General features: G+C 42.0%; 2 protein-coding genes across 4 annotated transcripts; both read right to left on the bottom strand.

The window, feature by feature from the left end:
• Positions 1–36416: 36416 nt before the first annotated feature.
• LOC142385911 (serine/threonine-protein kinase pim-2-like) lies at positions 36417–43038 on the bottom strand. Its single transcript, XM_075472594.1, has 9 exons — positions 42963–43038; positions 40243–40326; positions 39709–39894; positions 39153–39247; positions 39026–39073; positions 38709–38930; positions 38454–38634; positions 38188–38364; positions 36417–36508 (listed from the first exon to the last, which is right to left on the bottom strand). Exons 1-9 carry the CDS (start codon positions 43036–43038, stop codon positions 36417–36419), a joined length of 1161 nt encoding a protein of 386 aa, XP_075328709.1.
• A 35155-nt stretch (positions 43039–78193) lies between these two features.
• LOC142385123 (chemokine-like protein TAFA-5) lies at positions 78194–253660 on the bottom strand. Of its 3 annotated transcripts, XM_075471321.1 has the most exons (6): positions 253531–253660; positions 252557–252688; positions 153212–153361; positions 104578–104705; positions 83130–83323; positions 78194–79936 (listed from the first exon to the last, which is right to left on the bottom strand). In XM_075471321.1, exons 2-5 carry the CDS (start codon positions 252663–252665, stop codon positions 83315–83317), a joined length of 396 nt encoding a protein of 131 aa, XP_075327436.1. In that variant the 5' UTR covers positions 252666–252688; positions 253531–253660; the 3' UTR covers positions 78194–79936; positions 83130–83314. The 3 variants fall into 3 exon arrangements, with proteins under 3 accessions (XP_075327436.1, XP_075327435.1, XP_075327437.1); XM_075471320.1 differs by lacking the exon at positions 253531–253660 and having other exon boundaries at positions 252557–253371; XM_075471322.1 differs by lacking the exons at positions 252557–252688; positions 253531–253660 and adding an exon at positions 200004–200808.
• Positions 253661–288358: the final 34698 nt, after the last annotated feature.

Below are 288358 nucleotides of genomic sequence, written 5' to 3'. Positions count from 1 at the left end.
AATTGCTTTTACTGCTTATTTCTCCTCCTCTCTGTCCACCACTCGAATCCTCCATCTGTTCGCCACTCCATCCGTCCCTCTTCACCTCTGTGGAGTGCAAACAGCGCTTCTGTTTATTTAAGAAACACTAAATACATGTTCTTTAAGTATTATTTTTATAATTACTATTATTTGGAGTTAAAGTCGTGGCTGAGGACAATCTCTCACTGAAGTAGTTTACTCTGCAGCATCTTTACATGGACTTGAAACACTGCCAGCGCCATGGCAACAGACTCACAGATTTAAGTCTAATTTTATCTCTCGCTGCTCTGCTGCCAGTGTGATTGCATTGTGTTCTATAACCTAAACATCTAAACACTTTTATCGCGCCCAACAACATTTTTAGACCACAGGGCGTGTTATTTTTAAGACTTCTGAAGACAAAAAATGTCCCAAATACATGTTTAAGTGGTTATTTTTCCACAGTTTGTCAATTAGACATATATATTGTATGCAAATGATGTGAATTTTAATGAAATAAAGCCTCATTTACATACTTTAACATTTGAGAAAACAACAAATATTTATACTGATTTTTATTACTTTTTCCCAGTAAATTGTGTTATAAATACATGAAATGTTACTTTCAGGGTTTATTCTACATCTTTATTGAATAAAAAACCTTGTAATTATCTCTGTAACAGTGGAATTAAATACTTCAGGACCAATAAAAATATTTTACATTAAAATATCCCAAAGATTTTGTGTGCAGATTATATAATGCTGTAATAGATAATACCTCATTTACATGATTAAAGTGAAATCTCAGAGAATAAGCAGCTGCGGAAATGTTTTAGTGCTTCTAATTAGTTAAAAATGTTGCTCTGTTCAACTGTGTCGACCTCTGTCATTCTTTCCTTTTGGATGAAGTTCCCATGAAAAGATCCACTCAGCTTTTTCTGTATCACCCTGGAGGTGCAAAGAGCAACAAGGACACGTTTAAAAAGTGTAAAAAGAAAGGACGGAAAGGATTAACGACACAGAGGAAGTTTGCACGCGAAGGGAAATGAATGATGAATAAAAACATGAGCTAAAGACAAAATGAATATATAGAAACAAGTAACGCAGACAGAAAAGATCAGAGAGTTAACAAAGAGCTGCAGCTGAATAAACATGAATCTTCTGCTGTTTTCTCTGGTTTCCACACTTTGGGGCTGCAGCCTCGGGTGTGACTGACGGTTCACATTTAAACGTCCTTCCCTCTTTCTCTTTGTTTCCTTGTTTTCTTCCCTGGATCTCTGTTTCTGCTTTGCTTTCCTTCCACATTCTCCTGCCAGGTGAGTGCTCGTGTGCACCTGCGACCTCCCTTTCCCCTCTTCCATCCTGCGTCCTGCACCAGATTAATGCCCCGTAATTTGCTCCTCGCTGTGCACCTTCAGATGATTGAGGCACTTTTTTCTTTTTTCTTTTTAGCCACCTAAGTAGCTCTGCTGTCAGTCCCCTCCCTGCATTCATTCCTTCTCCTTCTGCACTGAACGCTTCCTCCTCGTCCTCTTCCTACCCTCTCCTTGCTTCTATGAGAGACGGAGCCATATGGCGGGGTGCAGCCCGGGCCGGCCCAGCTCTCAGCCTCGTTTAAATTCACAGCCTGCGGGTCATTCCGCCTCTGCGGCGGGACGACAGACATGCCTGTGAAGGGAAGGCAGCTGCGAGGTCCGATGAGAGAAGAAGAAGAAGAGGGAACAACTGCATCTGCAGGAAATTTTACTGCATAAATATAAATAAGAAATTAGCGCGCTGGAACTCTGATTTGACATTATAACATTTAAATGAAACAAATGGCAGTTTTAAATGAAACAGCTGGTAGTTTGACATTGAAATAATGATTTTGGGAGTAAATTGGAGGTATATTAGTATTAATTAGCATGACCCAAACTCTGTTTCTAAATGTGAGAAAGTTAAGAATCATTCCTTGAATCTTTATTGGTTATTTTTTAGGGAGGGGGGGGGGGGGGGGGCAAAAAAAATCGATTTGTGTACATATCGCCATTTTTTTTTTTATGGGATGATTTTAAAAATCGATTTTTCTCCCCTGAATTATATTACATCATATCCGTGGTCAGAAAAACTTCATCATTTCATTACATTAAGTTATGTTAAAACTAGCCCACGTTTGTGCTGTGTGGACATTTCAATTCATTTTGTAACTGTAAACTTTAAAAAAATGCCTCTTTTTGTCTCAGTTGAAATCAATGTCAGCTGCTGGACTGACTGACACAGACTGATGTGCAGAAGTGTATGATTCAACTTGTTTGTTTTTTAAGGAGGAAGAAAATTGCAATTACTGATTATATCGAATCGCAACACTTGTAGAATCGCAATTATCAAGAATCGTGATACAATCGAATCGTGACCAAAGCATATCGTCCCACCCCTACTGTTTTTTCTTTTTGATCAAAAACTAAAACCTTATTGGCACCATTTTTTTGCCTCTGGTGAAGTGTGAAACTCCGCTAAAAGCTACCAGAATAAAAGATGAAGCAACAAAGTGGGTAAACAGGGGATGACGCTTAAAGAGGAAAAAGAAATGGCAGAAGGAAAAGAGATAAAAGCAAAAGGGGAGCAAACGAGGCCGAATTCAGCAGGAATGAGAGGAGGATACTTCTGAAAGAGTGAAACTCAGCAGCAGGTTGGACAGAAGAAGCAGAGAGGAGGCGAGGAGTGAAACAGCGGGCATTAGAAGAGGGGAGGTGTGAAAGTGAAACCAATAAATCCAGAACAGATCCCTACAGTTACAGCAGCCGCAGCCACTGTAACACATGGACTCACAAATGTTCTGTTCTCAGTCTGAACCGAGCCGCCTGCCAAACATGAAACTCTAATAAAGAGGTGCAGCTCTTCCCCTTCCAACGACATATTCAATTCTGTAAGGATTGTTGAATTAAACCTAATTAATTTCACTCTTTACTGAATGCATTTTACCACCTAAATGAGTTCAGTTTGGACTTCTAACAACATCCGTAACTAAAGATATTTTACACATGTCGCGCCTTCATTTCTACCTCGTCTAATTTATACAACACTGTACATGTGAGATAATCATCCTTTTTTAGTGAAAAACATCACCTTATTCACCTGAAGTCTCCTCCTGTAGCTGAACCAAAGCAGTTTTTATAGCCCGAAGGCGTCTGTCAGTGTATTTTCAGCCTCTTTGTGTTCGCTACAGCGCCGCAGCTACATTTTGAAATTTAAATTTAACCACCGTTCTACTGTGTAAACCGTACGCTAACCATTTCCAAACATGTGTTTCTTCACGTAAGATAAAGCAAGTCAAGTATTTGTATACCACCTTATTATTAATTCAGAAAAAGATCAAAGCATCTGTTAAACTTCAAAGGAAAGCAGCAGGTAGTCGTGTTCAAAGGGTGGAGGAATTGTCACACAGCGTGCTCATTTTGTCGCCTCTTATGGTCGTTTTTAACATTCATCTGTGACCCCGTAACATTTGGAAAGTAAAACTATAACGAGATCAATACTAAAAAGCCCCAAAATAAAACTGGATAAAGAATAAACAACAAAGAAGCTGAGTGTGGTTTATGAGCAGATATACGTCACCTCCTTTAATGGTTTTTAACCGTTTTCATGGGTTCAACCCGTCGGGTTAAGCCTTCCTTACACCATAATTCTTCATCACGCACTCACGTTGAGGTTGTGTTTAACGCTCTGTGTGAAAAGACGTGTTGTACTTGTTATAAATAGCTCTCATGAATAGTAAGCACTCGTAAGAATAACACATTGATGGAGTTTTATATCTTGACAAAGCAGAGGATTTATTCTGTGGAACATTGTGAGAGGGAATGCATTTTCAGCTGCCTGAAAATGTCATCACTTTGGCAACGTCACTTTTTCGATTTAAACCCTCTCAGATGATGTATGGCCGCAGCGCGCCAACATGGCACACACTAATTGACTGAGGCATATTGTGTGGATATTTTCTCCACTCATCCACTCAAGATCTTGAATACCAATCCTCCGCCCCCCCCCCCCCTCGCCTCCCCGCCCCACCTTCCCTCACAGTGTGAGCAGAGTACGCCGCTCAGATTGTGATGGACTTTAGCTGCACCGAATATGCTCGATGATATTAATATAATATATCTCTTTTTAGAAAAAAAAACAACTGATAAATGGCGGCCTTGTCCGACGCTGACAGTGGGCTCTGGCCAGCATACATCAGAGTCCAAAGGCCCCCTCCTGCTTTATAGACGGCTATTAGGATGAGCTCCCAGGCAACAAACCATACATAACAAATGGGCCTCTTTAGTAATATGATAATTTATAAAAGGCAGCGAGTGAGACGGAGTGAATATTCTGCAGAATTCCCCCACATACTTTGTGCTTAATAGATGGTGTGTGTTGCGTGGACTCTCCTCAGGACGGCGGGAGCTCCTGGGGATGATGGAGTGAAGGCCGGCGCCGGCCTGACAGCTTTTAATAACTAATGAAAATACTGGAGGGTAAATTTGCAAAGAGAGGATTAGAGAGCTCTTGTGGTGTGCCGGGGACAAAGACAGAAAAGCAAAGGACGAGCGTCTCTGATTGAGAGAAAAAGCAGAAAATAGAAGAGACGATTGAGCCTGGAGGCGCCCGTTGAACCTGGGCGAAGCGAAGACGCGGCGCCGCCGCCACGTTCCCAGCATGCATCTGCCGAGGAGCCCATTGATCAGTTCTATTTGGGCTGAGTTGCATCTTACTCCTTTCATATCAACACCAATCTTTGTCTCAATCTCTCTTCTTTTCCGCGCTTTGTTACCGCGGCCGCCCTGCTGAGTCTCGCATCTGGAGAAAGAAAACACGCCTTCGGGATCAAACGCAGGGAAAACATTGATTAGGTTAAAACACGCGGAGGCTTTGGTGAGACTACACCTTCTGTCATCTTTGATGCTGCGCCTCATTCATCAGGGGCTGCTGATGAAGCCCGTCTGGCTGTGAGAGTGTCGGAGCATGTTCGCGCGTCTCCACAAAGGATGTGGAGTCGGTCTGTAGTTGGCGTGCACGCAGAGGATGTTTTCATGTAGCAAACACACGGCTTCAGCTCCCTCAGCCCGCTGGGAGACGGATAAAAACGCTTTCTTCATTTTGCCAGGTCTGGTTTCTGGAAGCCGCGGACACCTGCGTCGAGTTTTCAAAGATCCGGATTCAAGCTGAAATTTGGCACCTGTTTAACTAAATTTATGTTTCTGTGAATTCCAGCAGAAGCAGAGCAAACAGTCGATGATTTTAATGGATAACACCAAGTTCAGGTCAAGTTCAGCGAACAGCTGATTTTCTGTTATATTTTCAGCATTTATGCTACACTGGTTTCTTTTTTTATTCTAATCTAAAAGGCTCAGGACACAACTGTGGATGCGTTTCCCTCTGGCAGCTGCCCCAGCTCTGCTTTTTCAGGTCCATGCATTGATTTCCAGTATTGTTTGGGTCAGGGGATCGTGAAGGCCAAGACAACACCTTAATGCACCTCGTTATCCTCTTATAGTGGCTGCTTTTTTCAGATGATGTTATGTTTGCATCCAAAATGGAGCCAAGAAGTTCCTCTTTAACCTCATCATTCTTCCGGACTTCTTTCCACAATTCCTGAGGGCTGTTTAGATCTTCTTCTGCACATTTTTTTAGGTGAGGGTGCAGGAAATGTGCTGCGAGTCTTCTGAATCTGGGTTCTGATTTACTTATTCTCCTGGAAGGTCATCCAAAACCCACAAAAAGTTGTGTGTTTGTTGGTTTCAATAACAAAATAAGTCCTAAAACATGAAATTTTCACAAGAGGTAATAAAAATGACCCAATTTCTGATTAAAAAAAACACTGGGATAAGTATTTGATTTGAAGGCGACAATCATGTGTAATCGTTGTGTTTTAATTTAAAGAAGCGGGATCTATCAAAGCCAGCGCTCCTCAACTTGTTTGTAGACACTCGTCGTGATACGAACAAAGGAGCCTCTGAGTGTCTCAGTATAAGAGCCGCCGATGCTTATCGGGCTGGAAAAGAATGCAAAAGCATTTGTAAAGATTCCACATATCTGCAATCAGATGGATTGTGAACAAGTGGATGAAATCCAAGACCATTGTTACCCTCCTCAGAGGTGCTTAGAAACAGTTAGAAGCTGAATAACGTGTACATTCATGAGTCCACTGTCATGGAAACAGTGAGCAGCAGAAGAAAAAAAATGTATTCAATTTCTCAGACTAAAATCAGACGTTTAAAATCAATTTTTAAAGGGATGTTCGTCCAACCACAATCACATGAAGTTGAGCTTCTCGGCAAACTGTTGGAGCTTGAATCACTCCAGCATGTAAACACTCAAATGGGCCGAGGGACTCCGTTCATGCCTCAAAGCTTCGTCTTTCTGCATCTCCTCCTAAGATCAGTAATGGGTAAGTGTGAATCAGTGCAGCCCAATTCCCAATAAAGCTGCTGCTCTTCACACGTTTTTTGTTTTTCTTTCTTTCAGACCCATCAGAAATTGTGACAGAAATTAATTTAATTGAGATTTATTTCGATGTCGACAGAATCATCGTGTAAGTGAGTTAAACTGTGCGGTGAATTCAGCCGTACATACGAACAAGGATCTACCTCAGAGACGGTCAGAAGCAGCAGAATACTGCAGCAAGCCAGAGAACAGATATATTTTTGAATTAATGATGCTGAAAAAGAACATTTTAGCCCCGCAGTTAAACATGGTGGTGGGAGTATTATGTTTTGGGGCATCTCGACCAGCACTCTCTGCTATCATTGATGGAATCTGGAATGAATCCGTGCAGCTGTTCTTCCAAATATCCCAACATTTCATCATATCTTTGTCACATTGGGAGCTGCAGGCTTGTGCAGATGTGTGCAGGTGTTTACTTTGGTACATGCTTATCAAAAGGTTAGGCAAACTTCCCTCACAGGCTGCTTGATACTCTGCGCGGCGCTGCAGCGCTCCTGTGGGATAAGACAGACCCAGAAAGGCATTATCACCTTTCTGCCAAAGCACTGGAATTCAATGAATTATTTACGTTACGGCAGGTGGGCCCCAAGACAGCTGAGCAGCGCAAGATTCAGTTAGGGGACCCTTAGGCCAGGGGCCAGCTGAGACACCAGGGGGAATCAGTAGGGATCCCGAGGTAACGAGAGAGGGGAAATTAGATAGAAAGGTGGTGCGGGATCTGGGGAATGCGGCGCACATTCATACACAGATTTGTTGTTTGCGTGTTTCTTCTTGTAAGCATTTACCACCGTTATCACACACAGATTCACACAGGACCCTTCATGGCTGATCTGTGCATGCAACATGCATCAATAGAAACTTAAAAGTATATCTAATAAGATCCTGGAGCACACATACACTCAGTCACGCACGCGCACACCCCAACTATCATCAATCTCAGGCTTCAGAGCCGCTCCCCCCTGGAGTCCACGGCTCTGTTTTTGGCTCGGTCTCCATGCAGGTAGGAGGTCTCCTGATACTCACCACTGCGTTAGCTCGCTACACATTAATGCAACATGCTCCCCCATTAAAAAGCCCTATATGTGCCTTTGTTCCGTTCCTCCTGCTATTCAACTGAATCCACTCTCTGCAGGTGGAACTAAACAGGAAAGACTCAATCACAGTTCAACTCGAGGTATCTTTTTTTTTTATTACCTTATGAAAAAGACATCAGACGTATTGTTTGTGACGCAGTGTTTTCATCTAAATGCAGACTGACTCAGAACCCAGTGGAAATATATTCCATGTTCTAGGACTCCTCTCGATATTCCTGTGGGACTTTTCCAAGGGGTTTCTTCTCCTTCTTCTTCTTCTTCTTCTTCTTCTTCTTCTTCTGTCTGCTGGCCTAACTTCAAAGCTCTCACAGCCAAAATAAACATCCGGAATTCAAAGTTTTGGAGGGTGGCGGATCTGCACCATCAAAACAAAACAAAAAAATACATAGTAAAGTTTTTGGTATTCTTGTTTTTAAAGCCATGGTGTGACCTGCTCTGTTTTTGCTTGGTTTTGGATGAAATCAGGGCGTGAAATATCAACGCTAAAGCAGCCAGGAAGTGAGAACGTGTTACAGAAAGCATGGGAGGTAACTACGTGCAACATTAAAATCACCTGCATGTTAATGTTTATGTTAATGACCTCCGTCTTTCTGTGGCTAAGCTAAAGGACCAACAACAGCTGTCTCAATGTATAGCAAGATTTTTTAGGCCCCGATATCCCATAATGCACTACTTAGCAGCAGCTCCATAACTTCTCTCAAGATTGAAGTCTGTCTGTTTACATTTTAAAGATATTTCAGGTTTTTTAACACGTTTCTTAGCAATATATGATAGATATTACTGTTAGATTTCTTTCTTTTTAACTAAAACCACGAGCTGAGTGCTGAACATAGTTGTGGCGCTGAAATAATGTGTTACATTTGATATGATTAATGCGAATAGAGCTTGAGGTGTTTTGTGTTTACGGAGTGGAAAATGTGTGCGCTGAATTGTGCAACAGCAGCCACATCGTTCACAGCACAGAGAGAAATAAATAAGCACCGTTTCAAAGTGTTGTTTTATTGTAATATTCAGTCGACTTTACAAGCATCTGCAAACACGTTCCTGGAAGTCAAAAGGGACTCTTGGTCCAATCGATCATTTGTCTTCAATTTGTGTAAAACTGGACTCGAACTTGGTCTAAAAGTGGTCTCACAAGACAAATATCCAGGACTCAAGTCCAACTTCCTAATGCAGACTTTGTTGTTCATTTACAGGTGAAATCTATGCTTTGAATGTGTGATGTGTGACCTTACAAACACAACTATGTGTGCAGCCAAACAAACTGAACCAAAGCAGGAAGTGACGCCCAACAAATGGCTCATAGATCCACATCTATGTGTAAACCGACCTGTAACGACTCGAGTCGTTTCTCTCTTTGTGATTTTAAGTGGAGACAAAAACTCTGGAGCTCTGTTGCTCTGAAAGATGTTTGAGAACACGAAGACGCACGGCCGACCGTTCTGGACAAAACAAAGAGCTCATGAGCAGTAAATACGAGACACAAAAAGGAAGAGAAGCTGTAAGAAGAACATCGATGCAGCCGTCTCAAAAGATTTCATTGAGACGTAGATCTTTGAAATCCACAGGCAGTAAAAATGTGTTTTTCATTGTTTTGATTATAAAGTTGCCCGCTGCTGCTGCTACTACCACAAGCAGATCAATTCAGATACTAGTTTCAGTTCAAAAAGGACACATTTTCAACTTTTACTATCTTTCTTTGTTCTATTTGCAGAAAACAACTTCAATTCAATTCATTTTTATTTATATAGCAAGGCAAGGCATCTTTATTTATATAGCGCATTTCATACCACAGGCAGCTCAATGTGCTTTACATAAAGACAAGGCATTTAAAAGAACAGCATAAAGCAGCATAAAAACAAGCAATTTAAAGAAAAATTAAAGCAATCAAAGAAGAGGGGAATAAGAAAAATATAAACTCAACCATAAGCACACCGAAAGAGAAATGTTTTTAACCTGGATTTAAAAGTGCTTGCAGTTGGGGCTGATTTCAGTTCTGCTGGTAGTTTGTTCCAGTTGTGTGCAGCATAACAGCTAAAAGCTGCTTCACCGTGTCTAGTTTGAACTCTGGGCTCCACTATCTGACCTGAGTCAGCAGATCTCAGAGCTCTGCTGGGTTTATACTCAGCTAGCATGTCATTCATGCATTCTGGACCTAAACCGTTCTGTGATTTGTAGACGAGCAGCAGAACTTTAAAATCTATTCTGTATCTGACCGGGAGCCGATGTAAAGACCTGAGAACTGGGGTGATGTGATGTGATCTCTTTGTTCTGGTTAAAACTCGGGCTGCAGCATTCTGAATGAGCTGCAGCTGTTTGAGACTCTTTTGGGGGAGTCCAGTCAGAAGACCGTTACAGTAGTCAAGTCTGCTGGAGATGAAAGCATGAAGCAGCTTCTCCTGATCTGTTTGGGACATGAAACCCTTCATTCTGGATATGTTCTTAAGTTGATAAAAGGCTGATTTGGTGACTGATTTGATATGATTGTTGAAGGTCAGGTCTGAGTCTATCAGCACGCCGAGGTTCCGGACTTGGTCTTTAGTTTCTAGAGACTGAGACTCAAGATGTTTACTGACAGCAAACCTCTTCTCTTTGTTACCAAACACAATGACCTCAGTTTTTTCTTGATTTAACTGAAGGAAATTTTGGTTCATCCACTTTTTGACTTGCTCTAAGCAGTCGCACAATGACTCTATAGGACTGCAGTCATCTGGAGACAGTGCAAGATATATCTGTGTGTCATCTGCATAGCTGTGGTAGTTGACTTTAGAGTTCTTCAGAATTTGACCCAGAGGCAGCATGTATAGAGTGAACAGAAGGGGTCCAAGAACTGACCCCTGAGGAACTCCACATGTCATAGCCACTCGATCAGATTGATTACTTCCAATGTTCACAAAATAACTCCGCTCCTCCAAGTAGGACCTGAACCATTCTAGGACTGTCCTGCTGAGTCCTGCCCAGGTTTCCAACCTGTTCAGCAGTATACTGTGATCCACAGTGTCAAATGCAGCGCTGAGATCCAACAATACCAGAACTGACACCTTGCCTGAGTCAGTGTTCAACCTTATGTCATTTAACACTTTAATAAGAGCCGTTTCTGTTCCGTGGTGAGGTCGGAAGCCTGACTGAAATTTGTCAAGGAGTCCACTGGAGTGCAAGAAGTTACTGAGTTGATTAAAAACCACTTTCTCAACAATCTTGGCTATAAAAGGAAGATTTGAGATGGGTCCGTAGTTGGTTAAAATGGAAACATCCAATGTTGTCTTTTTTTATGAGTGGCTTGATGGCAGCTACTTTTAAGGGTTTAGGAAACGTGCCTGATTGAAGTGAGCAGTTTATTATTTGCTGCAAATCTGTTTGGACAGAGCTTACAATAGTTTTAAAGAAGTCAGATGGCATTGTGTCAAGACATGATGTCGATGATTTAAGATGCTGGACTGTTTCTTCTGTGGTTTTTTTGGTCAACTGTATTGAATTCTGACATCATAGTTGATTGATTCCTCGGTGGTTTTAAGGTTTGCGTCATTTTATTATTTTGCCGATTTATGTTGATATTTAGCCTTGAAAAAACAAGCAAATTCATTGCATTTTTCTGTGGAACAGAGTTCTGAAACTATCTGTTTTGGGGGGGTTGTCAGCTTATTAACCATAGCAAACAGAGCACGAGTGTTGTTGGTGTTCTTATTAATCATTTCAGATAAGTGTTGCGGTCTAGCGCGGAGTAACCCGTGGTTAAAATTACAAAGACTTTGTTTGTAGAGGTCATGGTGAATTTGAAGTTTAGTTTTTCGCCATTTACGCTCTGCTTTCCTGCATTCTGTTTTCAAGGCCTTTACCATCATAGTGTTCCTCCATGGTGTTCGCTTTCTGCTCAAGATCATCTTATTTTTAACAGGTGCAACAGTATCCATGACATTTGAGATTTTCAAGTTAAAGTTATCTAAGAGTTCATCAACTGTCTCTGCACTCGCAGTTGATGACATAGCTATAACTTCCATAAACGTAGCACTGGTATTCATTTATGTACCTTTTTCTAACAGACACACGGGTTAGCTGAATGTTTGGAGTTAACTGTAAGTCAGAGAACACACAGAAATGATCAGAGAGCGCCAAGTCCTTGATATCAACAGAAGAAATGTCAACACCTTTAGAGATAACCAGATCCAGTGTGTGGCCTCGAGTATGTGTGGGTCCGTTCACATGTTGAAGGAGGCCAAAAGTGTGAAGTAGAGAGCAGAGTTCTTTGGCATTAGTGTCCATGTTATTGTCCATGTGAATGTTAAAATCCCCTGTTATGAGAAAAAAGTTATAGTCAGTGCAGATAACTGACAGCAGTTCAGCAAACTCATCAAAGAAAGTTCCTGGGTATCTTGGTGGTCTATAAATGATTAGGAAGATAACTTTTGGATCCCCCTTTACTAAAAAACAGAGATATTCAAAAGAGTTAAAATCATCAAGTAAAATTTCTTTGCACTGAAAGACTGATTTAAAAATGGCGGCAACTCCCCCGCCCTTCTTACCACTTCGACACTTATTGATAAAACTGAAATTTGTTGGTGCGGCCTCATTGAGAATGGTATCACAGCTACATTCAGTCAGCCATGTTTCACTAAGAAATAAAAAGTCTAGATTATAGGTCATGATCATGTCATTTACTAAGAGGGATTTGTTGGCTAGTGATCTGATATTGAGTAGGGCTAATCTCGTGGAGACAACAGGTGATACTGGTGTGTTTCGGGGTTGACACACTATATTCAATAGATTGGTAGATTTAACTGAACCTTTTTTATTTCTCACCAGTTTGACCACTTTTCTGTTTCCTGTCATCACAGGGATTGAAAAGGCTGTCTGAACTCCATAGGGCCCTGACTTTATCTGGGGAAGAGCATTCTTGATATCAGTATTACAGCCTGGACCCGGCACATATCAGTCAGACTCACAGATATGATTCAGAGGAGGTGGGGGGGCTTGATGACTTTGGTTTGAGGGTTGTTTCCAACGTGATGGACGTGGTGGAATGGGAGGGGCTGGATGAGGTGGGATGTTAGGGGGGAAGAATATGGGATTTTGGCGTGGTGTCAATTGTATTCCAATATTGAGAAAGCTCTTCATCCTGTCCGGGAAATCCAGAAGTGAGGAGTCCAGACTGAGTGGAGAGAGCTGGGGGCTGGGTGGGGTCTGGGTGGGGTCCGGGGGGGCGAAGGCTGGGGGAGACTCCGCCTGTTGGACTGCCGGGGCTGGTGAAGACTCCCCTTGTTGGGCTGTTGGGGCTGGTGAAGACTCCTTATCCTGGGGTGAGGATGATGACGTTGCAGACTCCTTATCTTGGGGTGAGGATGATGACGTTGCAGACTCCTTATCTTGGGGTGAGGCTGATGACGTTGCAGACTCCTTATCTTGGGGTGAGGCTGATGACGTTGCAGACTCCTTATCTTGGGGTGAGGCTGATGACGTTGCAGACTCCTTATCTTGGGGTGAGGATGATGACGTTGCAGACTCCTTATCTTGGAGTGAGGCTGATGACGTTGCAGACTCCTTATCTTGGGGTGAGGATGATGACGTTGCAGACTCCTTATCTTGGGGTGAGGATGATGACGTTGCAGACTCCTTATCTTGGAGTGAGGCTGATGACGTTGCAGACTCCTTATCTTGGGGTGAGGATGATGACGTTGCAGGTTCTTTCTGGATCTGCTGTCCTCCATGGTCAGTCCTTGTCTCAGCGCCCTCACCAGAGCATTGTCCTATCCGTCGTTTTGGATCGTTTTGTCCTGTCTCGTCCTTGATAGGGGCTGCTGGTGTGTGACGCAGAGAGTAAAAAATATTGGAGCTTAGCAACTGAACTCCAGACTTGTTAAGGTGAAATCCATCTGCCTTAAAGAGGTGCCTGCGTCCCCAAAAGATGTTGAAATTGTCAATAAAGTTCATTGAATGAGCAGCACACATTTCTTTGAGCCATCTGTTTAGCATCATCAGTCTGCTGAATCTCTCATCTCCTTTCCAAACTGTTGGTAGAGGTCCACTGAAAAACACCTCTGTACTGGTGCATCAAACTTTGTTTACCAGGTCCATAAAGTCTTGTTTTAATACCTCCGATTGTTGCTTCACAACATCAAGGGCTCCTGTGTGTATGATGAGAGATTTCAGTGTCGGATGCTCAGCAACAGTGTCCAGGATGTTCTTTGAGATATCAGACAACATGTCGTTACTAAAACAGAGTGTTTTGGTATTTTTCTTGCTGCAAAAACGTTTTATCTCATTCACAGTTCCGTCACCCACTATCAGAGTTTGAGGCCCAGTGGTTAGCTCTTTCTGTGGCCTTTTAGCATATAATTTAGCCTCATACCTTTCTCCGGTCTTGGGAGATGAGCGTTCTTTTGGAGAGTCAGGATTTTGAGAAAGTGGAGCAAATCTGTTCTCTAGCAGAATTCCTGTGTCTTGTGGCAATTTGCTCCTGGTTTTGGTGGTGGTCTCGGTCCATCGTGGCTTTTTCTTTGGTATCGGGGTAGAGACATTCCTGTGTGATAGTGCAGGCCACTCGGAGTCATTGTGGGTCTCCAGGTGTTGGGTTCTGCCTGATAACCGTCTTCCCACATCTGAGGGAGGCGATTTGTAGTGTTTTGGCTTAGCACCAAGGGAGTTCCAGGGAGTACTGGTTGAATATTTTCCATTTACACCAGGCTCCTGCCGTGTCCCGGTGGTGCCAGTTAGCTTCCTGTTAGCCTGCTCCCTTTCAGTGTTTTGGGATACTGGCAGAGTAGTTTCATTCCCATATTGTCCATTTATCTCCATGTTCACTTCAAGCCAATACATTTTTGTTTCCAGTATTGCAATCTTCTGGAGTAGCTTGTGGTAATCATCAGTGGAAAAGGGAGGCATTTTGCTGCTAATTAGCTTCAGTTAGCTGAGCTCCTCCAAAAGCAGGAAGCTGCAACGGAATTTCCACACGACAGTTTCCAGATGACTTTTTGATAAAAAATGATTAAAAAAGTCTTGGTTCACTTAAAAGAAAAAGAATAAAATTATATCCAAGACTTGTGGAAAGAAATAAAATGATTTAAAAGCAAATAAAGCAAAAAACAGCAGCAGGAGGAAGCAGAGACAGGTCTGCACTCTTCAGAAGCAGGAAGTAATTTAGCGCCAAATACAACAAATGTCATCTCAAGGCACTTAAATAATAAAGTCCAATTCAAGCCAATTGGAATTCAATTAATTGTAATCATAATTATTTATAAAATAATCCAATTCATTCATATAGAGCCAATTCAAAAACAATTTCCTAGCTAAGGAAACCAACAGATTGCACTGAAACTTGTCTTCAGTCCAATCTCCCTTAACAACATGTTAAAGGTGTGAATTTAAACATTTAAACATATATAATCATAGTTAAATTCATGATTGCTAATGTTTGGAAGCAGCGTAATTGATTCCCACGGTGAAGCCCAGCCTCCACAGAGCGTCCGCAGGGGGGGGCTCCAGCAGGGCAGGTGTCCACAGACCCCCACACCTGAATCCAAACACCGGAGTCTGAGCCTCCTCTTTTACTCACTGCACAACCGTGTGCATGCGTTTTCTTTTTTTATCACCCTCAGAGTAATACAGGGTCCAGAGGAAATGGGGTCGGTGAGTCGTAAGAGGTGTAGTACAAGCTTAGCACTTTGTTCTGCACAGCTGAGGCTTCGTCCTGCTTTCAGAACACTATTCCCACATCGGATTTACCATCCTTCGTGCACCTTTCTGTACAACTAAAAGAAGCAGGAAACTTTCTCGCTCATTTACTTTCTTTTCTGACTCAAATGCCATAATATCAGCAGAAATGCAGCTAAAACGAGCTCTTTTATGATAAACATAATTACGTTTTTCAGTTTTAGGTTGGTTTTCTGGTGTATTCGCGTAGCCACAATGAGACTTTCAGAGTCTAAAAATCTCATTCCTGTCTGCAGATGTTATTATCAGTCAGCTACACATGAATAATGCAAAATGAGTTGTTCTTAAACCATGAAACTCGTTCCTTTAACCAGCTTCCACACAACATTTACCACAGATGTCCCAGAAGAGATGTGAACAAAACCATAAATCTGTCATTTGTTTGGACGTTCATTTAAAACTCTGTGTCTTCACTGGCCAACTTCATTGTATTTAGCAAATATAAACACATTTTAAACATTTAAAAAAGTAGTTTTTGCAGAGGAATCTGTGATCATATGTGGACAGATGCATCAACGGTACCTTCACACATATGAGCCACGGATGCACCTACTAACGATAAATTCACAGTTTTATCAGAGATGATGCATCACTGATGGCAGCACATCATAATGTTTATTTAGAACTCACAAACTAACAACTAATAACATATGTAAATGAGTGTAAACAAGCAGTTTACACCAGATGTAAAGCTATTTAAGTCCATATGCAAACATTATGTATATGTTCCACTCCCACACCTGGTTGGTGCTGATTAGAGCTCTTAAGAAAGATGATTTAAATTAAACGTATCAGTGTTAACGAGGTCAACGGTGAACGTTAATGTGCCACATCTCCTGCTGAGAGTGTGCTTTAAGCCCATCTGGGAATGATTTGCACCTACAGATTCAGAGCGATTGTTTACAGAAACCTGGACATCTTTCTCATCTTTTTCTAACTATAAAGTGTATAAATATGTTCTTTTTTTTTCATGACGTAAAGTGTGAAAATATATTTGAAATATTTGTCCATGAGCCTCTTTAATGCTTAAATCATTTTATTGTCATGACAGGTGGGACACAGAATTGTTACCTTTTCATTTTTATCTTCAATTTTTGCCTATTTTTTGCCTAACTTCACCCTAAAATCAATTTGTGGCCGTTAAAACTGGGGCTGGTGAGCAGGGAGCCGAAGCAAGTAGTACAAGCTAGGCACTTTGCTCATCCAGCTGAGTCTCCGTCCTGCTTTTCAGGCTATTCCCAGGCCAGGCCTGCCTACTGTGCTGTGCTCCCTCGCCTGCCTATGATTTGTGGCGCTCACTGGGGAAGAAGCTCGCTCTCCCATAGGTTAAAATCTGCAAACAATGAGTCCTGTGTTCGTGACGGATGGCCTACATCCCCCCCCATTTGTCTGCACTTTATCCCCATCTCAGAATCAATTGTTAAACCCCAAAGTTTGCTTAACATACACTCCACGGTATGCCGTGGAGATGGTAGATAAAAAAAAAAAGAGTGGAGGGTGCAGAAAATAGAGGCGAGAGTTAGAAAGGGGGAAGAGAAAGAGATCAAAGTTGTCCTGGAGCAGAAGAGCGGATGAGAGGGACTTTCAGTATGACTTTCAGGGTCCTAATTAGGGACAGGACAGCGAGCTACCTCTCTCTGTGACATTTAGCTGGACATACTTGATAAATGTCACACTGCTGGATACAGCCACGACAAATGGATGCATCAACAACGGCTTAATAACCTTTACTGATAGTCCTGCCAGGAATTCAAATTATTTATCTGCTCCTTGTTGCATCCCTAAAACACTGGGCCCTAATAATCAACAGTGTGTGTACTCGCTCACCAAATTAAGTTTACAACAAGGCTGCTTTATGCACTCCTGCACTCCATCAGCGTGCGTGGCTACATGTGCCTGCGCGCGGTTCTGCCAAATTACCCTGGCCACGTATCTTGGCCGGGACGGCGGCTTTGAGAGGGAGACCTTTGTAACTAATCAGAGAAAATGGAGAGCTGTGGACCTGCCTCGTATCTTTCAAAGCTCGTATCTCAGCTGAGAAGCCAACTGCATTAATCAGCTCCCAAGGCGGTAACAATTGGAGTAGAAGATCTAAAATATTCTTTTCTTTTATCGGTAATATGATCATTCAGGAAGTGAACGTCAGAAAAGTGAAATAAAATAATGGAGATGTTGTTTAAATGGGACAAACAGCTTTATTTGGGACATAACTCACTCAGAGTGTTTTAAGGCTAATTACAAATGAGTACTGTCAGAGTTTGCTTCATTATGGATGAAGAAGACCGTGGAACTCCGGCTCTGGCACGTCAGCTGGCACCGGATCCATTTGGGTCCCGTTTGGTACTCGCAATCAGCCTCTGATTGGAAGTGACATCCCAGCCAGTCGGTTGTGGGTTTGATGAGCTCTGGTTGTTTGTGGCTGACAGGTACACGACATATTTAGGGCAAAACACACATAGGGCGCCGTCAGACTTTTGGGCAAGTTGTCTCGAAGGGTAATTAATCCGGCGCCGCACACTTCGCACAGTGAAGCCGGCGATTTAAACCGGCAACGAAGCGTTTTCTTATGTGTTTTTTCTCACTTTTCCAGAGATTCTTTTGCTGAGACCAGTGATTATTTCTAAAAGAACAAAACCCAAATGGACGGCGTTTCCTTTGAAGTCTCTCTTTGATATGAACAATAAGTAACAAAAATAAAAATCCAGCTTTTGTCTGATTAAATTAGCCGTCTAAATATACACTGCTCGGTTTGTTCCTGGGATTCTTTTATCTGAGAAGTGCTCTCTGCTCTCCGTGGACCCGCGCTCCTGAGTGATTAGGCCTTATGAGTGTGCTGCTGCTTTGTAGCACCTGCAAATGCGCCCGTACGTGCGCTCGCAGATCCTGCACTGTTTGTTTATGACCATGTGCGCTTGCATGCGTGTAGTATGTTTCAAATCATGCAGCCGTAGCCGCTGCCTGGTGGCTAATTGCCTCTCCTGAGGAATAATTAGGTGACAAAAGCTAACGTAATGGTGCTTCGGCTGCTGAGAAAGATCTATGTTGTGTCTTCTGTGTGTGTGTGTGTGTGTGAATCAGTGGCGACGCCATTTGTTTGCCGGTGGTAAGGAGAGGAGCAGAGGACAAAGCAGAGGCCGTACATTTGGAGGCCAAAACCTGCAGAACCAAAGATGGCGCAACAATTAATTACAGCTAATTAGATTTATCCGTTATATTTACTGGGCCAACAATAAATCAAATGGTCAAGCTATTTTCGTCCTAAAAAGACTTGTAACTAACACCCAGCTGGTGTGTGTGTGTTTGTGTGTGTGCTGATGAGGGTTATGTTTATGTGTGTGTGTGTGGGTGTAAACTGCTATTTACCGTTAGCTTTCCAGGTGTTCGGAGCTGGGTCGCCTCAGCCTCCCTCCTCTCAGATTAATAATCCATTAGTAATCCATTTCACTAATGAGCACTCAGCGGAGTCGGGACCGAGGGGGACACAGAAACGGTCAAGGGAAGCCAAGTGCATAATTAATGTCCCAGCCAATCAGACGTGCTATCACAGCCGCTACCCCCTGGGGTGAGATGTCATCTGCCCGGTAAAATGTGCAGTTTTCTTGATAAAAATCTTTCTGAGATGTTCTACCTGCTGGAAAGATGAACGTGCTGTGCACTGAAATCTGAATGTTCTGAAGGTAAAAGCACACAAAGCGCTGGTTATTGTGTTGCCTGTGATTTACCATGTAAAACACAGGAAGCTTCTGTTTTACTGAGGTTAAAGCCTTTCAGCACAGATGAGGATGGACTCAGCTGCTGGCCTGCAGATGCTCTCAATCATGCAGAACGCTGGTTCCACTGGTGCACGTGCAGCCGCTGCACTCTCTGGACAATCCAGGCTGTCGGAAACATCTTAAATGCATGTTGAATGCAGCTAAAACCCCAAATAATGGTCAATTTTCAATATGTCGTGCACCCCCAGTCGGCAGAGGCTCTATGTGATGAGCTGGAACGATGTCAATATGAGAAGCTGACGACTCGTTGGACCTGGGCTGTAACAATCAGATCATCTGTTGCCTCGACCGGGCGTTAACACAACAAGATGCAGAACTGAAGAAGCCTTTCAGGTGAGGGATGAATGCCTCCGTATGGCGTTAGCATAGAGAAGCTAACAGCTAGCATCTAGATACTATCAGCTGGGAAATGTCATGCTTAAGATGACATCTCACTTTGATAATTAGCATGAGAAGCTTGTCAGATTAGCTTCTAATTTGGTTAATCTGAGCTGAAATATAAGGAAGAATAACAAAACCTTTTACTTTTAGATGTTGATTTAAATCAAAACAGGTGATTTTTCTGAACACTCAGAGAAACACAGTGGCTGTCCCAACGTTTTTCTAACAGGTCGCCGAACATACGCAGATTAGGAACTATTCTATTTAGTCTTTGTATGACTTTCAGTTACATTTAGGGTGTTTTTAGGCTACATTCAGGGTCAGTTTTCCTGTTGGAGGAGAGAATTTGGAGGTGACTTTTAAATGACTCCCAGTCTCAGCTTGGCCACTCAACTTATGCAGACTTGATAAGTACGTGGCTGTCACGCTGTGATGGGTAAAGCGCTGCTTTCTTAATATCGTCCCTGTGGGTTTTCCGGCTCTTAAAAGCTAAAAACGAGCCCTGGCACATCAAAATAAAGCGGTAAACACATAAAATTCCACACAGCCGCCGCCGCCAATCCAGCACGACTACACCAATCTAGATCCTGTGTTTCAAGCCTAAACAGAAGATTTCCCCAGTGCTTCACCTGGCTTCCCCACGGATCTTCTGCCTCTTGTTTAGTAGTCACAACATGATGGAGCATGACAAAAGAGGCTGTTAAAAATTGAACGGCGTAAGTGGGAAAATGTGGTAGGCGGGCCTGTTGGTACCTCCACCGTGTGCCTGGATGAAATCTGCCACCCTCTTCTCCCTCCACTCCCTGCACAGCTTCCCTCTGCTGCTTTCCTCGCCCTCCCAGGGGGAAGCCCTGTATCCCATCCATTCGATTGCCCTATGTGATGGATGTGCAGTGTGAGGAATGGGCTGTCCCGGGGGCCACGGCGTCGTTTCTGGGTTAAACAGCATCCTATATCAAACCCATCTATACCTTCACAAGCGGGAAGCCTGTTTACTGGGGCGGGAAAGCACCGCAATCCATTTCTTGTCAGGCTGTCTCGCCGATGCAACAAAAACTTGGACAGCTGCAGCTATGGGAGCGCTGGAAGACGAAGGTGGTGATAAATGCAGTATGTTCTGCGGATTGGGGGAACTCTGAAGCTGAGGAACAGGTTTGCTGCATCCCTGCTGAGAACATTTTAATCTGCATTCAATTAAAGGAGTAGAGTTAAGTCTATGGACATTGATCGATTCCAAGGTTTCAAGCATTTCAACGACCAGGAGCTTTTATCAAAGAGAAATTAACTTTATTCAAAGTATTCTTATTTCTGCCTCAGCACAACTGCTCCTGAGGTGGGGAAGTTTTGATTAATTTATTTGGTAATTAAAGGCTCGTATCAGCCTCTTTGCAAGTTTTGTTTTTCCAGTTTTCCTCATTTGAATTAATCTGCAAGTCAGTAATTCATGAAACGGATCAAATGGTTCTGGGGACTCTGAACTGGTTCGGATTCACTGCTGCTCCGCTACTTCAGTTTCATTATTTGAGGGCCGGTGCCTGAACCTCCAGAGTGTGACGGATGTTGTAAAGGCCGCCGGCCGCCATTTACTTACCGTTCGTAGACCCGTCACACATGTGTTTGCATTACTCTGAGATGGGATTGGTTGTTCCAAATGTCCATGAAGTGGAAAAAGAGAAAGAAAGAAGAAGAGTGAACACTTGTTATTAAAAAGCTCGGCCGCCATTCTACCGCAGCAGAAGGAATAAAGTCTGTTAGTACGTTTACATGCACAGCTGAGCTGAGCTGGACCGCTGCTCGGGTAGAAAATCAAGTTCTTAAGCTAAAGTCCGTCGGCCACCACCATGCTGTGACCTGATCACACGTCAGTAAAGTTATAAAGTTGAATCAGAGCTTTGATTTCACACTATTCCAGTCTGTCTCACATGTTTACTTGCATTTAAAAGCTCCGTTCTTTTAGTTTCTGAACCTTTAGTCTCGATGGTTCATATTTATCTGAGTTTAACGGCCCCATTCAACCGTCAGAAATCTGGGAGTGACCTTTGACCTCTGATCTGAGGTCGGACAAACAAATTAACAATGTCGTCAGGACTAGTTTTTTCCAGCGGCGTCTCCTGGCCAAAGTTAAAATGTTTTTAAGTCGTCATGACCTTGAGAAAGCCGTCCATCCCCTAATAAGTTCGAGGTCAGACGTTTTAATGCTCTTTATGTGGGCGTCTCCCAGTCTTCTCTCAGCCGCCTTCAGCTGGTGCAGAACGCTGCTGCCCGTCTTTTAACCAACACCAACAGACGTGTGCACATCACTCCTGTTCTTAACTCCCTCCATCGGCTTCCTGTCCTTTAGAGAACTGATTTTAACCTTTTAATGTGTGTTTTTAAAGCTCTTAACGGCCTCGCCCCATCGTATTTATCTGAGCTTTTAACAGTCCTGGTAGAGCTCTGAGGTCAGCAGATCAGTTTCTGCTGGAAGTGCCCAGGTCAGAATACAAACCCTGGGGTGAGCGAGCCTTTTCCCAAAGCTGCCCCCAGGCTCTGGAATAAGCCCCCCGTCCAGCTGCGTCTTATTTCTGACCTGGGCCTCTTCACATCTGGGCTAAAAACCTGCTTATTTAGGATGGCTTTAATACCCAGTAGTATGATGATGCTTTTATCTTATTTGATTTTGTTTAATTTTATAGCTTTCACTGTTCTTTGATTGTTTTTATTTGTTTTTACTTCTTCTTCTCTTTATATTATTGGTACACCATAAGGATTGTTTGTAAAGGGCTGTATAAATAAAGTACATTTTACATTTACATGAACCTCAGTGCGAACCAGTGGAAACTGTCACCTTTTGGGTTGAAGAGGCTGAGCAGAGGACGCTGTTACCCCGTTGTGATGCGGCCTATCACTAAGAACAAAGACGTCTCGAGTACAATGAATATCTCATCTATATAACCAAAGCTAATGTGGATTTAATTAGCCTGTAAGTCATATTAGTCGGGGGTTAAAATTCACCCAATAGCAAGACGAACACGATTAACCAACCAAGACGATTAACGACTCTGATCACTGCAGCATGCTTCGTTTAAAAGGTGTTCAGCTGCTCCGTGTCAGACTAAAAGGAGAGCGTTGTGTGCGGCGAGCTTTACTTTCAATTCGTTTTCTCACAACTCCGTAACAAGACGTTTGAAACCAGTCTGAGTCGGGCATCCTTTCAAATCAGCGTGCAGTTAAACCAGACTGCCAGGGCGGCAGAATGCAGCTGAGCAGAGTTGGCAGTAACTGCGATGGATTCCGCCGCTCAATCAGATTACACCTGTCACCTCGTTGATGTTCATATCGTTCAGAGCTAAACTGAAACCACCTGCTTCCTGGAACAATGCTGCTCTGCAGGGTGGCCGTGAGCGATGGAATCTGATTACTTCACTTCAGCTTTGTCTGTAGCTCTTTAAAAAGATCCTCTTTCCTTTTGAATTAGATTCTTTTCAGTGGTTTCAGGGATTTAATTAGATGTTTTCATTCATATGCACAATCCTGCTCTGTTCCTTATTGTTTGTTGATGCACACACGAGTTTATAATGGAAACGGGCTGAAATACACAGTGTTTTATTCTCCACTGTTCCACGTGGGATTGATAAAGCAATAGCTAATATCTGACTGTGTAATACTCGGCTGCTCTAATTGATGGGTTTGGTGTAATTCCTCTGGATACCTTGTCATTGAAAAATAAAACCAATTGTTTAGCCAGATGATTGTTGGTGGTTCTCTCAATTGTTGCCGCACTAATTAAATGAGAGAGGAAAACGCTCCCTGCTGTGATACCCGGTGGCTTTACGCTGTGAAATCCTCTCTGCTGCTCACACCTTTTCCAATAACTCCTGTAAACTGAAATGGATAGAAACCCATGCCTTGTTCTGCAAGTATATATTATTTTTAAAGATGCGGCGGCCTGGGAAATGAACTTAAAATCACTTCTTTCAACACAAAGGCAGCGCGGGGATTCACTTTAAATAAAAAAAAGTAGCATATAATGTTATTTGAACACTGGAGATGATTCAGCGCGCGCGGTTAAGTGCCGCATCCACCTTCCTTTTGAATGTCTCAGCTTCTGAGGGAGTACACTCAACCTTTCCTGTGTGAGTGCGCATCCTGGAGGACTTTCATGCGCACGTGCGCGCCGGTGTGTTTATGTGGCTCGCCGCGGCGTGTTTCCCGGAGATAAGACTGCAGTGCCGGGCCCTCTGCAGCCTTCTCCGCAGGCAGAGCGTGATGAGAGGAATTTCTCATTCTCTGCAGGGCGGCCTCCTCTGCAGTCACAGCCAGCAGCGTGACGCCCTTAATGTTCGCACAAAAGGACCTGTGGTTGGTGATGTTATCTCACTCTAAGATATGATACTCAGCCACTCCTTTGCTGGTAAAAACAGTTATAAACATAAGTCCTTGTGTCTGTGGGTAGATGGGGGGAAAAATAATCAAATATGTGAGGATTAACTTGAAAAATCCCCCCCCATACGAGCTGTTTTTGGCATCTTTTAAACCAACTAAGGGCCTGCTCGTTTTTACCCTCCAACAGAGGGGAAGGCCTCAGAAGTTAAGATGATACTCCACTCCATATTACACATTATATCCGAGCTAATGCGGTGTGGGCTCTCACCTGCGCGCCGTGGGAAGATCAGGAGTCAATTAGTGGGATTGGTTGGGCCGCCTCAGCCAAGTGGTCTGAGCCGGCGACAGTCTGTGGTGGACCAGCACACCGCGGGGGCCACGGCTGGGAGCAGGGGAGCCTAAATGAAATGCTAATACAGGCCAGAGAAGTCAGGGCTCTCTAATTGGAACACAGCTGCTGCAGGGACTGAGTATCCCGTGAAGTGGTGCAGAGGCAGAGGAAGCAGCGGGTCACCGCCATCAGGTCAGGTCCTCTCTTTGTGTGTGCAGCTCAAAATACATGGCCTAAAATGGCTGCTGCAAACCTGAAGGAGGGAAACGCTGAACTCCAAGTTAAATCACAGGCTGTTTCCAAACTGATCCTCACCAAGACTTTCCCTTAAAAGCAACAAGAAACAGAGAGAGTTTATTTTTAGTTGTTAAAGCTGCAGTCTGCAACTCTTTTTCAAGCATAATGCCTGGAACTGTCCGGGGATTCTGAAAGTAGTACATTAAATACCCCAATACAAAAAAAAAAGAGTTCTCTAGGTCCCCTATATGTCCCGCTAGGTCCCTCCAAAGCCAGCAGGTTTGTTTACAAAATTGCAGACCGGACCGGTAAAAGGTAACCAATCAGGTTACGAGCTGGGCTCTGCTGCCTGTCAATCACCGATTGTGCACGCGCGATACAAGGTAGGCTCGTCCCCACGCTTATTTATCTGGACTATTGAACTTCATCACGGGCTTGTCTACTTACTGTGTCTTCCATGATCGCAAATGACAGGTGAGTTGATGAATGAGGAGTCGTGTACGCGCATCTGGCGTGCACGTAGACGTGCACGAGTTCTCATGTGTTTTGAAGGGGCGGGACAGGAAGTTGAATAACTTTTTATTTTTCGGTTAAAAAATAAGCATTTCTTGCATTTTGCGACAACGGAGGTCACCGTTTTCAACTTCAAGCGTTCTGATAGATCATGTAAACTCTTAAAATGCCAAAAAGTAGGACTTTACGTATGACAACAACAAATCCTGCAGACTGCAGCTTTAAAGTGATACTCCGGAGTAAATTCAACCTGGGGTCATTTGAACCGTGACATCCAGCCAAGTAGCCCACCCGCAGTTATTTCGATATTGGCTGAACATCAGCTGAGTTACTGAGTTTTCCCGAATAGTTTAGTACAAGGGTTAATGGATCCTGGTCCGTATCTCCAAAATTACCACACTAAAATCACATGCCATGACACCAAACTTCTACAGTAGTACAAATATGGTCTGTACTCACCAAACGATGCATTTGGAAGTTTGAAAATAGTCCAGGAGATTATTATTATCCACACAAGCCTGATAGCTTTTCTCCTGCTAAAGCTGCGTTGACGTCACTTCCATAGTCTGGACCGCGACAGTAAAAGTCCTCATCGAATAACTCATAATATGCACAAGGAAAAGTTAATTCAGTGTCAGTAGCCTATTGATAACTACAATCCGTGTCTAATTAGTAGTAGGTAACATTTGAAATATATTTTAAGTGTTGCCTTGAAAATATAAGCCTGTATCACAATTCAGTGCTTTTTTTTTTTTTTTTTATACTCTCGGCTGGAACTTTGTTGACGGAAACAACTGTGTAGGCTACACGTGACGTGACTGAGGATAGTCAAACACGGTTACTTCGGGCTACTGCAGCGGAAGAAGAAGACTGTTGTGCAATATATGCCATGCTGTGGGCAGGATATCGCGAGATCACCCGATGCAGGCTTTCACATAGGTTTTGGAGATATTCGATGAGGACTTTTACTGTCGCGGTCCAGACTATGGAAGTGACGTCAACGCAGCTTTAGCAGGAGAAAAGCTATCAGGCTTGTGTGGATAATAATAATCTCCTGGACTATTTTCGAACTTCCAAATGCATCGTTTGGTGAGTACAGACCATATTTGTACTACTGTAGAAGTTTGGTGTCATGGCATGTGATTTTAGTGTGGTAATTTTGGAGATACGGACCAGGATCCATTAACCCTTGTACTAAACTATTCGGGAAAACTCAGTAACTCAGCTGATGTTCAGCCAATATCGAAATAACTGCGGGTGGGCTACTTGGCTGGATATCACGGTTCAAATGACCCCAGGTTGAATTTACTCCGGAGTATCACTTTAAACCTTTTTCTTCTCACCTTCGGAGTCAGGAGCTCCTGTCCTAAACGCATGTTTTTTTTCCAAAGATTTACTCCTGAAGCACGCTGATATTCTGGGGAAAAGCTTGCTGTGGCACCAAACTGCTGTTTAGGTTGTTGTGGCACCTTTTCCAACTCTGTCCTCCAGTTTGTACATGAAGAGCATCTGTGCTCTGCTTGATGTTGGGTTCAGAACCCTGACCAGGCTCATTTTTTAGGGAGAATGCGTCCGTTTGGTACGCTGCTTTAATGGAAAGCGACTGGTCCACGTGGTAACTGACATACCTCAGCTCTACCCAACATCACCCACTCTGTGGGCTTCTTTATAATGTGCAGCCTCAGTGGTGGATCGGTGGACTGAGCGTGCTTTTTAACAGCCACTCATGGCTGCTTTGGTGAATTTGAGGCTACGGCTACACGAAAACGAAATGAGGTTTTTTTTTAAAACAGGTACGAAAATTATTGCGGCCATACGGCAACGCTGCTGTAAAGACTCAGGTCCAGACGAAAACGATGAAAAACGGTGAAACGATGCAGTACACACGAAACACCTCTAGGTGCGCTGTAAGCCAATAGAAGAAGCAATGCGCATGCGTGTACGCCCCTACTTCTACCAGCGCGAAGCTCACGTTGTTCCTTCAACAACGCCGCTGTAGTTAGCAGTGTCTGCAGCAGTGCTGCTATCAATGTTGTGGGGTCCATGATGATCGCTGTCTGTCCTTGTTGTGTTGTCTTCTTCTTCCGGATTTTGAATGGAAGCCGCTTTTTGTTCTGGTCACTGACGTATGTGTATACGTCACTGCGTTAGCCATGTGGCTGTGACGCAGATGTAAACGAATCCGTTTTCGCTGTAACAATGGAAACGAAACGACCCTGTTTTCAAATCTTCCCACTCTGGAAAACGTTCTCAAAAACTATCGTTTTGGGGTAGTGGGAACGCCGGCTCCGTGTGGCCGCGACAGCCAAACGATAAGAAAAAGTATTGTTTACAGTGAAAAACGTTTTCGTGTAGCCGTAGCCTAAGAAGCAAATGCTTATTTAGAGATGATAAATGGCTCGTGCACTGCTTTATGTTTCTTTTTTTTTTTTAACCAAGTTTTATTGGTATTCATATGTATTTACACACATCTTTTTAGTTTACAACAGATTTCTTACTGTTACATACATATGAAAAAGAAAACTCCAATGTTAGTCATAAAATGTATAAACTGAACAATCAAAGAAATAACAGTTTGGCAAACACTCAGTCATTGGACTGTTTCTGACATTCTTCTAGATCCCACTTGGACGGTTCTGAGGTAGCATAGATTGTTTGTTTCACATTGGCAGGTTTAAGTATTTGCTTACAGTGCCCCATCTTTTTGAGTCCATCTTGAGATGAAGGTGTGCTGTTATCTTTTCCATCACGTAAACCTTTTTCACTCTCTCCTGCCACTGGGGTATTGTGGGAGGGAGCGGTTTTAACCACAAGACAGTTATCATCTTCTTAGCTATTAATAATAGGACAAGTAATAGATACAGCTTCCTTTTTTCCCCATCTTCCCTTAGGGAGTGCTCCTATGATGTAAAATTGTGGGGTCAGAGGTAGATCAATGTTTACTATAGAGAATATTTCATTCTGAATCTCTTCCCAATAGTTTTTCAACTTTGGGCAGTCCCAAAATATGTGTGTGTGGTCTCCTATCTGGTGACAATCCCTCCAGCACAAGTTTGTTTTGTTACTATCAAATTTGGAAGTTGTGGAGGGGGTTCTAAAATATCTCACTTTTAGCTTCCAATTAAATTCTTTCCACATTGGGCTATTAGTTATGTTATGTCCCTCCTCACACACATAGTCCCATCATGAATCTTCGATAATAACATTAATTTCTAACTCCCATTTCCCTTTTATATCAAGAGAGGTAACAAATTTAAGCATTTATAAATTCGTGAAACAATCTTGGTACCAGTCTTTTCTTTTATAATAATTATGAACAATTCTTCTATAGGAGTGGGTTGTTTCTTGAGTTGACTCCATTGTTTGTGTGACATCAAGTAACTTCTCAGTTGCAAGTACCTATAAAAGTCTTTACTTGCCAAACCAAATCTGTCTTGCAATTGTCTAAAAGATTTCCCCCTCAAACATCTGAGCTTTATGTTTCTTTAGGCCTTTTTGCTGTGTTTTTGCTGTTTGACCGGGTCTGCAGCCCCGAATGCTGCCTGTTTACCTCTCGTTTAAACTCCAGCCATTCTGTTTTTGATCCTAAATCTAAGGCCGCCACATAACAGGCTTATTTTCCTCTGCTCAACTGAAGATGTCTGTTTAACATTCGATAAAACAGCACTTTGTTGCGATGCTCACGATGCTTTTATATCCTGATGATTAATAAGGCGAGTGTCTCACTCATCACTCATGGCTGAAGATGGAAATCAGCTGCTGGCATTTGAATTTAAAATCAACATGTTAGAGAAGACAGTTTTTAATTTGAACATTTAATATATTGTCTTAGTTAAACATAGTTTTTTAATTCCTTTCAAGTGAATATTTCCTTTATTAATTCAGCTCAGAAGTAAAAAATGATGTTAGCGACCGTCTTTGTGACATTGCGGCGTAACTTTTGAATTAATTTGGCTCTCGTGCTCGTGCCAACAATGACAGATGTGCTTGGAAAGATTTAACAAGATTTCCACAGAATGAAAAACACCATGTCCTCCTTTTAGGTGATGACTTTGCAGCTAGAACTTCAGACTCTATCCTCTGCCCGGAGGAGTTATTCTTAGAGGAGAGCTTCCTACTGAATCACAAGCTCAGGCATTGTGACAGCCTCTCAGCCCGTTTCTTACATTTTAAGCTTTCTTTTCAGTGCCTGGATGCCAGCGTGGCATTGGTTCACGTAGGTTCAGAAAATACGATTAGCTGAAGACGATTTATAAACGTGGACGCAACTCAGACTGAGAAGGTGAAATAAAGGGACACAGTGCGTTTAACCCTCATACCTGATTTAAAACACAACTTCATTTCTGAACTTCTAACTTAAAAACATATGTTAATATTTTTTCCGCTTTTTTTTTCCATATATCTTTTATTCCACTTCAGTTCTGATCATAACTATCAAGTTTTCAATTATTTAAAAAAAAATAACCCTTTAAATACTGGTTTATAGGATGTAAACACCAATTTCTGTAAAAAAAAAAACAAACAAACAAAAAAAACACAAAAACTGCTATATTTTCAAGATATAGATTGCAAAGTGGAATTGTTGAGCGGAGATAATTATGGTCTGAAAATTTGTATACGTACCATAATTATCCCAACTCAATAATTCCACTTTGCATTCCATATTTTGAAAATACTGGCACCTAAAGGCTTAAAATTTGGGCTAAAAAGTTCAAATTGGCATCTTAAGGGGTTAATTTTTTGAAAATAATTGAGAACTTGGTGGTTATGATCAGAACTGAAGTGGAATAAAAGATTTAGGGGAAAAAAAGTGGAAAAAATATTAATAATTACAAGGGGACAAAAATGTCCCTTTTCAGAAATTAAGGATTTTTTTTTTTCTACAATATGAAAAATTGCATTGTATATTCGAAAAAATAGTAAAAAATGCACAACTGGACCAAATATGATGAGTGTCATTATTTTCAGTGTGAAATTAGAGGAGAAAGTACACCCCAAGTGGAGAAAAATGTCTCCTATCAGGCATTAGGGTTAAGGTCCATCAGACTGTCTGTAAGTTGTCATCAGTGTAATGCACGAGCTCATCGTGGGCGATGGAGACTAAACTTACAGCAACCACCCAAACCGAACCGCGGGTGGTGAGGTGGCCGGCGAGCCTTTAAAGCCGCCGCCTGTGATAATGAGGCCATCTCCCACAGTCACCTCAGCTTAGCCCCAGACACTGAACACAGACCTCATTTCTTTTCAAATATTTGCTCTAATAGAAATTAATAATGCACTTTCATTTTTGATGACATTTAGCCCGCGCCTGCTTTATTCAAAGACAACACGCCAGCCACCGGGAGCCCAGAGTGAGGCTAACAAGACCGACAGCTGTGTTCTGCCTTCAGCCTTCCTCTCCGACTCAAACCCAGAAGACAGCTGTGGAGTTTTTACTGAAAATCTACAACATTAATTACAAAAACAAGCTGAATCGTGACGTGATGCGGGAGCAGATAAAGGAAGGAGGAGCATCGGGTTTCAGCTGTCACTCCTCTTGCTTTCCATCTCATATTTATAGCTCGAGCTGTCCCGTATTAACCGTCCCTCACTGTCATTTTTCTCTCAACTCAATAACTTCTCCGTCTTCTCTGCTGTCAGCATTTATCAGCCACTTACAGCCCCTCGCTGCAGCCTGCGTGGACACCTCTGGACGAGGACACAAAATATGCAGAGGGGCTGACAGATAGAAAACTGATTCTTTACAAGTGGGGTCAGAAGTCTGTATCCAAACCGTCTGGCAGAGTACACTAATATCCCCATGCTGAGCATCTTGGTGCTATTGAGCGCGACCATGCGCATCGGTCTCAGTCCACTGCACCCAATGAGCCGGAGCCGTGGAGCTGACGGGCGGCGAAGGGAAATGGCAGAGAGGAGGGGGTGTGAAGCACTTTATTCCATCAAATGAACGTCAAGGTTCTTTTAAAATGGAAGCGGGCAAAGATTCGGCTTTGTTGGGCAATTCCCAACCCTGGATGGCAAATTTAAAAAAAAAACTCTTGCTTTCGAGCTAAAAGAAAACACCCAGCAGGGGCCGCGTCCACTCCCTGGAGTTTGGGCATTTTAATGGGGCATTCACAAGCCTCCAACCTGTTTAAAACATGCTTGTCAGCCTCCTTTTTTTTTAGCCGTGTGTTGTATCATCAGTCTCCAGTGACATTTGATGGACTGGTGGATTAAAGCTGCGAGTGTCTGGAGGGAGAAAGTAGCAAAGTACAGTCTACTCAGTCATGATGGAATATTCCCCTCCCTGCCATTATCTACTCAGCTTGACTTACATGCAGTAAAAATGCAGCGCTGCAGCTTTCATTAGTGCACTGAGCAAAGATTATGGCTCAATGCAGAGCTATGAATTATGCAGGGACTATGCACCGTGGTGTGGTGCGCCCCCCCCCCCCCCCCCCAACTTTCCTGTTCATCCTAATATGAGGAACACACCCACAGGGTATTCCTTAAGCAGACGTGCATCAAATGCACAACCGTTTCAATTGCACAACCGTTTCAAATGAGGCTGCACACCGTCGTACGTTTGTCCTGAAAAGAGCAATCAAAGCCGTCTCTGGTTCATTATCAGAGGCTTTTTCTGCCAGCAGAAAGGCTTCTCAGTCATAATCTGACATCTTACTTCACCTTCTGCACCGGCTGATGATGCAAACCATCACGCTCCCTTTGACTGATCTGTTTAGTCACACAGTTGGCTTCAATCTTCCCTCATAATGGCAAAAAAAGAAAAGGTATAGATCCCATAATGTGGATGAACATCAATTGTTTTTAGGTTGTTAATTTCCCGAGGTTACATTCAGATAGATAGATGCCGTTCCATCCAGAATTACCACATTATGATTTCCTTCTTTGACTGTAACTAAAGCTTGGAGTCGGATCTCAAACATTGTCCAACTGCTGTTGCGTACAGTGCTCTGAGCAAATGGCAGGAAATGTGAGTGCAGCAGGAGATCTGTCTGTTAATGGTGTTTAGTGCAAGACGGCAGATGGTGGACAGGCTGGAACCAGCAATGAATACTAAGAGCATAATCCAAAACAAAGATGAGCAGCCGTAACTGTTTGAAGTCGCAAGTTCCAAACACTAAACGGAGGAAATAATGTTTTTTTTTTTTCTTCTTATTCAACAGCAGTGGAGGAGGATGTGGGATACAAGTAACAATATGGTGATCACTGCACCTCAGCCTCGGCCAGACTCGGCTAAAAACTGATATACGGAGGCCTTTATGTGTATGGGAGGATGAGGAGGACGAAGCACTGGAATCCACATTCAAATAAACAGTTGTTTATTATTGTTGTTTCTCACACAAGTTGCCAACATCAGCATATGCAAAGAAAAAGACCAAATCCCACCAGAACGGCTGCTTTTTACAGGAAAAATAATAAAATTCTTTTAATCAACAATGGATCCTCTGCCTTATTGTAATAAAAATACTCAAAATTATAGCTGCAAGCTGACAATTAAAGTCTGTTTGAGACTCTCATAATAGACCCCTGATTTAGCTGATTTTTGTATAGCTTCTAGAAATCTAAAATCCATCTAATAAGATGATAATAAAATGTCTCAACCTTGAGAATAACCATGGAATAACCAAAGATGAGAATTATGGATTTAAAACCACAAAAACAGACATTTAATGGTCTATGTCTAAATGTCCAAAACAGAAATGTGTCACAATAAAGACCCAACACCGTCATACATCCCCTTCCGACTCTTTCTCACTGTTTTGGAACATTTAAAAGCTGTTCAGTGACGGGTTAAATCCAGTCATTTATACTGGGGGGGGGGGCGGCAGCAGCGTGGGTGGAATGCATCAGTAAATGACACTGCTAGCATAACATGGACAAGTTTTTGATGGGGCTCCCACGTAAACGCAAAGCAGAGGATGAAGCATTGCCAAAAGTGCTTCCAAAGCAATTTCCTTCCATGGCAAAGAAAAGAAGATATGATGACACGCATCTCGCCTTCGGCTTCACCTGCACAACGGTGTGTCGTCTGTCTTAAAGCGCTAGCTTGTGACAGCTTGAAGCCGAACAAGCTTAGGAGACGAAACATCCAGAGCACAAAGAGAAGCCAGAGAGTTTTTCAGACAGAAACTCGTACAACAGTCATTTTTTACTAAAGCTGCATCCGTACTGCCTCATATAAAGTTGCCTACAGAGTGGCGCCCTGTAAAAAGCCGCACACAAGGGCGCAAAAAAGTCCTTATGTACCAAAGAGGGGCCCCGCAGAGAAAGTTTGGGAACCACTGTGCTAACTTATGATTTACAGTCATGAAAGAAAAAAAGGCTCCGATGCACCTGCTCATCTGTGAAGTGGCCTTCTTGTTCAAATTGAAAATTATTGAAATCCAGTGAGGGGTAAATGGAGTCCAATGCTACATAATGTTTTTATATTACTGTATATATTTCTTAAACCAACTAGCAGCTCTGCAGTGCAACAGGACATAGCAGATAAATATCAGATGCTACCAGCGGTCATCAAGCTGACCAATGTCAGGCTGATATATCTATTTATATATCTTTGCATCCCTTCTGAGGACACATATGGGCTGTGTTCAAAACCACATACTTCCCCTACTACTCCTACTAACTTTTTGAGTTAGTAAGCGAGTTTGAGTCAGCGAGAAGTTCCCGGATGCATACTAGATTCTCTGAAATGTTGGGTATGCATCATGAGGTTGCAACGTGACGTCGCCGATCATCATTTCCTGTCAAAACGGCAGTTTCAAGCTAGCTACAACGAGGGTAGGTTCACTTCCTGTTTTCAAAACAAAAGCACCAATTGTATCTTAATGGCTTTCCCTATGATAAAAGGCAACGGGCATTTTATTTTGTGAAAATAACCGGAAGTGCGTTGCTCACTGCGGCTAGCTTTAGTAGCGCCGAATTCGTGGGAACAAAATTGTAAATAGCCGGTATTTTGTCAGGTTTTCAACACGTTGGGGATCTAAACGACTACTTTCTCTCCTGAAAATGTTTCAAATGTTGCTAAAGTTTACAGAGTTTAGAGCTTAAGAGAAATCAGCTTCAGGCAGGAGCGAAATGCATTGTGGGTAAACGCTCTGCATGCTGTCTGATCGATCAGTATGCAGAATGGAAGTATGCAGTTTGCGGTTTCCAACACAGCCATGGAGTCTGCTTTGATAGCTTAGACGGTTAAAGTGGCTCAAATTAATGCTGTTTTTTTCCATCTCATACTCACCTGATCTTTAGAAACCACGACGGCTTGTCACTGCTTCATATAGTGAAAAGATGGAGTGTTAAGGAAACAGCCATTTTTCTCTGTTGTGTCCCACTGACCCCTGAGCTTTCGGCCGCCTGGCTGGTGTTGATTTTAGCCCACAATCAATTCATTTTAATCACGATGTGCAGCGCAGGGAGCGGCGTGCTAATTGATTGGCAGGTATTTGCATATACAGTAGGCAACAAAATGTCACGATCGGCCTTGGTGGTGACCTGTGTGGGCTGCTGGCAAAACAAACTGATGAGGGTAATTTATCATGCAGCTTGAGCTCTATTGAGCGCGGGAGGAGGGGGGGGCTGCCGCACCCACTATTGTTAGCGTCGTCACTCACTTGTCACGCTACGGTGGGCAGGAGGGGGGGAATGATGGGATGAGTCAACAGAGGAGGAGAGAGGAGAAGGAGCCAGAAATGCAGATGTGAGAAAGAAAGGGGAGAGATGATTAATAACTGAGCTGTGAGGCAGATGTTGCTGTGATTACAGGAGGTTATATGTATATATATATATGTATATATGGTGATAATTAGCTCAATCTCTCATCATTCATCTTTAAACAGATTTTCTTTTACGCCTGATGTGATTTCAAACAAATACTTAAATGAATGAATAAAACAAATTGTTGAAAATTGTTGCTTTAGTCGACTTGATAAAACCGTCTCAATTTCAACTCCAACAATAAATGTGACAGAAATATTAATGACATCCACTGAGTTTAGAGTTTTAGAAAATCATGGTCAGCACTGATTACATCACATGCAGCATTGGCAGTGGAGGGGGGGGGGGGGTCTAACTTCTTATTTCACTGTTAAGGCTTTATCTACTCATCCTACTCGTCCTTTTCAGTCACCAGTTATCTTAAATTTCCCTAAAAGGGAAGAAATTCTTTAAACTTCCTCCTCCTTGCTCTCCGCTTTGCTCTACGTCCTGGACGTCTCCTCTTCAACCTGTGTGGATTTGGGGTATTTTTCCTCGGTCGCTTGGTACCGGACCTAAACGGCTTTGCCGTTGTCATGGTTACGCATCACAACATCACAAATTTAAAAGTGTCAGGATTACCAAAATAAATCATTCCAGCAGAATGGCATCGATTTAGTGTTTTCACTGACTTAATGTCATGTTGATAGATATGACAATTTGATTAATAACTTTTTAAACACACATTAAGGAATAGTGTTTATTGTTTTATAGTTTTTTATTTATTTATAAAACAACCTGGAAGTTGCTTTGAAAAAGTTAATTTCGTCCTTGAACATATTTAAGTGGGTCTCAGTGGCTCAGGAGTGTGACTGTCCACTGATTGCTGCATTAGCTTTTTGGATCCCAAACTTCTGTTTGGCTCTTCAGACCTGGTGTTATTGTGTCTCCTGTCTGATCGAATCACAAGTGGACAGCGGACAAGTTGCCTCTTCTCTTCAATTCAATTTCCATCCTGAGCATTGCACATTGACACAACAGGAAAGAGAAGACGTCAAGCAACAAAACACAAGGCCAGGGATACCTTAAGAGAAAAGAAAAAAGAGAAACAAGTTAATGTACACATAGAGAGGAAATAATAAAGAGAGGAGAGGTCCCTCATCAGTCTAGGCCTATGGTAAACTAAACTAAACTAAAGGGTCAACTGTGCTCCTGAACTGAGACTAAGAGCTGCTTCCAAAAAAGAGGAGTCTGAGGTCCAAGGACAGCAACTTCAGTCTTGTCTGAATATGGAATCAGAACATTCAGGGTCAGTCTAACCAACTGATTGGGTAATCTGGCTTTGTGGAAAGGTATAGCTGATTATCATCATTGTCGCAATGGGAATCTATGCCACGCTGCCCAATAACATTACCTAATGGAGTCGTGTACAAAATGAAAAGTAGTGGACCAAGCATAAATCCCTGTGGAACTCCATGACCAACTTTGGTATGTGAGGATGACTCAGTCACGTGAGCAAAGAAGAAAGTGAGGAAACTCATGAAGGAATACATGACTGGTTGAGCTGGTACTCTTAGGTCAGCCTGGCTACAGTGCTGGAAAGAAACCTGGGATTATTGTTGTTTTAACTAAATAATAAGCATCTTTATATGCTGTTAAACTATTTTCCCAGACTCTGTAAAATTCTTGTAAATCTGTTGAACGCCATTTTCTGTCCAGCTGTCTTCAAATCTGCTTTAAAGCATGCTGCTGTGGATTTGAAACAAGGGTCAGGTGAAATATTTCAGTCAGAAATAAAGTCAGTCTTTCATGTACTGTAGTGGCTCTTTGAATCCGCTGGTCTGTTGAGGGCTTGATTCACTTCAGCCAGGCGTGACCCTTCAGGCTCTCCAAGGTGAGGCGCAGCTGTGGGTCCTTGGTCAGACATCCCCTCAGAAAGTCCTTACAATCTGCACAGAAACATTGGGGTGGTCAAATTTATTCAAGTATTGGTGCTCTTACAGTTTATACAAGCGACATATATGTGGCATCAGACAAAAACTTCTTACATATCAAACAAGTAAAACTTAAGTATTGGTCTTTTATTTTTTGGATGATATATCCTTCTGTTATCAGTCGTTTGCCCGTCTTGATTAAGACAGGCCAGGTTTCTGCATTTTTAGGAGCACTTAACTCCATTCCAGCCTTAATTTCCACTGTCGGCCTCTTTTGAGATCAGTAGTACTCAATAACCCTTGCAGGTCCTTGTATTGCTCGTCTTGAGTCATGCGTTTAGTGTTTTTTAAAACCAGCCAAAAATCCTCTGTCACACAAACCTTTGGCTTCACTGTAGGTGCATTTCTTCGTCTTTTGTTAAAAAACTTTAGAGGATAACATTTAAATCAGAGGTATGATTTCCCACTTCCTAGTTAGTGACGATGCCTCTAATGGCCCTGTCACACTGTTGCGTATGAGAGAAGCGTATGAGTTGCGTATGAAAAATAATAATATAATTTTTATACGCACGAAAAGTCCTTGAAAATAAAGAATGATTAGCGTATGAGTAGCAAATGAACTGCGCATGCCCAGCGTACGTTTCAACGCGCCTATATCAGCAGCCTTTCCACATTGCTCCATTATTGCAGTAGACGACGCGCTATCAACATCTCTCATGATTCATCTCAATCATGCCTCCCAAGAAGCAATCGTAGTTTGCCCGGGCCCTGGGCCGAGGAAAAGGCAAAAAAACACAAGAATCATTCTCACCCAAACCTGCTGAAATGCCTGATGCACCTGCGGCTGATGAGTTACATGCTTCTGAGCAATCAAGATCCCCAACTCCTCCTCCTGACCGCTCCCGTGAATCGTCGGTTGCCTGCCTCCTCCATCTCCGCCCGTCTGGCGGAGACGGGCGGAGATGGAGGCGGCAGACGGGCGGAGGCTATAAATACGCTAGCTGCACGGTACACCTTCATGCCAACATATGGCAATTTATGTCCAGCGTTCTCGACCTATCAGTAACGTACCTAGATCGTACCTCTAGCGTATTCAGCGTATGCCTAGCGTATGCTTAGCGTATTAACCATACGCACAAAAGTTTTGAGCATGTTCAAAAATTTATTTCTGCCTCAGCGTATGCCAACGTATGCCACCGTTCTTGAAACGTATACAGCCTATGCCTAACGTTCCCCTGGCGTATGTCAGCGTATACCAGCGTATGAGTGATCATTTTCATACGCAACTCATATGCTTCTCTCATACGCAACAGTGTGACAGGGCCATAAGCAAGAGTTTTTGAGTTAGTAGTGACTTTGGACACCTGAATATATGCTCTGCAGCACAGAAAAGGTAATTTTTATGAATTTATTTTGTTCTTGTCATGTCTCCTTGAAGACCTCAGGATATTATGTCAATGAAATGGAAATGGGACTCTCATCCGTGTCCACTTATCATGTTTTATGCCATTTGGTGGAAAAGCAGTGAATTTATTGCTCCATTTTTAATTTTTGGGATGACGAACTGTTCCATCTTAGCATAAACTAAGTCAAATATTGAAACAACTACATGAATTCTAATTCAGGTATTTATGTGTTACAGTTTTAACAGTGTTATTGAGAATGAAGCGATAACGTTGAAATGTGTTTCTAACCCTCTGAAAACTCGGAAAGAATCAGTGGATGGTCGCAGATGATCCCACTGGTGGTTCTGAATGGTAGCTTCCTGTGCAGCAGCCCGTACATCACCACCCCCAGCTGCCACACTGTAGTGGGCCCAGCCATGTAGCAGTGATGCTGGTGCAGCTCTGGTGGTGTGTACCCTTTGGTTCCTGGAATCCCATCAAACACACAAGAAGAAGGGCGAATGGTGAGGGATGTGACATGGTCAGGTCAACGGGCAGCAGGACAAACAGCTTACCTGTACACGCAGTGAATACTTCTTCCGAAGTGCACGTGGTTGCACAGCCAAAGTCGATGAATCTGAGACGCGGGGCATCAGTCCCCTTTTCAATCAGAATGTTTTCAAGCTTAACGTCCCGATGGAAAACTCCTCTGGAAAGCATCTCTATGGCTGCGTCTACCAGCTGTTTCAGTATGACCTGAGAAAGATTTTCTCCATGAAAACTGCTCAGGACACCAGCCATAGGTTGTGCCCTAGTTACCAGCCACCTACCTTAACCTCTCTCTCTGGACGACGGACCAACTTCCAGTTGAGGTAGTCCAATAAGTCGATACAAGCGTTCGGCCTTTCAAAAACCAAAATGAGCTCATCCTCTCGGTCAAACCAGTCCAACAGAACGGGGGTCGTGCTGCTGCTTTGTGCTTGTGGACCAGCTCCAACTTTAATCAACATTTCCACCTCCAGAGGAACGAGACTCGTCTTCCCGTTCAGAACCTTTTAAGGACAGAACAACCAGATCAAAAACCACAGTCTCTGTGTGAACGTTGTGTTCACGTGGACTTTAGGAAGCAGAAATCTTTGGTACTCACCTTTGGTACACGCTCAACTTTGCTCTGAGGAACACGTTTTATCGCCACCTGCATGGCAGAGACGGACATGTTGTCACATGTCGAGCACGTTTTGGACAAAGATCCATTCCAACACGTAAAAACATACCTTGACGTTGTCTTCTTTGCGGTATCCAGCAAAGACGGAGGAAAAACCGCCAACACCCAGCAGCTCCTGTTCCTCATATTTGGACTGGAAGACATCTACAGACACACAGAACAAACATGTACAAAACGACATGTCTTAAACAATGAGAAAGCCTGAAGTGCAGCTGCTGGCTGAGGCAGAAATTCATTCAACTAGGACTAATTAACAAGATACATTAACCCGTTATCTAGAGAAAACAATCCTTGTTATCTTGAGATGAAGACATAATTAAACCGTTATCATTACAAAACCAGCTTTGTTATCTCAAGATAACGAGATAATTTAACTTGTAATCTTCAGATCCTAACATTAAAAATACTTATCGAGCAAGACCTCACACGTCATCCATACTAATGCATAACCAGTAGGCCATTTTTCAGGAGGACCTTACTCGTTGCGAATGCCATTAAACTCTCATCTTAACCCGGGCTGACTCCTAAACTAACCTTGGAAATGATTCCTGATTTAGTTCATGATTTGCTCATTATCCTTGGAAAGTCCACTGCTTGTGTCTCACCTCTGATGTGAGTGTTGAGGGCGCAGGCTGAGGTGGCGGGTGGGTGAACGGGGTCCTCGTGTGGACTCGGCTCTGTTTTCTTCTTCTTCTCGCAGTGTTCTTCACCGTCTCTGCCGCTGTTTTTGCGCTTGATGCTCTTCTTTGGCACGTCACAGTCGGTCGACGCTTTGGTTTTCTCCAGAGAGCCTGAAGTTGTGTAAAAAAAAAAGTTTGAAACTGCATATATGTTTAACTTTTTCTGCTTTTCCACTGAGACAGAAACCTTATCTGTTTCATGTTTTGTTTCCTAATATGAAAACCGTAAATCCTCTAGTTTAGGAAAGCTGATATTTTTGTGAGGGACAGATCTTTAAACACAATCTTTTGGATGACAGTGGGCTCATCAGAGTTAAATGTAGAAAATTTTTTACTTCTGTTGATCAGTTGCAATCAGTCTGAATTGAATATTCCCCAGTGTCCTGTCTTATTTACATTTCTCAGCAGTTTCTGTGGTTGAAATGTGTCTGGATCCCAGAGAGGGACTATAATCCAGACCTTCCTCAAAGTTGTGTTTCCTCTTGCCGTATCGGATTCGCCCATCCTGGAAAATCCTGGAAAAGCACGGGGCAGTTCGCCGGCCTGAGGGAGAAATAAAAACAAAGTGCATCTATGTCTTTGTCGTGCAGTTTGTCACGTTTTAGGCCAAGATTTTGTTGCACTGATGTGCAAAAAAAAAAAACTTTACTCACCAAGATTTTTACAAGACTCCACAACCCGTTGAGTATTAAAGGTTGGCAGTGATTTTGAAGACATATTGAGTTAAGTGAGTTAACTACAACACAATGTGGGAGTTAAGCACAGTTTGGAAGGAGCCTAGTGTTCTCATTCTCCATCGGAACAGAAAATGGTTCTAACTTCTAATTTATTAAAGTTCTGTTGCCATGGCTGTGGAATTTGTTGTCAGATCAAAGAAAAACATCAACTCAAACATGCTGTGTGTGTAGGTGCAACAATCATGGACCACAGTACAGCATACTGATGACTTATATGGACAAAAAGTGCAAGAAAGTTAACCAGCATGGAAGCAAAAGTCTTTAATGGGCGTAAGAAGCAGTGATATCTGTCATTGGTTGGCACAAAAACATGGAAAAAAGCTCCAGTAACCAGGATGAGAAGCTAAGAAAGCTAATAAGCTAAGCTAAAAAATAATCTATGGAAATAAATATGAGAAAATATAGATACAAAAGCTCCTTTTCCATCTTTAAAGTCGTTCCTTGCTCTGATACAAGTGAAGCATCCGTGTGTTTTCTGATAATATGTTGCACATTTCCTCATTTTATTTTCAGGAACAGGTTGTTTAACAGTCCTGGGTGGTGCTTCGGTGCTTTAAACCTGACACACCCAATGGTTTCTTCCACAGAAAAATATGAAAGTTTGAGGAGAAACTGAGAAGAAAAGGCAGGTTATGTAGAAGATATTTGGCTAATGGCTGGATGTGTGTATTTCTGTCTATTATGGGCCAGTTTTAAATGAACAACAGAGCGGAGTGGAGCCGGTTAGTGAGATCAAACATCAGCTGAAAACATCTGTTGGACGGGGGAAGAGAGGAATATGGTGTCACACTCTCCATTACATGGGCAGAGACGCTCTATTTGGCATGTGAATGGCTGCCGGTTCTGTGATGGATCAAATCCAAACATTTTCTTTCTTCTCCAATTTTTATACTTTAAGCAACGTGAATATCTGACTGGTTGATGAACGCCTGCCATCTCAGAGTAGTAATTCAGTTTTATTGTGCTGTAATTGCTGGGAAAAACTGTCAAAACTGTCGTTTGTGACTCCAACATTAAATCTTCTTCGGCTTCACGAAGGAAAGAAGAATTTTCTGCACCTCTGCTTTTATTGGCAGCCAAGTTGCTTGATAGTTTGTGAACCTGCTGTGATTTCCTAGCCTGGGAATTCCCATGCTGCTTTGCGCTCGATTTCATTCTCACTGCAAAGTCAGCCTGGAAACCACCGCCCTTATTTTTGCTAGAGTTTGGGAACCAATCACAGAACGGGGGGGCAGCAAGACGATGACGTCTATGCGCTACACCGAAGCTTGTAGAGCGTTAATCCAACATGACAGCGGACACAACGTTACTGTTCAATGCAGCCTTAGAAAGTGTTTCGGAGTAGATTCACCCTAGGGTCATTTGAACCGTGATATCCAGCCAAGTAGCCCACCCGAAGTTTTTCCGATATTGGCTGAACATCAGCTGAGTTACCGAGTTATCCCGAATAGCTTAGTACAAGCGCTAACTGACCCTGGCAGTATCTCCAAAATTACCACACTAGAATCACATGTCATGACACCAAACTTCTACAGTTGTACAAATATGGTCTGTACTCACAAAACGATGCATTTGGAAGTTTGTACATAGTCCAGGAGTTTATTATTATCATCAACACAAGCCTGATAGCTTTTCTGCTGCTAAAGCTTCGTTGACGTCACTTCTGGGAGCTGGGAGCTTCAAAGTAAGATGAGGGTTGATCTACTACTGTAGACAACAAAGCAGGGCTGCTCAATTTCTCCATTATTAAAATAAATTCACAACTCTATAACATAAAAATTCATGTATAATATAGCATATAGGCCTACTTTGTTAAATTTAAGTAGCTTAGAGCGCAAGTTTACTTTTATTTTCCATTTTTTTTCTTCTCCCTCGTCGAATTTCTGTCGTCATCTGGTATAAGTGATACAATTGGCTATGAATCGCGCGCAAAGCAGCATGGGAAGAACCTGACGTCATTTGATAGACATTCGTAGCGCCCAATAAACGGCTCTAGGCATTCGTAAACCACGCCTCAAATACGAGAAAACGCACACCTAGTTCCCAGACCACCATCTCATCGAGATTGTGGACGCGTCAGCCAGGCTAGTGATTTCCTACAGTTACAAGCAAATTATTGATGTAAGAAAATGGACCAAGCAACACTTTTTCTTTTATTAACGAGGAACCTTGAATTTGATTTGATTTGCGGCACCATTTCTCAAATGAATTGGGACAGGTCCATGTTTCCCACTGAGTAGCATCCCTCTCTTCTTTTAACAACATCTGTAAACATCTGGGAACTGAGGAGACCAGCTGCTGGACCTTTGGGAGAGGAATGTTGCCCCATTCTCCTGGTTCTTCTTTGTTGTATTTTCTACATACCTTTCAGAAGTGATGGAACCTTTCCAGATGTGCAGGTTTCCAGTGCCAGATGTGCAGCCCCCCCCCCCCCCCCAATACCATCAGAGATGCAGGCTTTGAACTGAGAGCTCATAACGAGCTGGATGGTCCCTCTAATTTTAAAGGTGTCCGTCATTTTGGGAGTTTGGCAACTTCCATATTCGATCAGTTGGAGCTTTTTGGTATTTCAAATATTATTTATGCAAACAGGCAAAGGATCGAAGGATTCACCCCCATCCACCAACTATGAATGTGATGTGAACTCTTGTGCTAATGGTGTGATGTTGTTAGCAAAATGCTAGCTAGAATTAGAAGTCAGTTTTCTGTCTTTATGACCCCTTCTTTTACTTTTACAACACAACTTTTTATACTTTACCCTGACACTTAATTCTCACTTGCAGTAGCAGAAGTTATTGTTCAGTTGACTTAGAGGGAACATGCTGTGTTATGTGGCTTTATCTCAACATTTAAAGCAAAACTGAGGCTGTAATTTGCTTTCGCCCCACCACATCCATCTAATTCCACTTATCAGTAACTGCCCTGAAAGAGAAACCAAAGCGATGTTAAAACTCTGCTCGTCTGTAGTTTTTAGCATCTTTGTGTGAATCAATAGATGGTTTGCTGTGGTGGTGCGCCTGCATCATAACTCTCCCTGTTATTCCAACTGCATGCAGTCTCAAGGAAGTCTCCTGTGTGCAGACTCTGCTTATAAGGTAAACATTTGGTCATCATCACCATAATTATGCCCAAATACAAGTCCCCATGCACAGCCCGGGCAGATATACAGTTAGAGGGCTAAAGGGAGCCAATGCAACTCATTAATAGTGTGGCAGATCTGCTGTGATAACACTGGATCCAATTCCTGAGAGAGGTTTTACTTTTTGACCAATTAGCTGCCTGAACAACCTATTGGCCATGAAGTGATCTCTGCTGGGACTTTATCCGACCATGCTCTATTAAATAAGCTCTCTGACGGGGCAGTTATGTACCATCACAGCGCTCAGAATGGCTGCTTCTGATTGATGTCGCCTCCAAATGCCAAATAATAACGGCCGTTATAGTACATCTCTGTGCTGATGTTTCCTTATGGGTGCATTCGCTTCTTTGTGCCCTTTCAGCTTTAGATATAATGGGGGGATTTTTTTTTTGTGCGCATGTTCATGCGATGGAAATTGGTGGAATGATTATAATAATGCTCAAGGGTGGAAGCTGCTCTGAATCCGAAATTCAGGGTTAGAGTATTCAGCAAATGTCTGCAGGTGGGTCACAGGCCCCGGCAGTCGCTGTTGTATAATTTAGGCATGTGGGAAGTAATTGTAAATGCCATAAACTCGGCACGAATGCATCCGCTGACACGTCTGAGTCACTGCAGGTTTGGGGAATTATTTAATGAGGCATAATAATTGTTGAGAATCGATGAATACCCCAGTTACATGTAGGCGTTTGCACTGATTTAAATTTCAACTGGTTCATTAAGTGCTTTTATTATTGGGTCAGTTGGATCACGAAAGCATGTTCAGCTGATACGCGTCCCGCTGAGATGATGAAATAACCATCCAGAAAAGGTCAGTTTGAATTCAAACCTGAAGGCACCAAAAAAAGACACAAGTCAGAAGTTTGACATTGGGTCATATCTTTAGCATTTCTACCTTTAAACTTTAACCTGACTTTTATCATGAATGTTGAGTTTGGGCTCCTCGTGCTGCTGCTTTTTATGTCGCGCTGTAATGTGCTCGCTACCCTTTAGAGCCAGAGTTTAATGTGCAGAGCTAATAATGTATAATATTCTACTTTTTACTCTTTGCACTCGTTAAAAAAAAGATAGATTTCACTCAGGTCTCAAACTAGAGCTTTTAGTGTCGTCTCAGCTCGTGTCGAATCTTGTTCTGGTCGTCAAACTTGTTATGTTTCGGTTTATCTCCTTTTAGCTGAGTGAGACTTCATGTTTCTTAACCCTCATAGAGTCCTCATCTTTTTTGAGTCTGGTGGACCCATTGCTTTTTGGTGCTTTTAATTCAACATAATCAAACCTTTTTTTGTTAAAGTACTCTGCAGATGTTTACTCCATTCCAATTGCAAGTATAATAAACAACACATATGTTAAATTTTTCCCTTTACCTTTGTTAAATTAAATTTATGAATAAAAATACCACTCGTTTTTGTTCATTTTCTTATTGAAATGTAACAAAATAAGGGAATGCATCATAAAACAGGCATAACTGGAAAGTAATCAACAAATGTACAAATGAAGCAAGTATTATTTATTTGAATTTCATTAGAAATTCAACCTAGTCAGGTCAGTTTACACCACATCTGTCTGAACGACACATTAGCACCATTGAACACGGCTATTTTCATACCAGACTATACCACACATGAGGGGCAGAGTAAACCGAAACTCAGTGATGTCTCGGTGTAACTCCTTTTAGTCTCAGGCTGTGAGACTTCACGTTTCTTAAAGCCAGTTTATGGTTTCCACGCCTGCTCGTGTGATGTAAAATCCTCATCAGAGAGTCCGAGCTGCCTTTACACATGCAGAAAGTTAAGATCGGAAACATATCAAAGAGGAATATGAGGTGCAAAATGATGTGAACCCTTGTTTTTTAGCAGGGAATTGCCCCGCTCCACCCCTCTGTAATGTGCTGTAAACTGATTACATGTCCGTGCATACCGAGCTCCAGCCACCTGGTTCTCTAACCGCTGCACCTGCAGTAACCGGGCCAAGCAAGGACAGTTAAATGTGTGGACTCTAAAAGAAATGTAGCTTCTGAATTATAAATGCAGCCACAGCACCATACGTTTACGGCACTGTGGCTCTATAAATCAGTGCACTCTATGCAGGGAAACTGTTACCAGGCTGCACTTATCTCATCACCCTGTGGTGACATTTTGATCATCTGGTTGCTGTGTTGGATTACTGGTTTTCACCCTCTTTCTGATTACCTCAGCTTTTTGGTCCGGATCTAAAGCCGACATTAAAGCTGGAAGCTAAGACTTGATCCTGTGAAACATGATGTGCGGGGACTTAGGAAGGAGTCGGATGGCGTAAACATGTCAACCGAGAGCCACAAATCACGCTGAGGGGGGAGCACACCTTGAATCTCACCTTCGGTTTCATCAGTGGCGGTTTCTGTGGTTTAAAGTTGGACTCTCGTTGTTGTGTTTGCAGTGTGAAGGCTCTCTGATCCCTCTGAGCAGCCTGATAGAAATCTGTCACAGTTCCTTGCACGGAGGAGCCCATTGTTTTTAGGATTAAGGAGGATTAGGGGGCGGATGCTGGCGACTGTGGGGCTTGAGCTGTGTGACCCTTTAACTAATCATTATGCGACAGATACAGAGCACTCAAACTCTTAAAGCCCAAGATCGCATTGGATTTTCAATTATTCATGGCTGACAGGGGCAGAGCGAGTATGAAAGAGATGGAGATGCTTGGAATGTGCATGTCCAGAAATGCACTGCAAACACTTCAGAAAAACCCATGAATGGAGTTTTTAAGTTTCTCTTATGTGTAAATTTAAGAGCTATAGAAACCCACAGTTAGTGGGGCGCTATAAACAATAAACTAATGGATGTTAAAAGCCTCATCAATCAAAGTTTTTACATTAAAAGTGGATCAGTGGCAACAATAATGTGAACAAAGGAGCATTTTAGCATCTGTCAGCTCGTTAGTTTGGTTTTATGACCCACAACGTCCCATTTTTTGCTTTACTGTGAGAGCTCATCTGTCTCTGTGCCACTGAATTAGCAGATCTCTCACTGTGGGCCGCCTAACCAGCTCCACCGTTACCAACTAACTCATCAACAGCCCGAGGCTGCAGCACCCCCTCACTGTAGAGAAGATGTACCGAGTGAAAGGGGCAGACAACTGCTGAGGCGTTAATCACGCCATTAGGACACAATAAGAGGTCATGGACAGAAATCTGTGCGACTCGAGGTCGTATAAGATGAGCTTCAATGTGTGCAAAAATGCAGAAATCACACAGAAAACATATCAAATGTTATAAATTAAGCTTCGTTATTGTAACTCGTGCATATTCTTTGATCCTTGGCCTGTTAAAGGTGACATTTATCTCTTGTGTTGTGTCATTTAACTCATTTTACTTTGATTTACTTGAGGCCGGTCAACCTCAGCCATCTTTGTTTCTTATTCTCTCTCCTTTATCTGTCGCTGAGCTGCGTTGTAACAAAGTTTCTCAAAATAAAGGCTTCAAATTGCTTGTTGTTGTTCACAACTTTGATCACTGCCCCACCAAAATCACTTTCTTTAGTGCACAGCTGAACTTTTTAGGCTCTTATTTATGCTGTAATTGCATTTCTTTTGATAAACTCGGTGGGAAAAACCCTTAGTGCAACAGCTAAACGTGGGCTTTAGGGTGGTGGGGTGGTTGGCACCTAACGGTTCATTTTTCAGAGTCGGTGTGAGTGGGTATTTTTGTCCGGAGTCCCGACCGGGGGTGTGTTTCCTGGTGAAAGAATTGGATAAAGAATGGATGGGAATGAAATGTTCCTTCTCACTGCAGCAGATTATTGTTGCTGTTGGTGTTTTTGTCTTTGATTTCCCTTCCTCAGTCTCTCTGATATCACGTGTGTCAGAGCTGAGACCAGTTTTGTTTCCATGGTAATGGAAAGAGAATGACAGTGATTGTAAATGACAGTCACAACATAATGAACTCACATTAGACTTTCTTTTTTTGTCTCCAACATAAACAACTGTCAGAGACTCATGCTAGCATCTTAGCATTGTGTTTCATTCCATCTAAATGATGACTGATAGTTAGCATGGCACAATATCAGCTCCCCGGCATCGTCTCTGGGGGGCTGTTTCAGAGGTTGGCGAGTTTTTGGCGCAGACTAATTAAAAGTTATATCCAGCTGTTTTAGTCCAAGAAGTCCGGTGTACTTCGAAGCTGCTCATCACCGTTAGAAACTCAGAGCACGTTCATTTGCAGACTGATGTTTTCTCAGCTCAGGAGAATGTTTTTGGCAGAGTTTAAACATAATATTTCAGCGGTGCTCTATATCTCAAGTTAAGTAAACAGAGATGCACTTTTACCCTCGAGTAAAAGCACTGCCCTGCCCGAAGAAACTGACCATTAAATAAAATCCTAAACTGTGAGGGAGAGTTCGAGACTCTAAAATGAAATCCTTCTGCACAGAAGATACAAAAACATGAGGCATCTCTCTCTTCTTCCCCCCTCTGGTAGATGCCGTACATTTTAAAGTTTCGTCTAAGCTCGGGGTCCATAAGGAGCAGAGCTGGTCGATATTTTCAGGACCTGCAGTTGCTCGTGTGAATAACTCTGTGTTTCTGAGTGGATCTGAGTATACATTCAGCTCAAAGTACCGTTAGTTTTGTTTTAAAATGTTAAAATAGACATTTTAAACAGTTTAAATCACCGTTTGTGGTTCAGACTTGTGCCCTTTTAGCGCTGGAACATTCTAGTCTTTCAGCTTCAGTCTGAACACTAAGGCAGCGTTGTTCTGGTTCTTGTTCAAGAAACTTTCATCCGTCAAGTGTGAACAAATCCATACCGACTGTGCTGCTAGCAAGGAAGATAAAACCCTGCATCCGCTGATGGAAGAAGAAGAAGCATCTTCAAGTTGTCAAGTTGCTCTCACAAAAATACTTTTTAGTCTTTGGTGCCGTTTAAGGTGATATAGTACATCATTTTAACAGATCAGATAAGCCAGAAAACATGTAAAATCAAGCATATGCACACAGTCCTCCCAGTCTAGTTAAAGTTAAACCGAACCCTCATCCTGTATGGTTATAGCTGTAGTGGGAACGTAGCTTCATCACTTCACATCTTTTAAACAGAAATTGGATTTCTTGGAGTTTTGAAGAGCTGTGTCATTGGATGGTTGATTGAAAGCTTTATTAATAGTGAAACAAATGATTTGGCTTCTTAGAAAAGTCCTCCCACTTTTAAATTACAGCCGTTCTGACAGCAAACACGAGTGAAATTAAAACGGAGCACCAGCCACTGCACACCTCCTGGAAGATGCAGAATGTAATTAATTCAATATCCATACCTTTACACTCCACCTCTCTGGTGCCTTCAAAATATGGAGTGTATTGATTTCTGTAAATTGCCAGCAACAGCTCTTGGAATGCAGGATTGTAAAAATGGAAAAATAAACGTTTAAGACACACCGTCACCTCTAGTTTGAGGGCACGGAGTCCTTCAGGAGGTGTCAGAGTCCCAGGCGTGCTGTGAATTGTGTTGTCGGAGGGTCACGTCCTCCCTTTCATCTCCCACCGTCCTCCCAAAGAGAGCTCTTGTGTGAAGCTGTTAGTGTGCTAATCGCCTCCACCACACTCCATTATCAAGGTGCAGTGTGCCTCCAGTAAATGCAGTCCCTCACTTCTCACCCAGTCTTTTGGGGACAGTTTGAATAAGTTGATGATGGCTGCTGGAAAGTATAAAAGAGTTGCGGTTGTCATAACACGCAGACGCCAAGTTGCTGATTCATTCCTGCTGTGCATGAATCCTGGAAAAGCCTATCAACCGTCCTGATAAGAATAATCATTTTTGCTTACTCTCGGTGGACTAAAGATGTTGCATCAGCTTTTTGTGGCTGTTCAAGGGCAGGTTAACTGTTTTTTAAGTCTGAGAAAACTCCACTGAATGTATTTAAATGTAAGTACTGGATATAAAAAGTCCTCACCCAGCAAAAAGCTGTTGGAATGTTGCTGCTAAGGGTTTTTACTTTCAGATAGACCGATAATAGTAGGTGTGAAGGATAGCTACGGATATATTTATAATAAAGGATTGAACTCGGGTCTCCCACATTATAGTCAAACATGTAACTCATTGAGAAATAGCCACGACCCTGAAAAGAATAGCGCGAATGAGCTTTTATCTTTTGGCCAACCGACGTGGGGAAACGGTTTTGTCTCGTCATTCCACTGAAAAACCATCGTCTAATGTACAATTTCCCCAAAAAGGGACATTCCCTAAAGTCCACGTCTACATCTGATTCAGAACGTTGCACCAAGACGATGCAAAAAACCTTTTATGGACATTCCTTCTCTATACTGCTCCTCTAAAAGCTGCCCTCAAAGATGATGCATTCCAGCTTTGCTTGTGAGTGTTTAAATTAATGCCGACTGATTTGACTACTTTGATATGAAAGAATCAGACACAAAGGAAATAATTTGGACTCTGAGTAGACTCTAAAAAACCCCGTGTCATAGATTCCTGCCTCCCGTTTCTGAACAGTGAAAAATCTCCCGCAGGTGTTAATTTGGGTTCAGATCTGGCGGCTTTGAATTTGATGGCATATAATTCATATCAGTGTTGCACTCGTCACACCTCAGTGACCCCTTCATGTGTTATGGATGTTGGATTCTGGAAGAGACCAATCCCATCGGGACAGAAATGTTTTATCATATGATAAAAGTGATGAGTCAGAACTGAACTTTGTATCGATTTTTTTCGGAGACGGTTCCCTCTAAGGGGCGAAGTGGACCCAAACCATGCCAGAATTATGACCCTGCTGCATAACGGAGACAAGACATCCGTCACTGTAGGGGTCAGGGGTCCATGTTTTCCCTTTAATGCGCCCCCTCCCTGTACAGTAGGTCAGCCTCAGAGATGCTTGCATGGTTGTACATTTTTATTCTGTACTTTTCCAAGAATATATACGAGCATCTCTGCAGACCTGTGTAGTGAAGACCAGACAAGTGTGTCAAATCTCTTCAGCTCTATTCAAAAAGGTCTAAATTTGTGGTGTGGCTCAGATCTGAGTCAAGTCTGTGTTTTGATTGTCAGTCACCTCTATCACAACATGTATGAAAATGCCTTAAATGACCTTTAAAGAACTGGCTAATGGAATCATTGTCATATAACAGAAAGCAATGAGATGTCAAAGTGACTGAAAAGTGGTCCTCTGGATGTAAAAGGCGAGAATTTTCTACTGCAGCCAGAGATACGTGACAATGATGAATAATGTTATTGGATCTGTGGTCTGTTATTTTGTCGGATGAACAATCTGAACCCTGCGACTTTCTTCTGTCACATTACGCTGATAAACATAACGTGCACACGGAGAGCAGTTTCCTACTCGACCCCAATGTTCTGACACCTCATTGCTTCACTCCAATAAAAAATAAAGGAAACCGAGTGAATTAAAGCTTGAAAAACAAAAGCGGAAGAAACACGAGGGAAAGAGGAACCTGTCACTTTCACATGAAACCAAAGACGGCAATTAAAGTTGGGATGATGAGTCGCTGTATCCCATAAGCTGCGAAAGAGAAAATGCAGAGATTCACTTCAATGCCGTGACATAACAACAAGCTGTGGAAATGACAAGACGATGGCAGGGTGTGCTTTCAAAGTAATTATTGTGGTGCCAGAATGGCGAAATAGAGTTGTCAGGCTCCTGACCCCATTACTGCTTCATATTTTCGTATTTCAAACCAACGTTAATCCTTTTGAAACACTGAAGAATGACAATCCGATTAAAACTCCTCTGGCCTTGTTCGTGGAGGACTGTTGACAGTCGTGGAAGAATTTACAGATTCTCGCTGTGGCTTTAGGTGCTCTTCCACTGAGCTCCGTCTCGTTTAATGTTTGATCAGAACAGTGTGTGTGTGTGTGTGTGTGCACAAACTCTTTGTGTATTTTGACTGAAAATATTTAATGTCTCGTCCTGCCAGCAAGCGGAATTTAAAAAAATGTGCATGCTTCAATTGTCTCAAGGCTAACAAAAGCTATCAAATAATTAGATTGTCACTATATTTAAACCGCATACTTCCCCTACTACTCCCACTACTCCTACTAACTTTTTGAGTTAGTATGCGAGTTTGAGTAAGCGAGAAGTTCCCGGATGCATACTAGATTCTCCGAAATGTTGGGTATGCATCATGAGGTTACTACTCATACTCAAACTACCCAAGATGCAACGTAACGTGACGTCGCCGATCGTCATTTCCTGTCAAAACGGCAGTTTCAAGCTAGCTACAACGAGGGTAGGTTCACTTCCTGTTTTCAAAACAAAAGCACCAATTGTATGGTAATGGCTTTCCCTATGATAAAAGGCAACGGGTATTTTATTTTGTGAAAATAACCGGAAGTGCGTTAGCTCACTGCGGCTAGCTTTAGTAGCGCCGAATTCGTGGGAACAAAATTGTAAACAGCCGGTATTTTGTCAGGTTTTCAACACGTTGGGGATCTAAACGACTACTTTTTCACCTGAAAATGTTTCAAATGTTGCTAAAGTTTACAGAGTTTAGAGCTTAAGGGAAATCAGCTTCAGGCCGGCTGATTTCGGCTCGGGCAGGAGCGAAATGCATTGTGGGTAAACGCTCTGCATACTGTCTGATCGATGAGTATGCAGTATGGAAGTATGCGGTTTCGAACACAGCCAGTGTTTATATTAATTTATTAAATCATTATTATGATTTAAAATGTTTAGCTACCCTGAAGGAATGTTGATAATTATAAAAAGAATTGTAATCTCCAGAGGAATACAAGCTAAAGCTAACCCTAAAACTAGCCTCTTAGCAAGCTAAGCTAAGCTAACATAGGTTGGCTAGCTTAGCTGTAGAGCTAAACGTTAACTAAACTTAACTCAGTGCTAAAATTAGTACCTGAAGTGATATCTTTCCATAAATTGCACACCAGAGCTGGAAGAGGAAAGCCCATGAACTTTCTTGTTTATTGTTCAACCAAATACCAACCAAAGTATGGTACTAATCACATCTAATCATTCCTTAACCCATTTAGTCCGGGAAAGCATTGCCGCATTTCTACCTTTAAAGCCGGGGGCGCTGTTGCGTCATTCTACCTTTAAGGCCGGGAAAGCGTACACGTCTTTTTTCCTGTATGTAGAAAACATGGCTGTTATACTGGTTAACCTCATCCCAGCACTTCTGTCACCTGAAAATCTGGTGGAAAAAGAAATTGGAGGAGTAAAACTCACCTGCAGAGACCTGCTGCACTACTTCAAAGTGAGTTTACGTTTTATACTCGGTACACTGAGTTTGTAAGAATCACACCTTTCTGCTACATCAGGGGTTGGCAAGCCGCGGCTCTTTCATCCTTATGCTGCAGCTCCGCGTGGCTTGGGAAAATAAATTTAAAAAGTATCCAATTGAAGTGTATTTTATTTGTGTTTTAACTTTTTTTTTTTATTGTAGTTCTAAATTGGAAGATTGTGATCTTGAAATATAAAAATAAATTGTGTGTATATATATATATATATATATATATATATATATTTTTTTTTTTTGTCGCTCAAAATATGAGTCACACTCTCTGAAAGCCGGTATATGCCCGCTAAAACGCTGTGCATCTATCGAGACTTTCAACCCCAGGTAGGCCAAGTATGGAGAAATGTAAGAAAATAAAAGTATCTGAAGAAAATTGGTGCAAAACAAGGAGACGTGTACGCTTTCCCGGCCTCAAAGGTAGAATAACGCAACAGCGCCCCCGGCTTTAAAGGTAGAAATGCGGCAATGCTTTCCCGGCCTAAATGGGTTAAACCTCCAGTTTTACCTCCTCAGCCCTGTTTTCTGCAGCTGCCAACTCTGCAAACCCAGAGCTAATTTTCTGTGTCCTGTAATTCTGCTCAAACACATCGCAGTGAGATCCTGTGGGCCCATCAAAAGAAATACTGAAAACACAACTTCAAAATGACTAATAACTACTGTAAATGAATATTTGTCAAGCAGACACAGCTGTGAAGTGCAACCTGAAGTTGGTGGACTTGAAAGTTTCTGAATTGCTTTGCCCAACTTATATCCTGCCCTTGTGATCTTTGTCAAACTATTGATGGCGTGATCAGACGTTGTCATTCAGAGTGACACAATCAACCAGTGGTGATGTCTTTCAAACAAAGCTAATTATGTCAGTGGAGATGCTGCACATGTAATTTCCAATTTCATGACAAAACTGATTAGCCGGCTAATGAGCTGTTTGTTATTTACCCCAGGAAAGATGTCATCTTTGCAGATTGGATTACATTAAACAGAACACAGTCGCTGCCTCAAACTCAAGCTAAATCACTTTAAGTTTGATTAAAAAAGAAAAATACGTGCTGCATCTTTTTTTAATCACTGGATTCAGATGGATAAAACTGCACCGGTTAAAGACTGTTACTCTGTGTGTGCAAAGGGCAGACACAGGTATGTTCAGTTTGAATTCTTTGCACGATAATTAGTTTAATTCCCATTAATTTACATTGATTCATGTGCCTCATTAATAAGAATGCCAAGACCAACGGCATGAAATATTTTTAATTGTGTCAATAATGATGTTGGCCGGAACCTTAATGACGATACCCTGTGTCTGCAGGTCCATGTTTAATGGCAAAATGAGAAATATAAATATACATCCAGTATATTTTAGAGGAAGGTAGTTGATGTTAGAGCCTGCTTTGATATTACTTCAGTACATCTCGGCTTTGGATTCTCAGCCACCTGTCACTCAGCCTCGCTTCTCCTTCATCGGATACTGGACTCAGACTCTTTATTTTGTTTAGTTTCTGCAGCATTTTGGGAGAGATGGGCTCTTCTTGGGTGCCGTCTGAATCCTTCAAAGGGACCGTCTCACTGTAAGCCGAAGGTATGGATATCTGCTTTGTTGTTTGTGTCATTTTTGTTTAGAACTAAACTAAACTGAAGACGAGACGTTTGAAAAACAAGATGGAACTCCACTTGCGGTTTTGTTTGTTTGGGTTATTATATGCGTGAATGACATTTTACACGCAAAAACGGTCTTTTTTTTCCCACTGAAATTGATGGCTGCTGTGCTTCCTGTGTGTGATGATGCAAAAGGTTTACAAACTGCATTCTTGGTAGTTTTCTTTTTTGAGGTCCTGTTGTTAAAATGTGGCACAACAGCCACCAGAACCAAATCTGACCTTCAGCATGAAGAGGAGTCACGGTGACATTTTGCTAACCGATGGTCACTGAGAACACTGAGAGCAGCAGAAAACACATTTCTCTTAGAATTTTAGAGCCCTTTTCCCTGTCGGGGCCCTTTGTGAGGTGATATACCCACAAAGGACAAGTGTTGGGTTTCCAGTCTCACTTTACCCATCTCCTCTGAAGAGTTTGCTTAAATTTCTGCAGCAGTTTTGGTAGCAGAAGCGAGTTTCCTCGAGTGATTCATCCATTTCTGTGGAGCCTGTGGAGCAAACCTTCATCTTTTATGTGCGGTCGTTGTCAAAGTTGGACTTAATAATGATTTGAAGCTGTAGGGTGATTCTGACTTCTTGGGGGGGGGGGAGTTATTGAGTGTTGGCTTTCAATGGAGACTAAATTAACCCTTTAAGTACAATATCTTTCTAAACAGTCAATCTTCCCAATCAAGATTCAAGATTCAAGATAGTTTTATTTGTCACATACACAATAATACACAGTACAATGTGCAGTGACATTCTTCCTTGTCCTGCTACCAATAAAAAGATAATAAAAATTAAATATGAAATAGGAATAAAAATGAATAGAAAATATAAAATAAGAATAAAAGAACATGGATAAGTATCTGGAATATACAGTATTAACAGTATTAACGGATAGAAGTGGAGTCCAGTTCTATCCGATTCTATCCGATATCCCTACATTCAATCAGGATCAAACCAGGTAAAAGTAGTGAAATAAAAATGTTTTTCTCTGTAATTTTACCCAAATTCCAGTGAACTGGGGTTTATGATTAAGTCGTCTTCTTGATATTCATGCATGACTTTCACTCTGGACTATTATAATCAGTGTAGAAACTCTTAAATCAGTTAAATCAGCCCAAAGATACTGAGACAATGCTTCTATGTCTGTGCATTTTACAAGTTTTCGTCTTTTAAAAACAGCTAAATCAGTGGAGTAAACACTGGAAAAGCACAGATGTTATCCTGTAAAATCTTTGTGGAATCTCAGCCTGCTGTGGGGACCAGAACTCCAGTCTTTGTGAGAAATGGGAATGTTGTCCAAAGCTTGGCTCCAATGGTGCTGCACCGATTGTTTGTTTTTCTGTTTTTATTCACGGACTCACCAGCACTTTAGACTCACAGGGAGCCGTAGCCAGTATCTGGTAAAATGTTAATCCCTTTAATTTAGCCATGGAGCAACAGCAAGTCTGTAATTATCCCTTACAAATAAAACTGAACTGCATTGTAAATTCAGTGGAGGATTGAACAAACTTAATTGAATCGGAGTGCTGCAGTAAATTGATATTGTTCATATTGGTTGTGATAGTTCAGCAAAACAACCCATTTATTTCAGAAAAACTACTCGGGACCCCGTGACAATATTTATGGTCCAGATGAAGCGCTCTGTGTTGGACTCTATGTTTCAAATAAACGGACAGCTGAATGACTCTAATAACCAAATAAAAAGCAGACTGTTATCTTGAATTATGTTGAAGGATGGGGCTCGTGCACCTCTACAATTATGCATGAGCTCCATGTCATCAATCCTGTCTCAGGCACTAAATCTCGCCCAGGATCTATGAACCCCTATTGATATTGGATTTCATGACAGCTATGAAACTCTCAGTCAAAGCTTTAAAACATCATCTTTGTCTTAATCCACTGATCGATAGGTCTGACAGGTTGAAATAACACAATAAAGTAGATTTACGGGGTCTGGCAACGTGGGAACGTTTTATACTTAAGATTAAAGGCGAGTGCCCTGTGTTCTGAGAGGGGGAGTGTTAGAGCGTCTCTGCTCCTGAGAACATGTCGGTCACAAGATCATGAGCAGCACATCCAGCTCTTTAGCTATTTAAACATTATTACGGTAATATCAGTTAGTTTTTGGTCATATATATGAATATATGTGTATACACACACATACATTTACACGTATGGAATTACATGTATATGTCAATAAACGTGTAAATACATATATATTTGTGTGTGTAAATGTGTAAATATATATGTATGTGTGTAAATGTAATTGTGTATATATATATGTATGTACTTATATATACAATTACATTTACACACAGATACATCTTATACCCATACAATTGCACATATTATATTATTTTTACATATACACACACACACACACTATGTGTATACATATACATGTATGACATATATATGTGTTTGGGTGTTTATGTTTATATACATGAACAGATATATTACATACATATAATATATATCTATTCATAATATAATAGATATAGTATATTATATATTATAGATATATTATATTATATCATACATGAATACATACATACATATGCATGTGTTTGGGTGTGTATGTTTATATACATGAATACATACATATGTATGCGTGTGTTTGGGTGTGTATGTTTATATACATGAATATATACATATATATGTATGTGTTTAGGTGTTTATGTTTATATACATGAATACATACATACATACATATGTATGTGTGTGTGTTTGGGTGTTTATGTTTATATACATGAATACATACATACATATGTATGTGTTTAGGTGTTTATGTTTATATACATGAATACATATGTATGTGTGTGTGTGTGTTTGGGTGTGTATGTTTATATACATGAATAGATACATATATATGTATGTGTTTGGGTGTGTATGTTTATATACATGAATAGATACATATGTATGTGTTTGGGTGTGTATGTTTATATACATGAATACATACATACATATGTATGTGTTTGGGTGTGTATGTTTATATACATGAATACATACATATATATGTATGTGTTTGGGTGTTTATGTTTATATACATGAATAGATACATATATATGCATGTGTTTGGGTGTGTATGTTTATATACATGAATAGATACATATATATGTATGTGTTTGGTTGTGTATGTTTATATACATGAATACATACATATATATGCATGTGTTTGGGTGTTTATGTTTATATACATGAATAGATACATATATATGTATGTGTTTGGGTGTGTATGTTTATATACATGAATAGATACATATGTATGTGTTTGGGTGTTTATGTTTATATACATGAATACATACATATATATGTATGTGTTTGGGTGTGTATGTTTATATACATGAATAGATACATATATATGTATGTGTTTGGTTGTGTATGTTTATATACATGAATACATACATATATATGCATGTGTTTGGGTGTTTATGTTTATATACATGAATAGATACATATATATGTATGTGTTTGGGTGTGTATGTTTATATACATGAATACATACATACATACATATGTATGTGTTTGGGTGTGTATGTTTATATACATGAATACATATATATATGTATATGTTTGGGTGTTTATGTTTATATACATGAATACATACATACATATGTATGTGTTTGGGTGTGTATGTTTATATACATGAATACATACATATATATGTATGTGTTTGGGTGTTTATGTTTATATACATGAATACATACATATATATGTATGTGTTTGGGTGTTTATGTTTATATACATGAATAGATACATATATATGTATGTGTTTGGGTGTTTATGTTTATATACATGAATAGATACATATATATGTATGTGTTTGGGTGTGTATGTTTATATACATGAATAGATACATACATATGTATGTGTTTGGGTGTGTATGTTTATATACATGAATAGATACATACATATGTATGTGATTTGGGTGTGTATGTTTATATACATGAATAGATACATATATATGTATGTGTTTGGGTGTTTATGTTTATATACATGAATAGATACATATATATGTATGTGTTTGGGTGTGTATGTTTATATACATGAATACATACATATATATGCATGTGTTTGGGTGTTTATGTTTATATACATGAATAGATACATATATATGTATGTGATTTGGGTGTGTATGTTTATATACATGAATAGATACATATATATGTATGTGTTTGGGTGTGTATGTTTATATACATGAATAGATACATACATATGTATGTGTTTGGGTGTGTATGTTTATATACATGAATACATACATATATATGCATGTGTTTGGGTGTTTATGTTTATATACATGAATAGATACATATATATGTATGTGATTTGGGTGTGTATGTTTATATACATGAATACATACATACATATGTATGTGTTTGGGTGTGTATGTTTATATACATGAATACATACATATATATGTATGTGTTTGGGTGTTTATGTTTATATACATGAATACATACATACATACATATGTATGTGTTTGGGTGTTTATGTTTATATACATGAATACATACATATATATGTATGTGTTTGGGTGTTTATGTTTATATACATGAATACATACATACATATATATGTATGTGTTTGGGTGTGTATGTTTATATACATGAATACATACATATGTATGTATGTATTCATGTATATAAACATACACACCTAAACACATACATATATATGTATGTGTATAGGTGTGTATGTTTATATACATGAATACATAAATATATATGTATGTGTTTGGGTGTTTATGTTTATATACATGAATACATAAATATATATGTATGTGTTTGGGTGTTTATGTTTATATACATGAATAGATACATATATATGTATGTGTTTGGGTGTTTTATGTTTATATACATGAATAGATACATATATATGTATGTGTTTGGGTGTGTATGTTTATATACATGAATAGATACATACATATGTATGTGTTTGGGTGTGTATGTTTATATACATGAATACATACATATATATGCATGTGTTTGGGTGTTTATGTTTATATACATGAATAGATACATATATATGTATGTGATTTGGGTGTGTATGTTTATATACATGAATACATACATACATATGTATGTGTTTGGGTGTGTATGTTTATATACATGAATACATACATATATATGCATGTGTTTGGGTGTTTATGTTTATATACATGAATACATAAATATATATGTATGTGATTTGGGTGTGTATGTTTATATACATGAATACATACATATATATGTATGTGTATAGGTGTGTATGTTTATATACATGAATACATAAATATATATGTATGTGTTTGGGTGTTTATGTTTATATACATGAATACATAAATATATATGTATGTGTTTGGGTGTTTATGTTTATATACATGAATAGATACATATATATGTATGTGTTTGGGTGTTTATGTTTATATACATGAATAGATACATATATATGTATGTGTTTGGGTGTGTATGTTTATATACATGAATAGATACATACATATGTATGTGTTTGGGTGTTTATGTTTATATACATGAATACATACATATATATGCATGTGTTAGGGTGTTTATGTTTATATACATGAATAGATACATATATATGTATGTGATTTGGGTGTGTATGTTTATATACATGAATACATACATACATATGTACGTGTTTGGGTGTGTATGTTTATATACATGAATACATACATATATATGTATGTGTTTGGGTGTGTATGTTTATATACATGAATACATACATATATATGCGTGTGTTTGGGTGTTTATGTTTATATACATGAATAGATACATATATATGTATGTGATTTGGGTGTGTATGTTTATATACATGAATACATACATACATATGTATGTGTTTGGGTGTTTATGTTTATATACATGAATACATACATATATATGTATGTGTTTGGGTGTGTATGTTTATATACATGAATACATACATATGTATGTATGTATTCATGTATATAAACATACACACCTAAACACATACATATATATGTATGTGTATAGGTGTGTATGTTTATATACATGAATACATAAATATATATGTATGTGTTTGGGTGTTTATGTTTATATACATGAATACATAAATATATATGTATGTGTTTTGGTGTTTATGTTTATATACATGAATAGATACATATAATTGTATGTGTTTGGGTGTTTTATGTTTATATACATGAATAGATACATATATATGTATGTGTTTGGGTGTGTATGTTTATATACATGAATAGATACATACATATGTATGTGTTTGGGTGTGTATGTTTATATACATGAATACATACATATATATGCATGTGTTTGGGTGTTTATGTTTATATACATGAATAGATACATATATATGTATGTGATTTGGGTGTGTATGTTTATATACATGAATACATACATACATATGTATGTGTTTGGGTGTGTATGTTTATATACATGAATACATACATATATATGCATGTGTTTGGGTGTGTATGTTTATATACATGAATACATACATATATATGCATGTGTTTGGGTGTTTATGTTTATATACATGAATAGATACATATATATGTATGTGATTTGGGTGTGTATGTTTATATACATGAATACATACATACATATGTATGTGTTTGGGTGTGTATGTTTATATACATGAATACATACATATATATGCATGTGTTTGGGTGTTTATGTTTATATACATGAATAGATACATATATATGTATGTGATTTGGGTGTGTATGTTTATATACATGAATACATACATACATATGTATGTGTTTGGGTGTGTATGTTTATATACATGAATACATACATATATATATGTGTGTTTGGGTGTGTATGTTTATATACATGAATACATACATATGTATGTATGTATTCATGTATATAAACATACACACCTAAACACATACATATATATGTATGTGTATAGGTGTGTATGTTTATATACATGAATACATAAATATATATGTATGTGTTTGGGTGTTTATGTTTATATACATGAATACATAAATATATATGTATGTGTTTGGGTGTTTATGTTTATATACATGAATAGATACATATATATGTATGTGTTTGGGTGTGTATGTTTATATACATGAATAGATACATACATATGTATGTGTTTGGGTGTTTATGTTTATATACATGAATACATACATACATACATATGTATGTGTTTGGGTGTGTATGTTTATATACATGAATACATACATATATATGTATGTGTTTGGGTGTTTATGTTTATATACATGAATACATACATACATATATATGTATGTGTTTGGGTGTGTATGTTTATATACATGAATACATACATATGTATGTATGTATTCATGTATATAAACATACACACCTAAACACATACATATATATGTATGTGTATAGGTGTGTATGTTTATATACATGAATACATAAATATATATGTATGTGTTTGGGTGTTTATGTTTATATACATGAATACATAAATATATATGTATGTGTTTGGGTGTTTATGTTTATATACATGAATAGATACATATATATGTATGTGTTTGGGTGTTTTATGTTTATATACATGAATAGATACATATATATGTATGTGTTTGGGTGTGTATGTTTATATACATGAATAGATACATACATATGTATGTGTTTGGGTGTGTATGTTTATATACATGAATACATACATATATATGCATGTGTTTGGGTGTTTATGTTTATATACATGAATAGATACATATATATGTATGTGATTTGGGTGTGTATGTTTATATACATGAATACATACATACATATGTATGTGTTTGGGTGTGTATGTTTATATACATGAATACATACATATATATGCATGTGTTTGGGTGTTTATGTTTATATACATGAATACATAAATATATATGTATGTGATTTGGGTGTGTATGTTTATATACATGAATACATACATACATATGTATGTGTTTGGGTGTGTATGTTTATATACATGAATACATACATATGTATGTATGTATTCATGTATATAAACATACACACCTAAACACATACATATATATGTATGTGTATAGGTGTGTATGTTTATATACATGAATACATAAATATATATGTATGTGTTTGGGTGTTTATGTTTATATACATGAATACATAAATATATATGTATGTGTTTGGGTGTTTATGTTTATATACATGAATAGATACATATATATGTATGTGTTTGGGTGTTTATGTTTATATACATGAATAGATACATATATATGTATGTGTTTGGGTGTGTATGTTTATATACATGAATAGATACATACATATGTATGTGTTTGGGTGTTTATGTTTATATACATGAATACATACATATATATGCATGTGTTAGGGTGTTTATGTTTATATACATGAATAGATACATATATATGTATGTGATTTGGGTGTGTATGTTTATATACATGAATACATACATACATATGTACGTGTTTGGGTGTGTATGTTTATATACATGAATACATACATATATATGTATGTGTTTGGGTGTGTATGTTTATATACATGAATACATACATATATATGCGTGTGTTTGGGTGTTTATGTTTATATACATGAATAGATACATATATATGTATGTGATTTGGGTGTGTATGTTTATATACATGAATACATACATACATATGTATGTGTTTGGGTGTTTATGTTTATATACATGAATACATACATATATATGTATGTGTTTGGGTGTGTATGTTTATATACATGAATACATACATATGTATGTATGTATTCATGTATATAAACATACACACCTAAACACATACATATATATGTATGTGTATAGGTGTGTATGTTTATATACATGAATACATACATATATATGTATGTGTTTGGGTGTTTATGTTTATATACATGAATACATAAATATATATGTATGTGTTTTGGTGTTTATGTTTATATACATGAATAGATACATATAATTGTATATGTTTGGGTGTTTTATGTTTATATACATGAATAGATACATATATATGTATGTGTTTGGGTGTGTATGTTTATATACATGAATAGATACATACATATGTATGTGTTTGGGTGTGTATGTTTATATACATGAATACATACATATATATGCATGTGTTTGGGTGTTTATGTTTATATACATGAATAGATACATATATATGTATGTGATTTGGGTGTGTATGTTTATATACATGAATACATACATACATATGTATGTGTTTGGGTGTGTATGTTTATATACATGAATACATACATATATATGCATGTGTTTGGGTGTGTATGTTTATATACATTAATACATACATATATATGCATGTGTTTGGGTGTTTATGTTTATATACATGAATAGATACATATATATGTATGTGATTTGGGTGTGTATGTTTATATACATGAATACATACATACATATGTATGTGTTTGGGTGTGTATGTTTATATACATGAATACATACATATATATGCATGTGTTTGGGTGTTTATGTTTATATACATGAATAGATACATATATATGTATGTGATTTGGGTGTGTATGTTTATATACATGAATACATACATACATATGTATGTGTTTGGGTGTGTATGTTTATATACATGAATACATACATATATATGTATGTGTTTGGGTGTGTATGTTTATATACATGAATACATACATATGTATGTATGTATTCATGTATATAAACATACACACCTAAACACATACATATATATGTATGTGTATAGGTGTGTATGTTTATATACATGAATACATAAATATATATGTATGTGTTTGGGTGTTTATGTTTATATACATGAATAGATACATACATATGTACGTGTTTGGGTGTTTATGTTTATATACATGAATAGATACATATATATGTATGTGTTTGGGTGTGTATGTTTATATACATGAATAGATACATACATATGTATGTGTTTGGGTGTTTATGTTTATATACATGAATACATACATATAAATGCATGTGTTAGGGTGTTTATGTTTATATACATGAATAGATACATATATATGCATGTGTTTGGGTGTTTATGTTTATATACATGAATAGATACATATATATGTATGTGATTTGGGTGTGTATGTTTATATACATGAATACATACATACATATGTATGTGTTTGGGTGTGTATGTTTATATACATGAATACATACATATATATGTATGTGTTTGGGTGTGTATGTTTATATACATGAATACATACATATGTATGTATGTATTCATGTATATAAACATACACACCTAAACACATACATATATATGTATGTGTATAGGTGTGTATGTTTATATACATGAATACATAAATATATATGTATGTGTTTGGGTGTTTATGTTTATATACATGAATAGATACATACATATGTACGTGTTTGGGTGTTTATGTTTATATACATGAATAGATACATATATATGTATGTGTTTGGGTGTGTATGTTTATATACATGAATAGATACATACATATGTATGTGTTTGGGTGTTTATGTTTATATACATGAATACATACATATAAATGCATGTGTTAGGGTGTTTATGTTTATATACATGAATAGATACATATATATGTATGTGATTTGGGTGTGTATGTTTATATACATGAATAGATACATATATATGTACGTGTTTGGGTGTGTATGTTTATATACATGAATAGATACATACATATGTATGTGATTTGGGTGTGTATGTTTATATACATGAATAGATACATATATATGTATGTGTTTGGGTGTGTATGTTTATATACATGAATAGATACATACATATGTATGTGATTTTGGTGTGTATGTTTATATACATGAATACATACATACATATGTATGTGTTTGGGTGTGTATGTTTATATACATGAATAGATACATACATATGCATGTGTTTGGTTGTGTATGTTTATATACATGAATACATACATATATATGCATGTGTTTGGGTGTTTATGTTTATATACATGAATAGATACATATATATCTATGTGTTTGGGTGTGTATGTTTATATACATGAATACATACATACATACATATGTATGTGTTTGGGTGTGTATGTTTATATACATGAATACATACATATATATGTATATGTTTGGGTGTTTATGTTTATATACATGAATACATACATACATATGTATGTGTTTGGGTGTGTATGTTTATATACATGAATAGATACATACATATGCATGTGTTTGGGTGTTTATGTTTATATACATGAATATATACATATATATGCATGTGTTTGGGTGTTTATGTTTATATAAATGAATAGATACATATATATCTATGTGTTTGGGTGTGTATGTTTATATACATGAATACATACATACATACATATGTATGTGTTTGGGTGTTTATGTTTATATACATGAATACATACATACATATGTATGTGTTTGGGTGTGTATGTTTATATACATGAATAGATACATACATATGCATGTGTTTGGGTGTTTATGTTTATATACATGAGTACATACATATATATGCATGTGTTTGGGTGTTTATGTTTATATAAATGAATAGATACATATATATCTATGTGTTTGGGTGTGTATGTTTATATACATGAATACATACATACATACATACATATGTATGTGTTTGGGTGTTTATGTTTATATACATGAATACATACATACATATGTATGTGTTTGGGTGTGTATGTTTATATACATGAATAGATACATACATATGCATGTGTTTGGGTGTTTATGTTTATATACATGAATACATACAGATATATGTATGTGTTTGGGTGTTTATGTTTATATACATGAATACATACATACATATGTATGTGTTTGGGTGTGTATGTTTATATACATGAATAGATACATACATATGCATGTGTTTGGGTGTTTATGTTTATATACATGAATAGATACATATATATGCATGTGTTTGGGTGTTTATGTTTATATACATGAATACATACATATATATGTATGTGTTTGGGTGTGTATGTTTATATACATGAATACATACATATATATGTATATGTTTGGGTGTTTATGTTTATATACATGAATACATACAGATATATGTATGTGATTTGGGTGTGTATGTTTATATACATGAATACATACATACATATGTATGTGTTTGGGTGTTTATGTTTATATACATGAATAGATACATACATATGCATGTGTTTGGGTGTTTATGTTTATATACATGAATACATACATACATATGTATGTGTTTGGGTGTTTATGTTTATATACATGAATAGATACATACATATGCATGTGTTTGGGTGTTTATGTTTATATACATGAATACATACATACATATGTATGTGTTTGGGTGTGTATGTTTATATACATGAATACATACATATATATGCGTGTGTTTGGGTGTTTATGTTTATATACATGAATACATACATATATATGCGTGTGTTTGGGTGTTTATGTTTATATACATGAATACATACATATATATGTATGTGTTTGGGTGTGTATGTTAATATACATGAATACATATCATGGCAAAAACTAAAAACAAGACCTGAACCTAACACTTAACAAAACTAAGACATGAAAAACTAAAACATGGTAAAACTAAGAACTTAAACAGAAACTAAAAGCGTGGCAAAAACCCACAGACATGACACTATGTTTATATACATGAATACATACATATATATGTATGTAATGTGTTTGGGTGTTTATATACATGAATACATACATATATATTTATATTGTTATGTTTGTGTGAGTTCCATCTACGGTCGAAGTTGAAGGAGTAGCTATTTTGGTGAAAGGTTTGGATAAGGGTATACTTTCACCCTTCCAGGTCACCCCTGGAGTGGCACTCTCAGTGATCAAAGGGAAAATTGGATCTTCCATAAGGGCATGTGGACCACTCGAGTGCCTATCTGGTGTGACATTCAAAAATAAAGCACGGAAATGCTCCACTTTGGTCACAGATATATCCCTCAGAAAGTCCACTTGAGGACTCCTCGTGAAAGGCAGTGGCTTTTATTCTTTTCCCCTCCTTTTTTGTCCTCTTTTTTTCCCCCTTCTTTGCGTGAATGCTGCTTTACTCAGCTCCAGCATCAGACCAATCTGACAGAACCGATGTTATTGGAAGAGACTGTTTTTTTGTTAGCTAAATATGAAGAAAAGAGGGTTTTCTGGTTGTTTGATGCAACTTCTTGAGGCACATAGAGAGAGAAAAGTCAATATTCTTGATTCACTCTTGACAAAAACGTTCTCCTGTGACCGAGAAGCAGAGAGATTAGTTTGACAGTTTAACATATACATTTCAGGCAGCATTAGTTCAGGCAGATTGAGACTGGAACCATGACAAGCTGCCACCACCGATAAAGGCCCATTTAAATGTATAGAGGAGCGTCACGTAAAAACCTTGCCGCCAGGAGGTTAGGAAACTTGTATTGGGAGGATTCCCCCGGGGGCAGTAAGAAGCTGAACCGAAGGAGTGCTCACCCCATGAGGCCCATTGTTAGTCTAATGAACAGACAGAATTTGATTAAAACATTTCAAACATCATTTGGCCCACAACGCGGTGCCGAGAGGCTCCCCCACGGAGCGCACTTAACACCCCGATGATCTGAGGCGGGAGGCCTCTTACCCTCGCTCAAAGGTGAGCCCACAAATCGCTGCAGTGCCTTAAGCGGGGGTCGCTCTCGCCGTTTCCGTTTCCCGCTCCTGACGCTCGTCATTAAAAATTCATTAGACACCGTTTGTATCGCCTTCTCAAGGTTGTCATCCTGGATGGCCGACTACGTAGGAAAGGGCTCCTCCGCCGGCTGGAGGGGAGTGATGGAGCTCCCAGCGGGGGCCGAGGTACTCTCCGTGGCTTTGATGGCGTGCATCAGATCACCGTGTTGCAGACAGAGTCAGACGGAGACCGGGAAGTGTTGTCGCGTATGACCGCAGACTGCGAGCCCCGTGGGTTTAACGACTCTCAGACCCTGAGGGCACTCGCAGGCCGTTTGATGAGCTGTTGTTCTCAAATTGCTGCAGTGGCATGCAGTGTTGTATGTACTGTGAAAGTGAGAATGTGATGAATCGCTGATAGTTTTCTAAACATCATGAATCTGTGTCGTGGTGGAGAAACGCAGGATTCAAGTGGAATGAATGAGAAGTAATGACAAACCGACTGGTCTGAAATGATGAGGAGCTTTCATGCTTAAGTACGAAGTATATGAACATAGTATATTATTAACATATTGACATATTTATCAACTTGAAATGTATTGTGATTTAATACAATTTAATATATGATAAAATCATGCCAAAAGGGGGAAATGTTATAAATTGGCTTTATTCTTAGACTTAATGTATTAATATTCTGTAGTTCACCATGTTCCTAGTTTGTACGTTGACACTCTGCTCATACAAACGCAATGTGTGTCCAAGACTTCAAGATGACGTAGCGGGTTAAAATAACTGGGTCAGATAGGTCTGGGACAGTAGATACACGCCTGAAGCAACACACACACATCGTTTATCACATCCAAAGAACATGACGAAGACGGTGGATGGCCTGCTCACATCACTAGCAAATGTTCAATTATACGTTTTCAAGTGTAGGTACAACCTCTATGAGATAAAGGTGAACATAAATATGAAATGTTTCCGGATATCGGGGCTCTGTCTCTCCGAGTCCAGCGCTGATATACTTCATTGTGACCACAATTAATACTTTATTTAACTTAAGATTTCTCTAGCTTGTTCTTGGGCTTCCAATGAAAGAATCGGGCTGACACAATCGTTACAAACTTTAATCATAAAAAGCTGCTCATACAACACAGCTTCAAAGCCTTTTCACTCATTGCTATTCATCCAGTGCACATCTTTACTGGATCAGCTACTTCTGTTTGTGAATCAGTTATTTAATGAAGCCCTGAAGGAATTCTCATCTGTGGACACTGGACGTTTAATTCAGTTCCAGGTTCTAGGTCCTTTTTTTGGCTGCTATGCAAATGGAAGACAATCTGAGAAGATGGTTTTGCCAAAGGAATGCGTTTTCCACCCGAAAAATGAATAATTTTGACCAAAGGTAAAAGCCTCCAGTTGTTGGTCTTTTCTTTAGCATAAAGAGATAGAACTTTACCCCTGAAAGCTCTTTGGCTGTTTGGAAGGCAAAACGATTCTTAAATATTTACACATTTACTCAGGTTTATAATCAATAAGTGTTGTAGATGGGGAAAAATGACTTTTTTTCGTTTTTTCATATGAAGGCAACAAAGGACGAGACGATGTCGGAACTATTTTTGTGAACAGATATTCAGAACAGACTTCTAAATATTCAAAATCCGCTTCGAGAGTTGCTTCGACATAAGAGAAGCAGCCGCTAACTTCACTAGTTTTGTATAAAGCTTTAGATAATGGGACATCTTTGAGAATTTAGTGAGTAATTTAGTCATTTTGGTCATGATGAGCAGGTTTATAGATGGGTGCAGCTTGTTATTAATGAAGTAATATTGGGACAACATGGAGGACATTTCCCCTTGCTGTTGATAATTTGATGCGCCAGTTAAACTGAAGTGAAATATAATCTACAACATGTTGTGTTTCACTTCTCCCTCACGACTGTCAGGAGATGATTTATTGAAGATTCAACATTTAGAAGACTTACTCAACGGGAGCATTGTTTTATAATTGTACATCAGAATAAAAGTCAGATTTTTTGGCACCTGCTCTTTGCCAAAAATAGGCTGAAAATGGAGGTGGGGTATAAAAAAAAAAGGCCAAAAAACCTTGGCACAAGAGAATCAGCTGTCTGCTGGACCGGTGAGCCGGGTCAGGCTGATGGGAGCTCGGCCGGCACGGTCGGTGCACTCGGGCTCAGTCCTATCCTGCAGCTCCGGAGCAGGTCCCCCGGCCATAATGGAATCTGACAGGATGTAAATGAGTTTTTAAAAGAGCTGGTGAAAGCTGGTCATTTTTCTCATTTAGTGGTCCAGTGTGCTGGCTGGTTCCCCAGCTGTCACCCCACATCCCGGCCTCTTTCGGAGGCTCACTCAGGGCACACGAGCAGACCTTGATGCTACGCAGGGTGGAGGATGCATTTCACTCTTGTTATGTCTTTTTCTTCTTCTTAATTTGGGAGGAGGTTTTCTTGAACTGGGTCGTTGGTCTTATCTGTTTACTGATAAGAATATTGCTTATATCATTATACAGATACTTTAAAGTGTTTTAAAAACATACATTCCAGTGTTTAACCAGTTATTCATACATTTTTTAGCTTTACTCAAAATGATTAATTTGTATATTTCAGGTATTTTTATCCATTACGTTAAGCTGTGCAAGTAAAGCAGGAAGAAATGTGCAATGTGTTATAAATCACCAACCAAACATAAACCATTTCAGCAGTTGCCATGGATAAAATCATAAGAAAGTCAGCTGTGTCCTCTTTTTTTCCCTCTGGGGACAAATCCGCTGGGAATATTTTCACCAAACCCAAACAGCTTAGGTGCAAAATGACATGATGGTTTATCAGGTTATGATCAACAGGAGTAAATATTGATCCCTAGGTCTGTAAAACTACAGTCTGATTCTCTTCTTAAATTCTTAAAATGAATGCAGTTATTTTATGTGAGAATCTAAAGTTCTGCTAATTCTGGCATCAAGATAAATAAATAAAGGTTAGCTACATCTACGTGGCAGTTGGTTATGCCAAAGTGACCGCAGTGTAGTGAGTCTGTAACATTACAAACAATGTTTATACCCATAAAATACGCTATGAAACCATGATGAAGTCAACTTTATTGTCAATGCTGCCATATGTGCAGGACACACACAGAATTGAAAAAGTGTTTCCCTTTTATCCCTGATGCAAAACAGCAATAAACATGAGACCAATGTGTTCAGTTTGATGGTGCAGGATGCGTTGCTGCCGACCCGGACTGCCTGTGGTCTTCTGGTCAGGAAGTCCAGCAGCCAGAGGTGTTCAGTCAGGTGCTCACCTCTGGCCTTGTTACGCCCATCAGATTCAGCTTGCAGGCTTTACTCTTATTTTTCCTTCTTTGTAGCTCTTCTGAAACCTCCTTTTGTCTCTCATTTACTGTTCTGAGGTGTTTCTGCTCGGCTCTACACATATCTAGAACTACATGTCCACAACTGTCCTTGTATACACACTATTTATGCCTAACACTGGTGCAAAAACCAAGCAGGGCAACACCTTTTATATCAAGAAGGATTATGGAGAGGCTTTCAATTATTACACCAAGGCTATTGATATGTGTCCGAAGAACCCAAGTTATTACAGACACGAAGAAAGAAATGGAAAGTGTAAGTCGTTGGAGCAAAAGAATACTGTTCTCGTTGGATTATGAATGAAGAGAGCTGGAGGTGCTTTTGGAGACCAGATGCATGGCAGCACAAGGAAACATCAAGGTTTCCTAAGTCCATGCAGGAGAACGAGTTGGGGCTCGAGCGACCGTTATCTGAGCACATCAGGCGTCACATCAGGCGTCACATCAGCTGTCACATCAGCTCTCACATCAGGCGTCACATCAGGCGTCACATCAGGCGTCACATCAGGCGTCACATCAGCTGTCACATCAGGCGTCACATCAGGCGTCACATCAGGCGTCACATCAGGCGTCACATCAGCTGTCACATCAGGCGTCACATCAGGCGTCACATCAGCTGTCACATCAGGCGTCACATCAGGCGTCACATCAGGCGTCACATCAGGCGTCACATCAGCTGTCGCATCAGCTGTCGCATCAGGCGTCGCATCAGGCGTCGCATCAGGCGTCGCATCAGGCGTCGCATCAGGCGTCACAACAGGCGTCACATCAGGCGTCACATCAGGCGTCACAACAGGCGTCACATCAGGCGTCACAACAGGCGTCACAACAGGCGTCACATCAGGCGTCACATCAGGCGTCACAACAGGCGTCACATCAGGCGTCACATCAGGCGTCACAACAGGCGTCACATCAGGCGTCACATCAGGCGTCACAACAGGCGTCACATCAGGCGTCACATCAGGCGTCACAACAGGCGTCACAACAGGCGTCACATCAGGCGTCACAACAGGCGTCACATCAGGCGTCACAACAGGCGTCACATCAGGCGTCACATCAGGCGTCACAACAGGCGTCACAACAGGCGTCACATCAGGCGTCACATCAGGCGTCACATCAGGCGTCACAACAGGCGTCACAACAGGCGTCACATCAGGCGTCACATCAGGCGTCACAACAGGCGTCACAAAAGGCGTCACAACAGGCGTCACATCAGGCGTCACAACAGGCGTCACAAAAGGCGTCACAACAGGCGTCACGTCAGGCGTCACGTCAGGCGTCACATCAGGCGTCACGTCAGGCGTCACGTCAGGCGTCACGTCAGGCGTCACGTCAGGCGTCACATCAGGCGTCACATCAGGCGACACATCAGGTGGTGATGGACAGTCCTACCTTAAAGTGTTGCTTGGCCTCATTCACAAATTAAGCCATCATATGAATGTGTTTTTAAAAATGTAACAACTACTTCAAAGATTGGTTTAGTTAAGTTTATTAGTGAGAACTCTTCACATAGCGCCCCCCCCGGACACCTGCAGAAGAACCCCCGCAGGTCCAGGCCCTCCTGCTGGGAACCATTGGCATAGAAGACTTTGTTCTGCGGCTTCAAAGATTTGTTCATGTCCTATTTAGACAAAAATAAACATTAGCTCTTAAGATGATTACAGGTGTCTGCATTTTAATGAGGGTTCATAATAAAACGCGCTGTTAGGATTATGTTTATGCTATTAATTTAGTAACAATAAAACTCCTGTTTGGTCTGAGCAGCTACGCCGGGTGCAGTTGCCTCACCCAGCTGCTCTCAGGGCCGTTCAGCCGCACCACTGCAGCATTAATGAGCTGCAATAATGACTAAAGGCAGTTAGTTAGAGTTAAATGGAGCTTGAACACCCAGCTGACAATGAACCATCCACCACAGAGAGGTTGATCAGGGGGAGTGAAGGCAGAGCTCAGGACCAAAGCTGCGGAGCTTAACCCCACGCTTCATATGTCAGTCTACAAAATGTAGCACGGGGTCAGCTCTCCGGCTGGGTACGTACACTAATTAGGCTCCTGAAGCCCAAAGTGTCAGGCTTCTCGCTAAGCTACCTGTTAATTTAACGTTTTAAACCAGGATAAACGGCTTTGCTTCTGGGTCTGAAACAATTTCTGCGAGATTCTGGTTCACGCTGACGAGTTCTCGGCTCTTAGTCTCTGCCGACTGCTCAGGTCGCTGCACCTGTTTCACCTCCACTCTCACCAGCAACGCCCGCCTGCTCTTCAGAGATGAGCAGATATGGTTTTTCACTGTTTATTATATTTAATTACAGCAGTTTAAGATGATAAACTATTATCCTTAATTAGAATTCATTCTAAATTAGAAAAGCAGGAGAGGAGAAAACTCCATAAAGTGGTAATTACTGTAAAATAAACCTTCTCTTAAAACCGCAGGACTCTGATTGAATCTTTTCCTTTTTTTATGTAGCATACATGTCACCCACTGAGCCGATGTTCCGTCTCTCGTTGCTCTAACCTTCACAGATTATTGGCCACGCTGAGAGAATCCAAACCGTTTTATAGGTTGGAAATATTGGCAGGGAAAGGCAACCTTGTGAGGTAAGCAGCTGCGCTGGACATATTGTGTATCGATCCACCTTGTGCTGCGATGGCTGCACTTAATTAGATTTATATTGTAAACAAAGACTCTCAGTATGAAATGTGAATTAGCAGGCAAATGTTATCCATCAAAGGAAATAATAATATTTTGTGCAGTGTGCTGCAGTATTGGTATTTCAGAGATTTATCTGGGCTGTAAAAGGAGGGAGAATCTTTCACCTTTAGGGTTTTACTGCGGGCTGCAGAGAGATGTGCAGGAATCCAGGCTCAGAGGTGTGCTTTTCTTTCATTTACTTCAAAAAAAAAAGAGGGAAAATGCAGATATCTGAAGCCTGGAACATTAAAAAAAAGGGACAACTTACTGCATCTATTCAATATTTGCCTTAAAATCCACATTCTGCAGACTCCTTTGGGACTTCAGGGAGCCCCACGTTGTTCTGGCCTGACTCCAAACAGAGGAACCTCAAAGATATGGAGCAGATTATTAGAAGTCAGTGTTTGTTCATGAAGTACCCCGGCAGTGAAAAGCCCCTTTAAGGTGTCATCCCCTGGCCCAGATATTCCTCTGTGTCAGAGGGTGGTGCACAGGCTGATCCAGTAAGATAAGAGAGCAAGCCGAGGATAAGGAAGCAGGACGGTTCAAACTGGGATTTAACAAGAGAAGAAGGGGTTAAGACCTCGCATATCCGTGTTTATCCTGGAATCAAAAGACTCGTGTTTCCTGGGTCAAGTCGGAGTAGATTCAGATGGATTTCCGCTTGTTGTTTGGGGAGGTTGGCGCTTATTCCCAGCGGTGCGCTGCAGGATACAACAGATTCATGGAACACGTAGTTCTAAACACCTGGAAGTGTTTGCACTTACATCTGAAGAGACGCTGCTGTGTGCATCCGCTGCAACGCTGCTCAGCCCGGCCATCTTTGTCAGCTCAAAGGAAGAGAACCTTAAAGCAGTGATGAAGCTGCATATTTATTATCAGTTATTTTATTTCGTTGTCAGATCTTGGACCTTTCTGTTTGAGAACCATAGATTTTGACGGTCAGCACAACTTTTTCCTGATCGTGAGGTTTCCCACATGTCCACAACACCTTAAAGTCGGCTCCCGCTGCCCTGAGATGGAGCTGATTTCATGGAGATAAATCTTCCTGTTGCATTAAAATACTTCTATCGGATCCATCGTAATGCAATCCAGTGAAATGGTTGATTTGATAAGTTTCCGAGCTTATTTGGTTGTAATAAATCATCATCCCACTGTTCTATTTAAAGTATTCGCAGCACAGCAACGTGTTTCTGATTTATTGTTTAAGTGGAGCACATGTAGGAGCAGATTGGACCTCGGAGGGATGTATCTGATATATCACAGTGGAATTGCAGCGTGGTGGTGGGGTGTACACGTATGTAATTTATTAAAAAGTACACTGCAGCTATAATGAGGTGCTCTTTACTACAGAGCCTTGTGTTGAAGTCATTATGGAGTTAAACTAACTCGTTAGATGTATTTTAAAGGGACGGGCTCTTCTAACGGTTAATGTCCTGATTATAGACTTTAAACACATTTTAAAAAACATTTATATCCCCTAAGAAATATTTAGGTGTTTTATCTTTAAGGACTCGTGAAATAACCTAAAAACAACAGGACAACCAATGGAATGTCATTTCTGCCCAAATTTATATGTTGTTAAAAAGTCAGATTAATATTTGGTGTCGTAAGTCTCCCTGATGTCTTTAGTCCTGATCAAGTCTCCAGCTCCATTAGCAGAAATGCAGCCCCAAACCTACAAGGACCGTCAGACATTCGTTACCTTCGGTGAACACATATTTCAGATGTAGACTCGTCGGTCCAGAGCACCTGCTGCTCTCTGTTTTATTGTGGGATCGCTTGGCCTCGTTTCCATGTCGCAGGTTTGGCTTTTTGGCTGCAACTCTTCAATGAAAACATCTTCTGGCCAGATTTCTCTGGACTGCCGATGGGTCGCTGGTTTCTGCCAGTTCTGAGTTAAAGCTTCGGTTTGCTTCTGCGTCGCTATCCGTCAATCCGTCTCCATGGTCACACAGAGGCTGTTAAACCTTTACGGTGCGTTCACACCAAACGCGATGCGAATATTCGCACCGCCTTCATCGCGCGATCGTTGCCGCAGGTGTAAATTAAATTCCATCGCCTCAAACGCCTCTTTCGTGCGAGTAAAAAACGAGTGGATAGCTCAAGGGGCTATCCACAGCTGATCGCGTCCTTGTACCTGCTGTGGCAGTCCGAGATTCGTCTGAAACGCACACGCCGTCGTGTCTAGATCAGTGACATCATCCGCTGGTGCATTCAGCTCGGATAATTTCATCGCCTTCTCCAGGAGTTGCGTCTGGATGACGGCCGCCTCCAGCGGCACCCCAGGCCCACCAGGACCCAGCCCGACGACCCGCTCGGGAGGACCGGCGCCGCGATCTCTCGGCAGGACACCATGCCACAGGCGCCCCGCAGCTGAAACGGAGCCGCGGCCCAGCTGCGGAGCGCCTGCAGCCGGCGTCCCGCCGAGAGATCACGGCACCGATCCTCACGTGTTTCGGGCTCGCCGGGACCCAGTTTGGTGGCCTGCTCGGCAGAGTTCCTCACCCTTACGGCAGAGTTCCTCACCCTGGTGGCAGAGTTCCTCACCCTGGTGGAAGAGTTCCTCACCCTTACGGCAGAGTTCCTCACCCTTACGGCAGAGTTCCTCACCCTGGTGGAAGAGTTCCTCACCCTTACGGCAGAGTTCCTCACCCTTACGGCAGAGTTCCTCACCCTGGTGGAAGAGTTCCTCACCCTTACGGCAGAGTTCCTCACCCTGGTGGAAGAGTTCCTCACCCTTACGGCAGAGTTCCTCACCCTGGTGGCAGAGTTCCTCACCCTTACGGCAGAGTTCCTCACCCTGGTGGAAGCGTTCCTCACCCTTACGGCAGAGTTCCTCACCCTGGTGGAAGAGTTCCTCACCCTTACGGCAGAGTTCCTCACCCTTACGGCAGAGTTCCTCACCCTGGTGGAAGAGTTCCTCACCCTTACGGCAGAGTTCCTCACCCTGGTGGAAGAGTTCCTCACCCTTACGGCAGAGTTCCTCACCCTGGTGGCAGAGTTCCTCACCCTTACGGCAGAGTTCCTCACCCTGGTGGCAGAGTTCCTCACCCTTGTGGAAGAGTTCCTCACCCTGGTGGCAGAGTTCCTCACCCTTGTGGAAGAGTTCCTCACCCTTACGGCAGAGTTCCTCACCCTGGTGGCAGAGTTCCTCACCCTTACGGCAGAGTTCCTCACCCTGGTGGCAGAGTTCCTCACCCTTGTGGAAGAGTTCCTCACCCTGGTGGCAGAGTTCCTCACCCCGGTGGCAGAGTTCCTCACCCACTTGTGAGGATCATTAGCACCTGTTTGGTGTAATCGGTCGATCAAACGCCTGTAAGAATTTATGCAGCTTTGAAATGTACAAACACCAAATAATGATTGGATGTAGATAAATAATAGTTAAATAATAAATAATAGTAAATAAATAGTTCCTAATCTTAGTTTAAATCTGTTTACAGTATTTTTTATATTTATATTCTAATATGTGTACTCTATGGTTTTATTTGACTTATTATGCTGGCCTTTCCAGTTAGTTTTACTATAATTTCTGTTTCTATGTGCGCCTCAAAGTTTACCCTCGAGGAACAACATCCTGAACTGTTATTCTAACCGTTTAACTCCATTAAAGGCATCATTGAGCACAGCTGAGCTCAATCGTACATTTGTTCACAATATTAGAAAAAAAGATATTTTATAGTTTTACCTTTGAGAGGATCAATATTCCTTTCACAACACTTTTGTATTTCGAGTCCAATTAATTTACCAGAAAGAAAAAACCTCTCTAATTATGTTGTATTAAATATTTAAACCAGGCTGCTGTTTGGATTCAGTAAAATAAAAGTAAGAAGAGGATCCACTCGACCAAACATCGTCGGAATAATTATTTTTAATTTTATTCTCTGTATATTTAAAAAAAAAAAAAAAAAAAAAGAGGCAAAAATATCGTAATGTTGCTTGTTTTAAACTGACGGCTCAAAGTTTTTGGTGGAGCTTTATCATTCAGATTCTGTGTAATAAAGAGAACAATAACAATAATCTCCCAAAAGAAATCAAGAAAAAAAGGTTTAATAGTCTTCATTTCCAGCTTCATAGCTCTTCCACTTCCTGACTTCCTGTTTCTGTCCAGTAGAACCAACTTTATCAGGAATAATCTCAATTTATTTCATGTGTTTTAAGCCCTTTTCAGACATGCTGTGACCCCAGAGGGGAGCTGATATTACGTCTTACACACGTTTAAACTTTAAATCCTTGTAGAGTTTCCATCTTCATAATCAAAATAATATCAGCGTAACGAGCACGTCTGAAAAGGGCTTCTTAAAGACTTCACTCCAGCAGAGATGGGATCATTTTAAAAGAAAACTTGACTCTTTCTTTTTTCAGTACCAACAGAACGAGATCAGCTTAATAGTTCACGATGATGACCTCGGACACCATCTAATTTTCCAGGGCACAATTCTTTGATGTATTTAATTTATTCTTAAAAAAAAGAAAAAAAGTGTAATTATAACCACTTTTGCAGCGCGTCCGCCGTCTCGCTCGCCGCCGCCACCGAAGAGAGGCTGGATTTGTGTCAACAAACACAATCACACAAATAAATTAAGAGATCAAAACCCATAGAGAGGAAATGAGTCAGTATTCCACACCGTGTACAATACAATATCATAGCAAATTAGCAGATTTCAATGGCTTCCACTGACTACCATAGATTTACAATGTTCAGTTGGCTGCACATCAGTCCTCGGTCCTTTTTTTTTTATTAATGGTTCTGATAGACTGTGACTTGTAGATGACCATGAAAGAAAGCAGCTACTGAGGTGTGAACAGAAAACCAGACTACGAGCCAGCAGTCATGAGAACAACAGCGTTTGTTCACATCCTACTAAACTGCCATTGTGACCACATTTTAAGTCCAATAAGCTTCTCTACAAAGGTACAACATATAAAATTGTTAAATATATAACTTTTTAGGGCCTTTCAAAATACATTTAATGACATTTCTTTCCTCCTTCTTTGTAACAGCATCCCTCCATCAGTTCTTTGATATGATTTTACCCTCGTTTCTCTCAGCGAGCTGTCCCAACCCAACCCAACCAAAGCTACTGAAAAATGCAAATCTGATTTCTTTTTTTTTTCCTTTTATCTTTTTTTTTTGTTGTTGTCGATACACAGTTATACGTATGTAGTACCTATATTTCCAGTTCCAAAATACAGCGGTGGACATAGTCTGAGAAAAAACAGCGTCTGCAAAGGTTTAAAAGTCCTCCTCTGGTTGCGGACTGCAGGTACGCCACCGGCTGCGTCAGTCCGGGTGGGGACAGTCGACCGCTCGGGTCTGAATAATCATGTTTGTTTGCTCTTTGGTCTATAAAAATATGGGAGTTTTTCTCCAGCAGAAGGCCTATTCACAGCAGAGAGCGCTCAGTTAGTTTTTTTTTACGGCCTCGCGAGACGGTCCGAGAAGCGACAAGATTTGGTCTGTAATGATCCCGGCTCCGCTCTGGAACTCCTGCACTACAGAGAGAGACGTTAGCAGCTCCAACAAGGTGGACTTCCAGCGGTAAACAAAAAACCATCGACGGGACTCGAAGGCGTCCGGTCCTCCGTGGCATGAGCAGGTGCTGCTAATTTCACAGAGCAGGCAGATGCAGTGGTGAGGAGGTGGATGCAACGCGTTGACCCGGCGACAGACAGCGGGGGAGGGGAGGGGCGGAGACAGGAAGCAGGAAGTGTTTTATAGAGAGTTTGTCCTGTAGAGGGCGCTCTCCCTCTGTCACTCCCTGGGGTTACGAGACCTGCGATAAGAACAGAGGATTTATTAGCATAGAGCTGTTTTATTTCAGTTCATTAAGTCAATTATAACGTGAAGAATGAGCCTTAAGGTGCTGCTGGGAACCCTTTTCAGTGGATATGCTAAGCTATGCTAACATGCTGCTGGAGCTAGCTGAAAAGCATTTAGCTGCTGTCTACCTTCTGATAGTTTTGCCTTAAAAAACATCCAATGAGTTTCCAGTGTCTCAGGGCTTTAGGACGTCCGGCTAACGAATCCTAAATGCATTTCAGCCAAAGCGCTCGGCCGCGTTCGGACTACAGATGGAAACCAGAAAGATTTGGGCTGATTCAGAAGTTTGCTCTTTGGAAATTCCATGAGTTTAAAGGGATAGTTCGCCTCTTTCGACATGAAGCTGTATGACATCCCATACTAGCAATATCTTGTATGAACATTTTCTTACCCCCCTGCTTACCCCATCCAGAAAAGATGGCGCTATTTTCTCTCCCTTTGTATCACTGTTACGGTGTTTGCTGCTCGGTCTGCACAGCAGGCAGTGATACGAAGGGAGAGAAAATAGGGCCAAGAGATTGTGAGGTCTGACTTTTTCCTGGAGAACCATTTTGTGATGCAAATGTATTACTCTGTTGAACGCATATAGTTCTGAGAAGCAAAACGCTTTATTTTTTAAACCCCAGCCAACTAGCCGGACTACCTTCATCAACACCAAAACGAGGCTGGAACTCTGCTCACAGGACGCAGCAGGGGGTAAGAAGATGTTCAGAAATGATGTTGCTGATATGGGATGTCATAGAGGCGAACTGTCCCTTTAAACACATCTGTAGGAGAGCTTTGCAGGTGAAATTACATGTAGAAATGTTCAGGGAGTGTAAATGAATAACAAAGGATAAAACACACAAAGGCCATCTGGACTCTGCCAGTCACACAGCCAAACTGACACCAGATTAACTCATAATAATGAAGTGTTGATCATTTCACAGGGGGCAGGTGTTGAATGGAGAACAGGTAACAATGTCTGATGCTCTGGGAATATTAAACATCTCAGGTTCTGTTGCAGCCACGGAGGATTTTAAAAAGTCTTTTTACCCAAACGGCTCCGCATTAATGTGGTGCCTGTTCCTCTGTGGTCTGTGACCGTGGCCTCACAGCTGGACGGGTTGTTGATGCACATCTGTGGAGTTTACTTGTTCTCAAAGCAAACCTGAACAGGATTTTTTTTTGTCCAAACACCTGCACCCGTTCCCATTATTGGCTGAGATGGGCTGCAGCCCCCCTGTGACCACCGGCTATATTGTCTTTTGTATTGGATGTTTCACAACCTTCACTTTGTAACAAGGTTTTACTTTTTTGTAAAGTTTCTGGAAAGAAAAAGTCAAAGATTTATTAATTCAGAAGCAAGCAGAGATCCAGTTCTACATTCTTCTTTTTATCCGAGGGAACATCGGGCTGTAAATAGTGAAGAAGAGCAGCGTAAGTCCTGCGTTTCTCCTGATTGCAGGAGAATTAACAGGAAAGTTAGCAGCTCTCATTATTTCAGGTGTTGCTGCTGCTGCTGATCAGCCTGAGAGGGTTAGAGGGCCATAAACGTTGACACGCTGCCTCTGAAGCTCAGCTCAGTGAATGTTGCGTTTCAGGAGCAGATACTTTGTTCTGGCTGCTGATACGGCACCAGCAGAAAGGCTGGAGGCGTCCATGTGAGCGTGTGATGTCATCTGTGCAGGATACCCACTCGATAGGCATCGATAAGCAGCCGGGGCGTCCGACGGAGGACGAGGAAAACATTTGATTTCAGGGACGTTACGCCGCGCTTCCCGGCGCTTTGACGGATAAACCGGAATGTGCACGCATTCGTGTCATCTTTGGTCCAAATTTTTTGTGCTTATTGGAGTGAGAAAGCATGCAAATGCATGTTCCTGCGAAAGAGAGAAAAGCGTATCCACAGAGCATATGGAGCCCCCCCAGAGCTGGGAGTTAAAGGGGCGAACGCAGATGAACATGTGGTCCCGGTTTGACATTTCCTCTGTGTGAACTCCTCCTGACTCCCTTCAAAATGTCACATGGCTGTGACCCGTGGCAAATGTGTGAATGGACATGCATGAGAGATGACGGGCTCCAAAGTCTCTGGACTTAAAGAGCATGCAGCCGATGAACTGCTGCGCGGCCAAATGTTTGTCTAGTTGTTGTTGGAGCCTCGTGCTTCCTCCTGCACAATCGCTGGATGAATATTCATAAGGCAACTGGAAGGTTAGGAATCATCCACAGGTTAATGAGGGACGGGAAACAGCTCATTATATCCTGTGAAGTCGGATAATGCCCCAAGCAGAGGCAGAGATGGAAATGCACGAGCCTCCAGACACGAGTCCCCATTCTGCATCAGCAGGGAGTTCAAAGCTATCTGGGGTGTTATGTCATTATCAGCCCTTTCATTCTGCATTTCCTCAGAACATCACAGTAAACACGGCTCACTATCCGCATCCTACAATACGATCAGAACTTAATGCTCAGGAGAAAACACGGGAACCCGCGGCGGCGCCAGGCAGCCAGAACAAAATGTCACCGATTTGTTTGAGATCCCAACAACATTTCCTTCTCTGTAATCTATAGATTTTATCTGCCGGATGAGATCAGATCCTTGTGTGGTCCTTCCACTCTGAAAGCAACAAATGCTTGAATCCAATCTGAGCCGGGATGGCCTTCTTTGTTCTATTTATAGCCTGAGACGTGCAGCCGCATCAGACCGGGCCCATAAACGCCGACAGTATTGACCAACAGAAGAGCCTGCTTTTCAAAGCCTCCATAAGAGCGGGCATCTTTACGGCTTCGGCCTCATCTCTTTTATGACGCTGTACGTTAAATTTACTGCAGGGCTACTCTCTGTTTCGCCGTCCCGCGTATTGATACGGGAGCCCGTCTGGCGCCTTGTTTTATTTGTGTGCACAGACGCCATCTGACACAGCGCTTTAAAGACTAAATACAGGGTTTGCCAATAAAGCATGCTGAAAATAAACCAAAGGGCTTTTATTGGTTTTGCTGTACACATGGATTTTCTGTGGTTAAACACACACGAGGGAAATGGCGAGCGTGTGGAGAAATAAAGATATCAGCCGAGCCAAGCGCCTCCTGTGCTGCCGGTGAATCTTCTGCTGGAGCTGCTAGCGGGAGTAAAGTCAGAGGAAAAACTTTGCTTTCTGTTGTACCTCGCTGCCTCCGTGAGGCCCGCGGTGCTCGGTAGCTGCTCGCGCTGCTTCCTGCCTCCGTGGCACCAGGGTGTGGGTGGAGCTGCTGTGACGGTGGTGGTGTTGGGAGGTGGATGGTGGCTGTCTGTCGAGGGGTCATCGATGCTCTCCATAGTGCACGAGTGTCGAGGGGGACTCTTGTCGCGTCATAGAGCCTGAGGGGAGAGAGGGGAAGGCGCCATGGTTATTTTATTTTCCAGTTAGACACAATCACATCACCAACACCACCCCAAGCTCACTCGTTATTTTCTTTATTTAGAGCAGAGATACTCATTGTGCGGCTCCTCAAGCTTTAATTAGTGGCTCGCACTCGCATAGTAGCTCATAACAATATGGTAACAATAACAATACATTTTTTCAAATAACATACAGCGAATACTGAACAGTATTAAGTATTTCTATTAAGTTTGCGTTTTTGTAGTATTAATTATTTTTATTAAGTATTAATTAAGGCCTAACAGTGTTTCCTAAAGGGGGGACTGTTAAACCTGGCAACGCAGCCCGCTTAAACCACCTCACACTTGACCGCAGTGCACGCTAGCTCCTTTAGCCAGTGCGAGATGCAGGCACAATGGATCGGTTTTTAATTAAAAAAGGGCAAAAACCAGCACAAAAACCATGCTCATCCTGAATGTCTCACTATGATTACAACAACAAACTACAAATACAACATGAAGAAAGTCAAGGACATGCACGCCAGCTTCCGCTCATCCCAGTATTAAGGTAAATGTGGTCTGAATTGAAAATGTATTGGCTGTGTTGTTTGTTTTTTTGTGGGATGTTTTATATGTAGAAATGCATATTTGCAAAAAGGGGACTTTAGTATGTTGTGGTAAAAGTGGCTCTTCCCTTGATTTTGCTGCCAATGTGGCTCTTGTGAAATAAATAGTGAGTATCGCTGCTTTAGAGTCTTCGTCAAGTGGAATTTTCTGTTCACTTTAAAGTGAGTATGGTGAAGCGGGGCTCGTTGTGGTTGACCAATCAGAGCTCCTTATCCCTGCCAACAGTGAGGCTGTAATGTGGTCTGAATGTCCCACAGATGACCCCCTCACGCCTCAACTTTCTGACACACAGGTTGATCTGTCAGTGGCGTAAATAGCAACAGGACGCATCATTCTGTAGCGCCGGCTCTAAAGATCAACACGGAGGGGGACCGACTCCAGCACGGGTCCAACCTGTCACTTATTTTTACTGCTTATTACAAGGGAAACGTTAAATTACACACAGGAATTCATTTCTTGTCACATTACCATCTCGGGTTACTTTGGAGATCCATTTCTTTTAGATGCTAACATTAATCCTGGAGCTGAAGGATTATTTTTCACTTTTTCTTAGAAACAGCTCATTAGATAAAATCAAAAGTTGAGCTTCATTTTATTCTGCAGTTTCACAATAACGTTGAGATGTTTCAAAGTTATTTATTGTAGTATTTTGGCCAAATATAAAGCACATAAGTTGGAGATGAGCAGTGCAAACATAAGCCACTTATCAGCCCCTGCTCTCTGAAATGCTCTCCTTGTTGGCCGGAGCTCTGAGCGGAGACTTTTCCTTTCACCCGCAGAGGCTTTGAGTTCAAGCAACACTGCTCACTAAGGCAGATCAATCCCACAAGCTCTTAGGCTGTTAAGAACTTAAATAGACACGCTTCTTCATGTCACTTCCTCTCTAACAATCCCAACATCTTTCCAACATGGAGGCCTTTGTACGAGTCGAGCCGAGGCGATGTGCTGACTCTGCTACCCGTAGAAGGAGGCGGCGGTTCTGTTCAGCCCGCTGAGGGCCCAGAGGGATCAATTAGGAAGGCAGGTACCAGCCCATATCCACTGGGGAGGGGGGGAGGGGTTGCATGGTAATGGAAGGGCAGTGGGAGATCCCATCAGGTCCAGGCTGTGGTGGAGGGGCCCTCAGAGTTAAAATGGCTCAAAGCTCTGGAAGCTCCAAACACATGAGCTCACACATCATCACATGTTGGAATATTGCGTCCCCACTAGCCGAGGGTGCGGCGTGCTGTGGTGGAAAACTCTTGATTACAGTAATCACCATCTTTCTCTCAGTGGGCGCCACTTCTTCTGAGCACCCCATTAACACGCCAGTCAGCAGCAGCCTATTGGAAAGATGATCGTTTTTCTTTTTCCCTCTGCTTCCATAAAGCTGTTTTTAGTGTAATAATCACTGTGAGAGGTTTCTTTTCTTTCCCTGTCGCAGGATTTAGTGAAAGGAAGTGAAGAGCTTAACCAGAGCCACCAACTGAAGAATCACTCAACACTTCAGGATGCCGCACGTCAAACGTCTTCCTCCTCTCCGCGCTTTGAAAGGTTCGTCTTATCACGCCGTCACATAAGCCGGCAGATAACCTGAGGTGATTTCGTTTTCCTCCTCTCACGGCACGCTCGCGCCGCCTCTTCTCGCCGAGCGGCCCGCGTTGGCGCGCGCAGAGGGAGATAGCTCTTTGCTGCGTTTCATCTGCCTGTCTAAAATGGTGGAGGGCAAAACACAGAGCATCCTCCTCCTCTCTGGAGAGAGACAGCAGCGAGCCTTTCACTGAATCAGAGATATGAGAAATGACTGCTGAGACTACATATCGTTTTGCTAACAGAGAGCGTCTTCCAAAGGCTGCAAGTCTGTGATAATGGATATTTATATCTTTAGCATTTCGCTGGGAAAGAAACATTTCTCTGCTCGGGCCCCATTTAAAAACTAAACGTTGCTTTGAGTCGTTGTGGATTCAGTAGCTGTCTGACCTTCTTTAACCCAACAGAGCAGCATCATTACGCATTTGTAACGATCTCCATTGCATGAAGAAAAAAACCCACCAAAATTAAGTTGTCTTTGTACTCGACATAAATGTCGACAATATTTTTAATTTGAGATAATCTACATTAGCCTGAAAGGAGCAGCAGTACATCAGTTGTTTTTGAAGCCGCAGTTAGACTCCAACTGAGATGTGTTTCCTGAAGGCACTGGAGCTATGAATGTTTGAGATGCTGCTGTTTAAGGCTCATCCAACATATGCCTGAGTGTGTATTACAATCTATGGTGAATGTAATGCAGAGCTAGGAGTTAAAACAGCTCTAAAACATGTTTGTTATGTGCATTTAGCAGACGCTTTCTTCCAAACCGACTTACAAATGAGGATATAACATTACAGCTAATAATGAGCTACATAGAAGGAAAACCACTAGTGATGTACAGGGTAAGTACAGGATAGGAGATGCTTTCTGAAGAGCTGGGTCTTTAAGAGTCTCTTGAAGATATTCAGGGACGCACCTGTTCTGGTAGCGATCGTGGAACGACACATGAACAGAGTCTGGATAGTCTTCAGCGTGGTGTAGACGCTGCTAGACGACAATCCTGTGACGACCAGAGTGACCGAGTTGTGACGTAAGACTTTCTGAGAACATTCAAGTAGATGTGAGCCGTTCCATTAAGGACTCTGTAGGCTAACATCAGGGACTTGAATTAGATGCAGGCGGCTAAGGGCAGCCAGTGGAGCTCAATGAACAGAGGGGTGACGTGAGCCGTTTTAGGCTGATGGGAGACCAGATGCGCTGCCGCGTTCAGGACCATCTGCAGAGGTTTCACAGCACAGGCTGGGAGACCAGTTAGGAGACCAGTTAGGAGAGCGTTGAGATGACCACGGCCTGCACCAGGAGCTGGGTGGCGTGTTGGGTTAGGTACGGCCTGATCTTTCTTATGTTTAACCAAGCAAAGCGGCACGATCGAGCGACGGAGGTAACATGATCTTTAAAGGTCAGCTGGTCTTCAATCATGACAGCCAAGCTTCTAGCTACCTTTGACGGAGCAGGAGATGGGGATTCAGTTTGGATGCAGATGCTGTGGTGTACGGTTGGTTTGGCTGGGAAGACGAGAAGTTTGGTTTTAGAGAGGTTCAGTTGGATGTGGTGGGCTTTCATCCATGTGGATATGTCAGAGAGACTCTGAGATTGGTGCTGAGACCGTGCGGTCGTCAGGTGGGAATGACAGATGAAGCTGGGTGTGGTCAGCATTGCAGCGGTATGAGAAGCCATGTGATGGGATGATGTGGCCCAGTGAGGTGGTGTATATGGCAAAGAGAAGAGGTCCCAGTACTGAACCTTGGGGGACCCCTGTGGCGATGTGTGCCCTCCCTGTGATGCCCCTGCTGGAGAGTACGCAGGAATGGATGCTGTAGTTGACTGTCAAATGCAGCTGATAAGTGGAGCAGGATGAGTAATGAGGACTTAGCTGTCGCTCTGGATTGTTTTAAGGTTTCTGTCACAGCCAACAGAGCCGTTTGAGTGGATGGGCCACTTTAAAACCCAGATTGGTTTGGGTCAATGAGGTTGTTTTGTAAGAGGTAATCTGTGACCTGCTTAAAGAGCGCCTTTCAATGGTGTTAGACAGAAACGAGAGGAGAGAGACCGGCTGACAGTTCTCCACTTGGGTTGGAGGGAGGGAAGGTTTCTTGAGCAGCGGTGTAACTGGAGCTTGTTTGAATGTAGCAGGAAATGTGTCTGATGTCAGTGAAGCATATATGACATGTGTGACTGCTGCAGTTACAGTAGGAGCGATGGGCTTGAATAGATTAGTAGGAACAGGGTCCAGCGGGCATGTAGTAGGACGGCTACATGTGAGAAGTTTAGATGCATAGCTCTCAGCGAGAGGGGTGAATGAAGAAAATGGGTAAACTGTTGGCTTGCTGACACTTTGTCAGTAAGAAATGAGGCAAAGGTGGAACATAGTTTATTGGTGTCAGTAGTATTGTGAATGCTGTCAGTGTAGAAAGGCTTTTTTGCCTCAGCGACACTGGCTGAGAATGATGACAGTAGTGGCTGGAATGTAGTTAGTTCTTTTGATTAGTTCCATTTCCTCTCTGCAGCTCTGAGGTTGGTGCTCAGTGATTGGAGGGTATCATAAAGCCGCGGGGGGGGGGCAGGGAGGATGGAGCAGGTTTGGTGGATGGAGGACACGGACTATCCAGACAAGAGCTCAGTGTCGAGCAGAGGGACTCTGTGGCCTGATGGACCTCAAGGGAGGAGAAGGAAAGCGTAGGGGTGGAAGCAGTTGGTTTTCCAGAGAGGGCCTCTGTGGCACAGATTGTTGTCAAAATGAGATCCAGCTCTTTGCCAGCTTTGTGAGTCTGAGGTCTGCAGAGCAGTTGTAGCTGAAACGAGTGCATTAATGACAGAAAACCTGATGAGTAAGGACTGTCGAGGTGGATGTTCAGATCACTAATTATGATACAGTCATGCTAGGGGATGGAAGAGAAAAAGGTGTGTAGTTCATCTAGAAAGTGACTGAGTTGTCTTGGTGAGCGATATCTGACAATGATGTGGATTTTGACTGGTACAGTTAGTAAGATGGCATGGTATTTTAAAAGTGTTCTATTTAACAATAGTTAGTTTAGTTGCACAGAGATTAGCTAGTTATTTAGAAAAGAATAGCTTAATAGATACTACTGTGCAGAAGGCAGGAATACCAGGTTTCGTAGTGTTTTTAGAGCACACTAGCATGATTTGGTATCAGATTCAGACAGCCAAGATGGAAAAAAAAAGACTTGCATGTTATATGTCTGGATCTAGCAAATGCATTTGGTTCAGTGCCACATAGCCTTATTTGAATATTTTAGAGTGACTATAGTAGTTGTTAACTTAGTAAAAGCATATTTTCAGGATATTAGACTGTGCCTAAGTACAGCAGGTTTCACAACAGGTTGGCAGGTTGGCTAGAAATAGGCATTATGGCAGGGTGTACGATTTCTCCATTAGCATTTACAATGGCGATGGAGATAATTATTAGCGCTTCCAAGTGGGTTGTAGTTGGAGAGAGATGTCAGGATAGCATGCGCCTTACACCAATTAGGGCCTACATGGATAATATGACGTTGGTGACTACAACAGTGCCAGGTATGAAGAGAATACTTGAGAGACCTTAATAAAAACGTAAAGTGGGCTGGTAAGAAAATCATACCTACTAGAAGTAGTAGTCTAGAAGTATCTGAATAAGTAGAGGGAAATTAAGTGATAGAAAGTTTGTAATAGATGAAGAAAGCATTCCAATAATTAGGGAAAAAGCAGTAAAGAGTTTAGGCAGGTGGTACCAGGCAGACATGAATGATGGAGAGCAGGCAGTGCAGTTTGGGAAAGATGGATAGAAGAGATAAATCAGAGCTTCCAGGAAAGTAGAAGCTGTGGTGTCTGCAGTTTGGATTGTTTCCTAGGTTGATGTGGCCATTGTCTGTGTATGAGATTCCATTATCTGTTGTAGAGAAAATGGAAAGATTAGTTAGTTTTTATATTAGGAAGTGGCTAGGTGTTCCTAGATGCTTAAGTACTGTGGCACTGTATGGGAAGGGCAGCTCCCAGTATCTAGTCTAGTAGAGGAGTTTAAATGTACTAAAGTTAGGACAGAGCTCCTGTTATCTGGGAGTAAAGATGTGGTAGTTAGTAAGGTGGTTCCAAACCCAACCAAGGGGAGGAAGTGGAAACCAAGAACGGCAGCTCAGGAGGCAGAAGCAACTCTTAGACATACAGAGATTGTGGGTAATGTGCAAATAGGCCAGGGAGGCTTGGCCCAGGTAAACCGGTGTGGAGCAGAGCAGGTCCCAAGGAGAAGAGAAAGCTCGTTGTTGAGCAGGTTTGTAGACAGGAGGAAATGTTAAGGGGTGCAAATGCAGTGGCTCAGGCTAAGCAGGGACGGTGGGTGAACTGGGAAGGTGTAGAGAAGAAAAAGCTTAGTTGGAAAGAACTGTGGAGTATGGAGGAGAGGAGTGATAGGAGCAACATATGATGTATTGCCAACTCTGTAGAACCTAAAACTCTGGGTAAATGGAGACCCGTTATGTTGGTTATGTTCAGGTACTGCAACTCTTAAGGCATATTTTGTCAGGTTATAAGGTTAGTCTGTCACAAGGCCGGTATACATGGCGACATGACCAAGTATTAACACATTGAATACCGGCGGTGTTTACGGAATTATGTCGTAGACTCCCAGCGTTCTAAACCATTTTTTTTTGACGTTTTTTGTACAGTCACAGCATATTATGTGATAGGGCCACTGACACGTGTTATGGCTCGTTTGAAAGCTGAGACTTTAAACTCTTTGTGGGTCAAAACTGCGTGCTGCCATTAGCGAGCTATCCTTAGCTAAACCAAGGCGGGTATCCACCAAAATCAACAACAAGGTGAGATATCGGGGCTTTTGTGAAACGTGCGCTCTTTCAGCCTGTGGCACTTTAAATACTTACATATCCGGGTCAGAGGATTTGCGTCATGTTGCAAAGCTAACCTGTTCATAAGACCGCCTCCTTAGACTTGTGGCGTGTCTTCTTCTCCTTCTTGTTGTTTGTTTATGTTACTTTACCGCCACCCTCTGGAAACCGACACGTGCGATTGGACAAAATGCGGAAATGCACAACAATCAATGCAGCGTTATCACAATTGTTCTTGAGTTGATGCAAAGCCATTGGCGTAATGATCAAAATGTCCAGATGATGACACCAGTTTTTGACTGCCATCTTTGTCAGTTCTGTTCATCACATAATTACAAAAATCCCACAGAATGTGCATTAGAATGTATAGATTCAGAATCCATTAAAAAAAACCCGTAAAAACGTATTTGTACTATTTGGGAGCCAATGCATGGGCAGTAAAAATGTAGTTTTACGTGACTTGGGAGTCAATGTGTTAAGAAGCTTAGCTGCAGGTATTGAAGATAAACGAAGGCAGGTAAACTTAGGAGGGTTGCAATTCAGTTTGTTCAAGAGGGGGAGAAAGTTAATAAGACGATAAGGAGGCACGGCAGCTTGGAGGATGCTTGTGATTGGGAGATGCAGGTAGATTTAGGAAATAAGCTTGTTGTTCCCCAGGAGATAGCCTCTACAAATGTAAGGCCTGATATAGTCTTGTGGTCTAGGAATAGAATGAGAGTCTATTTCATAGAGCTGACTGTTCCTTGGGAGGAATTAGTAGCAGAAGCATATGAAAGGAAAAAGCTTAGGTATCAAATCAAATCAAATTAAATTTATTTATATAGCACATTTCATGTACAAACAGTTCAAAGTGCTTCACATAAAATAAAAGCATTGCAGCAGGGAGTGCAAGAAGCATTAAAAATACATAAAATAATATAAAGAGAAACAAATAAAATCATTTAAATGAATTTAAAATCAGGCAACAGTCTAGATAAGTTAAAAGATATTTCATGCATAGACACACGAGAAAAGAAATGTTTTTAACCTGGATTTAAAAATGTCTCCATTTGGTGAAAGTTTAATCTCCACTGGCAGTTTGTTCCACTTGTTTGCAGCATAACAGCTAAATGCTGCTTCTCCATGTTTAGTCTGGACTCTGGACTGGACCAGCTGACCCGAGTCCTTGGATCTCAGAGCTCTGCTGGCTTTATATTCCCTGAACAGATCACAGATGTATTTTGGGCCTAAACCTATCTGGGATTTGTAAACCATCAGCAGGCTTTTAAAATCTATTCTGTGACTGACTGGAAGCCAGAGTAAAGATTTTAAAGCTGCTGTGATGTGTTCAGATCTCTTAGTCCGGGTTAAAACTCCAGCAGCAGCGTTCTGGATGAGCTGCAGATGTTTAATGCTCTTTTTGGGAAGTCCAGTTAAAAGAGCGTTACAGTGATGGAGTCTGCTGGAGATGAATGCATGGATGAGTTTCTCCTGGTCTGTTTGGGAGAGGAAACCTCTAATTCTGTTGATGTTTCTGAGTTGGTAAAAAGCTGCCTTGGTGACAGCTTTGATGTGGCTGCTGAAAGTCAGATCTGAGTCTATCAACACTCCGAGGTTACCAACTTGGTCAGTGATTTTAAGGGCCCGAGTCTCAAGATATTTACCAACGCTGACCTTCTTCTCTTTGCTCCCAAACAGAATGATCTCAGTTTTGTCTTCATTTAATTGTAGAAAATTCTCTCTCATCCAGGTGTTTACTTCCTCCAGACACTGACACAGTACGTCTGCTGGGCTGCAGTCGCCATGGTGACAGAGACACATAAAGTTGTGTATCGTCTGCATAAACTGTGATAATTGATGTTAAAATTCTGCAATATCTGACCCAAAGGGAGCATATACAAGTTAAACAGAAGAGGTCCAAGAATTGACCCCTGGGGGACTCCACAAGTCATGGCCACTCGCTCAGATTCATAGCTGCCATTAGTAACAAAATAACTCCGGCCTTCTAAGTAGGACCTGAACCAGTTAAGGACCGCTCCAGAAAGTCCAACCCAGTTTTCCAGCCTGTGCAACAGGATTCTGTGATCTACAGTATCAAACGCAGCGCTGAGGTCCAACAGAACCAGGACTGAAACATTACCAGAATCAGTATTCAACCTAATGTCGTTTAACACTTTGACCAGAGCTGTTTCAGTGCTGCGATGACGTCTGAAGCCTGATTAAAACTTATCAAGACTTCCACGTCAGAGTTATTTCTAGGTTTTAGACACAGATTAGTTTTCTTGTTTGTCTGTGTTGCGTTAATGTTTTGTCTAATTGTTTTGATTTTTTGGCTAAAAAAGTTGGCAAATTCATTGCATTTCTCAGTGGAGAGGAGGTCTGGGTTTGACTGTTTAGGAGGATTTGTGAGTTTTTCAACCATAGCAAACAGAGTTCGAGACTTGCTGACATTCTTATTAATCATTTCAGATAAATGCAGCTGTCTGGCCTTGCACAGCTCATTGTTATAACTACGCAGGCTTTCTTTGTATAGCTCATAGTGAATCTGAAGCTTTGTTTTCCTCCATTTACGTTCAGCTTTTCTGCATTCTCTTTTCAGATTTTTGACCGTAGTGGTGTTTCTCCATGGGGTTTGTGGAGTTGGGGGAAGAAGCAGAGCAGTGAGGATGGAAGGTTAGAATCTGTCCAGTGGAAGTAGGATGTAGAGCAGTGTTTCCCACAGATGTAAAGGCAATGTGTGGTGGTGGGCCACGGTGGGTGTTATCTGCAGATTTTCACATCTTCATTGTAAACAAATGAATAACATAGCTAATTACACTGGTGGGACTGTTCAGCTGTTTCAGACTGATACCTCCGGTTCAGGCTGCTCCTCATCCTCAACACGCACGTCTCTCTTTCAATCGCGGAAAATATTTTTCAATACTCATCTGGATTGAAGCAGCAAACATTCAGTGTAAGAGTTTAAAAAACCTACTTTATTTGATTCACAGCTGCTAGTGTTTGGACCTCGACAACCCAACTACAATTTTTTTTTTTTACGGCAAACTTGCGACTAGTTAACTTTATAAAGAAGGCGTAATCGCTTGTTTGCTATGGGTCGGGTCGGGACGGGACAACATTGTATTAAAAATATAAAATATTTTTAATGTGTGATTTTATAAAGGTGCATGTGTTACCAACCTTTTGTGAATTTCGCCAGCAGTCTTCTTTTGGTTGAGCCAGAGCTATAGAGCTAATCTAAGCTAGCAAGCTTCCACGCTTCCAGGGAAGCACGGAGGGGAGGGGCTGTGTGTGTGAGTAGGCTATGCGAGAGAGACGTGAGGGACAGAGACGGAGGTAGAGCAGGGAAAGGAAATGCAGCTTAACGAATACGAGTATTTTTTAAATAGCGTTAAAAGAAAAATAATAACGAAACCCAATATGTGGCGGCTGATGTTTAATCTGTGGCGCACTGCCACAAATTAGTCTATGTGTGGGAAACACTGTAAAGGATTTGTTGCAAAGTCTGTTGTCTCATTGTTGAGGGAGCTGGGTGTAAGTGGACAGAGTGTGAGGAACATAGTAAAGGAAGTGTCAGATGAGGCAGTAAAGTCCAGTGAGTGGATTTGGATTAGAAGAAGCAATAGCAGCTGGGGGCCCAGCAGGGGGAGCACTTTGGGTAAACAGACTCTTGGAAGAAGCAAAGAAGAAATTTCAGGTATTTAAGTGTGGGAGATTTTAACATTCATGTGTGTTGCCCTGAGAACCCATTGGCACGAGAATTTTTAAATATTATCGACTCGTTTGACCTTGTACAGTCTGTGATTGGGCCTACGCATGAACGTGGCCACACACTTGACCTTGTGTTATCTTACGGTCTGCCTGTTGATAATCTGGAGATCTGCGATGCTTTTTTCTCTGACCATATGCCTGTACTGTTTGAAGCTAATATTTGCTGTCAAGCAGCCAAACCTCGCGCTGCCGCTCGTAGATGGCGGGTTATTAACCCTTCCACTGCTGCTCGCTTTAACACTGCTTTCAGTCAAAACTGCGTATTGCCTGCATCTTTGCATAATGATACTGAGGCTCTGAACTCATTGTTTCTCGACACCTGTCAAACTGCCATAGACATCGTGGCTCCTCTTAAGACTAGACGGCATAAAACTAAGTCGGAGGCGGAGCCCTGGTTGAATGAAACAACCCGTGCTGCCAGTTAGAATTGCCGAAGAAGTGAGAGAAAACGGAAAAAAGACAAATGACAAGTGTCATTTCAAATGTTGAGGGATTGCTGGCGTCAGTTCCAATCCGTTGTGAAAGAGGCAAAAAGAAAATATTTTTCTGACATTATCCTGTTAAACTCTCACAAGCCACGTGTTTTGTTCAAAGTTCTCAACTCAGCTTTAAATGCATCACAGACCGATGGAATTGAGGCCTCCCCAGCTGTGTGTGAAGACTTTCTTCACTTTTTTATAGACAAAGTCACATCTGCCAGAGCACTTTCTTCACCACCTGCCATTGACCCTCCTGTGTCTGTCCCCTTCTCTGCTGCTTTTGACGCATTTCAGCCGGTGACCCTGCCCTTTGTGCAGGATATTGTTGGTCTTTTGAAGCCCTCAGGCTCGCCAGTGGATTGTGTCCCTGCCCGACTCCTCAAGGAGGTTTTTCAGACTGTTGGACCATCATTTACTGCAGTTATTAATAGCAGTCTGACCTCCAGAGTGGTTCCGGGTAATTTTAAACATGCCGTTGTACAACCGTTGTTAAAAAAAAACCTGGGCTGGATTCCACTGTTTTGGCAAACTTCAGGCCTATATCCAAATTGCCATTTCTGTCTAAAATCCTAGAAAAGGTTGTGTATTCCCAGCTCATGGACTTTTTAAATGGACAAAATATCATTGAGATTTTCCAATCTGGTTTTAAACCATTGCACAGCACAGAATCAGCGCTTTTAAGAGTTTTTAATGACATATTTTTAGCTACTGACTGGTCACGGCGTTGTCCTTGTTCTGCTTGATCTGACTGCTGCTTTTGATACAGTGGACCATGAAACCTTTTGTTTTGGCGTTGGTGACTCTGTGTCGTCCACTGCCCCCCTCTCATATGGGGTACCACAAGGCTCTGTGCTTGGCCCTCTTTTATTCTCTCTCTATCTTCTCCCCCTTGGCTCTATTCTCAGGAAACATGGCATTTCTTTTCACTGCTATGCGGATGACACGCAGATTTACGTCCCTCTTAAAAAGCCAGATGCCTACAGTAGTAAGCCATTGCTAGAATGCCTACATGACATTAAAGCCTGGATGTCTCTTAACTTTTGAAATTTTAATGAAAGAAAGACCGAAGTCATGGTCTTCTGTGACCCCCCCTGGTTGATCTGGGGTTGTTAGCACAGTACCAGAAGCCGATCATGACCAATTTGGGGGTAAAACTGGACCCTGACCTTAAATTTGACAGCCAGATTAAATCTGTGGTCAAATCCAGTTTTTTCCAGTTGAGGCAGCTGGCCAAAATGAAACCAGTCCTTCAAAAACAGCACTTTGAAATAGTAATCCACGCCTTTGTGACCACCCGGCTGGATTACCGCAACGCACTTTATATGGGGGTTAGCGGGTCCTCCATTGCTCGTCTTCAACTGGTCCAAAATGCTGCTGCTCGTCTTTTAACCAGCACACGAAAGTATGAGCACATTTCACCCATTTTAGCCTCACTCCACTGGTTGCCTGTCCATTTTAGAATTCATTTTAAAACTCTTTTATTTGCTTTTAAAGCCTTGCATGGCCTTGCCCCACATTACCTTTCTGAGCTGCTCCACCCATACACTCCCAGCCGCTCTCTCAGGTCAGCTGAGCAGCTGCTCCTGACCGAGCCCAGAGCCAGGCTTAAATCTAGAGGGCAACGAGCTTTTGCCGTTACAGCTCCAAAACTTTGGAACAATTTGCCCCTTCACGTCAGACAGGCCCCGTCACTGTCTCTTTTTAAGTCCCATCTTAAAACTCACCTCTTTTCTCTGGCTTTTAACCCCAGGTAGTGTGTTGATGGTATGTAGATGTGTTATGTGTGCATTATATCTTTATGTATTTTATTTTGGATTTGATTTAGTTTTTTAATGTGTTTTTATCTGGCTGTACAGCACTTTGGAAACCTTGTGTTTGTTTAAAATGTGCTATATAAATAAAGTGGATTGGATTTGAACTATTCACAGAGTGTGGTCCATTTTGTAGTGTTTTGGTTTAGTCCAAGTGTCTTGTGTTTAACTTAAAAAGCAATAGTTGGAATTTAGCAGGGTTGTGTCACCATCTTGGTTGGATGTATGAAAGGTGTGGAATACTGTTTGTTTGGTTGAACCACTGGTCCAGCTGGGGTAGCATTGGGTGAATCCAGGTGTCAGTGAGAGCAAGGAGGTGCAAGAGTTAGCGGTCTAGGCCAAAGTGCAGTGAGTTACATTAATCCAGTGTGGTGTTGATAGAAGCATTGATTAGAGTCTTGAGATGTCTATGTGGCAGGTATTGTGTTAGTGTTGGTAAAAACTGGATTTCATGACTGAACTAAGCTGGTGATGAAATGTCAGCCTGTCATCAAGTGTCAGTACCATGTTTTTGACAGCAGACTGAATATCTGACTTTCTGGGCCCCATTAAACCAGATTGAGCATGTGCAATAAGTGTTGTGGTCCATTTTGATTCAGATTTTTCAGTTTGGAAGTGGAAGCATGAGAGCAGAGCCTGTAATGGGCTCCCACTGCTGTGTTGGTGCTAAGAGGATCCCATGATCTGCAGCTGTCAAGTCAAGGAGCAGTAGCACTGCAGAATGTCCTGAGTCAACAGTTTAGCAGTAGATGATTAAAAGGTTTCAGCAGTGTTGTGTTGTTGATGGTTTAAAGGCAGACTGAAACTTTCCATAGATGGCATTGGCCATTAGTAATGATTGGATCTGAATAGAAACCACTTTATGTGAATGTTTGGACAAAAATGGCAGTTTACAGGTAGGCCTCCTGTTTGATAGACAGTTTAGAGAGATGACATAAAAAAAAATATATTATTTTGATAGGAGGCTGCAGAACAACATGTTTGAGAGCAAGGAAAGCTGTATTTTGAGAGCACAATGTGTGCTCAAGGTAATTCAAAGAAATGTACAGCTCTGTGAAATCAGGCAAATAAAGTCATTTCATGAAATCTAAAGAAGAATTTATTCAATAAAGAGTGAAGAGTGCAGATAAAATACTTTCAGGTGTCATATGCACAGCTAAACAGAACTGTTTTCAGCCTGGATTTAAACATTGTCAGAGTTGAGGCCTGTCTCACATCTTCTGGAAGACTGTTCCAGATTTTAGGGGCATCAAACTGAAACGCAGCCTCACCTTGTTTAGTCCTGACTCTGGGCCCCAGCAGGAGACCCCTCCCTGGGGCAGGAGACCCCTCCCTGAGGTTCTCAGAGCCCGAGTTGGTTCATATGGCTCTAACATGTCAGAGATGTACTTTGGCGCTGGACCGTGAAGAGACTTGTACACAAGCAGAGCTGTTTTAAAGTCTATTCTCTGAGCGACAGGAAGCCAGTGCAGAGACCTGAGCACTGGACTAATGTGGTCGTATTTCCTGGTTCTAGTCAGGACTCGAGCAGCAGCATTCTGGATGTACTGCAGCTGTCTTACAGCCCGTTTAGAGCCCAGTGAGCAGGCCGTTACAGCAGTCTAACCTGCTGGAGACAAACGCATGGATCAGTCTCTCTAAGTCTGGTTTAGACACTATTCCTTTGATTCTGGCAATGTTGTTTAGATGGTAAAAAGCTGCTGATGTTATTGATTTAATGTGGCTGTTAAAGTTCAGGTTTGAGTCCAATATTACCCCAAGATTTCTAACTTGATAAATTAGGGCTAAGAGAGAGAGTCTCAAGGTGACTGATAACATTTTCTCTTTGTTTCTGTGGGCCACAGACAATGATTTTAGAGTTTAGCTGGAGAAAATAGTTTAGCATCCACACAATGTATCTACAGGCCCGTGTTGTCCTGCCGTCAGTGACACGTAGATCTGAGTGTCATCTGCATAGTTGCGGTGGGACACATTGCTGTGTATTAGCTGGCCTAATGGAAGCATGTACAGATTGAACAATAGGAGTCCCAGTATTGACCCCAGGGGAACCCCACAGAGACGCAGTGACCAATTTCAACGAAATACTTCCTGTCCTGGAGATGGGATTTGACTTGAACCAGTTTAACGCAGTACCAAAGATTCCCAGCCAGTCTTGTAACCTCTGTAATAAGATGGCATGGTCAGCTGTGTCAAAGGCAGCACTGAGATGGAGGCTCTGTGTTCAGGTGGATGTTGTTTGTCACCTTGATCAGAGCTGTGTCCTGGTTGGAAAGTATCAAAAGCATTGTATACAACTTTTTCAAGGACTTAACCCAAGAGTGGTAGGTGTTTGGGAAATGAAAGTTTAGTGGAGCTCACCACGCAAGCTGGCCGAAAGAGAGCGTAGGTTCCGGCCCCCGGCCTCCCTGCTCGGTTGACATGCGCAGGTAGACATGCAGGTCTTTACCCTCGTCGGTCTTCACGCGAGGAGGGCTGACGCTATCGCTGACGCTCAGTTTGCCAGCCCCGCTTTATTCTGCTGCTTCTACCAATTGGCACAGCACTCGGCACGTTAGCTAATCGCAAACCGTCCAATGAGGGCTACCCGTAAGGTGGAAATGGACCGCCCATTCATCAACACCCCTGATTGATTTCTGATGGTCCAAACGACGCCACTTAACAACAGCTTTTACCCACTGATGACTTTCAGCGCTTGATCAACAACACAAATTGAATTTAAACTTCTACAACTGTAAGATGTAAACGAGCTTATAACTACACAAAGTCAAATCTCTGACAACATTGAAGGATTCCACCTCGTTGTTGACTGAACACACTGATTTAGACTTTACTGAGGCTACGTGCCCACGACAACACTCTGAAGCATAAACGCAGATGTCCATTTTTTTTCCTCCACATTTTATCTGCGTTCTTACAAGCTCTTGGGGGTGGATATCTGTCTACCCATGGGAACAGGGAAAACGTATAACACTCACAGTTTGCCGATGTAGTATGCACACCCCGGACGTAGGTGGCAGTAGCAACTATACCTTTGGTATTGTTATATGAGTTATATATTAACAAATTTGAGAAATGCCTGTTTTGTGGCTACTTCCGCCGCATCAGTTCGAAGAAAATGGCAAAGCGCAGCAACAACAGTACGCCTTCAAACTTTGTTTGGACAGATGATGAGGTCCAGTTGCTCCTGGACACGACACTGAACTACAAAGCCAGGAAGGCAGTGGATAATGTGGATTGGGAGAGTGTCCAAAATAAATATAGTGAGATATGGGAGTCGTTCGTGGAGAACTACCCACTCAACGTGTGCAAAAAACGCACTTCTGCGTTTTGAACTGTTCCTACGGCAACGAGAGGTTGGATCGTCTTCAAGATCTCCACTCTGGAGGGCGTTTGCGTTTTCTCCGTTTTGAACTCCTAAAAACGCCGTCGCCGTGTGCAAGATAGGCACATCTGTCGAAATGTTCTGCGTTTGTCTGTCGTGGGCACGTAGCCTGAGAGTATGAGCTCAAACTGTGTCATTACTTATACGCTCAGGCGTCTACGTGACAGGTGTCCTTCTGCTCTGCCACAAAACCTCACTGTCAGCCAGAAGCAATGAGCCTATCAATCCTCACGTGTTTCTGCTGCAGCTGTTCTTGGACAAATCCATACTGTCCTTACATTTTATATTTATTCTCTTATTGACAGGCATAACTGCGTGCTCTTCAGACTAAGATGAATGCATCGCAGTGGAAAAAGAGGAGGAGGAGGAGGAGGAGGGACACGAAAAGGACTCAAGCAAGGACAAGACAAGTTATTTTTACACTAAAGTACATCAAACAATGGCCACTGAGCAACATTCTGTAGGGTGAACAAATACAACCCACATCCAGCTACGGTAAACACAAGGTCAGCTGCAGACTCCCGTTCAACATAATAAACACCTCCCCTCACGTACACTTAAAAACAACACAAGGTAACTACCTCCAAGTCAATCACACCTCTGTGAAACCAAACCGTCCAATTAGGAGGCAACACTGATGGCCTGTCAATCAGTTTCACCTGCTGTTGTGCAAATGGCTAAACCAACAGGTGGAAACAAGTCACAATTAGCAGGACAACCCCTATAAAGGAGGTGCCGACCTCAAACCATTTCAGTGCTCTCACCCACAAAGGCAGCCTGAGGCTGTGTCTACAACCCAGGGAACTTCCTCAGTGTCCACGGCATGGAGGAGATACCAGGAAACAGGTCAGTACACCACAAGACATGGAGGGGGCAATAAATCTGCATGTTTCTGCTGAAACAGACTTCATAAAGGGTGCTATGAGGACAAAACATGCACAAGTTGGGCTTGTGCTTACAGCCCAACACCATGCAAAGCAACTGGAATTTGCCAGAGAACACCAACATTAGCAAATAGAACAGGCTCTCGCTGTTCACAATGTGACATGGTCTGGCGACGCCATGGAGAAGCTTCTGCTGTCTGCAACATCCTCCAGCATGACCAGTTTCACAGTGGGTCAGTAATGGCTTGGAGAGGCATTTCTTTGGAGAGCCCTCCATGTGCTAACCACAGCTACCCAGAGAAGATCCTCAGACCCATTGTGAGACCACATGCTGGCACAGTGGGTTCCTTCTGATGCTATAGACCAGCCTGCCCATTCCCCACACCTGGGACATCGTGTCTCATTGCACCAGAAAACTGTTCAAGACTTGTCTTAAAGAATTCCCACTGAAGTTGAATCAGCCTGTGATAACACTTTTCTTTTCAGTAGGATTCCAAATCCACACCTGCATGGCATAATAATAATAATAATTCTGATTTACATATTACCATCTAATTAATAAATAACAATTTTCAACTGGAACTGACATCTAAGTTGTGTTATTTTGGTGTTCCCTTTATTTTTGGGAGCAGTGTATTTTGCCTCCAGACATTCTGCCCCAATAGCTCTTTAAGGGGCTGTGTGCCTGAGTCAGACTCGGCTTAGTCAAATGCCCCGCGGGACGCATCCCTTTGTTAGCATTGATGTTTGTTTGTGCACAAATACCTGACAGACAGGTCAGACATGCTCAGTGGACTGTGCACGGCCGGCAGTTATTTTAAAGCCAAACTGAGGTGGCTTCAACCTTTTGTCCATTGTTAACTAGAAGGATGCAAGCAAGCCAATTGTTTTTTTGTTTTTCTGGGTGATTTCCCCCCCAAAGTCTGCCAACAACAACAACAACAACAACAACAACAAGTTTGTCATTTTTGTTTGGGAACAATCACCTTTTAAGTATTTGGGGGTGATTTCAGGTTAAATCCCTGACAGTGAGGTCAGAGCCAAACTTTCTCTCAAACTACCATCCAAAACAAAGAAAACAACATCTGGATGGGAGCACACGCCTTTCACCATCAATGCAGCCTTTCAACTGATAACCAGGCAGATGTTGAGCTCTGGAACACAATCAGGTGGCACAGTCAGCTGCCATTGTGTTTGCACACTGCCCAACATCAGCCTCTCTGAGGTGCTGCCTTCATCTTTAAGGATATTTTTCATTCAAAAAGAAAGTCAAATGCGTCTAAAACATAAATATTGACCCATATATTTCCACTTTTGACACTAGAAGCTGCTTAAACAGCCTCTCCCCACACTGGCACAGATGACTGCACATTGTCCAGCAGAAACCTGCGCTGACTGACAGCCTGAGCAGGACACAGCTTACGTCACCGCTCCTTACACAAATGTGGGGGCACGTATTCCTAATTATGAACATGTAAAAACACACACCGGCAGTCGGATAACAACACGCATGCATTGGATCTGTTACCTCTCAAACACTCGTCTCTGCCCGTCCCGTCGGTGCATGCCGGCTGCAGATAACACGGCTCAGATTCACGTCTGTGACTCAGCACACGAGCTCCTGACTGACTGAAATCACGTCTCGTTCAGCATCTCTTTTTATGTATGTTTGCTTCCAGTAAGAAGGCATAAACAAGTTAGTCAGCCGATGACTAAATCATGCCATTTGCATTAATGATGCCCCACTGGTCCTCGCTGACATTCATAGATAGGCTAGCTCAGCTGTGTGTGTGTTATATAACACATTTTCCAACTGAAACCTCGTCAATTACTACAGCACAAACAGGCAGCAGAGCAGGCGTTTCTACATCTCCTGCAAAGTGGATGTAAACAGCGGGAGGAAAGGAAAAAGCTTAGAGAGCAGTTAGGACTGTGTCAATGAATGAATGAATGAATGGGCGGCGGCTCAACCAACACGAGCCACAGCTCCCCATCTGTTGCACTCATTAACATTCAGAGTCTAACTCCAGCTAATTGCTGCCAATGAGGAAGAAAACAAAGCCCATACAGTTTGAGTGGGCGGGACACATTCCATTTTTTACACATAAAAGTGTAGGTGAGCAGGTTTTCTGCCGGTACCGACGTACCCGTGAGGAAAGGCTGACCCAAAGGAATCATCTCCATGTGTTACATAAGCACTGAGCTCAGAGAGCAGTGGCCTGAAAACATCACAAACTAACTCTACAGTGCTCATTTCATATCAGAGGACTTTTCTGGAGAGCTGATGGAGTTCCACATGAAGGAGCCGGAGCTGCAACACACTGACGTCACATGACTGTGAATTCCGCTTCATTTCAATCAGGCCGCCAACAGTGAAGGAGCACAGCTCCACACAAACTGTTTCACAGCTTTCTTCATTAGTCCCCACATAGGACCATCCTTTAAAGGTGGGGTAGGGGTTCTTTTTCTGGAGCATTTTTTTACATATTGCTTGAAATACTCTTCACACCTCCATTGCAACCAATTAATTCAAAGTTTTAGTGGCCTCTAGAACGTACAATCTAGGAAAAACACTATCCAATCATACTGAACGGACCGTTAACGATGATTGGATTCTGATGCATCTATCAAACTGCAATCTGCTCCTCCCTCCCCCTCCTTCCCCCTGTGCACGTACCCTGCTCCGTGAGCGAATTACGCGTCCAGAAGCTTGGCAGGAAGCTAAACTAGAGCCAGCTTGGCTAGCACCTAGCATTATTAAACGTATAGTTAGCATATACTAAATACGGCAACGATTGATGCTTGCTGTCAGAACAGCGCTCGTGCACCTTCATGCTCGGGCACGTTCATGTACTCTAGAGGCGTGCCTTCAGGGGGAAAGTGAAGAAAAGGGTTGGGACTTTTTACCTGTGTATTTTCAAAATCCAGGATCTCCTACCCTACCTTTAAGCTTCTTATTTAACACTACAGTACTTTGCATTAGCCATCAGGAGCTAATGTTGCTAACTCTGCAGCTCTGTATTTCCGGCCATTATTTCTCCTAATTAAAAGTGTATCGGGTGCTTTTGGATTTAGATTTTCAATCTCTTCAGCTCCAAAACTCCTGCGTGGATCCTTACGTTTCATACAGACATCAAAAGAGAAGCTGTGGACATTTCTACATTTTGAAATACACAAAACACTGCATCCATGTAATGATTTAACAGGATTAAAAAGTCTCCAACTGACATTAAATTATCAGCTGCTGTCATTATTTCTGAATATTCTGCTGCATTCAGATCAGTTTATGTGGCAGACTCAGACGAGATGCCATCCAACTCAGATATGGAGGAGAATCCAGAGCTAAGATCAATTAAGATCTAGATTTATTGTCATGCATACACACTACATTTGTCCTCCACTTTTAACCCATCCTGGGTGGGTCACACACTCACACAGACAGATGCCCAAAGCATCACAGTGGGGGTACAGCTCCTTGCTCAAGGCACCGTTTGCCATGACCATTTCACCAATCTTTTTGAGTGGCAAGAGTGGGAATCAAACCACCAACCTTCCAGTTATTGGACAATCCACTCTAACCACTGAGCCACGGCCGCCCATACCTCCACCTTTAATCCGTGAGGAGAGCACTACAGCCACACTACACGGGCGCATTAATGTGTGCGTAGAGCCGGTCCAGAAGCCTTTACGTGTGACGCATGGCTGCTGACCTGTATGTAACAGACAGAACTCACAGCTCACTCAGACGCTGAATACAGCTGATGAAGTGGGTCAGGCCTCTAGAAAGCAGAGCAGTTAACATTGGTCCGTAGATCGGAAGCTCAAATGCTTGTTTCCATCTTCAGAGACGTCCTCTGAACAGCGTGAACTGTTCCATCGTTACTGTAAATACAAATAAATGTGCCTGGACTCACCGTGGTGGTTTTGACTCGGCCTCCGGGCTGTGTACAAGTCCATCCGGATTTATTGACTAACAGGTCACAGCCTTCGTCCTCCAAACACGGCACCATCTCACACCACTGCTTTTTCCGAACAATTCCAGCTGCAAACACAGAGGGACAACGGTTAGAGCGGCGAGCAGCAGCGGGAGGAAAAGATGCTGACAGACGTAAAGACACAGCCCAGAGAATCATGGACAGAGCTGATTTCAATCAGGCAAATACAAGCAAACACTGCAAATGATATTAAGGCACTTTCAAAGCCCAACACATCAGCTTCTAACACCACGGATAAAGAATAATACTCGTGTCAAATATGATTTCCGAAATCTGGCCCCATCGGATCCATTCAAACACACTTTGTCTCAACCTCCTCCAGATGCTCCACATTTAAACATAGATTTCATAGAAAAGCCAAAGGCTTCAGCTTATTACACACACGTTGTGACAGTTTTCAAAAGTATTTCATAAAAAAAACAATACAACAATTCTGGGGTGCCAGTCAGGTATCCCTCCTGACAAATAGGATAATTTAATCGCAATACTTTTCGTCTATTAACGGCCACATAAGGAGCGAACACACAAAGGTGTCGACCTTTAATTGGTTAAATGACAACCAAACAAAAAAAACAAAAAAAACAAAAATGAACAATCACGTCCTTAGCGAGGAGAAAAAAAACAACGTCTTTACGTGTCTCCTCAAAGGAGGTACAGACTCTGGCACAACTCTTCCACCCGCTCCACAGCAAGAGCTGCAGAACAACAACACAACAAAGAAACCATCAGGCTACATAAGTCACACACCTTCATATTTACAGAAAAAAGAAAAATATATATAAACACTGACAGTGTAGAATTCAGATGATCGGTATATGGAAATATGAGATGGTTCCTTCGTTTCTGTGCTGGATGAACATCATTTTCAAAATAAATACAAAGCGTAATAAACATCACTTGTGAAAGTTGAAAGAATTTGCCATATTCAACGGACCTACCGGAGTTTCAGTGTTGAGGGATTTAACAGCCTCAGCGCTGTGCCAAAAATAAGAGTTTTTTTTATCTTGTCCGCTTGTGACAGTATGTTTGTCCGACTCGCGCGTCAAAACTATACTGCCATTTAAAAAGAAAAATGAGGCGTCAACTTAAACAAGGACCACTCAGGTGAGTACACGACCACGCTTGGGGCGTGTTCGTAATGGCAAATAAAAAAAAAAGAAAACAATAAGAGAAACAAAAACTGTGCAACACAGCTCCAGAATGGAGCGGGTTGTCACAACGTGTGCTGCAGCTTTCACTTATGAACCAAAACACACTGACAATGGAACCACAGCTTGAGTTTTTTTTAGCTTTCTCACCGATGGATCATCTGCTCAGAGTGGCCGCCACCGCCGCCTCGCCACCGCGCTTTGTGAGGAACATTTTCAAACAGGGCGACCGCATCCAAACGAACCCAAAGTGTGTGTGTGTGACACCAGCACTTAGAGCTGCTGGAAAACCATCCCATAATGGCTGTTATTTTAAAACTGACGGCTGCACATTGTGCTAAAAGCTGCTTAGCATCTATCATTTATTAACAAACTGTACGCTGGATCCTCTGAAAATGACTCATCTCACACAGACTTTTAAGTGCTCTCCCAATCTGGGTCCGGCCGGCATTTCTTCTCCTTTGCTGTAAGTTTGATCATAATTTGCCAACATCTGCTCAGTTTAAGCTGACACTTTTCTAGCTTGGCATTTGCATTTTGATTGACACCCATCAGCTTCCCTGCAGAGTTCACTTTAGCCTCACAGCTGAAAGCATTTCATCTCCTGCCAATAATGGAGTGTTTCTTCATCAACTTTTAGCACGCTGGGCAGCAGTTTGTGTCCAAACCATTTTCAGCCATGTTGTGATGACCTGACCTTCTGTAACACCAAAAAGTACTGAACCTGACAAATATACCTGCTTTTTCAGCGTCAGGACAGAGACAAAAGGGTCTGATATACAAAGAAACCGGTGGAAAATGAACAAATAGAAGCAGCGGGAGCTAAAACCTCCAGCTTCTTTTAACCTCCATACTAATCAATGTTTCCTTTGAAAGAAAAACATTACTATCACTATCCCTTTTGACATCATTCATCGTGGTGAAAAAGATGTCACTCAGATCATCAGCCACGAGGCAGAGATGCTGAACAAAGTCTAAAGATCACTCATTTACATCAAACCCCAACGTCACACTTCTTTATTAACAGTCTGGATGGTGAGAACACTAAAATCTGAAGAGCATCCCCGAGCACATCCAAGGCACCCTGTGGAGATTTCATTGTAAACAAACATGATCATTTCCAGGGTTGGTGGAAATGAGAGCTGCTGGGCAGAAAAGGCTGTTAGTGGGAAAGCAGAACTCGTGGATCGTTATGTAACGTGTGCGCGGTGTAATGAGGGCCCTTTTTTTCCCTTAATAACAAACCTCCTCTGAGGACGAGGTGTTTGATCACAGCCCCGTGTATTGGGTTGTTGCATCGGCTCCTAAAATCAGGAACTTAATTCCAAATCAAAGAGAACACGTTGAGATAAAACCAAAGTTCCACATGTTTCGCTTGATGGAAACAAGGCGACCGAAGCACAAAAAAGGCCGCCTGGGTAACATTCTTCACCGTTAAGATAAAAGAAGGACATCAGCATGCATTTATGGATGGAAGGTAGCATTCCAACGGAAAGTGAATGATGGAGCATTTATGCTTCAGATACTTTCAGAACATACTTATAGCACCTTCACTTCCATTTCTATAAATCTGCTCTAAGGGCACCTTCAGTGGCTGCATGTAAATCAGCTGTGTGCATCCAACTCCGTGCTAATATCTGCTCTGCATAAACAACACCAACATAGCAATCAATCCATGAGATATGTACACCCTCTGCAGAAGCGCACGCTCAGATAATAAGTGCTGTGAGCATTGTGTCAGCAGAGTAAGGACGGGCCTTTAAAGTGACACCATGTGAAGGATTATTAGTCGCCTGCATTTTGCTGACACGCTGCTTGCGGTTGAATTAGTTGCCACTTCCGTTGTTTGCCTCGAGGCTAGCTGAGCACCAACTGCAAAAGCCATGTTCAGCTTTGAAGAGTCGATGGCATAAAAGCTGGATCTAAACACAATATCCTGACATTACCTGGCGCGTGCATTTTCCCTCCTTATAGCTGCACTTTTCTCATTTAAAACAACTTCTAATAATCTGTCGGATCTGTTTGTTAGCGCCGCTCCGGCTCTCCCCTCTGAGTTTTCATCCCTGAGGGGTTCGCTTTGAAACTGCTGCTCGTCATCGTTGCTGAACTGCATCTGAACACCGATCAAGAGAAAGTATGTTTTCCTATTTTAGAGACGTTCATTCCTTTCGGATGCACTTTATCTGCCCCGCTGCTCAACATTAGCACAAATTACTCCATTGTGAGAGCGCTGAACCATCTCTCCACCCCCCCTCCCAACAAAGATGGGGTGAACAAAGCTTCCCTCCATTAAGACACTGACAGCCTGAGTCGTGTAAAAAATACATCTCGTGGAAATTGTTGCCCACAACTCAAAGTTATCGACTTGAACAAAACAACCAAAGGAACATTCTCAAATGGAACATGTTAGCTTCACATCATTTTCAAGCAACCTTTGACAAGCTGCTAAATCCATAGATCCATGATTGTACCTGCAAAGAAACCCCAAACTATGATACTTCCACCCTCATGCTTCATGGTTGGTGTGATGCACCACAGAATGAAATAACAGGCTCAAATACAGGCACCAAATCAAGAACATATGATACAAATAAGTGAATTTAATATTTCCATGAGTCTGACCTGTTTATTAATAACCACAATTTGTCAGTTATGCTATTAGATTGACTATATTGACCAATTTAAAAAAGATCAAGAACTGCTTGTAGCTCCAAAATTAGACATCGAATATTGTTTCATGTGGCAAATCATCAATCTTAAAGATATTTTACTCTATTATATTGTAATTAATGAGTTTTAGATAAAGACACAAGCTTGCTGCTTTATCTTGGGAACCTTTAATGGTTTTAAAGTCTTCAAATCACCACTTATAAACAGTGTTCTGACAAAGTTACCTACCCTCTTTCACAAATAACATAGTATAAATCCAAAACATTTCCTATAATTTTTAACCCTCCAAACACACAAACAACCATCTACTCCACCAGCGCCTCCATTTTCTCCTTTTTTAAGGTTTTATCGTGATTAGACTTCTTATTTAAGTTGCATTTTGTCCTGTTTTGATGCGTTTCACAGGCAAATATCCACTTCATGTAAATCTGCCTCCGCGGCGTCTCGGTGAAGGGCGGCGGATGGAAAGCAGGCAAAGCTTTGTAAATGGAAAAGGGATGCTCGGGAGCAAATGAGTGGACATATTGAAAAGGCACAATGCACCGAGGTGAAAGGGAAACAAATTGTCTGGCAGTGTCTTTCTTTTTAATCTCTTCCTTTTCATTATTTAATCCATTTCTGCGACTTCATCAAATGAATGTTGTCAGCAAGGTCGCTCATTCAATTCGCCGACCTCTTTTGTTTTGCCTCCGAGTTGCCATCCGGTGGGGTGACCCTCAGCTGATGAAGATGTATAGCAACGCCTGGCAAACATCAGTAATGAGGGAATAAGGGATGTCACGTGCACGCGCACGTCTGTTAGAAATGTCATTTTTTGACAGCGAGCTCTACAAAACGGCTCCATCAGTGATGACAGCTGAGAGATAAGTTATCGCGGGGGTGTCAGATAAGATTTAATAATGAGAACCACACAGACGTTTGGAGTTGACATAACAGATTTCCAGTTGGTTTCAGGGCTGATTAATGGAGATTTTATCCTGCTGACACTGCGGCGCCATGACGATAACCAACACAACTTAATGCTGCTCAAATGTAGATTTTCTCATCAGCGCGGGGTCAGAGGGCCGTCTGTGACATGAATTGTTTCTCTGATTAAAGTCTGCTGTCTAACATCTCAGAAACGCATCCGTGTCATGTGACCATTGGTTGGATGTTGTAGCTACAACTTGTTTTGCTGTTTTCAGCTCCTGTAATTACATGAGCACCTTTTAGCAGAAAACAATTCAATAAAAACTGACCTGTAAAAGTTAGAAAACGCTGTGAAAATGCAGTTAGGGCGCCACTTTGCTTCTTCAGGCCTCTCTACCAACTCAGGCCCGGATGAATACATGCTGAATATCTAGACTTTTAGACTCTAAAGCTTCCGTTTTCAGTCCGGCTTTGGTTCGCTGCACATAAAACACATTAGAGTCTGAAAAATATCGGCAAATTGATCCGTTTTCTAAACATGTACAGCGCATTGAACCCATTCTCATTTCAGAGCTTTGGTCCAACAGCACAAAACACCACAAAGTTTTCAAAGATTAAAGGTTTTTGTCATGAAACAGATCGGCACTCCAAAATTCATCCAACCGGTTTGTTATTTGACTTTTATACGCTCAGAACCACCAAAGTTTCTACTACACTCAACCACGAATGGTTAGGGTGAGGAGTTAAAAGTCCAAAACATAAAAAAGGAATTCCACTTCTTAAAAACCAAGAAAAGGAACTCAGTTGCTGTTGATTTAGGGCAGGGATACCCACGGGTGTGTTGGAGCCCTCGAGGACCAGATGTGGGTGTCCCTGATTTAGGGTGACCCAATCCACGGCAACATAGTTCCACATTTTAACTGCTTTTAAACCACGGCTCGGGATCCTTGTTGGACGTAATTGGCGCCCAACAATAATAATACGCATTTCCTTCTGAGCTGGAATACCCACGAGATATACTCTGGTCCATTTTCCACCTTGGTGGTTCAGAACAGCTGGGCAGATGTCACACCCAACAATTAACAGCTATGGTTCAACACTAAGAGTTCCACTAAATTACACTGATAGATAAACAGCTTCACATTTTGGTGAATACTCCTTTAATCCCTGCAGGCAGCCCACAGTGTAATTGAAAATGCATCGGCTCGTATGTTGAAAGCACCATAAATACTGAATAGTGCACGTTTTAGCTCACAGCCGACTGGTCCAATAACACTGATGTATCCTACGAGCCATCAGAAACCATAAAGACGAGTTAAGACACCGGCCGTATCCGTCGCGTTTGGTCCCGCATCGCCGACTAAACTCATCTCCCGGCAGCGTCCCGGCTCACGGGGACGCTCTCCGTTCCCATCGCACCACTTCTGCTGCTGCTTATGCTGAAACGTGTTAGATTTAAGGGCCGTGTGGAATAAATACATCTCACACAGCCATGCGTGGACATAAATAACCACACAGAAACAAATTTAAAGGGGAACGTATGTGAAAGTGAAGGCATCAGCAGGAGATAAGGAACAGGGAAGCGGAGAACACTATCCAGCCTTATACGGGACACTTATCTTCCCACCAAATAGTTGATAATACTCATGTCAACAGCCAGCATCTTGGCCCAGTAAATTCTGTCTAATACCATGCCAAGTCTCAGATGGTGGGAGAGAGATGCAGATAGAATAAATGGAGGTCAGCATTCTCCGGGATAATTATAAACCCATCAGATATGGACTGAGCAGCGCACAGAATGATGCTGGGCACCAGGTAAAAGGGACATTTTTATGTCTGCGCACATCTGATGCGTCCTTTAAGCATCCAGGGGGGCGCGGAGCATTGTTTGGGAACCGCTGCGAGGTTACAGATGGTGCAACTTAGAAAACAATAACTGAGCATCTCTCATAATAAAGAGTCTGATTCTGCAGGGGATCCGATGTCAGAACAACACGGGCTTCAGCCAGTTTTCAGTCTTCTCTCTCATCTCTTCTTCTGACCGACTTCTTGGTCAAATAAAGCTAAAGCTAACGAGGCCACAACAGTAGCAGGTACCGCCCAACATGGCGCTCCCAGCCCAGCACCACCTTGTTTCTCATTCCTTCCACTCGTATTTGAAGATGAGACTGACTGACACTAATTAATGCAACAGGAGGGAGTTCATTATCATCCTCACACCTGATTGGTTGTGCACGTTTACACTTACTTTGTTCTTTTCATGGCTCTCCGGTCCAGTGAACACATCAAAGCTGCTCAACTTAAGCCACAAGAGTTAGTATTGGCCCGTCTGCAGTCATTTTTAGATTTGCTGGAATCGTTTCTATTGGCCTGAATTCTCCATGTTGTTTCTGTTTTGTTTCCCTTTAATTAACCTGCCGTTTATCTTGGTATCCTGAAGAGCATCTGTCTGTCAGGGCTTCAGCTGCAAAGCATCCTAACGGAGATGGAAAGTAAAATGGGAAAGTAGATCCTTCCAAGCTAAGCTCGACATTAAATGATTTTTAAGTCATTTCATTAAAAACGGCATGTTTACACGTCCTGACACGTAACTCTTTCTGCTCTGAGAAGGAGACATTTGACCAGCGGCACCATGAACTCAAACAGCCGGGGGCGTTTTCAGGGATTATTCCAGCTGTGGATCAACTGGATTTCCTCTACAGGGTAGACTTAAGTGGGCTGAGCACCTCCTCTGTCCAGGAAGTGCACCTCAGCTCAGTTCCCATTCAACCTGCTCCTGTTCCACGTTTTTACGGCTTGTGGATGTTTTTATTTGCAGCTTAAAACAATCAGTTGTGTTTTACTGCTAAGATTTACTTCTCGTGGCGATTCACTGGAAATCTGTTGATGTTTGCTCACCAGTGCTTTCATTTGTGTGTTTGATTCATTTCTTGTGACTGGAGCTCAACCGGCACCGCGCTGATTAAACCTGCATGAATGGGTTTGAATGTCGTGTTTACAACTGTTCCTGCTCTGCATCTCAACACATTGAATACCGGCGGTGTTTACGGAATTATGTCGTAGACTCCCAGCGTTCTAAACCATTTTTTTGACGTTTTTTGTACAGTCACAGCATATTATGTGATAGGGCCACTGAAACGTGTTATGGCTCGTTTGAAAGCTGAGACTTTAAACTCTTTGTGGGTCAAAACTGCGTGTCTCTAGGTGCCGCCATTAGCGAGCTATCCTTAGCTAAACCAAGGCGGGTATCCACCAAAATCAACAACAAACTGAGATATCGGGGCTTTTGTGAAACGTGCGCTCTTTCAGCCTGTCGCACTTTAGATACTTACATATCCGGGTCAGAGGATTTGCGTCGTGTTGCAAAGCTAACCTGTTCATAAGACCGCCTCCTTAGACTTGTCGCGTGTCTTCTTCTCCTTCTTGTTGTTTGTTTATGTTACTTTACCGTCACCCTCTGGAAACCGACACGTGCGATTGGACAAAATGCGGAAATGCACAACAATCAATGCAGCGTTATCAAAATTGTTCTTGAGTTGACGAAAAGCCATTGGCGTAATGATCAAAATGTCCAGATGATGACACCAGTTTTTGACTGCCATCTATGTCAGTTCTGTTCATCACATAATTACAAAAATCACACAGAATGTGCATTAGAATGTATAGATTCAGAATCCATAAAAAAAACGTATTTTTACCATGTGGGAGCCAACGCATGGGCAGTAAAAATGTAGTTTTACGTGACTTGGGAGTCAATGTGTTAAAGTCAGCTGATTTCACTGCGGGCAGAAAACCTGAAGCAGCTTAAAGAAGAGGAGATCAAACACTGGGTTCAGGTTCCCCACCGCAGAGGTCCATGATGAGCTCAGATGGAACACGTTCCCCCTAAACGACCTAAACGGTAAACATGAACCCTTTAACCCTAATCCCTGATAGGGGACATTTTTCTCCACTTGGGGTGTACTTTCTCCTCTAATTTCACACTGTAGATAGTGATACTCATCATATTTGGTCCAGTTGTGCATTTTTGACTATTTTTTCAAATTTCAAACACACATCATATACAATGCACTCCTTAATTGAAAATTTTGAAAATAATTGAAAACATGGTGGTTATGATCAGAACTGAAGTGGAATAAAAGATTTATGGAAAAAATATTAATATATGATGTTTTTTGGTTGTTTTAAAAGGGGACAAACATTTCCCTTTTCAGAAATTAAGTTTTTTTTAATTTTTTTTTAAAAAAATCCCTAAAAATCAATGTTGTTGTTGATCATTGACATATCCCAGACCATAATTATCCCCGCTCAACAATTCCACTTTGCATTCTATATATTGAAAATATAGCAGTTTTTGTGGGTTTTTTCTTTTACAGAAATTGGCGTTTACATCATACAAACCAGTATTCAAAGGGTTAAATTTTTGAAAATAATTGAAAACTTGGTAGTTATGATCAGAACTGAAGTGGAATAAAAGATTTACGGAAAAAATGATGTTTTTAGGTCGTTTTAAAAGGGGACAAAAAGTTGTGTTTTAAATCAGGTATGAGGGTTAAACTTCCATCTTTTTAGTTCAGCGGGGACCGTGGCAGACGGTTGGTTTTAAGCAGTGTTGGGTAAGTTACTTTAAAAATGTAATCCGTTACAGTTACAAGTTACCTTGTTTAAAATGTAATTGTAGTGTAACTTTTTGGATTACTTAAAAAAAGTAATGTAACTAATTACTTTTGGATTACTTTTGGATTACTTTTACCTATTTATGGTAGCCTATTATCTGTATGATTCCATCTGTATTTATCACATTTATTTATACCATGCTATTTTTCTTTTCATTGTACTGCCATAACTACATTATACATTCTCTGCACATAAATGCATTTCCCTAGGTAATTGATCTATTCTGCACATATCTATTAACCATCTTTCCTTACACTAGCTGTAAATAACTGCATTTTATCTCTAAATACTGCATGCTATACAATCTGCACGCGTTACACTTGATAAGATGCCAAACTGCATTTCATTAATACATGTGCAATGACAATGAAGTGCTCTACTTTAGTAATAAATAAGCAAAGTAAGACTTTTACATCACATTTTATTTTTCTTTGCACACCCTTGCTTGTGTGTGTGCGCCAGTACTTCCGGTGAAAACTTCCAGGTGATTTGACAGCTAGCTCGTCAGGTTAGGGCCAGTGGCCGTAAACAAAGGTTAACTTATAGCCGAGAAGAAAGATAATAATATAACGTAGCTAAAAAGACTAGCTTTCTTCAGTAGCCTTGATGCTTAATGCTTACCGATTTAGCAAGCCTAGCAGCCTCGTTGCTAATGCTAGCCGCCGTAACGTTACCAACCATACCCGACGTCAAGGAGTTGGCTGAGCAGGGGCAAGATTATGGGGCTGGCAGAGTTAACTTCATAATGGGTGAGTGCAGGTTTCATTCACTTGTTTTCATTCTTTCACAGGATTGATTTACTTCATTGGTTTATCCGATTGCTGGCCGCCGAGCCATTATGTGTCTGGGTTTGTGTAGGTTACTGATCATGGTTGTTAGCAGTCGATAGTCAGGTTGTGTGACGTGTGAGTGAGTGTGTATTTTTTCTATGGGTACATGCCATTGACTGTATGAGCGGTCTGTGCTCGTTTTTTTATTTTTATTTAATTAGATTGGAGATACTAATTAATACTGAGGGGGGGGCTGGTCCCGGGGAAAATTGCCAGGGCCGATTTTTTTCCCCAGTCCGACCCTGCCGCTCTGTACTTCTGTCACTGCAACCTCGCACAAATTGTAATCCAGTTAAGTAACCCCCATTCTCACTGAATGTAACTGTAATCTGAGTACATCGTTTTTGCTTGTACTGTAACGGATTACAGTTACTTTTATTTTGTATCCTTTTACCGTAACGCCGTTACATGTAATCTGTTACTCCCCAACCCTGGTTTTAAGCCAATCAGCATCACTGACTCCTGGGTCAGTACACAGGGCCGCTCACAAAATGGAGCTCACGCGGACGCCCACCCTTCCCTCTCTAATGCGTCGGCACGCAGCTCAAATGGCCTTTTAAGCTAATTCTCTGCATCGTGCTGCGGCCGTGTCACAGTTTCTCTCCCTTTGGAGGAAGTGTGCACCTCCGTTTCACTGCTGGTGATCTGCCAGTTAAAGACCACTCTGCGCAGCACTTCATTTAGCTGACGTGCACGCCAGCGTTTACAACGCACACACACACACACACACACATAAGCTCTTTGTTGGCATGTCACGCAACAAAGTCAAACAAAAGACGGCTTGAAAAGGCTCAACTGAGCGCCATTAAGGCTGGAAGATTGGCTTTCATCATGGAAATCCCTTCCAACGTCTCCTTTTCCACTGGATCCACTATCGGGATAATTAACCGTGCTATCTGACCTGCCGTGGTAGGCAGACGTTCCTGAAAGAGAACCCAGCCTTGCTGGAATTAGGGAGGATGCTAAGAGAGGAACCCAACGCAAAGAAATAAATCCCACAGCTTTTGTAATTAGCCACATCCCTCTCATCCGCACCGTTATTTCCTCTTTTAGCACTTTTACGCCCGCCCTCCGTTTCTCACATCCCTCCTCCTCCTCCGCCTCCCTCTCTTCACCTCTTCCCCGTCCCCTGTTCCTTTCCACTCTGTTGCTTTGCCTGATTTTCAGAAGATTATTCCACCCGTTTGGCGGCCTTGATGAGTATCTGCACACTAAAAGCTGTCAAGCCCCTTTTTAAAAAGCTTTTTTTTCCTTTTTTCTGATAAAGTGAATTTGTGTCCCAAATAAGCTCCTCTGCACTCATGAAACTTCAAGAGGCAAAAATAATGAGATAACATGCTGACTGACATTTCCAGACCTCTGTGTGCGCGCATGTGTGACAGTGTGGGCGTTTTCAGCGTGGGTGCACAACACAGAGCCCACCTGACACTCTTTTACCAACATCTTTTGTACTAATCGGTCGTATACACCTAATATATTCTATGAATAATTCTATTCAAATACTTTTATCAAATAAAACAGGACTTTATCAAGTTAAAAAAAAACTGAGGCTCTAATGTGATATTAATTACTCAAATCTCCCAAAACAGAGATAACTGCTTCCTCTCAGTCGTTGGATGTGCCTAATGAACATCTTTAATGGGAAAAGGCAGTGCCACTTCCCAACTGGGTTTAATAGACTGCATTTAATGCTCATTCTGCTCCATTTTCTCATTTTTTCACCACATCCATCATTCAGTCTTTTTATACAAGTTAAACAATATAGATTATGGTGTTAGTTTGACTAAAACCAGACTTAAAATACACGTAAATATGTTGGCCCGACTGAAACGGGAAGCAAGTATATGTTCTGTTGGATAGACAGACTTTCAGCAGGAAAAGACAGAAAAAGAAAGAGAAATAACCACCAAGACAGTGAGCAAACACTGCCGATGTTTTGTTGTTGGCTGCAGGAGCAAAAACTGCAGCTTTCAAGCTAAAAGTTTAAAGGCTGTTTGAAGCTCTAACTTAGAGGCAGATTGGAGAGCAATTTAAACCACTAAAGCATCAAGTTTAACAGTGCGCCACATCTAAAGTATCTTCCTTCTACAACTAGCAGCCAAGCTGCTCCTCACTCTGGTATCGGCCAACAGACTCCAACTTTACCTCACAGGCTACCGTAGCTGCTGGTCCACGGCTGCCTCGGTCTGTTTGTGTTACTGGCATACTTCTCCTACTACTCCTACTAACTTTTTGAGTTAGTATGCGAGTTTGAGTAAACGAGAAGTTCCCGGATGCATACTAGATTCTCCTAAATGTTGGGTATGCATCATGAGGTTACTACTCATACTCAAGCTACCCAAGATGCAACGTAACGTGACGTCGCCGATCGTCATTTCCTGTCAAAACGTCAGTTTCAAGCTAGCTACAACGAGGGTAGGTTCACTTCCTGTTTTCAAAACAAAAGCACCAATTGTATGCTAATGGCTTTCCCTGTGATAAAAGGCAACAGGTATTTTATTTTGTGAAAATAACCAGAAGTGCGTTGCTCACTGCGGCTAGCTTTAGTAGCGCCGAATTCGTGGGAACAAAATTGTAAACAGCCGGTATTTTGTCAGGTTTTCAACACGTTGGGGATCTAAACGACTACTTTCTCACCTGAAAATGTTTCAAATGTTGCTAAAGTTTACAGAGTTTAGAGCTTAAGGGAAATCAGCTTCAGGTCGGCTGATTTCGGCTCGGGCAGGAGCGAAATGCATTGTGGGTAAACGCTCTGCATACTGTCTGATCGATGAGTATGCAGTATGTAGTATGCAGAATGGAAATATGTAGCATGTAGCATGTAGTATGTAGTATGCAGTATGTAGTATACAGAATGGAGTATGCAGTATGCAGTTTTGAACACAGCCACTGTTTGACTTTGGTGTTTTAACACATTAGCACTCAGCTTAAAGACTGGCGAGGGAGTGAAACAGCTAGCCTCGCTGCTAAAAAGACATACAATTCAAACGCTAAGCTAACTAACGGGCTAATTTGTAGCTTGAGGATGCTGCTACAAGTCATGAAAAAGTCCAGCTTCACGCATGGATTTTTCCTTAAATAAAGAAGGATGTGTTCTTTCTGTTTCTAAGAATGAATGAAACCTTCTTTCTGTCCAAACGGCCACATCCGTCCTGCTTCACATGCTGTTCGTGCTAGCTGCCTCAGCGGTGCAGAACTGGCAGGTTGTCAGTGCGCTGCTCCTCGGGGCCTGTTTTCCTGCAGCGTATACACATATATGTATGTGTGTGTATACCGGCCACCAGGTACAGCTGATATCATTCTCTCGCAGATGTGCTCTGACATTTCCTCACAGCTGAATGAAGCCTCAGATTGGTGGACACACGCTTGCATGTACATCACACAAAGGAGAGCCCAGAGGCACAGTCAGCCAGAGGATGAAATGTCAGAGCGAACAGGAGTCTGTGGGAAAGAGATCATTTACCAGCAGCGTCTGCGGAGACACCGGTGCATCAGCTCTGAGCAGTAAACCCCTGACAGATACACCTGAAAGCAGCTTATGAACACAGGATGCAATACCCCGCAGACACAGTTTGCATTGTGCTTCAGATCTAAGCTGGAACTTGGCTTCAAAGATCGGCTGCAGTGCAACGGCGTCTGCACCTAAAGACGGTTTCACACCCGAAAGGTCCCAATCTCCTACAAAAGATCTGGTTTCTCTTTACAACTAAACCAAACAGCTCACTTTTACTTCCTGTGATTGGAGCTAAAGTTTGCGTTTCTGTTGAATCTGTTGGATTTAAACGCATAAGTTGGTGAATTTGACTAAATTCAAAGTTGTGTTTTCCTCATCTTTCCTCTCCCCGCGCCGTCCTTCTGACACAAACCCGTCTCCTCTCGCTGCTTTTTAACTTAGCAGAAGTGAAATTAAGGTCTTAGCTCGTGCCTCTTAGAGTTTAAAGAGTGACTTGGCACTAAATCCACTTTTCTGAGGCGTCAGATAAGCTGTTAAAAGCCAGTAAAAGTTGGATGGATGCTGAAGCAACCTTCTCCAGAAACTACAAAGAGGCTGAACACAGGCTGGGTGGAAGCTTTTATACTTTCTGTATTCCATGATGTGTCAGCAGCGTTAAGCTTGCTTTTACAGCCATTTCCAAGCTCGTCTTTAATGATGAAAACAGGACAGAAACGTGAGAAATGGCTGTGATGACGGGTTACTGCGACCACTGTGATCACGCCACATTAAAGCTGATGATGAACGACACTGTGACAGCCGCAGAACAACGGCTTACAGCCACAAACAGGGAGAATAATTAGTCCGCGCCTTCTGTTAACTACTCGTGTGTATTGATGCCTGAGAAAGGTGCGTCTGTGAGCAGATCTGTAAGTGCGTTAATAAAGGCTTTGTGCGGCTGGTGGAGGCCCGGGCCCTCGTGGCGCCCCTTCTCCTTTCTGGATGTTGATGTTTCTTGTCTGCTTAGCCTTTTTTGACCTCCACATCCAAAGTAATCCGCCTTAAATTATGCAGAACCTTTTACTTGGCAAAGCTCCCAATAAATCTGTTTATTCCCCGTTTGCTTCCTTACAAAAGCCCAGCAAACAAATTCCAATTAGGCAAAACAGCAATACAGCATGAATGATAATTCCAATCAGCGTGGTCCCCAGAGCAGATAAAGGCATAATTATTGCTCTTATTATGTGCACGGCAGCTTCCAAGAGACCTGGAAGATGTTAGTTCCTCCTGTTTTTAGGTCAGCGGACTGGAACTACAGGAGTTCTGTGCTCATAAGGACAGATGTTTACATGCTGTTTGTGTATTCTGTGGAGACATTAAGGGTGTAGTTATGTATCAATACTGATCATATTTAATATAAAACAATATTTATTTCTTTTCATTCTGACACTGTGTTGTATCAACATGCAAAGTGATTCAATCTTGACTTATATTTACAGTCCAGTCCTGAACCAGAGAAAAAGGCTCCTAACTCAAGGGATGAACCAGAGTTGTGTCCAACTTAGCAAAGAAGCCGCTTTAAACTGGATCTTTAGGCACTTTGTTCCCAGCAGCCTGTCACAGAGACACGTCATTTGTTCCCATTTCTTTAGCTGCATCCATGAAAAACAGCAAAGATAACACAGTTTGACAGACAGAAAATAGGATTTTTCCAAAGAGCTGTTAGCTGAAAACTTGGCATATCTCAGAATAAATATTGAATTTAAAGCCTTATATCCTGCATCTCCACAAATTACTGCACCTTTTTCCTGTTTTATGGTAATAAGAAAAGAAAAAACACTTTATTCAATCATATCTATATCTATATATATATCTCAAGAAATAACCCGTGTGCACAGCACTGTACTCTATAAGGTACTTTTTACCCTTCAGGCTGTCGTCATTGAATGGATCAGAGGCTTAAAGTTTTTTTATATATATATATATATATATCTCCATCCTGATTTAAGGTTAGGAAACAGCTGAGAGTCAGAACTACACAAGCTGCCTAAGGTGAAGCCTCCTGAACAATGCAGTAAGATTTCAACTTTAAAGTGATAAAAACAAGCAAATCAGACTGTAAAAGTTACCAAAGAGCTGCTTTAGAAAGTGTTACAGAAGCTTGTAAAATCCCTCATATGTAGGCAGAAAGTCACCTTTCAAACATTTAAAACTATATTTCCATTCATTCAAGTAATAGTTTGGTTTAAATGGTTTAAAAATTTTAGGTTTAAATATCAGAGTAATTTAAATTAAATGTTCAGTCGTCCTAATTCATTTCAATTTAAAGCCTAAAATAGCTTTTAAACTAGATTCATAGAACATTGTGTTTATTATAGATCGTTTAATTTTTCCTTTTCTTTGGTTTTGAGCCAGCAGCTCAGAGCTGATCACAGATCAATAATTAGAAGTGGAATAATCTTACGTTTTGAGCCAAAAGGCTTAAAATAAATGGAGCTCATTTAACTCACTTTGAGGCTTTGAAAAGGTCAGAAAAACATTAAAAAGCAGATTATTCTGCACAATAAACAAACATCCATTTCTTTTTATACATTAGTTCCATTTTCTTCTTCACAAAAAGAGAAAATCAACACTTTTTCACAGCTTTTCCAGCTCCAAACACTGATGACCCGTCTCTCAGATGAACTTTTCCTCCTGAAATAACACAAACTCATCAGGCTTCATCACACCGCTCTGCCTCTTTTTCATGCTGCACTTTAGCTTCCTCTGAGAAAGCTAAAGACGTCTGAACACGTCTGTAAACCGAAATAAAAGCACAGCCACAGGCCGGGGGTTTGACTCGGTTGCATCCAGCATGCACCAGGTGTCCTTCACTCGGTCGCATGTGCGCATTTCAAAGCGTAAACGCTCCAAATAGATCTGTCCCCGTACTCTGAGTTTCCAGCAGCCCTCTGCTCTAAGTGTGAGTGATAACGGGGCCCCAGCTGTGCGTCCTGCCACCAAAGGTTGGACCGACCCCCCCTCCCCAGCGGTCTTGACCCAGTTAAGGCGGCTCTGTGACTGATAACAGAAGCCCTCAGACGGGCATTATTGAGACCATAAATGAGCTGGGACTCCGGCTGTACTTACATGGAACATTAGTTATATATTTAGAGTACCACTCGGCTGGGTTCTGCCCGATCTGCTTTTTATTCTACATCAAACCAACTACCAAGTTCAGATTAATGTCAGAACTTCCCTCCAGCTGCGGGTGGGACGTGAAAAAAGAGCAGCACATCTGCAGAAGTGAGTCCATTTGTTCCACATCTGTATTCAAAGCCAACGTTGAGTCACTCCAGCAGATTTATTTCCTCGCCTGTTTAACAGGAAACCTGTTACCTCAACAATCAAAGCAGCAGATTTACAAAAAAAAAAAAAACACTTTAAAAGTGAAGTTTGGACGGATGTTTGGATTGTTTTATTACTTTGATGTTTCACTAAACAAGCAAAGATTAAAGAAAGACTAACTCTAAACAACCGGACCGGATATAAAATCTAGCTTCACGGCGCTCTTTAATTACAACTGAATTAAAGTTAAGCATCCTTTCATCCACCTGTTTTTATGGGAAATGAAAGAAAAAAACCCTCGTTAGTGGAGAAAAAAAAGATGGTAAAACTCCATCGTTTCCCTCAACAACTGGCTGATATTTCATTAAGTTTCCTTTGATTCATTGAGCTGAAAACATTGAAATGCATCCAGCGTTTTGATGTCTGAGCGCAGCTGTCCTCTCTCTGAACCACCTCTGCTGTATTAAACGTGTTCCACACTTTTATTAACTCTTGTGTCACACGTGAAACTCTGAATCTTCCTTCAGAGGCTCACTGACGGTGATGAAGGCGTTCTGCATTATTCCACCTTCAGACACAACAAGCATCATGATGAGACGCACTTGGGACGCAGGAAAACTGTCTCATAATTACGTTTGGATGCAATCAGGTTTAAAGAATCTCCCTTTTGTTGCTGCCTGTGTGTGTGTGTGTGTGTGTGTGTGTGTGTGTGTGTGTGTGTGTGTGTGTGTGTGTGTGTGTGTGTGTGTGTGTGTGTGTGTGTGTGTGTGTGTGTGAGCTTCACTGTATTTAGTGAGTGTGGCTGGGTGGGCTGGGGAGTTTTTAACTTGACATTTCCAAGGATCAGCGAGGATCAATAGCAAAGGTCAGAGCAGCAATAACCTCTGGCTTGTTGTGGCTCTTGGAACATGAAGTCTGCCGCCCTTACAGTATATCCTCCGTCTGCATCGATCCGGAGCCGCGGACCCACCGACACCCCGAGCGTCTTCTGAGCCTGATGGACTATTTGTGTTTAGACTATTACGATCCGCTGACCCGGTCCACGGCTGTGTTCCAAACCGCATACTTCTCCTACTACTCCTACTAACTTTTTTCCCGGATGCATACTAGATTCTCCGAAATGTTGGGTATGCATCATGAGTAGGGGTGCGCGATCTGACGATATAAAATCGTGACTGGCGAGGAAGAGTGGAGAATCGCAGACGATCTACCAAATTAGAGAAACCGTATAGATCGCCTCTGCCAATCAGCGCAATGATTTATTTTTTTCTTAATGCTGGTTCCCGCCGATGCGGCAGCCAACGAGCTGGTGAAGAAGAGGAAATCCACCTCTGTAATTTGGAATTGGTTCGGGTTTTCTTCTACCCTAACCCACTGCTGCTGGTCCACATCAGGAATGGGAACAGCAGCAGCGGCACCATCCACAGCACATCCATAGCGGCGCACGGGAGAAACTCACGGCCAGCAGCAGCACTCTCGGGTCGGATGAGGAAACCGCTAGCTCGTAAGCTAACTACGGTGCAAGAGAAAAGGGATGCAGCGCGACCGTGACAAACATTACACAGTTGGAAAGTATTCCTTTAGGGCGCTCTGGTGATGGCAGTGCGTGACTGTGGCTGCAGTAAATGAACATGCAGCGTTGCTCATCTGTTGCTAAATGGCATCGTGAGGTGGAGTCAAGTCGTCATCAGTGGTTCGTTTTTCTATTTTCGGTTGTTTCACTCTCACTGTGTCAGATGTCATTAATTAGATCATTATTTTTCATCTTGAATTGAGTTTCAGTTGAATTACAATGTGTTGATTGCCAAATTCTTTCTTTTACGCCTTAGCTCTTCTGTGGTTCAGCATGTCGACTTAACTCTACTGTAATTGGTCTTTTTTTTTTTTTTTTGGATGGAAGATCGTGATAAAAAAATCGAAATCGTGATTTTATGCAAAGAAATCGTGATACAACATTTTTTCCATATCGCCCACCCCTAATCATGAGGTTACTACTCATACTCAAACTACCCAAGATGCAACGTAACGTGACGTCGCCGATCGTCATTTCCTGTCAAAACGGCAGTTTCAAGCTAGCTACAACCAGGGTAGGTTCACTTCCTGTTTTCAAAACAAAAGCACCAATTGTATGGTAATGGCTTTCCCTATGATAAAAGGCAACGGGTATTTTATTTGGTGAAAATAACAGGAAGTGCGTTGCTCACTGCGGCTAGCTTTAGTAGCGCCGAATTCGTGGGAACAAAATTGTAAACAGCCGGTATTTTGTCAGGTTTTCAACACGTTGGGGATCTAAACGACTACTTTCTCACCTGAAAATGTTTCAAATGTTGCTAAAGTTTACAGAGTTTAGAGCTTAAGAGAAATCAGCTTCAGGCCGGCTGATTTCGGCTCGGGCAGGAGCGAAATGCATTGTGGGTAAACGCTCTGCATACTGTCTGATCGTAAGTATGCAGTATGTAGTATGCAGTATATAGTATGCAGTATGCGGTTTCGAACACAGCCCGAGACTTTATGCATCTCGTACGGTTCTGGTGGGCGGAGCGGGCGGGCTGCCAGTTAGCGGCGGGCGCCGACGGTAAGCCTCAGAGACACGGCCATTATGAGGTCCATCATGCGCACTGAGGGCGCCTCGTGCACCCCAGATTGTAAACAACAAATCAATAGCTCATTTGTCATTTGGTTTGGAAGGAAACAAGTTTTTTTTTTTTTTTTTTTCGGGAGAGAGATCCACTTTTCCAATCCAAATGAACCAATCAATCTCGGCCCTCTCCTGGGGTCTCCCCCCCTCCCCCCAACCTCCCTTTTCTCACTCATTTCTTTGGCCTGGTCTTATCGCCTTTCTTGCTAATACTCGCTCAGCCTCCGAGTGTCTGTTTCTCCGTCTTTCTTCACCACCGCCCACGTTTGCTTTCTCCTGGTGCATTTGAAAAAAAAAGAGCACGGAGAGGAGAATGGGTTCCACTGTTCCGCACTGATGGTATTTTGTGTTTAAGTGGGGGGCAGAATGTTCCTGCCAGAGTGCTGCTGATGCTGAACGGGACTGGCAGGTGGATTATACCTTGTGCTGCCTCGTCCCTGGACAAATTTAAAGGCAGCCCAACAAGCGGGCACCATGGGAGGAAAGGTACCGCGAGGCTCGCTCCGTCTCCTGCCTCACGCCGTTCCTCTTCCCTTTTCTCCCTTTTCCTCGGGCTACTTAACTTTGGTCTGATTTTTACTTTTATCCACACATGAAACGTCAACGTCTGCCCGGCTGAATTAGAAGCATCTGCTTGGATCTCAGATCAAGTTAAACACGATTATAACGAGCAAAGATGAGCTGAAACACTCCGATCGCTCTTCAGACGAAACCCCACGTCCAAAGAGATTCAGGATTGTCGGCCATTATAGTGAGATTAAACGCTTTATGTGTGTGTGATCCACTCTGAGCGACGTGTTCTGTGTGGAACAGGCCAGATTACGCTTTCCTGTGTCTCTGTGCAACGATACCGAGCCACAGCCAAGAAGCCGCTGGTCCTCAAACGCCTCGTTCACACGGCCATTTCTGACCATAAAGAAAAACATTTTTAAACTTCAAAGCAGGTGAAAGCGTGCACGTAGATCCTGTGTGAAATAATAAATCAGTAAATTACCTCAAAATGTTTTCGTGAAAGTCATTAAGAATACTAATGCTGCACTAATACTCACAGGATTCAATGACATTATAGTAATTACTCTGCAGGGCACTGACGATGATACCATGACAACGCTGCTGCCACTTCCTGGTTGGGTTCAGACGATAACGTTATTGGTTCAGAGGGAAAATACTTTGCCGTAATATTAGTTTCCATCATACTGGTTGCCTTGGTGACACTTAAAGTCAAATATAATGGCTGTGTTCGAAAACGCATATTGCATACTCATCGATCAAACAGTATGCAGAGCGTTTACCCACAATGCATTTCGCTCCTGCCCGAGCCGAAATCAGCCAGCCTGAAGCTGATTTCCCTTCAGCTCTGAACTCTGTAAACTTTAGCAACATTTGAAACATTCTCAGGAGAGAAAGTAGTCGTTTAGATCCCCAACGTGTTGAAAACCTGACAAAATACCGGCTGTTTACCATTTTGTTCCCACGAATTCGGCGCTACTAAAGCTAGCCGCAGTGAGTAACGCACTTCCGGTTATTTTCACAAAATAAAATACCCGTTGCCTTTTATCATAGGGAAAGCCATTACGATACAATTGGTGCTTTTGTTTTGAAAACAGGAAGTGAACCTACCCTCGTTGTAGCTAGCTTGAAACTGCCGTTTTGACAGGAAATGACGATCGGCGACGTTACCTTACGTTGCATCTTGGGTAGTTTGAGTATGAGTAGTAACCTCATGATGCATACCCAACATTTAGGAGAATCTAGGATGCATCCGGGAAAACAGTCAGTATGAGTAGTAGGAGAAGTATGCGGTTTCGAACACAGCCGATGACATATTTAGTCCTTTCCTGGTTAATTTTAACACCAACACCCCTTGGTTGAGTTTAGAAATCAAAGTTTCTTTGTGAGGGGCCGTTTCAGAGCAGCTGAGGCTACTTATTCTTCTAATTTAATCCCTGATCAACGTGTTAAATTGGTCAACCGTTACACCGGTCGGTATCTGGCTATTTCCTGGAAGAGCATTTTAAATGCTGTCGGTTCTTCCTCAGCTCGGGGATGAACGTAGATTTGAAACCAACAAAAACACCCAACAGAGGATTTTATCTTTTCATTAAGAGGAGCGACCTGCTGAACTCCTGCTTTCAACATGCAGACGCACTGCTGCCTTTTTACCAGAAACTGCCAGAAACTCATTAAATGACTTCATCTACCATCTTTAATGTTCGCAGATCAACAGAAGCTCTGTTAGATGTACTTCTCCTCTGTGATGTACGGCACATTTAACCAAATATAAATGCATTATGTAACTCTTCACAGCACTAATTTAAATTAGGACTATTTAAAAAAAAAAACATTAATGGATTACACAATGGTTTTTCTTCATCTTCTTAACGAGCTGCAAACAGGTTGAAAATGAAAAGATGAATGTACAAATAAAGCTCTTAATGATGTTTCCACAGCACTCAGACTAATAAAAGCTCCAGCCGAGTAAAGGCCAGATTCTGGGGTTTAACACAGCCGGTCCGACTATTTTAAAGCACATCAGAGAACCAGAACACGCAGGAAACGTCCCCTCACAGTGGTTATCGGGGTATTTTAGGGGGGGAAATTATGCATTTATCTGTTTGTGTCATTAAAATGTCCGCACGCAGGATGTTTACTGGATTAAAACAGTTTTCATCCTCTTACTTTGTGACGCACACACACAAACCGTGCAGCACACGCTCCCCTCTTTCACTCCTTATCAGTCAGTGTGGCTCCGGCCTCTGGGGGCCTGCTCCCTGTGGGCTCGCTGTAACTCTCCATACTGACTTTGTCCCGTCTCAGGAGAAGATCTGCGCTCCCTCAGGAGTCATTCTTCATATTGTTCATATCACAGAAACTGTCTGAGACACAGTGAGAGCTGCAGAGTTTACACAGATTCATCATGTCACATGACGTTATGCCGGTATCAGAGTCATAATAATAAACCAACTCAGTTTTAATCAATATTACTGCCTGTGAGATTTAAAGTTAATGCAACACTGCACAGTTTAACAGTTACACCACATTTATTATATTGTATATTTCATTAAATTACATATTTAACCACTAGTTGGCAGCAGAGTTAATGTATGGAGCACCAAAACTGCCATTATCAAAAATAATTAAATCTATCGATTTATTTTTTACTTAACTTTAGATTCTGTGCCACGTTTATTTATTCATTAATGGTTTCCTGTGGATTTATTGAGAGCTGATTGGTTGACACTGTTTCTCGTAGATGACCAATCGTGCTTCAGATTGAGGTTAGTAACGCCCCCCTTGTTACCACCTTATTATATTAGAAAACAAATGTGTCATTAGGAAACGTGAAAATTAATTAATTCAGTAATAAATGTGGAATAAAATATAAAGTAAGTAAAAATAAACTGAAAAACGTATTTCTTTATTTTTGATAATTTTTCAGTTTCGGTCCCTCTGAGTTTTTTAATTATTATTGCATAAAAATAATTAAATTATCACAACAAAAATATTCTAGAGGATATGGTAGTGAGGTGAAGGTGTGCTGTGAATCCATCTTTTCTTCTTATATTAAGGGATGTTATTATGAAAAAACAAATAGCATAAAAAGTGTAAAAGAGATTTAGAAAATGGATTAAAACTTTAAAACACTGATCAGGGCTGAAGCTGATGAAAAATATTAAATTCTATGATTTTAGTAGCACTTTTTCTGAAGGGAACCAACGTAAAGCTGTAACGATGCTCTAAGAGTGAAGTGGCTCAGGAGTTAAAACATTTGTTACAGCACTTTGGAAACCTTTGTGTTTATTTAACCTGTGCTTTATAAATAAAGTGGACTGGGTTTGTAAAGGTTTGATCCTCCAGCCTCGAATAGACGAAACAAACGACCTCCGGTATTCTTCCTAAGCACTCATTGGAAAACACACGAGGTTAACGGAAGGTCAAAGGAGAAAGAAGCTCAGGTGTGATGCGTCTGCAGCTGTTTGAATCAGATTTCATATTAAAATACAACTTCATTCTCAAGAAAGTAAATAAAAAGCCACAAAAACGAAGCCACTTCTCATATTTATATAAATAAATCCTAGTGATATGAGGAGGTAAAAATAATCAGATGTTGCTGCTACGAGGAGCAGAATGATCTCCTTCCCTTTCAGAAAGTCCAGTTCAGTGTTTCCAGTCATAAAAGAAGCTCTTAACAAGGCTGCCACTTATTATGTTTTTGGGTAATTAAACCTTTAAAAGCAAAAAATAAAGAGACTATTCATGGAGTCCTCTGTGCCTGATACTGCTCATCAGTGCTAGAAAAGTGCCAAATAAAGGCATCCTATTATGACCACTTAGCTCCTCACAAGTACGTGTTCTCCATCCAGCAGCTGCGTCTAACAGCAACACCACTAATCCATTCTATCAAAGCATTTTTCTTGGATTGTTTTTGGTTTTAATAGAATAGAATAGAACAATACTTTATTCATCCACCTATGGGGGAAATTCAAATTAGTCAAGTAGCTCAAAAAAAATTATTAATATTTACAATGATTGAATATTACCAACAACAATAATAATAATACAAATTCTAATAAAAAATATGATACTAGTTACTAATAATAATAATAATAATAATAATAATAAAAAATAATAATAATGGTGGAGGCGGATGGCCACCCTTCCTGGTTCTGGTTGTGCCAGAGGTGTCTTCCTGTTCAAAGGGAGTCGTTTCTCTCCACAGTCGCCTCAGGCACGCTCAGGATGAGAGATTGGACTGAAGACAAGTTTCTGTGCAATCTGTTGGTTTCCTTAGCTAGGAAATTGTTTTTGAATTGGCTCTATATGAATGAATTGGATTATTTTATAAATAATTATGATTACAATTAATTGAATTCCAATTGGCTTGAATTGGACTTTATTATCTTATGCCTTGAGATGGCATTTGTTGTATTTGTCGCTATATAAATAAAAATGAATTGATTTGAATTGAATTGAATTAATAATAGCCCAGAAGCCCAATCTATGAACAAAGCAGCCCCTTCTGGCTCCTACACGTCCTCATGCACCTGAATTTAAAAACCGACTCACGGGACTCGGTGCCTCCGTGCATGTTCTCCCAGAGTCCAGCTGAAAAGACGGTCTGACGGGAACAGCCAGCAGGCAGAACAACACTCCCACGCCCTCCGGGGCTGTGAGGCCGCAGCCACGCCAAACGAGCACATCGAGTCCCGGTGGCTCCCGGCTGGTCTCTGCTCTGTTTACTTCCTCTGGAGGTGTTTTTTCTCCCCATAAAAGTGAATGTTGCATCAAAGCTCTCGGCCCCCCGGAAGGTTAACTATTCAAAATGGATCTTCAGCAGGCTGTTCGTATAGAGCAGAACCTACCTTTGAACTGAGGCCACTGACATGGACACGCAGCTCATTAATAACACACATGCTAATGAGCACATTAATATTAACGAGTGTAATTAGTGCCAGTGATGAGAGGGCGGGGCCAATTAGCTTCATCCTGCACAGCTGGACTCCATATAATAATATAAGGTCTGTGTACTGCTGTGTTCCGGCTTTGAATAATTTAACTCAGAGCTTTTTTTTCCCCCTTTAAATCTTTAGTATATTTTTGCTTGGTGCCTGCAGCTGTGTGGACAGAAAGAAGAGCTCTGTGAATGTGTTATTTCTTACAGTTGTTAAATAGTTTGATTCACTTTCTCACAACATAAAGTGCGGTATGTATGTGGTAAGTATGTCCAAGTTCACCCCACAGACGTTTCCTTTAGGTTACTTTCTGTGAGATGAGGCAGCAGTTGTAAAAACTGAGATTTAATCACACACAAAATATGTAAAATACCTATTTTTCTCTGGCAGATCTCAGCCACAGTTTATTTCTTTCTCTTTGGTAACTACTTCCTCTTAGGGCTGGGCGATATGGGAAAAAAAGTATATCACGATATGGATTACTTTATATCCCGATAGCGATACATATCACGATATACCACAACAGAGGTTGCATTAGACTTTTTCATAGTCCGTTATTTTAACGGACAGGGACGAAAAAAATCCGCCATCGCCTATTTTAACCAGTCATCTCGTTTTCCAATGTGGGAGTCGCAACCCTGAACCGGGAACAACACAGCTTAACTCTGGGCCATAAGAGTAAACAAACAGCTTTGTGAATACATGCTCTTTTACTCGACATTCACAACTTTGAGGATGGAGTCCATTTTGCTGCGTCTGCTGTGTCTCGTTGCATTGCTTTAACAAAAACTGCAGATCTCTCTCTCTCACACTGACGTGCGTCTGCTCAGTGTTCAGCGCTTTGGTCACCACAAGCACTTAAAAAAAAAACAAAAAAAAAACAAAGACGTGTGCAGAGATTTATCCAACAGATCAGGCTTTACCCTACTGTTTTTCGCGATGACAGTCAGGAAAGGTTGCGCTGTCAGTACAACTAACAGAGGAAACAGTAGTTCTTGGTACTCTAAAAGCCAGTCTGCAAATAGCCATAGCACTAGAACCTCCCTGGTAGTTCTACTCTGCACGGCTACTAGAAGGCTAGGCTAGCTTCAGTCCATCGGCCACGACTCACAACCAGCACATGTGTGCTAAAATACCCGCGACAGTAAACAACTTGATTTGTTATCAGTACCAAAGCAGTGTAGAATCATTGAACACCATGCACTCGGCGGTGCTATTATTAAGTAGGCTAAACATGACTGACTTACCGGTACCCTTCCTTCAAACTTCCAAAAGTCCGTGAGCCTCTCTATATCCGTTCATCAATACGCCTATCCAATATGTTGTCAATTTGATCTGTTTATGGTCCTTGGTTATGTCAAACCTCGTCAGAGTGAGTGCTCCCTTTTTTTGATTATAGAAACCGCAAAGGTGTGAGCGCTCTGTTTTTAATATAGCTATGTCTGTGGTGCTGCGACGTGCAGTTGAGCTTCGTTGAGCAAAGAGGAGCAAAGCAGACAGCTAAAACAAATTGTTGACGTGTTTCCGACGCTTTTGCCTTGGAGAATATTTATCTTGTAAGTACTGCTATGGAGACTTAATTTGTTATGGTGGCGAAATGTATTCTGCTAGTTTTCAGTAGATGCTAACTCGTTTCATTTTCATTGATCTCGGTTGCTAATCGAAACTTATACAACGCTTTGCTTGTATAATGTTTAACAGTTGTGTTTCTGTCTGTAATTATTTTCAGTTTACAAAAAAGAAATGAGCAAGAAGACAAGGACTTCATTAAAATACAGGAAAAGTCAAGCCTTGTGGTTTATTGAAGGACTTTTAATTGTTAGCTGGCTTTCTAGCTGTGCACAAGCATACGCACTGCGAGGACAGCACCATGATGAAAAAAAAGTTTATCACAATAGACAAAATAGAGGAGAAAGGTCACGATAGACATGTTTCTATCGTCCTCACGATATATATCGTCATATCGCCCAGCTCTACTTCCTCTACTGAATTACAACCCTGACAGCAGCATAGCCACCATATACCACCACCCTCTGGACACAGTTTGGCTTATTTGCTTCTGATGTCTGATTCACATTTCTGCTTTGCAGCTTTCTTAAAGGTCACTTCTGATCTGTTCTAATTAGTGAACGGACACATGTCACTTAGAGATTCGGATCTGTTCTAATTAGTGAACGGACACATGTCACTTAGAGATTCGGCAGTAAAACTAAAAGAACACTGCATTTTCCATCGGTTGCTCCATCGTCTTTCCAATCTTTCCCAGCTGTCTGAACGGTTGCAGTGAAAGCTTGGTTGGTTCTGTGCATGCAGCAAAACCCGAAGCTTTTCCCAGGAACATAACATAATCTCATTTAATTAACCAGCTTCTAAAGTGCTGCATTCAAGGTAAAAACTCCTACAAAGTGTTGGGACCAAACCTCTGATGAGAAGGGTTTGTTGTGCCTCTAACACCCAATCACCTGACACCAGGCTTCATTTATCAGTTGCTTCTTCAATATTTACTTCTAATCAGTGAGGGTTACACTTACTCCTGTGAAGCAAGCGGTCTCAGCTGACGCATCAACGGAAACTAAATGGGTTGAATGTGGCGAGTGAACGGAGATAGGCTTGAAATGGTCAATTTGTGCACCCCTAACTGCTGCTTTAAATACCCAAGACTGCTTGTTAAGAAGAAAAAACCTGCGTTAAAGTCCTAATAGATGCCACAGAGCTGTCAGCCATCAGATTACATGGATGTTTGCATGGTGAAAAAACATAAGAATAAATTAGCACATCAGCCTAATGTTCAGCCCACATGGTTCCCACAAATACCCCGACAGTTCTGCACAAATTGTTCTTGTCAGTTCAAGTCATAACCATCAGCACACAGTTGCCATGATGCACATGCCCTCACATGTTTTCATCCTGCAATCAAATTAGTTTCACTTCCCTATATTAGCCTCCCGTCAGTTGGCAACGTGTCCGATCCATCCTTGGATAGCCTCGTAGCTTCGGATGTGTTGGCTGAACGCCATGCCGGCGTGCCCAAAGTTGTGTCAAGAGAATTTTAATCCGCAGTAACATCAGGACGGACAACGGAACGGAATTAATGGAATTACTCAAACACATGCAGATGGACATGGGGTTTCATGTGGATTACTGCACGGTGCAGAGAGCCAAAAGGGAAGCATCACATTAGGCACCGTGTGCAAAAGTGCTCACCTGCTTAGCATAACATATGATGCATCAACTGTTCAAGAAATGCTGCAAGCTAAAGGGAACTGATATTAAAATGTTAAATTACTGTTAGACCAGCAAAATGCCAGAGATTATGGACATTACCTACTTAAAGTGTTCTCTCAATAACAGCACGGCAGTATGAACACAGAGGCCTGTCTCTGTATCACACTGAAAGCAAAAATTAAATGTAATAAGAACACAAGAGAAAACATGAATTTAAGCAAAGTTAAAAGCTTCATGGCAGCACCTGCTACCCTCGAAGGCTACAGGGCCCTTAGCCAGGAGCAAAACACTAGCAGTTCATCCTTTTCCTTCCATTTTCTCACAGTGATGACTGAAAAGTGATGTCTCTGCGGCACAAAAAGAGGAGGTGGACTAACTTATATGCAGACAGAACAGAGCAGCACTGCACAGCACGAACAAGCGTTTCAGAGCTATCAGGAGGAAAGTGAGAAACATCCACAGTAAACAACTGCTGCTTTATTCTGACACCAGTTATCAGAGAAGAGCTCCTCAGAACTGTGAAGCTAACTTATCAGAGCAGAGCTCCTCAAACTGTGAGGCTAACTTATCAGAGCAGAGCTCCTCAAACTGTGAGGCTAACTTATCAGAGCAGAGCTCCTCAAACTGTGAGGCTAACTTATCCGAGCAGAGCTCCTCAAACTGTGAGGCTAACTTATCAGAGCAGAGCTCCTCAAACTGTGAAGCTAACTTATCCGAGCAGAGCTCCTCAGAACTGTTAAGCTAACTTATCAGAGCAGAGCTCCTCAAACTGTGAAGCTAACTTATCCGAGCAGAGCTCCTCAGAACTGTTAAGCTAACTTATCAGAGCAGAGCTCCTCAAACTGTGAGGCTAACTTATCAGAGCAGAGCTCCTCAAACTGTGAAGCTAACTTATCCGAGCAGAGCTCCTCAAACTGTGAAGCTAACTTATCAGAGCAGAGCTCCTCAAACTGTGAAGCTAACTTATCCGAGCAGAGCTCCTCAAACTGTGAGGCTAACTTATCAGAGCAGAGCTCCTCAAACTGTGAAGCTAACTTATCTGAGCAGAGCTCCTCAGAACTGTTAAGCTAACTTATCAGAGCAGAGCTCCTCAAACTGTGAGGCTAACTTATCAGAGCAGAGCTCCTCAAACTGTGAAGCTAACTTATCCGAGCAGAGCTCCTCAAACTGTGAAGCTAACTTATCAGAGCAGAGCTCCTCAAACTGTGAAGCTAACTTATCCGAGCAGAGCTCCTCAAACTGTGAGGCTAACTTATCAGAGCAGAGCTCCTCAGAACTGTGAAGCTACCTTTTCAGAGCAGAGCTCCTCAAACTGTGAGGCTAACTTATCAGAGCGGAGCTCCTCAGAACTGTAAGGCTAACTTATCAGAGCGGAGCTCCTCAGATCTGTAAGGCTAACTTATCGGAGCAGAGCTCCTCAAACTGTAAGGCTTAAGGGCGGTTTATGGTCGGAAACCAGGTCGTCTGCGTATGTACGCAGACATCCCCCCCCCCCCTACGCAGACACTACGCAGACACTCTGGTGCACCTCCTCAAAATTGTAACTCACCGCAGACAGTGTCGCAGACATTGCCGAAGGGGGGAGAGAAAGGAGGCCTCTGATTGGTCAACTCTACATCCGCTCTACACTATGCGTATTTCCGGTTTGCTAACCGGCTGACGCTAACCGTGCTAACCGTGACGATTCTTTCCCTCTCTGCCAGCTCCAGTAGTAGCAATATTTCTTCTATTTCTAGATCGATCAGCTGCATCTCAATCAAAGTGCGCATTTGTCCAGTCGCCATTGTTGTTGAATGACCTCCGTAACCGTAACACCCACAATCCTAGCTTGTTCGTGATTGTCCCTCTTGCGTTGTGGTGTGGGATTAACATAGCGCAGACAGCGCTTCAAGGCATAAATCAAAAAATAACTGCGTCGTGTCTGCGACAAGCTCACTGCGACACACTGCTGCGAAGTATACACGAGCCTTAACTTATCAGAGCGGAGCTCCTCAAACTGTGAGGCTAACTTATCAGAGCAGAGCTCCTCAGAACTGTGAGGCTAACTTATCCGAGCAGAGCTCCTCAAACTGTGAAGCTAACTTATCAGAGCAGAGCTCCTCAAACTGTGAAGCTAACTTATCAGAGCAGAGCTCCTCAAACTGTGAAGCTAACTTATCAGAGCAGAGCTCCTCAAACTGTGAAGCTAACTTATCAGAGCAGAGCTCCTCAAACTGTGAAGCTAACTTATCGGAGCAGAGCTCCTCAAACTGTGAAGCTAACTTATCAGAGCAGAGCTCCTCAAACTGTGAAGCTAACTTATCAGAGCAGAGCTCCTCAAACTGTGAAGCTAACTTATCGGAGCAGAGCTCCTCAAACTGTGAAGCTAACTTATCCGAGCAGAGCTCCTCAAACTGTGAGGCTAACTTATCGGAGAAGAGCTCCTCAGAACTGTGAAGCTAACTTATCGGAGCAGAGCTCCTCAAACTGTGAAGCTAACTTATCGGAGCAGAGCTCCTCAAACTGTGAAGCTAACTTATCAGAGCAGAGCTCCTCAAACTGTGAAGCTAACTTATCGGAGCAGAGCTCCTCAAACTGTGAAGCTAACTTATCGGAGCAGAGCTCCTCAAACTGTGAAGCTAACTTATCGGAGCCAGTCAGCTGCTAGCAAGGCTACGCCAGTCTCCACCACTCGGACACTTTCTTAGCTTTTCTATGTAATTCATATAAATTATTGGTCATATTAACATCTGCAAACTGGTTGAATAATCTAGATCATATTTTCTTCTTGATCATTTTCTTTATTTTTTCAACAATGTTCTGCTTCACACAATTATAATCTGTCTAAATCTGGCATTTGCTTAGTTTTTGCACTGTGACAAAGAGAGTGCACGAGCATTGCTGCTGCTGCTGCTTCAATGATAAGCTCAGGTTGGTAAAATGGAGGCGTCTTTATCCATCTAGAGTAGCTTAGTAATTCTGAATTGTTTTTTGTAGGAAAGCCCATCATTTATCAAGCGTTTCAAAGTCAATCTCTACAAATAAACCTCATCTCAGAATGGGAACCCGAATCATAGGAAATTAAAAAGTAAATAACATCTAAGTCTGAGACAGCTTGAGTACCTATCAAATATATTAATAAATAACAAACCAGGATTTAGCTAAATTAATAGACTTTGGTGGCAGGAGGACTGGTGGGAGATTAAGAAAACAAGAGAAAAAGAGGAGGCAGATGGGAGAGGACAGGTGTAGAAGAGGAGGGTATTGGGTAGATCCATTATCCATGTCACAGGAGCAGAAACTGACACATTAATTGGTGAATTGGTTCATTCTTACTGTTTTACTCCAGCTGCTGCCAATAAAAATGACAAATAGGGTGAAAAAGAAGTCAAAATCTGGACACTAATCTAGAAAAGCTCCCGATGATGACCATGATTAAGCCGCCATCGTGCTCACCTCATTGGTCATCGCAGAAATTTATTGTGACGTCAACATGGCGCCATAACTGTTTACTCCGGTGCTCGAGTCGTGCTGCGGGATTTATCCCAAACAGAAAGAAACATGACACATCATGTCAGAAACTCCACCAGCTAATAATGTGAAATAAACTCAAACATTAAAAAATGTTGTGGCCGAAGATTACAACTACGGTCAATTTCCAAAACGCACACTTCTCCTACTAACTTTTTGAGTTAGTATGTGAGTTTGAGTAAGCGAGAAGTTCCCGGATGCATACTACATTCTCTGAAATGTTGGGTATGCATCATGAGGTTACTACTCATACTCAAACTACCCAAGATGCAACGTAACGTGACGTCGCCGATCGTCATTTCCTGTCAAAACGGCAGTTTCAAGCTAGCTACAACGAGGGTAGGTTCACTTCCTGTTTTCAAAACAAAAGCACCAATTGTATGGTAATGGCTTTCCCTATGATAAAAGGCAACGGGTATTTTATTTTGTGAAAATAACCGGAAGTGCGTTGCTCGCTACGGCTAGCTTTAGTAGCGCCAAATTAGTGGGAACAAAATTGTAAACAGCCGGTATTTTGTCAGGTTTTCAACACGTTGGGGATCTAAACGACTACTTTCTCGCCTGAAAATGTGAGATTTTTTAAATCCAGGTTACAGAGTTTGGAGCTTAAGAGAAATCAGCTTCACGCTACGGCTACACGAAAACGTTTTTCACTGTAACCGATACTTTTGCTTATCGTTTGGCTGTCGCGGCCACACGGAGCCGGCGTTCCCACTACCCCAAAACGATAGTTTTTGAGAACGGGTTCCAGAGTGGGAAGATCTGAGAACAGCCTCGTTTCGTTTCCATTGTTACAGCCAAAACGGATTTGTTTACATCTGCGTCACAGCCACATGGCTGGTGTAACCGGTGGGGGTGGCTTACAGCGCACCTAGAGGTGTGGCGTGTGTACTGCATCGTTTCACCGTTTCCATGAGGACACAGAAGCTTCCCTGTGTGGTCGCAATAATTTTCGTACCCGTTTTCAAAAAACCCTCGTTTCGTTTTCGTGTAGCCGTAGCCTCAGGCCGTCTGATTTCAGCTCGGGCAGGAGCGAAATGCATTGTGGGTAAACGCTCTGCATACTGTCTGATTGAAGAGTATGCAGTATGTAGTATGTGGTTTCGAACACAGCCTATATAGATTTAGCTTTAGCAAATGCTAGCTCAGGAGATGCTAATGTGTTGTCCTACAGTTATTAAGCACACATGCTTTTAAAGGGTCAAACACAAGTTTGGTTTTATGAGGCTGTTGAAGTGAATTCTGAATAAAAAAATAGTGCCGTTGAAGCGGATTAAAGCGGTTTGTGATTACATTTTAAAAGCCAAACTGAATCAATGGACTCGTTGAACACTTCCAGCTGAAGTTCCAAACAAAATATTCAGTGAATATCGGGTTACGACAGCAGCTCTGTTGCATCCGTTTGAATTATCTTGAAAAGCACTATGTTTGAATGCAGCAGTACAGTGGGGGAGCACTTTAAGTGGCAAAGCATGCGGCTTTTCTCCGCCGAGGCACCCCGACACCTACACACAATAAATACGAGCGCTCTTTTCCCTCTTTGAGCGGTTTATTAACACAAAAGAACACTTTGCATCCAACTTAATCAGAGGAAGTGTTGGGGGACGAAAGGCAACCAAAAGGAAGGCAGAGAATGAGCAGTAAAGGGAGACACATCGGTCCACTTATGATTTATTCCCCCCTCTGGGTGAAGGAGACACCATTTGTATTCATTCCCCTTTATTTTTATCCCAGATTCATCTTGCCTTCATAAGCTTGTCACCACCACACTAATAATATTTTGCCCATCTAATCTCTCTTGTAAAAACTGCCCCCACGTGACAACAGATGACACAGAGAGCTGTATTAATATTTCTAAATGAGTATGTTTTTTTTTACGGGGTATTAACAGGTTCCCTGGACAGGACGGTGTGAAGGTGGAGGCAATGATGTCCGTCCTGTGGGGGACACGCCGACATCTACGCACCATTTAAAGTGTGTGCGCTCAACAAGAAGCCCCCCCATCTTTTTTGTTCTTATATTATTCTTACTGGCAAGGTGAACCAGCGCTGTTCCCACCCAAGGACAAAGACAACGCTGACCATGATCCTCCTCGCAGGGCATTGCAGAACAATTAGATGAGAGTGGAGGGTGACCTATGTTTCAGAAGGCGCACACACCAGCACAGCGGCGGCGTGTTGGAGCCCAGAACCTGGCGCTTAAGTGGATCTGCATGATGCACCAGCGTGTAGAAAGGAACATGCTTATTTGCTTTATTCAAAACGAAGGGGGCCGCGGCCTCTGAAAGTGTAAAAGCACGAGTATAAAACAACCTTTTGTGGATTTTATTGGCGTTTCGTAACCAGCAGGGCTTTTATATCACCAACCTGTGAATCAACTCCTGGTAATGATCTTTTCCAAACATTGTTTTGGTGCTAAACATGTGACCAAACAGCAAGAGAGGACAAAATCTATGGTCTCAAACTGGGTTGAATATATATTAGGGCTGGGCAACGATTAAAATGTTTAATCTAATTAATCACATGATTTCCCTGATTAATCACGATTAATCACATTTGTACGCAAAATCCAAAAATGAATCCAAAAGTAGCGTATAGCTTTTAGCATTTAGTTTTATTTTAAATGTGCTGCCATATGAATGAAAGTGCCATAACATTTGTTGTGCAAACACACTTTTAACATCAGCATCTTTCTGTAGTTTTTATGTAGAAGCCTCGCTCCACTGTCTGTTTCCTTGAATGACTTGCTGCTATCAGTTGTGTGTTTTGCCTTTAAGTGATATTTTAGACTGGAACTACTACGCTGAGAAGACAATTCAACTTGGCAGAGTTTACAGATGACTTTGGTTCTGTCGACTCCGCCGTCTGGAAGAACTTTAAAATGAAAATGGCCGAGTAAAAGTTCCGTACCCTTCTCCATGTTTGGTGGATCCGCCGATTACTTTCTTTTCCTGTTCCACAGCAGACAGCAACAGACTTTTACAAAATAAAAGCCTGTGAGCGACAGACTTTTACAAAATAAAAGCCTGTGAGCGACAGACTTTTACAAAATAAAAGCCTGTGAGCAACAGACTTTTACAAAATAAAAGCCTGTGAGCGACAGACTTTTACAAAATAAAAGCCTGTGAGCGACAGACTTTTACAAAATAAAAGCCTGTGAGCAACAGACTTTTACAATAATAAAATAGATAATAAAACTTGCGCTAATGCGAGATAACATTTATCGGCGTTAAATAATTAACAAGTTAACGCGATAATAATGATCTATGATGATCTAATAATGATAATACATATATATATATTTACTGTATATATAGCTACTACCCTTTGGTGTGTGTTAATGACATTTCAGGAAGGCAGATTTAGTCAAATAAGCATTAAGAACTTCAGTCTCTTCTTAGTTTCTTCTGTCTGATCATGTTAAACTACTCCTTTGAAGGCCTTTACATTAAAACACCGTTCATTGAAAACTCCAGATTCCTCTGGTTGCAGCACTCAGCTGGTGCATCCATCTAAGCGAGTGCACCCAGCTGCACGGCGATTACAGGTGTGGGTTTGGAGCGGTACACAACAGCGAGACGCATGCATTATTAAATGAACCCGTGTTCAGATGAAAATGCTAAGCCAGCCAATAAAAGCTAAATTACCAGAGACAAAAACACGGCGGCCAGGAAGAAAGAGGGGCCTGCCTGAAATTGCATTGCATTAATGAACATCATCATTTCTGAAAATGGAGAGGAAACAGAGTTGCACCTATCAGCGTAAGACAGGGCGAGAATACGCCAGAGCGAGATGGAACACAACATTGACTGCCTAATTATGCATTTTATCATTTCAGTCACAACAGAGCGCCTCCCTTCTTTAGTTGCCCCGCGTGCTGGTGCAGCTGTTCCTCGGCTGCTTTAATGAGGAAGATAAAGAATAATCACAACCGCGTTATATTTACATCCACTGACCACCAAATTGCTTCCTGCTGCAGCATCACAACACGCAGTTTGTCAATCGTAGTGCGAGTCTCCTTCTTTCTGCAGCAACAGAACGCACAAAAGGAATTCATCTCGACCCGTTTTAGTCTCTCTGCGACGTGTCCAACATGATCTTAATGAGATAACACAAGGCCTGAATCAGCTTTTTACCATCTCAGAAACATCAACAGAATTACAGGTTTCCTCTCCCAGAAAGAGCATTAAACATCTGCAGCTCATCCAGAACGCTGCTGCTGGAGTTTTAACCCGGACTAAGAGATCTGAACACATCACAGCAGCTTTAAAATCTTTACTCTGGCTTCCAGTCAGTCACAGAATAGATTTTAAAAGCCTGCTGATGGTTTACAATCTGTGATCTGTTCAGAGAATATAAAGCCAGCAGAGCTCTTAGATCCAAGGACTCAGGTCAGCTGGTCCAGTCCAGAGTCCAGACTAAACATGGAGAAGCAGCATTTAGCTGTTATGCTGCAAACAAGTGGAACAAACTGCCAGTGGAGATTAAACTTTCACCAAATGGAGACATTTTTAAATCCAGGTTAAAGACATTTCTGTTCTCATGTGTCTATGCATGAAATCTGCACGATATCTTTGAACTTATCTGGACTGTTGCTTGTTTTTAAATTCATTTAAATGATTTTATTTGTTTCTCTTTATATTATTTTATGTATTTTTAATGCTTCTTCCACTCCCTGCTGCAATGCTTTTATTTTATCTGAAGCATTTTGAATTGTTTTGTACGTGAAATGTGCTACAAATGAATTTGATTTGATTTGATTAAATGTCCACGTCCCCCTCACGTCCCTGGAAGTGAAAGCAACCCCAGATCCTCGAGCTGTGACATCTTTACATCGTGTCCAGCGCAGCCATTCAACCACACAACCAGCTGGTGCCACAGCTATCCGACTCCCTTTGGCTCTTGTAGAGGAAGGCATAAAAAGTAACAGTAATCCCATGAAAGGAAGATAAGTGGGAGTGGAGGAGATGTACGCTGCAGGGCTCTGACACCTATCATATGGAATCAGCACCTCGTGAGTAATGGGGGTTAAAAAGGGAAAAGCGCTTCTCCCGGTGCCAGATGGGCTCGTATGTGCAGGACCGGAGCTGCGATCAGCGGATGAGTGAGTGAACGCTCGCAGCCCGGCTTGGCAGCCCCTCTGTCGGCGGCAGAAATCGAATGGCAAGCGGGACCCACGAGCTGATTGGCCCACCTCATCCAGAGCTGGCAGCAGAAGCAGCTTCAGAGTCCAAAGAGGGAACATATTTCACTAAGGTTGTCACCGGCCGACATTCAGACAAATACTGAAGATTACTATAAAGCAAAGCTGTCTTTTACAAATGGTGTCCGAATGTTTGCCAGGAGGGAAAATATTTACATCCGTGTGCGGCGCTCAGCTCTTATTGGAGTCCTCGATGATGTCTGAAAGGCTGAGGAAGGGAAAGTGATTTCACGTGCTGCTTCCTGAGGGGATTCAGGAAAATAATGAGAAAACTGCACTAAATACTGAATGTCAGAACACTCAGAAGCACCATGAAAGGAGTGCTAATCTCATCCTTTTTATTCTGTGAGACCAGGCATGCAGTATATATTTACAGTCTCCCAGAGATCATGTAAAAGACGTCTTTAAACTTATATATTTACTGTTACAGGTTGTAACCTGCTGCCTGCTCATATAAATCCATACTGCTGGGATACATGTGATAAAGGGTCTGAGGAGGGTCTGCAACCACAAACAGAGCCGTGGAAGCAGCACAGCCACAGAGACTTCGAGTCGAGTGTGAAATGATCCGTTTGAGGAGCAACAAATTAAAAAGTGTTCATGTGGAATCATACACAGTGTAAAATAAGTCTTAAAGGACGTGGAAATGTATTAAAGGCTGAAGGGACACAGAAGCGTCTGCTTTACACCATCCAGATTTCAGAATGACACAGACCAGCCTTTTGGTAATTAAGGGAGTCCAACATTTCCAACATGGAAGCATTCGTCTCCCTGTTGTCTTACTCTGCACACAGCACCTGGATCACAAGATTTAAAAGAGTAATATTCACCAAACTGATACTTTTTATAGGCTATAATCTGTTATTGAAACTTTGGATTTATTAGATTCATCTCACGTACGCCGGCTTTTTAAAGACGGGCGATATATCCATAATTGAGTCACGATGTCTCAGCAGTAGTTACGTCTGCAGAGTCACTGGACACCCTCCTGCTGCTATAAATTGTGCCCCGGGCCCCGCGAGGGTCTGTAGAAGCAGTAATTATTCATTAATTGTTCGCCGCCCGTAGCCTGACGAACAGACCCCTTGGACATGCGTTCGCGACAGGGGAACTTTTCTCTTCCAATTAGGCCAGCGAGGTGGAGACTGCCAGAGCGCGGACCGTCAACCGCGACGGTGCCCGTGAGCCGGCCTGTGGGGGACGCCGAGGACGGGCGCCGGGCGGTCGCGCCGGCGCCCTCTCCGCTCCACTGCTGAGGCAGAGATGAAGAGAAAGGAGGGAAGGAAGGGAAGGAAGGGAAGACTTGGGGAGAAACGAAAGCAGTTTTGGTGGCGGTGGCGTTCTGCTGGCCGCTCTGTGGCGCCGTACGTTCTGTTACTGTAGGCAGTAGGTGGCAGGAGCAGCCCATCAGGATAATTGAAGGCAGCGAGGCCCCGTGCTTCTCCACAATAAATCCCCGGCTTCACTTTGTCCGAGTGCATTTCAGCATATCTAACCCCGCTCACATTCACACGCTTCCTCCTCCTGGAAAATGTTCAAACTGAAGGATTATTTTTCCAGGCAGATTACAACAGAGCTGTTAGGACCAGGTGGAAGTCAGCGGCAGATTTATAAGGCCGAGCTGTCCGGAGGAGTCCGAGGGGCTTACCCTCAGATTGCTGCACTGGCCTTGCTGAGAATCTCACTTTATGGGGAGCTCTGCAATACTTCAAGGCGAGAGCCTGATGGCTCATTTGACAGCAGACAGAGCACGGGAAGGCAATCTACCGAGCCAGCATCCCTCTTCGTGAACACTTACTACTGAGTTGATGCTCAGCTGAGTGATTTGCCTTGGAATCAGCACAGAACTGTGCAGGGATGCTGGGTAAATTATTTCTCTTTTTTTATTTCCTACATCCAGGACGTAATTACTGGACTCGCCGTTGCTGGGGTAACGCCAGAATGACAGCGATAAGAGCAAAAACAAAGAAATAAAGCGACACCAAGCTTAATGCGACGGCTTTTTGTTGCATCCACGCACGCTTATCGAGCAGTTCAAGAGGACTTCAGTGGCCTCTTCCTCATCCTAACCGCATTAATTATCATAAAACACGGAGCGACGTGCACAACAATGGGGCATCAATAACCCGTGACGTTATCAACGTCTCAGAACCGTGCAGCACCTGGGTCCACTTCATCAAACAGTGCATGTGCACGGGCAGCTGCATGAACACAGAGCTGAACTGCTTCCTGAATCTGTACCGGGCTCATCATCCGGGATATTAAATATTTACAGTTAGTGTGCGCCCGCTGAAGGATCCACACACACACACATTAACATCATTTAGAATAAAACACAAAGACACGGCGGCTGTTTCGTGCATAAAATAACAGATTGATTAAAGTTAAAGTTACTAACCCTGCACAACGGTTTTTAAGAGTTTCCAAACATGTTTCAGTACTTCCTTCTGGTAGAAAAATCTACTCATATGTGCAAAGTGATTCCAGAAAACACTGATTATCATAAACAATATAACATCAGCCAATAAAATTTCTCTCACTGAAGTCGTTGGTGTCTAAATGCTGATTGGTAGAATACGTAAAAATGGCACCTGAATGGTGAATCTATTGCTCCCCATTGGGTAGTCATGATCAGGGGGACACACAATGGTCTTATAGATTTGAGCTTTTTCTGAGTCATCAGAATCTGTTCAGCGTTGGTAGCTCCGTCAGAGTCTCCCTTATATCCAAACCCTTGGAAAAAAGAAGCATTGCTTTGGCTTTTCTTTGCTCCAAAGGGCCCCTGAACGTCCTGCTCTGCACCAACGGTCGCTGGAGCCGGTGTTTCACAGATCTTCTTACAGAAAGACAAGCAGCTAGGATCTTAAAAAAGGAGGTAAAGTAAACGGCAGGACAAAATATGAGCTTCATGGATATAAGAGGATCTATAAGAGCTGCGTACTCCACATATATTAACTTTATCTTTACTTACAACCAATATGACTCTTATTTTCAGCACGTCTCAATGAATTGAAATGCGATTTTTTTATTGTATTGTATTGAGCTTGTATTCTTTATTAATAAGATTATTTTATTCAAAATTAGTATTACTAAGGGCCTGAGCATTTATTCTGTTTTTGAGCAATTATCTCTAATACAAATGTATTCAATTCCCCAATTCAAATCTTTAAATGCTGTTTTCTCAAAATCAGTTTTTTGTATTTTTCCAGTATCATTATCTCAGCCTATGGAGCGCCTACTAACACCAAACTTTCCAGTTATACACTTAGCAGTATTCTGAAGATATTTACACAAGGATTTGTTGATAAATCATTCCTGGCCTGATTTATGTGACATTATAATAAAAAAAATATGGCGAAAATCTATGTTTTTTAGGCTATGGGTAGTATATTTTGATTTCCTAGGAAATGAAAGCAGATATCCTGAAATCTTTCCGTAATTTTCTTATCGTTTTCTGTGTAAACAAAATGAAAAAAATATTTTGCACCTGGCTTTATCATATGTTCAGATCTATCTTCCGAAAATATATGCAAATGTGCTCATATTTAATGAGATTATGCCTAATTTGCATAATTAAACATACACATTTCTAAAACTTGTAATACATTTTTCTTTCCACACTTGTGTAAGTATATAACTGAGGAAGTTTCATGGTGACATCTATTATTTTAAAATATTACCCTATTCACCTGTAGTGTCTCGTCTTAATTAAGTCATAACTTTTATTTATTTATTGGGGCTTTTTATGCCTTTAATGGACAGGATAGTTCAAGAGAGAGACAGGAAGCAGGGGGCAGAGAGAGGGGGAATGACATGCAGTAAAGGGCCGTCCGATGGACTCGAACCGGGGCCGATTATAGCCTCTGTACATGGGGCGCCTGCACAACCCACTACGCCACAGACCACCCGCCTCAAGTCATAATTTAATGCAAAATACAACAGCAGGTGCATTTTCTCAGTAACTGTGGAACAATGGATTTGACTTTTTGAGAAATTCAGCAGCCACAAAGGAACATAACACAAGGTTAATGGATGGAAAACTAAATGCAACTCTGCCACCGAATGAAAAGCGGAGCACGACACTTTGCATTATTTTATGCTAATGTGCACCACTCGGCAGCTTTTTCACCCTACAGGGAAAACACAAGCAGTCCATGTGTTACAGTCCTGCTTGTCACACTACAAAACATCAGTGTTTGTGTGTTTTTGTTGGAGGGGGGGAGGGGGGGGCTCACAGAGAAATGGTTTGATACCCGCCCCTCTGGAGTGAGAGCAGTAATATTTCCCAGAGATTCCAAAGCTCATCTGGGACTCGTTCTCTCTCTCAGCCTGTAAAACCAACGGCGTGACGGAGTGAGTCGTCTCAATGATGTTTGATCGCTGAAGTTCTCAGAACAGCCAACATCAAATTAGCAACTGGAATCTGTTCAAACCCACATTGTTAAACAGCCCATTTAATCATGGTACGTATGGATGTTCGGCGCAGGAAACGGCCACACTGACGCACCGCGGCCTCGGCTCTTAAAGGGACAGTTCGCCTCTTTTGACATGAAGCTGTGTAACATCCCATATCAGCAGCATCATTTCTGAACATCTTCTTACCCCCTGCTGCGTCCTGTGAGCAGAGTTCCAGCCTCGTTTTGGTGTTGATGAAGGTAGTCCGGCTAGTTGGCTGGGGTTTAAAAAATAAAGCGTTTTGCTTCTCAGAACAATATGCGTTCAACAGAGTAATACATTTGCATCACAAAATCATTCTCCAGGAAAAAGTCAGACCTCACAATCTCTTGGACCTATTTTCTCTCCCTTCGTATCACTGCCTGCTGTGCAGACCGAGCAGCAAACACCGTAACAGGCGCGGCTGTCGGCTCCTCGCAGCACTCGATTCTCTGACCTGGCTGATACATGAAATGACAGATTTCTTACAACCATTGTTCGGTGTGTGAGTGAAGAATTAACGCAGCAGATGGAATTCTTTAAGCGAGTTATTTCCCTCGCATTCAGTTTATTTCAGCGTTCAGACGGATGTTTCAGAGCGAGTCGACGCCACACAGAACACAACAGAGATGGAGTCTCGCTTTGTGAAACCAATGGATTCACAAGATAATTTCCAACAGTGGGAACGAGTGAAGAAAAGCGGCTGTACACCACACTGAGATGACTCGTGTTATCCATCTTTTATTGCGCTGCTATAATTCATGATTGAATATTTCAGCAAAAGGAAATATTTTGTCGAATGTCAGTGACACCAAAGAGAATAAGAAGAGACAAAGATGCGTAAAGGGGGGAGCGCGCTGCTGGAGCTGCATGTCCTGGCTGTGATCGGTGCATAAAAAGCACCGTATGATAAGTGTCCCGCTCCAGTTAGGAACCAGCACACCCAAGGAGAGGCATCCACGCCGGCCCCTGTGACAAGGCCACAGCCCACGGTCATCAGTCTGAGCTGAAAAACGGTCAGAAGTGGCCATCTTCTCCTCTTCCAGCCCCGCTTCTCACTGCGCGAGGAGCTGCTAGCTAGCTAACCGGCTAACGCAGATGACACGACTTGTTTACCCAACACACCGCTGCCCCCTCCTATCCTCTCCGGATCAAATCAAACCAGTGGGCTGATGCTGTGAGACTGAAGCGGAGGGACTGTTTAATAGTCCAGAGACTGACTGACGCACACTGTTGTCTCCATCCCTGCCTGATTCACTGCTACAACTCTCATAAGCGAACCATCCGGGGATGAGCATCAGTGGGGAGAGTCATCGCTGTAGATTACAATGGAGCTTTAACAGAGTTGGCAGCAAAGCTTCATTTGCAAACAATGTGTCAGAAACGGAGGAGTAAAAGAAGGAATTTTAACGTTTAAGAGCTGCAACACTGGAAGTAACAACACAAAACGCACGAAAATGTCAGTAAATAGCACATGAAGCTGTTTACTTGGGTATTTAACTGTAGATTTGATTAAAACAGAAAGGCGCCATATATCATAATTACATCCAAAAATAAAAAATAAAAACTGCATCTGTAGCCGGCTTCTATCGTTAATTAATCTGTAACAAAAGGCTTTTTAAAGAAACAAAGAAAGAAGAACTGCGGATCACCGTCAGGTTACTTTTAAGAAAAGAAAGCGGCGTCAGAGTTAAGCAGCTATAATCAGCATTTCCATGACAACGCTGTGCCAACATGGGAAAATCCAGCCCTGCTCCAGAGGTGAACTCTGTGGAACATCAACAGCTACAGGTCCGGGTATCTCCCTCAGGAAGTGGCCCAAAGAGAAGCAGGAGTATTAATATTGGACTCATTAACCAGCTTTTACAAACACTGTTGTGGTAATTCATCACAATGCTAACAAGTCGCTAACAGGCTAACGGAATGTTATGAAATGCTGCTTTTACGGCTCGTTTCCACTGACCTGATGTGGCCAAAAATATCAAGCAAAACAGGTTTGAATCAATCTTTGAGTCATTCTTTATGATAATATTCTACTTTAAAAGCCAACTCATGCTTCCCTTGTTTTATAATCTGCTTGAACAATAATCTCTACAGACCTGCTGTAAATGTGCACAGTCTGGATCTAAAACAGAGGCTGAACTCTAGCCCACCCAATATTTTTACATGTTAGAAGCTTTAAACAATGAATGAGTACGTCCAGATAAATCTGACCTTAAAAATTTATTTAAGTCAGACTTCAAACGCACAAAAACAGACTTAAAGTGGCCGTGGCACTTTGTACATGCTGCACAGTTCCAGTAATGATCTTTACAATGGAAATAAAACAGGAAACAGATAAGCTGAAGAAGCAGCAGAAGAAGAAGAATTATCAGAAGAAGCAGAAGAATTAGATTAAGAGTCAGAAGAAGAATCATAATAATAATAATAATAAGAAGAAGAAGAAGAAGAATCAGAAGGAGGATCAAAACAAGAAGAAGATATTAAGCTATCAATTTCACTGCTCGACATGGAACCAATTATCTGCCGGCTAACTTGTCATTTGTTTTAGTTGTTGAAGTAATAGTTAAACCAAAAACCCAATACTTAACACGCTGAGAGGAGCCTAATTGCTGCTCACTGTGTCAGTCTGACAGACTTTGATCAATAAATCAACACTCCTGCCCTGGTTGTATACTGGGAAAAGGAGAACACTCTTATGAATTAAGCTTGTCAAGCTTCAATCGTTACACAACTCTCACCCATTAATGTCTGGACTCATTTTAAAGTTCACTATTTAACCGTCACAATGAGCCACCATTAGCTTTGCTTGCCATTTACAGGTGAATATTTGCCTGCCGTGTAAAAGGGAAGTTATAGTTGGAGAAACATCCCAATAAAACCAGATATAGTAATCTGTAGGCTCAGATGGATGTCAGTATCTGAGTAAAAGGAGACCGAACCCAGCAGAATTCCCCTCTGAGGCTCATAACCACACAGTCTCTGGAGTCGTCTTCCTGAGCAGGTTACTCTGGTTCTGTCTCAGAGTCTCTCTCGGTCTCTCATCCTCCTAATACGAATAAGTATCGGCTCCCTTAAAAGTCACCAAGTGCAGCTGTAAAAAGGCTCAAGAGCATGAAATTGCAGATACTGGAGGGTGTACTTATGCAGCACGAGGCTGCATTACAAGCCTGGAATGGGCTGAGCCTTCACAGACATACATCAGACAGAGAGAGGGCGTAGAAATGAGGGGGGGGTAACACAGAATGGATAAACAGAGGCAGAGAGGAAGGCGTAATAAATGGAGTGAGAGACGGGGTCAGAGGAAGACAGCATTTCATGCCACAGATGTTTTGTCTGAGCTGGTCTCCTTATCATGCCGACGGCTTATCTCCTTTTTTCACCTCCTCAGAGCAATAAACACACAACAAGCACCTGGATGGGAAATGCACGACTCCTCAGCACTCCCTGTTTTCATTACCAGGTGCAGAGCGAGGAGGCTGATGGAGCTGCGGATTATCCCGCACGCACCGGATGACCGATGTGAACAGCTTCTGAGGCATGAAGGACACCGATCATGTCAGCCGAGGCAAAGGCACATTACAACACCGAGCAGACCTCAAGGACTCCAGTAGATTAAAACTGATTGAAATCCCATTTGTGGCATTTGACGTCTTCTCTGTCAGCTCCCTCCGCCGCTCTCGCGCCTCTCCCCACAGCGAGAGGACGCTGCCCCCGAATAAACAAATAAGATTGCATTTGTGGAGGCACGCTCCTCAGCTTTGCATGGCAATGTCATCGAGCTGGGGGATTTTTGTAATCTAAACAGCACCAAAGGGGAGCTGTGCGACAGCGTGGATGGAAATGATAGATTCTGATGTAGAAACGCACACACGGATGTGCCTCTGCGCTCGTGCACGAGCTCGTGCACGCTCACACCTTCATGAACATGTGGCACCAAAACATCTCAGACATGTCCTGAATTAGCAGCTTTATTCACATACCGGACGACTGAAGAGCAGACTATTTACTGAACAGCTTCATTATGTTACGCTGACTTTAAAGGGACAGTTCGCCTCTTTAAAGGGATAGTTCGCCTCTTTAGACATGAAGCTGTATGACATCCCATATCAGCAGCATCATTTCTGAACATCTTCTTACCCCCTGCTGCGTCCTGTGAGCAGAGTTCCAGCCTCGTTTTGGTGTTGATGAAGGTAGTCCGGCTAGTTGGCTGGGGTTTAAAAAATAAAGCCTTTTGCTTCTCAGAACAATATGCGTTCTTCGGTCTGCTCGGTCTGCACAGCAGGCAGTGATACGAAAGGAGAGAAAATAGGGCCAAGAGATTGTGAGGTCTGACTTTTTCCTGGAGAACCATTTTGTGATGCAAATGTATTACTCTGTTGAACGCATATTGTTTTGAGAAGCAAAACGCTTTATTTTTTAAACCCCAGCCAACTAGTCAAGTCAAATTTATTTATTTATTAATTAATTTATTATTATTTGTTTATTTATTAATTTATAAGAAGCATTAAAAATACATAAAATAATATAAAGAGAAACAAAAAATCATTTAAATTAATTTAAAAAACAAAAAAAACTAGCCGGACTACCTTCATCAACACCAAAACGAGGCTGGAACTCTGCTCACAGGACGCAGCAGGGGGTAAGAAGATGTTCAGAAATGATCCTGCTGATATGGGATGTTACACAGCTTCAAGAGGCGAATTTTATTTATTTTATTCTCCTTTTATGCACCAACTGTCACGAGATGCTCACGTTACAAATGTGCGACACGTCCTGGGAGGCGTCGTAAAGACCAATATGGTGGACACAGAGATCTTCATCTCTCCTTTCTGGTAGTTTTTAAATGTTCTCGATGTCGCAAACGGTCGAGGAGTTACGGTCATGAGACGTACGCCTGCCGGATCCTGTCGGAGGCAACAGGACGGTCGTATTAAGGGCTAAAGGAGACGTATTATTTAAAAAAAAACACCTTTTCTATGCTGAAGTGAGTACTAATTCAAAAAGCCAAACAAAACCAGACCGATTATCTTATATCAATCACTACCAGAGGGACAGAGGTGGTCGTGTCCTCGCTGGACAAACATCACAGGAAGAACAGGATTTTTGGAGAAGAGTTCATCTCCAATCGGCCCATTTTCACACGCTGTGGTGCAAAGTGGCGTCCTCGTACGATCAGCAGGTAAAAAACAGCCCACAGAGCACCGAGGATCCACAGCTGTGAGGACACGGCTGAATAACGGGCAAAACAAGACTTCCAAAGCCACAGCTCACCGCGGGTCTGTCTCTGTAATAAAGCCGTTTATTCCTTCCTCACCTGAGCACACAACCTCACCCTCCCCTCCAGGGTGGAGGCCACATCAGGAGAGCAAGATGGTGGGAAGATGTACAAAGATGTGAGGACGCTGTCATCTTTTTTCATTCAAATATGGGCTTTTTCTTTTAGCTGTTGTTGAGTCAGAACTGTGACGAGACAAAGAGCCAGAAGAAGAATGCTACTAATGAGCTTCAGTCCCTTTTCCAGGTAAAAACATCTGCATGTCCTGGGTTTAAGAGATTTATTCATTCATTTAAAACCCGTTTCCTTCACGAAGAAAAGGAGGAACGTGTCAACAGCGAGCTGATGATTGATTCATTTACATTTATGATTAACAGCCCAGTTTACTGCTTATTCAGATTCGTCTTTCAAACAGTTTTATTACAATCATCTGTTCCTGGTTAAATGATTCTCAGGAAGATTAAAGTCCAGCCTTGGCCTGTTCGGCACAAATTCCACTCCAGCTTCACCACATTTCTTCTTTATGAGTAATTCCTTTGTGCATTTACATGTTTGCTTTAATAAAACCGCTCAAAGATCAACGTTTGCCTCTGATAAGTGACAAAAAGAGTCATTTAAAGAAGCAGATTTGTATCTATGAACCAACAGAGTTAACAGGAAACACATGTTTGGAACCAAATAGGTTTTAGAACATGTTCCCAAAAGCTGAATTATAGCAGACAGAACTGGGCTGCAGAGTTTAACGGGGAACCGAGGCTCAAATGTACGATTCCTGAGAAGCAAACAAACGTTCCTTAAAGATAAAACGAGCGGGGGGGGCCCGGCTGCTGGATTTATTCCTGCCGTCCTGAACCTTAAAAGTTATTAATGATAAACAGAACTATGAGAATTCCTGCTGTCCAGCGATGTCACGTCTGTGATGACCAAAGGAGGCCGATAGGTTTCTTTGCACCAGTCAAATGAAGGTGAATGTGGTAATAACAACGATGAAGAAACAACACCCAGAGACACGTCATTTAAAGTCATTTTAAAGTGTTAAAATGAATGTGGCGCTCCAATCCGTTCTTCTTTCACACGTTAAACAATTAAAGAGATTAAACACATTAACTCTAAATGATCTTCTTGGTGTAAATGTGATGTGAATGAACCATGAATCTAGGAAATGTAGCTCAGGTAGATTAACTGTAACTGAGGCTGGATTTCTGGACAGTTTGACAGCTAAAACCTCAGAAAATAGCAGCAAACGTCCCTCATATTTCTCTTGGAATCATTCGATTTGTTCAAGTTTAAAGTCCAAAACTCAAAGGTTTGAGACAACAAGGAGACACCCAAAGCTGGGAACCTTACGTGGATAAACTGGTTTGGTTCCATTAACAGTCAGAATGATTTTTTTCTGTGCGAAAACAGACACTATCACAGAAATAGTGTCACTACTCCATGAGATATAAGCCCATCTGTTGGTGTGGGATTTAGAAACTCGCCCCGCAGCAGCTTTCTCAAAATGACTCGACTGTAAATAGATTTGATGCAGGTTTTACTAACATAAAGACAGCTCTGTGATCCACTTAGCTCCACACTGAAAGTTTATCCACCTCAGGCCGCAGCCATCCCTGCAGGAGCTGCCCTAAGACTGCTGATGCGGCTGAACATTTGGATAACACGAGGCCAACGCAACTCAGAGCAAAAGTCAAGCATGCCTCAGGAACAGCGCGCTCATGTTTGAGTAGCTTTCACTGGAGTGAAAACTACTCGAACACTAAGTGGCCCCTCAAACAAAGCAAGCAAAGCCAGGATCTCCCCCGCCCTCCCCTCCTCTTACCGTCCACGCAGGCGGGTCTGGCTCTTGTAGTTCCGGCGATCTGGCCCTTCTTACAGGCACAGCGGGCCGTCTGCCTGGCGATGGTCCGCCGCGGTTGGCTGCTGTCCCTGTCCAGCGTCACAATCTCACATGTCCCCGCTGCCAGCTGGCCTGGAAATGACATTGCACCACAGGACGCGAGGTCAGAGAGATGCAATCATAAACAGGGCAGAATAAACTAGCACGTCTACTCTGTAAAATTTATACTCTGTCACATGTTCAGTGGTCCAGCTCGGGACCCTTTAAACCTCCATCAGCAGGGCCCGGCACCATGATGCTTACTGTAAACATATTGTAATGCGCTTTGATCCAAAAGCAGAAAACCTGAGTGAGTTTTGTGACTGAAAGTCACACTTTAGAATAGAATAGAATAGAAAAATACTTTATTTATCCCCCAATGGGGGAAATTCAAATTAGTCAAGTAGCTCAACATTTTTCTAAATATTTACAATGATTGTACCAACAACAACAACAATACTAATACCACAAGTATTTGTTTATTAAGCAAGAAAAAGACATTTTATTAAATAACTCCTTTCATTTGTATGACTTTTTTATGGATAAGCAGGAAAAACATCTGCTTTTTACATTCGAGTCTCCTTAAGATCCGTAACCCTGAACCTCTCAGGAGCCCAAGGAGGAACTCTGCTGAGCGGCTCAGAGACGACGGGAAAAAAAACAACCGACTTTCACATCTCAGCCACCGTAAAAGCACCCACAAGACATTTCCCAGAAAGGGCCACATCCAATCAGCACACCTCTTCCAAAGTAATGCACCAATTACCCATGAATGAAACACATGAATACTGATGAAGCTTGTAATTGCTGCCTAGCCCCACCATCTTGCACATGCACACCCCTTCCATGTATTCAATCAGGTGACCTCTGGCCTTGTAGCTGGGGCCTTGCTGCTCGCAAATTAACCTTTGTCTGTGTGCAGAGGCCCTCGGGTGCCATCCTAGAGAGGCTTATCAGGATCTAATTGTGATTGGCAAGAGGATGGAAGCTGTGATTAAATCTGGACTGGAGTCCCGAACACTTGGGTGGCTGGCTTAATGAACTGAGCTGTGAGGGGTCACACCCGGGGTAATGGGGATCCATCAGGATTCATCCACACAGAGCTACCTGTGGTGACCGTGGCTGAGAAAAGGACCACATTTAGCTTGTTAATTAACTTTTTTTGAGCCATTTCTGCAAAACCTTTGGATGTAAACGATAAAATATGTTTCAACATAAACCTATGTATCGTTTCTTTACAAGAAAAATACAAATAAAAGATTATTTCTATGATTTTCTGCAGTGGCTTGGCACCAAAATCCTGGACGTGTTGAATCACCTCTTTGGTGGCGCCAAACAAGCGCACCCTCACGGTTGGAGTGAAAAAAGACAGAAATATTTACAGCAGAAAGTAACCGAAATGACGTTCAGGAACACACTAATACAGACATTTAATCTGAAGCTTAAAGCCATCAAATAAATATTGATATGACACTTCCATTCCTCTCATCTTCTCTGAGTGAATAAGTTGCCATCTAAGCTCGTGCATGTGTGAATCTCTGTGTCTGCGACCCAAAGCCAACTCAAACTCGTTCCTCCTGCTCCCTTTCTGGAACTCCTCCACTGCAACAAGCTCGACAGACGGTGCGGATGCTCCATGTAATCTCGCAGATCGCTGTGGCCCCGTGTGAAGTCAACAAGCTCAAAGACTGTGGTTCTGATTAGAAGCTGCGATTCTGGGCTGTTCTTCCATCTCGAGTCGCCGGAGCTCATTAATCGACTGCATTTCATCAAACGCTGGCCTTGTTTTTCAGTGCCGCAGCTGCAGCTACCAGGAAACTGTATGTTGTTGCTTTTTATAGAGCTACAGCGTGATTAAAAAAAAACTCCTTGTTCCACAGATTTTTAAAAGATAAACAAAAGATTTGTTCCAGTTCACGTCACACTTGGCTGTTGATTTAACATCGTTGTTAAATTGTCGGTTTGTGTGGACTTAAGGCCGAAAAACCGAGTTTTAAATCGGTGGAAACAGCTTTGCTGCACGTCCAGATAATTCAAAATAAGAAGAAACACACAGATTTAAAAGCCTTTGCAAATTCTGTGCGATTTCAAACTTGTTGTTTGAATTAAAAATTCATCTATGTGATAAAATATAAGATATATAAATAAGTTTAATGGGTTCATAATAACTTTTACTGCAACACAGTAAACTGGAAATCAGGAAATAAAGTTCTCCTGATTATTAAACACAGGTATAATACAAATAAAATGCAATGAATCAACATATTTGGGAAAAGTAGGTAGTTCTGATCAACTGAAACCATTAAGAAGAAAGATTTTCTCTCTTTAGCCCAAAATGACATTTAAATGCAACTATTTCAGTTATAAAAGCCTTTGCAAACTTTACTTTATCATGTAACACCTATATAATCATTCATATTGTTACATTTATTTGTTAGCAGCAGTTTGAATTGTTGGACAACAGCTAACCAAATTAAATTAATCATTTTTAAAGGTAAATTAGAAAAATATCGCTTTGTTTACTATATTTTTTTATAGGCGTTTCGTGTTGTTCCCACGTTTTATTTCCATGAGGACCTCCGTATTTAATTAAACACACACACAATATTCCAATATATATTTTTAGATGTGTTGGTGCAACTTTTGTTTGTCTTCCTTCAGTTTATCTCCTTAAACAGAGGAAACACCTATTTAGCTTTGAGCTAGCAAATGCCGCTAACGGGAAACCGCTATCACTGAGCAGCGACGTACCTCCATCCTCTGCGGTGGTTTCACTGTGCTATCAGCTCTCACTTTTCCATTTGGAAGCTTCTTACGCCTCCTCTGACGTTATATTTTTTCGAAATCCTTACAGTTATTATAAATTGCAGCTTAGGGTTTCTCTCCCCGAGTAAAAACGTCCACCGTAAATACGCGCTTTGCTAGCTTAACTGCTGTCTGGCTGACGTTACAGGTGTGATGCGTTCACTTCACCAAAACAAAGATCGAAGTTCTGACACCTTGCGCTAACGGTCAAGACTTTCGAGTTAAAAATCGGTCATTCCGGTCGTGAGCGGAGCAGTCGGTGCATCTTTTTTTAAAAACTAATCTACGACGAAGTATTAGTCACACTAAATTTCCAATTTCGATTATAAAGTATTTAGGATAAACCTGTGTAACCATGGATACCCTTACATCTGTCCAGAGGTAGAGAAGTACAGAGTTACGACACTCCCATTGACTATCGTTGTAAAAAAAAAAAAAAAAAAAAAAAATGGCGGACAACACTTCCGGGTTATGGAGACGCATATAGTTCCAAACAAGGGAAGGCGCTCCGTTGATCTCAATTGTTTGTCAAGAACAATTATTGGTAAGTTAATGAAATACTGTAACAGCATTTTAAACGGTTTTCACACTTTTAAGCATTAGCTATCAGAAGTATACTCTTAGAAATCGTTATTTTTACATTTGGTTAGCATGAGATGTTGATGTTACAAATGTAATGGATTTAGGGACCTAACTGAAAGCTTTTTAACGGAGGCAAACGTGAGGTAATTAACGTGATAATTTCAAAGTCCGTTAACTTTTTGTTGTCAGGAGACATTATGTAAAGTTGTTTTGATTGTTTGGAATTTCTGAAGTATTTTCTCCGGTAAATTGATGAAATTACAAAATCTTTTGCCATTATGAGGCATTAGCAGACTGGTCTTTAACTAATTAACTAAGTTTGTTTCAGCTGTGATAATGAATTGTTTCTCTGTTGTTGTCAGGGAGGTCAGCAGGTGTGGTGGTCACTGCTGCCATGGATCAACCCTCATTAGGACTTCAGCACATTTCTATAATGTCCAAACCCTCCTAATCAAAAACAGTTCATTGTTGCAGATTAATCTATCCAAATAGCAGTAAAATAACTTCTTTATTAAGGCTTGTTTTACATTTTCCATGATGACATTTTAGAATAACATGTTTGGTTGAAATCTGTTTTTTTTTTTGTTTTGTTTTTTGCACATCTGACACATTTATTTTGTCATTTAATATGGTTTTTAATCAGAAAAAATGTTTGATTTATATTTTAAACAATTAATATTTTACAGTAGTTTTCTGGCTTGAAGCACAATAAACAAACTTATAGATGCATGTATTCAGTTCACATGAAAAGTGAAATATAGAATAATTAGGCTATGTTTTCATCCGGGCTCATCAGCGAAAGCATCAACAGCCACATATTTCCCACAAAGTCATTTAAAGCTTCTTTAAAATAATATATTCAGCTAAGCTTTGCCATTCAGCTCATTTTCCATCTGACACCAGAGAGAACAGACAGACTGAATGACATCTTCTACAGATGGAGTGTTTGGGACAACAGGAGTAAATCCTGGGAACAGACAGTGACATCATGGTCTGTTGGAGGATGTAGATCTGAAGGTAAGCTGGACCACTGGCATGATTTAGTTTAAAGGAGGATAGCTGTCCCCTCTACGATTTAAAACCGTGATAAATGTGTCTCTGCCGCTCCAAAAAAGAAAAACGTTGATAAAATAAATGTCAGTGTAGTAATCAATGCACATTCATGGTCAATATTTAGCAAAAGTTGCTTTGTAAATGTTAAAGTTGTCGTTTTTGTGCTCCGTCCCGCTATGACCCGTTCAGACAACGCTGTGACGTTTGGAACTATTGAGGCTCACATGATCTCTATAGCTCTGCATCTGTCCTTTACCAGCTGTTTCTGCTTGAAGAAACGTGGCCACACCATCCGAGTGTGTGTGGTTTCTCCTTCTGAACATAAACCAATTTAAAGCACAATCACTTTAAAGTATTCACACCTTTTATCACACTGTGTTTATGGGCTAAAAGAGATCACTTCCCTGTTATTAAAACATTCTGAATCACAAACAAGGCATTTTATATGCCTCTGCACGAGGTTTGATTTCATTTTAATTATTCGACTTTAATCTTAAAGTGTTGCAACTTTATTCATGACATGACTTTATTATTAAAATGGCAAATTAAAAATACTAATACTGTCCTTATTCTATGAAATCACCTTCAACCAATAGAGCTCAATAAGGAAATGTACACAAACGCATCAATTTCTGAATGTTTGAACAGTCAAACATGAACATTAAATTGTAACCGAGACATTTCGCTCTCAGAAATAACAAATTGTCCACTAAAATGTTGGGTGCAGCTAAAACTGGTTCATATTTATTAGTTTTATCATCCTGGGGAATTACTTTATTCAGTCTTTACTATGAGCATCCCCAGTCAGAAGGTACTTTCCAATTTTAAAAGCTCAAATATTTGGAGAAGGGAGTCCATGGGGAGAGTGAATTTTTTACATCTGCCAGCACAACAATTTTCCCTTTTTTCTTATTTTATGAACGAGAGCTTTAGGACGAGCTGGTGTCGGTCGCTTAATAATGCAAGAGTTGACTTGTTTTCTCCAACAAAGAGCTCCAAGGTGCTAAAACACAGCAAATTAAACACAAAAATGCAGGATGTCATCCTTTTTGGAGGGTTTTTTCCCCACATGAACGAGCTGGATTGTGAAGAGAGGAAACCAGTAATCCTGTTTTCTGGAATAGCCTCATGAATCCTGGGAAAAATCTACAACTGGCAGGAGTCCTCAAACTAACCCAAAGCATGTACCAGCAGCGCGATGATTTATCTTCACCCTTATCATCGGCTTCTGTTGTTGAGCAGTTGTCAGCTCGGCCGGCCAAATGGCTGATTAAAATGTATGTGTGGCCACCGTAGAATGAAATGAAAGCTGCGACTGTGGCAGAAGATGGATTCATGTGGCAGAGCATACGGCCTAATACGACCTAATGTTATTGACATGCTCCTGCGCTCTGTGACAGATGTCCAGGGAGACGCCGTATCTTCGCCTCTCCTCCTCGTCTGAGAGCATATCTTCATTCGTTTCTACAGAAACTAAATCAATTAAAAGCCAAACTGATCCAAACGCAACGGAGGCAGCTTTTTAAGCGTCTCAGTCCGCTGAATCAAACGCTTAGACATTTATAAAGAGTGCAGTTTAAGGCTTATGAGGAGAGGTAAGTAGAGTTTCTTTTTTAGTACTTTTTTAGAGTCATGCTGGGACTGCACGCTGGGCGGCACAAGGAGCAGCCATTTCCAGAGGATCTGCGAACGTCCTCCTTAATCCGGCACAAAGTGCCGTCTGACAGGAAATTTACTGAAGTGCATTCCAACAAACAGTTTTTAATTGGCTCTCATTTTACAGTAAAAGTCTTGGCAGCGAGCATGAGAAAGATGTACAGATAAACAGCCACAGAGTGTTTGCTTATTGTAAATCTGCACCGCAGCAGATGGGCCCAAAGCACTAAATTAAATAATTTTTTGTTTTACTTTGCGTGTGATATTTATTTGCTGTCACAGCTGACATTGACTATGTGACTAATAAATTAGAAACAGGGTTGTAAATACAGGTGAACTCCAAACGTATCTCACACAGTAAAAGAAGGACCAATCAGTCTCCATCTTCAGGCAGGTGAGTGACTAAGGCTGTTCGAAACTGCATACTTCCATACTTCAGACAGTATGCAGAGCGTTTACCCACAATGCATTTCGCTCCTGCCCGAGCCGAAATCAGCCGGCCTGAAGCTGATTTCCCTTAAGCTCTAAACTCTGTAAACTTTAGCAACATTTGAAACATTTTCAGGTGAGAAAGTAGTCGTTTAGATCCCCAACGTGTTGAAAACCTGACAAAATACCGGCTGTTTACAATTTTGTTCCCACGAATTCGGCGCTACTAAAGCTAGCCGCAGTGAGCTAACGCACTTCCGGTTATTTTCACAAAATAAAATACCCGTTGCCTTTTATCATAGGGAAAGCCATTACCATACAATTGGTGCTTTTGTTTTGAAAACAGGAAGTGAACCTACCCTCGTTGTAGCTAGCTTGAAACTGCTGTTTTGACAGGAGATGACGATCGGCGACGTTACGTTGCATCTTGGGTAGTTTGAGTATGAGTAGTAACCTCATGATGCATACAAACATTTAGGAGAATCTAGTATGCATCCGGGAAAAAAGTCAGTTTGAGTAGTAGGGGAAGTATTAGGTTTCGAACACAGCCTAACTGTCAGTTTGGGTGCGTCTCCAAAGAAAACAGCACACATAAAGTGATGAGTGAGAAACAAAGATGGCCGCTGCAGCGTAGATATCCTCAGCCCACGTCCTGTTTGACCACGCTGGCATCAGGCTGAGAGGAGGCAGCACTCACTGACGCTTACGTTGCATAAGAAGGCATTACCAAATTGAGCGTTTTTGTTAGAGATGCTTCATCACATCTTTGTTTCCAACAGCCAGCGGATCAATCCTGACCCCTGTGGTTTGAGCCAATCGAGCGGCTGCCACCGGCGTGCTTAGAGCGCTGCGACCTCGGCAGCAGAGCCGGAGATGTGCTGCGTAAGACAAAGAGCCGTAAATGCTGAAATATAACGTATTGATTTGTGTCATAAGCAAACGGTGTCGTCATCGGGTCCCAGAGGAACCCACACGGCTCCTGTGCTCGTCCGCGAGGCAGCAGGAACAACAATAAAGCTTCTTCTACACTGGGAAAAATCAGTCTTACCAAGTATATTTGTCTCATTTCTATTTAAAATATCTCATTACACTTAATATAAGACACAACTGCCTAACAAGCACCATTTCAGCCAGATATAGGGACTTGTTTTAATACAATACATCTGGAATATCTTGTTAAATGAAAAAGTCTTGAAAACAAATTGTTTTGAATCACATATCACATGAAACAAGCTTTTTTTGACATTTGAAGAGGTTTTTAAGCTAATTTCAAGATCACTTTTATCTCAAAAGTCCCAAATATCGCGTCCTATTTCAAGAAATCTTGACAAGCCGATTTTCACTAGTTCCATTTGCAGAATTTTTTTTGCTTATTTCAAGCAAAAACGTCTTGTATTTGTTGTTTTTTTTACTTATATTTGGAGGGGCATTTTTTCCAGAGTAAACGTTAAAACCATACATGTGATGACTGAAGATTAGTCTTTCCCACATGTTCTCCACTTAACCCAGAAATACTGCATGGCAGCTTGACATAGCTGGAAACTGACATCACATCTGCTCTGCTGGAGGACAGAGGATGTGTGTGTGTGTTTGTACATGCCAGACTGCAATGCTATAACACTCCAGCATGCTGCAGCTGTTCAGAGTCAGAGAAAAGAGTCCGGGGCCAAGACTGCCAGTCACAAACCCCATTCTGGATCCAAATGCTGCGTTAGTAGAGCCTTAATGTCATCCCTCGACCCCGAAGCCTGGCAGGCTGGTTTTTAGATGAATCCTTTTTGCTCAGTCAGAGGATGGAAGAGGCAGCTGAACATGGCTGAACAGGACGGAGTCGGAGGGTGACGGAGGAAATCTGAAGGAAACCTTCCAAAAGATGCAGACGGCCACTTATATTGGACTGGAATTTATTTTTAGTACGGACGCTGATGATCACCAACAGCAGTCTGAAGAGAGAACAGCGTGTCCTTGGTGTTTAAAAGTATGCCAAACGAGCAGCGCGGTGGAAATAACTGGATAAATTCTGATTAGGGTTGTCACAGAGTGAGAAATGTGTTCATGAGTAGATGAGAACATTCTTACTTTATAGTAGATTCAGAAGCCGGCTCATTAAGTACAACAGACGCAGGTCGTTTATTTCTGTCCGATAACATCCCAACACAGTCCAACAGCAGTTTGTGGGAAACAACTCAATGGCTGTGTTCAAAACCACATACTACATACTTGCATACTCATGGATCAGACAGTATGCAGAGCGTTTACCCACAATGCATTTCGCTCCTGCCCGAGCTGAAATCAGCCGGCCTGAAGCTGATTTCGCTTAAGCTCTAAACTCTGTAAACTTTAGCAACATTTGAAACATTTTCAGGTGAGAAAGTAGTCGTTTAGATCCCCAACGTGTTGAAAACCTGACAAAATACCGGCTGTTTACAATTTTGTTCCCACGAATTCAGCGCTACTAAAGCTAGCCGCAGTGAGCAACGCACTTCCGGTTATTTTCACAAAATAAAATACCCGTTGCCTTTTATCATAGGGAAAGCCATTACGATACAATTGGTGCTTTTGTTTTGAAAACAGGAAGTGAACCTACCCTCATTGTAGCTAGCTTGAAACTGCCGTTTTGACAGGAAATGACGATCGGCGACGTCACGTTACGTTGCATCTTGGGTAGTTTGAGTATGAGTAGTAACCTCATGATGCATACCCAACATTTCAGAGAATCTAGTATGCATCCGGGAACTTCTGCTTACTCAAACTCGCATACTAACTCAAAAAGTTAGTATGAGTAGTATGAGAAGTATGCGGTTTCAAACACAGCCAATGTAATCTATTTATTTGTGGTCTTTGGCATGATACAGATGTTTCCTCTGCTTCTTACATCTGCAGTTGTTCGGTTAAGTTTGGGGACCCAGGCTACCTGGTTAGGTTTATGCATTTAAAATTGAAAAACAGCAAAGTTAGAAATCTCCTTCGTTTATCCTACAACGTGAACACAAGAAGCTTCAGTCGACCTCGTTAAAGAAGCAAAAACATGAAAAAAACAAGTTAATTTGGGTAGAAGCAAAGGCAGAAAACTCTATTTTGTGCTGATAAAGAACAAAGATCTTAGGAGTCTGTTTTCTCTGCAACAGGTAATTCACACAAGATAACCTGAAACTGCCCGAAAATAAGCGGCCAGCTCAGAGATAATGATCTAAAATGATCATTATTCATTCCTCAGAGTGATAAAAGTCACCCGAAGCTCGCCCTGAAATCATTAATACTCCACTGGTGTCACCATGAGTCAGAGAAAGTTCTGGAGACAATTCTTATTGGAGTTAGTCCTTCATCATGTCAAGGGAGGCAGGCAGGGAGGGAGGGAGGGAGGCCTGGCCGTTCTATTTCGGGTGACGTGAGCTCGTATGAGCGCTTCACTTGCTATGCGGAAAAGTGATTTGATTTTCCTTTGCTGCATTTTTCCCTAAAATGCTTGGGCAAGCAGCAGTCCCACTGAAGCATGAGCATAGCCACACACACACTCACGCACCGGGGAGTACAAGCAGAAAAGCAGCATATAAATGCCAAATATAACCACAGGACAGACTTCAGTCCTCTCAGGTTGCCTCGTACGACTCTGCAGTTAAACAGTCAACCGAACCTCTCAGAGTAATCTCAGCTGAACTTTGCTAAACCTTTGTCCCAGATTCTCTTCATGAAGATCGTTTCTGCTTCCTGGTCGTTCTAACGAGTCAATAAGTCAGAAGGAAGAAACTCAGCTGCTTCATTTGTACTCGAGAACAAGAAGGAAAGCTCTTGCTTATCTGCAAATATCGATGTGTTCACATCCTGGTTAAACCTGCTAAGTTAGCATCCTAAGATGTAGCATGCTAATATGTAGCCTACAGTGCTGCTGCTGCTGCACATGTTCACATGCAGATGTCAACTCTAAGGGTCACAGCACACGTGCGTGTCCTTTTACCCTCCTTTAAGTCCTTCTTCTTCTCTATTTTTACACCCAGAGCCTCGTGCACATTGTGTGCAACACCACCGATACACTGCAGGTGCTCCTCAAAGTCCAGGAAGGATCCCAAACAGTAACGGTTCTGAGGAGCCAAAGGTCCTTCCCAAAGGCTTATCCTCCATTCGATGAAAAACTCAAGGGCGCCTCGGGGCGTCTTCGGTAATCTGAACGCACCCACAGCTTTCTGCCTGATCCACAGAAGGCAGAAGATGGATCAATGCATTTAAATTTAAGGGTTTAAACTGTTAAAGTGGCTCCTGCTCACCACTGTATATCTATCTATCATCTACACCTGCAGACTTATCAGGTGTGTCCTGTTGTGTTTGGGAGTCTCACGTGGTTTATTAAGCCCAGAAAACACTGCTAGCTTATCTTCAGCAGTTTGCTTTCTCAAACAACTGAACAGCTTAGAATTCCACATAATTAATGTAGAGAACTTAATGTCTTGTCTTCTTTTTTTTTTTTTTTAAAGCATTAAAATTAGGGATAGGTTTCTGGAATACCATTTAGACTAAAGCAATTAGTGGACTTTACCCTGGGCATTTCATGGTTATGCATGATTAATCAATTAATTGCTAAAAGGAGACCTCCCAATCCCACCACTGCATGCAAACAAAGAGCCTCTGAGACCCATGCACCGCTGCATTGAGTAGCTATTAAAATAAATGGGTTCATTCTGTCCGCATGTAGCTTAACAGGTTTTCCATAATGACACCAGGGCTCCTTTTTCCTTCCGTGACCTTGTGTAAAGGCCCTAAAAAAATGATATTTTCCCACGAGACTCCCCCTTTTCCCTGGTGTTGGTGTTTTAGAATGATGAATTCTGCTTAATAACAACGTTTCGGCGTGAAACAACGAATGATCATCAATTAAAACGGTGGGGAATAAAAGAGAAAACAAATGACCTCAGCAACCCTGAGTAACACAGGAAAGCTTTTGTGCGTTCACACTCGCACCACCGGCACTTCACCACTGCAATTAGGCTCGCGCACCCCCCCCCCCCCCGAGGATACATCACAACAGGGCAATAATGATAAGGTGAAGTCACTTAAATTTTGCAAGGATTTCGCAGACTAATCACCTCTGGGTAAATGAGTGGGAATGCAGTCATTTTTTTCGGCACCCTTGGGAGACAGAAGCAAGGTCTGTCAGATAACATTAGGCCCCCGATCAGGGCAGAGCAGCCTTGAATGTGTGAAAATCTATAATAAAGCATCTGTGTGGTCGGGCTGGAGCTAACATGCATGGATTATTCCAGGTTCTGCTGCTGCCGGCTTTAAAATCGAGCTTCCTCGGTCTGTTATCTACCCTGGAAAAAATGCCCCTCCAAAAATAAGCAAAAAAAATCTGCCAATGGAACTAGTGAAAATCGGCTTGTCAAGATTTCTTGAAATAGGACGCGATATTTGGGACTTTTGAGATAAAAGTGATCTTGAAATTAGCTTAAAAACCTCTTCAAATGTAAAAAAAAAGCTTGTTTCATGTGAAATATGACTCAAAACAATTTGTTTTCAAGACTTTTTCATTTAACAAGATATTCCAGATGTATTGTATTCAATCAAGTCCCTACACTCTCAGAAAATAAAGTACTATGGCTTAAGATGGCTTGTCCCTGGGGCAGTACCCTCAGAAGGTATAGTTTTGTACCCTCGTGGTTTGTACCTTACAGAGACCAATCTTGTACCTCTGGTGGCAATTTTGTACCCTTATACTGAAGTAGCCTAACACAGACTGTCTATTGTACCCCAGCATGTAGAAAAAAAGGTACATATAGGTAACTTTTACCACTTGAGTACATATATAAGTACCTTTTGGACCCTCAAAAATGTACATATATGTACCTTTAGGTCCAATAATTAACCCTAGGGGGTACATTAGTAAAAGGACTCGTGCTGTACCCCTATTTCTGAGAGTGTATATCTTGATAAAATGGTACTTGTTAGGCAGCTGTGCCTTATATTAAATGTAATGAGATATTTTGACTAGAAATGAGACAGATATACTTGATAGACTTTGATTTTTTTGTCTGAATTGTAAAAGTTAGCTGAGCACAGAAGGAAAGTCTCGTGTTTTCTGCAGATGTATTTTTGCAGAGTTCCCGGTGCGCTGCCTGTGCAGTGTGCAGGGAGTGGCAGGGTGCATGGCTCCTTTCTCTGCAGCTCCATCAGCATGCAGGCTGAGCTGCAGAGCAGAGCTGTGATTGAATACAGAGGCTGCAGGCCCCGGCACTGCCTTTAATCTCCCCTCTTCATTTAACTTGGCCTCTGTGTTGCTGCTCTGCTGGGCCCGGGCTCAGCTAGGCCATAAAGACATCCTCACAAACAACGGCCACGTCTGCCAGGCCTCCACCGCTCCTATCTGTCTTCCAATCTGTCCGTCTTTCTGTTGATGTGTTTCCCCCCGCCTGTGTCCGTCTCCGATTGGTTTTCCATCCATTTTTTCTTCTTTTTTTTTTTTGGTGCTTTAAAGTGCAGTTTGCAGATTGTTTTATTCACAAAGCAGCAAAGAACATTTCAGGTTACATGGGGGAGACGCTGCGCTTCAAACTGCTCGGTTTAGGCTGCAGTGAGCTGCGGTAAACACAGCGTTTCTGACCTGGGAGGTCGTTTGCATGTGGGAGCAGCTGATATCGAGCTCTCCGAAGCCCCGATAACGTCTGATATGAGACCCCAAATTCAGATAAGTTGAAGAGGAGACGTCTAGGACGCAGAGCAGGAACAAAACGGAGAGAAAGGAGGAGGAAGTCTAAAGTGTTTCTCCCCTTGATCATCATTCAAAGTGTGAGATCATGAACAAACACCCTTTAAAATGTTGAAAAACACATAATAAAACACAAAAATCCTTCTTTTTAATGTCCTCTTCATCAAGTGTTACATGATTTTCTTCCTCCGGATTAAAATGCTCCTCCAGTCACCTCAGTGATGGTTGCAGGGAAGGAGCATGAGCCTAAAATCTAAAGCATCATTTTAATGCCGCGTTAAGCTAAAAAACCCCACTGTCTCCGATTGGTTTTCCATCCATTTTTCTTCTTTTTTTGGTGCTTTAAAGTGTAGTTTGCAGATTGTTTTATTTACAAAGTAGCAGAGAACATTTCAGGTTACGCTGTGCTTCAAACTGCTCAGTTTAGGCTGCAGTGAGCTGCGGTAAACACAGCGTTTCTGACCTAAACAAGCTAACAGAGTTGGCTTTGTTAGTGTGAAGAAACAAGACGTCACTGAAGCTTCAGTAACAACAAAACGCCGCCTTATGCAGTACATATTTAAGGCAGGAAGATGATGTACACAGAGATTTAATAGCACTCCAGATGGGATGCAGAAGTGGTGTGACATTGACAGACAGCTGTTCAATCAGCTGCTTCTGCCGGACGTCTCAATCTGCATCGGGGTGTTTGACAATGAGATCAACAGAGAGTCTTATTTCTGATTCAATGCTCTCCTCTAGTTCTGTTTAGCTCTTATGTTTATCCTTATCCATATTTCTGTGCATCTCACCAGAGCCTGTTCCTGATAGGTCACTACTGAGCTGCGTTTTTTTTTTTTTACTAAATGAGCTCTAAATGTTGTTCACTTTCAGTCGGTGGAGTTGTTCACCTGCATTTTAAGCGTGTCCTTAAGTAAAGTGAAAAACAGAGGCAGCTTTATGCTTCAGACTCTAATGGAGCCCCAACCTCAATATTCTTCAGGAAACTCTACCCAGATCCGCCCTCTGAGGACATCACCTGTTTCGTCCCAGCTCCTTACGCACTTATTTGTTTCCTAAATTGTCTTTTCCCCATTTGTCTCTAACTTACTGCACCTACTCTAGCACTGGTTCTGCTCTTAGCTGTTTGGTTTTGGAAGGAAATGCACTTCTGATTTCTTCTGAGCTGAAGTTCTTTTGCCTACCGATGTGGAACACACTTATTGTAAGTTGCTTTGGATAAAAGCGTCTGCAGAATGACCGTAATGTGATGTAATGTTAAACTTCACACACGCTGTATTATGTAGCTTTAATGCTGCTGATGCTAATTTGAGAGCATGTGCATAATTTTTAAAGGAGAACACAGCAGACAGAGACTAAAGAACCTGTTTTTATGTTTATCTTTCACCATAATGCCCTCTTTAATGTGGATTTGTGATCATCTTATTAACTCTTTCTTTCTTTAACATGCATTTTTCCTCCTGAAACGCAGATATTTGTGCTTTACGCAGGACACAAGGGTGATGGGAGCTGTTTGCAATGATTGCAACGATAGCACCGACAGGTTTTCTCTCTGTCTGTTTTTTCTTGATCATAATGAGACGTTTCAGCAGGAATTACTTCCACAGCAACACGGCTGCTGTGAAGTGTCCGCCCTCATAAGAGCTTCTGGCTCGCTCTCGTCTCCTGACCTCCTCCAACCTTCAGGCGTCTCTGAGCGTTTCCACGTAGACACGCAACCCCATTAACTTCAGAACCTGATTCATCACGACGGGTCATTAGCAAAACTGCTGGAGCCGTGTATGGTTGGAATGTTTTCGATTATATGACACCCGACGTAGACGATGTCTTTAAATTCACATCAAACAAATGGACGTGTGAGAGGTAATGGTACAGCCAAAGAACAAACAAAAAGGTTAAAGAGTTCTCCAAGAATATCGTCCAGAAAACCAGAGTGTAAATGCTGCACTGAACATCCAGTTTGATGAAGATCGTGACCCATGAAAGCAGAGGGGGAGGGTAACAGTATCTGCCTGTTTAATTATTCAAAAACAGAGTGAAGATATGAACAGGCAGCAAATCTGTAAAAAAAACTGCAGCATGCAGGGTGGATACAAGTTTGATGGAGCACAGGTGCACCGCACAGGGTTAGCATTGTTGAATTAGGAGTTTAACCTTTGCAGAAACACTCAAATAAACAAACGGAGAAATTCCCAGCTTCAGTCAAAGCAGCCAGAAACCGCAGGACACCTGTCAGCGGCCGCCCCGTGATGGACAGGATATGCTGTTAGGCGCAGGAAGCTGGCAGTCGCTCCAGGCTGAAAGTTAATATTTTTGTGTTCCGCAGGGAAAAAGAGCCTGTAAGCACAAGTTGGGATACAAGAGATGAAAACCCAGAGACTCAGCCCTTCAAAGGCTGCACTCTCGCTGATGGGTCTTGGCTTTTGGCTGCTTTTCAGGTGAAGTGTTCCACCAGTTGGGCCCGAATTATTTTTATATATATATATTCTGTGTTAGCAGTCGGTTTGAAATTCAATTAGATAAAGACTCTAAAAGTAAAGTAATTAAAGACGGTTTCTGTGGAAGCTGCTTATGTCGCTGGTCTTCGTTGGGTTCCTGGAAGCTAACGGTTGAGGAGCACCAGCTCCTTTTTAATTGATTAAACCAACAGTTTGAAAGTAAAAGTGTGGGAATAAGTCGTTCATCAAAAGGTATTTTCTTGATAAACATATGAATATGCAGAATCTGTAGTGAAGTGACATGATTTGGGCTTTCTGGTGTCCGTTTTTAAGTCTGAATAACGTTGACCAATCACATCGCAGCCAGCTTTGAAGCCTTCAGCTATCGTCCAATGAGGATTTAGCTTTTAAATCAGCTTCTTCTGCGATCAAACATGATTGGCACAAGAAACTGGGACTCTATGCTTGACTTTTCAATAAAAAAACAAAGTCTTTTGGCTTCGGTTTGGCCGTCACAAAGAATTTAAGAGCCTGTTTTTATATTCTTTCTGATTACACTTGGACAACATCGACTTTACGACATGAGTAATTACACCTTCTTTGAGCTCTTCCAAACAGTTTCCTAACTCGCTTTATTTCACCACATCTGAGTCGACTCATACAGGTGAAAACTGAATAATCCCGTCAGGACAGTTCTCTTTGAACCTCGTCCTCGTACTGCTCGATACTTCTGCTTTAATCTGGAATTTCTCCGATTGATTTTGGATGCTTTGGTCTAAAACAAAGAGCGCGGACTGTTAATCGATGTCTTAAGTAGCGCCGTTAAAGCAGCACTCCAGGGTGTTAGGAGGTGCGATGGTGGAGAAAGTCCTGATGGAAGGATTCATTTATATCAGGGATACTTTCCTTGGGGCTACTGGAGATGCAATAGTCTATTAAAGAGCTGTTATTTTGCATAACCATGGCAACGGGGAGGTCGTTTCCATGTGGGAGCAGCTGATATCGAGCTCTCCGAAGCCCTGATAACGTCTGATATGAGACTGCAAATTCAGATAAGTTGAAGAGGAGACGTCTAGGACGCAGAGCAGGAACAAAACATAGAGAAAGGAGAATGAAGTCTAAAGTGTTTCTACCCTTGATCATCATTCGAAGTGTGAGATCACGAACAAACACCCTTTAAAATGTTGAAAAACGTAATAAAATGCAAAAATCCTTCTTTTTAATGTCCTCTTCGTGTATTTCTGTGTTGTACTTTGAGAGTGAAGTTTAATCTGAGTCAAATTCCTCATTTGTTTCCTCAAACCTGGCCAACAAAGCTTAGTCTGATTCTGATCAAGTGTCCAATGCCGCATGATTCTCTTCCTCCAGATTAAAATGCTCCTCCAGTCACCTCAGTGATGGTTGCAGGGAAGGAGCATGAGCCTAAAATCTAAAGCATCATTTTAATGCGGCGTTCAGCTAAAAAACGCCACTGTTTTCATCGCGTAGGAGGCTCCGTAGGCACAGCGACTGATCTACGAGGGGCAGTGTTTAGCCAAAGGTCAGTTAGCACCATGTCCTCAGAGGGTTCGTGCTGGGAAATAGTCTCAGTACCAAAACAACGCCTCTGAGCTGTGGCTGATTAGCAGCCCACCCAATTACCATCATGCACTTTTAGGCCGCCAAGAAAGCCGGGCAGACAGTGAGGAGGCATGCAGCTGTCGCTTCATTCAGACTTCAAAGTTAGCAATTTGTGTTTCTGTGTGCAGAAGTCTCGTCTGGGACAAAGAGCTGGAAGAACAGAGGGCTGATGGACAGCGAGAAAAAAGGAAGCTGATGAAAATGAGGGAGAAATCAAGCAGAAATACAAGAGAGACAAAAAAATAACAAGGAAATACCTGAGCGGCTGGTTTGTGCCATGACCCGAGTTAACGGAGATGATTCCCCTGTCAGAACAAAAGGCCTTTCCCTAACAATCACAGTAATACAGCCGACTGACTGACAGCGAGACGACTGCACAGAACACCAGGCAGCTCATCTCATGTCCGACTATTGTTCAGGACGGCTTTCATTTCCGTGGAAACACTCAGGATTTCCAGCTATGAAAGAATCTCTTTGCTTCTTTTTCAGATGAATAATTTGGTACATGCTTTCTCAGAGGATACCAGCCTGGAAGGTTAGATGGAAAAAGACACATCTGCGTTTCTGTTCACAAAACAGAGAAAAAAGGCCGTTTGGACAAGCTGCAGGAGTGAATATGTTTATATTTACTGACGTCAATAAAGAAAAAAAAACTTATTCACGACCACGACCGATTCATTTACTTATTCTTTTGTTAAAAATGGGCGAATTCATGTGATTTTTCACTCAAAACACTAGAGTTAGGTATTAGTTTAAAATGAGAATTAAAAGCAGAAAGCAATAATTAACTAAAATACTCGAAACAAACAGCTGGAGGAACATGTTGCAGCTAATCAGCTTAATTGGCAAGAGGTTGGACACATGATTGGATATAAAAAGAGTACCTTAGAGAGGCAGAGTCTCTCAGAAGTAAAGACATGTTTTCTATGCCCTGCTGTGAATGTAATTTGGGTTTATTGTTACTGAACTGTTGGGGAGTCTTGAGCTACCGTTCATTTCTTTGTATTTTGAAAAGAGGAAATAGATTCATGGATTTATTGAACCAGAGTTAGTTCAGTTCTGAGCAGCTTTAAAGTGAATATCTGCTCTGAGCTGCTTTCTCCTCCAGCACAGCCTGAACCCTCTCAGACGAGCTTTCTGTCCTTTCTTTAAGGAGTCTTCAGGAATAGTTCTCCAGGCTTCTTGAAGGACATCCCAAAGCTCTTCTCTGGATGTGGGCTGCCTTTTGTTCGGTTCTCTGCCAACATGATCCCACACTGCTTCAGTAATGTTGAGCTCCGGGCTCTGGGGAGGATTCATCCCTCCATCAGACCTGCTGCCACTGATTTTCAGTCTCCTGTGTCAGGTCTTTGCTGGATGTTTTCCTCTTTCTTAAGGACATCACTTTCAGATCCTGTCCATCTGCTGCAGATAGTTCTTTAGGCCTGACACTTCTTCTTCTGTCCTCCACTTGTTCAGTTTCCTCAAATGTTTTAAGGACACACTGCACACCATGCTGAGATATGGGGATTAGTCTGAGTTCCATCTGTTTGGATCCATTTGGATCTAAATGCTGACTCATTACCAGGACAAAAAGGTGAAAGTATATCAGCCCTGTCGCTGCCTCACAGCTCCGTCTTCCCTTTAGATTTTGTATTTATGTCCAAATCAAAGCCTAAATTGGGCCCTCAGACTCACTAACCTGACTTCTTTACCAGGATTTTTATTCTAACAGCTGTTTTTTGAAGGCACTCGGGCAACAGGTTATGTAAATAACGCTTTATCCTTTTCAGTCTTTTCGCTTTTGGGACCGACGACGTCTTTTTTGTGTCAGTTTGAACATTCGGTGTCTTATTTTCGCACCATCTGTAAATAGGATTGAAATTAAATTGCTCGTAATTTATGATGCCGTCGCACAAGCACCAGAGAGTTAAAGTTGATTCTAAATTAAAGTCAGCATATGCTTCCTCTAATAGAAAAGATGGTGTTGAACTTGAGATGTCTCGTTGGCATCAGTATCCGGCAGTGAGGGATTGAAAACGCCACCAATGTAAAGATTTAATTGATAACAAACCAGTGTTATATCGTAGGCGTGTTAAAAAATGAATCATCATCTTAAACTCATGTGAAGTCCATAATATTTTCAATTTTATGACTCCACATGACAAAGGCACAAAGGTTAAAAAGGGGAGACTTTATTAAAGGCTTTAAATGTCAGTTTTATTGGCATATTTAAATCTATTTAAATGTCATTTCACTGTCTGTGCTGTGGCTGAACCCTGGAGAATAAGCGAGTAGAACTTAAATTTTTACTTTGACTTCAGGAACACATACGGATCAGAGCGAGGCTCCCAACATGGTGCTTCTGATGTGGATTTAAATGCAAATATTTGGTGAGAAAAACCTAAAAAAAATTACAGTTAAAGGTCGATTTCACTCCCTGCGACACCCAGGAGGGGCCTCGCCTTCATCTTGTACGACACAGAAGTTTTACGGTTATGTTTCTGGCCGGAAGAGAAATCTGAGGCGGCGCATCTCTAATTTCTGTGGTAATACGTCATTTACTGTTCTGTAGCCCTGATGTACGAGCACCATCTCTGGAAAATAAACCAATCACAAGTTGTTACTCTGCTCATTTTTCATTTTCAACAACAAGCCCCTGGACAATTTTTGAGGGAAACGGGAAAAAAAAATAAAAATCACGTGGGAGTTACCTCCGTGAAGGCCTGTGCACGGTCGCGGGGAAACTTCCGCACCCATAACTCTCCTGGTTGGAGACATGCAAATACATCATCTCCTCCAACTCTCCCTGCACATAGCCACAAACTGCAGCGAAAACAAGCACATAAAAAGGAAAACTGGGTCTTATATTTCACTGTTCTGGAGCGGGGAGCCGTTTGGCCAGACGTTTGCTCATGAATATTTAGGTTGTGCTGTTATGAATATGCATTAGGATGCCAGAGCTGCGCTATCAGCACACAGATTTATGGGCTGGGGTGGGAGATAATGATAAGGGGAGAGATAACCTGGCAAAACAGCAGGAACTGCATTAATGTTCAAGGATGAAACGCAAATAAATAACTTTTTTTGTCCATTTAAAGTCTGTTTTAAAATACATTATATATAAAAAAAAACACAGACAGAGAAATAAATCAGGGTTTTATTGATGAGTCATGCTATCTCGAGTTAAATTGCAGGGGGAAAAAAAGGTGTAAAGCACTTTAAAATTGGCAAAAAGAAACAGCAAACAGAGCAGAACTGTTTGTGGGAAACAATATGAAAATGGCATTTCTGTCATTTTCAGGGGGTGACTGTGAGGTTCGTTTCTCTGGTGGCCCTGAGGTAAACCGACGAGGAGCGAGTGGCAATCTTTTTTTTTTATCAGAGCAATGCAGTACCTGCAATGTGTGTATCAGCTGTGCACGTGTGGCGCCTCTTAAAGTGTGTCAACAGCGATAACGCACCACACTGCCGAACCCCGTGGTTGCAGAGATATCGCAATCTGGGGCCTCGGGCGCCGCGACGCCAGGAAGAGGAATAAAAGATGGCATACAGCGAAAATACTGAAATAGTTTGGAACACGCCCCGCAGGAAGAAGGTGGGGATTTGGCATGGACATCACACTAGATCCTCCAGGATACAATTTCAGTTAAAAGAAAAGGTTTTCTTGTGTTTTCCTGAGGAACTGAAAGCATAGCAGGTACTGAAAAATACACTGGATGCACCGCAGCTCAACTCAGTGGGTCGCTGCAATAAACAAGATGCTAATTTTACAAGCTTCTGAGTAAGAATTCTTTGGCAACATCACAAGCACTGCTGGCTTTATGTTAACTTCCACCACGCTAAATGTTGAGATTAGGAATTTGGTTGCCCTCCATAGGGCGCCAATAATAATCAGTGCAAAATATATGACAGAACTAATTAAATTCCAGCATGTCTGAGGGGGAGAGCTTTATTTCACACGCACGTGAGTCACCGTGGGATTATTTTTGCTCGCTTATGCAACCATGTGAGAGGCAGCTCATTTGACCGAGCTCGGAAAACTGCAGAAGACCCCCATTTTAATTCAATAAGAACTCCAAACATGGCAGCAATGGCAGCGCAGCCGGGTGTTCGCTGCCAGGCTGGGGCACCAGTTTCACTGGGTGCCTCGTTGGTTGCTACACCTCCACTGGGAAAAATGCCCCTCCAAAAATGAGTAAAAAAAAACAACAAATAAAAGACGTTTTTGCTTGAAATAAGCAAAAAAAATCTGCCAATGGAACTAGTGAAAATTGGCTTGTCAAGATTTCTTGAAATAAGATGTGATATTTAGGACTTTTGAGTTAAAAGTGATCTTGAAATTAGCTTAAAAACCTCTTCAAATGAAAAAAAAAAGCTTGTTTCATATGATATGTGACTCAAAACAATTTGTTTTCAAGACTTTTTCACTTAACAAGATATTCCAGATGTATTGTATTAAAACAAGTCCCTATATCTGGCTGAAATGGTACGTGTTAGGCAGTTGTGTCTTATATTAAGTGTAATGAGATACTCAATGAGAGAAATATACTGTTGAAGCCGTTTGTTTGAAGAACAGCAAAGGTTACCTGCTGTGTACTACATATGAAACTTTATCCTGTACCTTTGTTCAGAGAATATAAACCCAGCAGAGCTCTTAGATCCAAGGACTCAGGTCAGCTGGTCCAGTCCAGAGTCCAGACTAAACATGGAGAAGCAGCATTTAGCTGTTATGCTGCAAACAAGTGGAACAAACTGCCAGTGGAGATTAAACTTTCACCAAATGGAGACATTTTTAAATCCAGGTTAAAAACATTTCTGTTCTCATGTGTCTATGCATGAAATCTGCACAATTTGCTTGTTGCTTGTTTTTAAATTCATTTAAATGATTTTAATTGTTTCTCTTTATATTCTTTTATGTATTTTTAATGCTTCTTCCACTCCCTGCTGCAATGCTTTTATTTTATAAGAAGCATTTTGAATTGTTTTGGACATGAAATGTGCTACAAATAAATTTGATTTGATTTGATTTGTCAAAAGTCCCCAAAAACAGGGACATTTTGTCTGAAAACTGCTTTTTTTTTTAGTGTATTTGTTTTTTTCTGACTAAACTTACATACTTCTCCTGCATGATTGCAAAAAGGAGCATTTTCACAGCATTTCATTGGTATTTACTGTGTTAAAGAGTCCAGAGAGCAGCCTTCCCTTCAGCCTCTGCTCGAAATAACCGCGAAACCTTGAGTCATCCTTCAGATTCAGAGTTTTCAGAGAATATTTAGAAGATCTGTTCCTATTGTGTTTGTGTCTACGTGCTGAATGTGCAACTGAAAAATCTGTGTTTGGTTATTTCTATAGATTTTGTATCATGTCATATCGCTAATTAACAGACAACAACATATGTCTTCCAATGCCGAAGCTGTGAATAATTAGCAGGGAGTTTAATGTGCAACAAACTGTATATCATCGACTCAGAGCTTTTTTATTTGATACCTGCCAAGAACTTTCCTGCCTAAAAAGGGTCATTATGGAACTTGGTATCGATGATTACTTAATGTGTCCGATGCCGATTCGTTGGACTTGGCATCAGATCGCACACACACACACACACACACACACACACACATATATGAATATAAAAACAGAAGAACAGTGGAAACTTGGTGCAGTTTGAATGTTAAACTCAGTGGAAAATAAAACACACAAACAAAACTCGAACCCACGTCTTTAAAATCCACCGCAGACTCGTTCCCACCATCAGATATTGCTGCTTTGGAGCTTAATGGTGCTTCGATTAAAAGTGCGACCGGCATACATTACATACATTGTGCAATAAACAATTAACTATAGTGCTGGTTTCAATGAACACATCTGTTTATCAGCACGCACCCCCGCTCGGAATTTATACGACTGAATTATTCATGTGAATTATTCCAGGGCAAAAGTCCACAACGGGATCCATTCCAGCCGGCTGCAGTCATAATTTGTGACTTCGCATGCTTGAAAATAACACATCAAACTCCAGCAAAGCTTCCAGTTAATAATTCCATCAAGCGCGCGGCCAAATCACAGCGTGCCGTATCTGCAGCTTGGAGCTGATGGCTCGCATCAGAGAGACACTGAAACAGAGCTCCAACTCTGAGTAAACTTCTTATTTCTACTTCTGAGACACTGAACAGCAGAGACGGGGACTCGAGTCGCTGTTTTGATGACTTGTGACTTGACAAAAAATAAAAGACTCGAGACTCGACTCGGACTTGGAAGTTAAAGACTCGGCACTTGACTTGAGGCTGAGAATGGCGTCATGATTGGATCCCTACCCTGTCAGTCAGTCATCCCCTCTCTACATACCTTAGTGTTTATTGGAGAGAATAAACTCATATCAGATATGCATCAACATGTCAGCGGGAGGGGTTCATAATCACCATTTTGACGGCAAAAGACGAACAGCTCAGTGCAAGACATGCGGCATCAACATCTCAGACAGCCAGACGACAACTTCCAACTTTGTTCGTCATTTGAAGATCCATTCTGACCAGTAAGTGCTTGTCAAATTAGCTAATATTATCCTGTTAGCCTAGCCGGTAGTTAGCTAACGTTAGCTTGATATGATACGGGGTGGACAGGTTGGACACATTGGCCAATGATGTTTACTGACAGTTACTTATATCTTTGTGTTTTCACTTTATTAAGATCAGATTCTGCAGGTAAAACTGCAATAATAAGGTGACTTGACTTTGACTTGCCCAAGAAAAAATTACTTGGGACTTGAAAGCTAAGACTTGAGACTTACTTGAGACTTGAAAGCTAAGACTTGAGACTTACTTGAGACTTGAAAGCTAAGACTTGGGACTTACTTGAGACTTGAAAGCTAAGACTTGGGACTTACTTGGGACTTGAAAGCTAAGACTTGAGACTTACTTGGGACTTGAAAGCTAAGACTTGCGACTTACTTGAGACTTGAAAGCTAAGACTTGGGACTTACTTGGGACTTGAAAGCTAAGACTTGAGACTTACTTGAGACTTGAAAGCTAAGACTTGAGACTTACTTGAGACTTGAAAGCTAAGACTTGGGACTTACTTGGGACTTGAAAGCTAAGACTTGGGACTTACTTGGGACTTGAAGCTAAGACTTTGGACTTACTTGGGACTTGAAAGCTAAGACTTGAGACTTATTTGAGACTTGAAAGCTAAGACTGGGGACTTGAAAGCTAAGACTTGAGACTTACTTGAGACTTGAAAGCTAAGACTTGAGACTTACGTGAGACTTGAAAACTAAGACTTGGGACTTACTTGAGACTTGAAAGCTAAGACTTGAGACTTACTTGAGACTTGAAAGCTAAGACTTGGGACTTACTTGGGACTTGAAAGCTAAGACTTGAGTCTTACTTGAGACTTGAAAGCTAAGACTTGAGACTTACTTGAGACTTGAAAGCTAAGACTTGAGACTTACTTGAGACTTGAAAGATAAGACTTGGGACTTACTTGGGACTTGAAAGCTAAGACTTGGGACTTACTTGGGACTTGAAAGCTAAGACTTGAGACTTACTTGAGACTTGAAAGCTAAGACTTGGGACTTACTTGAGACTTGAAAGCTAAGACTTGGGACTTACTTGGGACTTGAAAGCTAAGACTTGAGACTTACGTGAGACTTGAAAACTAAGACTTGGGACTTACTTGAGACTTGAAAGCTAAGACTTGAGACTTACTTGAGACTTGAAAGCTAAGACTTGGGACTTACTTGGGACTTGAAAGCTAAGACTTGAGACTTACTTGAGACTTGAAAGCTAAGACTTGGGACTTACTTGGGACTTGAAAGCTAAGACTTGGGACTTACTTGGGACTTGAAAGCTAAGACTTGGGACTTACTTGGGACTTGAAAGCTAAGACTTGGGACTTACTTGGGACTTGAAAGCTAAGACTTGAGACTTGAGACTTGCACATGTGTGACTTGGTCCCATCTCTGCTGGACAGAAGCTCTCCCAGAAACCTGGGTCCAAGTGGACACGTAACAGCTTATTATGAGTAATTAATCAACTCTAAAATCCAACGTCTACAACTATATTACCCACAATGCCCTTAAAGACGTTGTGTAACAGTTCTGCAGTTTATCGGCTTCATAATGTAACTGAGAAATATGAAAGAGTGGAGCATGAAAAAGGTTTTATAAAACTATCATCATGACAGAAGCACTCCGGAGACAAGTTTGACCATCAAGCAGAAACCTTCCCTGCATCAGTAGCAGAGAATTTAGTCAAATTTGTGAATGATTAACGGAACAAGACAAAGAAGGTGATGCTGCAGAAATTTCTGGACAATTCTGGGAGTGAATCAATCTCGCTTTGGGTTTGTGATGCAGGGAATTCAGAGGGCAAACGTGACAATTTCTTAAAGTTGGATGAATTCCTGCGAGAGGACGGCGACCCTAAGCGCACCTCAGAACCCACAGTGGGCTTTGGAAGCTGAAGTCTCTCACTGGACCTCAAAGGGACAGTAAGGACAGCACGATGGTCCAAAAAGTCTCAGAGAACTGGACTCCTTTTGGAGGAAAAATGGAGGAAAAGTCTTGGTTGGTGACAGAACTCTTTAAAAAGCTGTGACACCAGTCACCAGAACTTTGTGATGGACCCACAGATTGGACCAAGTTTTACTTCAGCTCTTCTCGTTTGTTTTGCATTTGTAAAAGATGCAGAGGCAGAGAGTGAAAGAACATTTTCATCCAACAAAGCGCTCAGTGCTGGAATGCTAAATAAGGAAGGTGATACAATGAAAACCGTCTCTGAAGAAGGGGAGAACCACGCGTGCACAATAGCTCCAACGGCTCGGCAGAGTTGCCTCTCCTCAAATTAAACACGTCTGCTACGAGTAAAGATGCTGCCCGGCAATTGACTCCAGCATAAATGACTAAGAAGTACTTCTGCTTCCATTTAGAGAGGGAAGAGAAACAGAAGAGAGATACAGGAAGATAACAAAAAAGGCTGCGTATATATATCACAGCAAGAGGTGACACATTGCTGCTGCTTTGGGAGTGTGCGCTGCCTCCTTTATGTGCCTCTCGGAGGACTCCAGCACATCCACGTCCAGGTTTTTTTTTATCTATTTATTTTCTCTTAGTTCCTCACATCCTGAATTCTCATTTCGCAGCCTGTTTTCTTTTTTTTTGGGTTGCTCCAGCAGAAGAAGAAACGGCCCGGCTTACAACAGCGACCGTGTTTTGCATAACAAAAGAGAGGGAAAATGGAGATGCAGGAAAAAGGGTGGAGAGGAGAGGAGTCAAGTATGTAGGAAGTTCTCCTTTCATGAGGATGTGTGTGCATTAGTAATAAAGCCCGGGGCTGAAGCTGGAGCAGAGACAGTGAATGTGCCATAATGGAGACTGTGTGTTCACTGCAGCACAGCAGAAATGATAAATTATTCATCGATGACAACATCAGAGGTTTCATCAGGTCGCTGCTGTTATTACCAGATGATGGTCAGCTGTTGCTCTCAGGTGTAAAGTCCAACCCTCAGGTTGCGCTGCGTTGATCACCACAGAGAGAGAAAAGAACACGGACAGAGGCGTTTACGGCTCCCTAAACTCTCACAAACGTCTCGTTTCTTTATCTTATCGCTCTCACAGCTTTTTTTGCTTCCTTTCCCTATCAGTTCGCTCTCAACAGGCATCATTTTATTTCGTAAACTCCAGCCACTCCATGGCTGTGTTCGAAACCGCATACTTCTTCTACTTCTCCTACTAACTTTTTGAGTTAGTATGCGAGTTTGAGTAAGCGAGAAGTTCCCAGATGCATACTAGATTCTCCTAAATGTTGGGTATGCATCATGAGGTTACTACTCATACTCAAACTACCCAAGATGCAACGTAACGTGACGTCGCCGATCGTCATTTCCTGTCAAAACGGCAGTTTCAAGCTAGCTACAACGAGGGTAGGTTCACTTCCTGTTTTCAAAACAAAAGCACCAATTGTATGGTAATGGCTTTCCCTATGATAAAAGGCAACGGGTATTTTATTTTGTGAAAATAACCGGAAGTGCGTTGCTCACTGCGGCTAGCTTTAGTAGCGCCGAATTCGTGGGAACAAAATTGTAAACAGCCGGTATTTTGTCAGGTTTTCAACACGTTGGGGATCTAAACGACTACTTTCTCACCTGAAAATGTTTCAAATGTTGCTAAAGTTTACAGAGTTTAGAGCTTAAGGGAAATCAGCTTCAGGCCGGCTGATTTCGGCTCGGGCAGGAGCGAAATGCATTGTGGGTAAACGCTCTGCATACTGTCTGATCGATGAGTATGCAGTATGTAGTATGTAGTATGTAGTATGTAGTAGAAGGTTTTGAACACAGCCCATGTCTCTGTCCCTGCATTCATCTCTCTTTCCAGCCCCATCTGTATGACCCCCCCCACCACCCTCATTGCATTTTCTTGCTCCCACAACTCTTACGTCTGTCTCCATCTCCAGTAGAGAAGCTGCCAAAACAGTGTAATTGATATTCAAACTCTGTCACATCCAATGTGGAGCCTTGTTAGCAGAATGAGAACGGAAACATCCTTATCTGGATCTCTACGGTAACCACAACACGAGAAGGAAGGGCCATTCAGCTTCACTTACTGCACTTATTTGTATTTGTATTTCATTTTGTGCGTGCGTTGCTTTCTCTCGAAGTTCTCCCCCTGCTGCTGGCGCTAATTATCAGTAGGCTGTGCTGCAGGCTTCCAGGCACTCGAATTCAACACAGAGTGTTGTTTCTGCTCACACATCCTCATATGGGCAGACGTACACGCAGGGAAGCCACAGAAGAACACCTGCCTGGCTACATTCATGCACAACAACACGTGCACCGACAACCCAGACACCAACACGGCCCCCTGGCACAGCTATCGCACATCTGTATCCACGCACTCCACTCTAACTATGTCCTCTCGTCTGGCTCCTCTCAGTTCCACAGGGCTACACTACAAGACTCATGTCTTCGCACAGCAACACCGCGGGGCTATTTTCAGGATGTTGAGTAAGTGTCCTGCTCTCGACTAAAACTACTACATCCCCGGGCGCTGTAACATGCGACAACATGAGAATTAACTAAGGCAGCTATTTATACATTTGCTTATAAAGCAAATTTCTTAATGGCACAAGAAAAAGCTCTTTGTATGTGATCATCAGCACATTTAATCATCAACCTCAGTTTATGTGTTCGTATTTCAACAGAATTTTGAGAATTTAAAGTGTAATTATCATATTGCTTTGACAATAAAAAAAGGGCTTTTCTGCATTTAAATTCAGAAGTGAAGCTTATTTTACAGGCTGTAGGAAGTGTTAAATGTGTACCAACAGTTTAATGTCGCGGCATTACATTTTATGGAATACTTACGGTAAATTATGACGACTCAACATGATTAGTGATCCAAGGGAAGTTGGTTAGTGTGTGTGTGGTCAGTGAGAGATGTCAAAAGACGTATGAATTATTATACGATAGTATAATAATTCATAATTCACCTTCTTTCAATACCAGCTGGCTAAACACAACACAAAGTTTAAATTAAATGTGTTCAAAATGCAGTGATCGGTTCGACTGTCAAGCTAGTAGTCAGTTAGCCTGTTAGCTAGTTTGTTTAACCTACTAGCATCTGCGTTTAATCTTAGCATTTATACTGTTCTCCTTTGAAAAACACATTCACTCAATTGTTGCTTTTAAATGTAAATGTGCATTACTCCATCACCTCTCATTGGTGTGGTGACTGAATCCCATGATAAACCTACAATAACATAACCATTAGCCACTGCCGGTAATCCAAAGTAACACACTGTTAGCATAAAATTAGCTGTTCAATTTCACAGTTTAATTTAGGGACAGTCTAGTTATGTTTGAACAGTTCAAACATAACTAGACTGTCACTAAATTGTTCCAGATTAGTGAGACAGATATCCATTTACTGTATCAAGAAACTTTATTTATTTATTCACATTTTGCTTGTTGCAACTTATAAAATATGCTAGTTACTAGCTATGCTAGTTGTCCGTTGTGGACATACTGAGATCAAATGTCCTCCTCTCTGTTGCTGCATTATGAATATTGTTCGATGACAGATGTTCACATCAATCTCCTCAAAATATTTGAAAGCATTTGGTTCAGCCCCGCAGTCTAATAATCACAGGTTAGCCCAGAACAAAGTGTTTTAGGACTTTGGGATGAAGGCGGATTTACTGGCTTTTTGAACCGTGTACGTCACCACAAAGCAAACTAATTTTCCACGAGCAGTTACTTGTTGAGATGAGGCAAAACCTCAGATTCTCTGCCATAATCGGCACTTAATTTCCCTCATGTATCTTTTGCACTTCACGTGACAGCCCAACAGTTAGCGGGGGGGGGGTGGTGGTTCCATCCGAATATGTCCCACATGAGGTCGTTTATCAACTTTTCCAACAAACTGCCCAACGTCATCAGTCTAAATTAGAGCCGCTTAATTCTCTTCACACACATTCTAATAATATGACATACAGAGGAGAATTATTCAAGTCTGTCTCACTAATATTACACATCTACAGTTATCAAAGTGGCACTTTGATTAAAGGATTAAACTGCTGTACTTTGCTAACTTTGCAACTTATTCAAACACTTCCTGAAGGCAGTGACGTTGACATTAAGCACGTTAACATCAAACTTGAGACACAAGTTATGACCTCTTCCACTTTTCTTTTTTCTTACTTTGAATGCTGACAGCGATAAGCATCTGAAATGCTGATTAACTCTTGGCCCGATATGAATATCTCTATATATATCAGTCGTAATCTCCCTGACGGAGGGGCTGTATCAGCCCCTTGATAATCCTAAATAACAGGCTTGGACCCACTTTGAGAAAGATGGAAACTTTAGTCAGAATTTCTCTTTTTTAAATTTTTTTTTACTCTTTCTTTGGCACTTGTGGAGCTCACCAGCGCGACGATCTGTGTCTGCCGTCACCTGAGTTGCCATGGTAACCCTCCCCCCCAAAAAAAGGATTTATTTCGGGAAGCAACCCATCGGCAACAACCTGCGACTCTCTGAGCCCGTTCCATTCTCTCCCTCCTCAGACGCCGCCATCGTTCCACTCGTTTACTCTTTCTTTTGCCCGACAGCGTCTCTTCCCGCCATCCTTCACCTTTCTCAACCTTTTCGCCTCATTAGCTAACACAGTGTGTCAATATTTCTGCTGCTGGGCGAGTTCATTTGGAGCTCCGACCGGAGGAAATGGTGCATCAGGCTCTTTCACTGGGCTGTTATCTGCACTCATGGCCGGGGCTCTGTAAGTGTGTCTGTGTGCAAGTGCACGCTGGAAACTGCAAATCTATGAAAGAGTGCACGTGTGTATTTACATGTATTGTGCACTCGTGTGCGTAACCGTTTGTGCCAATTATTTCATTACTGGCTGACAGATCTCTCTTTCCACTATTACTGCTCCCCGAGCCACGGGCAGCAGCAGCAGCAACCCCAGCACTCACACACACACGTGCACACACACAAACGTGCACACGCTTGCTCCCAGCAACCAGTTCAAGTCCATCAATTAAGGAGGCAATTTGCTCAAGTGGTTGCACCTGGGCCAAAAGGCAGGTGGGTGGCAGTGCTCTGTTTACCTATCAGACGTCATCAGGGCTGCACTGGAAAAAATGCCCCTCCAAAAATAAGTGAGAAAAACAACAAATAAAAGACGTTTTCGCTTGAAATAAGCAAAAAAAAATCTGCCAATGGAACTACTGAAAATCGGCTTGTCAAGATTTCTTGAAATAAAATGTGATATTTGGGACTTTTGAGATAAAAGTGATCTTGAAATTAGCTTAAAAACCTCTTCAAATGTCAAAAAAAGCTTGTTTCATGTGATATGTGACTCAAAACAATTTGTTTTCAAGACTTTTTCACTTAACAAGATATTCCAGATGTATTGTACTAAAACAAGTCCCTATATCTGGCTGAAATGGTACTTGTTAGGCAGTTGTGTCTGATATTAAGTGTAATGAGATATTTTGACTAGAAATGAGACATATATACTTGGTAAGACTTTGATTTTTTTCCAGTGTGCTTCTACTTTCGCCTTTTGCCTCCAACGTTGCCAGATCTGCCTTTTTCAAGCCGCGTGCGCGCGTGTTTGTGCACATGTCGGAGATTATGTCAAGCCTTCGCATGATAACTGGAATGCACTGTATCTGTCATAGCACGGCAACCGGGTGACAGATGATGCTAACGTTGTGCAGATGTGATGTGCCGACACATGTTTAGCGTCAGGTTATCAAGCTGCTGACACGAAGAAGAGCGAGCAGATGCTTCTCCATCAGTGACAAGACCGTGATCTCTCTGAGTGCGTTTATTATTTTTGCTTTGTTGTGGACTATAGCCACATTCGGACACAGCAGTTCTAAGAACGTTCCTCCTCGAATTCCGTTCTGATAACTGTCCTTCCCCAGGGGAACTGTTTCAGTTTGCATTCCCACACGAGTCGGGACCTAAATTCCCTGCCGACTGCTTTTCTTTTCTTTTTAACACATATATTGTGATGAGTTTCCAGCCAATTAGTGAACCACGGTGTCTTTAACTTCATTGTTTAGTACTGGTTAAACTCAATTGGCACCAGAAAACGTATTTATCAGTATCAGTTTCAGGTTAAGACTCTACAATGCAAAACAAAAGCAAGCCATACCTTACTGTAGTTGGTAGTGCTGTAAATACATTCTTCCCCACTGCTCCTACAGGAGCTATTTACAGGTAATAATGGGGCATATGATGGAAACGATGGAAGCAAAGATACAAGAAGTCATGCTGCAGTTATGCTAACAAAAGCACTGGTGAACTAATGCATTGCAACATTAGCCGCATTCGGACAGAGCAGTTCTGATAACCGCCCTTCTCCAGGGGAACTGTTTCAGTTGCATGTTACTTTAGCGCCACATTCAACAACAAAACAGAACAAAACAAAACCCGGTAAAAGTAAGGAGAGAAGAAAAAAACACCACCAAGAAGCTAACATGGAGAGCGGGGAGGCCACCGTGTTCATGGTCTGCATGATGGTGATATTAATCATGGACGATCACATCGGGCGTCTAACATGGAGGCTGGAAGAGCTCACAGAGAGTCAGGAGACGAAGGATGGAGCGCAGGCCGTACTTCTTGGTTTCATGAAGGAAGGAGAGCAGAGCGCCGCAGACAAAGGAGACCACGGCTGTGTTCGAAACCGCATACTTCTCCTTCTACTCATACTGACTTTTTTCCCGGATGCATACTAGATTCTCCGAAATGTTGGGTATGCATCATGAGGTTACTACTCATCCTCAAACTACCCAAGATGCAACATAACGTGACGTCGCCGATCGTCATTTCCTGTCAAAACGGCAGTTTCAAGCTAGCTACAACGAGGGTAGGTACACTTCCTGTTTTCAAAACAAAAGCACCAATTGTATGGTAATGGCTTTCCCTATGATAAAAGGCAACGGGTATTTTATTTTGTGAAAATAACCGGAAGTGCGTTGCTCACTGCGGCTAGCTTTACTAGCGCCGAATTCGTGGGAACAAAATTGTAAATAGCCGGTATTTTGTCAGGTTTTCAACACGTTGGGGATCTAAACGACTACTTTCTCACCTGGAAATGTTTCAAATGTTGCTAAAGTTTACAGAGTTTAGAGCTTAAGCGAAATCAGCTTCAGGCCGGCTGATTTCGGCTCAGGCAGGAGCGAAATGCATTGTGGGTAAACGCTCTGCATACTGTCTGATCGATGAGTATGCAGTATGGAAGTATGTAGTATGTGGTTTCGAACACAGCCCATGTGTAAGTTTAACTTATTAAACACGTGCCGGTTGTGTCCGTGACGTATGAGGAAACATTTCAGCCTGACAACATGACAGGGGGCGGAGCTACCAAACACCTCGCTCAGATGTGTTCCTATGGAAACCAGAACAGACCCAGCTGAGGAGAAGGAGCTGAAATGGTTCCAGGAACTGAGGGCCGTGGTCCCTAGATCCTGAATGTCCAAATGAAGGAAAAAACGGCCCCGTTCCTGAAAAGGTTCTAGGAACTGTAAAAGGTTCCTACAGTGGGAATGCTGCTTATGTGTGCGGCGATATTCCATCCTAAGAAGCTGCCGAGCTGAGTGGCTAAATGACCCTTTGCAGCAGCTTCTAAGCACATGCACACACAGTGTGGCTGCCTTGGTGCTTGCAGCATACAGACACATTCCTGAAGAACGATGGGTTTGGAGTGTGTGACGCTGCTTCCAAACACTCGTACAGTCTGTTTGATGAATTAAAACCGGAGCTGCAGGAATGTGCAAACATAAGAAAGTCCGTACGGTCGATCAGGCCCTGCTGTACATGAAGTAGGATGTTACACCTCATCGTACAGATGTGCTCAAAGCATCTCCCGCCACCAGGACCCACATGTCATGCAGGCAAGGGCATTCTGTTCCCCGCACCCCACGGGCCCCATTTCCTTTCTCTCCGGATCCCGTTTTTATCCTTGGGCTCATGTCGCCGAGCACAAGATATAATTTATTGTCTGTTCAGCAAGGCAAATGTGCAAACCTGGCATATTTCATTTGCTGAACATATCATTATTAAAAATGTGATTTTCCACCTCCTTTTTCCAGTGTTTCACGTTGTGCGGGGGAAAATGCCATCTGGGCTACATCTGATGCATGCCCTTCCCATTAATTTCGTGGTTATAATAACCTCCGAAACATAAAACATCGGAGAACGTGCGCGCACTGCGCAAGGAGCGCGGGCGGGCGAAGCGTCGCGAAAGGGGGAAAAAGATGAGTGATAAACTAAGACACATCAATGCATACCAAAAAGAGAAAAAGATGCTTTACACAGATGGGGAAACAAAGGGTGTGGAAACGCCGTGACCCTCCTGCACCCTTTCACATCCCAGCTCAAACAGACACAAAGCCAACTCAAGCTGCTTTAGCACCCATGAATATAGCATGCCTTATAAATCTTTTGCATATGCAGTGTGTATAACTCATAAGCGAAGACAAATCCCGAGCAGCAGCACTCAGGAGAAACAATACACCTCAGAAGAAAGCCTTCTGTATTCATGAGTTTGCTTTTAACAGTCCCTGCAGGTACAATAATGAAGTTCCTCTCCCCCGTGTGGAATGGACTGTAATGATTATGATCAAGCAGAATAGCTGGCTTTTTTTTTTTTTCCTCCATCCTCCCCTGCTGTCGTATCGCAAGAGCTGTAAACATAAGCATAAAACTATATGTAGCAATGATGTAATTGTAAAATAAATGGCTGTTAACAGATGCAGAGGAAGAGAGGTGGTTGGAACAGATGCCCACAGACCCAGCCGACAGCCAAAAACCACACTGGAAAAAATCTAAATCTTACCAAGTATATTTCTCTCATTGAGTATCTCATTACACTTAATATCAGACACAACTGCCTAACAAGTACCATTTCAGCCAGATATAGGGACTTGTTTTAATACAATACATATGGAATATCTTGTTAAGTGAAAAAGTCTTGAAAACAAATTGTTTTGAGTCGGATTTCATATGAAACAAGCTTTTTTTTTCATTTGAAGATCACTTTTAACTCAAAAGTCCTAAATATCAGATTTTATTTAAAAAAATCTTGACAAGCCGATTTTCACTAGTTCCATTGGCAGATTTATTTGCTTATTTCAAGCAAAAACGTCTTTTATTTGTTGTTTTATTACTTATTTTTGGAGGGGCATTTTTTCCAGTGTGTCTCACTGCCGGATCTGAGGGATTATCTCACCTTTCACACACTGGAAAAAATGCCCCTCAAAAATAAGTAAGAAAAACAACAAATAAAAAACGTTTTTGCTTGAAATAAGCAAAAAAAATCTGCCAATGGAACTAGTGAAAATCGGCTTGTCAAGATTTCTTGAAATAAGATGTGATATTTAGGACTTTTGAGTTAAAAGTGATCTTGAAATTAGCTTAAAAACCTCTTCAAATGTCAAAATAAGCTTGTTTCATATGATATGTGACTCAAAACAATTTGTTTGTCAAGACTTTTTCATTTAACAAGATATTCCAGATGTATTGTCTTCAAACAAGTCCCTATATCTGGCTGAAATGGTACTTGTTAGGCAGTTGTGTCTTATATTAAGTGTAATGAGATATTTGGACTAGAAATGAGACAAATATACTTGGTAAGACTTTGATTTTTTCCAGTGCAGGAAACTCAGCTGTGCATATTTCACAATATTTGTTTTTTTTAGACTTTACTATAGAGTGAAAAACCCGTCTGATCGGCCCGGGAAGTGAAACCAAGAATTAGTAAACAACCTCCAACATGATGCCGTGACGACGCCGTAAAGCTTCCCGGCTTCATCAATTACGTCGCCGCCGATCGCCACGCGAGCTGCAAACGCGCCCGTCAACAGCTTTCCCACCGCACGCTTTAATGGTATTAGAGCATAAATGAGTGGCAGCGCTTGTTATGACCCATAACGACACCGCTTGTCCTTTACAGTGAGCTAAACCCATTTTCTTTCACTATGCTAGATTGAGAATAGGAATTGGAGCCCCACAAGCAATCTATTCAGGGCCGCAACAAGCTAAGAGGATGTGACGTGCCAATGTTTTTCAGTGATTTTCATTATGTGTCATTCTATTCTAATTCATTTTCAATTGGGCCATAAGCACCGTCGCCACGAGCTGTACAAAAGGCAGGAACGAACCAAAGAGGACGTTGTTTGGCTGCAAGACATCCCCAGAAAGAAAATAAGGATCTTTATGAAATTGCTTTAGACACAATCTGACAGGCGATACAAAGCAAGAGGCTGGCCTCGTTCGAATCGATAAAGCCTCCATTAGTTTTCTAAAGAGTAACATGCAATTTGTTGCAGAGGAGCAGCGTGGCGTTGGTGATATTCTGCTCCTCCGACACAAAAAGCTAACGCGCTCCGGCCGACCTGATGTCAAATTAAAGCCGCACTTCTGTCGGATTGGAAATAGAAAAACGGTTCGAACACTCTGGATCCATAAAGCACGAGCGAGCCGGTTATCACAGACGCCACATTTATTTCACGGCGGCCTCCAGGGGCCCAGCTTTTGTGCGGGCAGGAACAACCTCGTTTCTCTATCCTTTCAAACGGCTGTGATCTCATGCACACAGAGGATCAGACTTCCTAAGTAGCTATTGATCAGCTTGATGAACAGAGACACGGCGATTGATTGAACAATGGAATAACCTCATCTCTACCTTTGACACTGCGTGGGAGCGCAAATTGACACTGCAGAAGGGTAAACACACTTCTCACCAATCATTTCCTCAAGAATGTAAGGACACATCACACTCAAGCACCCTGGTGGTCAAGGAATCAATATCCCAGAGAGTTAGCCTATGAATAAAATGGACAGAGGGTTCGGATAAGTTCCCTTAAATCAGCACTCTCTGAGCTTGTATATTTTGATGAATCCACTGAGGTTGGATCATCCAGGGGGGAGGGACCAGCTTCCGTTAGAGAGATGCTCATGATGGACGTGTTGCCACTGTTGCAAAAATGGGTCCAGCAGGAATCCGCCTTTCCTCGGAGGAAAATGCTGATCTGGGAGGATCTTTCTCCCACTGGCTGACAAGCCGATTGACAAATGGCTCCGCTGGTCTCCAACCTTTAAACTACCAGAACCCGGTCCTTTTTTTATTGTCCTCCTCCTCCTGCTCTCTGAGCATCAGACTTCCTCTTTTATTCAGAACACAGTCGTGTGAGAAAGAGAGTTCCAGGTCTTTAAACTACAACCTCAGGTGAACAACATGAGATTTTACACCGTGTCGTCATTGTGTTGATGAGCCAGTTTCAGCCCAGCTTCAGCTGTCGGACAGACGGCCTCACATCTGAGTCTAGAACACTTTCACTGGAAAAAAATCAAAGTCTTACCAAGTATATTTGTCTCATTTCTAGTCCAAATATCTCATTACGCTTAATATAAAACACAACTGCCTAACAAGCACCATTTCAGCCAGATATAGGGACTTGTTTTAATACATCTGGAATATCTTGTTAAATGAAAAAGTCTTGATAGCAAATTGTTTTGAGTCGGATTTCACATGAAACAAGCTTTTTTTTTACATTTGAAGAGGTTTTTAAGGTAATTTCAAGATCACTTTTAACTCAAAAGTCCTGAATATCACATTTTATTTCAAGAAATCTTGACAAGCCGATTTTCACTAGTTCCATTGGCAGATTTTTTTGCTTATTTCAAGCAAAAACGTCTCGTATTTGTTGTTTTTTTACTTATTTTTGGAGGGACATTTTTTCCAGTGTTGGTATCCAGAGGAGTTGATGGTGGACTCAATGGCTGTAAGCTGCCCAGGTCCTGTGGCTGCAGAACCAGCCCAGATCATCAGCCCTCCACCACCGTGCTTGACAGCTGGTGTGAGGTGTTTGTGCTGATATGCTGTGTTTGGTTACCTCCAAACGTGCTGCTGTGCATTGTGAGCAAACATCTCCACTTTGGTCTGGTCTGTCCAAAGGACATTGTTCCAGAAGTCTTGTGGTTTGTTCAGATGCAGCTTTGCAAACCTAAGCTGTGCTGCCATGTTCTTTTTAGAGAGAAGAGGCTTTCTCCGGCAGCCCTTCCACACAAGCCATACTTGCACTGGAAACAAATGCCCCTCCAAAAATAAGTTAAAAAACAACAACTACAAGATGTTTTTGCTTGAAATAAGCAAAAAAAAATCTACCGATGGAAAATCGGCTTCTAAAGATTTCTTGAAATAAAATGTGATATTTAGGACTTTTGAGGTAAAAGTGATCTTGAAATTAGCTTGAAAACCTCTTCAAATGAAAAAAAAAAAACTTGTTTCATATGATATGTGACTCAAAACAATTTGTTTTCAAGACTTTTTCATTTAACAAGATATTCAAGATATTCATGTCTTCAAACAAGTCCCTATATCTGGCTGAAATGGTACTTGTTAGGCAGTTGTGTCTGATATTAAGTGTAATGAGATACTCAATGAGACAAATATACTTGGTAAGATTTAGATTTTTTTCCAGTGTGTTCAGTCTGTTAATAACTTTGCTGTCATGACCTTTAACCTTTAACATGGTAACTGAGGCCCGCAGAGTCTGAGATGTAGCTCTTGGGTTTCTGACCTTGGGGTGACCTTTAACCTTTAACATGCTAACTGAGGCCTGCAGAGTCTGAGATGTAGCTCTTGGGTTTCTGACCTTGGGGTGACCTTTAACCTTTAACATGCTAACTGAGGCCCGCAGAGTCTGAGATGTAGCTCTTGGGTTTCTGACCTTGGGGTGACCTTTAACCTTTAACATGCTAACTGAGGCCCGCAGAGTCTGAGATGTAGCTCTTGGGTTTCTGACCTTGGGGTGACCTTTAACCTTTAACATGCTAACTGAGGCCCGCAGAGTCTGAGATGTAGCTCTTGGGTTTCTGACCTTGGGGTGACCTTTAACCTTTAACATGCTAACTGAGCCCCGCAGAGCCTGAGATGTAGCTCTTGGGTTTCTGACCTCGGGGTGACCTTTAACATGCTAACTGAGGCCTGCAGAGTCTGAGATGTAGCTCTCGGGTTTCTGACCTTGGGGTGACCTTTAACCTTTAACACGCTAACTGAGGCCCGCAGAGTCTGAGATGTAGCTCTTGGGTTTCTGACCTTGGGGTGACCTTTAACCTTTAACATGCTAACTGAGGCCTGCAGAGTCTGAGATGTAGCTCTTGGGTTTCTGACCTTGGGGTGACCTTTAACCTTTAACATGCTAACTGAGGCCCGCAGAGTCTGAGATGTAGCTCTTGGGTTTCTGACCTTGGGGTGACCTTGCTGGGACGTCCACTCCTGGGCAGATTGACAGCTGTCCTGAGTGTTTTCCACCTGTGAATAATCTTTCTCTCTGGGGAACGATGGACTCCAGATAGTTTGGAAACGGCCTTCTAACCCTTCCCAGATTGACGGGCAGCAACAGCTGCTGATGTCTTTCCTCCTTGGCATCGTGTTTCCTACTTACCCTCTGAGTTACTAAGGAGGCAGTAAGTGTGTACTTAGTTTCTTTTACACACTGATGCTGCATCTTGGCTTTCTTTTTAATAAATAATGTGTTTTTTTTTCATCCGAGCTGGTCTTAAAACAATTTTAAGACCCGATAAAGAGCAGTCTGATATGCAGAACCTTAGAACTGAAAGAGGGTATAATTTCCTTTTCATAACTGCATGTGTGTACACACCCCCACATGACTAATTCATACAGCTGAGCTCTATCAAAGCGCAGTGACCAGAACACATTCCCTGGCAACCGACTTTGGTTTTAATTAAAGATACAGCTGCAGCTACTGAAAATCATCCAATCCTTTATATGGGTTCCAGTGTCCTCCATCCAGGAACAGCTCAGTCGAACAGTTAGCTTACAGTAAACACGCGTTCCCAGAGTCTGTGCTGCGTTAATGCGCCTGAAGACATACCGTTGCACGTCTTTGCTTTACACAGCTGTTTTAAATCTATATCTTGGAGCCTGGATTAGCAAAGGATTCTGGGAGTTTCCTGCCACGCTTCATGGGTGGAAGAAGGAGGAATGGAGTGTGTGTTTCTGATATCATCATTTCCAAAGGCCAGTGAGTTACTGTAGTAAAACCCGGGGTCCAGAGAGCATCCTTACAGCCGGCTTTTCATTAGGCTGGAACCCCGGTTACTGCCACTTTCTCCTTTTATTGTCCCACTGTCCTGCCAGGGCGCAATCAATATGACTTTAGGAAAACTGGGTGCAGTAGTGCACACTTTTTACTGTCCCACAATCAATGGGAACTGTGAAAAACAGCAAACACACACACTCTCAGTGCTCCAGGACACGGGGCACATGGGGGTCGTTCGGCCCACTTCGGATCACCCTGAAAAACCACCACAGGTTTCTGCTGTGACTGTGATTGATTCATCAAAGTGACTTAATTAACAAACCTGTTAACTAATGAATCAATTAAGCAATTGATGAATGTGCATCACCCTTATGGATTACAGCTGATACAGACCATTAAAGATAAATCGTGCTCAGTTTAAAGCAGATTACATGCAGGGGGAGCGCTCACCTGTGTGCACTGTTGCTGTGAGGGATTTGCCAAGGAAAACACAGTGATTGTGACATTGCTTGTGTATGCTAAAGGAGTATTACTGCAGCATTAAAAACATGCACATTATCTTTATCTCGCTGGAGCCTGAAGCGTTGCTGGAGGGCTCAGTTCCCTAAAATCCCTCCTTTTCTGCAGATAAATAATAGATGCTTAAAAAGGAAAAAATACTTAAAGACGACATTTCTGCTGCTGAAGCTCAAGTCGGAGCTTTTCTTTAGTTTATTGTTACCTCACATATAATTGAACGTATTTTAGACGCAGGTGACGGATGGCAAACAACCATCTTTTAAAGCTCTTTAAATTGTTAATATTTAGGTGGGAAAGCACGACGGGATTCGCAGGTTGCATAATGAAACCGAACAGCTGTACTGGAATCTCTGCAGCAAGTAGACAAAATATGCATTTAATAGAAAAGGAAAACGGCAACAACTGCCGACATAATCAGGACTCGTGTGGGAGAATTTCGGGACCCGAGATGCAGCCGGCTGCAAAAAAAAAACTGATTGTTCCACTCGAGCACGACCAGTTAAATTCATGCAAGAGTGCACGAGGAGTGTGTTGGTCGTTGGCAGGCAGTGAGGTCACATCCTTCAAGGTGCATTTGAGGCATGTTGGCCGAGGGCTTTGCAGAGGTGACCTGATTAGAGACTGTAAAAGCAACCTGATGACCCCCCCTCTGTGATCTGCAGAACTGTTTGTTTGATACCAGTTTAACCAACTGAGAAGACGTGCAGACATGAAACGCTCTCCTTTCTAAACGTGCGCACATGACACCGAGCATTTACCGCCTCTTGACCCGAATCTGCCTGAGGCAGCCGCTCCGAGCGGAGGCCCCACGCCAAAGAGCGTCCTCCCAATCCAGACGCTCCTCCCCAGGAACGAGCTTCTGTTTCAGGGACATGAAGGCAGGTTTTGGTTGCTGGATGCCGCGTGCATTCTGGTGTGTGTTTGCACATATCTCCGTCCCTTTGGCCCCCCTCTGACTCAGCTCGCAGTAGCACCAGGAGATCAATAACTGCAGTCGTTAGGCAGATCTTTTCCAGGCCACTTTTTCAGATTTCTACTCGGGAATGTGTCCAAAAGCACTTCTTTTTTTTGCGAAAGAGGGAAGAGATGACGACGTTTCCAAGTGGCATTATTGTTAGCACAACTGTCACAAAGACACAATCGATTTCTATTTCCTACCAACAACACAGGGTGCGAAACTATGAAAACCATTTTATTTCACTGTATCCACCTGGCGAGCATCCAGAGCCGGAAAGGCAACAACAATCCCAATTTGATCAAAAAGCTGCTGGCTGTTGTTTGGCTGGCTGTGACACAGACACCAGGCTGGGTTTTTACATCCTGATGCAACAGGGATGACACCAAGTCTCACCAGAGATTCTGGATTATTTGCAGAAGTTTTACATTCCAGGCTCCAAAAATTGTGTGCCATCTTATTCACCTTGATAACTGATTACAGATACATTCTTTACTTTACAATCAGCCGCGGCTATTCAGAGACAACAGGCAAAGCCGGGCAGCCTCTCCCATTCTCTGGCGAAATTGCTACATCTTCAATGTTAAATTGACGATAAAACAGTTATTCACAAAACAAAAGATATGCCCAATACTGCATTTACTTTCATAACTACAACATGTTGTCCTGTAGCTTAATGAAGTGATTTGTTCTGAAATCGCCACCGTTCACTGAGGAAATCATGTTATGAAGCCGCCACTAACAGCCAGGCTTCCGAGCCGGGGGCTGCCTGGCTTCAGGTGGGGGCGGGAGAGTCAAGTTTCTTCTACAATTCTAGGTCATCATTCGCTAAATCGACAAAAAAACATCACTTCCAAGGCTGCCCGGCGTCTCTGGGGGTAGATTAGACGTGGGCGTGTCAATATGAGGGGCTGTGTCGTGATGATTGGAGTTAGTGGAACTTCAGTCCCAAAGCGGATACGAAAGAGACTGGTTGTCTGTGAAAGTGCTGTCGGAGTTTCACTCATTTCCCATCGTTTCCATTTCCATCCTTTACACACATACACTTTTGTAAATATTACACTGTAAATAAGAAACACATCCTTGTTGTTTAGAAATTTTGTCAATCATATTCCTGTTGTGCGTTTGTTTGTCGTGTTAGCTAGTAGTTTTGTCACAATGGCGGCTATGCTCGCAGCTAAGCAGTTAGCAACACCAAATGTAGTTGACATGCTTTTAGCCAAGCGTCAAACTCTAAGTATTCATTATGACAGGGAAAAATGCTCCACAGATTCTGATCCAGCCACTTACAGGTCTTAGATTCGATCAAACTTGATTTTGGCCTTGCTGTGTGAATTTTCAAAGTCTATACCTTCTTTCTGTGTATTTGCTGGGCATACTTGTCATACTAGACACAGCTATGTTATAACTAATTCTTTTTAACTTTGCTATCTTCTGCTTTGGGATGGCATGAGCCACTACAACCCTGAACGCGTAATATGGGCTTCCCCTGTTTTAAAAGTCAGCAGCCGCCACTGCTCTCAATTTATCCCTGCTCACCCCATTACTTCCAGCTAAGATGTGTTAATGGGCTCCAGCGTGCTAGTGTCCTGATTTACTTAAATGTATATATGCATGTATATGTAAGTATATATGCATGTATATGTATATATATGTATATATATATTCCCTACCCTTGTGTATTTATGTGTACAAGAATGTATGAATGTGACTATGTATGTATATATGATTTCATTATATGGGGAATAAGGACTCGACAGGGTGGAAGGGGTTTTGAGTTCATATTGTGCTTCCACTGTTAATATTGTACACAAATGAACAGATGTATTATGTTTAAAACAAAAAAACAATAAAAAAACAGATGAGAAAGAAAAAAAAATTGTGTGCTGAAACATTTCGGAAGGCAGCCGTTTCGTTTAGGGTCAAGTGTTGGACTGCGAGGTCCGTAAATGTTTACTTTTCTGACCACAGTCAGGCGGCCTTCAGGTGAAGTGGTGAAGTCAGTCCTCGCAGGAGTGTAGCAGAGGTGAAAAAGTGGATTCAAAACATCAATCTCTAACTTAAAAGTCAAAGTCCTTCTTCCCTGAATGCAGACGTTTTGTCCTCGAATGCAGTGGCTGCAGTCCGCCTCACTACACTGAGAGAATCAGCGTCGTCACTTGGCGACAGGAGCAGAAACGTTACCATGACAGGAGCAGAAATGTTAGCATGACAGGAGCAGAAATGTTAGCATGACAGGAGCAGAAACGTTAGCATGACAGGAGCAGAAACTTTAGCATGACAGGAGCAGAAACTTTAGCATGACAGGAGCAGAAACGTTAGCATGACAGGAGCTGAAACGTTAGCATGACAGGAGCAGAAATGTTAGCATGACAGGAGCAGAAACGTTACCATGACAGGAGCAGAAACTTTAGCATGACAGGAGCAGAAACTTTACCATGACAGGAGCAGAAACTTTAGCATGACAGGAGCAGAAACGTTAGCATGACAGGAGCTGAAACGTTACCATGACAGGAGCAGAAACTTTAGCATGACAGGAGCAGAAACTTTACCATGACAGGAGCAGAAACTTTACCATGACAGGAGCAGAAACTTTAGCATGACAGGAGCAGAAACTTTACCATGACAGGAGCAGAAACTTTACCATGACAGGAGCAGAAACTTTAGCATGACAGGAGCAGAAACGTTTATCCGATTATCCCTTTAACATTAGCTCCCAGTTAAAACTAAACAATAGACCCTTTTTTGGTGCCTTTTGGGCTGTAAATCAAGCATAGTGAGCCTAGAAGCAATCAGTAAGCCTTTCATGGAACCAACCATAACAGGGATGGTGTCACTGCAATCTGCAGTTAATGCATCCTGGTGTTTCTACCTTTGGCTGAGGCACTAACGTCATGGACGTCATCCAGCAGTTACACACCAATCATTACACACTTTTAGATCTGCACCTTCTATAAAAGACTGCCCTGGAAATTTCTTTTGATCTGCAGCCCTCAAGCAGACAGTTTATTTAGGCATTTAGACAATTAATTTAGCCTGAGGCTAATGTCAGCGTTCCTCCACATTAATACAACGCTAAAAGAGAACCAGAGGCCATGAAGATGTTAAAAGTCTGATCTTTTTAGCTGTAATTGTAATCCACGAGTTCTCAATTTTATGCCACAACTCATTCCATTTCAGGGAGTTTCATCTCATTTTACTTCAATTGCTTCCTGGACTCAGCAGCAGATTTCTGTTGCAGGAACTACTCCACCAACCTGTCAGGCTTTCTATTGCCATGTGACAAATATCTAGGCCAATGAAGAGCAAAATGGGATTTGCTCTATTGCCTGAATTATTGAAGTGGACACTGTGGGAAATTTATGGCACAAAATCCATCTACATTCCAGCCGCATACTGTTTAAATATATGTTCGCAGTCCTAATCCACCCTCCATTTCTCACCGAGGAAGATCCGCTTTCACATTGTGCCAAAGAGCTGACGCAATGAGGTGTGCGAGCCCCAAAAATACACTCGTGTTTGGCTGGCAGAGGGGTGACATTTTGTTTCCTTGCGAGTATCCCCATTTCCAAAAATCACCACCGCAGCGCTTCAACGCTCCCACCTTCACCGCTGTGAGAATAACCCTGCTGTTGACAGGCTCCCTTCAGATAACACACATCTGCACACACACACACACACATCTGCACACACTCACATCTGCACACACACATCTGCATCATGCATAAAAACACAGCAGACGCCATCAGTCCGTGACATGGCAGAGGAAACTAAAAATACATTCACCCCCTTCCCTTTTGTTCGACTACGCCGAGGAGACGTCGGACAGCCGAGACGCTCTCCATGAAAGAGAATAAGAGGGGTCTGTTCTTTTTTCGGCCTCTTGTGCGTGCCTTTCATTATCCTCATCCCCAAAAGACCGCCACTAATGCAGTCCTTTGAATTCATTTTTATCAGTTTGCGTTATGAGGCCTCACAGCCAGCTATGACCTTGCTCATTCTTGCAGTCTGACGTGAGCGTGTTCTCAACCCCTCCTTTGTGCGACTCCTCTTCATTTCTTTGCAGGGGCCACAGTGGCACTGAGCAGCATCTCTGCTCGCCACAGACTGACCAGCGGCTGTCCCACTAAAGTTAAAAGCTACTGGAAGTTAGAAAATGCAGAAAATGCAAGCTGCTGGGGAGGCTCTGTGTAAAAGCACGTGACACAGATAAACAACTCTGAGGCCAAGGTCAGAAATATTGCCTTGCCAGTCAACAAGCTCAACAATGCTGATGGCCTGAATCTAATGAGAGTCGTTTGCATCAACACAGCCAGGAGCGGCGGTCTGTTGTGCTGGAACATGGCCGCTCAGTCCTCTTTCTGACCTCCACGGCCAAAGGATGCTACAGCGAAGCAAACTGTGGAAACATTTTCGGCTGACTGACCAGTTTATTTGCTCTTTTCTCCTCCTGTATACCCCTTCGTGTTCGCCGCTGCTTGACCTGAATATCCGTCCAAAAAAATGGAGGCAGTCATCCCAAGCCAAGCTTTTCAAAATCCCCACAAAGGAAATGCGTGACCATCCCTAAAACAGACTGCACGCCTAGGGGAGGGGGGGAGCATGCATCAGGGGAATATTAAGAGCAGTTTTTCTTTTTTGGGAGAAAGGCTTTACACAACAGTTCTCTGGCTTCCACCGTTTGACTTTCACAGGAAGTGTGTTCAGATGTTCCTGCAGACAGATGTGATTTGTGTTTATTACGCTGCGTCGCAGGTGGAATTAATGACTGGTTCCGGGGAATAATCTGACACTCCTAAACATCAGTCAATTTATGACTCATTAACCCGCGTGGCAGTCACTGCTGAATGTCAGCAAATGGCATTCCATTAATTAGACCCCCCCCACCACCACCAAACCAAAACAAAAAGAAGAGGTGAACCTCCCGCCACAACGCAGCCGTGCCTGCGGGCTGAGATGGAGGACGCACGGTGGACAGACAGCACCGATGAGGTGCGCGTGAGTGACGACCAGGATTAATATAAATCCCCGCGTGGACGTAAAAGCGTCAGAAAACACAATAGAAGGTGAGTGGAGCGACGTTCCAACTGCTTGACCTCGATGTTACCCTAAAGCTAGACTCTAGTGCCATCTATTGAAAACGATTACAGCGAAGCAGCATCTTTACGCAGAGAGCTCCTGCCTTCAGCCTCCATTTATTTCTTCCATCTTTCTCAGGATTTAGAGCAATCAGGGGGACTTGTTGATGAGGAGGACTGCAGATGATCCGTGCGTCGTGCGGGAGAATCAGTCCCCCTGTCCCCCTGGGTGGGTGTCCGGGGCTCCGCATTGGACTTATTGTTGCGGAAAACTTAACAAATAAATAAGTAAAGAATAAAAGCGACATCACAGTGAGGGGTCAATCTGTGGAGTTGTGAGTGATTACCTTCTTTGAGCAGGCGGGAGTGGATGAGGAGGATGAGGAAGCAGCAGATCGCCGCTCCGGTCAGTGCCCACGCAACTCTGAGCAGCTGCATCCTGGCGCAGGAAGCTTTGTGGCGGACACAGACAGCCGTGCAGCGGGATGAGACGCGCTCCACCTCAGCTCACACACACGCACCGACTCATCTTCTGTTTGCTGGGGAATTCTGGACTCATCGTGTAGCAAATCTCCCGGTTTTCAGACGTAATGAAGAAGAAGGGCTGAGATTCCGTAAAACCGACAAGAAAAATATGCGCGCTTCTTCCGCCGGCGGTGCGTCAGAGAGGCTCCAAAACCGAGGGGCGATTAACCCCCAAAACCCATCTGAAGGGCTGGCATGTCTCCTTCCATCTCCCCCTCCTTCCGACAGTCTATCTTCGGCTTTACTCACTCTCCACAGGCTGTGCGACGCGGGCTGCGCCCCTCGGTGGGTCTTCGAGTGCGCACGGCGGTCCACGGCGAAGCAGGGCGCAGATGATGATCACCGCTCTCCGCACATCTCTCCCACTGCTGGAGAGGCAGAGGCACACACTGCCAAGCAAGTCTCCTCGCAGCCCCCTCTCTCCTCCTCTCTCTGGCACGCGTTTTCCCTCCCTCCTCCTGTCGCGCTCCGTCCTTCTCTTGGAACAACTAACGCTCCGTCGTTCCGTCACTTTCTCTCTCCACTCTTCTTCTTCTTCCTCTTCTTTCCCTCCTTCTCTCCACCTCCCTCTCCGTTTCCGTCTCGACTCAGTCAGATGCAACTCTTACCATTTACGCACGGGAACAACCAGTCTCATAAACTATGCATCTCCGGGAATAATCCCCACACTTCTCCATCTGCGCGCTGCGATCGTGAAAACATTTCCCCACAAATCTGAGCATCTGAGCACCTGGGATCCGCAGAGTTTCCCTTGAAAATCAGCAGCGCACATTCAAAACATCAAACTGTCGCAGGGAGTAATGTCTGCACACTTCCATCCCTGCGTGTTCCTTACCCAGAACGACTTTTTCTCCCCCTCCCTCTGCTTAGCTCCAGGTTACGTCACTGCTCCCCCCAAATAATCTCCTCCAGCTAAAGCATGAGGAAGCCTGGTGGTAAATAATGTTCCCTCTCACTAAAAGTGAGCTGCAGCTGGTCATCATTTGGTAGTAGAGTCGTTTAATTGTTAAAAGGCTTCTCTCTGGTGAGAGGCTATTTTTAAAAAGTGCTGATTTTATGCATCTCATCCATAGATGCTGCTTAAACATGAGAGAAACACTTCCCTGTTAGTCAAGCCTCTCGGTTATTGAAACAAGCAATGTGGCTTGGATTGGCCCGGCCCGAGGCTCTTCTTCCCAGAATACTCAACACCCCTTGAAACCAATTACAAATGCAGCCTGACATCCCATTACAGCAGAATGTACAGGATTGATGCACATTCTCAAGAAGAAGCTCCGCTGGATGTGCGAAAGAATATCAGGATCGTGCGAGTTAAAGCGATGCAACTGGAGGAGGACCAATATTACAACCCCTGGCAAAAAAATATGCAAATCCACTCGGAGAATGTTCATTTAGCTCCATTTTGTGGGGAGGTGGATGTCAGACACGACACAAAACCGTTTTACCTTCTTAGCGTTCTGGTTCTGTAAAACTAGAAAGAGTGAATAGAAAAAGTTGGAATAAAAACATTAAAACGAGTCCCTGGAAGAGCTTAGACATGCAAATGAACCTGCAGTCAAAAGATAGTCGTTCCAGGAGCCGTTGGACCGGCTGACTGACAGGAAACATGGCCCCAACAAGAGAGCTGTCAGTGGAAACCAAGGAAAGGACACGAAAAGGGAGCTCAGCTCATGTAAAAGAGAGGTTGGTTGTTCCGGGTTAGCTGTGTCTGAAATTAAGAGCAAGTCCAAAGAAATGGGAAGTTTGTAAAAGGTAACATACAGATGTTTACGGAAAACTCAAATAATTATGTCTGAAAACAGAGAGTCGGTCTCCAGGCCTCCACTGTTTACAGGACGTGAATAAAGTAAAGAAAACTGTATCTGACCAAATGACTTCAACAGAGTTACAGCTATTAGCAGTAGCCTATACGTAGCCTCCCTCCGCTTCAGATCGGCTTTGCACGTGAATGGAAACCTGGCCGATGATGAGATGGAAGTGATCTTCAGTGATGAATCAACAGTCTGGACTAGACATGGAGATGATGGTGATGGTGAACTTTAGTTTGGTGCAGGTCCGGTGGAACAGAAAGAAGAAAACAAGCACATTTCCCCCCCATCATTGATGGTCGGGGGTGGAAGAAGGCAGATGCTGCTTTTACAGTAAACACACATGTGCACAATTAAATTTTAGACACTTTTCTTCAGTAAAGATTAGGGCTGGGCATCACATGATTTCCCTGATTAATCACGATTAATCGCATTTGTACGCAGAATCCATAAATGAATCCAAAAGTAGTGTATAGCTTTTAGCATTTAGTTTTATTTTAAATGTGCTGCCATATGAATGAAAGTGCCATAACATTTGTTGTGCAAACACACTTTTAACATCAGCATCTTTCTGTAGTTTTTATGTAGAAGCCTCGCTCCACTGTCTGTTTCCTTGAATGACTTGCTGCTATCAGTTGTGTGTTTTGCCTTTAAGTGATATTTTAGACTGGAACTACTACGCTGAGAAGACAATTCAACTTGGCAGTGTTTACAGATGACTTTGGTTCTGTCGACTCCGCCGTCTGGAAGAACTTTAAAATGAAAATGGCCGAGTAAAAGTTCCGTACCCTTCTCCATGTTTGGTGGATCCACCGATTACTTTCTTTTCCTGTTCCACAGCAGACAGCAGCAGACTTTTACAAAATAAAAGCCTGTGAGCAACAGACTTTTACAAAATAAAAGCCTGTGAGTAACAGACTTTTACAGAATAAAAGCCTGTGAGGAACAGGCTCTCTGCTGCGTGTTGTTCCCCCTCTCTCTGCCCTCTGCTTCCTGTCTCTCTGAACTTTTCTATCCATTAAAGACACAAACCCCCCCCCCAAAAAAAATGCGTTAATGCGCTAAAAATATTTATCGGCGTTAAATAACTAGCGAGTTGACGCGATAATAACGAGTTAACTCGCCCAGCCCCAGTTATGATGTATGAACTCAGAGAAAAGGCCAGTGAAACATCCCGTCCTGCAGAGCTCATCCGACAAGCTGGAACCTGATTCATTGATTGTGATTTTTATTCGTGAAGTCATAAGATAATTCAAGGTGTTACAAGATCCAGAAGTGCTTTGATTTCTCTTTTCTTTGCTGAAACAACATGTTCCACGGTTACTGAGCTCCGAGCACACCCAGAGCGTCTGACCGGCCATGTGATCGCAGCATCGGAAAGCTGCACTCCCTCCTCAGCCATATGTGTGTTAAATAATCAATTAGAAGAGTGTTGGAAGACTGACAGCGCCACTCAGACCAGAAAGCTGTCACTGCAGTGTCAATAAGGTCGGCTCCTGCAGCTACAAGCACTAATTAGCTGATAACAGTCTCTGCAGGCTGCAGCGCGGAGCCCCATTCAGTGCCAGTTGGAGTGTGCACGTGTCCGCACTTCACCAAGTTTGCATGTGCGTTCCTTTCTTTGACGAGCTGTGATCCATCCGTCCGCTGCAAAGAAAGCAATTAACACAGATCCTGCATCCTCTGCGAGGATCTGGGAGGAAAACATGGTGGAGGTGTGCAGGTCCAACACATAAAAGCCGGTTCTCACCAGCAGAGCACAGCGCTGCGGATGGAACTCTGTCCACGGACAACAGCCCATTTAAGTGGAACACCGGGAGCGAACAATACTTTGATCCACAAGAGAAACTGCTCTTCAGTGGGTTAGCGTTCCTCTAAACTTGGTCTCGACACCTCGGCCTGCACACTCGAACCTGTAAAAAGCATCTGTTCACACAGAGTGACTGAATTCTGCCCTGTTCACACACAAAAGCCCAGTCTTTTTTCCTCTGGTGCTGTGGCATTGTGAGCATTCAGCAGCAAATAACACACGCTGAGATGGATTTTCTGTACTACTCAGTATGTTTGAAGCGGTTTGGGTCCCCTCGAGTAGAAGAAAAGGAAATGTGGTTGGAAAATTAGCTGAATCATGCTTAAAAACAGTGGAATCAGTCCATTTTAAAATATTAACTGTCTAATTAAACCTGCAGTTTAAGCTTCCATTTCTTCTTTTAAATGTCAAAGGTAAAAACACATGGTACAGTAGGAGTCTGTGAACGATTAAAATGCTTTACTTTAACTATTTAAAAGATACATTTGATAGAAAAATGTACAGATATTCCATATTTGAATGTTTAAACAGTTCTGTGATGGAAGCCATGGCGTCCGCTGGCAGTGAGCGCAGCTCGTGGCTGCAGATCCAGAGCTAATCTAAGACTATCTGAGGTGACCTGGGTGCTTAACTGCTCTGCATGCAGTCCACACAGGTCACTGAAGCATTTGGTGTATTAGCAAACAGAACATGTGAGCACAAAAGGCTGCAAACTGTCGAACTTTTCACTTCCAAAAGCCCACAGAAGCTTTTTAAAATGTCGATTGAACAGAACATTTCTCTATTTAAGTTTTATAATCAATCTTTGTCCCATTTTTAATCAAATACAGAGTTTAGGCGTTTGTTTTTCTGTATTCATGACCACATATGCAGGGTTAAACATCTGCAGCGCTGCATCGGAGAACAACTTTTCCATCCAGACGTCATTAGAAACCCAGGTAGGATGCTATCCTGCACTTTTTCTAACCCCCTTTTCAAGTTTCCAAGCACTGAATTCTTCTTTTGTGAATTATTTAACAATTTCACTTTACTCACCTACACTGCTGTCACATCTCCTCATCCTCCTCCTCCTCCCAGCCTCAGCCGCCACCCCCTCACTGCTCTGCCTTCCCCTGCCAACTGCCAGGAGAGGCGTTACTTGCTTTGTCCTCTGTGCAGGTCACTGGCTCTTTGCCAGACAGCGCCCATGCCAATAAAAGCCATGAGTAATGGCCTAAAACTTCTACATTCACTGTGTTCCCCATTATTTCCCATGGCCGATAAATCTGAAAGAGGTCTTAATCAGAGGGAAAAACGTACGGCCCGTGTCCAGCAGGGTGTCCAACAGTCAGATCCTTAAAGTTTAATCGGAGATTAAAGTTGAGGCGGCGGCAAAGCAAAATGTGACCCACTTTGTCTTCTAACAGGTGGAGCCGGATGAACACGCTGTAGCTGTCATGAAACAAAACTGCCTCTGGGCCTTTGAGATCAGCTCGACTCCAAATGAGGTTCCTTAAGAGCCCAATAAACAGATAATTGAATAAATATTTCAGAAACCGTGGAATACAGTGAGGGGGGTCAGGGCAGGATAGTGCACTCTTTTACGTCCCTCAGTGCTTTAAACAGCAGTCCAGTCGGATCTGGAAGGTTCATAAAAACCTTCTCCTCGTCCTCATGCATTTTTAAAAACCAATTTTACAGTCCAATACTTAAATAGCTGGAAGGCAATTAGTCTTCGTTCCACGGCGTTAATTCTCATGGTCGTTTGCAGTTGCACTGTTACACATTTTCACTTTTTTTCCCTTTAAACTTCGTTGCACCTGTCGAGGGTCAAAACCGGGAGCACAAAAGTGCTTTAAGTCGATATGACGAAGCAGACACGGGCGGACTCGTTAAGCACGTCACCATCCACAAGCAGAACTCCCTGCAGTGCGTTTCAGGGCATGGTGACATGGAAACACTCAGGAAAACTCTTCAACCGTTTCCTTTATGTGAGGTGTGCACGTCAGTTACAAACTCAGGCTTAGAGAAACGAGACCCGGTGCCGACTTTGATTCAAAGAAAGAGAAAAATTCAAAAGGCCTCGGCATCTCTCTTCAGTATGTGGCAGGCGTCGCGCCTCTCTGTTTACTTTTAATCATCTAATGCACACGGGAAACAATCAATTCAAACGGCATCATCGTTCACGTTTACATCTTTGTGTTCGGTAAAACATTTATTAGCCGAGATGTCGGATCATTTTCACGCAGTATTACTGATGCGTTGTGCTTTTTTTTTTCTTCTGGGGAAAAAAACTCATGAAAATTAAAGCAAAAGCAGAAGATCTTAAGATAGAAACGCGAGCTGTAAAGAATGTGTCATTTATGGCTCATTCGTTTCTATGATGATTCATCAGGAGCCTTAAGAAGAGACAAGTTCCTTTTATTACTTTTTCTATTATCTGACAGAGATGTTTCTTCTCCATGAATTTCATCTCCTTGGCAGCTTTAATAAGACACGATGTACAGTCTGTGATGAACTGGCTGTGAGATAAATGTTGTTATTAAATATTAGTTATGACACATTTGTAAATATAATCTAAACATCTCCACTCCTTATAATTGATTCAGTGTTTCCCAAACTGACTTAAGCATTAAATCAGTTCTTTATTCATTATTCATGTTACACACATTTGATTAATTGCTAATGTAACTCAGATCTGAGCAGAAGTCATTTGGTTTCTTCCTTTAAACACATGTGACTGCAGTAACTTCCTGGTTGGGTTTAGGCAACAACATCCCATAGTTAGGGTGAGAAGTCAAACCCAACTGGTGGAGTTTAGGCTGAAAGTCTTTGTTCTATGCTGGCATCGCTTTACCAGGCGTCATTTTGACGTTTCACACGCAGTTACAATCATGGCCATCATACATGCTTTTGTCCAAACAGTTGCAAATGTCGGACGCTAAAGCTCCCATTAATGCAGATTGGTACACTGAATTAATATTTAAGACCAGTGCGGATACCAAACAGACTGAAGACTGCTTGATTAAGACCTTAAGTCTCATTAGTGAATTAAAAAAAGAAATATACAACAAGGTTAATCTTGCAAATGCTAGATATGGGGATCATAACTTAATTGTTTATACAGATAGATGCCAACAGTGTTTCGTATCTGTTTGTAAAGTTTTATAAATCCTCATAAATTGGAAGGAGGTAGGGCTGGGCGATATAACGATATCGAGGAATAACTTTCCCTCAATAGGAGATATGAAACATGGTCGATAGACTTTACAGATTACATTCGTCCATCTTTTCACAGCAACAAAAAAACAAAAGGAATCATTGCCATTCACTGCCCATTTACTTCCAATCTTAACGCACAAAAGACCAATAACAGCCACCGCTTGTGAAGGTCTCAACATCAAAAAGCTTATCTGCAGGGAGAGTTGTTGGTAACAATATCTTAATGATGGAGTGCGACTACAATAAATGTGCTAAGAATACTACTCAGTTTAATGAAAAGCACCATCTGCTAACTCAGAAAGGTGAAAGAGATCACCAACACTGCCTCAGAGACTGAAGCCTTTAAAAAACATCTTTGATTGGAGTCTGTAGAGGCTGGGAAATCTGATATTTAGTCTCCAGATGTCTTAAAGGCTTAAAGTTTTTTAGTAGAATTTGGACTGCCGCTGTCCTCACAGACAACATGAAAGAAATATGTTTGTGATGAATGAAACAAAACAGAAAAAACGTGTTAAACGTAGGAGCAGAATCTGTGATGTCACCCGCTGTATCTATGAATCCTCCTCGTTTTCATGTACAAGTAAAGGACATTTTTCTGGCTTTTTACAGTTTCACGTTCATTTTAAACCAAAAAGTATTCAAAAATTGAAAGAAGGGTCCAGAAAAAGCCCCCCCCACACACATAAGTGCTAAATAGTCCACTTCGTTGAATGCACACAATGCAAAAAGAAAGCTGACTTCATCATTTAAATATTGATCAACTTTTGTAATGAGGATGTCATATTCAATCTGTTACGATGTAATTGAAGATCGATATTCCATCAACATTAAATGAACCACACTTTCTGTGTTATTCCGAATCGATTGAAAACAAAGTTAATAGGCTTGAGTTTCAATTTTCATATCAATCTTCGACTCGTGGAACACCGTCTCAGGCTTTTAAATGTGATCCAAACGTCCCGTCTGCAGGTTCAGCAGCAGATCGCTGCAGGCAGGTCGAAGAATATACGTGCGAATAGAAAGATTTCAAACCATCGGGAAACATAATCCGACACGCTTTTGAATCTTTTTGTGTGACAGTGTGCAGCACAGGCGACAAACTGCGTTCCAGCCTGTTGCTCTGCAGATTCTGGCTCATTTTCTCGTTAAAAGGAAGCTGAGTCAATCAGTTCCATCGATGATCTGTGTGTACGTGTCGTTTAGTTCGCCTCTTTTGACATGAAGCTGTATGACGGGGGTGTCAAACTCATTTTCACCGAGGGCCACATCAGCATAATCGTTGCCCTCAAAGGGCCAGAAGTAACTTATAAATGTAACTAAATGCAATGTAAAATAAATGTAACTACTCCTTTAATGTTAACTAACTCTGAATTTATTAATTATTCAAGTTACAAATAGTACATATATATTTGCATAGATATGTTTGCTTGTTGCTCTGTTATTATATCATAAATCTGTTTAATTTGTCAGGTTATGAAACCCACATCAACTCCATCAATCAACGATCAAACTATCCAAGTGAATAAAGAAAAATAACATCAAACACAAGTTGTGACATTTACTTTGTTCAAAACTTGAAATATCAAACAAAGCTAGCTTTTACTGCCATATTGTTTTTGGTTGCGATCGCTTTTTAATTCTCGGGCAGTTTGTTGGTTTTCTTGATGCCGACTTCCACACTGTCGGCACACTCAGCTCCGTGTTTGGTCTCAGAATGCAGACGTAGATCGTACTCTTTGACAACCGCCTTACAACACAAAAGACATACCGTTCTTTCTCCTTGAAGCACAAACACGTATTCGCCTTCCGATCTGGGGTTTAAAAAAGTGTGATGCAAATGTGTTACTCTTTTGAACGCATATTGTTTTGAGAAGCAAGAAGCTTTATTCTTGTAGCTGGACGACCTTCGTCGACACCAAAACGAGGCTGGAACTCAGACGCAGTCGATGTTCATGCACGATATTGCTAGTATGGGATGTCATACAGCTTCATGTCAAAAGAGGCGAACTATCCCTTTAACGTAGCATCTTCAGACCTTCAGTCTCTATTTAATTGGGATCACTTCGTCCTGTTATTTATCACTACAGCGCCTTATTTTTAGTAGATTTTGCATATATATCTATATTGTCTAAACTTAATACTCTGCACCAACTACACCAAGTCTAATTCCTTGTAAGTGCAAACCTACTTGGCAATTAAACTTGATTCTGAACCAGAGATAGACACTCTTTACATTCAGAGGGGTGACAATAACAGTCCTACTCTAACTAAGTACCATCAGACATGATATTTTAGTTGGATACATTCATGCAACAAACCAAATAGTCAAAAAGTTGCTCGACTTGTCGGCCTGTCGGAGCTAACGCTGTGCTGAACTCGTGCTGTTATGGAAAGGTAAGGTTCTGTTGGAGGTACGCATAGAAATGTCTTTTATGGAGCAAACACGTTAGAAACTGACACTTTCTCAGGGTCTTTACATGTCAAAGTACTGGGTCACCAACGCTTTGCGACAGCGTGTCGGACTCGGACTCACGTGGACATGTTGTAGCATTTTGCTGCCACTTGGGGGCAGTGTTAGCACCCCAGTGTGCTGAATAATGCTTTAGCTAGTCCTTTAGCTTTGCCCTGGAGTGGAAAAGACAGAAGAATTTTGGACAAAGATCTAACTAAGAGTTAAAATAATCCAGACTGCCCAGAGCAGCTCCGTGTTTGTGCTTTATTTCCTTCATGCTTTTAAAGTTAATCCTTTTTGGTGCTTCCTACACGTTGCATCTCGAGGGAAATATGTGCTCTTCGTTTTTTTTGGAGGACTGAACACAAGTCCATCTGCAACTCCCCGAATCCTTCACAAAGTCTGTCTAAATTAATTAAAATCAACTGTCCTGTTGGATTGCAGTCCCTCCAACCACACCAGATTTTCACCAGCTCTGATGAGCCTTCAGAATGAAAAAACATTTCTTTTTTTCCATTTTCAGTCTCCACACAAAGCAAAGCTTAACATTAAAGCATGTAAATCTTTTCTCTAAAGCACCTCCACTTGCATCTACGAAAAAAAAAAAGCCCATTTGGCTCGTCCAAAACTTTGGATCCATTCTCCTGGGAATATTTTTCCAACTATGAATCTGAAACACAGATCACAGCCGAATCATTCCACACGTTCCTGAGGCTTGAAATGTGGGGATTCATCACAACACTTCCTTTGATAACAGTGACTCAACAGCAGCTTAAAAAAAGAAAGGGACTTAATTAATTTACACAGCATGACATATGCAGAGTCAATCTGTGCGTACAAACGTTTCAAATTCGGTACAAATGTGTGTATTTTGCACAGAAATGAGAATGATGTCTCCATAATAAGCAACTCATAATATTTATAGGCAGGGCTGCAGGAGGTGCATGCTTATTAATCCTATCAAAGGTATTTAAATTGTATTTAAAGGAGCAATGAATTTAAGATTATTATAAGGCACTTATGTACGTTCTGTATATGTTTCAGTGAGACGGCAGATTCCCTTCTGAATATGTGTGGCAGAGCGAACCTGCTACAGGATGAAAAGCAACACAGCGGAAATTGAAATGCAGCAATAGCCTCAAAGCAGGAGAGGCTCTGGCCTCCGAAGCCTAAATAAAACCGTATTGTGAAAACAGAGTAGATGATAATATTCGGTACGAGCATTGTCTGGCACAAAGTAGAGAAAAAGACGCGGAGAAAAGAGAAGTGTCCTCTGTAAATTGCTGTAACCTTGAATCACCCTGTCATCCCCGAATTCATCTGCGGGTACAGAAAAAAGGACAGGCGTTCGGAGAAGAAATGTGATTATTAGATGACGGCACGAAGAGAGAGACGGCGAGAAAGGACGAGGAGAGGGAGAGGAGGCAGGCAGCCGTCGAGGAGGGGAAAGGGTGAGACATGGGAAAACTAATTTTCATCTCTGGGGGCACGAGGGAGACAGCCAGCAGAGCTTATGGAGTGACATGAAGGGTGAGATGATTCACAATTTTGCAGCAACGCTTCAGCAGAAAGTCAGACACCAACACAGTCTGCCTGTCACAACAGGCTGCTGATGGACACGCCGCCGCACTCCCTCACACGGACACGTGGCGTTCAGTTAACCAGGCGGAGGGGTTTCTACACCGTCTCATTCCAAACGTGGACAATTACGGAAGCGTATTGCATTCACTTAAAAAAAATAAAATAAATTCATTTTTTCGTTTTTCGGGGTAATTTTTTTTCTGTTTTTCTGGTAATGTTTTTTTAGTTTAGAAAGCAACAATCAACGCATTCATTCCTTTATGAGGGCTCGATTTAATGGAAGCAAACATGACTGGTTTGTTTAGTTTAATCAAGTTTTACTTTGACCTGGGTTTAAGACACTGGGAGATAGTCCTGTCTTTAAGTCATGTAGATGGTAGAACTATTAGTTTGTCGACTTTACGCAGGCACCTGAAGACTTTGTTGTTCAGAAGGAAAGCCCGTTCAGATCTCCTAGACCAGGGGTCTCGAACCTTTTTCCCTCCGAGAGCTACTTTAACAAAATAAAAATGGCCGAGAGCTACTCGTGTTTTGTAACATTTATTATCATCGCTCATTTTGAACAAACAAACTCAATAAGCCTTCTTTTCCTGGACATTTACAATATGTTACTGTCCACATCTCACATTCTGTATTAAAACATCAAAAATAAAGAACAAAAATTGCATTCACAATAAAAATCATTTAGTTCAGTTCAGTATTGAGCAATGAAGGTGTGTGTGTGTGTGTGTGTGTGTGTGTGTGTGTTCAGAAGTTCAGCCTTTTTAGCCAGTGAGATGAATGACACTGCAAGGAGTCAACAAGAGAGGTGTATGCTGGAGTGTATCCACTTAAGTTCACTCTTATGGAGTCATTTAAATGTTCATCAGTCAGTCTCGCTCTGAGCTTTGATTTCAGGACATTCATGTCAGAAAAAGCTGACTCACAGAGGTATGTAGACCCAAACAAAGCAGACATTTTCAGAGCTGCTTGGTGAAGATTTTCATAATTATCTGGCTCTACCAAGCTCCAGAGATGCTGTGAATGCTGCTGAGACTTTAACTGCACATTGTTTTGAAGGTTTATAACCTCCATTTCCATTTCCACAGGATCGACACAGAAAGGTTCAGCCATCTGTCCTGAAATCTCACTTATGTCCACATCCATGAAAGGGTTGGCCATAAATGTCACACAGGGCTCAAGTTTCTCAAAGTCACTGAATCTGTCAGCAAACTCCTGTCCAAGCCTTGATAAGAGGTCACAATACTTGGACACATTTAAAACGCTGGCTGCACCTGTGTGACTGTCCAGCATCTTTGAGATAGAGGGGAAGTGCTGAAATCTTCTGCTTTTCACTTGCTGAATGTACAATGACAGTTTTGCACTGAACGCCTTGACAGCACTGATCATGTCACATATATTTTTACCGTTGCCTTGTAACTGTAGGTTCAGGTGGTTCATTTTCTCAGTTACAGCCACTGTTTACCTCTCTGGAACGACACACTGAAACGTCGCACCTCTGTCGTCACTAGGTAGCCCCGCCTCCGACCCCGCTCCTCACGATTTGATTGGCCCGATTAAGTTTCGATTTTCAGCCTCGCAAAACGACCACAAGTGACTACACCAGCCCGGGACCAAATCCAATTTGCGGTCGCTAGGGGCGTCTAGATTTCTAGGCTACCTTCTCACGTCACCACTGACTGGCAAATAACTATTGGGAGTGTTGGAAGGGGCGGGACACTGTGAATTTTTCATTGGCCCTTTAGCGAGCTACTTGGAAAGGGGCAGCGAGCTACTGGTAGCTCGCGAGCGACGCGTTGGAGACCCATGGCCTAGACATAGCAATGTTTCAAAGTGTTCGAGACGGGGCATGTGTGGGTGGGGGCAGGAGCCACCTTAGGTCCACCGGAGTCACTTGCAGGCTGGATAATCTCGCGGGATTTCAAAGTATCTCGATATTTCCGAAAAAAATTACCCCGAAAAACAAAGCCAAACATAAATTAGACAGAAAAACTGGAGTTTTCTTTTTTTTTTAGTGAATGCAATATGCTTCCGTAGACAATAAAGCTAATGAAATCCAGTTTTATGCTCAGTTTTTATGCTAAATAGTAAGTGGTACATAAGGTTTAGCATCTCAAACACCAGATTAAAACAATGAATCACTGCAATTTCTCATACGCATTGACATTCGATTCATTGGTAGCATGAAAAGTACTGACAAAAGGAGACGTAAGCTGGAGTTAAACAGGTGATGTCAGGCAGTTTAACTGGAGCCTAAAATATGACCTCCTCAAACCGTGCAACACGCACCAGAAAAGCTCGCAGATGTGGCGGTCTGCTCCTTTAAATAGAAGCCTTTTAATGTGCAGAGTGATATTTCAGGCACCTCGCTGATGAGTCAACTTTAGCATAATATTGACAGATTAAGAGAGAAAGATGGAGGAGAAGCACACTGTGGGAGAATGTGCAGAAGATGACTGAACAAACAGAGCAGCCTCCTCTGGCCTCTGAAAGCACTGAACAGACAGGGGATCAGCCCAGATACCGACCAGGCTTTGTCTCTGTACACCGTGGAAATATGGCCTGGAATCCCATTATCCGCGGCTGCAGAGAGGTGACGGCGCCGTCTTTCTAATCATGTTGCACAGCGCAGGAGGCGCGGCGCCGCCTGCCCTGCACGCCGCAGCTCCAGGTTTAAAACAAATGCTCTCACCCATTCCTACGGTCTCCTCTCAAGAGGCCTTTTAGTTGAAGGGCAAACAGAACTGGAGCAGAGGAGTGGATGGCACTCGTTTCGAGCAGCAGCCACATTCATAGTCGTCTTTATCTTTGATTTACTGATGAATACATCAGCTTAGATTCAGAAAAAGCAGACGTGTGGAAGAGTGTCGAGCACACGCCTCAGCTGAGGAACTGAACTGGTGACAAGAGCCAGATTTGATTTCATCCCCTCTCCGCTCACCTCGGGGTTGTCAGACAAACAATCTCCCGACAGCGAAAGTAGACTTGAGATTAGTTTTGCAGGGTCTTGGCGGGTGCCACATGTTTGCCCGCCCGCCTGCTGTATCTCTGCCTTTATGCCTGTCTGAGAAGACAACATGCACACATACGATTTATAGATCAGCAAAACTGCACTGAAAAAAAGGACTTTTTGGTGAAGTAAACTCTATTAGAGTAACTGTCATAATTTCTGCCTTGTATTTTTAAGATTCAGTAAGAACTCGAGCTTCTTAAGTAAAAGTAAACATTTTATTAACGTAATACATGAATTATGGGGGAAGAGTAAGTTTTACTTAGGTTTCCTCATTCAATTTAAATGTTTAATAGTTGTATGTTCCCACAGCCATAAGGCTTTTTAATAGTGACTGCTGAGTTCTTCTCAAATTGATTGATTGATTTTCTATTTATTTATTTATTTGTTTATTTGTTTATTTAGTAATTTATTATTATTATTAGTTAGTAGTAGTATTTTTTTTACTAGAATTGGTATTATTATTGTTGTTGTTAATACAATTATTGTAAAGCTACTTGACTAATTTGAATTTCCCCCATTGGGGGATGAATAAAGTATTTTTCTATTTCTATTCTATGTACATAAACCAAGAAATACTACATAAACTTTACTCTGAAAGTGTATCGTTAAAGTCTACGAAGTTACTTCATAACAGCAAATACTACAGATATATAAAATTTACTTAAAATCTTGAGTAAAATGGTGTTCCTGCCTATGAAAAACAAGTAGACTTTACTTCATTTGTTTAAATAAATATAACTTAAAACTTAGATGTAATTAAGTAAATGTTACTTAATATCTTCAAAACTGTTATGTTTTATGGTAGTAAAATTTACTTGATACTGGCAGGTGAGTGTTGCACTGGAAAAAATCTAAATCTTACCAAGTATATTTGTCTCATTGAGTATCTCATTACACTTAATATAAGACACAACTGCCTAACAAGCACCATTTCAGCCAGATATAGGGACTTGTTTTAATACAATACATCTAGAATATCTTGTTAAATGAAAAAAGTCTTGAAAACAAATTGTTTTGAGTCATATTTCACATGAAACAAGCTTTTTTTTTTCATTTGAAGAGGTTTTTATGCTAATTTCAAGATCACTTTTATCTCAAAAGTCCCAAATATCACATTTTATTTCAAGAAATCTTGACAAGCCGATTTTCACTAGTTCCATTGGCAGATTTATTTGCTTATTTCAAGCAAAAACGTCTTTTATTTGTTGTTTTTTTACTTATTTTTGGAGGGGCATTTTTTCCAGTGTACTTGATATTGCAGCATTAAATATTACTTAAATCATTTGAGTGCAAATACTTACAAAAAGGTTTTTTTAAGTAAATCTTATGAGTTGTTTTTTTCAGTGCCAGATATGCAGGCGCCAAGGCACACAAGGTTGCATCCTGCCTGAGTCAAAGGCAGCCTCTAACAAACCCCCCATCCCAGCTCCCCTCCGCTGTCACACACGTGCATAAACGTACAGTATTTATAGACACAAACGCACCTCCTCAGTCCTTGATAAACATCTTTTTTTGTGCCTGCCAAGGACAGAGATGTCTGGTCTCGTTTTCACTGCAGGGGGCTGATCCACCAAAGAGTCAAGGTGGAGTCAAATGTTTCCGTTTATATGACGCACACACACCCGCCTGCCTGAGGAGGAGGTCGTACAGCGAGCCGCGGGGGTGATGACGGCGTCTTAATGACTGAAACAGAAAGAAGTTTAGCAAAGAGGGGATAGAAATGAAAGAGGTAGCACCATGCAAAGCCCCGTCTCTGATCACTCATGTGTTTGCATCTCAAGTAGGCCCCAAACAGCCATGTTTCACAGCAGCACCATCATTTGCATATTTATCCACCGACAGTATCCCGCCCCCCCCCCAAAAAAATGCAACTTTTCCTATTTCCCCCCTCACGTTTGCTTTGTTTATTGATCGATTTAAGCGCGGTAAGCATAAAGAAAAGGGAATGCATGAAAATGAGCTGAGGCGTGTGTTTTCACTCAGGAGGGAATCTGCATTCTGACCGCCTCACATCGCAAGGTATCGTACACGCAACCTTTCCTCGTGTCTCTACAAAAAATCCTTCACACACACTCAGACGCTCGCAGAGACACGCGGATACTTCAGAAATAATAATCCACCGCGCTCACGTGCACGCTCACAAACCCCACGAACATTTCTCACACATGCATCCTTCACACACATCCAGTCTGCGGGCCGCTTGGCTTCTGCAGAGGAGGAGGCTCCATCTGTGCAGGGAAGTTGGGCCTGGCAGCATCTGCGGGCCGCTCGGCCATCCTGCCTCCACCCATCCCTGCCTCCACCCATCCCTGCCTCCACTCATCCCTGCCTCCACCCATCCCTGCCTCCACCCATCCCTGCCTCCATCCATCCCTGCCTCCACCCATCCTGCCTCCACCCATCCCTGCCTCCACTCATCCCTTCCTCCAACCATCCCTGCCTCCACCCATCCCTGCCTCCACCCATCCAAACCCTTCCACCTGTACTCCCCCATATTTCCCCAGGTAGATGCAAATAGTCCCATCCTACCTCCACCCATCCTGCCTCCAACCATCCCTGCCTCCAACCATCCCTTCCTCCAACCATCCCTGCCTCCAACCATCCCTGCCTCCACCCATCCTGCCTCCACCCATCCCTGCCTCCACCCATCCCTTCCTCCAACCATCCCTGCCTCCAACCATCCCTGCCTCCACCCATCCTGCCTCCACCCATCCCTTCCTCCACCCATCCTTCCTCCACCCATCCTGCCTCCACCCATCCCTTCCTCCACCCATCCTTCCTCCACCCATCCAAACCCTTCCACCTGTACTCCCCCATATTTCCCCAGGTAGATGCAAATAGTCCCATCCTGCCTCCACCCATGGATGTGGCTGGCGTTCACTTCTGCTGTTTGATACGGTGACCGCATGATGCCCGACTGCCACACACACACACACACACACACACACACACACACACACACACACACCTTGAACCGATTTCCCGCGCCACCACATATCGAGTGGCGAGCTCTTTCCTGGGAATGAAAACACTGGCTGGTCCTCGTGTCAAGCACGAGAAATAAAAAAAGTTCCCTTTGTCATAAAAGGCTCGGTGAGTCAGGACCGGGTCAAACATCTTTGCTGAATATAAACATACATCAGTCAAGCTAAAACTAGGGCTGGGCTCGTTATTATCGCACCACGCCACGGACCACCCCTGTTTTATTGTTTATTTTCTTATTGTAAAAGCCTGTCGCTAACAGGCTTTTATTTTGTAAAAGTCTGTCACTCACAGGCTTTTATTTTGTAAAAGTCTGTCGCCCACAGGCTTTTATTTTGTAAAAGTCCGTCGCTCACAGGCTTTTATTTTGTAAAAGTCTGTCGCTCACAGGCTTTTATTTTGTAAAAGTCTGTCGCTCACAGGCTTTTATTTTGTAAAAGTCTGCTGCTGTCTGCTGTGGAACAGGAAAAGAAAGTAATCGGCGGATCCACCAAACATGGAGAAGGGTACGGAACTTTTACTCGGCCATTTTCATGTTAAAGTTCTTCCAGACGGCGGAGTCGACAGAACCAAAGTCATCTGTAAACACTGCCAAGTTGAATTGTCTTCTTAGCGTAGTAGTTCCAGTCTAAAATATCACTTAAAGGCAAAACACACAACTGATAGCAGCAAGTCATTCAAGGAAACAGACAGTGGAGCGAGGCTTCTACATAAAAACTACAGAAAGATGCTGATGTTAAAAGTGTGTTTGCACAACAAATGTTATGGCACTTTCATTCATATGGCAGCACATTTAAAATAAAGCTAAATGCTAAAAGCTATACGCTACTTTTGGATTCATTTTTGGATTCTGCGTACAAATGAGATCAATCGTGATTAATCAGGGAAATCATGTGATTAATTAGATTAAAGATTTCAATCGTTGCCCAGCCCTATAAAAAAATAAAACATGTAACTCACTCAAGGAAAAGTGTTTGAATGACATTCAGTTCCATGTGAAATAACAGATATTCACCGACTCCAACTGGTGGCAACAAAATGCTAATTGTCAATAAGTGCCATGTTCTGGAATGCACCATTGGGCTCAGCTAACTTTATATCTACAGAGACACATGTTTACCTCACATAACATCTACAAAAGCTCTAAAACCGACAGCATTCGTATCCAAAAAGAGATTTATCAATTTTACCTGACTGCAAGACAGCTGGCAACTCGCTCAGTCCTGCTGAGTGGGCCCAACGTCAAACATAATAAACCAGCTTAATTATCTCACATAAATCTAATTTATCAGAAACACTACCTCTGGGCTAACAGAATTGTTTTATTGGGCGTACCGCCATTTAAAAAAATCGTTTAAACACGCTACTTTATGAGTAAAACAGTATAATTCATCGTCTCGTGACAAATGTGCACATAAACCATATTTTTCAGCATGCTAACAATGCTACATCATTGTGGTACAGGTGCTGAGGATTGATATGAGGAAAACCTTTTAATGTTAAAGTTATATGAAAGTTGCTCACTGCCAACACCAGCTTGATTTAACCAACAAAAACCCCCAAAAAATATGACATTAGTCATATCTTTTGTTAGAACATTTCATGATAAAAAAAAAAAAGGTTAGCGCCACATCCTCTAGCAAGGTTGATGTTTTCCTAAGCCTCACAATGTCGTTTTGGTCCCAAAACCCACCCAAGTAACTTTGTTCCTTTAACCCTCCTGTTGTCCTGCGGGTCAAAAGTGAGCCACCACCATGTTTAGCTGCAGAAAAAACACCTTAAACTATCTTTTTCCAACTTGAAATGTTATGACTTTTCCTAAAGGGACCCCATCATTAGAAAAAGTCATACTTTATTTTTGTTTATGTCTCCATGTGGGCTGTACACCACCAGGGTACAAAGATTGTCTTATGGGTCAACATTTAAACACCAGAAAAAAGTTCACTGTTTTTTTTTTACCTTTCGATATAATTAATTCAGAAGTAATTATTTCACATTTATATAATAGCAATAATAAACCTTTATTATGTAAAAGAAAACTGTTATAACAGTTGGTTTGTGGTAAAAAAAAAAAAGTGTAATCCTGAAAACTGGTGATTGTCTTTTTGTATTGTGTAACAAAAAATACATGATAAAAAATGTGTTGAATTAGGTTGAATAGATAAATAACAGGTGGTTTCATCATGCAAAATAGATTTTGGATTTAAAATTCAATTAAGCTGCTTTATTTTGTGGCTTTGGTAGGGCGGGTCATTTTTGCCCCGTAGGACAAAGGGAGTAAACACGATGTTACGACCGCACAAAGGGTTAAAAAGAAAGTAATATATTGTGAGAAGCTCTCTCTCTGCTGTCCTGCGGTGTGAAAAGGAAGCAAAGTTAAGAGAAAGAGACACTTTGTGGATGGACAAGCTAGTCAGGCAAGATACAAGCTCTACACTCAGCATGGAGCTGGAGAAAAGATCATCATATTGAAGCAGAGCAGTACTCTTCAATGGCAGTTTGCTGTCACAAAGCTGCTCCACAGACAGACTTAGTAGAGTCATTGTCCCCGTAGCATTAGGCTGTTTAACACTGATGGGACGAGTCTGCTCTACCTTATACGTCTGGCTATGCTGCCACTTCTTTATCTTAACAGTGTAATTGCTTCATCCAGGATGATTTTTGTTGTGCATATTCATCCTTAAACTTCATTTTAATTCTTGAATAAAACACATTTCTAGTTTCCTTTGGAAGGACACTAAAGAGCAGCACCTTACTGTGTAATTCAAAGTCTTTCCTCAAAGCCTGTCAAGTTATTCCTCCGGGGAATTTGGTCTATAATCAAGGTAACTACCGTGTGATTTACCGAGCCTTTGGGTAAACATCTGCAGCCTATCATCTGGACTACAAGACATGACTATTTACATGCATTTACTCTGTTATAAGGGCAAGATTCTGATGGTCCTCGGCAATTTTTGCCAACCCGATCACTGCACCCCTCTGAGCCTCAGTGGGATGCAGGAGCAGCAAGACTTAAAAACACAGAAACAGATCAATAAAAACAGCTCCAGGAACATAACAAGGGGCCCAAGACATTGATCCATCCTAATTCCTCAGATCCCAATCACAGCTGTGGAAGGAGCCCGATATATGGAGGCCCCACCCTGAAGCCAACAGAGCCAAAAGCACTGCTGCCAGAAGCCCCAAACACCCCAGCAGCACACCTCCCCATGTGCGCTTTCCATGCCCTGAAGGTTGGAGTGTTTGGCTGCATGGGAGGGACTTACCAGGCAGGTGGCTGAGGTGCAATGGAATGAAATGTGATCATTGTTGAGAGACCACAAGAGCCATGCCGGGCGGGGCTTTTTCCTTTCTCTTTTAAAAGTTAAATTCGGGTTATAAGCGAGGAAGCTCCTAATTCAGGACCGGGATCTGGACTTCCACAGAACTGCCTCAATTTACCTGGTTATTTTAGTTAAATGTTTCAATTAGGGCTGGGCAACAATTAAAATGTTTAATCTAATTAATCACATGATTTCCCTGATTAATCACGATTAATCTCATTTGTACGCAGAATCCAAAAATGAATCCAAAAGTAGCGTATAGCTTTTAGCATTTAGCTTTATTTTAAATGTGCTGCCATATGAATGAAAGTGCCATAACATTTGTTGTGCAAACACACTTTTAACATCAGCATCTTTCTGTAGTTTTTATGTAGAAGCCTCGCTCCACTGTCTGTTTCCTTGAATGACTTGCTGCTATCAGTTGTGTGTTTTGCCTTTAAGTGATATTTTAGACTGGAACTACTACGCTGAGAAGACAATTCAACTTGGCAGTGTTTACAGATGACGTTGGTTCTGTCGACTCCGCCGTCTGGAAGAACTTTAACATGAAAATGGCCGAGTAAAAGTTCCGTACCCTTCTCCATGTTTGGTGGATCCGCCGATTACTTTCTTTTCCGGTTCCACAGCAGACAGCAGCAGACTTTTACAAAATAAAAGCCTGAGAGCAACATGCTTTTACAAAATAAAAGCCTGTGAGCAACAGACTTTTACAAAATAAAAGCCTGTGAGCGACAGACTTTTACAAAATAAAAGCCTGTGAGCAACAGACTTTTACAATAATAAAAAAACAAATAAAAAAAATAAAAATAATAATAATATTTTTTAAAAAATGTGTTAATGCACCATAAAATATTTATCGGCGTTAAATAATTAGCAAGTTAACGCGATAATAACGAGTTAACTCGCCCAGCCCTAGTTTCAATTAAACAGCTGTTGGAAAGTCTTAATCTTAAATGACTCGGATCGGCATTGCTCAGGTTGGTTTTAACGGATTCTACATCGTGGATTTTTATACTGAATCACTTTTCTATCAATTACTACAAGCAGGATGACCATGTGAAGCGATCCGAGCCAATGTGGCCACAGACCTTATTTTCCTGTTCGAAATACACCACTTCGACACTACATATAACTCTTTTTCTCTGCAGATACCCCAGGCCTCTTCCCTTCACTCTTCCCTTCACACTCCCCTGTGTCCCCTCACTTTCAGACCTAAAAGTGACAGAATGAAGGAGGGCTGGCATGAGCCGATCGATAACAGGCAACTCCTGCAATGTTACCATCGCTACTGCCAGGCCCCTGGCTAATGGAGCACACCACAGTCAACAGGAGGAGAAGGAAAAGAGGTTCAAGGAGACTGATTTTGATGAAGTCCCTTTCAAAGTTGAAAGCCTCTCTCTCTCGTAATTGATCCTTTTCATTTTCTTATTTTCTTTCTCTTTAGCTCTCCCACATTCCTGTTTTTATTCCCACCGAGCTCCCGAGCGAGTGACTTTCTTTAGCAACTGTCCATGCTGGGTAAACTCAGTCTTTACAACTTTGTGTCTCGATTCAGACACTTCTTCTTGACACTCCTATTTATTACTCTTTACACTGTAGTTACTTCGGCAGCGTGTCAGTTTTGACAAGGTAGTGCAGCCACTGTATATAACAGTTGTCACATTTCACTGCTATTGTGGCGCTACCTGCTGCACTTTGCAACAATTACTTGTCAGTGTCACTGACTGCACTTTTAATACTACAGCAAAAAGGAGAGTTTAACACCCCAGCAAACATTTTAGTACAAAACAACTGCCTGATGAGAACCTGCTTCTGTTAGCAAACTTGTTGTTGCTAAAGAGCTAAGATTAAAGAGTTAAGTTGTTGCTAAAGAGCTAAGATTAAAGAGTTAAGTTGTTGCTAAAGAGCTAAGATGCTAAATAGTTAAGTTGTTGCTAAAGAGCTAAGATGCTAAATAGTTAAGTTGTTGCTAAAGAGCTAAGATGCTAAATAGTTAAGTTGTTGCTAAAGAGCTAAGATGCTAAAGAGTTAAGTTGTTGCTAAAGAGCTAAGATGCTAAAGAGATAAGTTGTTGCTAAAGAGCTAAGATGCTAAAGAGTAAAGTTGTTGCTAAAGAGCTAAGATGCTAAAGAGATAAGTTGTTGCTAAAGAGCTAAGATGCTAAAGAGTTAAGTTGTTGCTGAAGAGCTAAGATGCTAAAGAGTTAAGTTGTTGCTAACAAGCTAAGATGCTAAAGAGCTAAGTTGCTCTTAAACTGTTTGACCACTGAGGGTGAGAAGTGAACAGGTCGTCATTTTGCATTGCCCATCGACAGAGGACCATAAAACTGGGGGAAAAAGTCTAAATACAGAAATGTGATTTATTTGTTGTCCTGATTCGCCATCAATCCATCAAATGTAGCTAATTAGCTAGCCCAACAGTTCGTAATGACCCATGCTGCAGACAGAGCACCTGACGTAGTGGATGTTGCCAGTTAAATGTCTTTATATCTAATAATGTAGCACTGGTTGAACATTTCGTAGTATAATGCAGGCGTTTAGCATGATATATGGGGTTTGTTCCATGAGTCACCTCACTAAGAGCCTAAAATAAATGGTACCAAGGTAAGCATCGGGCAGACATGACACAAAATAACACTTTAGATGTATTAGAACGTTTCTTCTCCATATTAAAACAGCAAGTCATCAAATCCATCCCATATCCACCTGTCAGTTACTTCAACAAGATAAATTAAAAATATATATATATTGCAAAGATCTTAATTATGTTGTGGTGGAAGCACAAAAACAGTGAGTTACTAACTTGGATAAAAAGCTGTCCGTGTGGACATGTAGCTGCAGTGATAATACACAACATAATAAAGCGTGATTGATAAAGTTGTTGATAATGTTGCAGCCGCCTGCCTCCACCTTCTCCTCCGTCAGGCGGCTTCATCCCACTTTTCTTGGCTCATCCCCGGACGCATGCTGGGAGCCGCGACCTGCTTCTTTATCAACACAGAGCCAGGTGCACTCTGGGTGCTTCCTGCTTGCCCTTTATCAGCACACAGGCTACCGAGATGCAAGCGTGGCGTGTGTGCATGTGCCGGACATGGTGGAGGGATCATATTTTTTGGGCGAGAGCAGAATGTCAGTATGTGTGTATTTTGTCTTCTGGCAAGCGTTTGTGTGAGCAGAGGGATCGGATCCCAAGCCTCTCCCTGGGGACTTAGGGAGCCTGTCACTTCAAAGAACCACAAGGGCCCGCCATGCCAGTGAGCCTGCCAAGGTGGGAAATCCTGTTTATGTGGCGGGGGCTGCCTTGGCAGGACCAGTGGCTAACACCAGAGCCTGGCATTTGCATTTACTGCCACCACCCATGGAGGTTTCAATCCTCAGCCACGCTGGGATGCACAATGCAGCCTCTTTTCCTTTCATAGGCAAATGCATCTGAACCAGAGACAATTATATTTCTGGACATAACCGCAGCTTTGATTTGACACCTGGAGCTTGTAAAAGACAGACAACAAATGTAGATATGGTTTCTTTTTTAGCGTTTAAAGCGAGATGATCAGATAACGGTCTCCATTATCGCGTCTGATTTAATGATACAATGTTATCTGTGATCATTTGCATGGTGGCCTCTCGCTGCTTCCTGCTGTGCTCGTAAAATGAGAAGTCAGTGTCGTCTACAAAAGGAAAGAAAGAGGGGGGGAGGACGCCTTAAGCCTTCAAAGTGGCTGACTGGGGAGATAGAGAGGAAAACAGCTTTGCCTTTAAAACGTTTTGAAACACTTTTATCTCATCAAGCTTGGCTGATCACAAAGAAAATTGATCTGTACCGGGGAAGAAGTTCTTCAATGCACTTTGGACTCCTCAGTGATTTTCTTGACAGGTTACCGCTGAGGGACTTAGTTTAAAGAGGATTTTGATGAAGTTGAGGAATGATGTGACGTTAATGTGTCAGACTATTCTGAATCTGTTCCTGTTCTCCAATAAAAAAAATAAAAAAACATTTCACAATAAGAAGCATTATTAACCCTAACCCTGTCCCTTTTTTTTTGGTCAAACCCAGTTTTCAGTTCCTTAACAAAGAAAGCATTCCTTGAATAACTGTAATACTTAAAGAGAAGAAAGCAATGAGGCATCGGAGCCCCCTGCGGTGTGTATTAATAGTTTGACCCAGTAATGTCAAGTAAAGGCTTAGAGCTGGAGTCACAGTGAGGAGCTGTGTGGCTTTCAGGCCAAAAAAGAATATCAGTCATTTTAAAAAAGGCAACAGTTAAACATAGAAGAAGACATGCAGCAAACCTGCTAAGTTAATATTCCTCCCATGGTTTCTGGATTATTACAAATTTTACTGCCACGGGGTCGATTTTGAGCCTCCCAGACTCTACCTGCCCCTCTGCTGTCATGAATATTCAAAGTGCACCAAGGACACTGAAGGGAAAAACCATGGAGCCAAGTCTTTTCCATTTTCCTGTCTTCCTCAACTTCACCCTTAACATCCGACAGCCTGCTGATGAGTATCAGCAACACAAGCAGCCCCAAAGCATGATACTCCCTCCACCAACCAGCTTTATGTCCTTTTTTTTGGAAAAATGTTGATTTATTCCAAGTCTATTGTCCTGGAAGGGGCATTTACGTGATCTTTTTAAGGGTAACTTTGAATAAATGTTTATATTTCAACAGATTTATTTTTATCTGGTTGCACATCGTGTCCTCGGTGTGATCTTTGAAGGACGCCTGCAGCTAATATGACAGAATTTCACCATAAAAATGACATGAGAACACAGGACTGAGCATTTCCTCTAATCACAGTGCTTACTCATGTGGTACAAGGGTAAATAAAATCAGCTCATATAAATTCCTGTTAATAAAAACTAAAACTATGACCTATTTAGGAGTAACACATTGAAAGCTAATGAGTCACAATAACATCCATTACAGTGCGCAGTGTGAAGAAAGCTGATGTGTTTGTCTTTCGTCGTCAGTTAGATTTAGTAATCGGTCAGTCCAGTCAGCCCAAATAAACCAAGAGATGAGAGCATTATTATTGCTTTACTGCAAAAAAAACATGTGTAAAAACATTAAAATACAATAAAATTAAATCAGCACCTGTTACAGAGGCCTGCAGGATGCATTAATGTGTCATAATCTGCTAACTTTACCTCTCTTCCCATAAATATTCCAATTTTCCTCCCTCCTCACAACTGAATAATAAGATAAAGAAAGAAAGATTAAATAAGGGGAGCGAGCCAGAGGGTCAAAGTTAAGGAAAGAGTAAAAAACACTGAGCTGGTCCTTCTCCATGTGGATCACACTGAAACTGCAGTTGTGACAGCAACTGATGTTCTGAACAGCAATTGAGCAATTTTAACTGCATGACTTGGCAAAACTGAGTATTTCAGGGGCCAGAGGCCTCGCCATTAAATAAAGTCCTTATTGGTGTGCGGGTGCTGCTGATGACGAGCATTAGGCGGCGGGAGAGAAAGGGCAAAAGGAAGGAAAGAAGGATGATGAAATATATCAAAAGGAGGCTTACCCCAGAGAGGACTGCAAAACCATTGTATGGAGGCATGAAAATAGGGCGCAGAAGACTGAGAACGAGCACCAGAGAGGAAGTTTCCTGCATTATTTCTCTCACAGCCACCGAGCACCTAAGATATTACAGCTTTCACTTCACGAGTCAGGCTGGGTTTTCTCCTGCCAAACAAACTTGGGCGCTATAGGATGATTTCTGGTGTGTTGTGACCCTTTCTCACAGCTCACTCCCACCAAGTTCAGGCAAAGCCTGTTCCAGCCTGTTGTCTCAGAGTGCATCGACTTAACATGCCTTGGGCAGGAGAACTGCCCCTGTATTTACCACCTACGTGCTCCCACAGGCGCCACTTATGTGTTTTTAATGCACTGCAGGATGTTTGTGGGTAGGATTCTATAAGGGAGCAAAAAGTATGCGCACGCTGCATTCAGATGTGTGTGCTTAAAGATCAAATCGTGTGTTTTCCTGCAGCACAGATGTCGGTCTTCCCACTTCCCTGTAAGGCTGTATTCCCAGTGGCTGTCAGTCAAGGTAACCCAACACACATCTGCGAGCGAGCATTTAAAGAACGGCCGAGCGCTCGCCAGAGGTTGCCTGGCGCGAGCACAGGAAGCAAACAGGAGGTCTGCTGCGAGCACCGAGGGCGCTTTACAGTCTGCTGGTCCCCCTTGGCTGCCATATTCTTTATGATGCAACCATTAAAAGTTTTGGGCAAGTGTTTTGGTCATTTAGAGCAGTTTCTGAGGGACTTTGCTCTTAAAGCTGGTTGGAAACCTTGCTCATTATCGAACTGAACTGAATGTTTTGGTGGTCAGGAGAGATGGGAATCGTTAAGAATTGAGCAATTCCGGTTCCATTATCGATTCGCAGAGGTGGGTAGTAACGGGTTACATTTACTTGAGTAAGTTTTTGAAAACATTACACTTCTTGGAGTAGTTTTAAATCTCTATACTTTTTCCTTTTCCTTGAGTAGATGTGTGCAGCAGAAACTGTCCTCTTACTCCGCTACATTAGGCTACAATGAGCTGGTTACTTTTCTTCTTACCTCTTTGGTATTCTACGCCTCATTATTTTTATCCCCCCGCGTACGCCTCATTTTAATGTTTTATTCTGACAGAGAGAGAGACTTCCGCCAAAGGCTCTACCACCTGACTGTGTTCCACCAATCAGACGCAGCCGTGCAGTCTGGTCACGTGACCGTACTCGATCTCAGCGGCGGGACGGGTTAGCTTTAGCATTAGCAGTCGTAGCAAACAAAGAAAGAAACAGATGAAAAATGTCAGAACCAACGGTGGGAAATGAAGACGCAGACGAGGCCTCATACTGAAAGCATGTTTACCTTACAAAGAGTGAGAAACAGCAGCTACATTATGTGTCTTCTGTGGCAACCAAAACAAACGCACATTTCAGCAGAAACTCAACATCTAACTTGAGGAAACATGTAGCGCTAAGTTTCCTAAACTCGTTTTTTTCCCCCATGGATAGGTGAATGTTTGTTTTTTAGGTTACATATGGGTTACATATGTTTTAAACATTTCCTAAGTCTTTTTTATTTTTTATTGAAGTTCTTGAATTTACCTGGATTATTTTTAATTTAAGCTATTTTGTAATTAATGAATTCATTTTAATTTATTTTATCAATGGGGTGAACTCTAATTTGCCTAAAGATGATTATTTAGTATTGTTTTCTGTCTGATTGAATGCTTGTGTTAACAAATAAATCAGACGTTACTCAACAGTTACTCAGTTCTTAAGTAGTTTTTTAATCTTACTCAAGTAATTATTTGGATGACTACTTTTTACTTTTACTTGAGTGCAGTTTTTGGCTGCTCTACCCACCTCTGGTCCTTCCTGTTAGGGGAGGAAACGGGGTGGAATCCGGCCTTTTGAGCATCCAGCTGTGGATCGTGTGAAAGCCGTTTCTGCTGCTCTCTCGGAGCAGATGGATTCATTGTGCGACTGACTTGGAACATGAATCGGGATCTTACGAGAGAACGCACCTTCGATTTTAGGCGCGCGCATCCTTTCCAGCCCATGTGTTAATCTTTCTCTCCGCCCCCATTCGCAGACACAAACCGGCTCCACCTTTAGCCACGGGAAGTTCAGCTCCTTCGGGAACCACCGAGAGAGATTAACTGCATTTCTCTCTCCGCGGTGGTTCACTTCCGTAGTGCTGCTAATCTAATGCGCACATTTTTCAGCGAGGCCCTGCATCTGTTAACGGAGAGCGCAGCTAAATTTATCACCTAGGTTTAAAAGTATGGTAAGATAGCACATTAAGCAGATGTGCTATCTTACCATACTTAGGAAAGGATGGCGCTGGCTCCTGGACGGGGAAAGAAGAGGCAGAGGGCACCTGCTTAATTAAATGCAAGCTGCACAGGGATACAGCACATTGCTGTTTTTCTTAAGAACAAGCAACTTAATGTTAACTGTGAAGATGGGAGCTGTTTATACGATTAGAATATTTCATCCCTTCTCCACCCCCTCCCCTCCTCTGCCATTGTGCCCATATTATGCCTCAAATATTCTACCGCTTGCAGGATTTTCAGAAAGCAGCCAAATGGCTTCCTCTGTAGCTCCCTCCTGCAGCATCTGTAATCTCCTTTTCACCACAACAGAGCAGAGCACTTCTGAGTCCATTAATACTAAAAAAAAACCTTCTGCTCGACATTGTTAAAGTTCTAGTATCTTATCAAGAGTCTGAAGCGACTATCTTTAAGTCATGAGTGCTCCCCTTTATGAAAGGACACGCACCCAGTCAGCTTCTGACTAACTCTAGTACAAACAAATCAACAAGAAATCCCAGCATGTGGTGTCACACTTAACAATGAGCTGTTCCCTCATGAGCAGGGAAAATTCAGGAAAGGATTTGAGCATGCATGCAGAGGCCTCTGAATACGGCCCAGATTCCTTCCTTGTTCTTTATCAGGGTGAGAGCGCAGACCTGGGAATAATTCCGGCTGAATTGAACGCTCACTCTGTTTTTTCCACACGGCTCCTCCGTGCTCCCCGAAGCGTCTTTATTGAATAGCCCTGGATGCTGTAAAAAGGAAAGTGGGAAGGGACCACGAGTGCTGCCAAAAATTACCACGGCGGCCCCAGGGTGAAGCAGTCAGAAGTGTCGGTGTCTGTGTTAGCATACACTAAGTCATCAGTATCAGGCTTTTATGTGCTGAATGTAAAGATGATATCAGAGAAAATGATTAAAAGACTTAAAGCTTAAAGCGATACTCCAGAGTAGATTCAACCTGGGGTCATTTGAACCGTGACATCCAGCCAAGTAGCCCACCCGCAGTTTTTTAATCTACTACTGTAGACAACAAAGCAAGGCTGCTCAATTTCTCCATTGATAAAATAAATTCACAACTCTACAACACAAAAATTCATAAAACATCATGTAGAATATAGCATATACTTTGTTGTCTACAGTAGTAGATCAACCCTCATCTTACTTTGAAGCTCCCAGATCAAGGAAGTGACGTCGACCCAGCTTTAGCAGCAGAAAAGCTATCAGGCTTGTGTTGATAATAATAACCTCCTGGACTATTTTCAAACTTCCAAATGCATCGTTTGGTGAGTACAGACCATATCTGTACTACTGTAGAAGTTTGGTGTCATGGCATGTGATTTTAGTGTGGTAATTTTGGAGATACTGCCAGGATCCATTAACCCTTGTACGAAGCTATTCGGGATAACTCAGTAACTCAGCTGATGTTCAGCCAAGATCGAAAAAACTGCTTTAAGATGCACGGTCCTCAGGAATAGTTCTCCAGGATTCTTGAAGGACATCCCAAAGCTCTTCTTTGGATGTGGGCTGCCTTTTGTTGCGTTCTCTGCCAACATGATCCCACACTGCTTCAGTAATGTTGAGCTCCGGGCTCTGGGGAGGATTCATCCCTCCATCAGACCTGCTGCCACTGATTTTCAGCCCACTTCTTGTGTCCTTTGGCACAGCTCAGCCTTTTCTCCCTGTTTCCCTTCCTTAAGAACGGCTTCTTGACAGCCACCCTTCCATGGAGCCCATTTCTGATGAGGCTTGGGCCAACAGCAGATGGATCAGCTGAAGGTCCAGATGCATCTCTCAGCTCCTGTGTCAGGTCTTTGCTGGATGTTTTCCTCTTTCTTAAGGACATCACTTTCAGATCCTGTCCATCTGCTGGAGATAGTTCTTTAGGCCTGAAACTTCTTGTTTTTTTCGGTGTTTTTTTCTGTTTTATTTTGTGTTTTTTGTGTTTTCTTTTGTGTTTGTGTTTTATTTTGTGTTTTTTGTGTTTTCTTTTGTGATTTCTGTTTTATTTTGTGTTTTTTTCTGTTTTATTTTGTGTTTTTTCTGTTTTATTTTGTGGCTTTTCTGTTTTATTTGGTGTTTTTCTGTTTTATTTTGTGTTTTTCTGTTTTATTTTGTGTTTTTCTGTTTTATTTTGTGATTTCTGTTTTATTTTGTGTTTTTCTGTTTTGTTTTGTGTTTTTCTGTTTTATTTTGTGTTTTTCTGTTTTATTTTGTGATTTCTGTTTTATTTTGTGTTTTTCTGTTTTGTTTTGTGTTTTTCTGTTTTATTTTGTGTTTTTCTGTTTTATTTTGTGTTTTTCTGTTTTGTTTTGTGGTTTTTCTGTTTTATTTTGTGTTTTTCTGTTTTATTTGGTGGCTTTTCTGTTTTATTTGGTGGCTTTGGGTCAGATTTCCTCCTGTTCATCTGCTGTAGATAGTTCTTTAGTCCTGACACTTCTTCTTCTGTCCTCCACTTGTCCAGTTTCCTCAAATGTTTTAAGGACACACTGCACACCATGCTGAGATATGCCAAGTTTTCAGCTAACAGCTCTTTGGGAATCACCTTGTTGCTGCAGAAATCCTGTTTTCTGTTTGTCACACTGTGTTATCTTTGCTGTTTTTCATGAATCCACCTCAAGAAATGAGAACAAATTATGCGTCTTTGTGACCAGCTGCTGCTATATTGCCTAAATGTAAAAATTAAAAATTAGACCCAACATTGGTTCAACCGTCGAGTTAATTGCCTTTATTGTCATGCTTAAATGATTCATGAGTCAGTGTTAAGTGGGTTAAGAAACGCGAGACAAAAAAGAAAACTAATTCCTCTGAAAACTGGAGAATAGGCGACAAGGACTGAACTGAAACTGAGTTTAAAAAAGAAAAAAGCAGTCAATGTCTGAAGAATAACTTTAAAAGCCCTTCAAAAAGCCTGGAGAACTATTGCTTAAGACCACACAAAGATTACAACAAAAGCCTGACTCCTTTGAAGTGAAAATACAAAGAAATCATAAAAGAAATGCCTATATATAAATATATATATATTGGCAGTAGCAATGGTAAGATTGTCAGAACTGAATAAGATAAATAAAACCATAAATCTCACTATGATAAGAAGATGTGTTGCGGCTCACAGCTGCAGACTGAGTCCATACTTAAGCCTGTTCACGACCCAAAGCCCCGACAGTGTACATCAGAACTGGATCATAGAGCAACCTTTACATCATGTGCATGATGGGAAGTGTGTGCACATTCTGTTGCTTTGACATGAACCATCCATCTCAACACGGTGGCAGATAACGCACGCTTCACCTCCCCCCGTGCGGCTGCTCCGTGATGGGAATGCCGAAAGGTGTTAACTCTGTCAGATTCATCCTCATCTGACGGAACATTTCTACGTCCATTAAGACCTCGCCTTACAGCAATTAAATTCAATTTTTAATTCAAGCCAAACCACAACAAATGTCATCTAAAGGCATTTCAAAGACACTGCCCAGACTTGTAGGATCATGTCAAGTCATGTTGACCTCCACAGATCCGAGCTGCTTTCGCTGCTTTAGGTGGGATATTAGGCTGGTGGAGTCATGTTGTGGGAGATCAGCGTCCACATCACCAATTATAAAGTTTGATCTTCCAGCTGGGGGAAAAAAAACGAGTTTAGGAAACTTACCGCTGCATGTTTCCTCAAGTTAGATGTTGAGTTTCTGCTGAAATGTGCGTTTGTTTTGGTTGACACAGAAGACACATAATGTAGCTGCTGTTTCTCACTCTTTGTAAGGTGTAGAATACCAAAGAGGTAAAAGTAACCAGCTCATTGTAGCCTAATGTAGCGGAGTAAGAGGACAGTTTCTGCTGCACACATCTACTCAAGGAAAAATAAAAAGTATAGAGATTTAAAACTACTCCTAGAAGTATAATGTTTGCAAAAAATGACTCAAGTAAATGTGACTCGTAACTACCCACCTCTGGTGAGGACTGATTCTGCCCTTGTGGCCATTCATTTCCACGCAATAATAGGAGGAGGATTCATTATTTGGTGCCCTATCATGACTTTGCATATATGCAAAGTCATGATGTCTGCGTTTTTTTCAGCCAAGTCTGTGCATCTTCATGTTCAGCGGCAACTGTCAGCATGAAAATAAAGACTAAGGCTGTGTTCCAAACCGCGTACTTCTCCTTCTACTCATACTAACTTTCTGAGTTAGTAAGCGAGTTTGAGTAAGCAGAAGTTCCCGGATGCATACTAGATTCTCCTAAATGTTTGTATGCATCATGAGGTTACTACTCATACTCAAACTACCCAAGATGCAACGTAACGTGACGTCGCCGATCGTCATTTCCTGTCAAAACGGCAGTTTCAAGCTAGCTACAACGAGGGTAGGTTCACTTCCTGTTTTCAAAACAAAAGCACCAATTGTATGGTAATGGCTTTCCCTATGATAAAAGGCAACGGGTATTTTATTTTGTGAAAATAACCGGAAGTGCGTTAGCTCGCTGCGGCTAGCTTTAGTAGCGCCGAATTCGTGGGAACAAAACTGTAAACAGCCGGTATTTTGTCAGGTTTTCAACACGTTGGGGATCTAAACGACTACTTTCTCACCTGACAATGTTTCAAATGTTGCTAAAGTTTACAGAGTTTAGAGCTTAAGGGAAATCAGCTTCAGGCCGGCTGATTTCGGCTCGGGCAGGAGCGAAATGCATTGTGGGTAAACGCTCTGCATACTGTCTGATCGATCAGTATGCAGTATGCATAATGTAGTATGTACTATGTAGTATGTAGTATGTAGTATAACACAGCCTAAGTGGGGCCAAAAGTTGTGTAAATCTAAGTTTAAGCTGTTGTGGAATGAGAATATGAAAAAGAATAGTAAGCTTGGTGTTGGTTTGGTGCGTTTATGTCCCAGAGAAGACTGCCCAGCGAGGACTACTCACCAAAACAACCATCAGTGATTTGCCTTCCAGTGAGTCGAGGCCAGGGTCAGTTCAGCAACCCCGATCAGACACTCGGAGATGAGTCACATAAAGTTCAAGCCTAAAAGGGAATGTCAGCCCAAAGCCCCCCGAGGGCATTAAGAGCCAACGGCACACCAAGAGAAGAAAGAGAAAACAGGAGGGCGACTGGAAACATTTTGTGAGACAACTTGTGCGCTGCTGTGTTTCGTATTAAGCATTCATGAAAATACAGTGAGACGCACCACATTCAAGTCTGACAATAATGCAGCATTCATGACTGCACAGCTGGCTCCCAGACTGATGCAAACGGCACAAAAAAAACAAAACAAAACAAAAATGAAAGCCCTCTTTGACTGTTTAAACTAATTAAACTGCATCAAAGCTCATAAATAAGTTTTCCCTCATTCCTCATGAACATTTGACCAATTATTTAGATTTATTTCCAGCGAATGCAAACAATGGCGAGCAAAGCAGCGACAAACCGTGAAAAACAAATGTGCATGAGAAGAGATAAATGAGAAAGAAGTGCTCAAACAAACTACTGAGCAGACTTTGTATACTTTAAACATCACGATGACAACATTTGCCATCATACAGACCAAGGTCTTCCGGCAAGTAACTATACTTTACCTTTAATAACCCACACTTAACCACTGACTCGTTAGCTAGCTAAATGCCCATTAAAGCAGCTTAAACTAACATTTTTAGAGTAAGGAAATAAAACTTGTTGCATGTTGTAATGAACCCAAACATGATCATCAGCTGACTGTGGTGTTGCTGGCTCAGGTCATCGATATACAAATCAAAATAATGCTAAAATTAACAACTAAGTTGTTTAAAAGGTTTATTTACAGTGAAATAATGCCGGAATGTCCCTTCAAAGATATTATACATAAGGATGAGAGGTAATATTCATGTTTTAACTGCTTCTTTGGACACACCAACTGCTAGCTTACACCTTCACCAGACTTTCTTGGCCACCATATTTATATATAATTTTTTTTTTCTGTGTACATTTTGTTTATGCCCCAAAAACACATTTATGCCCCTATTACACATTATGGAGACACTTTTCTTCCTGTAGGGCCACAGCAAACAACAAAAGCTAATGTTAGCTTAAAAATGGTGTTCGCTAGCACAAATGCTAACGCTAAATCTAATGCATTTAGAAAAATGGAAAAGAAAAATCACACAGAGATTCAAATATAGGTCGTATTCACACATATAGTTTATAACCGTTAACTTTCAGTGGTTCAGTATTTCCCAACAAAACTCCCCGACACCGTTTACACTGCAGTTAAGTAAACTACACTGTTTACTAGCTAGCTAAAACAAATGTATTAGCCTTTACAAAATTCAGATTTTCAGAACACTACGGTTGAATTTATGGAGGAGTATGGCAACATCTTAAAAACAAACAAACAAACAAAAGAAAAAGAATTCAAATAAAAAAGTGCTTTTTCATTTAATTAGAAGAGAAAGAAAGAAACTGCTTAGTCATCGAAGATAAGAATGACAGGAACTGGAGTGAAAGAAAGACATTTAATAAAAGGTTTAAAACTAAACCAAAAGAGATATTTATTTCTCATCTTAAAGTTTTGTCAAACTAAGTTTAGTTCCGATTTAATCGGATTTAGAAATGAATCTGCTAGCTAACGTGAAAACCTTTTCAAAAAGATTAAAACTTTCATTAAAAGATAAACAGAGGTAAGCAGATAAGTGCAGTTGATAGAAATGCCTAATCTGCTTATGTTCCAATTAAAATGTATTAAAAAAAACAACAAAGAAACCGGTTTCATAATTAGTGCGCGTTCCTCTGATGCAAAAATGTGGAAATATTACGTTTTATATTATGTGGTTTGCCGAAGTAATAACACGACGCTGCTGTCTCACAGCACATGAAACAGAAATGGCTGATATAAGGTGGTGATGACACGATATGTCAACAGGAAATAGAAAACAAGGCACACCAGCTTATCTTTGTCTTGTCTTGTGTGTCTCATTTCGATTTCACTGGCACTCAGAATCATGTCACTCCAAAAGGCGGGGGATTAGGAGGAGGTGGTGGGTTGTAGTGCACGGAGAGGGTGAATACACAGTCTGTGCACTGGAAAAAATCTAAATCTTACCAAGTATATTTGTCTCATTGAGTATCTCATTCCACTTGATATAAGACACAACTGCCTAACAAGCACCATTTCAGCCAGATATAGGGACTTGTTTGAAGACAATACATCTGGAATATCTTGTTAAGTGAAAAAGTCTTGAAAACAAATAGTTTTTTGAGTCATATTTCACATGAAACAAGCTTTTTTTTTCCATTTGAAGAGATTTTTAAGCTAATTTCAAGATCACTTTCAAATCAAAAGTCCTAAATATCACATCTTATTTCAAGAAATCTTGACAAGCCGATTTTCACTAGTTCCATTGGCAGATTTTTTTGCTTATTTCAAGCAAAAACGTCTTTTATTTGTTGTTTTTTTACTTATTTTTGGAGGGGCATTTTTTCCAGTGTGATGATATATATGGCCTGTGTGTGATCCAACAAAACATCTCCCTTCCCTCCGAATGCAAAGACGCACCTCAACGCTGCCCAAGGATTTGTTAATTAGCTCGCCAACATCTGTCCTCTCAATGCAAGAAGGGAGAAGAATCCAAAAAAATATTTACGCCCATCATCTGATCATCACATTTCCTCAACAGCACCCACAACAACAGATGTCACAAATGGCAGGGGAAAAAAAACAGACTTTTTTTTATATACACTGAAAAAAGTGACTTTTTGGTGAAGTAAACTCTATTAGAGTAACTGTCATAATTTCTACCTTGTATTTTTAAGATTCAATAAGAACTAGAAATAGAATAGAAAGAATAGAAAAATACTTTATTCATCCCCCCGATGGGGGAAATTCACATTAGTCAAGTAGCTCAACATTTTTTTAAATATTTACAATAATTGTATTAACAACAACAATAATAATACCAATTCTAGTAAAAATACTACTACTAACTAATAATAATAATGAATAAATAAATAAATAAATACATAAATAAATAAATGAATAAATAAAAATAAAAAACTAGAGCTTCTTACGTAAAATTAAACATTTTATTAACGTAATACATGAATTATGGGGGAAGAGTAAGTTTTACTTAGGTTTCCTCATACAATTAAAATGTTTAATAGTTGTATTTACATAAATCTAGAAATACTACATAAACTTTACTCTGAAAGTGTATCGTTAAAATCGACTAAATTACTTCATAACAGCAAATACTACAGATATATAAAATTTACTTCAATCTTGAGTAAAATGATGTTCCTGCCTATGAAAAACAAGTAGACTTTACTTCATTTGTTTAAATAAATATAACTTAAAACTTAGATGTAATTAAGTAAATGTTACTTAATATCTTCAAAACGGTTATGTTTTATGGTAAGTAAAATTTACTTGATACTGGCAAGTGAGTGTTAGACTGGAAAAAATCTAAATCTTACCAAGTATATTTGTCTCATTGAGTATCTCATTGCACTTAATATAAGACACAACTGCCTAACAAATACCATTTCAGCCAGATATAGGGACTTGTTTTAATACAATACATCTTGTAAGTGAAAAAGTCTTGAAAACAAATAGTTTTTTGAGTCATATTTCACATGAAACAAGCTTTTTTTTACATTTGAAGAGGTTTTAAGCTAATTTCAAGATCACTTTTAACTCAAAAGTCCTAAATATCACATCTTATTTCAAGAAATCTTGACAAGCCAATTTTCACTAGTTCCATTGGCAGATTTTTTTTGCTTATTTCAAGCAAAAAAAGCCTCGTATTTGTTGTTGTTTTTTTAACTTATCTTTGGAGGGGCATTTTTTCCAGTGTACTTGATATTGCAGCATTAAATATTACTTAAATCATTTGAGTGCAAAGACTTACAAAGGGTTTTATAAGTAAATCTTATGAGTTATTTTTTTCAGTATGTATATATATGATCCCTCTTTAATTGATGTTAGCATGCTGTTGAATAATGCATGTGCTGCTTTGACTAAGGGCTGCACAGCTATAAATTGTGCATGTGTATTTGCATGCGGGTGGGTGTGAAGGTGGGGACACTGTCTGCTTTGATGTGAAACTCATATCCCACGTCTAATGTCCTACACAGGCCAAAGGGAATTGATAAAATGATAAATTCTGCTCGTACAGAATGATTATAGCTGTGATTAAGTTGCATGGGACAGACCTTACAGAAGATGAGGAAAGGCCAAGGTGTTCTCCCTCTCTATTCATTCCACCGCTGCTAGCTTTGGGTATGCAGCGCTCAACAGAGCCTCCCCAGACATTGACAAATGAAGTAATTACATTTATGTGAGTGTGTAGGATTGATTCATCAACCATTGCTTGCTACCAAAAGCTTCTGATTTAATTGGAGAGCTGGTGACACATGCATCTTCCTGCGATAACAGATCATTTTTTACCCTAAATTAAATCCCCCTCTAATATTTCTAAGGAATCCGGTGCAGCTCTGAGTCGATGATATACAGTTTGTTGCACATTAAACTCCCTGCTAATTATTCACAGCTTCGGCATTGGAAGACATATGTTGTTGTCTGTTAATTAGCGATATGACATGATACAAAATCTATAGAAATAACCGTACACACACACACAATGGGAATAGATCTTCTAAATATTCTCTGAAAACTCCGAATCTGAAGGCTGCTCAATTTCTCCATTGATAAAATAAATTCACAACTCTACAACATAAAAATTCATGTAGAATATAGCATATACTTCGTTGTCTACAGTAGCAGATCAACCCTCTTCTTACTTTGAAGCTCCCAGCTCCCAGAAGTGACGTCGACGCAGCTTTAGCTGCAGAGAAGCTATCAGGCTTGTGTTGATAATAATAAACTCCTGGACTATTTTCAAACTTCCAAATGCATCGTTTTGTGAGTACAGACCATATTTGTACTACTGTAGAAGTTTGGTGTCATGACATGTGATTTTAGTGTGGTAATTTTGGAGATACTGCCAGGGTCCGTTAGCGCTTGTACGAAGCTATTCGGGATAACTCAGTAACTCGGCTGATGTTCAGCCAAGATCGGAAAAACTTTGGGTGGGCTACTTGGCTGGATATCACAGTTCAAATGACCCCAGGGTGAATCTACTCCGAAACACTTTCTAAGGCTGCATTGAACGGTAACGTTGTGTCCGCTGCCGTGTTGGATTAACACTCTACAAGCTTCGGTGTAGCGCATAGACGTCGTCATCGTCTTGCTGCCCCCCCCCGTTCTGTGATTGGTTCCCAAACTCAGGCAAAAATAAGGGCGGTGGTTTCCGGGCTGACTTTGCAGTGAGAATGAAATCGAGCGCAAAGCAGCATGGGAATTTCCAGGCTAATGAAATGCTGTGAAAATGCTCCTTTTTCAATCATGCAGGAGAACTATGTAAGTTTAGTCAGAAAAAAACAAATAGACAAAAAAACAGTTTTCAGACATAATTTCCCTGTTTTTGGGGACTTTTGACAGCGATTGTCCAACCTGTGGAGCAATTCCAGCTCGGTCTCATATAATGTAAAAAGCACATTTCCACAATGTGTCACAACAACACAACGAAGTGATGTCAGCAGTAACCGTGTGTTCATGAATATCCGAGCTAAACCACGTCCGAACTGACGACCAGTGACAGCACAATGTTGGGTCTGCAAAGCAGTCAAGTCTCTCAAGGTATGAAAAAGGGTTTTTTTTAATATCAAATCAAGACCAACCAAGAGCTGGAACGCTGCCGTCTGGCATGAATGTCTGAAGGATAAAAAACAAGCGTTTATTCCACAACAGGATTTCCACAAACAGCTACAAATTCTCCATGTAATTAATGCGCTGAAGGGGGAAGGACGCTTGTCCCTGGGACTGAGAAATCTCAAGAGATTTTGATGAAAAACACATTACGAAAGGGAAAAATCTCAGTAATTTCTAATGCTGTGCTTGACCATCACAGCTCCTCCTTCATCCCACTTAAAGGGATAGTTCGCCTCTTTTGAAATGAAGCTGTATGACATCCCATAATTGCAACATCATTTATGAATATATACGGTCTGCACAGCAGGCAGTGATATGAAGGGAGAGAAAATAGGGCCAAGCCATTGTGAGGTCTGACTTTTTCTTGCAGAACGATTTTGTGATGCAAATGTATTACTCTGTTGAACGCATATTGTTTTGAGAAGCAAAACGCTTTATTTTTTAAACCCCAGCCAACTAGCCGGACTACCTTCATCAACACCAAAACGAGGCTGGAACTCTGCTCACAGGACGCAGCAGGGGGTAAGAAGATGTTCAGAAATGATGTTGCTGATATGGGATGTTACACAGCTTCATGTCAAAAGAGGCGAACTGTCCCTTTAAGAATACATGGCAAGGGAATTTGGGATGCGACTTTGGTGAAGAACAGTGGGATATAATATGTCAGAATGTCTTTACATCATTGTCTTGTAATAAAGTTATTGAACAGGGTTACACAGGAGCTACTTTATGTAGTAAGATGGTTCCCTAATTCATCCCCAAGATGCCATCGCTGTGGAACATGTAGGATCAATTATGCACATTTTCTGGGCGTGCAAAAAACTAAAGCTTTTCTGGAGGGCTGCACATGATCCGACCGTTAAAGTTGTGGAAACTCTGCTGGACACCTTCAGCACAGAGATGGACAAGGCTTTACATTTACATACGATAAATATTTTGTCGTGCATTGACGCAGGTTTTTTTTAATTATTATAATTTTTGGGGCTTTTTTGGGCTTTAATGGATAGGAAAGTTCAGAGAGACAGGAAGCAGGGGGCAGAGAGAGGGGGAACGACACGCAGCCCAGGGCTGTCCGATGTGGGACTTGAACAGAACAATTTTTTTTACTGTAAAAGTCTGTTGCTCACAGGCTTTTATTTTGTAAAAGTCTGTTGCTCACAGGCTTTTATTTTGTTAAAGTCTGTTTCTCACAGGCTTTTATTTTGTTAAAGTCTGTTTCTCACAGGCTTTTATTTTGTAAAAGTCTGTTTCTCACAGGCTTTTATTTTGTTAAAGTCTGTTTCTCACAGGCTTTTATTTTGTAAAAGTCTGCTGCTGTCTGCTGTGGAACAGGAAAAGAAAGTAATCGGCGGATCCACCAAACATGGAGAAGGGTACGGAACTTTTACTCGGCCATTTTCATGTTAAAGTTCTTCCAGACGGCGGAGTCGACAGAACCAAAGTCATCTGTAAACTCTGCCAAGTTGAATTGTCTTCTCAGCGTAGTAGTTCCAGTCTAAAATATCACTTAAAGGCAAAACACACAACTGATAGCAGCAAGTCATTCAAGGAAACAGACAGTGGAGCGAGGCTTCTACATAAAAACTACAGAAAGATGCTGATGTTAAAAGTGTGTTTGCACAACAAATGTTATGGCACTTTCATTCATATGGCAGCACATTTAAAATAAAGCTAAATGCTAAAAGCTATACACTACTTTTGGATTCATTTTTGGATTCTGCGTACAAATGCGATTAATCGTGATTAATCAGGGAAATCATGTGATTAATTAGATTAAATCGTTGCCCAGCCCTAATAATTTTACAATCTTTAATCACGTAATGGAGAACAGTTCAGAATATGAAGCCGTGTCTCAGTTTTGTTTACCTTCTGTGATGCTACGGCCTGACAGGCCGTGATATTTGCTGCTGGAACACAACAACTGTGCCCGCGGTGACTTCCCTGATATCATGTCGCTGCTGTATTTTAGTCCATCTGCCCAGAGCTGGTGCTTCACTTACACAGACTGTGCCCTTTTCAGAAAATAATGACGGATAATATTCTTGTTTTAGGCCTGAGATTTAATGGTGTTTTCTCTCTCTCGAGTCAAAAATGTGTCATTTTCACAAATGGCACCACAATCAGACACTTACAGCCCTTCCATGTATCCCCAGATGATGCCCGACATGGAGAGAAAGCACGAGGAAAAAGCATAAAATCTAAATAAACCACGTTTTTGCTTCATCATATGATAGAGCCACGCCGTTGTTTGCATTTAATGTGGGTTTTTACATGAAACAGAGTTCCCTAACGAGTGTAACATTGAACAAAAGGTTGGATAAAAGAACTCATAAAAGAGAGAATTTGCATGAATTTCACCAATTGTGCAACATCCCGTACGCTGTATTGTTGCCTATAGGGTCCCTGCTGAGGAGCCTTAATGAGCTCTTCAACCCTAAAGAGGCAGGCATAACTCGCATGTTCTGCTGTCAGGGCGACAATGGAAGGGTTTATCACTGCCAAAGGCTTAGAGGGAGAGACTGAGCGGCGAGGAGACCGGGGGCGGAGGGAGGAAATACTTAACAGAAAGAAAGACTCAGATAGTAAGAGTGCAACAGAGAAATAACAAATCGCCTCCAGCCCGCCATGCATACATAACCGAGGCATGTTTCAGAATGTCTGGAAGTATCAGCTGGAATTACACTGCTGCAGCTCGCTGAGCACTTTCAGGCGACATTTCCGACCGTATCCCTCGCAGCGGTGCTACCCTTCTGTCCCACCCCTCCGCTTTACGCTCGGCTTTCTCTCTGCCTCCATTGTTGCATCTTCCCTGAGACTGTGACGGGGGGGTAAAAGAGGAAAAAGAGCAGACAGCAGGCGGTCTTCATCCCCTTTTACACAGCAGAGCCCCAGGGCTGCTGATTGACAAAAGATGCTTAACATGCACAAACCACAGCAGAGCATTTACCCTGGAAATATGTGAGGAATTAGCTTTTTTTTAGTTTTTTGCTGGGAAGCGTAATGAGCCACACCATGAAACATTTAGATTTAATGTTTTTTTGAGTGGTAGGTGCAACATCTTAAGTCTGTGCATGGCTTGTTGAGGATCAACTTGTGTTTACTGGAAGTAAAGCAGGTTAAGTCAGTGTTTGACTCCTGGTTAAAACCAGCGGATGAGTTATTACATACTAAACTGTGCACTTTTAGGCTGAGAGTATGCACAATATGTCTGATAATCAGTGGGGTTGGCTTGATGACCAGGTTAATAGCTGTTAGTCACTCAGTGGGGTCACATGGCTCTGAAAGGATCAGATTACTGGCTAAATTACAATCAGAATGAGTTATTAAGGGTAATTCTCCTTGGATATGTGGCGGTGAATGAATGGGATCAGAGGCACAAAGCGTGTCATACCCCGGTATGATAGGTGGCGCTGTACCCATTCCAGCTGTTGCTAATAGAGCCACTTCCTGTTGACCTCTTCACCACCAACAACAACAACAAACTCAGGCATTGGAGAAAGATGGAGAACGCAGAGCCAGATGAAGCTACGTCCCTCTACATTTGGTCTGTGATGAGCTGCTTGTTGCACAAACTCGATGCCCAACGGAGCATTCTCCATCGCGTTGTTTGTTTCTTTCTGACGGCGACAACAACAGGAATATCGTCTCCTTTGACTGTTAGTAAGATCAGTTGATCATGATGTGTTACTTTTTGCATGTAACCGTCAGTGGGTTACATGGCTCTGAAAGGATTGGATTTTTGGCTAAATTACAATCAGACTGAGTTATTAAGTGCATGTAGACTTACGAGCTTCTGTTACTCACCGATGGCTGACAGTGAATAAAATTGAGAAGAGAATAGAGAGAAGAAGGAGGCAGAGACGCCAAAAAGGAAGAGGCAGCAGAAAACATACTTATTTTTCAAGTTGTCATGTACCAATGCAGAGGAATCCGGCTCTACAACCCCTAAAGTCAACCCCATGTCTCCGTCGGTGGCCAAATGACCAAATAAAGTTTTCACAAATCATAAAATGTGTTTTAAAGACTCTGTAACCTCTAGAATAATTCCATCCAGATTTGAGCAGTGTAACTATTGTAGTTTCCATACAGGACCTAGTTTAGGGTGTTGAGAATACAAAAAAAGCAGTAAAATGACCCTGATTTGTTCACAAATCAGAATAAAGGTTTCACAAATCCCAAACAAGGTTTTAAAGACTCTGTACCCTCTTTAGAATAATTCCATCCAGATTTGAGCAGTGTAACTCTTGACACACCGGCCCTTTCACGGATCAGTTTGACACCACTGTCCTGGACGCACTCTACACAGCGCAGAGTTGGTTGATCAACAGAGTCTGGTCCAAACACTGTCACCAGGCAGAAGAAGCATTCACCCTCAACCAACCAAATATAGAAAGAGCCCATCTATCAAATTAAGATCTTACAGTGAGAGTGCGTTAAAGCTTCCTTGGAGCTTTAACGCACTCTGAAGACGCTAAAGCTGCAACAGTTCAGCTCAGCCACTTATTTCATCTGACTGCCTCATCTCTTCTCAGGCAGAAACATCCTCCTGTGTCTTCTGTCATACCATTAGTCCTTCCTGCTGTTGCAGTGTGAAATCAGGCTTATCCACTCAGAGGCTTTAAAATCTTCACTTATTTTCCAACATTCCCGCAGCAAAAAGGCAACTTTACAGAGTTTCTAAAGCTCAGATGGAACATCGTCGTCTCGCATCTCAAACATCTGGTGGAGGTCTGAATGTAAACCGTTGGCTTTGAATGGAGGACAGTACGTCACCACCCATTCATTTTGGGGTCTTTGGATCTGAAACTCGACACTTTATATTGTTAACAAAATGAGCAAATATGATCCAAACACTTAGCAGTGATCGTTTGAAGAGTTAACAGCTCAAATATTAAAGAAGTAAGGGATGAGCAGACGGTCGCCTACACAAGCGGTTCGTATCTTTAACAGCGTTTAATATCATCCAGTTAAACACCCACTTGACATTTCCATCTTAAACTTCACATGCACTGCAGAGTGTGCCCTATTATGCACCGGTGTGCTCCGTTTAAAGCAACCAACAGTGGGAACAGGAAGGGTTAACGCTGGTTAAATTTTACAGTTTCCATCGGCTCTGATTCTAAGTCATCGTTCGGTTAGATTTCAGCTAAACTTTCATGTTTTAGGGCTCTGTTACATTCTGAGTTTCCTTGTTTGGATCCATGTTTGGGATTCTAGTCTGTTTTTCTTGTGCATCTTTGTTAGCTTTAATTCCTCGTTGTGTCACCACCTGCCGCCCGTTTCTCATTGCCTCCTGCAGTATTTGCAGGATCGTCTTTTTTGGACTTAGCTGGATTTTTGGTCATTTGACTTCCTGCCTGTACGACACCTCGGCTTTTTTTTACTAAGTTTAATGAAGGACTGTGTTTTCATTAGGGCTGGGCAACGATTACACGGCTTCATATTCTGAACTGTTCTCCATTACGTGATTAAAGATTGTAAAATTACCAGGGCTGGGCAACGATTTAATCTAATTAATCACGTGATTTCCCTGATTAATCGCGATTAATCACATTTGTACGCAGAATCCAAAAATGAATCCAAAAGTAGCGTATAGCTTTTAGCATTTAGCTTTATTTTAAATGTGCTGCCATATGAATGAAAGTGCCATAACATTTGTTGTGCAAACACACTTTTAACATCAGCATCTTTCAACAATTCAACTTGGCAGTGTTTACAGATGACTTTGGTTCTGTTGACTCCGCCGTCTGGAAGAACTTTAAAATGAAAATGGCCGAGTAAAAGTTCCGTACCCTTCTCCATGTTTGGTGGATCCGCCGATTACTTTCTTTTCCTGTTCCACAGCAGACAGCAGCAGACTTTTACAATAATAAAACCTGCGTTAATGCGCGGTAAAATATTTGTCGGCTTTAAATAATCAGTGAGTTGACGCGATAATAACGAGTTAACTCGCCCAGCCCTAGTTTTCATGCATTAGGGTTGACGTAAATCGCTTCGGTTTAGGCACCAAAGCGCCCTGGTTAGGTTCAGAAAAAGACTTAAAACTGCTTAAAAACATAAAATAAAAACAGAAATCAGTGAAGAGGGGCTTCAGCTCATCTGGCAGGTCTGCGTCGGATGAAACCGTTTACAACCAGAAAAATGCTGCGTTGGCCTATAATGAGATTTAACATGCTACCAGCCATAAACAAGAGAAACGGAAGATATGAAATGTAGAAATTCATTGTCACGGGTGCGCTGGAGGAAAATGGGGAGGTTTTGGATCTATATACATTTGCATAATTTAACCACCCTGTATAATTTATTTATGTATTCAGAAATACATTCGACTTATCCGATTAGAGATATTTGCTCCTTCTGAGGCTCCATATGCACCTCTGGAAATATCGAGGTTACCGCCAGAGTCGTAGGCGCAGTGGTTGTTTTTCCCATTAAAAACATGAAGCCCTCCTCATCCACTGGGCCACGCAGGGTCTCAAATCAAATCTTTACTGTATATCCCTTATGCTCTCTGCAACAGCAACTGCAAATCATTTCATCGTTTCTGCATCCCAAAATGGTTGTTGGAGCAGCAGCGAGCTACGCTAAAAGATAAATGATGGCGAGCGCATTGTAATTTCCATATCAATCATGAAATGTGTCAGCAGCTTAAGTTGGAGTGGAAGGAGGAAGGGAGAATAGAATCTGTTTTTTTTTGTGATGAACACACTCCGGCTCTCTTTTAGAGGCTGCTCAAAAGGAGGGCAACTTAATGCACCTCGGGGCTCGGAGCCAAATCTCCGACTGACTGAACAGGTGTCCGACTGACTGACAGCCACTCAAACTGTTCCAGAGCCTCAACGGTCTCTGACATGTGGGCGCAGACAGGGTGCAGCTGTCGTTTAGGCCATAAACGTCCAGGAGATTTATCATCCGGCAACATTAACATTGAATCGTGGCTGTCAGCGTGTACGTCACCAGGAGTCGATGTGGCCGACGAGCCGGCGAGAAGCGAAGGAAGGGAGGATGAAAGAGTCCAGGAGAGGAGTGAGAGGAGGCCCCCGAGGCCACATAACAAGTTCTGAAGAGTTGGGCTGGCAAAACTTTGTGCCATCCTGTTAAGTGCAGGAGTCGTTGAAGGACACCAGACGATTGATTGGACGGAGTTGACTTGAGCACAATTTCCTCCTGGTGGCGACATGCATCAGCCGGGCCGCCGGTGCCTCCATTCTGCAGCTTAACTACCTCTCAGGCCTCCCGCTGTGACAAATGGCTTCTGTCTCCTCTAATGTAATATTTGTTTCTACTTCTGAGAGCATCCCTGCTACTCTGCGGCACGTCGTCTGCTTCATTGTGTTAGCCGACTTCATTCCCCCAACCGGCTGTCAATTGGTGGACCGTCGGAGTGTTCTCGTCCGTCTGTCTTTTGTCTCGTCGCCGTCCTTTTTTTCCTCCACCAGGATCCTCCTCCTGCTCCCTCATTCTCTCTCCTCTCTGCTGCTTCTCCCCCTCTCTGCACCTACACTCTCCCCCTTTTCTTTCCTCTGTCTTTGCTCCAGATGCTAGCTGTCTCGGCTCCGTGGGCTGCGTCTCGGTGATGGGGCCCCTGCAGGAATTCAAAGCACCATTCTGGCATTTTCTTCCAAGCAATTGCTTTTTCTGCAGTAATAAAAAGGAGGAGTAGCTTTAGCATCTCCCTCTGAATGGGCTTACTCGCCTTGGGCGAAAACAAGTGCACATCCGTGAATCCTCTGGAGGCGGGAGCACATCGCGAGTCTCCGTCCACATTCAGACCCAATTAAGCAGTCTCGCCCAATTTGCAGGATTGGTTTCAAAAAGTCACCGTTAATCAAAAATAGCTTTCAGAGAAGCTCCTGAATTTTAAATTCCTTGTTTGTATTTTTTTTTACTCCCACTTATACTGTCATTGCAGAGCTACAAACATCTCCCACTTGCTTTACCGTGACCCGTTGAGCCCTGCAGCCATAGACTACTTATGATATGATATGTAAATGTTACACACACAGTTTTATTGGTAATTAAAGTCACATTGACAGCAAATTAATTCACAACAGGACACGGAGCATTTAAGGTGCAATTAGCCATGGAAGCCGCTACCGTGATACTTTGCCTAACTGCAAACTCCAAACACTCTGCAATTTGTTTTCACATTAAGTAAATGTCACGGCATATTAGCATGCCATTATGGCATCCATTTTTGTTTTTTCCTTTTTTTTTTTTAAAACGCAGCAATGTTCAGGTGGTGGAAGGGAGGACGAAATCGGTCATGCATCCATCTGGAAGCAGCGTTTTGCCTCCACGGACATGCAAAAACAACCCGTACGTACCTTCTATCCATGCTTTTAACAACAAGCGGAGGGTCGGAGGGTCGGATGGCGTCACGGAGAGAGAGGAGAGGCACTGAGTGTTGTTGCGTTTGCTTTCCCCACTCGGCTGAACTCAGTCAGCTAAAAGGCCAACATTCATTGATTCAGAGAGAGGCTTGGGAGAACAGCACATCTGTAATTTCTAAATAATTCTCTTTGACTGTTGTGTTTTAATGTAAAACAAGAGTGCTGTGCTCAGTTTTACAAAGAATGCAGCTCTGCTGCTGCTGCTCAGCATAACTGACACTTTTTACCGAACACGATAAGACCTCGTTTCAATTTCCCCCTCAGCCCTACAGCACAATGTTTTGGTTTTTTTACCATTTTCCAAGTCAAGTTTTAACCAGTAGCTACTGTAATTACCCCCTGAAGGGCCTCTGCTTAGTGGAAGGCACTACAGATCTATGCCAGAGGGCAACACTGGTACCGGGATTACAACTCAATGCTTGAGGAATGCACTGGGTCCCAGTGTGAAACCAGCTCTGAAATTTAGCCAGTTCTAACCACAATTATGGAGGCAACAAATGAAGCTCACAATAAGCAAAGCTAAGTGTATTAAAGTGCCCTTCACCTCGGTATGCTAACATGCTAACATCCTGAATCTGAGCAAAAATCGTCTTTACCACCAATATATTATCCTGTTAGCACGCTAACACCAGCTAATCAGCGCTAAACAAACGTACAGCTGAAGCCAATGGAAAGCTAATGGAAGACATAATGGCTGTGTTCGCATACTTCTCCTACTATTCATACTGACTTTTTTCCCGGATGCATACTAGATTCTCCGAAATGTTGGGTATGCATCATGAGGTTACTACTCATACTCAAACTACCCAAGATGCAACGTAACGTGACGTCGCCGATCGTCATTTCCTGTCAAAACGGCAGTTTCAAGCTAGCTACAACGAGGGTTGGTTCACTTCCTGTTTCCAAAACAAAAGCACCAATTGTGTCGTAATGGCTTTCCCTATGATAAAAGGCAACGGGTATTTTATTTTGTGAAAATAACCGGAAGTGCGTTGCTCACTGCGGCTAGCTTTAGTAGCGCAGAATTCGTGGGAACAAAATTGTAAACAGCCGGTATTTTGTCAGGTTTTCAACACGTTGGGGATCTAAACAACTACTTTCTCACCTGAAAATGTTTCAAATGTTGCTAAAGTTTACAGAGTTTAGAGCTTAAGAGAAATCAGCTTCAGGCCGGCTGATTTCAGCTCGGGCAAGAGCGAAATGCATTGTGGGTAAACGCTCTGCACACTGACTAATCGATGAGTATGTAGTATGTAGTATGCAGTATTTGGTATGTAGTATGCGGTTTCGAACACAGCCAATGTCTCCCAACAATCCTCAGCTGTTGGAATCAGTATGAAATGGATGGTCCCACCTTCTGAATGAGCACTGCCCTCCTGTCAAGTCAAAATTCTAGTCAGGCAGACCCGCTTTTGCAAATTTAAGACATTAAACAAGAAATTAACTGATTAAAACACATGTTTTCACCATCAGAAAAGCACAACAGCAGGACTATATGGCCATGCGTGGCCCAAAGGGTACGAGCAGTTTTTTGTTGGGACTTATCGGATCATGGACGCCAATGCTTGGCAGCAAAGGTCAACAGTATCAGCAGCGAGTCCCACCAACGAGCACTTCGGACAGCCTAAATTGTGCTTATGTCCATATGACGAGCCCAGCGAGGAGCCGACTGAGTCTCCGGGACAAACAGAAACAAAACTCTGCCTGTGGCCACGTCGCTGTCTCCCACTTTATGTCAACGGGTTCCTGCTTCTTAATATTTCATCCCAGCCTCTTCGTACTCGATGATTTTCCATCTGCGGCTCGGTCTTTACAGAGTAAAAGCGAACGACAGAGCGATACTTATCAAGGCCTTTAACCTTTCAAAGCTACCTTTTATAAAGCGGTTAAAATATGGATGCCATTTCCTGCCGTCCAACAATGCAGCTCTTTGCTTTCTCGGAGGAAAACTCAACAAGTCGACTCCCTTTATGGATTTGCGTCCCCAGGCCATCGGCAGCCCTTTCAGCTGCTTCTCGACAGCAGCTCCACTCTCCGTCTCCCTCCCAGCAGAAGAAGAAGAAGAAGAAGAAGAAGAAAACGAAGAGGCTTGGGGCTGTGCTGAAAATAGGAGAAGATATTCCAACATGCACGTGCATTCACCAACAAGTTCTTGTGTTTTTTTTTAGGTCAGTCGAGTCCCTTTTTCCTCAGCTGGTGAATCAGCCCTGCGACATTCTCAGACGAGATTATGTATATATATATATGTATACACACATGTGTGTGTGTGTGCCCGTCAACCTATGTGTGATTATGTGTTTTGAAGTGTACAGGCGACAGGAAGAGGCGCCTGGGCGCAACACGCCATTTCTTCTCGGCGGATGCCCTGAAGCTGCCGTTCTCGCTAACAGTCAACCATCTATTGATTCGGCTGCAGAACTATAGCAGCTCATAAACAAACAGGCAGGAAACACAGGAGACCACGCTGGGAAGGACTTTAAGTGGCAGCAGAGAGCTTTTTGTCCCTGACAGCGGCAGAAAACCTTCCAGCATGTGAGTTTCAGCATCGTTAAAATCTATAACCCAGCAGGGTGATGCTCGCGGACGGGCGTGTTAAGTCTGTGATAGACTGACTTTCTTCCTCTCCGTGGAGAGCGTGCACATCATCACAGCCCAGACTGGAATGAATCAGCAATTGTTGGAGGTCTGAGAGGAAAAGAGTTTGGCTTAACCTCTCTCCCTCCAGTTTCTCCCCTCGTCACTCCATCCTCCCTCAGACCCGAAACCGCTCCACAGTCCTCAGCTATCCCGAGCTAAGATTAGCATACTGATTAGCTACCCTCGCAGGCTCTCTCATCCGCCTCTCTCTGAGCTCATGAGTGGGGCTACAGCCTCATGAATGCATAATTGCTCCGTCTGCAAACAGAACCGAGGCTGCGAGCTTCCAGAGGAGGGAGCTGGTGCGCAGAAGACAGCGTTGCTGATGTTGCTTTGCTTTCTGTAATCAGAGCGTACCGGAGCGTTCTGCTGTCATTACACCTTCCAACGGCACTCGTTTGTTACCAACACTTCAGCTGCTGGGCTGCTGTGTTTTAGATCAGAGTTGTTTTTTTACACCCCCCTCCCTCATCCCTCTCATCGCTCCTCCACTCTTTCCCTCCCTGCATCCCTCGCTCGTCTCATCAAGACTGGAGTGAGGATGTCAAGCCACCTCTCCTCTGCTGCTCTCACCTCTTTCAATCCCCCTTCTTCTCGTCTCTCCCTCCTCTTTTCAATCTCTTCCTCTCAGAAGGGCCTGAGTGAGGACGGCAGATCCTGTTAAGCTGGACGCTGATTCTGGGTGACAGGCACCATATGAGTCATGGTCATAATGACAGGGCCTCCCCTCAATTCCACCCTCGTGCCTGTACAACACAACAGCTCCGCCAGCTGAAGCGGCACGAGGTAGAAACAACAGGAATGCAGCTTTTAACACTCCAGGAGCTGAAGTCAATCAGAAGAGTAAGAAGTGCCTTTTACAGCACTAAACAAATACAGTGGGAGGGGAATAAAAGCCCAAATTTACCATCCGTTTACATGCTGAATCCATATATACAGTTTGTATTAAGACCACAAAATCAACAAGTGACCAGCAGAAAATGAATGTTTAACCGATTTATCTATCCTCTGTGCTACATCGTGATATACCGACCTCAGATTATTTTCCAGATTAATCCAGGAACCAACAGAAGTAACGATTAGCTGCATGAAAACTCAGATTTTAAGACTTTATCCTGTGAAAAAACTTCTAATGTGAGCAAAGAACAAAAATGGAAAAAAGCCAACCTCTTCTGTTGGCAAGGAGAAGAAACAGGCTGCGTTCAGCGGTCAGCCGAGCTCAGAACAAACGCTTCCAAAGAAATGCCAGAGAGAGGAAATAAATGAAAAGACGGTTTGTACAAAAAGAAAGAGACACATGAAATAGCTGAGCAGAAAATGGAGATGGAGGATAGACAAAAAAAACACCGAAGGGGCATCAAAGGTTGTGAGAGCAAAGCCCGGGGTAGACAGCAGAGATGAAAACGGGGAAAGAAGAAAGAAAACGTTCACAGTTGTCAGATCTACTGAGCTGCATATTCAAATATTCAGAAATAAATTCACAGAGAGAGAAAATAAAAAGAGCAACAAAAAGGCCTCTGTGTCGTAATGATGGGAGCAGAAAAAAACGAAAGACGAGATAATTTGTTGTTCTGCATCACTGGATCACTTTGGGCAGAAAATTGTTGAGTTCCAGAAGGAATACGGTGCTGCGAGGTGGGAGGTCGAGGGGCTAAAAGACTGCTGACTGAAACAAACATCCAAGCACCATTGATTGGACACAAGCAGAAGATCAATCGACATGGCCGAAGGCACCATAAAAGAGGAGAGGAAACTACCCCTCCCTGCTTCTCCAGAAGCTTTCCTTCTTATAAACCAGCCTCCCCTCCCTGTTGATTAAGCTGAAGCTGGTGTGATTACAAAGCAAAACTCAATCCTGTGTCCACTGTGAGAGGAAGAAGATCATCTGATGAATCTGTTCGTCTCTCTATAAAAACACACCGGCAGAGCTGATGTGCTCAAGAACAAGATGATTATATTAATCACCAGCTCAGCCCTTAATGATTTATTATTATTTATTTTTAATGGGCTTATCGTGGCTATCGCATAGAGCAGACTGAGGTGCACACAGCCAGCTGGGTTTCTCCTCAGAAGTGAGTCAGATGCAGTTGGAGAAGGTGTGAGAAGTCTGATTTTACAGCTTCAGCCTCTGTTTGGTGCAGAGACGGTGTGACTGATGCCTGCCAGTCTGATTTCAGAGGGTTACCAAGCAGGAAGGTGATGTGTGTGGGAATTAAAAAGCGCCACCAGAGACCTAATTAGGCCTCCGACACACTCAAGTTAATCCTGCTATCCTGTGGAAAGTGTGGCGCATTTTCCGCTCCTGTGGGGAAAAGTGCCCTCTCATCCCCGCCTGTGTGTTTGCATAGGTGAGAGCAGGAGGAAACACACTAAGGGAGCACGCACGCGCGTGTGTGTGTGCGTGGCACGCGTTTTCCAATAACTGTTGAGAGAGGGGGTCAAAAATGACACCTCGACTACTACTGAGATCAATACGCTGAGCGCGGCTGGTGCGTGATTTTGATGTCAAAGCGTCCCCACATGACACGGTCACCCACTGCGCACTAACGCTCCACAGTGCGTGCGTGCGCGTGTGTGTGCAACTGTGCGTGTGTGTGTGTGTGTGTGGCCAAAAAAAATGAGCGGCGGCGGAACTTACCGCAGTAAAGGAGCAGCAGCGCCGTCAGAAGCACAACAGCCCAGAAAGTTGACGACATCGGCCAGCGAGTGGCATCCGTGCGTCTGGCCAGCCTGGACACCGAAGCCATTGAAGAAACGGAGAGCTTTCCTCCTCACGAAAAAAAAAAAAAAAAAAGAAAATTTCACAATCCAACTCGGCTTCTCACGAGACTGATATTTCCGCGTGTAATCCCACAAAAAGGCATGCCGAGAGCGAGCGAACTGAAGGAAAAGCGGGTCACCGAATCCTCTGGTCGTCGGGCTGCCGGTGCGCAAAAGAAAAGGTCACATCTTTCTCAGGAAAACCCTGCTGAGAAATAACGCGAGTTTCTTTTGTTTTAGGGCGGTCAAAAGCACAAGTTTGGGCAACGGTTCCCTTAGTTGTTCCAAAGTGTGACGGTCCTATTTCAATAAGAGGAGGCGCAGTGCGCTGGAGCCTGAAGAGAGAGTCCACTTAATGCTCAAAGTGTTCAATCATTTGTACCGCAGCGTCGTAAAAGCTCATTTCACCTGTGGTCGCTTTCCGCGCGCCTCCCATCGCCCCGGCGTCCGGACAACGCAGTCAGAAACCGGGGTAGAGGGGGGGAAACAGAAAGGGAGCAAAAATAAACTGGATAAGGTGAAATCCGGTGAATAAACGCCAGCGCGGATGGAGGTGGATTGGTCGTATAATGAGGAGAGAGGGGGAGGAAGGGGAGGAAGAGGGGGGAGGTGGGGGGACTCCTTCAATCTGACGGGTTTGGCACGAAGTAGATGAAGATCACAGCATGGTTGCAGGAGCAAAACGCAGGATGGAGAAGAAATGGGCAGAGACGGAGACTGTGGGAGAGGAAAAAAAAAGCGCACCGTGCGAAAAGTGAAACATTCACATAATCAATACGTCAGCAATAAGCCACGCGAGGTTTACAGAAATCACAACAGATTGGAGCCGCGGCGCAGAAGAAACCAACTTACCTCAATATGTTGGCAGACACCCCGGTATGTCATGTATTGATCCCAATCGACAGTGAATGGGTGATATTTTCCACAACCAAGAAGAGCTGCTGCTCAAACACTGCGCGTGTGCGCTGTGAGCTTTAATTCGCACCAAAAATGCACGTTTTCTCCAACTTATTCTCCCCCCTGGATCTACTGGAGCATGTTTCCGGTCATTTCTACCAACACGAGGTGAATTCAGAGATGTAAATGAACGTTTAAACACATCCACACGAGCAATAACTTCCTTTTGAGATGGATTTTTATTGCCATCTTGAGCCCAATCGTGTTACCAGCGTTGATCGACCCGCAGTCACAGAAAAGCAATTATTGTCCCAAACAGATCAATACTCCTCTCATGCAGTTTCTGCAGAGCAGATAGTCCCGCTGACTGACACTAAATGCAGGTTTGAAATGATTGAGACAGTGTTGGGAATACATCTGCTCCACTGGACTTGATTGGAGTTTGGAGGTACTTACAGTGGACTCCAGCATCTGATGCAACGCTTTAATTTCTTATTCTCAATGTTTTTCCCGGTAGTTTTAGCTACTCAAAGATTACAGATCACTCTAATGTAAGTATCTTAAATGAAGGAATTCTACGATTAGTCAACTGTTGACTAATAGCTACCACAACAAAACAATGCTGAGAAAAAGAATGGCTGCATGCACGTGTCCACGTGGCAACAACCTGCATTTTGAATGATTTAAAACAGTCAAACAACGAATTGTAAAATTACTATATTATAAAGGCTCAGGCCCTTTGTTTTGTAATATTGCAGACTGCTGTGAGAGGGAAAATGCAGCTATAACAACTTATACATTAGAAAAAACATGGTTAGGATTGGAGATGAATAGACAAGAGTTGCCTCATCCGAAACAACGGGTATAATAAAACTCAACGCATGGACAAACTCACACATTTTCCTGATTAGACCCGGCTAAATTGCAAAGAATGCTGAAGTGTGTCAGATGCACGGACAGCAACACAGCAGAGAGATGAGGCTTCAGCACCGGTGCCTGGGTAAGGCCCACATTGACCAGTTTTTCTGCGGTATTGACAGTTCTTTGTCAACCATGGACAGCTCCTCAGCACCACGGACAGCTCCTCGGTACCACGGACAGCTCTTCTGTATCCTTGGACATCTCCTCGGCACCATGGACAGCTCATTGGTACCACGGACAGCTCTCCGGCACCACGGACAGTTCCTCGGTACCCTTGGACAGCTCTCCGGCACCACGGACAGTTCCTCGGTACCCTTGGACAGCTCTCCGGCACCACGGACAGTTCCTCGGTACCCTTGGACAACTACCGGTCCCCACGGACAGCTCCTTGGTATTCTTGGACAGCTCTCCGGCACCACGGACAGCTCTCCGACCCCTTGGACAGCTTTCCGGCACCACGGACAGCTCCTCGGTATCCTTGGACAGCTCTTGGGCCCCACGGACAGCTCCTCGGTATCCTTGGACAGCTCTTGGGCACCACGGACAGCTCTTCGATATCCTTGGACAGCTCTCCAGCACCACGGACAGCTCTTCGGTATCCTTTGACAGCTCTCCAGCACCACAGACAGCTCTTCGACCCCATGGAACAGCGCTCTGGCACCACGGACAGCTCTCCGGCACCACGGACAGCTCTTGGGCACCACGGACAGCTCTCAGGACTGAACCACAGCACCACCTCTGGTGCTCCATTCTGCCAAGCTGCCTCTGGAGGCCTCTTTTCCTTCACCTCTGTATAATCTGCCCACACTATCCTAACACCAACACTCAATTAAATTCAATTTCAGGGCTGTTAGAGATGATCTGACAGGACGGTTATAAATTCCAACAAGTTCCTTTATTCTTTCCTTTGCGCGTCATCCCTGCTTAGCCTTGCTGTAAAGTGCTCTAAAGTGGAGCATTTGTAAGCCACACTGGTGGTAATAAAACACTTAATTGCTACAACCGTCTCCAGCAGTCCTTGTAAACCTCAAAATCTCGACGTAATTGCTGTGTTCTGTAACTCGTCTCAGCAACACTGTGAGAAAAGTGGATTTTTTTTTCCCCCACTAAAAAGAAATCAACTCTGCACCTTTCCAACACTCATCTCCCACCTTCTCCCTTCATGCCTCCTCTCCTCCTCTCCTGTGGCAGCAACAGTGATCTTAAAAGCAACAGACTCAACACAGACAGTCAATTACAGCCCCAGCTGGAAGGAGCTGGCATGTTACCTCCTACACGGTGTTGCGTCAGCGACTGTGGCAGCTGGGCCAAATCCTGTCCATCTCCTCCGAAAACACGCAGACGATTAATGCAAATCACACATACGTAAGTGCTAATACAGGATTTCTAGATTCAGTACCCTGTTTGCTACTGTAGATATAATTCATGAGCTGTGGCCTATATGTTATCCCCCCCTTCCCTCTTTCACTTTTGCAAAACAGAACAAGACACACGAGGCATGAAAACACAGACTCTAATATCGCTTCGAAGGCATCAAAGTAGCAGCAAAGACACCGGCTGACTCACTACATTTCTTCCAGCTGCAAACAATAATAAGATATTACATTTTCCCCTCTCACATCGATGCGCATCGTGCTGCTGGTTCTGATGCCCGCCTGTGTTCACTGGTGCTTGGCCTCTGCTGGAGTTCAGATGGATTTCAGAAATATTTGCTTGAGTTTAAATGTCGTTTCATGATGAGGATTTCAGAGAAACTTCCACCAGCTGCTGTCAAGTTGAGAAGCTCTGGGAAAATAAATCAGATAACCACGCTCCTTCGGTAGATTCGAGACGCCCAAACTTTGGACTTCTGTTGCTGGAAATACAGAAGAAAGACCCAAACACACAGGGAGCCAATGACGAATATGTGTGACCAAGCAAGAAATGTCTGTTAAAGCTAATTATTTTCAGGCTAAAGCGCAGATTATATTGTTCTGTCATGGGCTCAGTTTTAAAATATCCAAGATTTACACATTCTGGTGCATTTTTTTAACCCAAACAAATGTAACTGAGTGGCAGTCAATACAATTTTTCAATGTTGGGAAAGAGAGAATACTCTCACTGTAGGAAACCTGCTGAACCTGGACAACAGAGATGAACAATAACCAAAAGCTGGCAATGAGCTTACAAAAAAAGGACAAAAAAAGCAGCTCACAACACGCCCTAAAATCAGCTGAAAAGAGCTGTAAATTCATGGTTTAAAAGGGAACTGTTGTAGTGTTTTGATCAAAGCATGTCGGGGTTATTTAATCAAGATATCATTATTATTATTACATCCTTATTCAATCTTTTGCTTTCTCTTTATCCCTCTTACTCTCTTTTATTTTCACTTTTAATCTTAATTTGTTTCATATTGAATGATTAGTATCCCTTGTGTTGTATTTGCTGATGTAGTGTTCATTATTATTTGCATTATGCTTTTGCTTCTGTAGAGCACTTTGGTCGACTGAGGTTGTTTTAAATTTGCTCTATAAATAAATAAATAAGCTAAGACTTCAGGAAATACCGTCGACCTTTAAAATAAAAGGGCGTTTCATGTCTCTGTTAATGCTTTTTCTTCTGTAACTTTAGAGCTCAGCATGACAAACAACCCACGAAAACGCTTTCATTCGGCGAACTTTAACTAGTTGCTAATCACTTCATTTTCTTCTTCTGCATCCGTTTCCTCCATTTTTACTTCCTGATCAGGTTCCTCCTTCGTTCCATCGATGCGTTTCAGAAAGTGCAAACAGAAACCTTTCCAACGGAAATCTGCCCAGGAAAGAACGCTCCTCTATAATTTCTACATGTTTCTGTGTTTCATGAAAAGGAAAAACCATTTAAATAAATTATCTGCGGAGTTATTTTTCCAGCGTTTGGAAGGAGATTGCTGCTTGCCCGTCTATTCAGGGAAGCTAATCTAAGCGACGGAGCCGAGGCTGATTCCACAGACAAAAATACTCACTGTGTGCACATCCAAGCGTGGTTTTCAAAGTCTCCCCCTTATTTGGCACGGTGCAGTTTCACCGTGTACTTCTGCCTCCATCTGTGGTCTTGGATTGGTCACAGCAGACAGTAGGACTCAGTTTTCAGTTGGATATATAAAGTCAATCATTCCACCTAAAAGTTTGTTCACTGAGAAACAATTATTCAAACTGTTAGTGTGCTGCTTCTCTTGTCCAACGCCCTGAAGGCGCATCTGTAACCGACACGGGACCGCGGCCTATTGGTGACACGATAAGGCTAAAATTAGTGAATTAAAACTCATTATTATAGAGGGGAAAGATGGGGAAGAAAAGACTTAAAGAGACGAGGAAAAGCTCAACTCTGCTGATGAGCAGGGATTGGTTAAAAGGGGAGAAAGGAGCGAGCAAAGGAAAAGAGGTTAAAGTCACAGACTTTGACTGTCAGACATGTAGAATTAGATGTACGTTTCATCGACAAAGACACACAAGTTTACTGAACCTTTACTGAACCTCTGAGATCGTTTCTGAAACGCATTTAAGGGAAAATGAAGGTCCAGTTGCTTTAAACTCTGTTTTTTTTCTACGTAGCTGAAGATCTACGTCTCGACTTTCTGTGCTTTTAATGTGGTCTTTAAGAGTAAATTTAGCATGAAAAGTAGGGCTGGGCGAGTTAGCTCGTTATAATCGCGTTAATGCATTAATTATTTTTAACGCCGAAAAATATTTTATCGCGCATTAGCGCAGGTTTTATTATTTATTTAATTATTGTAAAAGTCTGTTGCTCACAGGCTTTTATTTTGTAAAAGTCTGTTGCTCACAGGCTTTTATTTAGTAAAAGTCTGCTGCTCACAGGCTTTTATTTTGTAAAAGTCTGCTGCTGTCTGCTGTGGAACAGGAAAAGAAAGTAATCGGCGGATCCACCAAACATGGAGAAGGGTACGGAACTTTTACTCGGCCATTTTCATGTTAAAGTTCTTCCAGACGGCGGAGTCGACAGAACCAAAGTCATCTGTAAACACTGCCAAGTTGAATTGTCTTCTCAGCGTAGTAGTTCCAGTCTAAAATATCACTTAAAGGCAAAACACACAACTGATAGCAGCAAGTCATTCAAGGAAACAGACAGTGGAGCGAGGCTTCTACATAAAAACTACAGAAAGATGCTGATGTTAAAAGTGTGTTTGCACAACAAATGTTATGGCACTTTCATTCATATGGCAGCACATTTAAAATAAAACTAAATGCTAAAAGCTATACGCTACTTTTGGATTCATTTTTTGGATTCTGTGTACAAATGTGATTAATCGTGATTAATCAGGGAAATCCTGTCATTAATTAGATTAAACATTTTAATCGTTGCCCTGCCCTAGTAAAAACCAAAGTACGATCGCTCTACCCATTATTTCACATGCAGTTGCTCTCGTGCCCACTAGAGGTCGTGTTTTCTTTGCTTGTTCTGCCTGCTTGAACGAACAGAAGAAAATTTTGTGATTTTGTGACTCGCTGCAGTTGTTTTTCCTCGACAACCGGCGGCGCAACTGAGAAAATCATTCAGCGCAGCACAGGAAACGCACGAGAAATCGCATAGAAAGTCTGATTTGGATGTTCCTGTAACATTTACAGTAATTTCGAGCTCTTCACGTTCCACTCACACGGTGCACAATAGGTCACAGAGTGTGCACGACCAGTTAAAACGACACCAAAGTGCCTGGAACCCGAACTATTATGACGCAAACGCTGGCGTACGCTGGCCTTCAAGATGACCGAACCCGACCGTAAACCAGGTAGAAGTCTGGAGGCATCAGCTCGTACCAAGCAGCATTAGCTGGTTGGTTGTCCATTTATTGGACCTATTATAATGTTCTTCAAAGTTATCCGAGTACCACGACACATCATCCATCTGAAACGGGCCTCGGTCTTTGACCCAAAGCATGATGCCATCTCTTCTTTGGGTAAATGATGCATGTGTCCACATCTTTCCACATGATATAAGATGAGACCTGACCAGGCCAGGTCACCTTCTTCCTGATCCTTCTGGCTTATGGGAGCTTATGACGGTAGACGGGGATCAGGACCGGCATCCTGACCAGTCTGCGCTCTGTGTGCCGTCACCTTTCTGTCAGAGTTAAGGTTTCCTGGAGTTTCCTCTGTGGAATCACACCACAGAAACGGCAGCTCACCAGATGTTCTTCTTTGTGTGCAGGAAAAGTTGCTGCTGTTTTGTGTTTCTTGGCAACAACATGTGTTTAAATAATGTATTTTTTATGAGCTCTCATAATAAAATACCTAAAATCTGCCTTGATTTAGACCACAGGAGATAGCAGTTTCACTATAAAGGCTCAAAAATGGTCCAAATACAACGTTTTCCCACTACAGTGCAACTTAATGACCTTTGCTCTCTGAGTTAAATGTATTTTGTTCATATTAAATGCTAAAAACACATGTTTTAGGCTTGAATAATTTGCGTGTCAATGGCAGGCACATTACTAATTTAAATGCTCAGAGGCTCGATGTGTCCCACTCAAAACAACAGCCTGGCGATGTGTTGCCATCTTAAATCGAGTCCATGTGTGGACAGATGTTCATGTTGCACATTTTCTGGTGAGAATCAGCTGTTTTTGTTCAAACTCGCTTATTTTTTTTCTTTCCAGAACCATAAAATAGCAACATCCTCAGGGTGGTCAGTCCCGGTTATTTCACCGTCACAGTTGGGTCGTCCTCAGACTCACTCGGATCTTCACGCTCGCCTCTTTTCCTCGGCATCAATAAGGTGAAAGCTCACTTGCTGCCCAGTTTTCATGCTGTGACAGGTGTCATGGTAACAGATGAAACGGTGTAATTCACTTCACGTGTCGGTGGTTTTAATGTCGTCTCTGATTGGTGGATGCTTTCTGAAGTAGCATCTCAGAAATCTGCACTAAAACCCAAATAATATCACCCCTGCAGGAAACTCTGACTACCTGAGGCTCTTAAACTGTGCACTGGGTTCCCTGCCAGACTTTTAGAACAAGAGCATCCTGAGTGTGTTCTACTTGCTTCTACATCTGAACGGGAAATGACAAAATAAAAGCCTGTGAGCAACAGACTTTTACAAAATAAAAGCCTGCGCTAATGGGCGATAAAATATTTATCAGCGTTAAATAATTAACAAGTTAATAACAACGAGTTAACTCGCCCAGCCCTAGTTTCTACTGATATGCTTTTTAAGTCTTAACTGAGAGCTTTTGATTCATAATCCTAAACACGTGATTCTGTTGAATAAACCCAAACAGGAAGTGACTAAACAGCAAACACCTGAGAATGATGTGGGAACGCTGATGGGTCATATTTACCTTCTGCCACCTGGAAAGGCGATCGGAAGATGCCCCTGGAGTTCGTATTGGAGGACTTTATATGTTTATCATTTTAATGCTGCAACTGATCTGCATGTTTTTTCATTTTTTACACCTGGTGTGTACACAAGGTGGGTGTGCGAGACCTCCTGTTCAGATGCGTCGTTTAAAGATTTATTTCACACTGAGGCCTCTTGTAGTTTCACACGGTGGTGAAAAGAATAACTTGACAGATAATGGAAGAATGAATTGGGCCTGACAGGTAGAATAACACATCACCTAGCATTAGCTTAGCAGTTATTGTGTCGGTAACAGAAAGCTTGGCGGGGAGCTGCTTCCTCTCTCAGTGGTGCACCGAGCCTCTCGCTGCGGCAGCGTCTCAGAGCTGACCTTTCCGTTGCTTCCTCCCTTTGATCCGTCCAGACACGAGCCACTTCCTCTTTATTAGACCACTGAGAGGGCCTTTGAACTTAGCTTGACTCTCTGGGATTTAAGTGAACAAAGTCTTCTTATTGGCACCGCAGCAGACTCCCTCTTACTGTTACGGATTAGGTGAAAGCGAGGAAACCCTCCGAGTATCCGCAATAAAAAAGAGATCTCAGACTCAAAGCTGGAGCTGCACGGCTTCAGGAGTCAGCCGGTTAATTGTTGAACTGATAAAATGTCAACATATTAGACACATTTCTCATTGTAGCCTTCAGCAACAGAGACGCAGATAAACAAACCCGACACTGGCCGCCATGCGTCATCTAATTAAAGAAAAAGTGAATTCAAACTTGTACATCATAAACCAGTCGAGCAAGACGATATCATTAATTGCCTCTGCAATAATTCTGTCAAACACGAGCTGACGTCTCTGTATGGGTTTCTCATTAAGATCATTATAATCAGGGTGTCATTATATCGGGGCTGGAGACGCCTTATTCTAGAGAACAAGCGGCGACACGTTGTGCAGCTGTGGATCGCCACATTTCGCCTCATCTTCGCCGTTCAGCCGAACTGCAGGAAGGGATAACTGCCAAGACTCGGCTTTAATTCGAGGACCTTCCCAAGCAAAAGGGAGGAAGGGTTTGGGAATCATAGAACCCTCATTTTGAGGGGCTTAAATGCGATTGAAAAATGAACATGTGCATAAATGACATGAGCATAATTTGTAGGAAAACATCACCAAAGTACGGGCTCCCTCGCTTGTGGTGATTTTCCAGGGCAGGACGATAAATTAAGCCTCACCCTGCCCTTAATCCAATCAACTTTTCTGTATTTAGCTGAATCTGAGGCCCGACGCTTCAAAATTAATTCCCCTGCTTCTGTCCGCTGTCACATCATCATAAAACACCAGTAAGGCACGCAGGCCGGTGCTGATCAACAGCACTGAGCCCGTGTTTCTGCTGCTGGGGCAGTCGCAGGCATCAGCCGACTCACACGCTCTGTGCATAGGATGGATTCTTCTTCTCTGGTTTAGGCTGATCGTACTTCCATCTGTTGTTTCTGAGCTCGTCTGGCATTCTGAGATAGTTTTGGCCAAACCTAATCTGGGCTTTTTAACCACTTTCTAAGTTGGACAAGTGAGTGTTCCTCACTCGGCTTAAGGTTGAGTTTTTCGGTACCACAGAAAGGATCAACAGAATTAAAGGTTTTCTCTTCCAAAAAGACTAAGGCTGTGATTGAAACATACTTCTCCTACTAACTTTTTGAGTTAGTAGGACCTTTTTGAGTTAGTAGGACCTTCAATTGTATGGTAATGGCTTTCCCTATGATAAAAGGCAACGGGTATTTTATTTTGTGAAAATAACAGGAAGTGCGTTGCTCACTGCGGCTAGCTTTAGTAGCACGGAATTCGTGGGAATAAAATTGTAAACAGCCGGTATTTTGTCAGGTTTTCAACACGTTGGGGATCTAAACGACTACTTTCTCTCCTGAAAATGTTTCAAATGTTGCTAAAGTTTACAGAGTTTAGAGCTTAAGGGAAATCAGCCTCAGGCCGGCTGATTTCGGCTCGGGCAGGAGTGAAATGCATTGTGGGTAAACGCTCTGCATACTGTCTGATCGATGAGTATGCAGTATCGAACACAGACCAGGAGAAACTCATCCATGCATTAATCTCCAGTAGACTCCATCACTGTAACGCTCTTTTAACTGGACAGCTCAGCCAGAACGCTGCTGCTGGAGTTTTAACCCGGACTAAGAGATCTGAACACATCACAGCAGCTTTAAAATCTTTACTCTGGCTTCCAGTCAGTCACAGAATAGATTTTAAAAGCCTGCTGATGGTTTACAATCTGTGATCTGTTCAGAGAATATAAAGCCAGCAGAGCTCTGAGATCCAAGGACTCAGGTCAGCTGGTCCAGTCCAGAGTCCAGACTAAACATGGAGAAGCAGCATTTAGCTGTTATGCTGCAAACAAGTGGAACAAACTGCCAGTGGAGATTAAACTTTCACCAAATGGAGACATTTTTAAATCCAGGTTAAAAACATTTCTGTTCTCATGTGTCTATGCATGAAATCTGCACGATATCTTTGAACTTATCTGGACTGTTGCTGGTTTTTAAATTCATTTAAATGATTTTATTTGTTTCTCTTTATATTCTTTTCTGTATTTTTAATGCTTTTATTTTATGTAAAGCACTTTGAATTGTTTTGTACATGAAATGTGCTACAAATAAATCTGATTTGATTGGGATCCTGTCCAAATATCTTCACCAAACTGCATGTTTGAGATGCATCGACCTTTCAGACCTGTCTGATAGCAAAGCTAACTTAGCTATGATAACGTGTTGCTGTGTGAGCCAAACTGATGGGGTTTCATTGGGTCTTTGCAGGCAATTTAAACCAAATCTTTTCAATTTAACTGTGAGAATATGAGAACTCAATCCAAATGTTAAATTATTCCACACCGTGCAACCCAAAGCGTCTTTTCACTCGGATGAGAAGACATTAAATCACAGCTGGACTCTCTCCTGTTTGGGTTAAAAAAAAAAGAAAGAAAGACGCTGTTAGAAAAATAATGAACAATTTGCTCAGTGTGGTATTAAACATTTGTGTCAGGCAGCCATTACCCGAACAGCAGCGACAGAACATCCAGCTCAGAGATGATTTGATAATAAAATGTAATTATCCACTCTCCTTCATGGAGATGTGTGACTGCAGGTACGCACGTTTCATTCCGGCACCTTCTGCTGACATCTCTGATTACCTCAGATCCCACAGGTACGGGCCACCCACAGCAAATGCATGCGCACGTGTGCTGGTGTGCGCACGTGAATCCGGTGATGAATAAACGCATTAGTCAGTGGTCTTACTAAGCATGCAACAAGCTAAATATGGTCCAGTGGAGGGTCCAGCCCTATAAGAGCAGATTCACACATGAGCGCACACATCTGACTAATGAAAGCAGAGCTGAGGGATAACAGGCCTTCCAGCAACGAGCAGACAAGATGGTGGGAACAAAGTGACCCTACCGCTGCACACACGCACCTCTTTGCTGTCATTTACAAACAGATAACAGGTGCTTTGGTGCGTCGCCTGCTGGCCTGGCAGCTTGCCTGAAGCCAGAGGATAATCGAATGGGGAAAAGGTGTTAATCTATCATTACAAAGTTATTACACCGACTTGTTTCTTTGCACTTTCCATGACCCATAATCCACCCACTCTCCAAGAGAGAAATGTGCCATAAATATCCAAGTCAAAAAGTGACGATTGGACATTTCCGTTTAGCCCAGAACCGACGATGTACACAGATACGATCGCTTTAAAGGGACAGTTCGCCTCTTTTGACATGAAGCTGTGTAACATCCCATATCAGCAACATCATTTCTGAACATCTTCTTACCCCCTGCTGCGTCCTGTGAGCAGAGTTCCAGCCTCGTTTTGGTGTTGATGAAGGTAGTCCGGCTAGTTGGCTGGGGTTTAAAAAATAAAGCATCTTGCTTCTCAAAACAATATGCGTTCAACAGAGTAATACATTTGCATCACAAAATGGTTCTCCAGGAAAAAGTCAGACCTCACAATCGCTTGGCCCTATTTTCTCTCCCTTCGTATCACTGCCTGCTGCCGCCTGCCGACAGCCGCGCCTGTTACAGTGTTTGCTGCTCGGTCTGCACAGCAGGCAGTGATACGAAGGGAGAGAAAAAAGGGCCAAGCGATTCTGAGGTCTGACTTTTTCCTGGAGAACCATTTTGTGATGCAAATGTGTTACTCTTTTGAACGCATATTGTTTTGAGAAGCAAAACGCTTTATTTTTTAAACCCCAGCCAACTAGTCTGACTACGTCATACTCACGATTCTAGTCAGAATGTGAGTCTGATACCGCTGGATAGAGTTTTGAGTATGAGGCGTGTTTCAACCGAACCAGGAGAAAAAATGCCTCTTCGCTCAATTGGATAGACCTACAACCAATCAGAGCAACGTAGCATGTGACGTAGATTAAGCAACACACAGTTGTTGTAGGAAGGACGGCAAAAACAACTTTTCTATCGATAAAAGCCTTTATCGCTTTCCTCTGTTCGTCTTTCAAAATGAATGCAATGTGGAGATCCTGTAGAACAGACTCGATGGCAGAATCTACACACCCTAGCTCTCCAGCGGCAGCCATGTTTGTTTAAAACAAATTCAAACCAAGCGCTCTTTAGTGACGTAGTCGATAATGTCCCTGTTGATCATCTGTCCATCATCGTATAAAGCTCGCCCTGGCAATCTGATTGGGTCGACTGTCGCGATGTCGAGCATAGAGATTTCCCCAACTGAGCAGAGCCAGACCGAACTTCCCCACCAAAAATTTTATGGGCGGGGCTAAGTTCGGCTGGCACCCAGGCTTCCGGACTTCCTTCATCAACACCAAAACGAGGCTGGAACTCTGCTCACAGGACGCAGCAGGGGGTAAGAAGATGTTCAGAAATGATGTTGCTGATATGGGATGTTACACAGCTTCATGTCAAAAGAGGCGAACTGTCCCTTTAAGTTGCGTTCCTCGTGTTCCGACGGGCTCCGCGTTCTTTCTGCAGGCTACAGCAGCATGTGAAATCAGTCCGTTCAGGACTCAAAGCTGCTTAGTGATCGTGGAAACTTCCCGGGAGCATCTTGTTGGCAGCACACGGGGAGCATAACTCGAAATGACATCTTCATGAACGCATCTCATTCTACAGTGAAATAAAGAAATGTGTCACATTAACCAATCCCAACACGCTGTAAAAGGGGGTGAAAGAAGTTCTGACACGTCCAGAACCATGAATCAATTATTTCTCAACCCCAAATCAAAGCTGAAATCCCATTTGCTGATCTTAAGTAGGTTTACAGTCAGGACGGTTAAGAGCAGATGCTGTAAACACTGTAATCGCGTTTGCCGCTCCGTGGATGTATTTTCAGACTGAAGAGAGAGAGAAAACTAAGGCAAACAGATTAAAACTACGAGCTATAACAGACTGAATCAATCGCAGATGCAGCTTTGAGTCTGAGGCGTGACACGAAGAAGCAAAGTATGGATTCAGCCCAACTAAAACATCACGTTCTTTCTGCTCTTTCTGTCCTGAGAGGCAGAGGTTTGCTCAGCTGCAGCAGACACGGCAAACATCCACCAACTCCATCTCTGTTTATCTGTCACCTGCCTCTGACCCCCATCATGCTGGATCACACATCATCACTACAGTCATGGACCGGCCCCTCCTGCTAAGACTCTGACGTCACAACTTCCTTTAAAACACGAAACGTGTCGCACATCATTGTGAGAATGCTTTAAGGCATTCTCACTATTAAGTTCCTGTTTCTCTTTATTATTCCTCCAGTTTTTGGCACCTAACTAATCCTGCATACTTTCAGCTATGTCTACAATGTTAGTATCAAAACGTTCCGCTCTTTCAGCAGATTCATGCTATCATTTTTGGTGTTTTTAACTTTTACACCTTTTAAGATATTCATCTTTTATTCAAATTTTCCCATCATTCAAATGAATGGAAACCGCTTTCAGCTCTTCCAAATCATCTCCCTCTTTCCAACCCAACTACTCCTGCATGCTTTCAGCTGGAGACACCATTCAAACTTTAAATGGGTCACAAGACATTCAGCTATTACTAATTGTGTCACCTTTTTCAAATCTTCAGCAAATTTTGAAATATGACAGTTTCAAAAACATGAACATTTTGCTCCTTGATTTTTATGAATGAGCACACAGTTGAGTGCGTGCTGATAAGTTTCAAATTTTTCAGTTTTTTCAAACAAATTCCTCTAACTTTCATACAGTTTAACTTACAGAAATACATTATACCTTAAAATGTAGGAAAAATTGTCCTCTTTCAGCCAATGTAAACACTAAAGAGCTCACATTTACAGAATTTCAGCTATGAGCCTTGAACCGAGATCAACCTCAAATTCTCTGACTAACTCCCAATGTTATTTTTCTTAGTACACAAAAATCACAAAATTCCTTCAACCAACACCTTAGCAACAGTTTTTACTGCTAAAATTGAACTATTTTCAGCTTTTTTAGCATGGTCAGCTTTCCCCATTCAGCTCATAAGCATTCTCACTGCCGTTTCACAGGAACAGCTCTTTCTAGTTTGAATTCCTGCCTCTCCCCAATCCCAACTAAGCAGGATTTCGCACGCCATCCATCCCAGCCGGGCGCTCGCAGGTAGCTGATTTGCATAGATTGTTCAGGAATGGTAATTGAATGGGGTGCTCTGAAAAATCATGTCGGAAATCATTTTCTGTTGCTTTGTTTTGAGTATCGGCAGATGAAAGAGGTTTTTATTATCCCATTATGGGGCCTGTGTCGTGGCGACGCCACGGCGAGCGTTTCCTCTCAACGCTCCGTTCGAACGGAGGGAGAAACTTTTTAATAGGATCCCCGCAACAACAATTATCTGCCGGCTATTCGCTTTCTTGTGAACGAGGTCCCATTAATTGCATTTACAGACTCTGAAATGAAGTATGGCGAATGCTTTAAGTCAACGGCTCCCATACTAATTTGCATCGTGATGAATACATTTCTCTGGGAATTTGAAATGATCCCACGTGAGCTTTTTTGGAAGATGCGGAGATGCTTGGAAGCAGAAGTCTGGGAAATAGGAGGTCTAATCAAAGCTATTGTGTGGAAATTTCCCGCTGGTGTAAATCTGCCAGGCTCAGTCCAAAGCCTGTAAAAGGACCATTTATGGGAGGGGGAACTGTGTCTCTTTACAGACACTTTACTGACGGCTATTGTTTCGCCATTATAAGGCCGTGGCTCAGTGAAAATAAATCCCCTTTTGAAAACACGGTCGATTTCCAAACGCGCCAAGAACTTTGAGAATTAGATCATAAACAAAAACGTCGCCAGTTAAAGGGAAGTTCTTCTCTATTCTGCCATGATTTGGGCTGTTTGCAGTCCAGTCCTACAAGAAAATGTGCAACAGGCCAGTTGACATGGTGAAAACATGGCGCCGTCATAATTCTGCAACAATGAGATGGCATCTGACAGCTCCCCATTCTTTACATCCTGAGTTCCAGTTTCTGCCTTCTGGCCCCCGGCTCAGACTTCCTCGTATTAAGATCAAGATCAGATTTATTTGTCATGCATACACACGAAATTTGTACTCCGCTTTTAACCCATCCAGGTTGGTACCTGTTGACACACACATGCACAGGGTCACAGCAAAGCTATGACCAAAGGTCATACACTCATAGGCTGTGTTCGAAACCGCATACTTCTCCTACTACTCCTACTAACTTTTTGAGTTAGTATGCGAGTTTGAGTAAGCAGAAGTTCCCGGATGCATACTAGATTCTCTGAAATGTTGGGTATGCATCATGAGGTTACTACTCATACTCAAACTACCCAAGATGCAACGTGACGTCGCCGATCGTCATTTCCTGTCAAAACGGCAGTTTCAAGCTAGCTACAACGAGGGTAGGTTCACTTCCTGTTTTCAAAACAAAAGCACCAATTGTATGGTAATGGCTTTCCCTATGATAAAAGGCAACGGGTATTTTATTTTGTGAAAATAACCGGAAGTGCGTTGCTCACTACGGCTAGCTTTTGTAGCGCCGAATTCGTGGGAACAAAATGGTAAACAGCCGGTATTTTGTCAGGTTTTCAACACGTTGGGGATCTAAACGACTACTTTCTCACCTAAAAATGTTTCAAATGTTGCTAAAGTTTACAGAGTTTAGAGCTTAAGAGAAATCAGCTTCAGGCCGGCTGATTTCGGCTCGGGCAGGAGTGAAATGCATTGTGGGTAAACGCTCTGCATACTGTCTGATCGATGAGTATGCAGTATGGAAGTATGTAGTATGTAGTATGCGGTTTTGAACACAGCCATAGAGACAGATGCCAATCTGGAGCGATGGGCAGCCATTTGCAGCGCCCGGGGGGCATGGGGGTGGTACGGTGCCTTGCTCAAGGGCACCTTGGCCGTGACAAGGAGGTGGACCCCTCTAGCTGTCAGTTCCACCAATTTTTTGAGTGGCGAGAGTGGGAATCGAACCTGCCAACCTTCCGGTTATTTGGACGACCGACTGCAACCACTAAGCGGCCTCAGAACAACAGGTACAAGCGCTCCTTCGTCCCTACGGGAGTCGTACCCGATCGGTTGATATTGTTTCTGTTTTTTGTTTCTGTCTCTGTTATTGATGTTGGCAGAAATTGATGATACGCACCTTTTGCACTTTCGCTACTTTGTAGGAGCTGCTACTGATGTTTCAGCACACTGTATTATCCCTCCCTCTTAGACTTTTAACCATATGTCTTGTTTTATGTTCTTTTTACTTGCTGCAACACTAATTGCCAAATAACAAATAAAACTGAATCTGAATCAGATATGTAGGCTGTTGTTTTGTGTATGGGAGTGTCCATGGTGACACGTAAACGTTAAAGCGTGTAAGCCCAAATCTAAACCCAACCAGTGAACAGTGGGTTTGCAGCTTAGTTTAAAGCAGCCGAGGTGAGTAACTGCACCTCTGAGGCTGAGCCAATGGCTCCCAGTCAGGCAAATTCTGGCTCATTGGGATTCCTGAAGTGGGTCCCAGTTACCCTGGAGGTGCTCGGAGTTAAGTTTCTGCTCCTTAATTTTCAAAAGAGCCAGTTGGGGCGGTTTCCTGCAGCTCCTCGTCTCACAGGGGAGGCGTTTCAGACCAGAACTCAGGGCAGATCCAGCACCTGATGGAGAGTTTACATCTCTTGGTTGTGAATGCCTTTCGAGTCCATTTGTAAAAGCTTTGGGTGGGGGGTTGGGGAGAGTCCGTTGCCATGTGAACCAGTTTAAAAGAAGACATCAGAAACCATTTAAGAGCAAACACAGAAGCCAGAACTGCGTCCTGTATGCATGCTGCATGTGTGACCTCTTCTGTTCCTGTGGCATAGTGACAACATTCCTCTCATTAGCAGCACCTGCTGTTAAAGATAAAGACCAGAGAGAGTCCACAATGCATGAATAACCTGAGTAAAATAGTTACGGTGATGCGTCAACAGCGTAATTCACTATAATTACCAATGTGGCGAGCGTAATCACAGGTTTACCAAAGTGGGCCGACGTTGAACGCATGTCATAATGAAAGCTGCTCCTTGGTACTGAAATGAATGAGGAAGACGCCGTCAGGGCGCAGTTTGAGCTTTCTATTGTGGACCAACAAAGCTAATGTACGCTCTGCCGTGAGCTCGGTTTGCTGTTGGGCAATCTGTCATCCGTGCCGAGTCAGAAACAGAAACCTTGATGTGTGCTGGATCCCACATCAAGGCATCAGTCTAATCTCTCCCTTATCCTTTCCTCCAGTTACAGTGCTGCTGTGGCTTTGCCGTTCTCTCCCTTTTCCACCCTGTCCATCATTCCTGTAATTCCCTCGCTCATTTTATACACTGTTTTTCCATCCCTGGTGCCGTCCTGCCATCCCAACTCTCCTATCCACACCAAAACATGGCTGTGTTGGAAACCGCATACTACATTCTACATACTGATCGATCAGACAGTATGCAGAGCGTTTACCCACAATGCATTTCGCTCCTGCTTAAGCTCTAAACTCTGTAAACTTTAGCAACATTTGAAACATTTTCAGGTGAGAAAGTAGTCGTTTAGATCCCCAACGTGTTGAAAACCTGACAAAATACCGGCTGTTTACAATTTTGTTCCCACGAATTCGGCGCTACTAAAGCTAGCCGCAGTGAGCAACGCACTTCCGGTTATTTTCACAAAATAAAATACCCGTTGCCTTTTATCATAGGGAAAGCCATTACCATACAATTGGTGCTTTTGTTTTGAAAACAGGAAGTGAACCTACCCTCGTTGTAGCTAGCTTGAAACTGCCGTTTTGACAGGAAATGACGATCGGCGACGTCACGTTACGTTGCATCTTGGGTAGTTTGAGTATGAGTAGTAACCTCATGATGCATACCCAACATTTCAGAGAATCTAGTATGCATCCGGGAACTTCTCGCTTACTCAAACTCGCTTACTAACTCAAAAAGTTAGTATGAGTAGTAGGAGAAGTATGCGGTTTCAAACACAGCCATGCTCTCAAATCCATTTGGTGCTCCCCAGCTTTACCCTTCAGCATTCAAAATCCTTACTTCGGTGTCTGTTCTCTCTTAAGCCTTCTGGCCTCTCCTACGCAGCCTTTCATATTTTCTGTCCAACCCCAGGCCCCCCATTTCTTCTGCAGACTCTACCCCAGCGTCAGACCTCACAACTCCAGTCTCTTTGGCAAATTTTGCCTTTCTTTTTATCCCCCCCCCCCCCCCCCCCTCCACCCCATCTCAACCCTGTGTCTGAAGAATAGAGAAGAAGCATGAAGGGCAGGAATCAGTACTCCCACAGAAAAAGGAAAAAAAAAAGAAGAAGCACAAATTGACAGGCCTGAATCCTCAGGGCAGCTTTATGGATTCTCAGCACAGGGTTGAGAAAGAGGCTCATGCAGCCATGCGAGACCTGCCACTAGAAGGCTAAATATAAAAAGAGATCTGGGGATATGTGTCTGTGCTATCTAACAATCTCAGGCGGCTAGAATAGCAATAAACAGTAAACTCGAGGGATAAAAGCACATAGAAGGAATTTGGTGGGGATTTCTTGTTTATGTTGCAATGATTGGAAAGCTGTGGGACAGCTTGCAGGTGTAAGCGTTTCCTTAGGATTTTCCATTGGTGCCCGATAAATTCCAACCATGCCAAGTCCCGACCTAAATTGTTTGATCAACGTAAATGCACGGCCGAGCAGTCATGCTTTTGACTGCATATAAAAAAAAAAATCTGGTTTGATCCAAAGGAGGACGGGCAAAGCCACAGACCTTGTGTGTATATTGGAAGTAATGTGAAGAGGCAGAAAGGAGCACAAGGGAGTCACTCCATAATCTACTCTGGTATTCACAGTACCTTTCTAGCTCAGTCTATAATACCCTCAAATGGGTTTCAATGCTCGGGCTCAAAGCTCGCCGGAGAGCTCCGAAGACGCAGTCCCATTCTGGTGAAAAATGCCCGGCAGCAAACAATGCATCAGAAATATATGGAAGCGTATTGCATTCATGGTTTTTCTGTCTAATTTATTTTTTGGTTTGTTTTTCGGGGTAATTTTTTTCTGTTTTTATGTCCAATTTATTTTTTGGTTTGTTTTTTGGGCTAATTTTTTCTGTTTTTATGTCTAATTTATTTTTTAGTTTGTTTTTCGGGGTAATTTTTTCTGTTTTTATGTCTAATTTATTTTTTAGTTTGTTTTTCGGGGTAATTTTTTCTGTTTTTCTGTCTAATTTATTTTTTGGTTTGTTTTTCGGGGTAATTTGTTTCTGTTTATTTTATATTTTGGTTTGTTTTTCGGGTTCATTTTTTTTTTTTAGTTTAGAAAGCAACAATCAACGCATTCATTCCTTTATGAGGGCTCGATTTAATGGAAGCAAACATGACTGGTTTGTTTAGTTTAATCAAGTTTTACTTTGACCTGGGTTTAAGACACTGGGAGATAGTTCTGTCTTTAAGTCATGTAGATGGTAGAACTATTAGTTTGTCGACTTTACGCAGGCACTTGAAGACATGTGTGGGCGGGGGCAGGAGTCACCTTAGGTCCACCGGAGTCACTTGCAGGCTGGATAATCTCGCGGGATTTCAAAGTATCTCGATATTTTTCGAAAAGAATTACCCCGAAAAACAGAGGGAGAAAAATTACCACGAAAAACAGAAAAAAATAGCCCAAAAAACAAACCCAAAAATAAATTAGAAAGAAAAACCGGATTATTTATTTATTTTTTTTAAATGAATGCTCCGGTAGAAATGCACGCCAGCACACACACAAGTAAATGCAAAGTGTCTGAGTCTGGCGGGGATGCAATTAGAGAAGGTTGAGCCGGTGAGAATCAGCCCACAGAGCAGAGACGCTGTCCTGTGTCGAATCTGCCACCGGCTTCTTTTCCCTCACATTCACAGACACAATGCTCTGGCAATCTCTGAGACGGAGAGGGATAAGTCAAAGAGCAACAGAGTGTCTGGAGATTATCGCTCCAGCAAGGACACGCAAAGTCAAAACATTTCATGTTCAGAGGAAATGACAGGACACCACAGCAGAAAGAGAATCAGGGAGCTGCAAGGTGTTTGGTGATGGTTTCCTAATTGTCAGGATGATTAACGACTCCCATTATTTTTTTTTTTACAGCAACAGATCATCTCATAAGTTGTGAAGTTTGTTATGAGTGGAGGATTGATATTCATGTTGTGTCTGTCCAGAATCGACATTTCTTAGCTGGAGGCTCTGTATGGGAGGATATGTGGTGCTTCACAGATCCGTGTTTCTGCACAGAGCTGAATAATGGACTAATATCAATCTCAGAATAGACTGGTGTGGCTGTTTACCTCAGCACTGCCAGTACAGACTCTGTGCTTCCTGCAAAAATTGGTTAAATGGAGTGTTGTGGTGAGTCACCAATCTGTAAAATGTGTTTTATCCATCGACAAAGCACAAATATCTGGGCTCTGTGCAGGTAAATGCAGATTTCCTTCCTTTCAGCTGATCCGCTGTCAAGCTTGAAAGGATATGTAACCACATTTAGAAGTACAAATCCAGCCTCTGTAGTGGTGACTGCTGCTGCTTTTCAGTCCCATTTTATAAACATACTCTTTACAGTGAGGGAAGTTTTTAACCTGAGAAATAAAAGCAGAATTTCAGTGACATTTTATTTCTATCTCGAACAACCAACCAGCTAGCTACAGCTGGGAGCTGGTTGGACAAGCATAGGTTAAAGACTGGAAACGGTGGCTACCGCTAGCACAGTCTCGCTATCTAAGCTAGCACAGGCTGTGTTCGAAACCGCATACTACATACTTGCAAACTGCATACTTCCATACTAAATACTTCCATACTGCATACTCATAGATCAGACAGTATGCAGAGCGTTTACCCACAATGCATTTCGCTCCTGCCCGAGCTGAAATCAGCCGGCCTGAAGCTGATTTCACTTAAGCTCTATACTTTGTAAACTTTAGCAACATCTGAAACATTTTCAGGCGAGAAAGTAGTCGTTTAGATCCCCAACGTGTTGAAAACCTGACAAAATACCGGCTGTTTACAATTGTGTTCCCACGAATTTGGCGCTACTAAAGCTAGCCGCAGTGAGCAACGCACTTCCTGTTATTTTCACAAAATAAAATACCCGTTGCCTTTTATCATAGGGAAAGCCATTACCATACAATTGGTGCTTTTGTTTTGAAAACAGGAAGTGAACCTACCCTCGTTGTAGCTAGCTTGAAACTGCCGTTTTGACAGGAAATGACGATCGGCGACGTCACGTTACGTTGCATCTTGGGTAGTTTGAGTATGAGTAGTAACCTCATGATGCATACCCAACATTTCAGAGAATCTAGTATGCATCCGGGAACTTCTTGCATACTCAAAGTCGCATACCAAGTCAAAAAATCAGTATGAGTAGTAGAAGTATGCGGTTTTTAACACAGCCACAGTCTCGCTAACTAAGCTAGCAAGACTGTGCTAGCTTAGTTAGCAAAACCGATGGATGCATCCTCCGTAATGCCACCTATTTGGTTTTTAGGATTATGGTTTCTAAGCCTTGAAAAGTAACATTTTGGTGAACACCAGGTTCTTTTAACACACCAAGTCAGAGGATTAAAGCACACTCTCATGGCATCAACTTATCAATCACAAGGTCGTGGGGTTGCCAACAGTAACACTTCTGGCAAAAGACATCCACATTTAGTGGATTTTCTGCTTAGAGACGCAGAGAAAAGTTTGAAAGGGAGAAATACATTTTTAAACATTTCAGCTCCCCATTGGTTGATGGTTATAGAAAGTGCACACACTTAAAAGTTGTGGAGTAAAAACTATGAAGCGGACCCTTCGGCAGCCAGGTTCTGAGGCTGCAAAACAAGCTTAAAACATCAGCCCTGCATCACTGTGTCTGACAGTTGGTATAAAGTGTGATTGCCGGTACTCAGTGTGTGGTTTTCACTAAAGGTGGAGCCGTATGTTATGGCCAAACATCCCAACTTTGGTCCCATCTGTGCGATTCTTTTCTTTTTTATTTTCCGATGATTCATGATTGTGTGGATGGAATTTACGCCACCCGACTGTTGCCCAACCTCCTCCTTGCTATGGAAGCAGTCAGGGTTTTACACAGTGTATAACATCACGTGTTAATGTTCATCTGGGGTTTATCAATTTAATTAAAGAACTATTAGGAACCACATGTGTGGTTATGTCCTTAAATTTCCACCACTTTACATAAATTTCCTATTAAATACATATAAGACGCATATCTGTAAAACTATTTTCTCTCAGCATTTTAATCTGATAAGAAGTACAAGAAACATGTAGACATAAGTAGATTCAGTTTATCCAATACTGATGAGTAAAGCTACCCTTTCTGCATATTCAGTTGCAGCGATTCATGCTAAATTAGATGAGAATACAGAAAAGAAAATATTACAGAAAGTTCAGCTACCTTGTTCTCCCTCAAGACCTCAGTAAATGGGAAGCACATTTCCAAAGTCATCTGTAATAACTAATTGGAGAGCTTGTCATGTTTTCACTTTTTTCTTAATTTCCACCTCTATGTTATTCTGCTCCAATTTCCATTTATTTTACCCAGCTAAATACTGCATAATGTGTCAGGGCCTGTAATTAGCTTTGGTTGCAGAAATGATTGCATATTTCTATCATTTCAGTTCTCTGAGTGGGACAGCATAAAAAAAAAAAAAAAAAAAAAAATCATTACCTTTTTACACGAGGCGTCAATTGCTCTGATACCGGCGACTGTCACGATGTTCGACTGAGCCGTGAAACATATTGTTATTGATCTGGATTGGTGTTAATCTGTATTTTTTGCAGTTTGCCAAGTCAAACGATTCTCTGGCTTCCTGCTCGGTCATTGTTTTCATTCAATGACACATGAAAAGCAAATTATTCCTGGCAGATTACGTCAAGCTCAACGACTCGTCATTTTGTCACAGACAATTAATTCATACTGGTGCAGTGGGTTTTTCTGCTTTTCCTTCTTTGGTTTGGGATGTAATTAGAGGATCTTTTCCCACCTTTTTTTGGTCCAAATCAGAACTATCCATCAGTCACATCAGATTTAACACAAAAAGCCCAATAAAACAGACTGATTTGGACATTCAGCAGGTTAGTTAATCATTTATTGAATCTACTATTTCAGTTATGAAACATGCAGCCACTGGTCATACAATATTTTTTTTGCAATGATCAATTGGCTCACAGCTATTAGAAAATTATGAATGTTCTTGATTGCTTTTTAGGGAGCCGTTTTTGGGACGCAATAACAAGGATTTGGTCTTTACCATCATGAAACCCTGTCACCAGAGGTGGGTAGTAACGAGTTACATTACTTGAGTATGTTTTTGAAAACATTATACTTCTAGGAAGTCTACTATATTAAATTATACTATACTTTTTCCTTTTCCTTGAGTAGATGTGTGCAGCAGAAACTGTCCTCTTACTCCGCTACATTAGGCTACAATGAGCTGGTTACTTTTCTTCTTACCTCTTTGGTATTCTACGCCTCATTATTTTTTATCTCCCCTCGTACGCCTCATTTTAATGTTTTATTCTGACAGAGAGAGAGACTTCCGCCAAAGGCTCTACCACCTGACTGTGCTCCACCAATCAGACGCAGCCGTGCAGTCTGGTCACGTGACCGTACTCAGTCTCAGCGGCGGGACGGGTTAGCTTTAGCATTAGCAGTCGTAGCAAACAAAGAAAGAAACAAATGAAAAATGTCAGAACCAACGGTGGGAAATGAAGACGCAGACGAGGCCTCATACTGAAAGCATGTTTACCTTACAAAGAGTGAGAAACAGCAGCTACATTATGTGTCTTCTGTGGCAACCAAAACAAACGCACATTTCAGCAGAAACTCAACATCTAACTTGAGGAAACATGTAGCGCTAAGTTTCCTAAACTCGTTTTTCCCCCCATGGATAGGTGAATGTTTGTTTTTTAGGTTCCATATGGGTTACATATGTTTTAAACATTTCCTAAGTCTCTTATTTTTTATTGAAGTTCTTGAATTTACCTGGATTATTTTAATTTAAGCTATTTTGTAATTAATGAATTCATTTTAATTTATCTGATCAACTGTATGAACTCTAATCTGCCTAAAGATGATTATTTAGTATTTTTGTCTGTCTGATTGAATGCTTGTGTTAACAAATAAATCAGACGTTACTCAACAGTTACTCAGTACTTGAGTAGGTTTTTCACCAAGCACTTTTTTACTCTTACTCAAGTAATTATTTGGATTACTTTTTACTTTTACTTGAGTCATATTATTCTGAAGTAACAGTACTTTTACTTGAGTGCAGTTTTTGGCTGCTCTACCCACCTCTGCCTGCCACTTACTTCCCCTCACTTCTTTGTTGACTGTCATCGACTTTTCATAAGATCCAAGGTTCTGCAGGTTAGCACAGTTAAAGTGACAGGACTGAGTGTGTGTGTCCCGAGGAAAGGCTCCAACTTTCCTCAGTCTGTAGGTGGACAGTTGAAAGGATTCATCTTCCACCTCACTTGGCCTTCTTCCTGAGCAAGTCTGCGTGGGTTTTCTTGTGTGTGTGCACCCCTCGTCATACCTGCACTGTGTGCATACCTGACAGCATACTTGTGTACTGGATCTTAGAGTCTGTGTACGTCTGTCTGTGTGTTAGTTTGGCTTTGTGCAGGAATGTCAGACTATGGATAGCTTCTGGGTGTGAAAAGGGACAGTGTCGAGGCTGACAGCCCACGGAGGGAGCCGTTTGGGGGGCAAATACTGCTGAGGTGTAAAGCTTCATGCTGGCACAGTGGAGTGAAGGGGTGGAGCTGTCAAGTGTGTCTATTTTTACCCATCTGTCTTTTTTTTTTTCCGTCCTTCATCGCTCCCTCTATAATTTTGCCTTCACTTCACTCTTTTTCGGCATGACACCTTTGCTCGCCTTGAATTCGTTATGTTCTGCCTCTCCAGCTTTGTCTTCTCCACCAGAAGTAATTGCACCTGAACAATTCCTGACAAGTAAAAGGGGAAACTTGATGTCTTGCAGTCATAATCTGTTGAGATTCTTTCAAGTGCAGCACAGCAGAGGGTTCTGCTTTTCAACCGATATGATATTAAAGCTAGCAGTCAGCAACAATACTACCATTTCATGACAAAATTAACAAGATAACGTTACACTACAAATACTTGAAGAGTATTAATGCCACAGGTCTCCTGGGCTGAGCTCATGGATTGAAAACAAATGTCCCTGATCACTGCTCAATGGTTCTAACTTTGCTCACCACTATCTCAGCCGTTATACACTGTTTTCTCATAAACTCCCACCACCCTCTGTGATAAACTGCTTCCTTACCTTCCCTCCTTTCCTGACCTATCATTGTCTCCCAGGAATAAAGAAAGAATATTTTATGTTCCCAATCTTTTTTCTCCATCGTCTGTTCAGCTGAATAGATATCTAGATTTTTCTTACCTAGTTTGTAAGAAAAAACACATTTTGGTTATTTTATGCCTTTCCTTATATATCTAAATAAAATAAAAAAAAAGAGTTTTAGTATTGTTTCAGTTGTAATATTACACTAATTTAAGAGAAAAGTCTGTAAAATGGAAGCTAGCTAGCTAGGCTCAAGAGTTAGCTGTTTACTTCAGTAGCAAACCATGTCGGATGTAACTTTTCTAATATTTCTTCCAAAACCAGTGAAGATTTTTGCACTTTGCAAAGTTTTTCAGTTTATATAATAACTAATTTAAATACATTTTAACTCCACAACATTTTACATTTGAGAGGAGTCACTGCAATGTATGACTGTAAAGTGGAAGCTAGCAAGCTAGGCTAAAGGTTAGCTGTTTGCAGTAACGATCCCTGTCAGTTGTTTAATAAGACTTTGTATATGTTGAAATGTAATATATTGTGTCAAAAGTCTTACAAAATATTACTTCTAACCATTTTTGATCATGTGAAACTGAATCTTTAATGCTCTTATATTCTATTAACTTGTTATAGACTTAACTTGTTAATGGTTTGATGCATCTAAAGATGAATCTCAACTACTTCGATACTGAAATCACTACATAAATGAACAATAGCTCTTTTCACACATGAAATATGTGACATTAATGGCTTCATCGTTCTGTAGGAATGGCATTTAAACATTCATATATTGGCCACTTCTTCAGTCATGTCCCACGTCATTCATTCAGACTGTGAAAATGATGGATCAAGTCACAATGCACACACGATATTTGAGATTCTCATGAGACTGGATAGTGCAAGAAGTATGGTATAATGTAGTAGCCCTAATAGATTCACATCACCATAATAATTCATATAGGTTTGCCAAGTGTCCAGTGGTTGTGAGAAACTGAGGGTTACATTTAACTACAACATCAACTAAAAGAACATTTCTGTGGGTATTTCCCCACAGGATACTGTGTCAGCACAGTCATTGCTACAGTTGACACACTTTTCTCCAGCTACTCACTGTAGATGTGTCAGATTCCCCTGAACAGCTGATCATATATAGAGCTAGTCCCCTCCTGCTGTGATTCCAGCCATTTGCACTTGATTCATGCTCAAAGTGGCACATTAGTAACTTGGTTCAGCCTTCTCAGATTCACATCTCTAAATGGAAACAGAGAAGCTGCAGTGTGGTCATTCATATTTAAAGAGTCTTATACAAGTGGTGTAATTTGGCTGAAGGATGCAGGTAAAGTCCAGCTTCTTATGGGAGCAGGATTCAGCACCTGGGCAAACCCACTGTTTTCTACAACCGAACAAGTCTGCAGATCTTTACCCGTGAAAGCTGCCATGCATTTGGTCCTTTTCTTCCCTCCATCACAAAGCCGATGGCGCCTCGTTAATTCCTGCCCGATTTCAGGTTTCAGATGTTAGGTGACCATAGCTACCGTAGCTCCTCATGTTACGTTTACCAACAAAATGTTTAATTTTTTGAATGGGAGAATTCTAAACATCTGATGCATTTTATCTAGATTATTTTATTTTTCTGTCATACTACAGTAACAAATGTTTAACATTGGAGCCAAATAACAACTTCTAGAGCATCTGAACATGAGGAAAGGACGTTACTTTGCAAATTTATTGTAATGCCAGAAAATTACTATATATATATATATATATATATATATATATATATATATATGGGCGAGTTAACTCGTTATTATCTCGTTATCTTGTTGATTATTTAACACCGATAAATATTTTATGGTGCATTAACGCTTATTTTTTTTATTATTTTTGGGGGCTTTTGTGCCTTTAATGGAAAGTTCAGAGAGACAGGAAGCAGGGGGCAGAGAGAGGGGGAACGACACGCAGCCCAGGGCCGTCCGATGCGGGACTCGAACAGGGGCCAGCTGCAGTGGCACCTGCTCAGCCCACTACACCACGGACCCCCCCTGTTTTATTATTTATTTTATTATTGTAAAAGTCTGTTGCCCACAGGCTTTTATTTTGTAAAAGTATGTTGCTCTCAGGCTTTTATTTTGTAAAAGTCTGTTGCTCTCAGGCTTTTATTTTGTAAAAGTATGTTGCTCTCAGGCTTTTATTTTGTAAAAGTCTGTTGCTCACAGGCTTTTATTTTGTAAAAGTATGTTGCTCTCAGGCTTTTATTTTGTAAAAGTCTGTTGCTCTCAGGCTTTTATTTTGTAAAAGTCTGTTGCTCACAGGCTTTTATTCTGTAAAAGTCTGCTGCTGTCTGCTGCGGAACAGGAAAAGAAAGTAATCTTTGGATCCACCAAACCTGGAGAAGGGTACGGAACTTTTACTCGGCCATTTTCATTTTAAAGTTCTTCCAGACGGCGGAGTCGACGGAACCAAAGTCATCTGTAAACTCTGACAAGTTGAATTGTCTTCTCAGCGTAGTAGTTCCAGTCTAAAATATCACTTAAAGGCAAAACACACAACTGATAGCAGCAAGTCATTCAAGGAAACAGACAGTGGAGCGAGGCTTCTACATAAAAACTACAGAAAGATGCTGATGTTAAAAGTGTGTTTGCACAACAAATGTTATGGCACTTTCATTCATATGGCAGCACATTTAAGATAAAGCTAAATGCTAAAAGCTATACGCTACTTTTGGATTCATTTTTGGATTCTGCGTACAAATGCGATTGATTGTGATTAATCAGGTAGATCATGTGATTAATTAGATTAAACATTTTAATCGTTGCCCAGCCCTAATATATATATTTATTAAATAATATACATATAATTCAAATGTTGTCATTTGAATTTAAGGAGAGAAATGAACATATGGAGCGTTTCCCATCATGATGGAAAAGGGTTCTAGCTTTGTTCAAGCTAGCTAAAATTATAACCGATTTAATAATTTACTTTAAATGAGGAGAGAAAAATCCAACGAACCAATACAAAGAGCAAAATGTAAGCAGATGTGTGATTATCTTTGGTCTTTATAAGTTTGAATAAGAGGAGACCATCCAAATACAGGCAGCAAAGTCAGCAGGTTGAGCTCTTTTTTTAAATTGAATTATGGGTTTTCTTGGTTACTTTTCCCGTTTTATTTTGAAACCATCCCATTCCCTGTAGGTACTGGGGGTGGGAACCTTTCGATTACGATTCAGGGGCTACGATTCGATTATAAAACGATTATTGATGTGTCTTTGATTTATGTATATTGATGCACTTTTTCCCCCAAACCCTCGGTGGTGCTTCTTTGTTTAGCTTCCTTTGTTTTTCACACACCTGTGATTGGCTGCTCTGCTCCAAACGTAGCGACCCGAGTCACATAAATACCAAAAACTGCAGCTTTTCCAACGGCAATCTGAGGCTGGCTCCAAAAGCAAGCCTGCGCCCCGCTGAATAAAAGCTGTTTGTGGGTCTTAACGGAGCCTCAAAACGAGCGAGAACATCCATAACAACTAATTACATGCTTACAGAACCCAATCTCACGGCAAAACCTGAAATAGCCACATAAAACAATTATTCCTATTTGTGTTCAGAGAATATATTTACATCAAAAGATCCTTTTCCTGGATTACTGCAGACTCAGCTGAACACACAAACCAGACTTCCAACTGAAATGCATCACACTCCAGGTCACGCTTGACGGCATGAAAAGAAACAGATTTCGTCTTTGTCAGCACAAATAAAACAGTTTTCTTTTATGCAACTATTTACACGTGAGAATGGGCTGGTTCGCCACAACAAAGCTGCCAGTTGAGTGCTGTTAGATCAGGCTGGGGGGGGTGGGGGGGGGTACACACAGAGGTGATGACTTATGCACAGCAGGTGGGCAAAGTTTGACAGAAAACTACAAAATACAACAAGAAAATATTTTAAAAGTCTTAAAGAAACCATCAAATTTCATCAAACTAACGTACCACATGGTGCTGATTTTACAATATAAAATGAGCCAGTTTATCACCTGATGTTAGCGTTAAAACTGGCATTATCAGCATGTAGAAACAAAGGGATAAGGGTCATGCAGAGAGCTTACTTTAACCCTTTGTGCGGTCGTAACATCGTGTTTACTCCCTTTGTCCTACGGGGCAAAAATGACCCGCCCTACCAAAGCCCCAAAATAAAGCAGCTTAATTGAATTTTAAATCCAAAATCTATTTTGCATGATGAAACCACCTGTTATTTATCTATTCAACCCAATTCAACACATTTTTTATCATGTATTTTTTGTTACACAATACAAAAAGACAATCACCAGTTTTCAGGATTACACTTTTTTTTTTTTAACCACAAACCAACTGTCAGTTGGACCAACAGTTTTCTTGTTTTCTCAGTTTTCTTTTACATAATAAAGGTTTATTATTGCTATTATATAAATGTGAAGTAATTACTTCTGAATTAATTATATTGAAAGGGAAAAAAAAACTGAACTTTTTTCTGGTGTTTAAATGTTTTTATAATTAACGGGTCAAAAATGACTCATAAGACAATCTTTGTACCCTGGTGGTGTACCGCCCACATGGAAACATAAACAAAAATAAAGTGTGACTTTTTCTAATGATGGGGTCCCTTTAGGAAAAGTCATAACATTTCAAGTTGGAAAAAGATAGTTTAAGGTGTTTTTTCTGCAGCTAAACATGGTGGTGGCTCACTTTTAAACATCTGGCCATGGCTGTGACATTAAAGCTCTTCTGTACTTTGCCCTGTAACAAAATGTGTCAAATCTCATTTTATTTGGTGTATTTGGCTGCATTATTTTCCTTTAAAGCAGGACGTTACGAGCACAACCAACAGTAAAGCTGAGGGGGAGACACAGTTATCATTATTCACTGTGCCCATGTGTCCTTTTCTGTCATTTTCTGCTCTCAGGTTTTCTCCACCGACTCTAATCTTTTCACTGGATCTGGAAAGAGCATCTCTTAAAATAGAGATGGAGAGTTCCCCACATTCAGAACTACCAAACACACTATTCAGCACTAAACCAAGACTTGCTGTGTTTACATTTTTATTGCTAAGTTTGAAAAGGCTCCATATTTCATGCCACTGATGAAAGATCAACAGACTCACCTGAGACGCTCCTCCTTTCTCCAGCCGCCTCCGTCTGAGCCCGGCTCTTCTTCTCCGACTCACTCTGCCCTGATGACGCCACAAAGAAACATTTAAAGAACCTTTAATATCACTGCTGACATTTTACTTTCTGCGTTGGTGCACCGAATGTCTTTTTAAGACATAAGAAATGAGAAAATCGTGCAGTATTGCACTATTTGTTCCAATTTCAAGTCAAAATATCTTGCATGCTGATACTGTGATAATGATAACAAATACACACCAACGCACTTTATACGCAGTGGTGTGAGATAAACCCAACCAAGCGAAGGAAAAGGACTCAACTTTTTGTTTAAACTAGGGCTGGGCAACGATTAAAATGTTTAATCTAATGAATCACATGATTTGCCTGATTAATCACGATTAATCTCATTTGTACGCAGAATCCAAAAATGAATCCAAAAGTAGCGTATAGCTTTTAGCATTTAGCTTTATTTTAAATGTGCTGCCATATGCATGAAAGTGCCATAACATTTGTTGTGCAAACACACTTTTAACATCAGCATCTTTCTGTAGTTTTTATGTAGAAGCCTCGCTCCACTGTCTGTTTCCTTGAATGACTTGCTGCTATCAGTTGTGTGTTTTGCCTTTAAGTGATATTTTAGACTGGAACTACTACGCTGAGAAGACAATTCAACTTGTCAGAGTTTACAGATGACTTTGGTTCTGTCGACTCCGCCGTCTGGAAGAACTTTAAAATGAAAATGGCTGAGTAAAAGTTCCGTACCCTTCTCCATGTTTGGTGGATCCGCCGATTACTTTCTTTTCCTGTTCAACAGCAGACAGCAACAGACTTTTACAAAATAAAAGCCTGTGAGCGACAGACTTCTACAAAATAAAAGCCTGTGAGCAACAGACTTTTACAATAATAAAATAAATAATAAAACCTGCGTTAATGCGGAATAAAATATTTATCTGCTTTAAATAATCGACGAGTTAACGCGATAATAACGAGTTAAAGCTATGGTAGGTAATCCTAGAGAGCTAGCAAGAGTCGAAAGTGGCCCCTCCTCTAAGCTCCACCCCCCCACATTCCGTCAGTGCTTCATCCAAAGCTGGTAGAACCGCGTGCGCACACTGAATTCCTCAGAGACATTATTTGGGTTAGTACGATTCATATCCAATCACATTTGATCAACAAGGGATCCACCATGGGAAACTAGGAGACATATATACGAGGTGTAACCGGAGATACGGGGCTCGGTCTGACGGATTCTTGCGAGGTCTGTCCGACTGAGACCAGCGCTGAAATACTGCACTTGTTGCCATACCAATAAAGACTTTATTTTCACTTGAATTACTTTGGTCCGTTCTTGAGCCTCCTACTAAAAGAACCAGATTCCAGGCATCAAACATGCTAACTTTACTACTCAGGGTATATTAAAGTGGAAATTATTTCAGGGAAACATTGTTGGTTATGAGAACACTTGTGTTGAGTCGAACCAAGTCTAACCTCTTACACAAATCAAACTGCTTGGAAATAATTGTAAACTTCAGCGAGTTATGATGATTTTAGATGATTTAGTTTGTATCGACAGGCTTCAACTCAGGCAGACCGGCTCTGCTAATGAAACTCAAGGTTAACTCATGATTAACTCAAAATGTGGCGCCGCCGTCTGCCACTCGCTTCCCTGGACGACATGTCGAAGCGCCCTTGGGCAAAACTAAACCTAAAGACTAAATGTGAATGCGGCTTTTAGGGTGAAAGCGCTTTGAGTGGTCAGCCAGACTAGAAAAAGCAAAGTCCATTTACCAATTAAGAGTAAAGTTCAACACATCTGAGCAGAAGTGCTGCAAAAGCGTTTTATTTAGTGATGTGAAATGACAGGAAACCAATACCCCCCCCTTTATATAAAAAAATGGGTTTTTGCCGATGATCTTAAACGTGTGGTGGGTCGGATAGTTAACCTCAGAAACTATTTACTCCCATTTAAAAGTGGCTCATCAACCAGAACAAACACACCAGCTGAAGTTTGTCAGAAACCGGCTTCCAGTCGGTCACAGAATAGATTTTAAAAGCCTGCTGATGGTTTACATCTGTGATCTGTTCAGAGAATATAAAGCCAGCAGAGCTCTGAGATCCAAGGACTCAGGTCAGCTGGTCCAGTCCAGAGTCCAGACTAAACATGGAGAAGCAGCATTTAGCTGTTATGCTGCAAACAAGTGGAACAAACTGCCAGTGGAGATTAAACTTTCACCAAATGGAGACATTTTTAAATCCAGGTTAAAAACATTTCTGTTCTCATGTGTCTATGCATGAAATCTGCACGCTATCTTTGAACTTATCTGGACTGTTGCTTATTTTTAAATTCATTTAAATGATTTTATTTGTTTCTCTTTATATTATTTTATGTATTTTTAATGCTTCTTACACTCCCTGCTGCAATGCTTTTATTTTAACTGAAGCACTTTGAATTGTTTTGTACATGAAATGTGCTATACAAATAAATTTGACGTGATGTCTCGCGTGAGATAGCCTCATGTTGACGGAAGAGGCTCTGAGTGAGAGCAGGTACTGGCTTGATTAAATTCATTCTGGACTCTATATCCGACCACATGAAGACCTCGGAACACTTCGTTTTGGCTTTAGGGACCCTCTACTCACTACCACGTAAGTGTTGTGTTGTTTGGAGCTGTAGATTAGGTGTAAAAATAGCGTTTAAAACACAACATAAATCCATGCCCCCGTGGCTATGTTGTCAGTCTGAAATCTCCGTGCAAGCAACACTGTCAGGGTCGGATGACATTTTTTTGCGTCTTTGCTATGGCTAAATCATGGGTAGATTGAGCAATACAGCTGGATGTTGTAAACGACCGAAATGGTCCTTTAAGAGGAACATTTTACAGATTTCTAAACTTTGGAGTCATAATTCTAAAATTCAAACCCTTCGTTTGGGAAGCAGCAGGTTCTGAGCCACATAAAACAAACATGCAACAGGTTGGGAAATAAGAAAAGGCGACGGTACAAACCTGAACACCGCTGGATGTTTGCATCCGGATCATGAGCTCAGAGTTCTGCAGGTGGAACTAATTGGATTGATTAGGAGGAGTGCGATAAGTGATTGGTCCGTGTGTGAGGAGAAGTGGCCGTAGGCTCGCCTGATTAGATTAAAGGAATCAGGAAGGAGACTCCTCTCAGATTTAAGCTGATAGCATAATACAGGGGAACAGGAGGCTGATGAATTAAGGAGGAGAAAGGGGAGCACTGGACTACTTTTGAGTCCGATATGATCTCCGTGTTAAAGGGCCACAGCAACAGCAGCTGGTAGCCATCCAGTTGGCCCAAAGGCACGCAGAACTGACTGGTTAAACACAAATGGCACTCAGAATACTGAGAATTGATCGAGAACACAGGATGAAGGGAGGACGTGTTGAAGATGCGAGTGGGCGTGCAGCAGGAAAAATATCTACGATACGTGTGGGATGCCGTGGTGAAAAATCCAAACGAGGGGAGTTAAACAGCTCACAAGAACCTTTAGTGTCCTCCAGACACTCACTGAAGCAGCAAGAGTTGTAAATGTCAAATTATATAATAAAATCTTTCATTTATAGGAAGTACAATTGCTTTTTGGGAGCTTCTGCAGTCGCTGAACATCCTGGCACGTACAAACAGGATCTGATTTTTTCCGTCAGTGTGAGTTCTGCCAGAGTGTTTATGATTTTAATGGACCGCAAGCTTCGACCATCTTTAGGGTCTGCAGTTCTAAATGTATACAACAATTAAATGTACAGACGTTAAAGACAAACCCAACACCAAGTAAGATGTGTTCAGTGCCTGTGGGAAAGGATTTCACAAATATATGTTGAAGGGAAGGAAAACTGTTCCTCCAATATGGCTGGAATAAGGTGGAAGCCTGGTTGGCATGCCTCGAAAAGCCAAGATATTTTTCCTAAAACTTTCTAAAACTCCAATTTGTTTTCTAAATTGTCTTCCCATCTGTCTCGGTACCTAACTTACCGTACTTACTCTAGCACCAGTTCTGCTCTTAGCTGTTTGGTTTTGGAAGGAAATGCACTTATGATTTCTTGTGAGCTGAAGTTCTTTTGCCTACCGATGTGGAACGCACTTATTGTGAGTCACTTTGGATAAAAGCGTCTGCAGAATGAACGTAATGTGATGTAATGTAATGTAATGTAATGTAAGAAGTAACCCAACAGTCATGTTCAGTGACTGAAAATCATTCATGATTCATTCAGTCACTGCAGTCTCACACAGAACAGTTTGGATCCTTAAATCTGTTCATATAGAAGCCGAAATGTAAATAATCACGTTTCCCTGAACGTGCAACGCTCTGTGAAGCCGGCGTGAGACAAACTGACCCAAACAACACAAGAACAAAGCCATTGAACGCGTTACATTTACTTGAGTAAGTTTTTGAAAACATTATACTTCTAGGAGTAGTTTTAAATCTCTATGCTTTTTACTTTTACTTGAGTAGATGTGTGCAGCAGAAACTGTCCTCTTACTCCGCTACATTAGGCTACAATGAGCTGGTTACTTTTCTTCTTACCTCTTTGGTATTCTACGCCTCATTATTTTTATCCCCCCGCGTACGCCTCATTTTAATGT

Source organism: Odontesthes bonariensis, chromosome 8 (assembly GCF_027942865.1).
Source record: "Odontesthes bonariensis isolate fOdoBon6 chromosome 8, fOdoBon6.hap1, whole genome shotgun sequence".
NCBI lineage: Eukaryota > Metazoa > Chordata > Actinopteri > Atheriniformes > Atherinopsidae > Odontesthes > Odontesthes bonariensis.
Note: the sequence above shows the minus strand (reverse complement) of the source record. Positions and strands in the feature narration are given on the sequence as shown.

Coding starts and splice junctions, on each gene's coding strand:
- LOC142385911 (XM_075472594.1), bottom strand. CDS start 43,038: ATGACGGACACCTTTAAAATTAGAGGGACCATCCAGCTCGTTATGAGC. Junction 38,931..39,025: donor AAGTTGAGCGTGTACCAAAG/GTGAGTACCAAA, acceptor TGTCCTTAAAAG/GTTCTGAACGGGAAGACGAG. Junction 38,365..38,453: donor AGTATTCACTGCGTGTACAG/GTAAGCTGTTTG, acceptor ATGGGATTCCAG/GAACCAAAGGGTACACACCA.
- LOC142385123 (XM_075471321.1), bottom strand. CDS start 252,665: ATGGCTTCGGTGTCCAGGCTGGCCAGACGCACGGATGCCACTCGCTGG. Junction 153,362..252,556: donor GCTGCTGCTCCTTTACTGCG/GTAAGTTCCGCC, acceptor TGTCATTTCCAG/GCCAGCTGGCAGCGGGGACA. Junction 104,706..153,211: donor CAGACCCGCCTGCGTGGACG/GTAAGAGGAGGG, acceptor CTGTGTTTGCAG/CTGGAATTGTTCGGAAAAAG.